Raw genomic sequence first — 269,347 nt, 5'->3', positions numbered from 1 at the left:
GCGTGCGGCTGGCAGCCCAGGCAGAGCAGCGTGGCTGGGAAGCCGGCGTCCCAGGGGAGCAGGCAGCACCCAGGAATGCTGTCCCTGAGGGAGGTGGGAAAGGCGGCCAGTGTAGGCTGTTGGGGGTGCATCTTGGGATGGCACGTGGGTGGCGGGGGCCTGTCTGGGTGGAGGCCTGGGGTGGGCTCAGGATGTGCCCCATGGGTGTGTTTCAGGCACTGGTGCCTCCACTCCTAGAGGCCTTGGGGTGAGAGAAAGGGGACCAGCTGGGAGGTCACCAGGTCACCTCCAGACCCCCACTGTTCTCCCCTGAGGTGGCCCAAATGAGGCCTGCCTCCCCCATGGCCTCCCCCACTCCCACCCCAGCACCGGAAACCAGAATGTCTGGTCTGGTCCCTCCCCCCCACGCCAGGCCCGGCTCCTGCACGGTTGCCATGGAAATGGGAAGCAGTGGAGGGTACTGCTGACTTTGGGGGAGTGGGGATGGGCTGGGGGGTTGGGGGAGGGAAGGCAAAAACGTGTGTGTGTGTGTGTGTGTGTGTGTGTGTGTGTGTGTGTTGGGGGGAGGAGAGTTCCAAGAGCTGCGGGCCAAGCATCCAGCCAGGGGCCACGGGCCCCTCCCCCACGCGAGGCCGGGTCGCCGCACCCCCCTCCTGCTCCAGGTCCCCCGCGGCGCCGCCCCACCTGGCCTCTACTGGAACCCCGGCCGCCTTCTGACACCCCCTCCTGGCCCCACCCCACGTCCCACCTTAGGACCTGGGGCCTGAAGCCACTCCCCCTCCGCTGACCCTGGCTGACCTCCAGCCTCAACTGGGCACTGCTGGGGTGACCAGCGGCAAGGAAGAAAAGCCGACCGGGGTCCCCAGCACGCGCGGCTGCCCCCCCCCCGCCCCCGGCCCAGCTCGGGCCCCTCCCCCTCAGGCCCCGAGGGAGGGAGCGGGCACACTCCGCCGGGGCGGCATGAATCAAACGCTCCACGGCTAAGAATAGCTGGCACGCAGCTGGTACTGAGACTGGCTGAGGAATCGGCGGGGGGGGGGTGGTAGAAAAGGGGAGAGAGGGGGTGCCCTGCGAGGCTGCGGGGGGACGGGGTCGACCGGCGTGGCCGCGAGCGGAGCCCCGGAGAATGAATGGAGGCGGAGAGAGGCGCGGGGAGGCGGGAGAGGGAGCTGGGGTTGGGGCCAAGAAGCTGGTGGGGCAGAGCCCCGGACCCGGGAGAGGGGGCGGGGGGCACCCGGGAGCGCGACTCGGGGGCGGGAGCCGAGGGGGCGCGGCGGCCGGTGCAGAAGGAAAAAGAGACAGGGTGGGGTGGGGGGAGCTTGGGAAAGGGTTGGGAGGGGATTGGAGGAGCCTGGAAGGAGAAGCAAGGGGTCGAAGGGGGCGGAGGCGGCCAAAGCCTAGACCCCCCCACAGGGCGGTGGGAACCTGGGTGACCTGGGGGAGGGACCGCGAGCAGAAGGGCTGCCAAAGGGGGCAAGGGGCTCCGGCGGGCCAGGGTGGGCGAGGTGGGGGAGTGGCCGGGTAGGGCCGGAAGGCGGGTTCGGGCCCGGGGTTCTGCTGGCGGGGGCTGGGGGGCGTCCCCCTCCCACCAAGACTGATCTGGGACGGGACACCGGGGACCGGGGCGTAACCCAATTTGGCGTTGCCCCGGGTGACGCTCCCCTCCTCAACCCGCCCCCCTCCCAACCTGGGCCCCGAGCCCGGCGCGCGGCCAAGGACATCCGGGGCGCCCCCGCCCCCTCCCGCAGCCCCGGCCCCGCGGATCCCCCGAACCCCCGGATTCCCGGGCCCCTTACCTGCCTGGCGGGGCTGCTGAGTCCCGGTCGGCGGCGCCCGCGGCCCCTCCCCCCTCCCCCCTCCCCCCACCCCCCCGGAGACGGGGGGGGACCCTCAGGCCATGCCCCACCGCCCCGGAGGGCGAGCGGGCCCGGGGAGGGGGCGGGCGGAGGCCGGGGGGAGGGCGGGGGTGCCGAGGACCTCACCCCCGCCGCGGGCCGGGCCTGGCCATCCGCAGAGGGCCCCCCTGCCGCCGCGGCCGCCGCGCCCCTCCTTGCCCGCCCCCGGCTCGGTCCGGCCGGCCCCGGGCGCCGCGTCTCCTTCTGCTCTTCCTCCGCCGCTTCCCCGGGCCGCCGCCGCCACCCGCTCCGCGCCTCCTCTGCCTCCCTTCTCGCGCTCTCGCTCTAGCTGTCTCTCCCTCACCCTGTCTCTCTCTCTCCCTCCTTCTCTCTCTCCCCTCCCTCCGCCCTCTCCCCTCCCTCCGCCCTCTCCCCTCCCTCCGGGAGCCGGCAGAGGAGACTTCGCCCCTCCCCGCGCCCCCAAACCTCGCCCATCCCCCCCCCCCCCCCCCAGCGCCGGCTCCGCCCCCTCCCCTCGCCCTCCCCCCAGCACTCCTCGCTGCCGCCGCCGGGTCCCCAAATCCTGACTCCACCCCTGCTTGCCCCCCTGTACCCGACGAAAGGGCCCTTCGCTCCAGGGGTGCCCAAACGCGGACCCCAGGAGGCCCCCCTCCCAGAGGCTCCCCACCCCCTCTGTACACAGCAGGGCACAGTACGTATCTGTTGCTGGACGCTGCACCCCCAGATTATTGGACTGTGTGATTATAGATTCCTGGCCCCTTAAAGGCGCCCCCCACACTTCCCCCATGACAGGGGCGCACGTGGACACACCTGACCCAGCATGCTTTCCCATGAGACACAGGCGTGTGGAGGTGCGAGCTGACACCCGCAGAGTGGCCACCATGCACACACCACCCCACATATACATGCTGTCTAGGGTATGCACACCCAGACACTATGGGCCTCGGTGCACCTTGCTTCAAACACACCCAGCCAGGACAGGTAGGTATCACAGCTGAGCGCCAGAACATGCCCACGTGTGTAAGCCCCGTTCTCCAGCACACAGACACACAGCTGTGGGGAGGTATGTGCACGTGCTCCTGATGTATTTGCTCCCTGGTCACTTGTCAGTACAACACACCCACTGAGGCAACAACACTATGTCCAGTCCCCTTTTGCGATAATTATTGTGACATTTATTTAGCGCTTCCTTGGTGCCAAGCTCTGCTCAAGGTTGGTTAACTCCTCCTCTCACACCCAACCCCGCTGGATTAGGAAATTTTTTCATCCTCGTTTAACAGTGGGGAGGGGAGGGTTACCAAGGCACAGAGAGGCTAAGTAACTTGCCCAAGGTCACACAGCCCCAAAGAGGTGGTGCCAAGGACCGGGGACAGGTAGGCTGGCCTCAGAGTCTTTGCTTACCTACTAATGTGTACAGCTGGGCACACCCACATTTGCATATCCTTGTTCATCGTGCACACTCAGACGCACCCAGCCATCTCCTCACGGCTTGCACAGACATGTGCAAGCACACACACACAAAGCTAGGTGTGTGCAGACAGCCCACTCATGCCTGTGTCTACAGAGACAGGACGGGTCCCAAAGGACAGCAGGTGAGCATCCGCATGGCTCAGGCTGCCTCCTTCCCAGCCCCACCACCGCCCCTCAGGGCCACCAGCCTGCACAGGGGAGTTCCAGCAGCCTCTGGGTGCACCACCAGCTGTGGGCTCTCTGGGGTACCCCAGTATGAGCTAGAGCAGGTGCCGCTGCCCCTCAGGGGTGCCCAGACCCGGGAGGCCTCGTGCTCAATGCATACCACTGGCCCAGGTGGTAAGCAGCTGGGCTCTGGGAGACAACAGCTGCCCACACTGGTGCCAGCTGCAAGAGAGGCCACCCAGCCCTCTACAGTTTACAAGCCTTTCAGGGCTGGGAATGATTTCGTAAGGCCTCCAGGCCCTGGCGAGGGGTCCCCAGGATCTGCCCAAGGTCATACTGCCCTCGAGTACCAGGCTTTCTTGGAAAACCGAAGGCACCTCCTGGGTTTCCGGCGACCGAGGGCAGATGCGCAGCTCCTGGTTGGAGCCAGAAGGAAACCTTGGCTAGCTGCCGCCATACTGGCGACCTCCAGCAGGCCCTCTCCCAGCCTCGGTTTCCTCCTCTGGAGAGTGGGCCTGCTGCACCCTGGCTGCCGTGCTCCATGAATGTTGGCTCAACCTGCCAGGGGAAGCTGTGTGTGACTCACGGGGACTGGCATGCAGCGAGCAAGGCCTCCTGCTCCCCTGGCCCCTGCCACCTCCCTCCAGCCTCCTTCGCCACTTCCACACACCCGCTACCCCAAGCCCCAGCGGCCACTACCCCGGGACCCCCTAAATCTTTGCCACAGGGATCTTGGGCTGTAACTTAGACACCAGGCTCCTCAAAGCTTCGAGACCCCTGACCAAGCTGCCGCCCTGCCAGGAGTATCCTGGACTTTTGTGCACCCCACAGATTGGCTAAACACCTACCAGGAGCTTGTCCTCCCACCCGGTGGTAGCTCTGGGGATATACCCCTGAACAAGAGTCCCTGTCTTCAATAGGAGATGGACAACAAATGAATAAACAGGATAACACCAAAAAAGATACAATGGGATGTTTTAATACAGTAACTCCTGGCGGGGGAAGCTGCTTTAGATAAACGTGTGTGTGTGTGTGTGTGTGTGTGTGTGTGTGTGTGTGTGTGTGTGTGTGTGTGTGTGTGTGTGTGTGTGTGTGTGTCTGTGTGTGGCGGAGCCTCCCTGGGCTGAGACCACCAAAAGGAGACAGAGGTGGGGAGAGGACCTGGGAGAGGACAAAGCTCCTTTTGCACAGGCTCCACAGTGCGGGTGAGCTTGGCCTTCGGGAAGAGACCCAGGGGCAAGAGGGACTGCAGCCCCAGGGGTGCAGGGAGTGGGGGTCGGGGGTGATGAGGTGGGGAGGTGTGAGGGGCTCTTCCTTTCCCGCTGGCAGGCAGAGGACAGTTTGGCTTCCCTCCTGCCTGTGATGGGAAGCTGGGGGAGCAGGGGAGTGGGGAGTGACGAGATGTGATTTACGGCCTGGAAGGATGGCTCTGGCTGCTGCAGCATGCAGCACCGATTGGAGGGGCTCGGGAGGAAGGAGGGGGAGAGCAGGGACAGGCAGCTGCGGCCCTCTGGGTGGAAGATGAGAGACCAGGCCCCTCCCTGAACCCTCAGAGCTGCCTGGAGTAGCCTTCCACGAGCCCACCTCCCCAGGCTGGCCCCCTCACCCCTGACTCCACCCCAGCCCCCTCACCCTTGGGGTGGCACTGTGTATGTCTGCACGTCTTGTGTGTCCTGTCAGCAGCTGCGGGGTCCCAGCATTGCCCCGCCCAGGGCCCGGCCTGCAGGAGGCTTCCAGTAAAGCGTGGAAGATGAGTCCCAGAACCCCACCTGCCAGGGCTGGGCACATGGCCACGTGCCTGCTCTTCACATGTGTCCCCACAGGCACCCCCCTTCCACGCACACACAGGCATCTCAGGGTGGGGGTAGGGGGTGTGGGGGCAGGAGTCGCCCTGGAGCCTGAGAATGGGGGGAGAGCCTCCTCCATCAGGCTGGGTGAGCAGCTGCGGCCACAGGATAAAAACCACCCTGAGGTCTCCTGCCTCCTCCTGCCTGGTCAGAGGAGGGAAAGGAAGCATCCTGCCATCAGCCTGTCCTGAGATGGGTCCTGGGCCCAGGCTGGGGCCTGCCACCCCCAGGATCCCTCAGAGAACAGGCTTCATCCTCTTCCTGACCATGGGAGCTTTGGGCCAGGCAGAAGGAAAGAGTAGGACGGACCAAACTCTGGAAAGTGGGCGGAGGAGGGAGTGTGGGGACACCCAAGGCGGGATCCAGCCTTTGGAACGCTGGAGGTTTCCGGCCACAGAGACAGGGCCTCGGGGGAGCCAAGAGAGGCGGGGAGAGACACAGAGGAAGAGAGCAGACCTACAGACAGGACCGGGGGAGAGGGATCCGAGGAGAAAAGCTGGGAGAGGCGGGGACCAGGGGGCCAGCAGCCTGCAGACAGGACGGGAGCACCCGCCTGACCCAGAGACACCCTCCACCCCCTACGCCCCAGAGACTTCCCAGCTTCCGCGGCCTGGGGTGCCACCAGCCGAGCCTGATGCGGGCAGCCTGGCTCCTTGGGGCCCTGGTGGTCCCCCAGCTCCTTGGCTTTGGCCAGGGGGCTCGGGAAGTCGAGAGGGAGTGGGACGGAGGCTGGGTAGGCGCCCAGGAGGAGGAGCGGGAGAGGGAGGCCTTGATGCTGAAGGTGAGCTGGGGAGGGTCCCCGCCCTTGGGGTGGGATGGGGGCCGGAAGGGGGGGATAGGGGGGGCGGGGAGAATGTGACCTTGGGATAACGGAGTTCCAGGGTGAGGAAGTGGGAAAGCAGGGGCTCAGAGGCTGGGTCGCCTGGTTCAGAAAAATGACTCTTGGGCTCCAAAGGGGGTGTTCAGAGTTGGAGAGGGGTGGAAGGGACAAGGGAGGGGGTGATGGCCCAATGGAGGCACGATGAGGCTGGCCATCCCTCCCCAGCACTTACAGGAGGCCATGGGGCTGCCCCTTGGGAGGGGGGACAAGAGTCCTGCTGACACCCCTGAAGAAAAGGGGGGCTGGGGGGCAGAGGAGGACGGTGAGGAAACAGAAGAGGAGGAGGAAGCCACGCCAACCCCCTCCCCCAGCCCCAGCCCCTCTCCCACCCCTGAGGACGCAATCTCTTATATCCGTGAGTATTCAGAAGCCCCGCCCTCCCCCAGGCCTCCGCGGCCACCTTCACCAAGATGACCCATCCGTCCTGCCTCGTGACCTTTCAGTTGTCCAGCGCCCATTCCCAACTCTCTCCGTCCCAGGAACCCCGGCCCCGGGCCCCGCCTCCCAAGAGCCCAGGCCACCAACCCCTACCTTCTGGGGTCCATGTTCCCCTAGCCCCGCCCTCTGGTATCCCATGTTTTCGGACACCCCCAGCCCCGGAAACTCGGGTCCTCCAGCCCCCTGCCCAGGCGCCCCTCCAGTGAGCGCCCTGTCCTTCCGCAGTGGGCCGCCTGGCCGGCCTGGACGCGGGCCTCCACCAGCTGCACGTCCGTCTGCACGTGCTGGACACCCGCGTGGCCGAGCTGACTCGGGGGCTGCGGCAGCTGCGGGAGGCGGCGGGCGACACCCGCGACGCGGTGCAAACCCTGCAGGAGGCGCAGGGCCGCACCGAGCGCGAGCGCGGCCGCTTGGAGGGTGAGTGCGCGCCCCGCCGTGCGGGAAGAGTGGGGCCCAGGAAGGGGCCCGGTGGCAGGAGGGGACCCTGAGAGGCCGGGGCGTGCGGACCCTTGGGGATTCGGAGGGTCGAGCAGCGGGCAGGGTGAATGCGGAAAGCGGGCGGGGCGCTGGAGGAGGCATTCCGCCCCTCCCCGCGGCTCGCACCAGGCTCCGGTCGCGCCACGCCCCCCACCGTCCCACCTCCCTGACTCCACCCCGGCGCCCCTCAGCCCCGCCCCCACGCCTCTAACCCCGCCCCGTCCCGCAGGCTGCCTGAAAGGGCTGCGCGTGGGCCACAAGTGTTTCCTGCTCTCGCGCGATTTCGAGGCGCAGGCGTCGGCGCAGGCGCGCTGCGTGGTGAGAGGCGGGAGCCTGGCCCAGCCCGCTGACCGGCAGCAGATGGAATCGCTCAGCCGCTACCTGCGCGCGGCGCTCGCGCCCTATAACTGGCCGGTGTGGCTGGGCGTGCACGACCGGCGCGCCGAGGGCCTCTACCTCTTCGAGAACGGCCAGCGCGTGTCCTTCTTCGCCTGGCACCGCTCGCCGCGCCCCGAGCCCGGGTCGGCGCCCAGCGCCGCGCCGCACCCGCTCAGCCCCGACCAACCCAACGGCGGCGCGCTGGAGAACTGCGTGGCGCAGGCCTCGGACGACGGCTCCTGGTGGGACCACGACTGCGAGCGGCGCCTCTACTACGTCTGCGAGTTCCCCTTCTAGCCGGGCCGGCCCAGCCCGCTCCCGGGGGTCGGGGGGTCCTGCGGGCCCGGGACCCCTTCCGTGCCAGTGTCTGCCCCTGACACCAGGCCCGCCCTGGCGCCAATAAAGCCTGGTGGATTCTGACATGAGCGGCAGGGACCAGGGGAGCGGGTCTTAACCTCGCGGGAAAGGCCAGACACTGGCCTTGGGGTGCCTTCCAGGTTCCTGCTCTCACGGGTATCATCTGAGTCCCAGAATCAAAGAACCATGGAGAACACGCGGGCACTCGCTGCAGACTTCCATTTCGCGGCCTTCGCGACCCAGGGCCTGGCAATCAATCATGCTGGGTCTGGGAAACACGGAGTAGCTAAAGGCTCTGACAAGTCCTGCAGGAAAGAGCCGCTTTACTATCGTTTAGCTTTTGTGTCTCAAACTTGTGTCACCAGTTGGTTAGCTCTTCATGTAACACGAGGCCCTGCTCAAAGGGGAGAGACGCCCCCACATCTGCCTCGAAGGGCCTCTGTTGAGACAGACTTACTTAAGGACCCACCATACCAGGAAGATCAGGCTACACTCCCTTCCAGGCCCCCCACCTCTACTTCCTGCCTGCGAGACTGGGAGCCAACCCCTTACTCCTCTGTCTTCCGCCCTTCCCCTCCCTCAGCCACGGCACCACCCTGCCTTAAGCGTTGCAAATGGATCCACCAGTGGACCCACCGTTTCCAGAAGGGAAGAACCCCATGTCCCCCCATCTTCCCGTCTTTCCGGAAGTCCTTTCTCAGGCCTGGGAGGTGAAGAATGGGGTGTGTTCATGTGTGGCTTCCAGTCAGGAAGGTTTTCAGTCAGAGAACTGAAGACCTTGGGTCCAAATTCTACCCACTCTGATGTTCAGTTTCTCAGAGTGGGTGAGGCCGGTTAGGTAGACATTGAGCTTCTGCCCTTGCCCAAAGGGCCTTCTGCCCTCAGAGCTGACATTCTGGAAAGTATGTGGACGGCGCAGGGCAGTGATGACCAGCCTGTGTTCTAGAGATGGAGGTCCTGCCTCTGCCGCTTAATTGCCGGGCAAACATACACAAGCTAGAAATAACCTTGCCATGCCTCACCCAGACTGTGCACAGATATTAACACATACCTTCTACAGCTGTGCTGGACAAAGAAGGGTCTTTGCAACACCCAGATCTGACCCTTACTCACCAGTGCAATCTCGTCTCCACTTCTGCTTGCTCTCTCCTGGCCCTGCCCTTGCACACACAAAGGTCCCAGTACTCCCCTCCCTTCTCTGCGGGGTGAACGCCTACTTCCAGCCCCAGCATTGTCTGGCACGTGGGAGCCCCTGGTGGGGACTCTGATGAGTTGAATCCTTTCTGCTCCCTGGGCTCCTTCAGGCTGGGTTGGGTGCCCCCTCTGGAGTTGACCCCATTGCTTTTAGGGTCCTGGGTTGCCGGATCACAGTCCCCATCACTCTTAAAGCCACTGACTGATCAGTGTCTGTCTTCCCGACGGGGCTTCATTCAAGGCTGATTCGTGACTCGGTGCTACATGTGGGAACCCCGCCCGCTCCTCCATGAAGCCCTTCGAGGTTTCTGCTGGCCGGAGTTTGCCAAACCTCTTTGCCTGGCTCCCCGTAGAGAGCCTGGGGTTTGAGAGGCCAGAGTTGAGAACCAGGGAAGGCCTCGGAAGATAGTTGGGATAGATGCGCCCAGGTGTCCTAGGGAAGTGGGGGAGGAAGGGCGCGAGGCTCGAGGCGGCTCGGCGGGAAGAGTGAGAAACACGTGACCGCCTGGCTCGGCCAGGACTACAAATCCCAAGAGGCTGCGCATCAGCCGCTCTATCGCTTTCCCAGAGTGTATTCCCCAGCAGCCTCCGGGCGTCTCTTGCTCGCTAGCAAGCCTCGGAGCCACGCCCTTAACGATGAGGTCAGCCCGGTAGTCTCCAATCAGAGCTCAGGTCCCACCTCCCCACCACGGGGCCTCGCCGCGAGGAACCTTGGGGAATGTAGTCCGGTCAAGGGATCAAACGCAGGAAAACTGCGGCCCGGTCCCTTGCTCTAACATTGCCTTACGCGGGAACCGGCGTTCAGATCTCTCCGAGAAGAGATTTTCTAAAAAGAGTGGATTCCCACGGATGGATCATAAGTTTTTTAAAAAATGACAAATTCAGAATAGAAAATATCAATGCAGAGGGAGTGTTAACATATTTCTCAAAATTTGTGTGTCTGGTGTAAAGTGCATCTCATTTTGCGTGCGGGAAGTCTGCCAAACACATGTCCAAAGCGACTTAATTTCTTTAAAAAGGAAAAAAAAAAGAAACTCTTCATTTGGAACTAATTTCCAACGTATAAGCTCAAAAATAAAAACAGTATAAACACATAATACCCTTTTACGCAGATATTTTGAGTTTACCCCATTGCTTTAGCTTTATCATTATCTGCGTCTATATACATATCTGTCAATCCCTCCATCCATCATCCATCCATCCATCCATTCACCATCCTAGCCCAGTCACTGAGGACAAACTGGTAGTCAAAGTCAGATTTATGGACCCACTGTAATTAGGGGTCATGCCCCAAAGGAACTGTGAGGTTCTCACCAAAGGAAAAAAAAAATCAGATGATAGGAGCTTGGGGAAGGGAAGGCTTTAGATGAAATTTAAGCCAAGCAATGTTTTGAAAGTTTCAGTGCAAAACAGAGCTGTGTCGACATGAGTCACCATCAGGTCTGGAAGTCAAAGCTGATCCAGTGTCCCGTTTCCTTGGAAATGATGAGCTGATCCCTGTGGAATCTATGTCCAGAAGCCCCTTATCTAAAGCTCTGCCTCAGGGCTTCACCAAGAGTAGGATGTTTCTTTCTCAAGAATCTACTTCCAATCAGCAAAGTTTCTAAAAGTCTGTGATTTCAGAGAACAAAGTTTTTCGGTGAGTGAGAAAGCAGGGGTGACTCACACGGCAGGGTGATACTTTACTTTAGGATACTTTACAGCTGCAGCGTGTCCCTAGGAGAAATGTTTCCGGTAAACTTTGCATCTAGCTCTATCTGTGCCTGTAGAAGGAGGGCAGGGCAGGATTTTACAGTCCTATCTAGCTTTGAGTTTCTCAGTGTATGAATCTATTTTTCTGAACCATTTAAGGGTTAGTTGCATCCTGACCCCTGGCCCTTAAATACTTCAGTGTGTATTTCCTGAGAAGAGAGATGGTCTCTTACATAACCACAGTAATCAACTACAGTAAATTTAACATTTACACAATGTTTTTTAATCTAATCTACTGATGGCTTTCAGGGTTTGTCGGTTGACCCAATGACATCCTTTGTAGCATTTTCCCCTTTCAGTGCAGGACCCATTCTGGTATCAGCTGCTGCATTTGGTTGTTATGTCCTCCCTTTAGTCTGGAACATTTCCATAATGATGCTGCTGACAGTTCAGAAGTACAACCCCTGTGTCCCCTACTTCTTCTTTTTAAACGGAAGATCCTCATTTTGAGTTTATCTGGTTATTTCCTCATGATGGTTATATTCATGATGGTCTCTGTTTAAACATAATAAGATGTTGTGCAGGTGTTGTGTTTCTTTCTCAAGTGTCACATCTAGAGGCAAAGTTTCTAAAAGTTTCAGGAACCCCTCATGGGTGGCTAGTTTTGGCCACCCAATCAGGATGATGTCCACTTTCTCCTCTGCTTTGCAGATAATAAGCAGCTTATGGGCAGGCACTATTAGACCATGTAAATGTCTGGCCCCACACCAAAATTACCACCTAGATTTAGCATCCATTGATCCATTGATCATTCTTGCCTAATTCAATGTTTACCACCTGGGTTACACATTTACCAGTCAACACTCAACATTCTACAGTTGACAGAAACTGCCCCTTCCCCCCATTTATTTATCTATTCCTTTTCAGGACAGATTCATGAACCTATTTTCCCCCCCATGTCTTATAATTCATTACCCATCTGCCGATTTTTCTTTTAAGCACTTCCTTACTTTCTGGCATAAGATGTTCCAGGCCCCTCTTGTACTCAGTCTGCCCCACCCTGGAATCAGCTATTTCTATCTCCTGGCTCATTTTAATGGAGGTGGGGTGGGGAGAATGGTATTAGAGACCAAGATGGAAGAGTGAAGTGCGCTTGTTGTCGTGAAGCTATCTTTGTTTCTTGGTCCCTTTCAGCAGAAGGAGCAACCAGGTCCTTTTCACAGATGGGAAGACTGAGGCTGTGAGAGGGTCTGTTCTCAGCCGAACACTCTGTGCTAAACCAGATGGCGCAAATGCTTATTGGTAGAAGGGATTCAAGGTGGGGAAGCCATCAGATCCTGCAGGCACCCACCTGGGCAGCAGGTCCAGCATCCTGTCCACCAAGTCCAGGACCCAAGGGCATCTGCTACAGCAAGAGAGGAGGAGACCAGGTTTGTGAAAGGTCTTCCTGAGGGACCCATGCACAGCTGTGTTTGGGGAAGGAGCAATGAGCGCAATTTAAAAATAAAATTAAGTGAAGGGTGGAATCTGGAGAGCCATACAGATAATTCAGTGGTGTGTGGCAAGGGTCAAACATTTAGGGATCATCTGGGACCACCTTCCATGGCCAAACCAAACCTCCCTGAACCACAGGCTGAAACTCATGGGACGCTCTGGCCACAGGGGCTCCCCTCCATGGCTGAGCAAGCTGCCTCCTACCCCAGGACGTTTGCACATGCTGGGGTGGGGGTGAGGCAACATCTGCTAATCCTTCAAGGGAGTGCTCCAAGGTCTCAGGGAACACCAAGGGGTCAGTTGCTTCTGTACCTCTACACTTTCCCCTAAGGATAACCAGTTATCTCAATAGCAATTGTTAAATAGGCTACTCTCTCCAAATGCTCTGAGGTCCCTTCTCTGTCAGCACTTAAGGTCTGTGGTCTTTTTTTTTTTGGCTTTCTACTCTGCTCGTGAATTCATTTGTCCAAGCCTGCACCAAGGCCACACTGTCTCAACCGCTGTAGCTCTAAAGAAAATGTCATGGACCGTATCATTCTGATTTTATATGAAGTCTTCCAGAGATTAGAAAAGTGAGCCACACTCCTTGACTCATTTTATCAGGTTATTGTGAGATTTATCCTGACAGTTGAGAACAGCATAAGAAAGGAAAGGAAAACGCAGTCCATTTCTCTCATGCATCTAAAAATCCTAAAGAAAACATTAACAAATCTGATCTCATCAATACGTAAAACATGGTTCTTATGAATTTGGGCTTCGATTAGAAATACAAGGTTGTTTAACATTAGAAATGTATTAATTCAGTCACCACAGTAGCAGATTGATGGAGGAAAGCTGAAAGATAATGTCCACTGGTAGGAAACAAGAATTTGATAAAGAATTTAGAAAGGAAAAAATAACCTTTTTTTAAAAAAGAATAAGCTACGTACCCAATTCAAACAGATGGAAAATGAATGATAAAACAAAATCAGAGAAACAAGAATGAAAGAAAAAATAAAAATCGTGGGACAGAATCAATGAAATTGATGGGGGATAAAAGAAGATGCACAAATGCAGAAGCTATTTTAGTTCTTGAAAAAGTTTTTTTCAAAAAGAAGATGAACAAATGTAGAGTTTTTGAAAAAGTGTTTTTGAAAAAGTTTGACTTTTCAAAAAGTCAGAACTGACATTTTGGCAAACCTGATGAAGAAAAAAGATAGGTTGCAAATAAAATGCAAAGTGTAAAAGGGTAAATAATTATAGCCAGGACGGAAGATACAAAAAGTACTGCAATAGTATTGTGACTTATTATGTGCTAACATTTTAAAAGCCTAGATGAAATGGTTAAATTACTAGAAATATATGAAATGCTAAAAATGACACAAAAAGGTAGAATTTGAATAAACCAAGAAAGTATTAATATTTGAAATTAGAATCAAAGACCTCCCCTCTCCCAATGATCTCTGAAGCACAGATTGTTTTCCAGGAAAGTGATAGCAAATATTCAAGGAATGCTTGATTCCTATCTCAACACTTTGTTCCGGAAAATAAAAACCAAGTAAAAGCTGCCTATTTCACTTCTGAAGCCTGGTGCAAATGTTGATTCCAAAACAGGTGAGGAATATATACAAGAGAATAAAATTATAGCTCCATTTCCCTTGTGAATATAGATGCAAAAATCCTAAATCCAACAGTAGCCTACTAAATTCAACATGTACCACAGTTCATCATGCTCAGATAGGATTTGTCCAAGTAATGCAAGGATGGCTCAACATTAAAAAAAATCTTTTCAGTGTAATTCACCATATCAGAAGACCAACGAAGAAAATGTAATGATCTCAATTGGCGTGGAAAAATAATTTAGTAGTAAGGTTTCTTTTTTCCCTTTATTTGTGATTAAAAACAAAACATTTAACAAACTAGAAAGAAAGGGAACTTTCTTAACTTGTTGAAGTTTCCAGCAAACACCATAGAAACTTCCCTTTAAGGTCAAGAACAAGACTAAAATGCCTTCATCCATAGTTCTGGCTTAACATATTACTGAATATGAGTCCTGACCAATGTTTTATTAAAAAAGAAAAAGAAATAAAAGGTGTAAAGACTTGAAGGGAATAGAGAAAGCTGTCATTATTTGAATATGATACTATTAGCTAACCAGTAAAACCAATAGAATCAACAAACTATTAGGACAAATAATAAATTTCAGCAAGGTCCCAGTTATAAGATTAACCCACAAAAATCAATTCCATTTCTCTTCACCAATAATAAACAAACCTAAAATGTAATTTCAAACTACCATTAGCAATCCCAACAAAAGCTATAAATTGTTTAGGAGTCAGCAAATAAGAGAATGTAAGGTTCTGTGGAGAAAACTTATACTCAAATAAAGGACCTAAAAAGTGATGTGAATAAAAGCAAAGACGTTCTGTGCTCTTAAGGTAATTAAATATTATACGGATGTCAATACTACATAAATAGTTTATAGATTTAATACACTGGTAAGCAAATTTCCACTTGGATTTTTAAAATTGAGATCTAATTCATATACCATACAATTTACCCATTAAATATGTACAATTCAGTCGTTTTTTGTATCATCACAGATATGTGCAACTAACACTACAGTTAATTTCAGAACATTTTCATTACCTCTAAAAGAAGCCCCATACCCCTCAGCCAGCACTCCGAACCCCACCCCCACCCCAATTTGTCCGAGTCTGAGCAGCAACTAATATATTTTCTCTCCGTACAGATTTGCCTATTCTAGACATTTTACCTGAATGGAGTCATACAATATATCATCCTTTGTGATGAGATCCTTTGACTTAGCATAATGTTGTCAGGGCTTTTTCACCTTGTAGAATATATCGAAATGTTTTTCCTTTTTGTGGACAAGTAATATTCCGTTGTACGACTGTATCACTATTTTTTAATCCATTTATGGGCTTATGGACATCTGGGCTGTCTCCATTCATTCTCCATCCAGCATTCCTCCAGCTTTTGGCTATTATGAGTAATGGGGCTGTCAACAAGTGTAAGTTTTTGTGTGGGCAAAAATGAAGGGCTCTGAAAAAAAAAAGGCGGGCCATCTTGGCTCAGTGACAGAGTTCTCACCTGCCATGCAGAGGTTGAATTCCCAGTGCCTGCCCATGCAGAGAAGAAAAAATAAATAAGTAAAAATGAAGGGCTCTGTGCAGTTCTAATGAAGATATTGACCTGGGATTTGGGTCAATATTGAGAAGCTGATGTTAGATGTACAAGAGCAAATGATCAGCATGTTCTATGAAGGATAAGGTAGAGGAACTTGACCCTTGAGACACAAGGACTTAGAAAATCATTTCTGATTTGAACTGCCAGAGGGTTGGACCTGAACTGCTTTTGCAAATTCACATCCAACTCCCATGTCTCTTGCACATGTCCCTATGCCCTGGTTCTGGCTGCACCTCTTTCATGGAATGCCTACTTGGACACCGTCACAATTATCATCCAAAAGCTTCAAGGATAGTGGGTAATCCTCTTCTTCAGCTAAGGCTACACTGACATGCCCCTAAGCAGAACCCAACTCACCATGATCAAGTGAATTGGCTTAAAGCCTGCCCAGGTTATCCCTGCCATGGATATTGGCCCCCACCTCATGCCATACACAAAACCAAATGCAGTGGGAGAATGCTCACCTACCATGTGGGAGACTGGGTTCGATTGCTGGACCATGCACTCCCCGCCCTCCCCAAAAAATCAATTGCAGATAGATTGCAGATCTACATGTGAAGGTCAAATAAAGAATGTTTTAGAACAAACCATAGTAAGGCGTCATCATGACCTTTGCTTAGGCAATGATTTTTTTCAACAGGATACAGAAAGCACTACACATAAAGGAAAATTAAATTTCCCATATTTAAGTTAATAAAGTTAAATTGACTGGATTTCGTTTAATAAAACTAAATGGACTGTATTGAGATTAAGAACTTTGGTTCGTTAAATGGCATCATTAGGAGTGAAAAGGCAAGCCGCCGAGAGGGAGAGAGTACAGAAGATACTGATGCCTGACAAAGAACTCGTATCCAAAGTGTGCAACTAACAACCACAAATCAACATTTAAAAAGTTGGAACAATCCAATAGAGAAATAGACTAAAACCTGAACAGGCTCTTCCTGAGACAGGATGTCCAAATGGTCAAAAACCATGAAAAAGCACCCAAATCCCAATTAAAGCTGTAATGTGACTCCATACACATCCAGAACGGCTAAAAGGAAAACCAAAACACACCAAGTTGTCAAGGGTGCAGAGCAATTGAAATGCTCTTACAGGGCTGCGGCCATGTAGGCTGGTAAAGTCATGTCAGAAAATGGTGTGTGGTTCTTGCTAAACTAAACATGTGAATGCTGATTATACTTAATGTAAGTGTCTGTATTTGAATGTTGGTAGCAGCATTCCTTCTAACACTCCCAAGTGGAAACTCCCCACATACAGAAGCGACAGCAGAATAGATAACTGGCAGTATTTGCACCCAGTGGAATACTATACAGCAATGACAACAGGTGATCTACAGCTACACTCAAGAATGAGCCTGAATCTCACCAAGCAAGGTCGAACAAAAGGAGACAGACACAAAGGAGTATATACCGTATGATCCCCTTTGTATAAAGTTCAACCAGAGGCAAAAGTAAGATGTGCCATTAGATGTCGGGGTGTTGGTTAACCCAGTTGGGGGAGCATTGGCTGGGCAGGTGGAAGATGGGGCCTTCCAACCATGAATTGTCTTCTGCTGATTTGGACACTTTTCTACATGTATGTTATACTGCATTCAAAGTTGCTTTGTCATTTTAATTTGACATGATTTCAGGGTTATAGGAAGCTTGTACGAGCAGTACAAAGAATTCCTGACTATTCTTCACCTAGATTCCCCAAATGCCAGCGCTTTATCACATTTGCTTTACCATACTCTCTTTCTTTTCCCAGAACGATTTGACAATAATATGCAGATTGACTCCCTTTTACCTCTAAATGCTTCAGAGGGCATTTCCTAAAAACAAGGACCTTCTTTTACACAATCACAATACAACGATTGACATCGGGACACAAATGCTGGTCCCATGCTATTAGAAATCTGCAGACCTGGGCAGGCCATGGTGGCTCAGCAGGCAAGAACGCTCACCTGCCATGTCAGAGGACCCAGGTTTGATTCCCGGTGCCTGCCCATGTTAACAAAAGAAAAAGAGATCTGTAGACCTTTTCTGAATGTGGCTCACAGTGTCCTTTATGGAGCCAGACCAGGATCCCAGGTTGCCCTGAGCTGTTACATCTTTTTTAGTCACCTTCGATCTGGACCAGTTCTTTAGTCTTTCTTTGTCTGTGATGACCTTGGCGTGTTTGGAGGGGACAGTCCTGTTTATTTTGCTGAATGTCCTTCTATTTGAGTTTCAATGTTCCTTCTTCGTGATTAGATCTAAACCATGTCCTTTGGCAGCAATCTGAAAGAAGTGATGTTGTAGGTTTTGTGCAGCAGATGTGTCTCATGACTGCTGACGGTGATTTTTCTAAAAAACAATTTTATTGAGATATATTCCCACTCCGTAAAACCGTCTGAAGTATGCAATCGGTGGGTCGCAGGGTCATCACATGGTTTTGCATTCATCACCAGGATCGATTTTAGAACATTTTCATTACTCCAGAAAAAGAAAGAAAAAGAAAGAAAAACCCAAAGCATCCCATATGCCCCTTATTTCCCACCTCCCTCTGATGGGCCCCTGGCATTGTTGTGGTACATTTGCTATGATAGATGAAAGGATATGAAGATATTACTGTTAACTGTAGTAGATGGCAGTTTTAAAAAAAATGTATTTATTAATTTAAAAATTAACAAACCAAATAAAACATCAACATATATAATCAGTAATTCATAATATCATCACTTAGTTGCATATTCATAATTTCTTAGAACATTTGCATTAATTCAGAGAAATAAAAATACAATAGAAAAAGAAATAAAACGAACACAAGAAAGAAAAAAAAAGATTATAGCTACCATACCCCTTACCCCTCACTTTCATTGATCACTAGCATTTCAAACTAAATTTATTTTAGCATTTGTTCCCCGTATTATTTATTTTTATTCCATATGTTCTACTCGTTTGTTGACAAGGTAGATAAAAGGAGCATCAGACACAAGGTTTTCACAATCACACAGTCACATTGTGACAGCTATATCATTATTCAATCATCCTCAAGAAACATGGCTACTGGAACACAGCACTACATTTTCAGGCAGTTCCCTCCAGCCTCCCCACTACATCTTGAACAACAAGGTGATATCTACTTAATGCATAAGAATAACCTCCAGGATAACCTCTCGACTCTGTTTGGAATATCTCAGCCATTGACACTTTGTCTCATTTCACTCTTCCCCCTTTTGGTCGAGAAGGTTTTCTCAATCCCTTGATGCTGAGTCTCAGCTCATTCCAGGATTTCTGTCCCACGTTGCCAGGAAGGTCCACACCCCTGGGAATCATGTCCCACGTAGACAGGCGGAGGGTGGTGAGATTGCTTGTTGTGTTGGCTGGAGCAACAAAAGAGGCTCTCTTGGGGGTGACTCTTAGGCCTAAATTTTAAGTAGACTTGACCTATTCTTTGTGGGGTTAAGTTTCATATGAACAAACCCCAAGACTGGGGGCTCAGCTAATAGCTTTGGTTGTCCACACTGCTTGTGAGAATATCAAGGATTCAACTTGGGGAAGTTGAATTTCTCCCCGTTCTCACCATTCCCGGAAGGGAACTTTGCAAATACTTTTCCACTCACTGATCGAATCACTCTGGGATTCATCGGGGCATCACTCTGGACAAACCAACAAAATCTCATGTCCTACCTGAGATTCCAAGTACTTATGGTGTTCAATCAATCTTAGTAGATGGCAGTTTTGATTTCCTAGTTAGGGTGGTGTCTGCCAGATGTTTCCAGTGTGCAGCTATTATTTTTCCTTGCAATTAATAATATTCTTGTGGGGAAATTCTTCAAGACTGTGCAAATATACTGTTTCTCATCAAACATTCGCCTACAAGATTTATCCTCCATTGATGATTCTTGCTTGAATCCGTCACGTCACGACAGATGCCAAACAATCATTTTCAAATTCCATCAAGCCATGTGCTTTTATTCATTAGCATTTCCCTCTAAGGAGGAGCTTTCTCTTTTCCCCCATTAATTTATTTATATCTGGATGGACTCATGGATTCTTATTTTACTCAATGGATTATAATCCCTTATTATTATTTATTTATTTTTATGTTCAAACTGTCCCAGATTTGGCCCGTGAGCTCCCTTCAAACTGGCTCCCACGTCCTTTTGCTGTATTCTGTCATGTTTTATCATTTCCATACTCTCTAACACAAAAAGTTGCTTCAGATTCAGTCTGTATCTTTTAGCCCCATCCCGAAATGGCCCCATCAGCCATTTCTCCAAAATGCCCCAGTTCCTTTGCATACAGAATGGTATTTAGAAACTAATTTCTGGGAGTTAGGTGAGTTAAACCCTCTCAGCAGACAAAATGAAGAAATAAATGCACAGACACACACATAACTTTCTATAAATTCTCTCTATGCACCTCTAATTTCATTCTGACATCTCTTACTTGTTTCCATATTTGTATTGTCCTTGCTTGACAATGAAGTACTTGGTGCCCAGTATACACCATGCATCTCCTTATCTACTCGTTCCCAGAACACCTTGAAAGTAATTTCAGAATTGCTAGCGCGTGCTACATTTGTTTGCATGTATTCTTATCTTTAATCGGGAGGATTACAGAATTAGGGTGCAGTCTCCAAGGCCACCTCATTCCTGTCCCCAACTGCAAGTTTAGGAGCTCCCAAGAGCACCCTCACATGTCAATAATTAGCTAGCAGGATGCACAGAATTTGCCCAACGCTGTTACACTCATGGTGACAATTCATTGCAGTAAAAAAACGCGGATTAAAATCAGCCAAAGGAAGAGGCGCGCTAGGCAGGGAGCAGGAGACATGGGCGTAGACTTCTGGCTGTCCTCTCCCAGGGAGTCGTGGAAGCCTCGAGCCTAGTTTTTCCAACCAAGGAAGCTCCCTGATGCACTAGCATCCAGGGTCCAATCCCATAGACGTGGCTGACCACCTGCAGGGCTGGCCTCAGGCTCCTGCCCCTCCAGAGGTCAAGCTGAGCCAGCACCACCCTGGCCCAGGGGGAACAGAGGCCCTCCCGCCCTGGTGAAGGGTCTGGGTCCTGGAGGTGGAGGGCAGAGGACAGACCTCTCTTGGGGCGAGGCTCAACGCTTTGCTGCACCAAAACGGTGTTCAAACGTGGCTTGGGTTAGTTGTCTTCTCCACCACCACCTGCCTTTATGAATTAGGAATTCTCTATGCAGAACAATGCAATGGAGCTTTGGGGGCTCTCTTGGCTTCCTAAAATACAATTAACAAAACAAAACAAAACGAGAGTGACTGCTGTGCTCCGTGTGGGGCTGAGACGCAGGGGGCCTCTGGGGATGCCTGCGAGCCTGGAAAGCCAGTGACCTCACATCTGCAAGAAATCAGGGAGGGGGTGTGGAGGTCCGCAGGGAGCAGAGAAGCAATGCAGGGGCTTCCAGCGCCGAGGCCAAAGCTCAGAGCGACCCTTTCGCCACCCGGAGCTCCACGGGTGGCTGGCTGCTCACCTACTCGCAATCTTCCCCTGCAGGGTGGCAGCGCCTTAATTCTGGCGTCCTGGGGCCCCACGTTGGACGGGGTGACATCGGCTGTGCAACCGTCTGATGTGTGCCTCTTGGACAGACCACCGTCCCGTGCAGCTGCTGGGGACGGGCTCATGCGTCACGGCCCTGAGTCAGGGTCCGCCCCCTGAGGCCCACCACGAAGGTTCTGGGGGACGGGCCTGGAGGGCAGACAGGCCATGGGTCACCGCTGTCCTCAGATGCGTGTCTCAGAGTCTCGGGCCGGCCACAGGCGACTTGTGCCACGCAGGTCGTCGTATTCCTGGGTCCTCCAGTGCCCGCATGGGCCCCACCCCGAGGGCCTAGCCTCCCAGTTCCTGCGTCTGACCGCTTAGAGTTTAAAACCAACAAATTGAATGAAACTAAAAACTTAATTATGCCCTCACACCAGCCACGCTGCAGGCACGGGTAGCACGTGTGGGCCGTGCTGGACCCACATGCCGAGACATCAGTCCATCGCCGCGGGAAGTTCTGTCGCAGGTGCTGAGTTTTAGACCCAGAACCAATGAAAAGAGAAGCCAGTGCAACAGCTCTAAGTGCTAGCGTTAAGTAAAATGAAATATTAGCTCTTTTCGTACGGGCCGGGAGATCCACAGACTCAGTGCCCTGGGAACTGGGGGAGGGAGGTGTTGCAGAGTGAACCATGCACCCTAAAAAGACCCATCAAGTCCTCGTCCTCCCCACCTTGGGAGTGAGCCCATTTGTAAATAGGACCTTTGAGATGTGACTAGTAAAGATGTGTCCAAACTACGGGAGGGTGGGGTCTTAACCCCACGTGGCGGAAGTCCCCATGTGCAAAAGCCGCCGGTTGCAGCCGGAGAAGCAGCGGCGGTGACCGCGCACAGACACGCCTGCGCTGGGACGGGAGGGACTCCCCGGAATGTAGGACTGGGGGATACCCTGGTTTTGGACTTCTGGCTTCCAAAACTGCATGTTTTAGTTTGCTAAGCTGCCGGAATGTAATATACCAGAAACGGAATGTAATACAACAGAAATATATAAACTGGTATATTATAGGGTTCTAAAGGGGAATTTAATAAGTTGCTAGTTTACAGTTGTAAGGCAGAGAAAATGTCCCAATTAAAGCAAGTCTATAGAAATGTCCAATCAAAGGCATCCAGGGAAAGATACCTTGGTTGAAGAAGGCCGATGAAGTTCAGGGTTTCTCTCTCAGCTGGAAAGGCACCTGGCGAACATGGCACTGTCTGCTAGCTTCCTCTCCAGGCTTCTTGTTTCAAGAATCTGGGGGTGGAGGTGGGATGGGGGAAGCCAACGGGGGAGTTTTCCTTCTTCATCTCCAAAGGTCTCTGGCGGTGTGGGCTGTGGCTCTGGTCATTCTCAAAAGGGACTTTCTCCAAAATGCTTCCTCTTTTAAAGGATTCCAGTAAAGTAACTAAGACCCACCTGGAACGGGTGGAGTCACACCTCCCTCTAATCAAAGGTTAATACCCACAACTGGGTGAGTCACATTTTCGTGGAAATAACCTAATGAAGTTCCCACCATACAGCACTGAATAGGGATTAAAAGAAATGGTTGCTCCCATGAGACTGACTAGAATTAAAACACGGCTCTTCTGGAATACATAAGTCCTTTCAAACCTGCGCACCGCGAGGCAACACGTCCCTGCTGGTGGAGGCCGACGGGGGGCTGGGTGGAGGCAGGACGGGGGGCGTGGATTGGAAGCCCTTTTGGGTGCAGCCTCAGGACCCTCACCGCCAGGCGAGGCCCCCCACAAGTCCTCGCGGGGGGAGGGGGGGAATGTTCGATGAGGGAGGAGAAAAAAGGGAGGCCCAGAGAGTTGAGAGCTCGCAAGACGGCGGGTCCCAGGGCTGAAACTTGCATTGCTTCTTTGTCCCGTGCTGCGTCCCCTCCCAGAGCCCTGGAGGGGTCAGAGCCAATCACGCAGCTGAGTAAATGAAGCAGAGCGAGATGACCCCTGGGCTCCTTTGGCGGAAGGAAAAGTACCAATGAGCAGAAATGAATGTGTATGTCTGGGCGTTTCAGAGTCGCCCTTGGGGCTGTGATGACACTTTGCCATCACCCCCTGGTTGGGGTGCAGCGTCAGGGAGGGGACCAAGGCCAGAGGGTTTCAGAGCCATCGAGTCTCGCACCATCCTGAGCTCGCTCACTCCTCCGGCAGCCCCCTGTAGTGGGAGGCTGAGGCCCTGGTACCAGCCCCCCACCTGTCACATAATTCAGGGCTTCTCTCCCACCCCAAAGGGAAACTCTGCACCCGTAAAGCGTTCACTCCCCATTCCCTAACCCCACCCTGGTTAACTTGCATTCTAGTTCCTGACTCTGTGAGTTTGCTTATTTTAATTAGTTCGCATCAGGGAGATTATACATTTGTCCTTTTGTGTCTGACTTGTTTCTCTCAGCATGATGTCTTCAAGGCTCATCTATGTCATTGCATGTATTGGAATGTCATTCCTTTTTAAGGCTGAGAAATATTCCGTCGTTTGTCTCGACCACATTTTGTGCGCCCCTTCATTCATCGGCGGACCCTTGGGCGCTTCTACCCCTTGGCAATTGTGAATAACGCCACTGTGGGCATGGGTGTGCAAGCTTCTTCAGGTATCTTCCAGCATCTGCGATACCAAGTCCTGTTTATCCGTTGGAGTTAAAATGACAAGCAATATAGACCCAGGTCCTTTTGTCCCCTGGAGGCTGGTGGCTCCTTCCAGGTTCTGATTGTCCTGGAGGTCTCAGCTTAAACCCAGTCCTCAGAGAAGCGCCCCCTGCCGATCCTGTGTAACTAGCTCTGCCCTTACTGCTCAACTCCCCACTCAGTTTATTTCATCTGTAACAGTATTACGGGTGCATTTCCCTGTCTGGTGCTGAACCCCTGGGTACAATGTAGAATGTAGAGTGGTTACTTCCTTGGCCACCCACCCCCACCCCCCACAACACAAGAGTGCCCCTAGATATGTGTTATATTGTCACAGTAGGATGTGCTGGATGGAGGGTCTAGGGGCGTGGAGCTCGGACTTTGTTCTCGGACCAGTGGGAGGTTGATTTTAGGCAGGGCGAGGCTGCCCCCTGCCATAGACTTAGGATCACTCTGGCTGCTATGGGGAGAAAGTGCCCAGAGTTCTCAAGGGGCTCAAATGCTCCCTCCTTGCCAGCTAGTGAGTTAGCCTGGGTGCTGCTGCAGACACAGGACTCCTGTCCCTTCCTAGCTGGGTGACCCTGGGAAACAGATCCAACACTCTGAGCTCCTTTTTCTCCTCGGCAGCGTGAAGATAATGATGAAACGACGATACCCACCTCATTACGTTGTCACGAGGATGGTCTTAGCTGGATGGAGCTGCTATGACAAACACCCCTCCTGCACTGGCTCAACCAGTAGCAACTTATTGGCCCATAACCAAGGTCTCCACCGGCCAAGCTCCCTCCCGGAGTTTATAGCATCCTGAGTCTCTCCTCCTTGGCTTTCTCTGGCTTCTGGTCTCTCCGGAGTGATTGCACCCGAGTTTCCTCTCTTTATAATGCTCCAGTCATACGGGCTAAGCCCTGCCCTGATGCAATTTGGTCACATCTTAGCCATCAAAAGGTCGTCTTTGCAAATGGCTTCCCACCCACAGGAGCCCGGATACAGATTTGAATCTGTCTTTTGCAGGGGACACAATCCGATTCCCCAAAAAGGATTAGATGAAAACTTTTGGCCGAATCCGTGGCAACTGGGCAGCACTTCCTTAAGGTTAGCTAGTAGGATCACTTGCCTGATTGAGAAAATATCCCCCAAATATAAACTCTTAAAAGTGGAGCTGGTAGTCAGATGCTGTCAGGGGATTTTTGCCACCACGACCTCGGGGAAGGCAGGTGCCGATGCCTCCCACCAGCTGGGGGTGAGAAAAGCCGTTTCCCCATCGCTTCCTCAGCACGGGGCGGTATCATTCGTTTTCATCTGTGCGGGGCGGCGGGACGAAAGTGATGGCTCGTTGTTGTTTTCACGACTTTCTCTCTGCTTATGAGAGGGGGTGAGAATCTGTGGCTGCTCGGAGGTCGCAGAGGGGAGCAGGTGATGAAGTCATCCTTAAATGAACAAATACCAGAAAAATATATAAAGGGTCTATCTGTAAAGAACAGGCCCCTACAGAGGGCCAGTGGGTGGGTCCCACCTGCTGCCGGCAAAGACATGAATGAATGAACGAAATGCCAAAATACAGAGATAAAAATCATCCAAGACAAGATACAAAACTGTTAGAAGTCATCGTCATTTATGGAGAGAAAAAGGGTGGTGGAATACTGTGTCAAACTTTAGGGACACCTAAATCAATAGGCCAGACCTTGCTCTTGATGTTTGCTCTCGTGAAGCTTTATGTAGGTAGCAGAGAAGCTTAGCCTACCTATAGGCATGCCTAGAGTTACTTCCGGAGGACCTCTTTTGTTGCTCAGTTGTGACCTCACTCTCTCTAAGCCCAACTGTGCAATGAAATCATTGCCCTCCCCTCTACGTGGGACATGACATCCAAGGGTGAAAGTCTCCCTGGTGGCGTGGGAGAGGACTCCCAGGGATGAAGTCAGACCCGGCACCATGGAATTAACAATGCCATACTGACCAAAAGGGTGAAAAAAAGTGTAACTAATAAAGTATCAGTGGCAGAGAGAGTTCAAATTGAGTCGAGAGGCTAACTCTGGAAGTTGCTCTTATGCAAGCTTCAGGTAGACCTTTCTACCTATCATAACCTGCCAACCCCCAACCAGGACCATTCCAGCCAATCTTAAAGAACACCTAGGGCAATATATAAGATTCCACAAGGGTTCCATGCACTTGAGTAACTTTCCAGAGACCTACAACCTCCTGGGTCCCTGGACCAGATAAGTCCTGAAACCTAGCCCAGCCTCTCCAGAACATCAGATAGTTCCCCATATTAGTGATAATCCCTTCCAACATGAAAAACTTAGAATGGCCATAGCCCAAATGCCCCTAAAGAAAGGGATGGAGAGATAAAAGGTGATGGTGGAGTTATACAGAGAAAATAGGGTTTAACAAATGAATATGAATGCTGAATCATTAAATTGATATCTCTTTTAGTCTCCAGTATCTTAGAGCAGCTAGGAGTAAAAACTTAAAATTGTGGAATTGTAACCCATGTCAAACTCTGAAATACGTTCTACAACTAATTGTGGTGCTGTGCTTTTAAATTTATTGCTTTTTTGTATATATGCTAGTTTTCACAAAAAAGAAAGAAAAAAAGTCAATTGTGGTGATAAAAAATATTTAAGCGTTCTAGTCTCCTGTATTCTGGGGCAGCTAGAAGGAAAAATCTGAAATAATGGTACGGTATCCCATGACAAACTCTGGGATCTGTCCTGTAACTACCTGTTGACGAGCGCTTTGAAAACTACTGCTTTTCGTTTCTTTGCTTTGTATATATGTTATTCTATACAATAAAAAAGTTAAGAAATTTAAAAAAAAGATGGTGGAGGACCTTTTGCTACCAATTTTTGTAATATTTGCATTCTCTCCCACCAAATTGTTTTCGTTCAAAATCAAGAAAGAAAATATTTCAGTTTAAATCAGACCAAAGCTATAGGAAAAGAAGTTCCTTTTCATCGCATTTATTATTTTAGTATTTCTATGTTTTAAAATATTTATATATAAAGGGGCACGAGGAAATTTGGGGGATGAAAGAATTGTTCATATCTTGGTAGCAGGTGTGGTTACAAGACTCCGTGCATTTGTCAAAACCCACAAAATTGCACACTTTAAAAATGGGTAAATTTTATTGAGTTCAAATCATACCTTAATTTTAAAAAATACCTGAACTCAATTTTGTTTCCTTTTTTCCCCCTCGTATTCAGGATACAGATTTGGCAATCTTAAAATTAAAATCTCTGTATATGGAAAACAACTCACACCAAAATTAAAAGTTGAGAGATAGACTTGAAAATAACCTGCGCCCCGTGACGGAACCCACGTCGTCACGTCCAGCAAGCAGACAAAGGGAAAGAGAAGCAGCTGGATTCCAGGAGGCAGGTGACTGCAGGACATGAAGACAATTCATCCAAGAGGCAGTCCAAGGACAGCCAACATTCCAGGAAGATGTCTGGTCACACAGGAAGTCAAAATCACTCCAACAAATGAACAACCGGGGAGACAATTTTTGACAAGAAGAAGCCGTGCTGGCTTGTGAGACCAGAGCTAGTTCTGTCCTGCACTGGGTAGGATTTTCACATACCAAAAAGACAAAGTCTTTTCTTCTTCTGAGGCCCCTTCTGAAAATGCAGGCCAAAGAAATAGTCCTAAACGCAGAAGAAAGCTCTGTGCCCAAAGCTGTTATTTGCAGTACTATTTATAATAACAATAACACTTGGGGGAATAAAAAACAACCTAAATTGCACCAAGAGGGAATTGGTTAAGAAGGCAACATTTGCTTCATGGGGCTCTATGGTTTTAAAAGGCTGAATATTATACAGCAGCAGAGGGAAATACAGGTTTCTGGAAGTTTCTTATACAGAGCCAGGCTACCAGCTTGACTATGCTATCTAAGATTTCACCGTTGTTAAGAAACCATCCCCCAATCCAGGGATAGCGTAGCCTGGTGAGAAAAACTGCCATCTTGCCAGCTGCCCCCAGGGTTCCCCTTAGAAAGGAACTGACTGTGTTTGGGAGAATACTTTGATTAAGGAGGACATGAAAAATGTACCACTTTTTACCAGTCCTTTGAGAGCTGGAATTGCCCACTTTGAGCTCCTCTGCAACCAGAGGCCTCTTCTGATGACTAACAATGACAGCTGTCGCTGGTAAGGCATAAGATCCTGCAAAGAGGGTGGAAGATACCGTGCAGAGAGGAGCTCCTGGGAACCGAGTTGAGGGTGGGGGGTGGGGGGAGCAAGCAGGGGGCGTGTGCTAAGTTTGAAACTGTTCTGTATCCCAGAAAAGCTGTGTTCTTCTTCTCCAATCACGTGGGGGCAGACCTGTTGTTCGGTGGGCCCTTTTGATTAGATTGTTTCCACGGAGATGTGTTCCCGCCCTATCTAGGGTGGGTCTTCATCCATTCATGAAGCCCTTGAAGAGAGCTCGCTCAGGGCTGAGAGGAACCAGACAGAAGATCCAGAGCAAGCAAGGACACACAGAAACAGCCACAGAGAGAGCCAAGAGAAAGAGGTGGAATCCAGAGTTTGTCCCAAAGAAGCTAAGTGAGGCCCTCCAGACGCTTAGAGAGGAAGCCACTGGAATCAGAAGCTGAAAGCTATGAACCAGGAGCAAGGGCCTCAGATGCCAGCCTCGTGCCTTCCCAGGTGACAAAGGAACCTGGACATCAGCTGCCTTTCCTCCGAGAAAGAAGGTATTCTCTTGTTGGGTGCTGTTCCGGTTCGAATCTTGTGTAAACCAGCAAAACCAAGTCCTTTAATCCTCTCTCAAAATTTCTGGGTGGGAGCTTTTTGATTATTCACAGAGATGTGACCCACCCAATTGGGGGTGGTAACTTGATTAGATGGTTTCCATGAAAATATGTCTCTACCCATTCAAGGTGGGGCTGCTCACTGGAGCCCTTTCAGAGGGAATCATTTTGGAAAAAGCCTTAGAGGACATGTAGCCAGAGACCTTTGGAGATGAAGATGGAAAACACCCCCCAGGAGGTTCATGAAGAAGCAAGAAGCCTGGAGAGGAAGCTAGCAGACATTGCCATGTTGGCCATGTGCCCTTCCAGCTGAGAGAGAAACCCTGAATATCATTGGCCTTCTTGAACCAAGGTATCTTTTCCTGGATGCCTTAGATTGGACATTTCTATAGCTTTGCTTTAATGTGGACATTTTCACAGCCTTAGAACATGTAAACTTGCAACTTTATAAATTCCCCCTTTTTACAAGTTGTTCTGTTTCTGGTTTATTGCATTCCAGCAGCTTGCAAACTAGAACAGGTCCCTTAATTTGGACATTTTCATGGTCTTAGAATTGTAGCTTAATGCACCCCTTTAGAAAAGCGAATCCATTTCTGACATACTGTATTCAGACAGTTTTAGCAAACAGAAAGGGGGAGGTTGGTGGTGAATGAACTGTGTTTGGCAGTGTCCTAGAAACATATAGTAGGCTAGCCTACATAACTGCAGAGCTGTCTTAAGAGCCCAGTACGAACGGTTTGGTTCTCATGTGAGATCTTTTAAGAAATGCTGCATCACCAACGCTGCATTGTGCTCTAGATCAGGGATCTGCAAACTCTGACCCAAATCTGGCCCACTGCCTGTTCCTGTGTGGCCTGTGAGCTAAACGTTTTTAAATGGTTGGGAAAAAAAAAAACATCGAAAGAAGAATTGTGTGTTATGACACATGAAAATGAGATGGCATTCAAAATTTGGTGTCCATAAATAAGGTTTTATTGGAACACAGCCTTGTCCATTAGTTTACCTCTTGCCTGCAGTTGCTTTCGTGCTACAACAATGGAGCTCAGTATTTCCAATTGAGACTGCACGGCTCACCTCAAAGACAAAAATATTTACTATCTGGTCCTTTGCAGAAAGAGTTTGGCAAGCCCTGAGTTAGATGGCACAGAGGATGGAATTGTATTAGAAAAATATGGACATCAATTGTTCTGAGTCAAAAAGGGACCTGGGGTGGGCCACGGTGGCTTAGCAGGCAGCATTCTCGCCTGCCATGCCGGAGACCTGGGTTCGATTCCCCCGTGCCTGCCCGTGCGAAATAAATTTATAAAAAAGAAACCTGTGAGAGTTGAAATCCTCCAAAAAAAAAAAAACTCTAACATTTATGACCCAGTTGGAAATGTAAACACTGGTAGATTTTTTTTTATGTGCATGACAAGGAATTATTGTTATTTTAAGGGCAATAAAAATATTATTACTATTTTTTAAGGAGTCGTGTCTTTCAGAGTTGTATACTGCAGTATTTACTGCTGAAATGATATGCTATCTGGAATTTGCTTCAAAATATTCTGGTGTGTGGTGGGGAAGGGATGGGAACATATAGATGAAATTTCCAAAACAAAGTTTTCCTAAGCAGAAAGAACTTCAACTGGGAAGAAATTTTAGAAAGACTTTAATGTATTTCACTTGCACTTTCCTTTCTGTTTATGCACAAAACTCATAGAACATATATGTTTTAATTTCCTGGCTGCCAGAAGCAGCATCCTGCAGTGTATTGGCTTCAACACGGGAAATTTATCAGATCACGGTTTGGAGGTTAGGAAAAGTCCAAGTGGAGGTGTCGGCAAGGGTGCTGCCTCTGCGTGGCAGGCTTTTCTCCCAGATATCCACCCTGCACAACCTCACCCCTCCTTTCTTGTGCACCAACTCTGTGTCCCTACTCCAACCATCTTATTTAAAATAGAACCAGCCCACCGGCCCACCTCGACACTGCCATCCCTCTGGCTTCCTGGATTATTATGTCTACGGTTTATCGTCTGTTCCCCATTAGAAAATATCTCTGCTTTGTTCATTCGTGCTATCCCAAGTACCCTAGCCAGCACCTGGCACATAATACGGCTTCTGTGCATGTTTGTTGATTGAATAATTGTTGAATCCATTTGACGGTATATTTTGACAAGTCGCACGAAGGTAAATTCAAATGTAAGAAACTCAAATTCACTACTGATTTGTGAATGCCAGTTGAAGTAATAATAAAACAGTACTTTCCATGTATCTGACTGTCAAAACTTTATAAAGAGGAATACCAGCTACTGTGGTGTATAGGTAAGAAACTGAAGCCACTCTAGGTATTCCAAGCACAGAGGGATTAAATGCAGAGAAACAGTCGCCGAGGTGTTGGAAGGGCAGGACTAGTAAAAAGAGGAAGGAGATGTATCCAGAGAACTGGGAGCCACTTTTGGGCCAGCGCCGCCACCCCCATTCTTTGCTGATGTTCCTGGAGCTACAGCAGCTTTCTCTGAGCGGGGTCATCAGTGCTGCTTCTGCTGGTAGGAAAAAAAAAATGGCATCTGCTTCCCTCTCTCACCCTTTGTAATGGTTTGGAGCTGTCTATACTCTGCAAAGTCTTGTTTTTCATTCAATCCATTCCTATGTGTGTGAATCCATTGCTCACCTTTTGGTGAGGGTACTTCAATCAAGGTGGGTTCCCCTCCACCAGGACGGGTCTTAGTCCTTTACAAGCGAATGAATTTCAGGCAGAGAGACAGAGAGCCTCCTGGGCAGCCAGAGGGTGGAAGTCACTGGAATCCGGAGGAGAAGGGACAGGTCCAGGGTCGCTGGCAGCCAGTCCTGGAAGGCGAGTCTCGGGGGGAGAAAGCGTCACCTCAACGATGCCTCGATTTGGACTTCTCCTAGCCTCAAAGACCTGATAGATCCCCATCATTTGGGCCAACCCATCACATGGTGTTCGTTTTAGCAGCCAGGAATGAAAACACCTCCTCGTCTCATACTCAAGCCTTCTAGCGTAAGAACGGCATTGGAACCCTGCTGGCAGGAGACTCTTAGATTCATGGCGTCTGTGTTTCCTGGGGGCTGCCGTAGCAAAGTGTCACAAACTGGGCGGCTTAAAACAACAAAGGTGCATTGGCTCACGGGTTCCCGAGGCTGGAAGTCGGGAGTCAAGGCAGGACGGGCGCCCCCTCCAAAACCTGTAGGGAGACCTTTCCCCGCCCTTCCCAGCCTCTGGCGTTCCCTGAGGGTCCTTGGCGAGCCTTGGTGTGTGCAGGCAGCTCTCCAGTCTCTGCCTCCGTCTCCACGTGTCCTTTTCCCCCGGGGCTCCTCCTCTTTTAAAGTCCCCAGTCTTAAGGGACGGTGTCCCTCCCCCCTTCTCCGCTAAGGCCTCATCTCAACTAAAGATGCCTGCAATGTTCTCTTTCCAAAGAAGATCACGTCGTGGGGTACTGGGGCTTTGGATGCCAGCGTATCTTTTGGGGAACACAGCTCAACCCATAACGTGTAGTTTTCAGGCTTCTAGCCCCAGATATAAAGGAAGCAAGTATACGGAAGGTCTCTAGCATATACGGGACCAGCTATTGCTGGAGAGGATGTGAGATAAAGGCTGCTCATCCATTGCTGGTGGAAATGTGAATATTCTACCCTTCTTGGAAAGCAATCTGGCAATGGTAATTATAAATACACATTCTGAGCCTGTAATACTAATCTGAGAGTCTCTCCCATAGAATTAAAAGCACCAGTGTATAAGAACATATTGTGTGAGGGTTTTTCCCAGAGTTATTTGTAGGGGGAAGCCAAAACCCAAACAAACTAATAACAACAAAAATAGCCCTAGAAATCAATGCCTGTGAAAGGAGTAACGACTGAGGAAATAATTCCAATGCATCGGCAACTTGGAATATTACGCAGTCATTGAAAACAATGGATTAAAACGATGGCAGTTGAGCTGGAGGAATTCCCATGTGGTACTGCTGAGGGCGAAAAGCAAGAAAATTACATATCATGACATCCCATTTTGGTTAAAAAAATGACAAAAAAAAAATAATTCCTATCTGAGAATGTAGACATGTATATGTATATGTGCATACATGCTCTGTTTTTATATATGTTGGCAAATGATTATAGGAACATGGGCAAAATTACACATGCCTACAAATGAGGCTCCTGACACGGGCTTCCAGGAGGGAAATGAGCAGATGGAGAAGAAGGGGAGTTGTGGACTAATTGGGAATGTTTGGTTGCAGATTACAAGCCCACACCCCAGAGAGTGGACTAACAAGTGAAAGGTTATACGGCGCATGTAATAAGAAATTCTGGGACTGGTCACCCCAGCCTGGTAAACAAGCAGCCCAACAGTATTTTGGGAGTGTTTGCTGGTTTCCTAACCAATATTTATTCTTCCTTTCTCCTTTCCCAGTAGTATTCGAATTTTATTCCAGGAGCAATGCTCCCGGTTTCCAAAACTTACCTCCCAGACTCCCCTGCAGCTAGTGCAGCCATGTGGCCCAGTTCTAGCCACGTGAGATTGAAGTGGAAATGTAGTGGGTAAACAGAGTCAGTCAGGATGTGCCTTATGCTCCTCGTTGTTGATGCTTATTACTATTATTAATGGCCTGGAACACAAGTGCAACGTCTGGAGGTTGTGCAGCCATCTTACCACCATGAGGAAGAAGGGTTAATGAGGAAAGATGTTAAGGTAACTTGCGCCATTGGCGACTTCCCAGGTATCTGCCCTCACCCTGGACTTTTTCATATTGACTCATTGAACTTGATTCATTGTTGCCATGAGAACTTGATTCATTGTTGACACGAGAAAAATAACAATCCACGTGGGTTGTGTGGTTGGGTTTCTGTGTGTAGCCATCCTAACAGATAGAGATGGCACCAAGAACTCAGGGTCATTCCTTCTTTCTGCTGCATCATGTGAGCCAATGGATTTTCATTCCTTATGGCCTCATGCTCCCAAGATGGCTGCTGCACCCACAAATCTCTTGACTATTTTCCAAGCAGAGAAAAAAGGGGGAGGGGTAAGAAGGAGGAAAATATGGTGCCTGTATTAGGAAAACAAGTGTTTCCCAGAAACTCTCAGCTTGCATCTGGTTGTCTGGCCCAGCATCAGATGGCCACTGCTGGCTACAAGCAAATTTGGGAAAACAGATATTTCTACATAGATATATTTCAGCTCAGAACAAAACTGGAGTTTTGGTCTTATGATCAAATGGGCTATGGGATAGTAGGAAGCAGTGTCTGCCATAAGAGATGAAGTGAATAAAAAGAAGATGGATAAATGGCTATATCCACTTAGTAAAAAACTCATGACATAGTTCTCATTTACTCTAGGGTTGGGGAAAACTTCACCTTTAATCTAAGAAACAGTCATTTGCTTATTTAGTTATCTGACAGACCCTTACAAAACACTGATTCTGTGTGAGCCATGATTCAAGTACTATATATGTATCAACTCATTCTATCCGTACAAGATCCCATAGGTAGGTCCGAGATTCCACGGTCAAAACTGCTCCCCTAATCTGAACATTTACATAAATAAGTCCATGTTTTGAACTGATCATCACTAATGCTCATCAACCCAAACACAATAAGACAAGAGCAATAATTATCTCCATTTTACAGATACAGAAACTGAGGCCCAGAGAGGTTAGGTAACTTGTCCAAGGTCACACAGCTCAAACGAGGTGGAGGCGGGGTTTGAACTCAGGCCAGTAGAAGGTGCTTAAGGGAGCTCAGTCCCTTCCTGAGCAGGAGCAGGGAGCTGGGACACAAGAAAGATGGATGAGGAGAATTGGAATGAGGCAGCTAAAGTATCTACCTGGAATCTCTCTCCTCTTTAGACCCCCCAGCTCCCCGCCCCCAGTGCCTATCGGGACCCACATCTGGTGATGCTTCACTGCCCTGATATCCATCTCTGGGGCCACCTCAACTCTTGCTCAAGACCCTTTCTCGGACCCTTATCAGCTCCCAAGCTCACTGGCCAGCTTCCTGCCCTGCCCGCCCGACCCTGAACTGGGCTCTAGGCAGGCAGCTGCCTGAGACGGACACAGAGACAGACAACCCTCCCTTGGCCTGACCCTTGCCTTTGGACACAAGACACGGTGACACGAGGCTGGGATTGGCTGGGAGGGGCTCAGGGAATTTGTGGGGGATGCTTGGGAAGGAGGAGAGTTGAAGAGAGGCTAGGGCTTGCAAAAAGAAGGTGGCAACAGAGGCTTTAAGTTCTGGGACTCCTTCTCTTGCAATGAACTTTCTCACGCCCCTGGGACATCAGTTCTACCCTGGGGAGTGATTTTATTTTAACTATTTTCATTACTTTTATATCCCCAGTTCCAAGGGGAGTGTCTGGCAAACGGGAGGGGTTTCAATGAATATTTTGAGACTAAATGAATGAATTTGTCTTTTGCGTGACAAGGGAGCGATTGCCCTACTCGGTCAGTTCTCCTTGTAATTCATCAATTACTCAGAGTCAGGCTCCAGGCTTCCCTTTTTAGAGCTCGGTGCTAGCAAGGAGGCGAATGCAAATCAAATACTCCAACAAACGTGAGCAAAATGGCTGGCTGTGAAAATCCCTTGGTGCAAAGGAAGTTTCTATAGGGACGGTTGAGGGGTCTGCTTTAGTCAGGGTGGGCAGAGAAGGCTTTCTTGAAGGCAGTGAAACCTGAACTGAGATCTCAAGGATGAGCTTTTAAAAAAATGGTTGAAAAATTGTGGACGTGCATTGGGGGCCAAGGGAGCAGCATGTGCAAAGACCCTGTGGTGGGAGGACACTGTGAATCTCAGTGACAGAGACAAGGGCAGAAAGTTAGGGATGCAGCGAGCGAGGGGGAGGGGGAGTGGGGTGCAAGAGGAGCCTGGAAAAGCGGGCAGGCAATGCAAGCCTTGCAGGCGGGGGTGGGGGTGGGGGACTTGCATTTATCCCCAGAGGACGAAAAGGTGGCTTTTGGAAGACGATTCTGGCTGCCGGGTGGTGAATGGCTTGTTAGGGCATGAGCATTGAAGCAAAGGGGCCGGGAGGCAGGGAGAAGTGGGCAGATGCAAGAGACGTTTTGGAGGCAAAACTGATGAATTGGAGTCAGGGGGTAGAAGGAGAGAGAAGGGTTCAAGGGTGCTATTGCCCCACTCTCAAATTGGCAATCCCAACTCAGAGAGGGAATGCCTCTTGACTAAGATCACGCAGCTGGCCAGTGAGTGTCAACGAGGTCTGCCTGATGCCTAAGTCATGCTCTTTCTCCAACACCAGAAGGCTGGTGACCACAGCCTTAGACGGCTGCACTCAGCATCTAACTTCTAACGGCCCCCACATGTCCATCGCCAGCTGGGAATTGTCCCCTGTAATCTTTCACATCCAACTGCCCACCCAGCATTTCCCCATGGAGGGGTCCAACTCTGAGCTCCCGATTCTTCCCTAAACCTGCTCCCCCAGCTGTCTTCCCCATCGCAGCTGATGGCACTCCCAACTTCCAGTGCTCAGCAGTCTGGGAGTCACCCCCAACTCTACTGTCTCACATTCAGCACATCCAGCCCATCGGCAAAATCGGTCAGCTTCACCTTCAAGACGTTCCCCAGAATCTGCTTCCCTCACTTCTTCTGCTGGGCTGAGCCACCATAATGGCTAACTTGGATTATTGCAGCAGAGCCTTCACTTGCCTTGTTCCCACCCCAGTCCCCCTCAGTCTAGTTTCAGTCCAGGAGCAGCCACAGAGATTGGTAAAACTTAAATTGGATCCTGTCTCTCCTCTGCTCAAAACTCTTCTGTGCTCCCACTTTATCCGGAGGAGAAACTGTGGGGGTCCTTGAGGCTCTGTATGAGCAGCCCCGTCCCCTCCCTGACCATTCTTCCCATCCCACTCCCCCATCACTTGCTCTTCTCCAGCCACACTGCCCTTCTTTTGCTCTTCCTTGCACATACTAAGCACGTTGCTACCTCAGGACCTTTGCACGAGCTGTTCCTGCTGCCTGCGCGGCTTCTTCCTCTAGATGGCCATAGGTCTCACTTTCTTGCCTCCTTCAAGACTTTACTCAGTTGTCACATTCTTAATGAGGACCCCCCACCCCACATTCCTACTTCCCCTTATCTTGATTTTTTAAAAAAATTATATTTCTGATGACCTTTATTTCTTCCTGTACATTTGAGCTGCCACCTGCGGTTATCTCCTTTCAGCCTAAAGAACTTCCTTTAGCATTTCTGGTGCTGCAGGCAGCAAATCTTCACAGTTGCCTTATCCGAAAATGTCCTTATTTTATCATCATTTCTGCAAATTCTTTTCTGCCCCATTCTCTTTTCCTCTCCTTCTAAAACCTCGATGTCTGGTAGAGTAGACTGATTGATATTGTTCCACAGTCATCTGAACATCTGTTCATTTTCTTTAATATTTTTTGCTCTGTTCTTCCTGAGATAATTTAATTAATTCTATTGATCTATCTTCAATTTCAGTGATTTCATTTCCAGTCTTCTGTGAAGTCCATCCAGTTACATTTTTACATAAATTCTATTTTTCAGTTCTAGAATTTCCATTTGATAGTTTCTCTTTGCTACTAGGATTCCTCATCTGTGCATTAATTAGGCATACCTTTTCCTTTAATCCTTGAACATATTCATATTAGGTACTTTAAAGTCTACATGTTGCCATATCCGTGTTATCTCAGAGTTGGTTTGCGTTTGACTATTTTTTCCTTGAGTATAGTTAACATTTTCCTGTTACATCACCTGTCTAGTGGTTTTTACGTGGATACTGGATAGCATGAATGATATACTGTAGAAACGCTGCATTGTGCAATATTCCTCTGAAGAGTGATTTTTGTTCTAACAGGCTGTTAAGTTGGCTGGACTCCAAACCCAAACTCTATCTTCCCTATGCTGGCAGCAGCTGAAAGCTCTGTTCGGTTCTTTCAAGTTCCAGGTGTTGCTTTTCCCCAGGCCTCCTGGGGTCTCCTTCGAACATGCATGAGTTAGTCAGCCAAGGATTTAAGTGGATGTGTTTTATGTAGAGATTTTTCGCGTGTTACTTTCTCTGTGGCTCTTTCCTTCCCAAGACTCGCCACCCCCACAATCTTTCTGGCTGATCTTCTAGCTCTTAACTCTGTCTTCCTCTCACACCCCAAGCGAATGCACCCACAGTTTTCGGCTGCTGGCGCCGAAGAAATTGCATTGTACCCTAATGCAAAACCAAACACACATCTGATCTTTTGCAATTCCTCTTTCACGGGCAGAGTCCCCTAAAGTTCCTGCCTGATTGCGATCACTCTCTAGTGTCCTCAGACAAAAAGGTTTTCTTTTAAATATTTTGTCCATATTTTATAATTATTATATGCGGGACGATTGGCTTGACCAAGCTACTTTGATATTGCCAAAAGTCAGGAGCCTCTACTTTACCTTTTATTTTTTGTTTCCCATACTTGAAATCTTTGTAATGTGTCTATTATATTGGTTATATGTCCTTTCTGACTCCAGCCACTAGGAGGTAAGTTCCAAGAGGGACTGTTTGTTACACGGCTTATTTCCAGCTGCACATAGCTGTTCTAGGAGAACAGTGTCATAAAAAGTCTATTGAATGGGGGAAGGAATGAATGAATGTGGTCTCAGAGGGGCCCTCAAAAGACCTCCTGTGGCACTGACATGTGGCATTCCCCTTCTAGAAGGATGAGCGTGGCCCCAGCTTCCGTGTGCCAGCCCGTGGAGACGGGCTGCCTCCGCTGGCTGACCGTGGCCATCCTGTGTGTGTCATTCGTCGTGGGCGTCCTGGGCAACGGGCTGGTCCTCTGGATGACGAGCTGTCGCATGTCCCGCACGGTCACCACCCTCTGGTTCTTCAACCTGGCCCTGGCCGACTTCGCCGTCTCCCTGTTCCTGCCCATCTCCATTCACACCGTGGCCACCGGAGAGTGGAAGCTCCCGCAGTGGGCGTGCAAGCTCTACCAGACCTTCCAGGCTCTCATCTTCTTCACCAGCATCTACCTCCTGGTCCTCATCTCCGTGGACCGCTGTGTCTCTGTCCTCTGGCCCATCTGGGCCCGGAACCACCGCACCGTGCAGCGGGCGAGCGGCCTGGCCGTGGCTGTGTGGCTCGTGGCTGCCGCCGTCTGCTCTCCCTACCTGAAGCTCCGGGCCACCAAGAGGCTGGACGGGTGCGTCTACTGCTACCTCGACTTCGACGTGGAGAACGCGGGCCAGGGGGACACCCAGGGGTGGAGGCGACACCTGGCGCTGACGGTCACTCACTTCCTTCTGGGCTTCCTGGCGCCCCTGGTGGTCATCGGCATCAGCGCCCACCTCATCCGGACCAGGCTGCGGCGGGAGGGCCGGGTGCACGCCACCCGGCCAAAGCGGCTGCTGGTGCTGCTGGTGAATGCCTTCTTTGTCTGCTGGGTCCCCTTCCACGTGGGACTCTGGGTCCAGCTGGGGCGTTACAAGGTGAGAAAGGAAGCGCTGGACCCCAAGATGCTGGTCTTCCTCTGGGCCGCCTCCTCCCTGGGCTGCCTCAACAGCTGCCTCAACCCCTTCCTCTACGTGTTCATTGGCAGAAATTTCCAAGAAAAGTTCTTCCAGTCTCTGCCGTCCGTGCTGGCCAGGGCGTTTGGGGAAGAGGGCTTTCTCAGTCCGCCTGTGCCCAAGGTCAAGGCCCCGGAGAAGGAGGGGAACCTTCAGGCGGAGGCCAGAGGTGCCCCTGCCTAGTTAGCCGTCCTTTCACTTGAGCTGGCTTTCAGGGCCCTGCCAAAGTCCTGTCTCCTCTTTCAGAGGCATGAGCAATCTCTCATCGAAATCTCTAGTTATTCCTCTGGATCGTTCTCCCTCCCTTTACAGTAAGACTCTGATCTTTGAAAGCTAGAGACAGAAAAAAAAAAAAAAAAGACTACATTTCCAGTATCCTTTGCAACCAGGTGTGCTCAGGTAACCGTCCCATAGGATGAGGGTAGAAGTGATGGATGTAACTTCCTTGAACTTCCCTTTAAATGGAAGGAGTCTGCCCTCAACGCCTCTATTTCCCCCCTTTCTATTGTCTAGAATGCAGATGCCACAGCTAGCTGCTGCTGCCTAACAAGCATCCTAAAACTTAGTGGCTTAAATCGTGAGTTTTGCTTTTCTATGGGTCAATAATTTGGCCTGGGCTCAGCCAAGCAACTCGTCTGGCATTGGTTGAACTTCCTCATCCACCTGTGGTCAGCTGAGGGTCAGTTAAGTGACTCAGCTTCAGAAGAGGGTCTGGCTTGCAGAGGGGATGACAGGTGTGCCCAAGCCATGTAGATGTCATCCTCTCACAGGCTGGCCTGGGCTTGTTCATGTGCTGGCTGGGGAGGGTTTCCAGGAGTGAGAGGGGAAGCATGCAAAGCCCTCAAGGCTTCGACTCAGAATGTCGTACACGATGGCTACCACTACATTCCATCAGGCACGCCAAGCCATGGGGCCAGCCTAGATTCTGGGGACGGGGAAACAGACTATACTTCTTGATGCGAAACTCTGCAACGCTGCATCACAGAGGAGATGGGAAAAGGAAGGAGTGGAGAACGGGGACCACTTTTGCAAAACTTTTGCAATCTGTCTCAGTGGTCATGGTAGAGAAGCAGGTGGAAAGCAGCTCCACGCCAGCCCTGGGCGGCTTGTACCCATCCTGGAAGAGAGAGATTCCCATTTCTAGCTCCCCGAAGCCACTGTTCCTTCAGGTCTCTTTTCCAGCTGCTGAGTCAAGTGCATGTACTTGAACTATGATACTACCGACAACTGCAACTTGTGTGAAGTGAGATAATAAATTTCCTTATTGTTTAAGCTGGTTGGAACCAGGTTTCCTGTTACTTGAAACCTGAAGTAGCTTCACAGTTGCGGCCAAAAAATGCCCCTTTCCAGGGACAGAAATCCTAGCGATCTCTGTCACAGGGAACAGTTTTCCTCGGTTCTAGGTGGAAGTAAAACAAATTCATCCAGAACAGCAGCCATTCACGCTCCTTCCTCATATAGCCTTGGCAACTGCCCCTCTCTGAGCCTCAGTTTCCCTGTGCTGTAAAATGGGACTGAATAATCCATATGTCACAGATAAGCAGAGGATTAAAGGATGCAATGACTGAGGGTGAGAGAGGCTCTTTAGAAAAATACATTGTGTGTGCGTGTGAGTGAACGCGTTTTGCCAACAGCATGGCTTGGAGAGGGTTGCCTATAAATACGTTTGAGTTCTACCACGTGGTGACCAAGCATTCCTTCGCCTCGCACGGATGTACTGAGCCCAAATGCATTTCACCAATCCCCTGCCGATGGACATTTAGCTTTGCCGCGAATCTGTCGCCATGATACCTTTGCAACTTTAAAAATTGCTAAATGTAGCACACATTCCCAGCAATCAAAATCAGAAATGGGAGAGTCATTGATTTCTCTAAGAGCAAATCCTCAAGCAACTCACCAGGTCCCAGGCTGGAGCCAGTGACCGTCCCAGGACCCCCCACCCCGACCCCCAAATCCCAAGCATGCCTCCATATCCCTGGAAGAGAGCCCCTACCCTAAATCTCCTTGTAAGCTTTTTTTGTTCCCTATTTTTTGCCCCCAAATTTCAATGTGAAAAACTTCAAACATACCGTGACAAGAATAACACAATATACCTTTCAACTAAATTTAGCAGGTGCTATTCACCCCTGCAGGGGTTCGTGCGCTGTCTTTCTCTCGACACACAGCGTGGCTTAACCAGCATGTCCAACAAAACAGTGGTGAGGTGAAGCCTGGAGCCGTAGCCCCAGGCCCTGCTGCCTTCCCTAGCAAGGCCCTGGGGTCCCACGTACAGCTGGAAAATTTTGAACCATTTGAAGGCAGTTGCTGACATCACGATATTGCACGTGTAAATTCTCTAGCCTGGCTCTCCTGCACGCAGGCGTGTCCTCTTGTACAACCAGCATATCAATTTCATCTTCAAGCACTTTAGCATAATAAACAGTCCATATTCAAACTTCTTAATTGTCCCAATAATGAACTTTGTAGGTTTTTTTTAAAAAAAATCAGGAGCCTGCAGGATTTTTTTTTCTCCCCACAAAGTGATGGTGTGTTAAATGGTAAACAACATAGATTAATTCCCCAAGGCGGATCTAATAGATGCCACATTCTGTGATGACACTGAAATAAAGTTAGAAATTAGAAACACAAGATAATTTTTTTAAAAAGCACTCAGTGGCCTTGGACATTACAAAATACCTCTGAGAAAACTCCTGAGTTAAAAGGAAAATGAAACCATAAATCCCAATTTATTTGAAAAGGAGAGCATAGCTTCAAAACTTGGGATGTGGGGTCAAAGCTGTCCTGGAAAGAAAAAGCTATAGTTTTTAAACCTATAACTAGAAAAGAAAAAATTCTGAAAGTACATGGGCTGAACAAATAATTTGGGGAAGCTTGAAAAAGAACAATAAAATAAATAAATGCACGCAGGTTGAAAGAAAGCATTGATAGAGATTAATGAGGAAATTAATAAAAAAAATAGAGGACAATGATTAGAAGCTGTTTTTTTGGGGTAAAAAACCCCACATAGTAAAATAGAGTTACTCTTTTCCATGCATCTCCTCCAGTGCTCTCTCTCTCTTCACACACGTCTAATTAATCAGCAAATTATTAACAAAATAAATAATATAATTTAATTAATAATTATCAGGCTATCCTTTACATCCGTATGTTTGACCTTCTGTGCGTACCCCGAGAAGGCAGCACGGTGTGTGGGCGGGCACTTAACAGCTGGGTGACACTTCGAGTTGCTTCAAGTCTCCGTGCCTCAGTTTCCCCCCTAGTACGCAGCCACAGGCTGCCGACGGTCACGCAGCGGCCATGGGTAAGGCGCTCAGGCCCACCGAAGAAGCGCTGTGCGTCTGCCACTATCCATCCTGTCATCTGTCAGAATAAATTCCTCCCACGGGCCCCGCGGTTAGGAGCCGGGGCCGCCGGGATCCCCTTCGCTTCCCCAACCCCGACCGCAGCCGCCCGCCCGGCTTCACCCACGCGACCGCAGTGTCAGGTTCTGTGATCTTTGCCTTCTCAGAGGGGAAAAGCGGGGTCGCGGCGAGGCCTTTAATTTGCATTGATTTTGTAATGAATGAGGTTAAGCATCCTCGCAGGGAGACTCTGTGGTTTTTGGAGCCGGCTGCACCTTCCCCTCCGGCTCGGGGCGAAGCCGGGCATGGGCAGGGGTGGGGGTGGGGGTGGGGGGGCTCAGCCAAGGCCCGGCCACGGGATTCGGCGCTTCCTCGGGCAGTTTCTGGGAGAGCCGCCCAGGGAGGACGGTGCAAGGCCCGGATTTCTGTTTTGCAAAATAAAGATTAAAATTCCTGTAAGAAAATCGCTCTAATAGCCCAAGAAGGCCATTCACTCCGCGCATCAGCTCATGCCAGCCTCAGGCACCGGCCTGCACTAGGCCTTCTCCAGATCTCCTGACACTCGTGAATGCGCGGCCTCCGGGGCTCGGCCTCCGGGTGGGGGGCGCGGGCGGCGGGACCGGAATGGCGCCCCTCGCGCAAAAGAGGCCATTGGGGGTCCAAGCAGGAGAAGGCGCTGACTCCAGTTCCATGCGAGGATCTGAGGAGCCAGGTCATGGTACCACCGAGCAATCAGACTGCATTTACCCAGGACCTTCCAGGGGGCAGGAGGTACCTTTCTAGGCCCTAGAGACAGAAAGGACAACAGAACAAAGATACACACATTCGAGAGGTTGACAATACAGTGGGGAGGGGCCAGCATCATGGGGGAGCAGCTGGCATCCCAGGGGAACAGCTGGCATCCCAGAGGAGCAGCTGGCATCCTAGGAGAGCGGCTAGCATCCCGGGGGAGCAGCTGACACCCAGGGGAGCAGCTGGCATCCCTGGGGAGCAGCTACATCCCGGAAGATATTTATTAGGCAGGAGGGGAGACAGTTAGCTCTCTTAACCGCTACCTCTGTTTCTCTCCGGCGAAGGCGACGAGCGAGGGAGGGGAAGCGGCGCCCCCAATCTGGCCCAGTTTGAGTTGCTCCCGGCCGTGGGAGACGGATTGTCATCAAATGTTGGAAAACAGCTGTCACGAGACACGTCACCCCCTGACACCTCCCAGCCCGCCGCTTCCCCGCCGTACAATCCTGCAGGCGCTTTTTCCCGAGCGAGCTCCACCCGGGCGCGGACGCTCCAGGCCGGAGACCGCAGCGCCAGGATTCGAACCCAGCAGCTGTCGGGTCCCGATCCGATTCTATGTGCCGTGGGTTTCCTTGTCCCCCTTCTCGTTCCCAAGGAATAAAATGCGAGGGGGGTGGGGTGGGAGAGCCTTACTCGCGAGTGACCTCCCCACCCGGGAGGGATGCCTCTCTGGTCTGGCGTGGGAGGGGTGCAGGATGTCAAGCTGATCTGCCCCTTGCCACGATCGCTTGCTGACCCTGGCAGGGTTACCGAGCCATGGTGGTCGCTCATTGGAAAGGAGGGGCTGCAGTGGGGGGGCCCTGAGCTTGGAGAGAGTGCAAGGCAAGTGGTACCATGGTGAGGGGCTGGGTCGGGGAGGGCCAGGGAGGAGAGGCCCAGAGTCCCCGCCCAAGGTCAGCCCTGAACTTGACCTCTCGGGTCCAACGCCAGGTAGAGGGGCTGGGACTTTGTTGGAGGGTGCTGGAGCCCCTGAGGGTTGTGAGCAGCGGAGACGGGGGGCCAGCTGTGGGTGTAGAGAGACCACTCTGGGGCAGTAGGGGTGGGGTGGACAGAGGTCAGACGGCGGCCAGCGAGGGTCCAGGGTGAGAGGACAAGGCCAGAGCTGGGGCTGGGCGGTGGAGACAGAGTGGGGGAGGGACAGAAGGGGGTGATGGAGGGGTGGAGAGGGGGAAGGCTGGCAGTGGGCTCTGATCCGGGGCCCTCTCTCCTCCTCCCCACCCCCAGACTCGTTCCAGCCCTGGGCCGTCCCTTCAGGCCCCTCTTCTAGCTACCTTGGATCCCCAACTCCTGCCCCTTTGTCATCCCAGAGCAAATCCAGCAACAGAGGGACCGTGTGGCCCAGGCATGTTTGTTCCCTTTCAAAAGGTGGATGGCCTTCCTGTGGCTCGTGTAATGAATCACTACAGACTTTAGTGGTTTAAAACAACGCGGGTGCCTTATCCTCCAGCTCTACAGCTCAGAAGTCGGAAATCGTCTTCACTGGGCATAAATCCAGGTGCCGGAGGGACTGCGTGCTTTCTGGAAGCTCTGCGGGAAAACCTGTTTCTTCTGGAGCAGCCTGCACTCCCTGGCTTGCGGCCCCCTCTTCCATCCTCAAAGCCAGTGGTGCAGCCTCCCCACCTCCCTCTCCTGCCGCCCTCTTCCACTAAAGGACCCTTGGGATTACTGCATCCACCGGATAATCCATCTCCCTCTCCTAAAGTCTTTTGAGGAGCCACTTTCACTCTGCCTGCAGCCTGCCTTCCCCTTTGGTATGGGAGGGAATGGAGTCACAGGCTCCCAGGGGTCGTAAGGGCATCTTTGTGGGGTGGGATGGGCGTTATTCTGCCTATTATGTTGGATATGGGTGTCCCGACTCACACTCATTCATTCATTCACTCATTCATTCACTCATGTGCAGATATGTCCCGAGGCCTCATGTGGGTGGATTGTTCAAGGATCATTTGGTTTTCATTTACTCAGCTCATGCGCACTTGTCTGGGCAGGATAACGTACAGGTTATGATGGCTGTGCTGGGTTGATCAACCTGGGTTTCCTATTTAGTTGTGCCACTTACTGGATGACCCAGTTACCTAACCGTGCTCTGTGCCTCAGTTTCCCCTTGATTAAATGAAGACAGCAATAGTATCTTCCTCATAGGGTTCTCAGAAGAACAAACTAAAATGGTGTATGAAGGTCTTTGCACAACGCCCCATACCCAGCAGACACTTACTTCCTGCCCATGGGGGCTGGTTTGAAAGGATGTGTGTCCCCTAGAAAAGCCATGTTTTAACCAAAATCCCATTTCATAAAGGCAGAATAATTCCTATTCAATACTGTATGTTTGAAACTGTAATCAGATCATCTCCTTGGAGATGTGGTTTAATCAAGAGTGGCTGTTAAGCTGGATTAGCTGGAGGTGTGTCTCCACCTATTTGAGTGGGTCTTGATTAGTTTCTGAAGTCCTATAAAAGAGGAAACATTTTGGAGAATGAAGAGATTCTGAGAGAGCAGAACAATGCAGCCATGAGAAGCAGAGTCCACCAGCCAGAGACCTTTGGAGATGAAGAAGGAAAATGCCTCCCGGGGAGCTACATGAAACAGGAAGCCAGGAGAAGCTAGCAGATGATGCCGTATTCGCCATGTGCCCTTCCTGATGAGAGAGAAGCCCTGACTGTGTTCGCCATGTGCCTTCTCACTTGAGAGAGAAACCCTGAACTTCATCGGCCTTCTTGAACCAAGGTATCTCTCCCTGGATGCCTTAGATTGGACATTTCTATAGCCTTGCTTTAATTTGGGCATTTTTCACTGTCTTAGAACTGTAAACTTGCAACTTATTAAACTTCCCTTTTTAAAAGCCATTCCATTTCTGGTATTTTGCATTCTGGCAGCTAGCAAACTAGAACACCCTGGTTCCCAGCCTGAAGGGGAAGGAGGGCAGAGGTGGGCGCCCTGGTTGCAGTGCTGGGAGACATGAGGGGTGATGGAGGGTAGCACAAGAGCAAACCAAGCTACCCAGCAGTCTGACGCCCAGCCGTCTGGAACAGGGCTGGAAGAAATTCCCCCAAAAGATTTTAACCTGTTCTTCTTCACTGGGGAGGGACAGGGATGAGCCCACAAAAAAATTTTCCTTTACTGTTGAGTTTGAACCCCTTTCCTTGCATATAAGGAAGGTGACATTTCACTCAGCCTGGTAGGGTGAGGGGTGGTCAGATAAGAATTTCTGGGGAAGGCAGCATTCAACTGGGCTTTGAAGGATGAGTAGGAGTTTGCTGGCTGAAGCTATGGAGTGAAACAAGGTACTCCAGGATGAGAAAACAGCAAAGGCAAAGACTGGACTTGTGCATGTGCATGTGAAACCGTGAGGCTTGTTCTCAGAACTGCAGGGTGAGGGGAAGGGAAGTGGCCAGCTACGGGGCTGGTGAGATGAGCAGGGCCACAGTAGGCCCTGTCCTACGATGATGGGGAAACTGAGACCCATGCTCACACCCTGCCTGATGGCCTCTGATTTCCAGCCAGACCCCAGCTCCTGCTTCCTTTTTCGTTCACTCTTGAGATGCCCACACATCCCCACCTCGGTCCTCAAGCTAAGGCCAGGCCACCAACTCTCACTCAGGTGTCCTGGAGAACACCTGCCCCCCACCTGCTGGTGAGATCAGGACATGAGGAAACAGAAGGGGTAAACTGAGGCCCATGGACAGAGCAGGATCGGGGGATGGATCCCCTGAGTTAACATCCTGGACTTTGGGGTCAGAAAGATGCAAGTTCAAAACGAGACTCAATCTCTGCCTTGCTATGAGATTTTGAGCGGTGAATTCCTGTCCCTGAGCCTCGGTTTCCCCCACCTGTCAATAGCAACCATCTCATGGAGCATGACACTGCTGTGCCAGGTGACTGGAGGCTGGGAGGCTGGGAGGTTGGGGAGGAGGCTGGATGAGGAGGATGAGGGCTGGGCAGGGGCGGGGGCTGTGGGGACATGGGGTAGGGGTGCTGTGAGAGAGCTGAGCCTGAAGATTGACAGGACGCAGGCTGGTGGGGGGTGGAACCCTCCTGGAGAGGAACTGGGGAGGTTAGACATGGGCTACCATGGAGGCCTGTGGCGCCTGCCAGTCCCTGGACGGCCCTTTGCAACTCTACAGCCAGGCAGCCCCGTGCCCCCCGGCCCCCTTGCTGCGTATCTCTTAGATGAGTCGGGCTGCGGCCTGGCAATCGGGGAGGGGGGCCCCCGTCTGCTTCTCTCCCAGGTGTCTGCCTGGCCGAAGCCACCTTCGCCCTCCTCCTGTCACTGATCCTGTACTGGACCAGCTCCTGCTGGCCCCTGGGAGGCACCAGCTACCACCTGGACCCCTCACCTTTCACCTGCCAGGCTGGTGGCTGCTGGGGACAGACCCCGAGAGGCGGGTACAGAGACCCAGAGAGAGGGGACGGAGACCCAGGGAGAGGGGGACGCAGACCCAGAGAGAGGGACAGGGACCCAGGGGGTGGGATAGAGACCCAGGGAGAGAGGAAAGCTGGAAGAAGAGATGCACAGAGAGAAAAGCAGGCCCTGATGCAGCCCCAGTTGCAGGGAGGGCCCAAGTGGGAGACGAGACAGAAAAAGACCTGGAGACAAAACCCTGGTGAGAGACAGAAACGGAGGCTCCAGCAAGAGATGGAAATAGAACCACATCCTCTAAAGAGAGGCGTGGAGAGAGACAGGCAGACAGACAGACAGGGACACAGAGACATGGAGGCTGGGACTGTGTGTGTGTGTGTGGGGGGGATGGCAGGCCTGGGGTGCAGGTGGTCTCAGGGGTAAGGAAGGGCCACAGGTCCGGGTGTGCCAGGGACACAGCGAGGGGCGTCCCAGGTGGCCCCACGTGCAGCCGGGATTGGGTCAGGAGCCCCCAGTCCCGCGGGCGCAGGTTGTCAGGGTGGAGGGGCCTCCTCGCGCCCTCCAGCCCCTGCCCTGGGGAAACGGGTAGCTCTGCAGACATTCCCAGACGGAAGGCTGATTTCTGTTCCGAGTTCTGAGCCTTCTGCGCTCCTGACCTCAGCCTCGGAGAGGCTCCGGGGAGGAGGTGCTCTCTGTGGTCTTGGGAAAACGTTTTAGTGCGAAGCTTCTCAACCCGGGACGCACATTAGCATCTCCAAGGGGAGCTTTTAAAGGGAATCGAAGCCCCGCTCTGGCCTGGGCTGGGCGCCCCAGGGATTCCCTCCCCGCCTGGAGCCCGGCCAGCTCCGCGCGCCTGTGGTTGGGGAGGCGCAGCCTTGACAGCTCCCGGGGGTGGGGGTGGGGGTGGGGGACGGGCAGGCCCGGGGCTAAGCGGGCGGAAGTGTGTGTGTGTGTGTGTGTGTGTGTGTGTGTGAAATGCCGCAGCTCCTAATCGGTCAACGCTGACCCCCTTCCGCCGCCCGCTGGGGGTCCAGCAGGAGTCAGACCTTGGCTGTGCACGCGTCCGGCCCCGCCTCCCCCCGCCCCCCCCAACCCTCCCAAGCTCCCAGCCACAGCCACGGCGGGGGGGAGGGGAGGGAGGAGGGAGGGCTGCTGGAAGGGTGGGGGGGGCAGGCAGGAGAAACCCAGTTTGCTCTGGAGAGGGTACCAGGAAGGCTTTCTGGAGGAGGTGACACAAAGGAGAGGTGGAAAGGGCACGCCTGGGCAGGGGGTGCAGCCTGAGCAGAGGCACTTTGTGTGTGTGTGTGTGTGTGTGTGTGTGTGAGTGTGTGGCTTTTGGACGATCTCTGACTTACATGTGGCTAAGGATACAGCATGGAGGGAGCATGGAAGCTCATTGAGATTTAAAAAAAAATTTTTTAAAAAGGACTGAGGACTCGTGTCACACAGAGCCTCCAATACCCGGTGGATGATGGAGGACGCAGAGAACAGGAACCCTCAGGCCTGCTGGGGGGAAGGTCAAATGGTGCAGCCGCTGGGGAATGGGTTCAGCCGGTCCTCAAGACGTGAAACAGAATTACCACATGGCCCAACAATCCCACTCCCAGGTACGGACCCCAAAGCACGGAAGCAGAGACCCGACCAGATTCTGGTAGACCAAGGCTGGCAGCGGCGTTATCCACAACCGCCCCCCCCACCCCGTGCCCACCCACAGGTGAACCCGTCAACACGTGGACACACACTCCGCCGGGCAGCATTTGGCCAGAAAAAGGAATGAAACTCTGATACATGGTACCGAGCGGCTGCGCCTTGGACACATGACGCTGTGCCAAATAAGTCAGACACAAAAGGCCATTTATGTGTACGATTCCACACACCTGAAATGTCTAGAATAAGCAGATTCCTAGAGACAGAAAGGAGGTTAGGGGTTACCAGGGGCTGGAGGAGGAGCCTAGGGGCTAGACGCTTAGTGGGGGCAGAGTTCCTGTTTGGGGTGATGGAAAAGTTTGGTTAATAGAAGGTGGTGAAGATGACACAACATTGTAAACTCATTGATACCACTGAATTGTACACTTAAAATGGTTAAAATGGTACAAATTATTTTGTGTATATATGTGTGTGTTATACACACACACCTAATTATGGTCAAAATGCAACACAGCAAACAAAAATTCCACCAGGCGGGGGGTCCGGGCCTCTCCTCGAGGGCACTGGGGAGCCACCGGTGAACTGTGAGCAGGAGAGAAGCCAGCCGGGTAATTTGGTCAGAGAAAGCCGTTCTCCCCGCCCCCGACCCCCCACCCCAATCCAGGTCTGGAGGGAAGAATTAGGGGGCCGAGGAGGAAGCCGGGGCGAGGGTCCAGGGAAAGACGAAGACCCAGGCAGGAAAGAGGAAGGAAGCCGCAAGGACGCCCCTGCAGCGCCCCCCACCCCCGCGCCCCCGAGGTAACGCCCTGTCCTGTGCGCAGCTTGTGTGCGGACCGCGTCGGCCCGGGAAAGTGGTCCAACACCGCCCCCGCGTGGCCGCTTCGAGTTCGGCTTTCTTCGAGTTCTGCAGCCACAGCCGAACTCCAAATCCGGACGCTTTTGAGAGTTTCAGGGGGCGCTCTTCCCCACGACGCGGAACCTCAGCTCTGCCTCTCCGGGGACCCCCGCGCGCCCTATGGGCACCCTACTCAAAAGCTGCCTTTCCACATCTTGGGTTGAAACGAAATTTTTTTTTGTCGTAGATGAGAAGGGTGGAGCTCAACAAAAGGCTGGGTGCCTCCCTGCCACCCGCCAGGTTCCCCCCACTGCTGGGGAGGGACGCCGAGGGTGGGGAGGGGGCCACAGGCCAGAGGCCAACAGGTGCCGGTCTGGGCACTTCTCCAGCAGGGGGACGGGCAGTGGGTGTCAAAAGGTGGGTAGATGTTTGCTCAATAGAGAAAGAAGGAAGGTGTTTGACATTATAGGGAAATGATGATGATGATGATGATGATGATGATTGCAAACCCTCTTGCAGCTTACAAAGACCATTTGTGTCCTTGCTGTGTTCTCTGGGGCCCACTGGGCAAGGATTTTCACTTTTGTTCCACCAAGAAGAAAACTAGGGTTCAGAGGGAAGTAATGATTGGGTGTTATGCCTTTGCACCCAAAGTTGGAGTGTCCTCGCCTCCCAGCTCCGATATCTGGGTCCTCGGCCTCAGGTCTGAAGGTCCCTCCCCCTCAGACCTGGGGTCGCCAAGCTCCTCCAACCTCAGACGTGGGTATCCAGGCCCCCAGCCCCTCCCCGCTCAGACCCGGGGGTCCAGGCCCCCAGCCTCTCCCTCTCAGACCAGGTCCTGGCCCTCGGGCAGGGGCTGTGCCGAGCGTGGGTCCTGCGGTTCCGTCACATTTATTTAGTCTCAGAGGTCAGGGTTGAGTCCAGGGCAGAGGCAGACCCTTGGGTCGGGATCCTACATCCTGTCACTGCTGAGCCTGAAGGAGAGAGACGGAGATTCAGGCCACACTGGAGAGAAGCGGAGGAGGCAGAGAGACCCCTCCCCTGCCCCGCCAGCCCCCCACTCGCCTTGTTGAAGAAGTAGATGGAGGCCAGGATGGTGAATACGGCCAGCGCCAAGGTGACATTCTGGGGGCAGGGGACAGAGGTCAGGACTCCTCCTCTCCCTGCCTGGCTGCCCTCCAGCCCCGCCCCCGCCGGACCCCTCCTCACCTCCTGAAAGTTCACGGCCATTGAGCCTGAGTCGTCCACTGTCCTGGCCTGTCTCTCTCTCCTGGGCCTCTGATCTGGGGGAGGGAGAAGCCGCGGAGCTGGAAGGGGGTTGTCGGGGCGACCAGAATGGTGGCCGTGGCGACGCGGGCCCTGTGTGACAGGCAGGGGTGGGGCGTTCTGGGAGGAGGGGTCTCTCGGCCAGGGGCTCGGGGCTGAGGGGCGCTTGGGCGCTGGCTGCCCGCCACAGTGTCTGGATTTGGGATGGGGACGGACAAGATGGAGAGTCCGGACCTCCAGCACCTCACTGCGTCGTGTTTCTCTCTAGGACACTGGGGAGCCATGGGCGGACTGTGAGCAGGGGAGGGGACGAGCAAGCAGAAGTGGGACTGCGACCTTGGGCGGGTGGCCCAGCGGCAGGGGTTCTACGAGGTGGTGGTGGCACTGGCTACCCCCGCGTCCGGCCTCAGTTCTGGGGGTGGGAGCAGCGGCTGGGAGGTTGGGACTTTTGGCAGCAGCAGTGGTGGCTTCCCCACCTCTGGGCCACAGGGACAGTGACATGCCCCTGCCCCTGGCTTTTACGCCCCCTGTTTGGGTAAGCACCTAACTCCCTTTTTGTCCACCTTTCCTTTCTTTAGGAGTGTTTGGGTTTGCTAAAGCTGCTGGAAGGCCACCTGAAATGGATTGGCTTTTACAATGGACTTACAATTTATACTTCTTAGGCCATGAAAATGTCCAACTCGGGGCATCCACAGGGTGACTCCTGGGCTGTGAGGTCAGGCCGCTGGCATCAGGGCCCCCTGTCACATGGGAAGGCGCACGGCCGCCATCTGCGGGTCCTTTGCTCCCAGGTCTCATTGCTTCCAGCTTGTGGTCTCAGTGGCTCCCTCTCTGCTTCCTGTGTGCCCCCTCTCAGCTTCTCCAGGGCTTCTGGGGTTTTCTCCTCTTATAAAGGACCCCCCCACCCTGGGGTCCTGATCAAAAGGGCCCCACCCATATGGGTCTGCACCCACAGGGATGGATGAAAAGCCCATGATCTTCTCTGGGGTACATGCAGCTTCCAACTACCCCAAGAAGTAACGTCCAGGGTAGGAGAAAAGCAAAGAGTAGAGATACAAGTGGAACGAAACCGCGGGGAGAGCAGCATCCAGAAAATTCTGAAAGGCAAGACATTCTCCAGGACAACTGGCAGGGTCTCTGCCATGAGTCTGCGCCATTAAAAATAATGATGGAGGGGAAAAAAACAAAGCAGGTGGACTTGCTGCATTTTAGAGCATCCCTGAGAGACACAGGAGCAGATTCGGTGGGTGGTCTCGGGCTGGGACTGGCTCTGGTTTGGATGAGCCGGCTGTGAAGGCGCTTGGGGAGGAGACGGGGGCGCTGCAGGAGAGAGGGGGGCTCAACAAGAAGCTGACGCGGAAAGGGGACTGAAGAATGCAGGTGAAGGTCCTGCACACCCGGTAGCATCTCAGTTTGGGAAAAGGTCCATGTATTTAGAAATATGCCTAGACTATCTGGAATGCTGTTCCATATCACAGCCACGGCGGGGGACAAAGGGTGTAGTTCAAGAAGGCCAGCTGGAGAGGGTTTGATGGGGGAGGGGGTGTGTGCAGAAGTGGGGGCTTAGCGAGAGCAGGTCTGGGGTGACAAGGGGCCAGGGAGGGAGCCGTGTCACCCAAGCCCTAAGAGAAAGGGGGCCGCCCGCTCCCTGGGAGCTGAGCCACCGGCAGAGGGGACCACAGGGTGCCCCCCTGAGCCCCCTGCTGCCCCCACTCTGGCTGACTCCATTGGGAATCCAGTGGGCAAGGGGGGGCAGGCGGAGCTGAAGGCAGGGGGCTAGGGGCAGTGGGCAGGGTGGACTGGGGGTGAGTCTGGGCTGACAGGGAAGAACCGGGACATTTTTGCAGACTCGACTGCAGGAGGCTGAAGGCTGAGCCCCCAAGACCAGCACAAGCTCAGCCCCAACCTGCGCGTAGGGTCCGTCCCGGGCCGAGGGGCCCTTGCACACTGATGAAGTCCAGGGTCCTGGGTGGCCAAGGGAGTTGGGGGGACACAGACTGGAGGCCACGTGGCGACCACAGCCGGATGCCAGCTTGAAAAGGCAAGAGACAGAAAAAAAAGAAAAAGCAGCTGGAAAAGGCACGGAACGCCTCTCCCCTGAGCCTCCAGAGAGGCTGGCCACAGTTGTCTCAGGGCCGGGTAAGAACATGGTTCTCTATTTTCGTAATTTTGTTGAAATGTATTTTTCCCAGCATCTGGTCCTTTCATGTACTGCTTTTACAATATGAAATGCATTTTTGATATGGTTTCTCAATGGGGACAACCAAATCAATAGGCTGAGCCCTAAATCTTGGGGCTCACCCTTATGAAACTTATTCCTGAAAAGGACAGGCTAAGCCTACTTAAAATTAGGTCTAAGAGTCACCCCCAGAGACCCTCTTTTGTTGCTCAGATGTGGCCTGTTTCTCTAAGCCGACTTGGTAGGTGAACTCACTGTCCTCCCTGCTACGTGGGACGTGACTCCCAGGGGTGTAAATCTCTCTGGCAACGTGGGACAGAAATCCTGGGATGAGCCGGGACACAGCATCAAGGGATTGAGAAAACCTTCTTGACCAAAAAGGGGAAGAGAGAAATAAAACAAAGTGTCAATGGCTGAGAGATTCCAGAGTCGAGAGGTTATCCTGGAGGTTATTCTTACGCATTAAGTAGATATCACCTTGTTATCCAAGATGTAATGGAGAGGCTGGAGGGAACTGCCTGAAAACATAGAGCTGTGTTCCAGTAGCCATGTTTCTTGAAGATGATTGTATAATGATATAGCTTTCACAGTGTGACTGTGTGATTGTGAAAACCTTGTGTCTGATGCTCCTTTTATCTACCTTATGGACAGATGAGTAAAAAATATTGATAAGAAATAAATAATAGGGGGAACCAAGATTAAAATAAATGGGGTAGATGGAAAAATGGGTGGTCAATGAGAGGGAGGGATAAGGGGTGTGGTATGCATGAGTTTTGGTTTTCATTTCTTCTTCTGGAGTGATGCAAATGTTCTGAGAAATGATCATGGTGAGGAATACACAACTATGTGATGATGCTGTGAACCATTGATTGTACACCATGTAGGGGGTGTTTGTACATTAAGAACATTTGTGGGCAGGCTGCCGTGGCTCAGCAGGCAGAGCTCTTGCCTGCCATACTGGAGGTCTGAAGTTCGATTCCTGGTGCCTCCTGCCCACATGCAAGTAAAAGAGAAAAAAAAAAATTAAAAAAAAAAAGAATGTTTGTGTGTTTGTATGTTAAATAAAAATTTTAAAAATGTATTTTTGAATCTTTCTCTGCTTGAGCGGAGATGTAGGAGCGAGCTGGGGCCGGGGAGGAGTGGGACGGACCACCCACCCCTGCCCCGCCCAGGCCTCGGCCTCCTGGACCCGGCGCAGAGGGGTGACAGGCGTGGCCACGCAGCGAGTCCGACAGCCATTGTGACTCGCCCGGGCCAGCGTCCATCCCTCTGTGACCTTCTCCCACGTCCACTGTGGAGACCACGGGCTGTGGCAGGACTGGCGGAGGGCAGCCTCCGAGACTGGGCACTGAGACCCCGCCGTGTCTCGGGTCACCCGCACTGGGGAAGCCACCATGCTGTGGGGACGCAGCCCCGTGGCCAGGCCCCCCCCCACCCCCCACCCCATGAAGGACCCCGAGCCAGCAGCACCCGGCGAAGCCGCTCCCAGCGCCCCGACCTGCAGAGGCTGTGGGCTTCATCAGTGTTCACAGTTTGCGGCCAGGGCGTTAGGGTGATCTGCTCGGCAGTACTTCACGCGGCTACTTAGTTCTCTTCCCCAGACCTTGTCCTAAAGGCCGAATGTATTTGAACTCATTGGTGCTCGTCCCTGTGTCGTGGGTGAGGAACCGAGGGCACAGAGAGGGGCAGGAACTTGCCCAAGATCACACAGCTTGCCCATGGAAGAGCCGGGATTTGGACTCAGCCTGTCTGACGCCAGGGTCTGGATGTCCCCACGCCCCCCACCAGGCCAGCTGGGGTGGCCCTGGAAGAGGGTGCATTATCTCAGGAGCCCAAGCGAGCCTTAAAGAGGCAGGAGAGGACAGAGAATCAGTCTGGAATGCGGGCTCTGAAGTGGGGGGTCCCTCTCCCTGCGTCCATCTCTGTATCTCCTAACACTGGCAAAGGCGCTGTGGGAGCTGGGTTGGGGGACACCCCGATGTGCTCTTACTGGCCTGCTGGAGCAGACTGTAAAGAACAGGGGGCCTGGGACACAGTGGGACTAGTATAGCGCTGCGGCTGCATGTACAGGGCTGGGCTGGGATTTGGGGGTCACCCAGCCAGATCTCTGTGGCCGCCGCTGCCCCAAGCTCTGGAGGAAGGAGCCCTGGTGTTGGTGGCTCTGGTGAACTGTCCCCTCCCCCCAATTCAGCCCCCACCCTCCACAGTCCAACCCTGACCTGGTTTCATCCCAACCTCCCATCTCTGAAGGTCACTGACTCCGCTACTCCTCCTGGGTCTCCAACCCTGTCCGTTCACCTCCCACCCCTGATTAACCCACACTGACCTCTGATCTTCAACTTCTCTAAGCCATATCTTGACCTCTGGCCTCCAACCTCCATCAACTTTGACTTTCTTTCCTAGACTTCACCTCTACCTTTTGCCCCATACTAACTGAAATCTAAAGCCCTGACCTCCGAACCACCTCTGATTCTTCCACACTGACTCTGCCCTCCAATCTCCAATTCTTAATCTTACTTTCTGGTCTCCACCTGTCTCTGACTCCCGCTGACCCCACCCAGACCCCCTCTGAACTTCAAACTGACCCATTCTAACTCTAATCTATACTTCTGTCTCTGAGCCCCAGTGACTCAATTTTCCCTCCTGACCTGTCACCCTAAACTGGACTGATCCAGTCTTATTACCCTTGCTAAGTCAATTTGCCCTCCTGACCTCCAACCAACCTTGGACCTCTCTTGCACCAATTCTGACCTTCCTTTCTCGTCTCCTCCTGTCTTCTGACAGGATCAGTCCTCCTGCCCTCTCCCAGGTGGATGGACTGAACTCTGACCCCTTGCCCTCTTTAACTCCCAGCCCCACAAATTTTGACCTTCCTTTCTGACCCTCCTGAACTTGTGGCCCTTTGATCTCTGATCCTCTAAAGCCAACGTGTCCACCTGTGATGGTTGGTTCTGGCGTCACCTTGGCCAAATGATCATGCCCAGCTGTCTCCCGCAAGGATATCCTGGGGCTGGCTGATTGAATCACCAATCAGTTGATCGCATCTGTGGGTGGTTACATAAGTGAGGCAGGGGCCCCCACCCCCACAATCAGATAATCCAGTCAGTTGAAGGCTTTTAAGGAAGAAAAGAGACTTTTTCACTGCTTTTTCCGCCAGGGAGCCTCTACTGGGGAGTTCGTCCAGATCTCACAGTCTCATGGCCTGCCCTGCAGATTTTGGACTCTTCCTTTCCCACGGCTATGAGAGACACTTATATAAATCCCATATTTCAGGCCTCTCCTGTTAGTTCTGGTTCTTTAGAGAATCCTAAACTCACCAAACTTATAACCCTTCAACCTGTTTTCATGACCTCACATCTACCCCAAACCCAAGTGTGGGTTGGCTGCCACTGCTGACCTTTGCCCCCTACAGTGCAGCCCCCCTCTCCCCCAGGGATATGTTCACAACAGACTTGGAGCAAACACTCTGGAGCCCCAGGTGGCCCCAAGGCATCTGGAGACTCGTCCCTGTAACGCAGTGTCCACTGCTGAGGACAAGGTGGGATGGAGGGACAGAGTTTCAGAGGGGCAGCTGTGGGACTGGCTGGGGCGGCTTCCGGAAGCCCTGACCTCCCCTGAGGCAAAGGAGTAAGTGGCCCAGTCCTGACTCCAGGGCTTGCTGCTTCCCCACCACAGCCCCTTGGGCTCCCCGCACGCCACAAGCTACTGTGGGGTCCACGGCCCAGGAGGGCTTGCATGGCGAGCAGGTCGGAATTGGAGGTGGCGGGCAGACTGCATTAAGAACTTCGTGGGGCCCTCACTGGTTGGGGAAGGTTCTGGACACATTGGTTTTGCCACTAACCCTTCTGAGCCTCAGTTTTCCCACCTACACAGCAAGGGTGGTGATACCAGTAGCAACCACTCCTGGGGATGCTGTGCAGATTACACAGGTTTGGTGTGCTCTTAGAACTGCACCTAGCACCCAGGCAGGGCCGGGGGGGGGGTGCCGTTTCATGTTGGAAACTGCTATACCCGGAAACTAAAACTCCAGCAGCTGAACGGGCCAGTCAGGCAACGAGGACCAATCTGTACTCCAAAGCCTTGAAAACATGAATTTTCAAATACGTCTGCCTCAAGGGGCTTGTACACCATACAAGTTCCGGAAATCTTTCACCTTTGCCCACCCCTGCCAGACCCAGCCCTTGATGGTTCAGATGGGTGGGTGGGTTCGGGAGTGTGAGGAGGTCACATTTGGATGCAAGGATGGCACCCCTGGCCATCCTGGCACCCCAGGCCTCTCCTGTTTCCCCAACATGCACAGGCCCTCCCCTCCCATCTGGGCCTCTCCCCATGTCCAGAAACCTTACTCAGAACCTGGCTTTGGATTCTGGAGCCCATATAGGCCCAATGGGAAGCAGGGAAAGCCCGGCAGTCAGCATTGTGGGGCCGAGAGTGAGGCGGACACCGTGTCCTCCTGGGTTCTGTGCTCTGCTCCCACACTCGGGGTTCCTGCTAGCTGCCGTCCCAGCCTTCTCCTGGATCCAGTCTTTCAGGGTGGTTGTCTGGCCGAGTCCTTGGGATGGGATGGGGGGTTGGATTTTGGGGAAGGGTAGATTCAAGTGGTCCCAATGGAACTTCAGCCCATTATCCCCAAACCCTCCTCTTAGTGTTGCTAGTCTAGTGAAGAGAGGTGGTGGTGTCGAGGAAGTGGTCTCCTCCGAAGGACAACGGAGCCATCCAGTCACGTCCTGCACACACATGGCCATCCTTATTACACAATCCCAGCCAAGAGTGTGCGAGTGGGAGGAACAGGGTTGGAGGGTTAGCAGTGAGGGCCCTGGAGACATCTGGAAGCCCAAGTCTACAGCAACAGGGTCTCAACCCCTGCCTGGCCCCCAGCCCACCTCCCCATAAGCCCACGCTGGAGCTTTAGGTTTCAGAGACACAGACTCTACTGCCCCTGAGGGTCCCCAAGCTGAGGCCCACCCCTCCTGAGCAGCTGCTGGAACGCCCAAGGCATTACCTGAGGGTCCCAGAACCAACTTCACCCGAGTCCACACCATGACAGCTCAGAGGACACATGCAGTTTAATGGGTGGCTGTGCCATCTGTCACGAGGCTGGAGCCCATGGTTCCAGCCAACAGTCTCACTCCAGGCCTCAGCCCAGGCCCCCCATGCAGGCAGAGAAGCCTGGCCTACCTGAAGGGACCTGCACACCTTTCCCCAGGGCAGCAAACGCAAAACTGCACTTTTACAAGGAAAGATGCTTAAAAAAAAGCTTGAGGAAATGACTCTTCTCTCTTCTGGGGCCTTGGCCACCACCAGGGCACAGCTAGCCCCACAGGATGCTTGAGGCTCATCCACCTTGTGCCTCTCCCAATACTGGGAGGGCAGGCAGACAGGCCCGCTCCCAACTCCCTGGGATCCTGTCCTGTCCCCCAAGAAGCCAGCAGGGCCTAGTTGGGGCAGCTCCTCCCCACAGGCGGGCGGCTGCTGTGCTGGGCACCCCGGATGTGCAGCTCCTGCAAGGTCTTGGGGGACTGCTTGTCCAGCCTCCCCCTGGGCACACCGTGGCTCAGCAACCAGCCCAGCAGGTCCCTGTGTGAGGGGTTGGGCCCCAGCAGGAGCTTGGCACAGGAGGGCTAGCCCTGGCACCAGAGCAGGCCCACCTCAGCGATGGCCTGGATCTTCACCACCACCTCCAGCACCGTCAGGTCCCTGACCAACAGGCTGACCAGCGACAGTTGCAGCTTGGCGGGGGTGGCCATGAGCAGGTGCTGCTGCAGGCCCTAGGAGAAGGGAACGTCCCTAGGCGTGGGCTCCGGCACGTGAGCAGCTTGTGATAGACCCAGCCAAGCAGGCCCAGCAGCCAGGCTGGCAGAGTCTGGGAGCCACCCCACAGGGCCCTGCTGTGTTAGTCAAAGACGGCATCATTAGTGAGGTCACCCAGAGCGCCAGCTCGCAGGAGCTGAGGGCCAGGGCAGGACCACCCTGGTATGCACGCAGGAACCAGGTGCTCGGAAGCTCATGGGAGACCTGCTGGAAATGCCGCGACATGACCAGCAGCTTGGTGTAGGAGTGGTTCCCCAGGGCCAGTGTGGTGGGCGCTGGCACTTGCTTGGCTACGGCCCACAAACACCATTGATAGAGTTCAGGATCACCTCCTTTGGCATCTCCCCAGGGACGGTGTCCCTCAGACCCCTGGATGTCAAAGGTCCCAGGGAGGCACTGTGTCATCACAGGGCCCCCCAGGGCAGCCTTACAGAGCCTGCCCAAGGCAGCTTCCTCCTAGAAGCTATCCCCCATGTCTACAGAGGATGCCACAGGATGTGGGGGTTGGGGGACTAAACCTCATTTCACGCCCGTCTGTGCACATGAATTGTGAGGGTGCAAAGACTAGCACCCTAAGTTCCAAAGTGGCAGAACTGGGACTCAAAACCCACTTCCTGCCCCCTCTTCTCATCCTGCAGAAGCCCCACAACTTGGGAGGTTGCAGACAGAAAACCTTCCCTCTCAAAAGAGAAGTAAGGGGGCAAACTGCAACCTCTGAGCTTCAGAACTCTTCAGCTGCGAACAGGAGAGCAGTGGCCCTGCGTCCACAAGGCCACTGGGGAGATGAAAGGAACCCAGGCCCCGAGCAGAGCCTAACTTCAAGTAAGTGCTAAGCAATCGTCTTCATCACATTAGGAACATCACCACGACTTAGAATTTTTATAATTTTCAATTTATTAAGTTGTTCATGGCAGTAGTCACAGAAGAGCGAGCTTCTCCTGCTCTTACCAAGACGGATGGCCTGGCTGTCCCACTCCTGGAGGTCCCACCTGTGGGCAGGAAGGGGTAAATCAATGGGTGCAGGGAAACCATTCACCTTGCCCTGTCACCCCAGAGCCAGGGCCCCTCAGGCCCCCGAGTGTCAAAGGTCCCGGGGGGCACTGCATCCTCAGGGGTCGTCGGAGCCCAGTGCTGGGCATCACGGAGGCCTTGGCACCCTTATTCTCCTGTTTGCTTAGGTCCTGGGGGACCCCTCTCACTCCCCAGCTCATTCCCAAGTGTTGTTTCTGGTGGGATCTGCAGCAAGTGACCATAGCTTCCCTCGCCCTCCCAGAAGGGGGACTGGATCCTCTGGTGGGCAGCAGGCAAGAAAAGCCCACCCCAGAGGAGCCAGCCTAGACTTCTCCCTCTGCTTGGCTCATGGCCTCGCCAGGAGCTCTGTGCCCTAATGAAAACACCCCAGATCTGTCCACCCCCACCTTAGGTCTGCTCTTCCTACCCAACTTTCCTGAAGCCTCCAGTTTGAACCCTGCAAGTCTCATTGGGGGAAGTGACCTCCCAGACCCCTTTCTGTGAAACGGGGTAAGGGATTCTGTCTGTCAGGATCCGTTCAAGGTTCAGCAGGCCTTCACCGTGGCAAGTGCTCATCAGGTGGGGCTCCTCTGGCAACTAGAAGCTCTCAAATCCAGGTTCTGTATAATTACACACTGAAAAGGTGGCCACTACCTGATTTAATACCCCAGCTGTACTGGCCACATGTCCAGCAGCGAATGGACCGGCCTGTGCAGAAGGGAACCTATGACAGCCACCGTGGAAAGTTCTACTGAATGGTACCAGCAGAATTGGGGGGTGTTACCCTACCTTTAGGTCTCCCCCAGCCTGCAGCCAACCTTCATCCCTCTGGTCCCCTCACCAGCCCCCCACATTCTTTCCCAGGAATTTCCTCCAAGTCAGCCCCACCTAGCAGCACCCTGCAGCACACACAATGCACAGCACACGAACAAGTCCCCAGGAAAGGTATCCAGGGCAAATCCCTCAGAGGCCAGCTACTTGCGTGAAAACACCCCCAAGCCCCAGAAAACCGCTTTTAGATCCATTTCATTGCAGCCACTGTCCACTGCCCCACCCCACCCCCACATCCAAAGGACAGATTAAAGATCCTCCTCGAACTGGAAATACTTTTCTGATTTGGCCCCAAGACATGTAAAACACCAGATAAAACTGTCTCATTTTAACAATGGCTGTTGTGTGAACTGAGGCTAGTGCTAATAATCTCAACAGCTTTTACTGTGATCACCGCCGCCCAGTTCAGTCCCCAGAGCACACGCTATGATATGACCAGGCTGGACAAGCCACTGTTTCTTTTCCCTGCCTGAATTTAACACTAGATTCAAGATTAGTCCCTGATACCCAAATAACGAGTGTCTTTTGGTTAATGAAAAGTCTCCTTCCACAACAAATGCATCCTCTATCTTACTGTTCAAACCTTTGCATGGCAGCAGCCTCATGCTCCACCCCAACTGCGCTGATGCCCTGCACCTGTTCCAGACAGAGGCTCCAAGAGCTTGGACGCCACCGAGAGCAGAGCCCACCCGACTGGGTTTCATAGCTGAAATGAAGACGGTCCGTGTGTGTAAACCTGAGTGTGACTGCTGGCTTGTACACTAGGTCCCTGACATACCGGATATGAACTCACCCTAACCTGGGAGGTGAGGGAGGCGAGCAAAGGTTTTCTTACCGAGGCAGGAGTGGCTGGGTGACCCCCTCAGCTTGACATCACACCTGTAACACAGGAAAGACTTGACGAAAAGCAAAGAAACAGCGCGGGCTCCAGGATGCTGTCAAAGCCTTCCCCAGAGCCAGGGCTCCTCAGACCCCCAGGTGTCAAAGATCCTGGGGTGCACTGTGTCCTCAGGTGGTTATCAGAGCCCAGTGCTGGACATCAGGGGAGCCCCCGCCCATCTGCAACCGGGTTCTCAAGGCCACTCATCTTGAGGGCCAGAGGCTGAGCCAACCAAGCCACGGGCTTGGGGAATAAAATCCTTCGAGAAGGGCCTAATGGCCTATGGGGACACCAGGATGCCCACAACCCCCTCAGCCCAAGGTCACAGGCTCAGAGCCTCCAAATCCACTTCACCAAGAGGATCCCACTGCCCCCAACAGTTCTGCACCTTTTCCACCCTGGCAATACTTGCTAGTTCAACAGGAAAGACTTCTCAGAATCTGAGACAATTCAGAAGACCCTGCTCAAGGGGGATAAAGAGGAACCTAGCCTAGGAAAGAAGCAACATCCCTTGACTGCAACCAGATTTGAGCAAACCGGCTGCGAAAACACACTTTGAGAATGATTTGTAAACTTATGAACACCAAGCAGATATCAAATAACAGCATTAAGGAAGTCTCACCAAGGGTGACAACAGAATCCTGATTCAGTAGAAAAAGGTCACTGTAAGAAGCATTAAGCATTAACTATTAACTATTTCAGGTGAAATACAAAATCTACTTTAAAAACACTAAGCACAAGTAAAGTAAACACAGCAAAACGTTATGATTGTTAAAGACACGTCTGCTCCATTTACTTTTGCCACCTTCTCTGCCATTATGAAGGTTTTAGTGAATAAGTAAAACAGAAACACGGGATCACCGGCGAATGGATGAAAAACTTCCCACTTGTGATACGCCATAGGGGGGATAAAGCCCACGTTTTCTAAGCTGTTGCCCAAAGGGGGAAACAGTCAAAAAGAAAGGGGTCCGGCTGGGCCTAGGTAGAGACCGGAAATAGGAAACCCGGTTCGAGACCCCAGAGGCAACCTTAACACAATCGTCTGATATTGTGAGATCCTGGCCTGGGGCTCCTCCAGGCTCACAAACCCTCTCCTGCTTCCTCCTAAGTGTCCTCAGAAACAAACCCAGGGATGCCCTTATAGACCCCAGTGTCCGCTTCCTCCGCCGCCACAACCCTAGGTCTTTTGTGGTCGGATGCTCCAAAGTGCCTGGGACGGAGAAAACAACAACAATTTCCTACGGAAAACACCAGTAACAAGCGAGGGGACGGGAATCCTAACAAAACCTCAAAGCCACGGCCCCCATCCCCACGCCCAGAAAATACAGGCAAGATGGCGGAGACCCGTGCGCTGCAGGATGGCGCACTAAGACGGCGGTGCAGACCCAGACAGGCCCGCCCCAGAGGCAAGGGCCCGCGTTGGGCCCCCCATCGGCCCGGGATGCACGCTATCCCACGATCCCAATCCCAGCCATACGGAGACAAGGGCGCCCCCTCTGCAGGCCCGGAGCCACGCAGATCCCACGGTCCCGCCTCGCAGAGAAAAAAGACGGAAAGCTGAAACACCGCTCACCCAGCCCTCTTGCGCGCCAAGGCGTGCGCAGCGCCGCGCGCCCAGCTTTATGGTGCGCGCCGCGCAGGGCCCGCCCTCCAGCGCCCGCCTAGGCTCCGCCCTGAGGCGTCCTGAACACGTGCCGGGGCAGGAACCCTGTGCAGGCGTTCGGGGAAGGGAATAACGCCTGTCCCCGCCAGAATCTTCCTGGAGAAGGCAGGAGGCGAAAACGTTGTCTCTTGAGCAGACGTTGTCTCTGGAGCAAAAGGATCAAGGAAATCTGGGGAACAGTCGTCTTGACATCAGGCAACTGGGAGGCCAGCCCCAATGGCGGGCTGTGGGGAGGTAGGACCCCGAGGGTGGGCGGGGCTACCAAAGGAAGCGACTGGAATTGCCCGCGCGGAAGTGACGTGCGCAGCGGCGGCGGAGGCCCGTCCGGCGCGGGAAGGCGCAACCCAAACTCAGGCCCGGCGGGACAGCGCGAAGGTTGACCGGGCCGTAGTGAGAAAGAACGTGGGTGGCGCAGAATTAGAGGCGGTGTCTGGGGGTGAGAGGTGGGGCCACAGCAAGGATGGAGGCTCTGAGTCTGAGGGAGGAGGAGCCGGGGGCCTGGATTCCTAGAGCTGAGGACGGACCTGGTTGGGAGTTCAGCTTGGGTTTAGATGTAGGAGTCTCTCAGCTGCCGTGCTTGTAAATAATGTTTTCAAAGGTAAAAAATGAAATTTCCATACCCCCAAACCATTCCCGAAGGTCTCCACTGGCAGTGATTTGGTGTGAACTTTTTCCTTTAGGACTATGCACACACATTCCCATTTTCACTCCAGTTTGTCCCTTAAGTAGCCTCTCCCAGTTAGGGGCTTCTTCGTTTCTTAAACATTCCTTAAACCACCTCTGTTTGCTGGTTCCCCTGGTCATTTGAGTTATTTTTTTCCTTCTAGTGAAGAAATTTCTTCCGTGAGCCTGAGATCTGACATAGGAGGGTGTTGTAATAAAAAGTTTAAAAACGAAAAATAAAGAATGAAAGAGACGTAAATTCTCCTCATGAGAAAATAGGGAGACATGTCCTTCACTGGCCTCCACTTCAGAGTGAAATCAGAATTCTCTGGGCACAATCTGCTCCTTCCCTCTTGGCCCCCTCGCTGCCTCTTGCTCTATCTGCAACTAACATACTGGTCTCCCTGGTGTTCCCCCAACTACCCAGGTATGTTTCTACCTCAGGATCTTTCTACTTGCTCCTCTTCGTGCAACTCATATCCACCACCTCTACCTGTGGCTTTCTCCCTCTTTCAGTTATGCCTCCTATCTAATGTCACTGTAGTAGAGGGGCCCACTGACCCCTAACAGTCAGCTCCCCGCCTCAGGCTTCTCCCCTTACCCTTCTTTTTCTTCATAGCACTTATCACCTGACATACTGTCTGTTTAAGGGCCTATTGTCTGCCTTCCATACTGAAATGTAACTGTTTTACTGGAAAAAGGCAGTGGTTTTCTGCTGGATGTGCTCAATGACCAATTCTTGACACCAGGGTGTACTAGTTCCCAGACTATACCAGAAACTGACCGGCTTTTAAAATGGGAATTTAGTAAGTTGCAAGTTTATAGTTCTAAGCTTATAAAAATGTCTAAACTAAGGCATCGGGGGAAAAATATCTTGATTCAAGGAAGGCCAATGAGTTTGGAACACCTGTGTCAGCTGGGAAGTCACGTGGCTGGCATCTGCTGGTCTCTTGCTCCTGGGCTCCGTTGCTTTCAGCCTCTGTTCCTGTGGGGGTTCCTCACTTTGCTTCTCCGGGGCTGGCTTTTATCTCTTGGCTTCCCTTGGCTTTCTCCAGGTTCTGTCTGGGTTAACATCTCATGGTGATTTCTGATGGGCTCCAAGCATCTTCAGACTGTCTCTGTTCTGTGAAGCAGCTGTTCTCTAAACATCTAAATTGACTCTGGGTTCCCCCAAAATGTTTTCTCTCTTGAACCACTCCAGTAAATTAACCAAGAACACCTGGAATGGGTAGAGTCACATCTCCATCTACTCAGAAAGTCACACCGTTAATGGGTGCGCCAAATACCCCTGCAGATGATCTAATCAAAAGCTTCCTCCCTACAGTATTGAATCAGGATTGAAAGAAACGGCTGCTCCCACAAGATTGAATCAGGATTAAAACATGGCTTTTCTGGGGTACATAATAGATTCAAATGGGTATACTGGGGTTTCAAAAAGAGAAAGAGTTTATTGCTAGGCACGAAGCAGGAGATCAGATAACCTGCTGGCCCAAAAATCTTTCTCCCCATGTTGCCAGATTTTGACTTACAGGTTCTCAGCTGTGTGGAGAGACAGACTTCATAGAGTAAGCAGGCAGAAAATATATGAGGTACACATGTGAGAGGACATGTGGGCACTTGCAAAGATAGAGGTGAGAAAGGAGAGAGAAATGTGGGTCCATTTGCTTTTTTTTCATGATAAAATCTTATTTTTATAATTTATTATTTCTGCAATTTTCCCTTTAGATTAAACATTACCTCATATATGTAGTTTTAAAAAAATTTATTAATAAAATCAATCAATGTACAATACAAACATTCTTAATGTATGAACATTCCGTACTTGGTGTGCAATCAATGACTCACAATATCATCACATAGCTTTATATTCATCACCATGATCATTTCACAGAACATTTACATCACTCCAGAAAAAGAAATAAAAACAAAAAGGAAAAAACTCATGCATACCATACCCCTTACCCCTCCCTCTCATTGACCACTAGTATTTCCCTCTACCCAATTTATTTTAACGTTTGTTCTCCCTATTATTTATTTACTTTTGATCCATATTTTTTATTCATCTGTCCATACAGTAGATAAAAGGAGTATCAAAACAAGGATTTCACAATCACACAGTCACTTGCGAAAGCTATATCATTATACATTCATCTTAAAGAAACACGGCCACTGGAACACAGCTCTACAGTTTCAGGCACATCCTCTAGCCTCTGTAATACACCTTAAACTGAAAAGGGGTATCTATATAATGTGTAAGAATAGCCTCCAGGATAACATCTCGACTCTATTTGAAACTCTCAGCCACTGACACTTTATTTTGCCTCATTTCTCTCTTCCCCTTTTCAGTCGAGAAGGTTTTCTCAATCCCTTGATGCTGAGTCCAGCTTGTTCTAGGATTTTTTTCCCACACTGCCAGGGAGGTTTCCACCACTGGGAGTCATGTCCCACGTAGAGAGGGGGGAGGGCAGTGAGTTTGCTTGCCATGTTGACTGAGAGATAGGCTACATCTGAGCAACAAAAGGGGTTCTCTGGGGGTGACTCTTAGGCCTGATTTTAAGTAGGCTTAGCCTATACTTTGCAGGGATATGTTTCTTATGAACAAACCACAAGACTGATGGTTCAACCTATTGATTTTGTTGTCCTCACTGCTTGCCAGAATATCAGGCCTTCCCCATACGGGAAAGTTGAATTTTCCTTCTTTTTCACCATACCCCTAAGGGGACTTTGCAAATACTTTTTTATTCACTGTTCGAATCATTCTGGGATTTATCTGGGCATCACTCTGGACAAACTTACAAAATCTCATGCCCTACTCAAGGTTCCATGTACTTATGGTGTTCAATTAAAATGTGTATATAAGTTATATTAGGAGATGCACTATTCAAAATATAAATTTTGTACCAAATAAACATTTTTTGCTTGATCTCACACATAAGTTAAAGTTTTAAAATATGAATTACCATCTATTTTTAACACCCTGCAATACTGACATTCTTTGTTCTTCCTCATACAAAAATGTTTTTTAATTTGTACATTTAGTCACTATCCTTGTATACTCTAGGCATTCCTAGATATACCGTCTCAGTTTTTCTCATCTATCTTTCCTTCTGATTTCATTTGTGCCCCCAGCCCTCCTCCCTCTATCATTGTCACATTCAGTGTACTAATATTATTGTATTACAGCCAGGTAGTATTATACTATCCAATTTTTACAACCAGTCCTGCTGCACAATCTGTATTCCTTCAGTTCCAACTACCCAAAATCTACCTTATTTCTATCTCCTGATGGTCTTTATTCTTAACTGAAATTCTCCAAGTTCATCCATTAATGTTAGTTCATATCAGTGAGACCATATGGTATTTGCCTTTTGTTTCTGGCTAATCTCACTCAGCATGATGTCCTCAAGGTCCATCCATGTTACATGCTTCATCACTTTATTCTTTCTTACAGCTGCATAATATTCCATTGTATGTATATACCACAGCTTGTTTAGCCACTCCTCTGTTGCTCGACATTTGGGTTGTTTCCATCTCTTGGCAATTGTAAATAATGCTGCTATAAACATTGGTGTACAAATGTCCATTTGTGTCCTTGTCCTCATGTCTTCTGAGTAGATACAAAGCAATTGTATTACCAGATCATATGGCAATTTTATACTTAGCTTCCTGAGGAACCACCACACTGCCTTCCACACAGTTGTCCATTTGACATTCCCACCACAATAGATAAGTGTGCCTCTTTCTCCACATCCTCTCCAGCACTTCCCGTTTTCTGTTTTATTGATAATGGCCATTCATTCTGGTGGGTGTGAGATTGTATCTCGTTGTGGTTTTGATTTGCACTTCCCTAATAGCCAGTGAAGTCGAGCATCTTTTCATGTCTCTTTTGGCGATTTGTATCTCCTCTTCTGAGAAGTGTCTGCTCATGTCTTTTGCCCATTTTGTAATTGGGTTGTCTATCTTTTGGTTGCTGAGTTGAACAATCTCTTTACATATTCTGGATACTAGACCCTTATCTGATATATCATTTCCAAATATTGTCTCCCATTGTGTAGGCTGTCTTTTTACTTTCTTGACATAGTTCTTTGATGTACAAAAGTGTTTAATTTTGAGGAGTTCCCATTTATCTGTTTCTTTCTTAGTGCTCATGCTTTAGGTGTAAGATCTAGGAAACCGCCTCCTATTATAAGATTTAGAAGGTATTTCCTTACATTTTCTTCTAAAAGTTTTATCACCTTAGATCTAATGTTTAGGTCTCTGATCCATTTTGAATTAATTTTTGTATAGGGTGTGAGATATGGATCCTCTTTCATTCTTTTGCATGTGGATATCCAGTTCTCTAGGCAGCATTTATTGAAGAGACTGTTTTGTCCCAGTTGAGTTGGCTTGACTGCCTTATCAAAGATCAATTGTCCATAGATGAGAGGGTCTATATCTGAACACTCTGTTCAATTCCATTGGTCAGTATATCTATCTTTATGCCAGTACCATGCTGTTTTGACCACTGTAGCTTCATAATATGCCTTAAAGTCAGGTAGTGTGAGATCTCCATCTTCATTTTTCTTTTTCAGGATATTTTTAGCTATTTAGGGCAACCTGGCCTTCCAGATAAATTTGGTTATTGTTTTTTCCATTTCTGAAAAGTAAGTTTTGGGGATTTTAATTGGTATTGCATTGAATCTGTAAATCAATTTAGGTAAAACTGACATCTTAACTATATTTAGTCTTCCAATCCATGAACATGGTATACCCTTCCATTTATTTAGGTTTTCTATGATTTCTTTTAGCAATTTCTTATAGTTTTCTTTGTATAGGTCTTTTGTATCCTAAATTTATTCCTAAATATTTTATTCTTTTGGTTGTGATTGTAAATGGAATTTTCTCCTTGATTTCCCCCTCAGATTGTTCATTACTAGTATATAGAAACACTATAGATTTTTGAGTGTTGATTTTGTAATTTGCCACTTTGCTGTACTTGTTTATAAGCTCTAGTATTTTTGCTGTGGATTTTTCAGGATTTTTGACGTATAGTATTGTATCATCTGCAAACAGTGAGAGTTTTACTTCTTCCTTTCCAATTTTGATGCCTTGTATTTCTTTTTCTTGTCTACAAGAAAAAGTTCTGGCTACAACTTCCAACACAATGTTGAATAGCAATGGTGATAGTGGACATCCTTGTCTTGTTCCTGATCCTAGGGAGAAAGTTTCCAGTTTTTCCCCATTGAGGGTGATGTTAGCTGTGGGTTTTTCATATATACCCTTTATCATGTTGAGGAAATTCCCTTCTTTTCCTATCCTTTGAAGTGTTTTCGACAGGAAAGGATGTTGAATTTTGTCAAATACCTTTTCTTCATCAGTTGAGATGATCATGTGGTTTTTCTGCTTTGATTTGTTTGTATGGTGTATTACATTAATTGATTTTCTTATGTTGAACCATTCTTGCATACCTGGGATGAATCCTAGTTGGTCATGGTTTATAATTTTTTTAATGTGCTGCTGGATTCGATTTGCAAGAATTTTGTTGAGGATTTTGCGTCTATATTCATTAGAGAGATTGGTCTGTACTTTTCTTATTATTATAAGTCCACTGGCTGGTGGACTCTCTGCTTCTCGTGACTACATTGTTCTGCTCTCTCAGAATCTCCCACATTCTCCAAGAATGGTTCTTGCTTGTTCTAGTTTGCTAGCTGCTGGAATGCAATGTACCAGAAACAGAACAGCTTTTAAGAGGAAACCACTTGTATCAGAAGCTTGATGCAACGGAACCAAGAACAACGACCAACAGATGCCAGCCATGTGATTTACCAGCTGACAGAGGTGTTCTGAATGGCATCAGCCTTTCTTGAGTGAAGATGACCTCTTGTCGGTGCCTTGATTTGACATAACTGTAGACTTGTAACGTACTAAGTTCTCTTTATAAAAGCTGTTCCATTTTTGGTATATTGCATTCTGGCAGCTTTAGCAAATACAGGCTCCTTCATGTTTTTTTTCTCTCTCCCCTCTCTCTCTGTTCTAGCTTGCCTCAAGTTCTCCCTCAAAGAGTTCTCACCCCTTAATCTTAAGGTTTACCAAGGGATGAGGGTCTGCTTCTGTAGCTGCTTCTGGCATGTCAGGGGTGTAAACCTTGTCTAATGGGGCATAGAACTTTCTGGTTATCTCATTTAAATTGGAAGGGGAGTTTGGAACAGTTGAAAATCCTCATATTAGCGTTAATTTGGTGTGAAAGGCTTCTAGTCTGGAAGAAATAAACTTTCTGAGAAGCTTAACAATGCAAGGGCCACTTAATAGCAAGGAGAGGATAGAAGTGAGAGGCCTAGGAGATTCACTAACCAAGTGTAACTGGGAAAGAGGGAAAGGAACGACTGTTGTTTGGGTCTAAGAGTGAATTTTAGCTGGGCAGCTTGTTCTTGCTTGTTCTAATTTGCTAGCTGCTGGAATGCAATATACCAGAAACAGAACAGCTTTTAAAAAGGGGAGTTTAATAAGTTGCAAGTTAGCAGTGTTTAGGCCATAGAAATGTCCCAATTAAAGCACGTCAAAAGAATTGTCCAATCTAAGGCATCCAGGGAAAGATACCTTGGTTCAAGAAGGCCGATGAAGTTCAGAATTTCTCTCTCAAGTGGAAAGGCATATGGCGAACATGGCATCTCTCGGTTAGAAGGGCATATGGCGAACACGGCATCATCTGCTAGCTTTCTCTCCTGGCTTCCTGTTTCATGAAGCTCCCTGGGAGGCATTTTTCTTCTTTATCTTCAAAGGTCACTGGCTGGTGGACTCTCTGCTACTCGTGACTACGTCATTCTGCTCTCTCAGAATCTCCCACATTCTCCAAAATGCTTCCTCTTTTATAGGATTCCAGTAGACTAATCAAGACCCACCCGAATGGATGGAGACACATCTCTACCTTATCCAGTTTAACAACCACTCTTGATTGAGTCACGTCTCCAGGGAGGTGATTTAACTACAGTTTCAAACATACAATACTGAATAGGGATTAGAAGAAACAGCTACCTTTACAAAATGGAATTAGGATTAAAACATGGCTTTTCTAGAGTACATACATCCTTTCAAACTCGCACATTGCTTAACTGGGGAATAAGGGGTGCATGTGCTAAGTAAAAGGGTGCAGGAATGAGGCTTAGAAGGGGCTCAATTGATTGGGCTGTGGCTTTGGCTGCTGTGTCAGCCCAGTTATTCCATTAAGAGATGTATTATTTTTTAAATAGCCAGTGCAATGAACTATTGCTCTTTTTGCTGTTAGTAAGAGTGCAGCATTTAAGAGATTGAGTATTTTTGGGCAGTGTGTAATTGGGCTTTGCATTTTGTGAAAAGGCTTACTCTTTCCTCACTGCTATATGAACATGCAGGACTCATGGTCCTGGTGAAGAGATGTGGCCTTTTTCCTTTTCTTAGTATTAGAACTCAGGTGAGGACAATTAGTTTGCTTTTTGAGTTGAAGTCCCTTGGGGGGGGGGGGTCCTTTGGTTTCACTCTAGTTTGACTACTCCATACTTTGCTTTCTTTGTTTTTCAGTTAATGAGGCTACTTTTAGAAATTAAAATATTCGACAAACTACAACAGAGGCTTTGTTCTGTTTTACTTTTACGTATTTACTAGGGTTATGTTAATTAACAGGTAGAACATAATTTGTATACTTGCCTTGTTTCTCTTTTTAAGTCCTTGTTGAAGATACTCTGATTTGTAGCTGACCACATGTACTTTTAGAAAAGTTATAGAGTAAATAGTATAACTGACAAGTAAATTTGATTGTTCCATGAACTTTTAACATTATACAGATTAGTAGTAGGATAGAACATTGTCAAGTTTTTAGGAATTTAAATAATTTCTAAATATATGAGTAATATTTTACCCATGCAGATTTAGTTAACAGAATGATAGAAAACCTCTTTTAATTATTGTAATACTTTTTAAACATCTTTTTTATGAAACAAGGTTATCAAATTTGACTTGACAATTCATTTTTATAAGTTCTGGCTAATATTCTTGAAGAGGCTGGCCTCTCTGGGTTTCAGGAGTTTTCTGGTCCAGGAACCATTGGGAGGTTGTAGGTCTCTAGAAAGTAATCTGAGTGCATGAACCTTTTGTGGAGTCTCAGATAGAGCCCTAGGTGTTCTTTTTTTTTTTCCCCGCACACTTTATTTTTTGGCATTTGTTAAATAAAATATTGTAAAGCCTGTGTTTGTACTGTAAGTTACATAAACCAATTTAAAATTAAGGTGAACAAGGACAAAATCTACAGATACAGATATCAGTATTTTTTGAATTCTAAATATTAGACAGTAGCTTAAATACCATTAGTTTAGCTATTGAAACTATATACATTCTCAAAAATATCAAGTAGAAAGTTATTAGAAACATCACCTTTACTGTAGTAGTGACCTATGTTACTGAACATTTTCAAGTTTTTGGTTTCAAGAAAATATAAAGATACAAATGTTTTTACAATTAAAATGAAAATCTTATCTCTTATGATATAACATTTAAAATCAATTTTATCTAATATTACCATAGCTACTTGTGCTTTTCTTTTAGTTACCACTTACATAGAACATCTGTTTCTATCCTTTCATTTTTAGTCTGTATCTGTTCTAGTTTGCTAGCTGCCAGAATGCAATATCCCAGAAACAGAATAACTTTTAAAAAGGGAACTTTAGCTTCTGGGTCAAGACGGTGGCTTAACAACATGCGCATTTTAGTTCGTCCTCCAGAACAACTACTAAATAACCAGAACAGTACAGAACAGCTCCCGGAGCCACGATAGTGACCAGACACACGGCGTACCCCAGTCTGGACCAGCTGGACTGGCTACACGCACCCCCCAGAACCGTGAGTTCCCAAAGCTGCGGCGGCCAGTGCCCCTCCCCCACAGGCCGCTTCCCAGAGGGGAAAGGAAAGGAAGGACTTTACCAGCAGCAGGGACTGGGCACAATCAAATGCCAATTGTGGAACTAATTAACAAATTCTGACTACTAAAAATAGGCCCCCGGCTTAAGGTGAACCTGATCAAAGTGGAGGTTGCTCATTTTTGCCCCGGTGCCAAGGGGGCAGGACTGACAGTAAAAGGGGAAAAAAAAAAAAAAGAAGGAAACAGAGGTTTGTGGCTGTGTATCTACAAAGGCTTGACTGCCTCTGGATACAGTGGCAGGACTTTTCAGGCTGCAACTGCCCCAGGCATAGGCAGAAGTGAGCTCTTTTGGGGGCTTATCTGGAGCTTGTGCCTTCCCCAGGGGAGGGGTGAAGCCCCATCTAGGTGGAATCCCTCCATCAAGGAATTCAGACACCAGGGCTTGGTAATTTGAAGCCATTAAAACCAGCCTACAACCTCTCCTCTGTCTCCACCACGCCCCCAGCAGGGAGAGTCTGCCAAAGTTAAAGGTACTGCATCATCTTATGCTGGTGGGACCTGCAGTCAGACAAGCGCCACATACTGGGTAGGATAAGAAAAACAGAGTCCAGAGACTTCACAGGAAAGTCTTTCAACCTGCTGGGTCTCACCCTCTGAGAAAACTGACGCAGGTGACTCTTTCCTCCTGATAGGAGGCCAGTTTGGTCTGGGAAAATCTGGCTGGGGTTTATAATATCTAAGTAGACCCTCCTAAGTGTGTGTGTGGGAAAGGCACCACACAAGCAGGGCAAGAAACAAGAAAACAAGAACTGAAAAATTCTCCTCTGTTAAACAAAACTTAAGCTAAAGTCCAGATAAAGCTGAACGGAATGTCAAAGAACAGATAGACAACAAATTCATCCAGCAAGAAAACCCTAGATAAAAGAAGTGAAAGCAATCTCCAGAATAAACTAATTAAGGTAATTGAATGCCTAGATGCCAGCAAAAAATAACAAATCACACTAGGAAAATTAAAGATATGGCCCAGTCAAAGGAACAAACCAACAATTCAAATGACATACAGGAGCTGAAACAATTCCGAATGTGTGAACAGACATGGAAAACCTCATCAAAAACCAAATCAATTGATTTGGTGGAGGATATAAAGAAGGCAAGGAAAGAACAAAAAGAAGAAACTGAAAGTCTGAAAAAACAAATCACAGAACTTATGGGAATGAAAGACACAGTAGAAGAGAGGAAAAAACAATGGAAACCTACAATGGTAGATTTCGAGAGACAGAACATAGGATTTCTGAACTGGTGGATGGAACATCTGAAATCAGACAAGAAACAGAAACTATAGGGAAAAAAATGGAAAAATATGAGCAGGGACTCAGGGAATTGAAAGACAATATGAAGTGCATGAATATATGTGTTGTGGGTGTCCCAGAAGGAGAAGAGAAGGGAAAAGGAGGAGAAAAACTAATGGAGGAAATTATCACTGAAAATTTCCCAACTCTTATGAAAGACTTAAAATTACAGATCCAAGAAGTGCAGCATACCCCAAAGGGAATAGATCCAAATAGACATACTCCAAGACATTTAATAATCAGAATTTCAGAGGTCAAACAGGAAGAGAGGATCTTGAAAGCAGCAAGAGAAAAGCAATCCATCACATACAAGGGAAGCCCAATAAGACTATGCGCAGATCTCTTAGCAGAAACCATGGAGGCGAGAAGACAGTGGGATAATATATTTAAATTATTAAAAGAGAAAAACTGCCAACCCAAAATTCTATATCCAGCAAAATTGTCCTTCAAAAATGAGGGAGAAATTAAAACATTTTCAGACAAAAAATCACTGAGAGAATTTGTGACCAAGAGACCAGCTCTGCAAGAAATACTAAAGGGAACGCTAGAGACAGATACGAAGACAGAAGAGAGAGATGTGGAGAAGAGTGTAGAAAGGAAGACTATGAGTAAAGGTAAAAAGAAGGAAAATTAGATATGACATATAAAATCCAGAAGGCAAAATAGTAGAAGAAAGTACTACCCATGCAGTAATAACACTGAATATTAATGGATTAAACTCTCCAATCAAAAGACATAGTCTGGCAGAATGGATTAAAAAACAGGACCCATCTATATGCTGTCTCTACTCAAAGGACATGAGGCCAAGGACACAAATGGACATTTACACACCAATGTTTATAGCAGCATTATTAACAATTACCAAGAGATGGAAACAGCCAAAATGTCCATCAACAGACAGTTGCTAAACAAACTGTGACATTTATATAAGATGGAATATTATGCAGCTGTAAGACAGAATACAGTTATGAAGTATGTAACAACATGAATGGACTTTAAGGACATTAAGCTGAGTGTGATTAGCCAGAAACAAAAGGACAAATACTGTATGGTCTCACTGATATGAACTGACATTAGTGAATAAACTTAGAATATTTCCTTGGTAACAGAGACCATCAGGAGATAGAAATAGGGTAAGATATTGGGTAATTGGAGCTGAAGGGATACAGATTGTGCAACAGGACTGAATATAAAAACTCAGAAATGGACAGCACAATATTACCTAACTGTAATTATGTTAAAACACTGAATGAAGCTGCATATGAGAATGATAGAGGGAGGAGGGCTGGGGCATAAATGAAATCACAAAGAAAGATAGACTATGATAAAGATTGAGATGGTGTAATCTAGGAATGCCTAGAGTGTTTAATGATAGTGACTAAATGTACAAATTTAAGAAATGTTTTTGCATGAGGAAGAAGAAAAGAATGTCATTACTGCAGTGTGCTGAAAATAGATGGTACTTAATATTTTAAAATTTCAACTAATGTGTGAGACTAAAGCAAAAAATGTTTATTTGGTACAAATCTATACTTTGACTAGTGCATCTCCTAATATAACTTATGTCTATAGTTGCTTGAACACCTTAAGTACATGGAACTTTGTATAGGAAATGAGATTTTGTTGGTTTGTCCAGGTGATGCCCTGATGAATTCCAGAGTGATTTGATCAGTGAGTGGAAAAGTATTTGCAAAGTCCCCTTTGGGGAATGGTGAGAATGGGGGAAAACTCAACTTCCCCAAGTTGAATTCTTGATATTCTCACAAGCAATGGGGACAGCCAAAACTATAGGCTGAGCCCCCAGTCTTGGGGTTTGTTCATATGAAACTTAACCCCACAAAGAATAGATCAAGTCTACTTAAAATTTAGGCCTAGAGTCACCCTCAAGAGAGCCTCTTTTGTTGCCCAGATGTGGCCTCTCTCTTCAGCCAACACAACAAGCAATCTCACCACCCTCCCCCTGTCTACGTGGGACATGACTCCCAGGGGTGTGGACCTTCCTGGCAACGTGGGACGGAAATCCTGGAATGAGCTGAGACTCAGCATCAAGGGATTGAGAAAACTTTCTCGACCAAAACGGGGAAGAGTGAAATGAGACAAAGTGTCAATGGCTGAGAGATTCCAAACAGAGTTGAGAGGTTATCCTGGGGGTTATTCTTATGCATTAAGTAGATATCACCTTGTTTCCAAGATGTAATGGAGAGGCTGGAGGGAACTGCCTGAAAATGTAGAGCTGTGTTCCAGTAGCCATGTTTCTTGATGATGATTGTATAATGATATAGCTGTCACAATGTGACTGTGTGATTGTAAAAACCTTGTGTCTGATGCTCCTTTTATCTACCTTGTCAACAGATGAGAGGAATATATGAAATAAAAATAAATAATAAGGGGAACAAATGTTAAAATAGATTTAGTTTGAAATGCTAGTGATCAATGAAAGGGATCAGTAAGGGGTATTGCCTGTAACATTTTTGTTTTTCTGTTTGTTATATTTTTCTGTTGTCTTTTTATTTCTTTTTCTGAATTGATGCTAATGTTCTGGGAAATGATCATGATGATGAATATGCAACTATGTGATGATATTGTGAATTGCTGAGTGTATGTGTTGGGAATGTTTATTTCTTGTAATTTTTTTAAATTAATAAAATTAAAAAAAAATTTAAAAAAGGGAACTTTAATAAATTGCTAGTTTAAGGACAAGAAAATGTCTCAATTAAAGCAAGTCTATAAAAGTGTCCAAATTATGGCACCAACAAGAGGTTACCTTCACTCAGGAAAGGCGAATGAAGTTCAGGGTTTTTTCTCCACTGGAAAGGCATGTGGCGAACATGGTGACTTCTGCTAGCTTCCTCTCCAGACTCCTTGCTTCATGAAGCTCCCCCAGGGGTGTTCTCCTTCTTCATCTCCAGACTTGGGCTGGTGGTCTCTGCAGTTCTGTGTCTCTGCTGCTCTCGTCATTCCCAAGCTTTCTCCAAAATGCTTCTTCTTTTGAAAGATTCCAGTAAAGTAATCAGGACGCACCTGGAATGCGTGGAGTCACATATCCCTCTATTCAAAAGTTAATACCTACAATGGGTCAGTCACATCTCCGTGGAGATAACCTAATCAAGTTTCCAACCTATAGCACTGAATAGGGATTAGAAGAAATGGTTGCCCCCACCAAGGATTGATTAGGGTTAAAACATAACCTAGGGTACATAAATCCTTTCAAAGCAGCGCAGCATCCTTGGGTCTATGATAGCCTCTTGTGAGCAGCATATAGATAGATCATGTTATTTAATCCATTCTGTTAATCTGTGTCTTTTAATTAGTGAGTTTAGTCCTTTAACATTCAAAAGTAATTTGAATGAATTACGTAAAGTAATTCTTGGGTCTAGCATCTTATATCTATAAATACAGATATCAGAGTTTCTTAAATTCTAAATATTGAACACTAACTTAAATACTGTATTGGTTTCCTAAAGCTGTCAGAATGCAATATAACAGAAATGGAACAGCTTTTATGTTTGTATGTTTGTTTGTCAAGATTTACAATGAAACAGCTTTTAAAACGGGTATTTATTAAGTTCCAAGTTTGCGGTTCCATGGCTGTAAAAATGTCTAAACTAAGGCATCCAGAAAAAGATACCTTGGCTCAAGAAATGCTGATGGGTCCAGGACAACTCTGTCATCCATGGCGATGTCTGTTAGCTTTTTCTCCAGGCTTCTCATTTCAAAAGGCTTCCCTGAGGTCATTTTCTTTCTTCATCTCCAAAGGTCTCTGGCTGCAGGGGCTCTGTTGCTCTTTCCAAAATGGTTCTCTCTTAAAGGACTCCAATAAGTGACCCAGCTGGAATGGGTGGAGACATCTCCATGGAAACCACCTAATCAGCAGGTCCCAGACACAATTGGGTGAGTCACATCTCCATGAAAACAACTTAATCAAAAAGATCCCACCAAACAAATTGACCAGGATTAAAGAACATGGCTTTTCAGGGGTACATAGCAGTTGCAAACTGGTACAAATGCCATTTGATTAGCTTTCAAAACTGAACATTCTCAAAATATCAAGTAAAAAGTTATCACAAGTATCAACTTTGCTATAGTAATGGCGCATGTTACTGAATATTTTCAAACTTTGGATTTCAGGAAAATATAAACATACAAATGTTTTTACAATTAATATATGAAAATCTTAACTACCAAAAATACATATCTTGGTTAGCTTATCCATAAGCATATTAAATAAAATATAATTATAAAGCCTGTGTTTATACAGTAAATTTCATAAACCAATTTAAAAATTAAGGCATACCAGTAAAAAATCTAGAGGAATAGCTATCAGAGTTTCTGGGAGTCTAGATATTAAACCCTAACTTAAATACCATTTATTAGCTATCAAGACTGCATATATTATCAATCCCGATGGTGTTCTTTAGGGTTAACAGGGATGGTTTTGGTTGGGATTTGGCAAACTGTGTCTTATTAGTTAGGGTTCTCTAGAGAAATAGAACCAACAGGAGATACCTGTAAATATGAGATTTATAAAAGTGACTCGCCCAGCTGTGGGTATGCAAGAGTCCAAAATCTGCAGGGCAGGCCGCAAGCTGGCAGCCTTGATGAAGGTCCCCAGGAACTCCCTAGGAGAGGCCGGCTGGCTGAAGTGGAGAGAGAGAGAGTGTCTCTTCTGAATTGTCCTTAAAAGCCTTCAGGGGATTATCTTAAGATTCACTTATTGCAGAAAATATTCCCTTAGCCCACTGCAGATGTAATCAGCCATGGGTACAACCAACATGCTCGTGATTTACGTCCACAAAATGTCCTCACAGAAATGATAGGCCAGTGCTTGCTTGACCAGACAAATGGGCACCATCGCCTAGTCAAGCTGACAAATGAACCAACGTCACACTGAGGAAATGAACAATGTCTAGCTGAAGCTTGCATAAGAGAAGCCTTCAGAATAGCCTCTCAACTCTATTTGAACTCTTTTAGCCACTGATACCTTATTTTGATAATTTCTTTTCCCCCTTTTGGTCAGGAATGTGTTGTTGATCCCATGGTGCCAGGCTCATCCCTGGGAGTCATGTCCCATGTAGGGGGGAGGGTAATGATTTTCCTTGCAGATTTGGGCTTAGAAAGAGAGTCCACATCTGGGCAACAAAAGAGGTTTTCTGGAAGTAACTCTGAGGCATAACCATAGATAGGCTTGGCTTCTCCACTATAGAAATAAGCTTCATAAGAGCAAGGCAGGGTGGGAATCTTATCTTTAAGTTTCTGCCATTTAAAAGCAGATAAGTATGGAGAGTTAGGGTGAAGAGGAATACAAAAGAATGTGTTTTTTAAGATTTAGGACTGAAAAGTTGAAGGCAGCCAGGGGCTATTTGGTGAGCTCACCCTGGGATGCCTTCATCCTATAAGGATGGGTTTATTTGCTTAATGATTTCCTTTAGGATGCTTAGAAGCCTTGATTTAGTGGAGCTTTTAGTGGCAAACAAGGGCTAAACATTAGCCAGGTTTACTAGTCTTGCGGTGCCCCTAAGAAGTGAAGATTTTTTCCTAGAAGTGGGTGGGGCATTCGGGGACCATGAGAAATTGATGGGACTGGATGCCCTTGAGTCTACAAAGGAGAGAGGTAGTAAAGATTTTAGTTTTGGCTTTACTGTCAATTCCCATAACTAGGCAAGTCTGGGTGGAGGTAGGCCCAGAAAAGCAGTTTAGGTCAGAATGGCTCCAGTGTTGATTAAGAAATTAATAATTTTACCTGTCACATTGAGTGCCACCCTGGGCTCCTCTAAGTTGGTCAGATGTGAAGTCATCAGAACCATACCTGGCCTTGGGCACCCTAAGTTGTCTTCACTTGCCATGAGCAGGGCTCAGGAGCCTGTCCTCCCCTGCCTTTGGGAGACAGTGCAGTCCCTGAGCCTGAAGCCCATGTTGGTGGCACTGGGCCAGGCCCTTGTGAGTCCCAAGGTCGAGGGATGTCCTTGTCTCGAGGTTTCTGGCACTTTTTTTTTTCGCCGGTGGCCCTCTGACTCACAGTTGAAGCAAGGCCCTTGAGGCTGGAGCCGTGATTTTGATGACCTTGAGGGGACAGGGTGCTGTTAACAGCACCTGCAACGAGCGGAGCCTGATCTCTGTTGTTTTTGCTTACCTGTCTTTACCTTCTCCTCCTCCTCAGCCTTGTTTCGATTGTTGAAATTAGAAAAGGCAGTTTTTAATAAGCCATTAGTGGCAGTTTTTGCAGCTTTCTCCAAATGTTGTTTTTGCTTACCTGTCTTTACCTTCTCCTCCCCCTCAGCCTTGTTTCGATTGTTGAAATTAGAAAAGGCAGTTTTTAATAAGCCATTAGTGGCAGTTTTTGCAGCTTTCTCCAAATGTTAGGGGCAGAGTGGCTGATGTAATGAGTGCCCAGCAAAACTGGACTTGCCTGGAAATCTGGGTTTATATTAGTATACCTTTTTGGGGCTTCCACTAACTTCCTTTGGAACAGAGCCAGGTTTTCTTTTTTTCCTGAGTGATTTCCCTTAGTTTATTACAATTAACTGGCTTGGTGGTACATTTTCTTATGCCTTTTAATAAACAGGTATTTTTCTATTAATGGAAATTGAGAAATAGGCATAATACAAGCTATACGTCCTTCTCAGGTCCTTGACTTAGAGAGCTATTAATATCTGGGCATAGGAAATTTTCGACTACTTTCCCTGTCTTTTGTATACTGGATGACGGTACTGTAATTGGGAGTCCCACTGGAGGGTTATGCTTCCCTAACTTTTAGTTAATAGAAGAGAAGCTGTATATTTGGTTGCAATGTGTTTTAATAGAGACTAAATGAAGATTTGGGGAGGGGCTATTTTAAAAGAAGATTCTTTAAAATATTTGCTTCTTTCCATGAAGAAGTTAGGAAGAAGTTCTTTGACAGTTCTCCTGGGCATAACAATTTTCAAGAACCCTTTATGGGTTTGTCCTGATATAAAACCATAAAAGCTTCATGTAAGGAATTTCTTGCCACTTTCTTTCCTTTTTTTTTAATGTGGGCAGGCACTGGAAAGCAAACCCAGGTCTTTGGCATGGCAGACGAGAACTCTGCCACTGAGCCACCATTGCCCGCCCTCTCTCCCTCTTTTAAAAGAGATGTAATTATAAGATAAGGTTATAGCTGATCATCCTATTTGTGAGCTAACCTTGGCTGTCTTCCAGGTGACATTGCAGTATTGTAGTAGAAAATAAGCTGTTTCCTTTTTAGCTCTGTGGTGGGAAGATCATTCCAATTTTGTAGTCAGCTAGAGTACAGGGAGCACTACCCATTTTTAAGGAAAAGAGAAAAAGGCAGATTTCCATACTGGTGCCCAGTGTCCTGGGTCACCGGCCTGGTCTTCCAAACGCTGATCCCTTAGACCTATAGGATCAGACTCCCTGTCCCCAGGTGTCCCTGGGATCCTTGAAAACTGGTGCCATCTTGAAGCTGCTGAGCTGACCCACTTGTCTTCCTGGGTGTCTGTGCTCTTAACTTACTGCCTAGATTACTGCTTAAGAGAAGAGAAAGGATTTGCTATAAACAAAGACATTTTAGGAAGGGGATTTCCCAGGCGCCAGCCCCAGTGTTGTTGTGATTGAGCTGGAGGGAAAGAACATGTAGCAAGGAAATTTGGCTCCTTTTAAGAACCTATAGTATGATTTTCATTCAATTAGAAGGCAATTTAGGTATGGTCATATTGTAGGACAGGGCCAGGAGTGAGGCTTTTTCCATTCGTTACAGTGCAGATCTTTTTCAAGAAAATGAATGCACACCGAAGAGCCTATTCTCCCCAGCTAATGGTTTCTTCCTGCACTGGGCAACACCTCTAAGAGGGCTAATAGCAGAACATGCTGGGACTCGAGATGTAGTAGCAGACAAAGAGATGGAAGGAGCCAGAGAGAAAAAAAGTGAAGAGTTGTTCACCAGAGTGACAACACAAATGAGCAGAGAGCAATTTTGAGATGAATGGAGGGCTTCCTGGTTCCGCTCTCTCAGGCTTAACTTACTCCAATCAGGATAGCTGAGGCTTTCGCTTAGCCTGCAAACCTCATTTTTGGCTTTCAGGGGAAGAAACTCCCTTTGGAAAGTCCCCGGTTTCCTTAGGCCTAAACCAGAGGTGGCTCCCCAGAATGTTCAAGACAACACCTTGTTTGGTTCAAGAATCCTTAGCCCAGAATTATGTGTTACAAAAGATGGGATGTCTCAGAAGGCATTGAAAGGCATACAGAGGAGAATGGAGATGCTCTGGAGGTATGGAAAGAACCTCATCAGGGAAGAGGTTCAGCAGGAAGAAGGGTTTGGATCCCCAGAGGGGAGAAAAGAGAGAGTGGGGGATATCTCAGAGAGCTGAGGAGGGAAGGAGAGAGAGAGAGATAGGGGGGCTCGATCTGGCTTCTTTTGGACTCCTGCTGGATGTGGGGAGAAGCCCCCAGTCAGACCCCAAGGGTCGTAGGGATCACTGTCGCCCTGAGCCTCCTCGGACCTACACGGTGTAGAGCTCGGCTCCTACCGCCTCAAAGGAAGGAGTTAGAAGCTCAGAGTGAACTGAGTTTATGTCCTGGGGGAATCAGAGTCCCTAGATTCCTAGAAACAGAGGTCAAGCGAGTGGCGAAACCTCAGAATGCTGAGGAGAGAGAGAGGAACAGGGAGAGAGCCAAGTGAGAAGAAAAAAGTGAAAGCACACGGTCAAGCTTCCCAGTCAATAGCCATGACTTACCAGTCCACGCGGTCAGGGAGAAGTGTCTCTTGGCTGGCTTGCCAAAATATGTTGCCGGATTTTGGCTTCCAAGTTTTTGGCTATGCCACGAGAAAGAATTCAAGGGCTTAGCACAGCATAGAGTAAGCAGGTAGAAAATTTGTTAGGTACACATGTGAGAGAACATGCAGGCACTCTTGCAAAGACAGAGGTGAGAAAGGCGAGAGGCCCCGGCATTGTGGAGCAGTTTGCTTTTATAGATCAATTTTACTAACTTCTCCTCCCCTTTCCTATTCAGGGCTTTTCTCTTCTCCAAGGTGGTGCCTGGCGGCAGACAGAGCACTGGGGTGGGTTGGTCGGCTCCACCCTTCGCCATAGGTGACTCGCTCAGGTGGGGTCATTTGGCTCCAGGTGGGTTGGCTGTGCCGGGTGTTTCCCGTAAATGGATAGCCACCTGGCAGGGTGTCTGTGGGGACGTGGGCCCTTTTGACCTTGATTAACCGTCCTTGCCCAAGGGCTTCTCTCCCCTCTAAGGTTCCTGTTCTAGCCTGCCTTCATCCGAACTGCAATAATTCTGACAGTTTTATAGTATTAAAAGATGGGCAGGTTTTAGGATAATGAGCATAATGGTTCCATATGATGTAATTAGAGGTGATTTAATTATTGAGTGTGCACAGATTGATTATATGCTTAGTCACAGAGCATATGTAAGAAAATGGTGACTTTAATATGACGATGGGTATGATTTTTAGTATTATAATGAGGTATTGGTCATTTATAGGTTAAAGTCTAAGCTACTGCACATGTCAGGCAGGCCCATTTTAGTTGGATCCAGTTTTGGTTGTCAAGATAACTTTGGAATTGGGGTGGGTTAGCTCTGCACTGATCCAAGGCCCTTCATTAATAAACATTAGAGGCTGATTTTAGTGATCATAAAACTCCAAAGTAAAACAGCAACAACAAAAAATGGATAAAATGGGTAAAAGTGAGGGTCAGTTATAAAGGTTTTACAATCACAAGGGCACAGATAAAAGCTATGCAGTCATTGTCAGAGATCAAGGTGGTTGGGTTATAGTTCAGAGATTTCAGGTATTTCCCTCTGTCTACTCCAATATAACCAGAAAGCAAAAAGAAATATCTAAATAATGATTAGCAACTATAATCATCCCTTAAATCATAACTTCTCAGTTACAATTCCACAAGACAAAGATTTATGTCTAATTTCATCACTAGTAGAGATCCAGTGTCTGGCACATAGCTGCAGCTCAATCTGGTAAATGAATAAATTCGGGAGCCTTTTGTGGGAAATAAGAGAAAGGGCCATTGTGATAACATATAAAGAGCACATTCTCGGGGCCAGGCATTGTGTTAAACTCAATTACCATCACTGTCCCCATTTTACAGATGAGGAAACTGAGACCCAGATGGACTGAATGCCTTGCCACAGGCCACAGACCTAGGAAGTGGCAGAGCATAGTCAAAACCTGGCAGCTTAGCCACTGTGTGAGGGGAGGGGGAGATAGTTGGGAACCCTAGGTCAAGGCCCTGCAGGGGACCCAGGCAATGACATAACTACTTGGATTTCACTCCTGTCCTATTCAGCCACAAACCACCTGCAAAATCTGCTACACACAGCAGCTTTGTGTTAGGGGGACTTTGGGGAAAATAAAGTGGGGGTGGTAGTAGGAGCCCCTGGTAAGGGCGGGAGATGAGGTATGAGGGTGGGGGGGGGTATTATTTGAATTACAGAAGAAAGGATGAACCTCAGAGGGTTGGGGGAGAATCAGCTATTCAACCAACACTGATTGCATACTGTCTGTATGCCAGGGGCCAATGGCCCAGCCTCTTTGCTAGTCTCTGCGCCTTGAGTCCCTTTTCCTCAAATCCCTTCTTTTATCTATCCCTCTACTCCAAGGCCCAAGGGAAGTCCCCTGGGTGGGGGTGGGTGGGGGTGATGGCAAGTCCACAGAAAGCTTCCCTGGTACCGAGTTAAAAGAATATGCTGGTTGTGGAATTATAACCCATACCAAACCCTGAAATCTTTTCCACAACTAATTGTTGTGCTGTGCTTTGAAATTTATTGCTTTTTTGTATATATGTTATTTTTCACAAAAAAGAAAAAAAGTTGATTGTGATAAGACGATATTTATTCCTTCCAGCCTTCTCTATTTTGGAACAGCTGGAAGGAAAAATCTAAGATGATGGTATAGTAGCCTATGACAAACTCTGATATTTGTCCAGTAAACTACTTGTTGAAGAGTGTTTTAGAAACTATTGCTTTTTTCTTTCTTTATTTGTATCTATGTTGTATTATACAATAAAAAAAGAGAATATGCTGGACAAGTACAGATTATTTAAAAATATTATTAATCTGGGCTGGGTAGTCAGAGGTGACTGAGAAAGGACGAGAATCTTGGCAGGGAGGGGGCTTGAGAGAAGCCCTGGAAGCAGGCTAGGAGTGGGATCATTCTTATGTCCTAAGTCCAGATGGCCTGGAGTGCCAGGATGGACCAGAAATTTGTGTAGTTCAGATAGGAAGATAGACCTGGGGGAGCGAGAACAGAGGGGGAGAGACAAAGTTCACCAGCCCCAACCAAGTCCTGACCCAAACCCAGTCACATCCTTTACTATCTGTTCAGCCCCATCACCAAATCCATCCCTAAACCCAAACCCAGCACTTTTCCCTACACTTCCCTAACCTATCTTCAAACCCAAGTCTAAACCATTCCCTATACTGGACCCCAAACCCAACTCCAAACCCATCCACATGCTGTCTCAAGTCCCACGCCCCATCCTCAACATCCTCTCCTCCCTAACCCATTCCACCACCTCAGTCCCATCTCCCTACCTAACCCTGCCTGTACTCCCACCCCCTTCCCAACTTCATCCCATCCCATCTGCCTCTGCATCCATGAATCTTACCCCATTCCCATCTTGCATTTCCAACCCCCATCCCAACCCCAGACCAGTAATCAGGAAGAGGAATATGCCAGTCCACGCCAGGTAGAAGCTGCACCCAAGCCTGTAGGTCATGCCTTCCTGTAGGTACTCCTGAGCCTGCAGCAGGTAGAACAGGACACCCAAAATCATACTGGTCACTGTGGGGGCACAGAACAGGTGTCAGGAGGCTGAGAACCAGATGTGGGAGGACCCCTGCTGATGGTCATGTGGCTGCCTAGCTCTTGCTCATTCTTCCCCCATTTTCTGTAACTACCTCCAGACCTTTTACCCCTGCTCCCAGGCAGGAAAGTGGGCTCCTGACAATGTGATGGTAGAAGGCAATGGGAGTGTGAGTCCTGGTCTTTGAACAAATGTGGTGATGTCCAAAGCCACAGGCTTTGGGGACCAATTTAGGTGCTCATTCTACCTCTGCTTCTTACCTTGGTGTAGCCCTTCCATCTCGCTGAGATTTAGTTCCTCGTCTATAAAGTAGGCATAACCATAGGACCACTTTCCTTGGGTTGTCATGAGATTGGCATAATTCCTGGTACACAGTGAGGCCTCAAGAGATGAGACTGACTGTCACATTACTGGGTCTTTAACTTGGGTCTTCTGAAGCAGTGGATACGGAACTCGGTCACTCTGGACATGTTAACTTTAGTTTGAAGTGTATCAAATTAAAGGAAAAGGCTTTTGTTTTCTAGATAGTGGAGTTCAGGATAGTGAGGTTTAGGTAATGGGATTTTCTTTTGTTATTGGAAAATGGTATAGGAGATATTTTTTGTTTAATAGAAAGGAGGAGTGAGCAAAAATGATTTCTTACAGAAAAATGTCCTATTTTTGATATCATATAACCGAGCTGTTTTCTACCTTTTGTCCTTATATTTAAAACAATTAGGAAGAGCTGTTCAAGAAACTGGATAAGTACCAGTTACTAACAAGCAAACAGGAGGTTGAGTGTTCTCCGTTCGGCCTTACTATCTATCACTTTTAGAACTATTCTCCGTATGCAATGGAAAGTCATGGCCAGTCACCACAAGGAAACACAATATCCCTCATTTCTAATTAAAATGTTCCTTTTAAAAGCTGAGATTTTAAAATGTAAATAGAAAATGGAACCATTCTAATCAAAATATAAATTCTGACTTATGTGTGTGGGGTAGGAGGATTATCATGGTAAGGACTTGTGCAAAATTAAATAACTACCATCAAGTACCGACATTTTCTAATTCTATCCTTACTACATCTCTATACGGTAGGACATTTTAACTGTATCCTACAGATGAGAAAAGTGCAGCTCTGCAAGAAAGTAACTTGAACAAAGTCACAGAGCAGGTTGGGGGTGGGGTGGGGGTGGGGGTGGGATAGCCTTGTGGATAGGGTTGGAACTGGTGTTGGTGTTGGGTACTGGGTAGAGATGGAAGTTTGTTGGGTGATAAGATGGGGGTTGAGGTTGAGGCTGGTGTTGGGATGGAGATAGGGTTATGGCTGGGAAGGAGATGGGTTGCATTGGGGATGGGGTTGGATGGGGATAGATTAGAGATTGGGGAGAGTATGGAGTTGGGGATGGGTTGGGGTGAGTTTTAGGTAATGGGATAGGATTGTGGTCAGGGATGTGATTAGGAATTGAGAAGAAAATGGGGTTGGAGATGGACTGGGATTGAAGTTGAGGTTCACAGCTGATAGGGTTGGGTTGAATTTGAAACTAGTGTTGAGAATAGTTAGGCATGGGGTTTAGTTGGGGGCTGAGCTTTGTGAAGGCATTGGGGATGGTAATGGGGATGCTTTGGAGATTGAAAAGAAGATAGAATTGGAATGAGGTTGCAATAGGGATGGATAGCAGGAAAGGGATATGGAAGAGTTTGAGATTCATTGGTGATGGAGATGGGAGTTGAAGTTGAGGCTATTGTTGGGGCTTGGGATGAGGTCAATTTGGGGTTAAGATTTTTTATTGGGATGGAGTATAGATTAGGATGGAGATAGGGTGAGGATTAGGGATGAGGTAAGGATGGGGAGGTGTTGGGTATCATCTTGGGCTTCAGGCAAGGTTTTCCTTGCTCTGGTTCTAAGGGAAGGATCCCAGTGCCATGCCTGTCAGGGTGCTGGCGACGAAGAAGAAGAAGTCCGTCATGGGTGAGTTGGAGCTGTTAAAGAAGATGGTGTTTATGAAGGCAATGCAAAGGCAGAGACTGGTGAGGCTGGAGATGAGGAAAAAGGTGCAGGAAAAGTCCAGCAGGTCTGGGGAAGGAAGAAAATCAGTATCATCAAGATTGGCCCTCAGGCACTGAGCATGGGGGAAAAGTCATAGGTGAGGCTGGGAATGTTCTCAGACCCCTCTCTTGAAAAATATCCACCCCCCACTCTAAGAAATTTGAAACTGGGGCTCAAGAGAAGGATTATTAAGCCAGCTACTCATTTCTGAGTCAGTGAGTACAAGCTTTTGGACAGTGAGAAGAGGGATGAGCTTTGAGGAACCAGTGAGGACGGGTTCCCTGGGGTGAAAAACCCCAAGTGTAGGGTGTCAGGTCTTAGGATTAGGGAAGACTGAAGGATAGGACTCATGTAGCTGAGGACTCCAGGGCAGTGAGAACAGTCTTGGGGCGGTGAGGACCATTCTGGCTCTGAAGGACAGTTGGATACCTGGGGCAGGAAGGACCATTCCAGGACAAGGAGGAGCCATTCTCCACGAGGAGAAGAGATCACTGGGTCCCAGGGGTGTTGAGGGTGGGGCAAGCCTTACAAGCATTCTGGTCATACTCATGCAGGCAGGAGATGTCAGGGCATGGCACGAAGAACATAGTAGTGATGGGGATGGTCTGGGGGCCAGCAGGGTCCCCCACGGGCCTCAGTGGCACCTCGAAGTGGATCCAGGGCTGGCCCAGAATCATGACACCGATGATTGCCAGGCCAGCCAGGCTCAGCACCAGGCCCAGCAGGCGGCTGATCTTCTTGGCCTCGAGCAGCAGCCGGCAGCCCACGGGCAGCAGAGAATAGCTGTGGCTGCCATAACTGTGAGACCTGCAGCAGACCGCCCACCACCAGCGTCAGCTTCTAGCCCAGCTGCCCAGCCTGGCCACCCCATGTCCAGCCGCCAGGCCCTGTCACACCCTGTCTAGCCTTCAGCCCCTAATCTGTCTCTCCCTTCACCCTCCAGAACTCTGCATCCCTCAAGTCTTGCCTCTAGCACTTGCTCTCCTAGGTCCAGCTTCCAGGCTTCCTTGCCCTCCAAATTCAGTTCTAGGCTCTAGCACCTCCAAATACAGTCTCCAGCCTGAAGCGTAGTTCCAGCCACTATACTGTACCCTGCCAGGATTAGCCTCTAGGTTCAGCTTCCAAGCCCTGTCACCTGTAAGCCCACCCTCCAGGCTCTGTTGCACTAGGCCATGCTTTCAGTCCCTGACTCTTTGGCTGTTCCCTTCCCCCAGAAGCCCAGAACATGACCTGTGGCCTGGACCCTGCCTCTTACCAGGTAGAACTGGTCCCAATGGAACTGCCTGATTTGGGGTTCTGGATATTGTCATCTGGTTTAATACCGATGTGATGGGAGTTGTGCCCAGAGTCTTTTAAACTCTCCTGGGAGCTCCAGATAATTGAATCCACACCTTTGACATTGGTCTTGAGGTTGTCCATAATTGATGGGGAGACGGCGACATTGTCCTGAGTACTTAAGTGGGCACTCTGGGTTGTGGGTGGGAAACTCTGGATATTGGTGACGCTACTATGGAAACCTAATGGCAAAGTTTTGATATAGCCTAGGGGGCTATGAGTAATTGATGGAGGATTTTGAATATTGATGTGGTAAGTTTGGAAAGGAAATAATGCATCTTGGATACTGACCTGGCGGCTGTGGGTGACCAGTGGAGATTCTTGGATACTGACCCGGTGACTGCGGGCAATTGGCAAAGGCTCTTGGATACTGACCCGGTGACTGCGGGCAATTGGCAGAGGCTCTTGGATACTGACCCGGCGACTACGGGTAATTGGTGGACGGTCTTGGGTGCTGGTATGGGGTTCACTGAGAGCTGATAGAAGCAAATGTGGCTGGGTGTCCTGGTGGTCAGATTGGGGCCCCTGGGACATGAGGAGTGGCAGGGCAGGGCCAGTCCCCAGATACGCTCAATAGCCTGCCAACCGCCTCAGCCACTCCTGCCCGGTTCCTCCATGGTCACCTGAAAGCTGGTTTGTCTCTTTGTGGGGTTCAGGCTCTGTCTCTTGGGGTTTGGATCTCTCCGTCCCTTCTATGTTTCTTGCTCTCTCTTGTCTGCAGGCAGGTCTCAGGGATTCAGTCTGACCTGAAGCTGGGGGCAGGGGGAAGTTCCATGACAGTTGGAGGGGTTCCAGGAGGTTGGGACGCTGGCCATGGACTCCAACTCTCCAGCCCCACGTGAGTGACTTGGGCGCTGGGTTCGGGCCAGGGAGGACTTAGTGTGGGATCTGGGCAGGGTCAGGATTGTATCAAGGCTGGGTCATAGAGGGGTATTGGCAGGACCAGAGTGGGGTTAGAGGGTCAGGGAGGGGTCAGGATGGAGACAGAGCAGAGTCAGAGAGAGAGAGCAGAGCTGGTCAGGTCTAAGCGAATTTTAACAATTTCTGGAAGCCCTGGAATCTGAACTTCTACTTCCCTCCTCTCACCCACCTCTGTACCCCACCCCCTCCCAGGGCCTTCTCAATTAATTTCATCCTTTTATTCCATTCTCAGGTTCCATGTCTCTCCTTTTTCTCTTTCTTTCTTCCTTGTCTCTGTCTCCTTTCAACTTTTTCCTGAGACTTCAGGGACCCAGAGAAGATCTCAGCCTGCTTCTTGCCTTCCAAAGCTTCCAATCTGGAATTGGGGAGGGGAGGCAGACCCAGCCATTGCTCGCCAAAGTCTCAGGAGAGCTCAGCAGGGCCCAGGAACCCAAGGAGTATGTGCGACTCTCCTGTGGGTCGGCAGTGGCAGCTTTTCAAATACTATTCCCCATGCATTCTTTTTTTTTTTAAATAAAGATTTTAAAAATTTATTTATTTTTTATTTATGATATATAACCACATACAAACACAAACATTATCATATGATCATTCTATTCTTAGTATATAATCAATAACTCACCCTATCATCACATAGTTGTATAATCATCATGATCATTTCTTAGAACATTTGCATCCATTCAGACAAAGCAATAAAAAGAAAACAGAAAACAATTCATACATACCATATCCCTTACCCCTTCCCTTCACCGATCACCAGCATTTCAATCTACTAAATTTATTTTAACATTTGTTCCCCATATTATTTATTTATTTCTAATCCTTATGTTTTACTTGTCCATCGATAAGGTAGACAAAAGGAGCATCAGACACAAGGCTTTCACAACCACACAGTCACAACGTGACAGCCATATCATCATACAATTATCTTCAAGAAACATGGCTATTGGAACACAGCTCTATAGTTTCAGGCACTTCCCTCTAGCCACTCTAATACACCATAAGCTAAGAAGGGTGTATTAATGCGTAAAAATAGCCTCCAGTATAATCTCTCGACTCTGTTTGGAATCTCTCAGCCATTGACACTTTATTTTGTCTCATTTCGCTCTTCCCCCTTTTGGTTGAGAAGATTTTCTCAATCCCTTGATGCTGAGTCCCAGCTCATTCTAGGATTTCTGTCCCACGTTGACAGGAAGGTCCACACTCCTGAGAGTCATGTCTCAGGTAGAGAGGGGGAGGGCAATGAGTTTGCTTGCTGTGTTGGCCAATAGAGAAAGGCCACATCTGAGCAACAGAAGAGGTTCTCTTGGGGGTAACTCTTAGGCCTAATTTTAAGTAGTCTTTGTGGAATTAAGTTTCATATGAACAGACCTCAAGATTGGAGACTCGGCCTATTGCTTTGGCTGTCCCCACTGCTTGTGAGAACATCAAGACTTCTCCATTTGGGGAAGTTGAATTTTCCCCCTTTCTCACCATTCCCTGAAGGGGACTTTGCAAATACTTTTTATTCACTGTTCAAATCATTCTGGGATTTATTTGGACATCACTCTGGACAAACCTACAAAATCTCATGTCCTACCCAAGGTTCCATGTACTTATGGGGTTCGATTAAGCTGTTCACATAAGTTATATTAGGAAATGCACTAGTCAAAATATAAGTTTTGTACCAAATAAACATTTTTGCTTTAGTCTCACACATACATTAAAGTTTTGAAATATTAATTACCATCTATTTTCAACACCCTGCATTATTGACATTCCTTTGTTTTTCCTCACGCAGAAACATTTTTAAATTTGCACATTTAGTCACTATCATTATATACTCTAGGCATTCCTAAATTATGCCATCTCAGACTTTATTGTCTATCTTTCCTTCTGATTTCATTTGTGCCCCCAGGCCTCCTCCGTCTATCATTCTCACATTCAGCTTCATTCAGTGTACTGACATAATTGTATTACAGTTAGGTAGTATCGTGCTATCCATTTTTGAGTTTTTACAATCAATCCTGTTGCACAATCTGTATCCCTTTAGCTCCAATAACCCAATATCTTACCCTATTTCTGTCTTCTAATCATCTCTGTTACCAACTGAAATTCTCCAAGTTCATTCGCTAATGTCAGTTCTATCAGTGAGACCATACAGTATTTGTCCTTTTGTTTCTGGCTAATCTCACTCAGCATGATGTCCTTAAGGTCCATCCATGTTGTTACATGCTTCATTACTTTATTCTGTCTTACAGCTGCATAATATCCCATCGTATGTATATACCACAGCTTGCTTAGCCACTTGTCTGTTGACGAACATTTTGGCTGTTTCCATCTCTTGGCAATTGCAAATAATGCTGCTATAAACATTGGTGTGCAAATGTTCATTTGTGTTCTTGCCCTCATGTCCTCTGAGTAGATACCTAGCCATAGTATTGCTGGATCATACAGCAATTCTATACTTAGCTTCCTGAGGAACTGCCACACTGCCTTCCACAGAGGTTGTACCATTTGACATTCCCACCAACAGTGGATAAATGTTCCTCTTTCTCCACATCCTCTCCAGCACTTGTCATTTTCTCTTTTATCGATAATGGCCATTCTGGTGGGTGTGAGATGATATCTCATTGTGGTTTTGATTTGCGAGGGAAGTTGAGCATCTTTTCATGTGCCTTTGTATTTCCTCTTCTGAGAAGTGTCTGTTCATGTCTTTTGCCCATTTTGTAATTGGGTTGTCTGTCTTTTTGTCGTTGAGCTGAACAATCTCTTTACATATTCTGGATACTAGACCTTTATCTGATATATCATTTCCAAATATTGTCTCCCATTGTGTAGGCTGTCTTTTACTTTTTTGACGAAGATCTTTGATGCAGAAAAATGTTTAATTTTGAGGCGTTCCCATTTATTTATTTATTTCTTCAATGCTTGTGCTTTGGGTGTAAGATCTAGGAAACTGCCTCCTATTAAAAGATTTAGAAGACATTTCCCTGCATTTTCTTTTAAAAGTTTTATGGTCTTAGATCTAACGTGTATGTCTGTGATCCATTTTGAGTTAATTTTTGTATAGGGTGTGAGATGTGGATCCTCTTTCATTCTTTTGCATGTGGATATCCAGTTCTCTAGGCAGCATTTATTGAAGAGACTGTTCTTTCCCAGGTAAGTTGGCTTGACTGCCTTATCAAAGATCAATTGTTCATAGATGAGAGGGTCTATATCTGAACACTCTGTTCAATTCCATTGGTCAGTATATCTATCTTTATGCCAGTACCATGCTGTTTTGGCCACTGTAGCTTCATAATACACCTTAAAGTCTGGTAGTGTGAGGCCTCCAACTTCATTTTTCTTTCTCAGGATATTTTCAGCTATTCGGGGCACCCTGCCACTCCAGATAAATTTGGTTATTGGTTTTTATATCTCTGAAAAGTAAGTTTTGGGGATTTTAATTGGTATTGCATTGAATCTGTAAATCAATTTAGGTAGAATTGACATCTTAACTATATTTAGTCTTCCAATCCGCAAACACGGTGTGCCGTCCCATTTATTTAGGTTTTCTGCGATTTCTTTTAACAGTTTCTTCAATTTTTCTTTTTATAGGTCTTTTGTATCTTTAGTTAAATTTATTCCTAAATATTTTATTCTTTTTGTTGTGATTGTAAATGGAATTTTTTCTTGATTTCCCCCTCAGATTGTTCATTACTAGTGTATAGAAACACTACAGATTTTTGAGTGTTGATCTTTTTACCTGCCACTTTCCTGTATTCATTTATTAGCTCTAGTAGTTTTGCTGTGGATTTTTCAGGGTTTTTGACATATAGTATCATATCATCTGCAAACAGTGAGAGTTTTACTTCTTCCTTTCCAATTTTGATGCCTTGTATTTCTTTTTCTTGTCTACAAGAAAAAGCTCTGGCTACAACTTCCAACACAATGTTGAAGAACAGTGGTGATAATGGGCATCCTTGTCTTGTTTCTGATCTTAGGGGGAAAGTTTCCAGTTTTTCCCCATTGAGGATGATGTTAGCTGTAGGTTTTTCGTATATTCCCTTTATTATGTTGAGGAAGCTCTCTTCTATTCCTATCCTTTGAATTGTTTTCAACAAGAAAGGTTGTTGAATTTTGTCAAATGCCTTTTCTGCATCAATCAAGATGAACATGTGGTTTTTCTGCTTTGATTTGTTGATATGGTGTACTACATTAATTCATTTTCTTATGTTGAACCATCCTTGCATACCTGGGATGAATCCTACTTGGTCATGGTGTATACTTTTTTTTATGTGCTGCTGGATTTGATTTGCTAGAATTTTGTTGAGGATTTTTGCATCTATATTCATTAGAGAGATTGGTCTGTAGTTTTCTTTTCTTGTAGTATCTTTGTCTGGCTTTGGTATGAGGGTGATGTTGGCTTTGTAGAATGAGTTAGGTAGCTTTCCCTCCTCTTCAAATTTTTGGAGAGTTTGAGCAGGATTGGTACTAATTCTTTCTTGAATGTTTGGTAGAATTCACATGTGAAACCATCTGGTCCTGGACTTTTCTTTTGAGGGAGCTCCTTAATGACTGATTCAATTTCTTTACTTGTGATTGGTTTGTTGAGGTCGTCTGTTTCTTCTCAAGTCAATGTTTGTTGCTAATGCCTTTCTAGGAAGTTGTCATTTTGTCTACATTGTCTAGTTTATTAGCATAAAGTTGCTCAGTGTATCCTCTCATTACTTCCTTTATTTCTGTGGGGTCAGTGGTTATGTCTCCTCTTCCATTTCTGATTTTATTTGCATTCCTCTCTCTTCTTCTTTTTGTCAACCTCATTAAGGGTCCATCAGTCTTATTGATTTTCTCATAGAACCAACTTTTGGTTTTGTTGATTTTCTCGATTGTTTTCATGTTCTCAATTTCATTTATTTCTGCTCTACTTTTTATTATTTCTTTCCTTTTGTTTGCTTTGGGGTTAATTTGCTGTTCTTTCTCTAGTTCTTCCAAGTGGACAGTTAATTCCTCGATTTTTGCTCTTCTTTTTTTTTTTTTTAATCAAAAAATAAGAAAAGAAATTAACACAACATTTAGAAATCATTCCATTCTTCACATGCACTCAGTAATTCTTAGCATCATCACATAGATGTATGATCATCATTTCTTAGTACATTTGCATCGATTTAGGAAAAGAACTAGCAAAACAGCAGAAAAAGATATAGAATGTTAATATAGAGAAGAGAATTAAAATAATAATACTAATAAAAATATATATATATAAAAAGGAAAAAGAAAAAACAAAAACAAAAGATACAAACAAACAAACAAACAAAAAACCATATTTCAGGTGCAGCTTCATTCAGTGTTCCAACATAGTTACATTACACTTAGGTATTATTGTGCTGTCCATTTTTGAGTTTTTGTATCTAGTCCTGTTGCACAGTCTGTATCCCTTCAGCTCCAATTACCCATTATCTTACCCTGTTTCTAACTCCTGCTGGTCTCTGTTACCAATGATATATTCCAAGTTGATTCTCGAATGTCGGTTCACATCAGTGGGACCATACAGTATTTGTCCTTTAGTTTTTGGCTAGACTCACTCAGCATAATGTTCTCTAGGTCCATCCATGTTATTGCATGCTTCATAAGTTTAGTCTGTCTTAAAGCTGCATAATATTCCATCGTATGTATATACCACAGTTTGTTTAGCCACTCATCTGTTGATGGACATTTTGGCTGTTTCCATGTCTTTGCAATTGTAAATAATGCTGCTATAAACACTGGTGTGCAAATGTCCATCTGTGTCTTTGCCCTTAAGTCCTTTGAGTAGATACCTAGCAGTGGTATTGCTGGGTCGTAATCCATTCTGCCAGTCTGTGTCTTTTGATTGGGGAATTCAGTCCATTAACTTTTAGTGTTATTACTGTTTGGATAATATTTTCCTCTACCATTTTGGCTTTTGTATTATATATATCATATCTGATTTTCCTTCTTTCTACACTTTACTCCATACCTCTCTCTTCTGTCTTTTCGTATCTGACTCTAGTGCTCCCTTTAGTATTTCTTGCAGAGCTGGTCTCTTGGTCACAAATTCTCTCAGTGACTTTTTGTCTATAAATGTTTTAATTTCTCCTTCATTTTTGAAGGACAATTTTGCTGGATATAGAAGTCTTGGTTGGCAGTTTTTCTCTTTTAGTAATTTAAATATATCATCCCACTGTCTTCTAGCTTCCATGGTTTCTGCTGAGAAATCTACACATAGTCTTATTGGGTTTCCCTTGTATGTGACAGATTGTTTTTCTCTTGCTGATTTCAAGATCCTCTCTTTTTCTTTGACCTCTGACATTCTAACTAGTAAGTGTCTTGGAGAACGCCTATTTGGGTCTATTCTCTTTGGGGTGCGCTGCACTTCTTGGATCTGTAAATTTAGGTCTTTCATAAGAGTTGGGAAATTTTCAGTGATAATTTCTTCCATTAGTTTTTCTCCTCCTTTTCCCTTCTCTTCTCCTTCTGGGACACCCACAACACGTATATTTGTGCGCTTCATATTGTCATTCAGTTCCCTGATCCCCTGCTCAAGTTTTTCCATTCTTTTCCCTATAGTTTCTGTTTCTTTTTGGAATTCAGATGTTCCATCCTCCAGTTCACTAATTGGAGCTTCTGTCTCTTTAAATCTACCATTGTAGGTATCCATTGTTTTTTCCATCTTTTCTTCTTTGTCCTTCACTCCCATAAGTTCTGTGATTTGTTTTTTCAGATTTTCCATTTCTTCTTTTTGTTCAGCCCATGTCTTCTTCATGTCCTCCCTCAATTTATTGATTTGGTTTTTGAAGAGGTTTTCCATTTCTGTTCGTATGTTCAGCATTAGTTGTCTCAGCTCCTGTATCTCATTTGAACTATTGGTTTGTTCCTTTGACTGGGCCATATCTTCAATTTTCCAAGCGTGATCCGTTATTTTCTGCTGGTGTCTGGGCATTTGATCAGATTTCCCTGGGTGTGGGACCCGGCTGGTTGAAAGGTTTTTCTGTGAAATCTCTGGGTTCTGTTTTTCTTTTCCTGCCCAGTAGGTGGCGCTCGTGGCGCTCGTCTGTCTGCGGGTCCCACCAGTAAAAGATGCTGTGGCTCCTTTAACTTGCCAATCCGAATCTCGCAGTCCGCCCGGGAAACCGCACGTGGAGGGGTGGTCGCCGGCCACCGCGGCTTGGGGGAGTGCCGGTCCAAATTGCCCAGCTGGCCCGAGACGCCAAGCATGGCGGGAGGGCCCGCTATCCAATGTTCCCAGTCAGACCGGGAAGCCACGTGTGTGGAAGGGACCCCAGTCGCCAGTCGCCCCGGCCCGGGAAAGCGCGCGCCCCTCGGGTATCTCACCGCAGCAGATTCTCCCTGCCCGTTCAGCCGTTCCAGAATGGGGTACGCTGTCTTTTTGGTCTCTGTCGTGGCTCTGGGAGCTGTTTTGTATTGTTTCTGTTTCTTTAGTTGCTGTTCTGGAGGAGGAACTAAGACCCGCGCGTCTTAATAAGCCGCCATCTTCTCCGGAAGTCCCTTGCTCTTCTTTTTTGATAGAGGCATTTAGGGCAATAAATTTCCCTCTTAGCACTGCCTTTGTTGCATCCTGTATGTTTTGATATGTTGTGTTTTCATTTTCATTTGCCTCGAGATATTTGCTGATTTCTCTTGTAATTTGTTCCTTAACCCACTGGTTGTTTAAGAGTGTGTTGAGCCTCCATATATTTGCAAATTTTCTGGCACTCTGCCTATTTTGATGTCCAGTTTCATTCCTTTATGATCTGAGAAAGTGTTTTATATGATTTCAATCTTTTTAAATTTATTGAGACTTGCTTTGTGACCCAGCATATGGTCTATCCTTGAGAATGATCAATGAGCACTTGAGAAAATTGTGTATCCTGCTGTGTAGGGTGTAATGTTCTATACGTGTCTGTTAAGTCTAGCTCATTTATTGTATTATTCAAGTTCTCTGTTTCTTTATTGATCCTCTGTCTAGATGGTCTGTCCATTGATGAGAGTGGGGAATTGAAGTCTCTAACTATTATGGTAGATGTGTCTATTTCTCTTTTCAGCGTTTTCAGTGTTTGCCACATGTATTTTGGAGCATTCTGGTTTGGTGCATAAATATTTATGATCGTTATGTCTTCATACTGAATTGTTCCTTTTAGTAATACATAGTATCCTTCTTTGTCTCTTTTAACTGTCTTACATTTGAAGTCTAATTTGTTGGATATTAGTATAGCTACTCCTGCTTTTTTCTGATTGTTATTTGCATGAAATATCTTTTCCAAACCTTTCACTTTCTTTCTTTTTTTTTTTTCACATGGGCAGGCACCGGGAATCGAACCTGGGTCCTCTGGCATGGCAGGCGAGCATTCTTGCCTGCTGAGCCACCACGGCCTACCCCCAACCTTTCACTTTCAACCTGTGTTTATCATTGGGTCTAAGATGTGTTTCCTGTAGACAGCATATAGATGGGTCCTGTTTTAAAATCCATTCTGCCAGTCTATGTCTTTTGATTGGGGAGTTTAATCTATTAACATTTAGTGTTATTACATACGGGTAGTACTTTCTTCTACCATTTTGCCTTTTGGATTTTATATGTCATATCTAGTTTTCCTTCTTTTTACCTTTACTCATTGTCTTCCTTTCTACACTCTTCTCCACTCCTCTCTCTTCTGTCTTTTCGTATTTGTCTCTAGTGCTCCCTTTAGTATTTCTTGCAGAGCTGGTCTCTTACACAAATTCTCTCAGTGATTTTTTGTCTGAAAATGTTTTAATTTCTCTCTCATTTTTGAAGAACAATTTTGCAGGATATAGAATTCTTGGTTGGCAGTTTTTCTCTTTTAGTAATTTAAATATATCATCCCACTGTCTTCTCACCTCCATGGTTTCTGCTGAGAAATCTACTCATAGTCTTATTGGGCTTCCCTTGTATGTGATGGATTGCTTTTCTCTTGCTGCTTTCAAGATTCTCTCTTTCTCTTTGACCTCTGGCATTCTGATTAGTAAGTGTCTTGGAGTACGTCTATTTGGATCTATTCTCTTTGGGGTACGCTGCACTTCTTGAATCTGTAATTTTAAGTCTTTCATAAGAGTTGGAAAATGTTCAGTGATAATTTCCTCCATTAGTTTTTCTCCTCCTTTTCCCTTCTGTTCTCCTTCTATGACACTCACGACACGTATATTCATGTGCTTCATGTTTGTCATTCAATTCCCCCAGTCCCTGCTCATATTTTTCTATTCTTTTCCCTATATTTTCTTTAGCTTGTTGGATTTCAGATATCCCATCCTCCAGTTCACTATCCTGTCTTCTGCCTCTTGAAATCTGACATTGTAGGTTTCCATTGTTTTTTTTTCATCTCTTCTACTGTGCCCTTCATTCCCACAAGTTCTGTGATTTGTTTTTTCAGACTTTCAATTTTTTCTTTTTGTTCATTCCTTGCCTTCTTTATATCCTCCCTCAATTCATTGATTTGATTTTTGATGAGGTTTTCCATGTCTGTTCGAACATTCTGAATTAATTGTTTCAGCTCCTGTATGTGATTTGAATTGCTGGTTTGTTCCTTTGACTGGGCCATTTCTTCAATTTTCCTAGTATGATTTGTTATTTTTTGCTGGTGTCTAGGCATTTAACTACCTTAATTAGTTTATTCTGGAGATTGTTTTCACTTTTTTTCCCCCCTAGGATTTTCTTGCTAGATGACTTTGTTGTCTATCTGTTCTTTGACATTCAGTTCAGCTTATTCTAGTCCTCTCACTTAGGTCTTGTTTAATAGATCAGAATTTTTCAGTTCTTGTTTTTTTGTTTCTTGCCCTGCCTGTATGGTACCTTTTCCCCACCCCTTGGGAGGGTGTACTTAGGTAGTATACACCCCAGTCAGATTTTCGCAGACCAAACTGGTCTCCTTTCAGGAGGAAAGAGTCACCTGTGTCAGTTTTCTCTGAGGGTGAGACTGAGCAGATTAAAAGGCTTTCCTATGAAGTCTCTGGACTTTGCATTTTTCCTATCCTGCCCAGTATATGGCGCTTTTCTGCCTACAAATCCCACCAGCATAAGGTGATGTGGTACCTTTAACTTCAACAGACTCTCCCTGCTGGGGTGTGGTGGAGACAGAGGAGAGGTTGTAGGCTGGCTTTAATTGCTTCACTTTTCCAGACCCTGGGGTCTGAATTCTTTGAGGGAGGGATTCCACCTGAGCTGGGCCACACTGCTCTCCTGCGGAAGTAACGTGCTCCAGACATGCTCTCAAACAAGCTCAATTCTGCCTATGCCTGGGGCAGTGGAGCCCAAGAAGCCCTGTAGCTGTATCCAAACAGTAAACAAGCTGTAGAAACACAGCCACAAAAGAGAAAAAGAAAAATCCTTTTCAGAGCCGGACCCCATTCCTTGGGTTTGCCCGTCAAGAGCTGAAGTTGGTACGTTGCTCTGTGTATCTCCAGGTCCTGTGTGCCCCCTCCTTTCCTGCAGGGCCCAGACCTTTTCAAATTTAAAAAACCCCTGTTATTTTTCTTTTTTCTTTTTCTGTCAGCCCTACCCACTCTGCATCAGGGCAAAACTCAGCAAACTCCACTTTTACTCGAGGTTCAGCTGAGCTAGGGGCCTATTTTTAGTAGTCAGAATTTGTTAATTCCAAAATTGAAGCTTAGTTGAGCTCAGCCCCTGCTGCTGGTAAAATCCCTCTCCTTTCCCCTCTGGGAAGCCACCTGTGGGGGAGGGGTGCCAGCAGCCACGGCTTGGGGCCTCATGGTTCTGGGGGGGCTCGCAGCCGGTTCACCTGGTCCAGACTGGGGTATACTGTGTGTTCGGTCACTGACGTGGCCCCAGCAGTTGTTCTGTACTGTTTCTGGTTATCTACTAGCTGCTCTGGAGGATGAACTAAATCCCACATCTCGCTAAGCCACCATCTTGCCACAACCTCCCCATGTATAATTTCCCTGTTCGTGACAAGCTTAGGAACCGCCCCCCGCAACAAACCTCTATTTCTGTTTAATTACATGGATATCCACATAATTATATTTTAACTTCCCAATAGCATTGCATTTCATAGAAGCCAAGAAGCTATCATTAGTGGATGTTATAATGTTAAAAAATGGCCAAAAGGTGATTTTAAAATACCATCGATTGTATGATGCATCCGATTTCAGAGGTGCTAAAATGCAGGGGAAAAAACTGCATGTTAGGATCAAAGAAATGTGGAATTCTACTGTGGATTGGTTGAGGTGTTTCCTGGAACAGGGTTTCAAATTAAAAACAAGAGTGGTTTAAATTATAAAAAAAATATTTCACCCACAAGTGAGCTCTGATACCAGGGCCTGGGCTCCTTCTATTATTTTGCACCACCATCCGTTGTCTGCATAGCTCTCTTCTCTGATCACATTTCCCCCAACAAAGGGAAAGGGGAAAGCGGGAAGAGAAGTAAGCTTCTTCCCTTTTAGAGCCTAACCATTTGTGTTCATATCCCATTGGCCAAAATGTAGTCACATGGCCACATCAAGCACAAGGGAAGCTGGGAAATGTAGTCTTTATTCTAGGGATGGCTTTGCCCAGTTCAAAGGTTGAGGTTCTGTTCTATTGGGGAAGGGGGTGGGGTGGCTAGCAGACTTTGCCACCCACTGCTTGGCTGTTGCATGTTTCAACCAATCTGCTCTTGTTGGGTATTTAGGTTATCCCAGTATCATATTAGTTACCATATTTCGTCTCAATATTTATTGGTGCATTGCCTGTCTTCCCCAGCTAGAGCAGAGGCTCTAACTGCCTGGTGCCCAATTCCGTTTCTAGCACTCAGCACAGGGTTTGGTATGTAGTAACTGCTTAATAAATATTTGTGGAATGAATAATTTAATTCTTTTTTTCATTTGCTACGGTTAAAATTATTGCAGTGACCATTTTTTGTTTGTTTGTTTGTAGTTCCTTTCTTACTATTCTCATTGGGTAATTTATTACAAATTCTAAGCCAAATGGTATGCACTTCTTAAAAGGCCATTCTGTTTGTCATTGTCAGTAACTCCAACACACACAGTTAATTCTATTACATGATTTACTTGTATACAAGAGAATAAAAAAATGAATTGATTTCATCCACAAAGGCAAAAATAGGATTTGTCTAAGAGGAAGAGGAGAGAGGACGAAGGAAAAATGGCAGATATATATAAGAACAATAAATTTCATTTTCCTCTCCTTCGGTACACTGCCAGTGAGCCATCAGCTAGCAAAAGACCCAGTTTGCACTGACAATTTCAGTTGTGTATGGATTTCCCAGAGGATCTTTAGGTGTCTAGTTGTGATATAGAGATAAGAGGCTGTCTCTCTATTATATCATTTACCCTGTACTTCAGTTTCCCATCTGAAAATAGGAATAATAAAACAGCATTCTTTGGCCCTCCAATTCAGTTGTGCCAGGCCTGCACTGTATTTTTTTCCCCTGTCAGTTTCTCTCCACGAAACTGCCCTCTCAAAAAGTTACATTAATTTTACAACCTCCAGGAGTTCCTGGGTTGCAACACCCTCCTCAAAGTGGTCATGTTCAGTTACTTTAATTGTGCCATTTTAATAGATGTCAGTGGTCATTTTTAAATATTTATTTGTATTGCTTTGATAAGTGATGAGGATGAATGTCTTTTCATATGATATTGGAAATTGATATTTCTACCTTTATGAGCAGCCTATTCTTCTTCTTTCCCCATTTATCTTTTTCTTATTGAATTGTAGGTACTCTTTGTATATTAAGGATATGAAAAGCATTATTGCATAGTGGTTAAGAGTCTGGGCCCTGTATTGTGAGGCTAAACTACCTAGGTTAGAATCATGGCTCTGGTGCTTACCAGCTATGTGTGAACTTAAGCAACTCATCTGACTGCTCTGTGTCTCTGTTTCCCCCTCTGTAAATGGAGATAATAATTCTTCACAGGGCTGTTATGAAGATGGAATGGGTTAATAATGTGTTAACAGAATTAGAACCCATTTTAACAAAAATCCTGTTGATTTTTTCCACTTCACAGATGCTGGTTTAAATTCTAAAATTTCTTTTCTCTATCGCCTAAGATATTTCCCGAGTTCCAGACTTGAATACTCAGCTTCCTCTGAAATCCACAATGAATGGACCACAGAGGAAGAGAAAGGAATCATTATTACTGAACACCGTTAATTCTTCCACCCATTGATTTCGGCATGCGTTCACTCATTACTCCTTTTATTTAACAAATAGCCAGGGCTCTCTACCAGGAGATGGGGTTGCAGTAGGAAATACCTTTTCCTACCCTCATGGAGGTCTGTTGGGGTAGAATGGGTGTGTGTGTGTGGAATTAGTCAAGTAATTAATCACAAATCCAGTCAGGGAGAAGAACATTGTGCTACAGGAATATTTAATGGGCTACCTGACTAAGAATTTGGGGTGGAGTAGGGTTCAGGGAAGGAAATGTGGAAGAACTGACACTGGAGTTGAAACCTAAAGGTGATTAGTTCGTCTGGGCAAAGATGGGGGAGTTGAAATCTAAAGGTGATTAGTTCGTCTGGGCAAAGAGTCCCAGGCAAAGGGAACAGGCTGAGCTGAATGAAGGCCCCAAGGTGGGAAAGCTCTTGGTAGGGGAGGGGCCTTGTGAAGCCTAGAATGGCTGGAGATAAGTGAGCAGTGGGGGCAGCGTTGGGATGAGATTGGGAAGGTTGGCAGGATTATGGGCAGTTGGCAAATGTTGGCTGAACACGTGAATGACTTTGCACCGTTCGTGTTCATGCTTTTCACCCTTCAAGAATGTGCCTTGTCACCAATGTCATGGTTGTCTGTGTCCTGATTGAATTTGGGTTGGGATTTGAGACATGGATGCAGATGAGGGAATGGGGTTGAGAATGGAAAGGGAGCTAAGTTTTGGGGAATAGCAACTGGGGAAGGGTTATGATGAGCTTGTGAATATTGGATGAGTTTGGCATTAGTATTAAGATGGGAATGAGGATGTGTTTGGAATTAGAGGGATGGGATTGTGTTTGGAGGATATTGTGGATGGGATGGCGGTTCTGGAGATGGAGGCAAGGTTGGGGATGGGATAAGAATAGAGATGGGAATGAGATTGTGGTTAGAGTTTGGGTGAGGATCGGGGAGATGGTTGAGGTAGACGGGGATAAATGGGGTAAAGACAAGCTTTGGGTTGGGATGGGAATGGAGACCAGGCTGTAATGGGGAGGTGGGCAGATCTAGGTCCCCAAAACTCTCTTCTTTCCCAGCAGAGCTGGTCTCGTCCTGGGAGGAGGATCGCAAGTTCATCCTGAGGGGTTGGGCTCTGGCCTTCAGCACCGCCTCGGCCCTGATGATGCTCAGTGTTGTGGATGGGCGCATGGCCTACGTGAGGGGCTCCTACACCGGTTACCTGGGCTTCTGGACTGACTGCAGGAGGAACCAGTGTGCCAACCTGGGCCAAGTCACTGGTCAGTAGGAGCCTGGATGGGCCGTGGGGCTCTCCCAAGGGGTCACTGGAGAGCGTTGAGAGTGATCTAGAGGAAGATTTCTTGGTGTGTTCTTTGGAGGCGTATTTAGAATCCTCTGGAGATTCTCTGCAGGTGTGGGGAGGGAGCCTCCTGGAATTAAAACTAGTTATTGAGGGAAATGGGGGTAGGACTGTGCACAGAAAGGGGAGCATTATACGTTACCCAAACCGATCTGCCTAGCGATTAGATTACTGAAGGCACCGCCATTTTCTCTCTCTTACAGTTTTTTTTTTTAAGGTGACAAGAGGCTTTCACCTCTTTTAGAAAAAATTTTGCCCCCTTCTAGATCTCTGCATCTTGAAGGCCCTTGTGCATTGCAGTAAGAGGCAGCCCAGAATCTGGAGCCAGACCACATGGGTTTGAACCCTCCTGGCTCAGCCACTTGACATCTGGATGATGTTGGCATATTGCTTTACCTTCCAGTGCCTCAACTTCCTCATCTCTAAAATGGCTATAATAGTAGTATTGATGGGTTGTTGGAAGAGGAAGTGAATTAAAACATGGAAAGGAAGTAGAACAGTGCCTGGCCCATTTTAAGCACTATTCTATTATTATAAGGAATTTTTTTCAACCAATTTACCTACCTTCATTTCAGATCTCAAATAAGTGTTAATGAAACTTCCAGAATACTGTATGGACATTGATATTATTAATTACTTAGAATCTCTCTTTCTCTTATGACTCCTAAACTCCAACTGGCTTAAGTAAGAAGAACATGTAGTTTATAGCTTCAAGTTATGGAGAAGTCCAGATCCACAGATCTATCCAGATTTGGGTACTGCTGGGTCTTAAGATGCTCAAAGGACCCTGTTGGGGATCTGTCTATTGCCATCTCGAGGTGCAGGTTTCTTCATCTTGGGCTCACAGGCATGTTGTGCCCATGAAGTGGCATGGGGGCCGTGAGCGGCTCCTGTATTACATGGTACCAGTGGACAACCACAGGGATGAGAGTAGACGGTCCTATTAGTGGACAGCCACGGAAGGGGTGCTTTCTGTGGCTGACAAGAAAACTTCTCAGGATTAGCTCTGATGGGATCTGATTTAATACCCTTGTGCCTTGTCTGCCAAGGCTACTGTGACAGATGACCCACGATGGGTTGGCTTAAACCAAAGGAACTTATTGGCTCACGGATTGGGGGTTAGAAGTCCAAAATCAAGATACTGGCAAAGCTGGCTTTCTCCCAGACTGTAGCATTCCGTCAATCCTCCATCACATGACAACTTTCCTTTCATCTGTTCCTCTGGTTTCTGGTTTCTGATGAATTCTGCCTTCCCTGCCTGCATCCAAATTTCCTCTGTTTGTAAAGACTCCAGTCATATGGATTAAGACATTTGGCCACATATAAATAGGATCATCTAGGATTCCATCCGCAGAGTCCATTTGCCATCTTCAAAGGTCCTATTTACAAATGGTTTCACACCCACAGGACAATGGGGTCAGGATTTGAATGTGGCTTTTGTGGGTGACATGATTCAACCCCAGCACATCTGAGATTTCATGCTCTTCACTGAACCAGTTGATGTAGCCAGGAGGATATCCTGCATGATTGGCTGGGTTGGAGCACATATTTTCTCAAGAATTCATGGAGGAGTAATTTCTGCCAGAAGCACATGGGCAAAATATGGGAGACTTCCTTTGAACAAAATCAAATTGGTCTTGTCAGAGGAATGGAAACAGATGCTGGCTGGGAAACAAACTATATTATAATATTTTATTTGAGCATCATTTCATTAGCATAGAATCCCAGGAATGGAACAGCATTGCTTCAAAAGGGATGATGAAACTACAGCTTTGATACACAACCACTGTACAAGTCAGGATTCTCAGAAGAAGCAACAGAAGAAACCAACTCAAGCTGGTTTAAGCAGAAAGTAAATCTACAAAGGATGATTGGGGAGTTTGTAGAATCCCTGTAGGGACAGAGCACTGGGTTGAAAGCTGAGAGACCAGGAGCTATCCAAGGGCTTCCTGGAGAGCTGACTGGCTGGTACATACTCTGCAGCTTGCCCTGCGGAACCTCTCTCTTGGCAGCCCACCAGAACAGATTCCATTCCTACATATGGCTGCTGATTTCCAGCCTAGCATGGCCATGTCCCATTGACGGAGCCTAGTCATGTGCTCAGTTTCTAGCTGTAAGAGAAGCTGGAAAAGCAGCGGCTTGAGTTCTTTATTGGGAGGTGCCTTGGTTTGCCTGGCTGCTATAACAAATACCACACAATGGGTTGGCTTAAACAATAGGCATCTGTTCTAGTTGGCTAACTGCCAGAATGCAATATACCAGAAACGGACTGGCTTTTAAAAGGGGGAATTTAATGAGTTGCTAGTTTACAGTTCTAAGGCCAAGAGAATATTCCAATTAAAACAAGTCTATAGAAATTCCCAATTTAAGGCATCCCGATACCTTGGTTCAAGAAGGCCAACGACGTTCAATGTTTTTCTCTCAGCTGGAAAGGCACATGGTGCACATGGCGGTGTCTGCTTGCTTTCATGTGGCTCTACCAAAAAGGGACTCTCTCCAAAATGTTTCCTCTTTTAAAGGATTCCAGCTAGGAACTCCACCTTCAGTGGGTGACACACCTCCATGGAAATCATTTAATCAAAAGTTACCACCCACAACTGGGTGGGTCACATCTTCATGGAAACAATCAAAATGCTCCCACCCAGCAATATTGAATGAGGATCAAAGGGCATGGCTTTTCTGGAGTCCACCACAGATTCAGACCAGCACAGCATCTATTAGTTAGCTCATGATTTCAGAGGTTAGATGTCCAAAATCAAGGCATTTGCAAGGCAGTGCTTTTGTCCTAAAGTCTGTAGCATTCTGTAGTTTGTTTGCATCTCTGTGTCCTGTCCTGTGGTGAAGTCCTTGATCAAGGTCCTTGATCCACTCCTATGTCTTTTTCTGACTCTGGACTTTTCTTTATGAGGCTTCCAGTCATATGGATTAAGGTCCCACCTTGATTCAAAGACCAAAATAAGAACTTAGAGGATACCATCCATGAATGGTCCATACTTTAATTGATAGTGTATCCTCAAAGGGCCTGATTTATAAGTTCCCACCCACAGGAATGACAGCCATGTCTTTGCAAGCAGGAACTCGGACAGACATTGCACACTGATACCCACAGTGGCATTATGAATGGTAGCCAAAAGGTGGAAGCAACCCAAGTGTCCATCACCAGAGGAATGAATAAACAAAATGTGGTCTGTCTACACAACAGAATATTCAGCCATAAAAAGGAATGAAGTTCTGATACATGTGACCACATGGATGAACCCTGAAGACATTATGATGTGTGAAATAAGCCTGGAGGCTAGGCACGAAAGGACAAATATTGTATGCTCTCACTGATATGAAATAATTAGCATAAGAAAATTCATAGAATACAGTTATCAGGGGCCAGGTTATAGGTACAGAATTTCTGTTTGGGGTGATGGAAAAGTTTTAGTAATGGATGGTGGAGATGGTAACACAATGTTGCGAATGTAATTAACACCTGTAATGTAATTGAATGTGGTTAAAAGGGGAAATTTTAGGTTTTATATATATTAGAATAAAAATTTACAAAAACTCATAGGACTGTACAAAAGAAACAGTGAACCCTAATGTAAACCATGGACTATAGTTAATACTACAATTATAATAATATTCTTTCATCAGTTGTAACAAAGGTACCACACATATGTCAGGTGTTATAATAGGGAAAATCTGTGTGTGTGTGTATTTGGAACTCTATTTTCTGCATAATTTTTTCTAAACCTATAACTTCTCTAATAAAAATTATATATATATTAAAAATTTAATATATATATTATATATATATTTATTTATTTATATAAAGAACATGTCTCTTCAGATTAGAGGTTGAAGGGGAGGAGAGAAGGGAGAGGTTTTCTTTTAAAAATGAAAATATTAAAAAAATTAAAAAGAGCATGTCTCGTTGGAGTATATAATTCAGTTTACCACAGGAGATGTGGATGGATCAGCTGGGAAATTTCTCAAACAGAGAACTGGTGTTCAAAGGTGCTGGGAAGATGAAAAAGAATGGTGAACGTTTGTTACATTCCTCATTTGTTCTAAAACTTTTAACTTTGTGTGGTTTAAAATTTGTATTTATTTTGAAATGTAAATTGCATTTATTTTATTTGAATCATGTAGTGGGCTGAAGTGATGTCCCCCCAAACTTGTATATACCTGGGATCTCAGAATGTGACTTAATTTGGAAATAGGACCTTTGCAGATGTAATTAGTTAGGATGAGGCCATACTGGCATGTCTATTGACAGCTATCCTTATAATAAGAAGAGAAAACAGACGCCCTGGGAGAAGGCCATGAGATGACAGGAGCAGAGGCTGGAGGGCTGCAGGGCTGCAGCAGCAAACCAAGGAAGCCAAGGACGGCTGGCACACAGCAGAAGTGAGGAGAGGCCCGGAGGTCCTCCCCTAGAGCCTCCAGAGAGCCCTCGGCCCGCCCGCACCCTGCTTTCAGACATCTAGCCTCCAGAACTGGGAGGAAGAAATTTCTTTTGTGCGAAGCCACCAAGTTTGTGGTGCTTTGTTATGGCATCCCTAGGAAACAAATACAAATAGGTAATACATGCACATGGTTCTACATTTTCAAAAATACAAAAGTCATCATCTCATTTGCATTCTTCACCCCACCCACTTCCCCTCCCTGGGAGCAACCAATGCTACTAAGTCACCGTAAAGTTCCCATTATTCTTCTAGGCATATTCTCTACATTTATATGAGAATGGCTATACACATACACATATGTACGTCTGTGTATATGTGTATATATATATGTAAACACACTTGGTTGTGTTATAGTTCTCTTTTAAAAGATAAAGTACTGTTTATTGAACACTAAGACTTTACAAAGTTCTATGGTTGGCATAAAGAAATGACATATGTAGATTATGAAGGGTTTTATTTTTTTTAAGGTGCCAAAATTTAGAATTTTTATATTGTCAAATTCTTCCCCCTTTGCCTCCATAGCTCTATGGATTGTTTCTCCGCTTTGGAAATTATTCTCCCTTCAAATTTGTGATGAATGTCCAATTCTATTTTCTTTTAGTTATTTTTAGGGTTTGACTGTATGAGTTTTTTCTTTAATCCCATTGGTGGTAAATTTTGGTGTGTGGTATGGAGGTGGCATTGGGTCTCCTCTTTGCTGACCTAAGGAAGGGACCTAGAATCAGGAATCTTTGGTCCCAAGTGACAGGGACTCTAACTTGAACTAGTTGAGTGTAAAAAGGAATTTATGGGCTCATCTAAGTGAAAAGGGGGCACACAGGACTGTTTTCAGGTCTGGCTGGATTCAAGGGATCAAGTGATAATAGCATCAGTCATTACTGTGTCTTTCTGACTACTTGAGTTGGCTTCATTCTCCAGACGCCATGTAGTGGCAAGTCATTCCACACATTTCAGCAGGAAATGAATATAGGGAATTGGTTTCATGGGCAACAGGAGAGCTGAGGCAAACCAGGAATTAGCAGGCAAAGAGAGCTGCTATTCCCCTAGGCCAGAGGGATGAGGGGAGGAGGTGATAGCTTCAGAGGCCAGAAGTTGTGGCCATCTGGAAGGCATGGAGGGCTCCATGGTGGGAGTTGTTGAAGTGGCTAGAATGCCCTGGCTTCTCCCCTCCTCACAGCTGCAGTCTTCTGCCAGTGTCTCCCATTAGCCAAACATACTGGTAAGTCAGTGAGCAGAGGAGGCAGGGAAGCGTAGTCTTTGAAATACAGCAAGGGAAGGCTGGGCAGTGGAGCTGTGAGCAAACAATAACTTGAGCCTCAAGTCAGAAGGAAAAAGGAGCCAAAATTAGTCCTGCAAGAGTCCTATGCAGCTTGGGTCACACAGGCACCCTGAACCAATTATGGTCAGAAAATGCAATGCATTGATTGGTTTATGACTGTGGCAGAGAGTGGGGGCAGGCAGGAGGTGAAATGCACGGTGGGGAGGTAAACTGCAAACATCCACTCCTGACCAAACCAAGCAAGGGACTTGAGTGCATCTCAACTCTCTGTCTCCCCTATTGTCTGCTTTTTCCTTTTAGTCTCCCTCTGTCAGGCTGCCTGGCCCCCTTGAGCGGGGTCCAAGGTTCAGGCAGCTCCAATCGTACAAACCTCTTGATTAGAGGCGGGAAATCTTCCCTGGCAGCTCCAGTTAGAAAATATCCCAGGGCAGAGCTTCAGTTTGTGCCCATCTTTGGGCCAGCTTCAGTGGACAGGGACATGGGGACCCGGTGATGGGACTGGCTTCAATGTCCTGTCCTCCCAAAGAGATGGCCGTTGTGCTGGGCAGACCAAATTCTCTGTTCCAGGTTTCAGTTCCCAGCTCAGTCCCTTCTCCCTGCCTGTTTTTTTTTGTTTGTTTTTTTTTAAATTCTCCTGGGAACAGGAAGACCCGAGGGAACTGGTGTTTCCCAGGGCCCAGAGTGCACTACAGCCATTCTGTATATGGCTGACCTTTCCTGGAAGGTTTCCCCTTTCAGGTGCTTGCAAAGTGTTGCTGGCCAGAAGCAAAGCAGATGGGGTCTTTGCTCATTTGGCTAAAAGGGTCTTGCGCTGTTGAAAAGTAGGCAAAGAAGGAAAAGGTATAAAAGGCGGAGATGCACTTTTGAGAAGGGGCTGAAACACTCCTGTCCTGTTGGAAACGTAAATTGATAACTTTAAAATGTATCGATTTTAAACCAGGTGTATGGCTTGGGAGTTCAGCTTTTGGGCATATTGGTTGTAAATGATTTGATTTGGGAGTTCTGCATGTATTTGTGCTCTGTGGGGGATGTCTGTGGGGAGCTTGTGCTGAGTGGGGATGACACTGAGATTTGAGCAGAAATGGGGCAGCTTTGGAAATGACGAGGGTGACAGGGTTCTAAAGTGAGGGCATTAACGTGAATTGCTATGGGACATCTTTTGGGAATATGAGTAGGGTGACTTGGGGGCACTTGTGGGGGTTACTCTGGAAATGATTGAAAGGGTTCTGTAGGGTGTCCTTGGGGCAAGTTTGAGGGTGTAAGTGGGGAGAACTTGAGTTGACTTTTGTGGTGTCTTGAGGTGACTTTGTGAAACTGGAGTTATTTGGGGGTTTCTGGGAGAGATGGGAGTGGGAGTGATGCCTGTGGGCAGACTCTGGGGATAACTGCTGGCCCTCTCACCAGGGTGCGGGGGTGACTTTGGGGTGTTTACTGGGAGGTGCAGTTGTGGGGTGCTCTGTCAGGGGAGTTATGGGGGCACCTGGGCATTTGTGCTTGCCGCGGGGCCCTCTCAGCCTTGTCTCCCCCTCAGTTCTCCTCCACCTGGGCACAGGCTTCATGATCCTGGCCCTGGGCCTGAGCCTCCTTCTCCTCCCCACCATGGCCTTCTCCTTCAACCCCACCTTCCGCCGTCTCACCAAAGTCGACCTGGTCTTCAGTTTCCTCTGCATCAGCGTCGGTAAGTGGGGCTCATGGAAGGCACCCTCCCCAATGGCGTGGGGTGTCCCCCAGGGCCTGGCGTCACCAGGTCTCTGTCTTTGCCCGGCTCTTCTGCTCCAGTCTTGGTGCGTTCCTCAGCTCCGCCTTTTCCAGCTTTCTCCTGCTCAGGCAGGGTGTGTGCTGGAGGGGGGCTGTGTGGAGGTTGTTCCGGGGAGGAGGAGTGCGTGGGACAGGGTGTGTGTGTGTGGGAGAGGGGGTGTGTGTGGGAGGAGGGCGTGCGCGGGAGGGGTGTGTGTGTGGGGGAGAGGGGGTGTGTGTGGGAGGAGGGCGTGCGCGGGAGGGGTGTGTGTCCCTGTCCAGCCTCGTGTCCATCTCTGGCCCCACCCCAGTGCAGGGCTCCTGATTCTCCTCAGCCTGACGCTCTTCATAGTCAACTGCGAGACGCTGCACCCGAGGCCACGGGTATCCTACCTGGTGACTTTCTACTTGTGCTGGGGCGCCAGCGCCATGATGCTGTGGGCCGGTGAGGGCGAGGCCTTGGACGGAGGGGGCGGTGCCCGAGGGCCAGGAGGCGGGGCTTGGGCCGGTGAGGGCAGGGCCCGGGTTACCGAGAGGCGGGGCCTTGGCTGATGGGGGCGGGCCAGCCGCGGGGGCGGGGCCCAGGCCGGGCTCCGAGGCGCACCCGCCACCCTGACCCCTGCTGCAGGCGTCCTGTCCTTCTTAAACCACATGGGCATGTGGAGCTCAGGGGTGCAGTACACAGAGCGGCGGCTGAGCTACCGCCGGTGGGCCTTGCAGCAGGACGCCCGGAAATGCTCGTTTAAACCGAAGAACTCAAACGCGACCCCTTTGCCTATCTAGAGCCATCCCAATTCATTCATCCTCCAGGACAACCCCTAAGCCTCTCCTACTTTATCCAGAAGCCTCTTAACTCTGACCCGAACCTGCGACCAGGTGCCGGCCCCGCCCCTCCCCGACGGGGACCTGCAGGTACCCCTGAGGCCCCGCCCCCGCGCAAGGCCCCGCCCCTCGGCGCGCGGCGCCCCAGCCCGCTTGTGGACTCGCCTCTCGCTGGGGTCGCTCCCCGCACCGGAGCACACTCCTGCGCCCGTCCGCCTCGCACGGCCAGAGGTCCGTGTGGCCCCGGCCCCCGCCTAGCGTCGCCCTCGGGGCCGCCGCTCGCAGATCACATCCCTGAAGCCCGACCCGGTCCTTCCAGACCCTGGTCGCCGGGATGTCCAGGGCTGTCCCAAGGCACAGCTGACGCCGCCCAGCACTTGCTACCCCCGCCCCCTTGGTGGCTTGCTCCGAGCCCCCTCCGCCGCGTTCCTGGCTTCCCCGCCACAATAAAACCTGGGCACCACGATCTTCTTGGAGTCCGACGCTCAGTGGCCCCCTCTCCCCCAGGGCAGGGTCGGGCCCGGCGTGTACGAACCGGTCTCGCGTCCCCGCTCTGCCCTTTGGGGTCTGAGGCTTTCCCCGTCTGCCTTCACCTGTGCCTGCCCCTTCCTGTCCCTCCCTGCCCTGCCTCGACGCCCAGGACTCGAGGTGGGGAGGGCAGGGGACGCTCTTGCTTCAGCCAGGCGGGGGCCGAGATTCTGGGTGCCCGCGTCCGGACAGACGGGAAGACGCCGGGACTCGATGCGCACTGAGTTTTACTGCGGGTGGGGGCGGGGCGCTCAGGGGTTGGCCTCCATGGTGTCCTTGATCCAGGCCAGGTGCGGCGTCAGCTTGGTGCAGACCGCCGGCGTTCGGGGCCTGCCGCACGGGATGTGGCCCCACGACGTGATGCCCTGCAGCATGCCATCGCAGATCAGCGGGCCCCCGGAGTCACCCTAGGAGCGCGAGGGGCGGGGGAAGAGTGGGAAAGGTCAGCCCGGCCCCGCGCTCTGCCTGCCGAGCCCTGGCGCTCAGGCCTGGGCTTGCAGGTCACAGTGGGGAGAGACGGGGCTCGCCCCTGATATCATCCCTGGGGAGCAGGGGAGGCCGAGGCTTGCTTGGCTGCGGATGCCAGCCCCAACCCCGGGGGTTGGCACTCGGCCCGCAGCGCGGGGAGGGGCGGGGGCTCACCACGCAGGTGTCCTTGCCGCCCTCCATGTGCCCCGCACACAGCATGAACTCCGTCACCTTCTGGGGGTGGGCTCTGGCGCACTCCTCGTTGGGCAGGAGTTCCATGTCCACACACTGCAGGTCATCCGGGAAAGAGACTGCCGCCCAGAGAGAAAAGGGGTGGTGGTGGGACCCCACGTGGCTCCGCGACCCCTCCCCAGGGGGGCTCCCGGCACCCAGCTGCCGCCTCCCTCACGCCCGGGGGGTCTGGCGGGCCGTGCCCGGCGTACAGTCATAAGGTTGGGTGCTGCCCCAGCCCGAGGCCAGGCAGGTGCTCCCCAGCTCCGGCTCCCGGGTGGGCAGGTCCAGGACCTTCACGGTGTCCGTGATCTTGGCAGGCTCCTGCAGGCGGAGCAGCATGAGGTCGTGGCTGTAGTCCTCTCCTGGGCGCTCGGGGTCGTCCTCTCCTGGGAGGTGGCTGTGGTTCTTCAGGAGACTCATGTTGAAGAGGGGGTGAGGGAAGCTCTCGCTAACGCGGATGAACTGGGCCGCATCTTCGTCCTCATACAGGTTGTGTCTGCCCAGCCAGAGCTGGTAGTAGCTGGGAGAGGGGGCGGTGGGTGAGAGAGTTGGAAAGAAGACAGGCCCGGGAGGTGGGGCGGATGAGCAGTAAAGAGAGAGGCATCAAAACACGGAAGGGGAAAGGCAGTCATGGAGAAACCGAGACAGTGAGTGAAGAAACAGGGGTGCAGGAAGGGAGAATGTCAAAGTCAGAAGAGTGGAGTGGAAAAAAAAACATAAAAAGAGGGAACGAGAAAGGCAGAGAGGGACAACAGTGACAGGTGAAGGGTATTAAGGGTCAGTGGGGAAACGAGAAAAGGTGGACAGTAAGAGACGAGAGGGAGTGAAAGACAGACCAGGAGGAGGAATGAAATGGACAGAAGGAAAAAGGGCCGCGGAAATGACATAAAGGGTGTGAGAAATGGAGCAGAAGGGATGTTGGTGAAAAAGCCAGTGAGAGAAGGGAGGGAGGAAGAGGAGTTGGGAGTGGGGGCAGGGGGAGGGGGAGGGGCCTGAGACCAGGCTCAGCTGCAGCTGGGACAGTTGTACTTGTTCCCAGCAGACAGGGGCCTGGCCTGCAGTCCAAGGTCGGCGTTCCCCCCTCCCTCCCCTCTCTCATTCCCTCTTCTCCTTCCTCTGTCCCACACCTTCCCCCACCCAACTCCAGCTCAAATCAGCCCGTCCTAGTGTCTCCTGAGAGTGGATTGACTGTTTTGGAGGCTGGAACTGAGGAAAGGAGAATGGGAGAACCTTCCCTTTCCCCTCTAAATAACATGTAGGGGGTTATTCCCTCCATTTTCTTTGGAAATGGCCCTTAAGCCCATCCTGGGTGGTGTGTTCAGTAGTGATGGACAGCAGGGGCGAGGCAGAGACCCAGAGAGAGATGGAGCAGAGCCCAGGCAGAGAGATGGAGGGTGAGACCTACATGACAGAGACCCAGAGGTGGACAGAAACAGGGAGACAGACATGGAGATGGAGAAGTGAGAGGCAGAGGACACCAAAACATGCTTCCGTGGAGAGAAATGCACAAACAGCCAGTTACTGAGAGACACAGGGAACAAGGCAGACAGTAACGCTGAGAGAAACCCCGAGAAGGGCCTTGGGCAGCCTTGGAGTGGGCTCCTCTGGGGTCACCCAGCCCCAGTTCTGCCTCCCTCCCTGAGGCCTGGACCTGTCTGTACCCCCTCCCCCACTCCCCTCAGTCCCTCGGGCCCCCACTGTGCTTATCCATCGATTAGGTTCTGTGGGAGCACAGACACCCCCCCCCCAAACCTCTGCCCTACTCACTCATTTATGCAGTGGGCAGCCGTAAGCACCCACTGGGGGTGCACCAGGACGCCCCCACACTGGAATTTGCTGTAGTGGTACACAGCCACCTGCCAGGGCTGGGAATGCTTCTCACACTCCCAGCCCCCCACAATCCGGGTCTGGATGGCGGGCACGGCGCCTGCAGAGAGCACACTGGCTCAGGGGGCGCTGGGTTGGCAGGAGAGGGAGCTGTGCTGTGGGTTTGGAGGAGTTGGGGGTCAAGACTCGGGGTCCAGGTAGATGGGTGAAGGGTGTGAAAAGGGCATGGAATTCTGGAGCTATCCCTGGGATTGTAGGGTTGGTGGATGGCTCTGGAAGGGGAGACTTAATGCTCTGAGAGCAAAGCAGTCCCTGGGGATCAAGGGAGGAGACCCCAAGACAGCGTTTAGGGCAGGCATCAGGTCTGGAGGTTTGGACTCTTAGGGGGGTGATTTGGGATCTTGAATTGGCAGTGGAGGCTATGAGAAAACAAAATTTCCAGAAACCAGGAGAAGGCCCCTAAGGGAGTAGTTCAGGGGCTGGGAGAGGAAGGATTTGGGGAGTTTCAGGGGTTCCTAGACTGAGGAAATGATTAAGGCCTACAGTGGGCTTTCGGGATTTTGAAAAGGATTCAGATTTAAGGAAATCAGATTTTGGGCTGGGAAGTTTGGGGGCGACTTTGTGGATCCCTGGGTTGGGACTGGAAGAGGTCAGCTGAGTTGGGAGAGTTAGGAAAATTTGGGGAGAGGGATCCTGTGATGATTTGGGTCCCCGTGATTCTGGACTGGCATCTAAGAGGTTGTGGGGGGCTTCAAGAGGCAGGGCTGGGGTGGGGCTCAGGAGGGAGGGGGAACTGAGTGTCGTTCTGAGATAGTCTGCAGGACAGTGTCTGTTTCTGTATGGGGCAGGAGTCACAGTCCAAGGGTACTGGAGAGATTTGGGGTTCTTTGGGGTGATAGGACAGGAATGGAGAAAGGTCTGACCTGGGGGCCAAGCAGCTGTGGGGCAGGACTGGAGGACCCATTAGATGGGGGCTTCTGAATCCCATATTGAGATACTTGGTGCAGCAGGACAGCTGGGAAGGTTTTGGGAAAAACCAGGGTTGTGACAAAGGGGGTTTGGGTGGGAGAAGGGCTGGCACTTAGGGAGAGATGGAAATTCTCCGAGGAGAGGGGATTGTGGTTGGGAGATTCTGGATGTTTATGTTGGGTGAGAAGGCTGGAGCAGCTGGGTGAGGGAGTGGGGGCAGAGAGAGGCAGAGATGGGCATGTTCTACCACTCAGAAAGGTTGCTGTGGGCCAAGAGTTGGCTGGGAAAGAGCAGAAAGTTCTGGGGATTCCTGGGAGGGAGCATGGAGAGGCTGGGGGAGAGAGGAAAGAGCTGGGTGCCCTGTCTGGTGTGCCCTGTGAGCAGGAGGGGTGCAGGGTGGGGTGCTGGGTGCGAGGGAAAGGACTCATGACCGGTGAAAGAGACGTGAGAGTTGGGGCCCACTCCCCCACCCCGCGTCCTCCCCCCTCTGTCTCACCAGTCCCCCCCAGGGTCATGGAGAGGCACAGAGCCAGGAGCCACATGGTGACAGATGTGTCCAGGAGCAGGCAGGCAGTGAGCTAGGAGCTGGCCAAGGAGAGCTTTAAAAGCCTTCATCCCAGGCTCCCGCCCCGCCCGGCTGGCAACCAACTGTTGACCAAGGCCCCGCCCATCCAGCTGGGGGCTGGACAACCCCCTCCCACCCCCAGAGCTGTGGAAGGGGAGGGAGGGCCTGCACCCGCTGTCCTGCAGGCCCTGGGTCACCCTGGATGCGTTCCCAGAGGCTGAGGCCAGCAAGAGGAGGGCCCGTGGCTGCTGAGTCTTACTACTGGGGACAGAGCAAGTGAAGAGATGCAGGGAACAGGAACAATGGGGTGGGAAAATAACTGACCACCCATTAAAGCCTCTTGTGCCTAAACCCCCAAACCAGTGTACCCTCAAATACCACTAGTGGAGTTCAGACTTCCTGCTCCCCGCCCCATTCTGAGCCAAGCTGCCAGTAACCCAACTTCCCGTGTCCCCTGAAATACAAGCTGTGGCTTTCACAACTCCCTGATTCTTGCCATCACAAACTCAGAATCTAGTTCCCCAAATCTATTGTTTTTCTCATAAAAGATCTCCAAGTACCCAGTGACTGACAATTCCTAGTGTCCCACATCCAGGAATATAAAACCCCAGGGATGTCTCAGAGTAAACTCCCTAGCATTTCAAAACCCAATCCCCACCCCAGCCCGATACCGAGGTCTCAATGTTCCCCTCACCCTCAGTCTCCAGAGCTGAGTTCTCCCAGTGCTGTCCTCCAAGGTCCCGGGAGTCCTGGGTTCCTTGCCCTCCTCTGTTAAGAATATTCTCAGTGCAAAATCTAAAGCTCACCCTCATCCCCTAATAAAACATTTAGGGCTCAGGAGCCAGGTTCATGCACCTCAAGGTTTGATGCCCTTGAAAACCACGTTTTGCCGTCTCTGAAAGGGATGAGGCCTGCAGCCTCCGCTTGGCGTCTAATACATCTCTTGGCTGGTTAGTAAACTCAGAGTAACTCACGCATGTCAGAAGCCTGAGAAAATCTTTCCCGTTTACTGGCTGAAGAAAGGAGAGGATTAAGCCACTTTGTGTAGCTATCAGGAAGCCCAGAACTAAGTCTCGAAGAAAAAGAAGTAATCCTCAATCATCTAGCATGTGCTGAGTCCTTCACTAGGGTCCAGAGACAGAGTCCCTCTCCAGGGCCAGACCCAGTCCTCATCAATTCGAATGGATAACCTCATCTCATCCTCTCAAAGTAAGCAGTATTATGATCCCTGTTTTACAGATAAGGAAACTGATGCTGAGTGAGTTTGAGTCTTTTGCTCAAGGTCATACAACTGGTCATACATATTAGATGAACGGAGTTGAGTTTCAAGCTATGTCTCCTCACACAGGGTCCGGGGCGGTGGGTGACAAGCAGCAGTTTTGGGTGGCTCTGGGTGCCCTAGAGAGTTCTTCCTGCCTGGACTCTGGCTCCCATTTCCCTCCATCCCCAGAAGAAAGTCACAGAAACTTGGATCAGTGTTCTCTGTTATCTTGGCATTAAACAGGTGACCTTGAGCACAGGCTCTGGCCTTGGCTGGGACAGCCTTGACTAACATCTGGGCATTGGACAGGGTCTTGAGAGATGGCCCAGTTCTGTCCCAGGTCAGGATAGGGTTGCCGGCCAGCTGAGAGGGCTTCTGCTCAGTTTGGGACATGGGCAGAGGGCCAAGACGGTCAGTTCCTTTTCATGGTTTCTCTGATCCATTCCATGTAGTGGCAGACTTTGGTGTAGACACCAGGCTTGGTGGTAGTGTCACAAGGGACATCACCCCAGGACACAATGCCCTGCAGGATGCCCCCACAAACCAGGGGTCCCCCGGAGTCACCCTGTGGGGAAAAGGTAATCTCAGCTTCAGTGTTGAACTCCTGGATCCATAACCCCCATCCCAATCCCCACTGACAGTCTTAACTAAAACCCAACCCAATTCAAGCCAACCTCATATAAACTCAATCCAGCTCAACTCAGTCCACCCAATTTAACACAAACCATTCCAATCTAATCCCACACAAACCAAAGCAGTGCCTCGATATCATTCACCCAGCCCAACTGCAACCCAAACCTGGGCAACCCCAACCCAGCTGAACTCAGCTCAATCAAACTCATCCAACACCCACATCTTTCCTATTAAAAATCAAACCACACCCACACCCATCCTCATAGCCAACACAACCCCGTCATAAGCTCCAGGCCCTCTGCCACCAAACCAACCCCATGCCCCATTCAATTTCCACTTATTTCCCATCCAGAAGCAAGGCACACTCATTCCTACTTGCCATCCTGCCCACGCCATCTCAATCCAACCTCCAGATATACCACCCCCAACCCAACCCAGCCCAACTCCAGCCTCACCCCCTTCTAAGTGCTTTTCCTACTACATCCCCAGATGTATCCCCATCTCTAACCCCAACTCCAGCCTCGCTCCCCCAACTACTTTCCCTCCTCCATTACCAAACCTATCTTCAGCATCTTCTCTGGACCAAAGCCACTGCAACCCCACCCCACTCCTAAACCTGTCTCCATCCCGTCCTTCCCCCATGCGATGGTCCCTCGGCTCTGACCTCACAGGAGTCCGTGCCTCCGCCCTCCACGCCGGCACACACCATGGTGTCCGTCAGGCGTCCTGGGTACTCCTTGTTACAAGCGGCTGTTGAGATGATGCTGATGTTGGCACAATGCAGCGTGTCCGGGAGACTCACTGGGGAGGACAGTGGGATTAGAGCCCATCAGGGGTTCTGCCCCAGCCCCCTCCACCCGTGAGCCCGGGATTCTGGGGTTCCTGAGAGCGGACATCTGGCCCCTCGCACGCACCTTGTGGTTCGGGGCGCCCTGTGGTCCCGGGCCTGTTGTCAGACACCAGGCCCCACCCAGACACCAGGCAGGCCTCGCCCGGGTAGGGGCAGCGTGTGGGGAGCCGCACGGGTCTGACTTGGCGGGAGAGGCGCGCGGGCCGGGCCAGCCGCAGCAGCATGACATCGTGGAGGTGGCTGCGCGCCTCATACCCAGGGTGCGGGATGATGCGTGAAATCGCCAGGAACTGCTCGGGGCCGTCGTGCTTGTGCAGGTTGTGCTCGCCCAGGCGTGCCCGCATGAAACTGTGCGGGCGGGTGAGGAATGGACACAGAGATCAAAGTGTGGGCAATCCGGGGTCCTCCGACCCTTGGGAGCCTGGAGTTTCCATTTCCCTCTCTGAAGACCCTGGAGCCCATGGTCCCAGCCCCTGCCCCGCCGGGACTGAAGAGGGCCAAGCCACGCAGATACCTGGAACCCAGTCCCCAGGCCTCAGCCCTTCCGTCCTCAGAATCCAGAATTCCCAGACCCTTAGTCTCTTCTCAACATTTCGAGATGGAGCCCTGCCAGGCTCCTCCTTCCTCTCTCAGGGGCCTGAGAGTTTGGGCTCCATACCTGTGGGGACTGGGCTGCCAGCATCTTCCTCTTTCAGAACCCAGGAGCCCTGGCCCCGCTCACCTCAAACCCAGCTGTCCGGACTCCAGCCTCTGCATGCCCTGCCCGCCCCCTGTGCCCGGAGTTCTGAATCCCGCCCTAGTCTGCTCAGGGCCCCGAGCCTCCATGCTTACCGGGTTTGACAGTGGGCAGCAGACAGCACCCAGTAGGAAGAGATGAGGGAAGCGCCGCAGTTAAAGCGTCCGCGTTCGAAGAGGGCCACTTGCCATGGCTGGGAGTGGGGGGCACACTCCTCACCCCCCAGAACTTTGTCACTGTCCTGGGCCACTGAGAGAGGGGGCAGAGAATCCCTGAGGACAGGAGCCTTTTCCTCACCCCTATCCCTGCACCGCACCCAGTCTCCTGTAGTCTTCACCTCCACCTGCCCCTCTCAGGAGCCTCTGGTTGTTTTAAGCCCCATCCCCTCTGCAGCTTTTACAACAACTGCCTGTTTTCTCCTGACTCTTTTCCCCTCTCCCCACCCCATTAACTGTAGAACCGAAGGAGAGATAAGAGGGGAGGGCTGGAGAACAAGAAGTTCCCTGTGATCGGGGGTGGACACGGGGACGGTAGATACAGGTTGAGGCCATTCAAGGTCACTGAGCTGTCACAGTGCACCGACGGGGCTACTCAATATCTGTGACACAGACTTGGCACCAGAGTCTGGACGTCTCAGCCAAGTTCAAGGACACGGATGTAGCTGCCACAAGGGCATGGACATACAAATCCACACACCCGGGCTTCCAAATGCAGGTGGAGATATGGACAGCGCACTCTGAGTTCAGATTCCCACACGTCCATTGGGTTGTGGCTTCAACAATTGCACAGATGTCCGTACGGGGCATGCAAATGGGCAGTGAGGACAGGGCTGCACACACACAGCACAGACCCGAATTTGCTGTCTCCAGGGCGAGGCTCGGTTTCCAGGGTCACAGACACACTCGCGGGCCCAGGGACCTGGACCTACTTGGTGAGCACATATGGGAGGGACTCTGGGCCGTGCGCCAGCCACCAAAGGCTTGTCACCGACACGGGTCACGATACAGTGGTTGGATCCAAAGTCAGCCCGCTTGGCTTCAGACAGACTCTGAGATTTTGAGCAAATTCTCTGACCTCTGTGCCCCTGGTTGTGAAATGGGAGGTGTTGTAAGGATTGTAGGGGAAAATACACACGTGTGTGTCAATCATCATGTGTAGATATATATACACACATCTATATCTCTCTGTCCATCTGTCCATCCATCCATCCATCCATCATCTATCTACCAGGCATGGCACATAGGAACTACATGATAAATATTAGTTGATGGTGGTTACTATTAACCAGGGACACCCAGATTTATTTACGGGCCTGGAAGTGGGGACAGTCAGGTTGCTGACATCAAGTGAGTCAGGCGTGTGCACGGACCTAGAGGAAGACAGTCAAGTTGTGCCTCAGCTCCAGGGCCACTCCAGTGACTCAAAGCTGCAGACACGCACGGAGGACAGACATGCGGCTGCGGGCCCACTCGGTCAGACCTCAAGGCCACGCCTGGGTCAGCCCCAGGTCAGGTGGGGGCCAAGGTCAAGTCAAGCCCCCACAGGCACACACCTGCAGCGTGGCCAAGGACACAGACCAAGATGTTTCTGTGTCACAGACTGGGTAAGGTGGCTGTGGTGTCCCCACAAAATCACAGCCAGGCACCCACAGACACCCACATGGGGTGTCCACCAAAGTCGGAAACTGGGCTCAGGGCTCCGGTGAGGCTGGGGAGGGCCGATGTGCCGGACGCGGGTTTACCAGAGGAAGGGTGAGGTTGTCCCGTGGGGAAGGGCAGAGGGTGCGGGCGGAACAGCTGGTCACCGAGGCTGCACCCGGCCAGTCCCAGCCGGAGGTGGGTGGAGGCCCCAGCAGGGTGCAGCGGGCAGGCAGGGGGCAGGAAGGAGAGAGGGCACAGGAAGGAGAGAGGGCCCAGGGGGACGCTGGCAGTGTGGGGGAGGCAGTGTGGGGGAGGGACCCCCAGGGCATCTACCCTGCCCCCTCCAGAGTAGGAGCATCAGGTTACAATGAGTTTCTCTGTGGGTGGTGGTTGACACTGATTGCTGGATCTGTCAGTCACCCAGGGTGACCTTGGCCCAGAGGGCACCCCTATCTGAGCCGCCTCCAATGCCCACTCCCTAGATACGCTGTGGGATTAGACCGGTAAGTGTCAGCATCACACCTGGTTCAAAGGCCCGGCAAGGCTGTGGGCCCCTACTGCATCTAATCCTCCCAACAACCCCGGGAGGGAGGGACTCTCGTTCTCTTTGTTTTACAGCTGAGGGGCCCTAGTCACAGAGACGTCAAGTAGAGCCAGGATTCGAATTCACAGTCTGGCCTCTTGAGCTCTGAGCACACTAGATGCTTGTTATGTGCTTTACCTACATCAGGCCATTGAAACCTCATGAGAAGCCTCTCTTGGAGATTAGAAATGTTTTAGAGAGAAGGCTCCTGAGGACCAGAGAGGTGAAGGAACTTCCCCAAGGTCACACAGCATAGAAGGAACTGACCCAGGACATGACCTCAGGTCTGTGTGTCTAGGTCCCTTGTTCATTGTCTGGGGCGGCTCTTGAGGTTGGGGGTGACTCAGGGACATAGGTGGGTGGCTGAGATGGGGGTTGGGATCAAGGAGGGCGTCAGGTGGCCCCTGGGTGAGGAAGGGGCTGGGAAGGGGGGTAGGGCCCACCTCACCTGTGGCCGCCAGCAGGCTGGAGAAGGTGAGCAGAAGCCACATGGCAGAGGAGGGGCCAGGGCTGAGCTGAAGTCTGGGGAGGGAGAGAGTGGGTGGGAGTGAGGGTCCCTGCCAGGAGCCCTCCAGACCCAAACTCATCTCACCTGCTGCTTAGGAAACTGTCGCCACCCCCCGCCCCTCCCCTCACCCCCAACCTGCTCTTCCCCCAGGGCCCAGGGACAGAACCCCCACATGCAGCCTGTCAGACCCTGGTTTATCCCACCTGCCCCCTGCACCAATCTTTGTCCCTGAGGTCCTGGCTCAGGCCACCTGTTCTCTCTGGACCTTTGCCCAGCCTTTTCCTGGCCTCCAATCTGTCCCCTCCTGGCTGCCCCCTGCCCCCGTCCCCTACAGGGGCTTTCTACCTGCAGGGCTGCCCCTGCCCTCTCACAGCCGCTCACCCCCAAGGCTACCAGACCCTTAGCCTTGCTCTGGAGGACAGGACTGAGGCTCCCTTCCCAGCCTCCCGGCGGGGGCTCTCACTGCCCTGTCCTCGAACACGGCCAGTGCCTCCTTTTCCCATTCCCCTGCTTTGGCTCAGGCTGCTCCACCTACCACTTGGCCACTCCCTCCAAGGCCCCTTCCTCCGGGAGGCTTTTCTGACCTTCCCTGACACCTGCCTGTTGGGCATTGCTTCCGTGGGGTCTGCCTGGGTCACCAGTCCGGGAGCCCCACGAGAGGGTCCAGGAAGCTTCATGGAGGGAACGAAAGTCCTTCTTCCCCATCCATCCTCTGAATTTGTAACTGTTCTTTCAGGTGTGACCCCTGCCTCTCCCAAGAGGCCAGCCCTCCCTCCCCAGGCCAGGTCCTCGTGGCATCCCCGGCACTGCCCAGCTGGGGGCCGGGCACCCAGGCAGCCTTGGGGAGGTTGTGCTGAGCTGATTGGAACCGGTGATAACTCCTGGCCTTGTTCTCGGCTTTGGTACAAACACTGTTGGGGACGATCTCCTGGTTCACGCCGTTCTCCCCTCCCCTCCCACTGCGGCTCCTTCTCGTGACTCTTTAAGACTTTCCTGGTTCAGGTTCAACATGAGACCTCACCAAAGGACACATGAACCTACCTGGCTGCCCTTGACACCCAACTCCCCCAGGGCAGCCCCATGGACCCATCCCCAGGCCAGGCGGGGGCCTGTGTACTGCACCCCTCCCTAGTCCAGGATGAGCTGATGTCTTCCCCAGACCAGGGAAGGGGGCCCCCTCCACTCAGCCTAAGGGCCTACCACCCCATGGCCTCCTCTCCCTCCCAACCCACCCTCAAAGATCTCACCCCCTCCAGATCCTCCAGCAGCATCTGAGGCAGCTTGGATGCCAGAAGAAGGGGAGTGGGTACCCTAGTGCCTGAATTTATAAGCTCCCAGCCCCGCCTGGCTCTGAGGGGTGAAGTGGGGTGGAGCAGGGGTGGCCAAGAGGTTTACAGGCAGGGACGCCTTGGTGGTTGGTGGGGCGGGGGTACCAGGTCTAATGAGCATTTATGAGGCTGAAGCTTTTGTCTGAGTCTACAAGGAGGAATTACCCGCCAGGGGCAGTTCCTCACAGGGGAGGAGACAGGAAGGCAAGAGAAGAGAATTGGAGGACATCAAAATACAGCACCTGGAGACCGGAGATTGGATTTGGGGTCTGGAGTGTGGGAATTAGATTCTAGAGTCAAGCTTCATGTGCCTGCAGCAGGAGCTTGGATCTTGGATTTTGGGGTTCTGGATCTTGGGTTCCAGACTCAGAGTTGTCAAGAATTCGGCACTCATGACCTGAAGGCTGGCGTGTGAATTGTGAAGTCTGCATTCTGGGCTCTTGAATCTGCATCCTGGAATCTAGACTTTGAGTGATCGTTTTAGGCCTTGGATCTTGGATTTCTGTATTCTGGGCCTTTGAATCTAGATTCCAAGACTCTAGGAGTCTTGAATCTTGGTACTTGGGGCTTGAGGTCTGAAACCTGCACGCATATTGTGTGGCATGTGGGGCCTGGAGTGTGAATAGTAGATTCTGGATTTTGAGTTTTGAGGTCTAGATTCTTGGGCCTGCCTTCCATGGATTCTTGATCTAGAGTATGAATTTAGAGACTGGAAGCCTGAACTCTTTACCTGATCCTTCAGTCTTGAACCAGGATACTGTATTCCAGAGGCTGGAGAGCATCACTTAGATGACCCAAGGCTTTGGGAATCTATGTCTTGGAACCACAGGGTCCTGACCAATTGTCTAGAGTCCATCTTGGCTTGGTGAAGGAATGAGGAGTCCCAGAGAATGGGAGGGACTGACCTCAGGTCACCTGGGGAAGGACAGGGACTGTTAGAAGCGTGGTTCCTCCCTGTGTCTGGAAAGCTGTCATCACCTTTATGGGCAGGGGCTGTGAGATAGGGGACATCAGTGGCCAGTGCGTAGGAGTCTCTGGTCCTCAGTTTCCCTGCAGACAATATGAGAGAGCAGTAACATCTGAGCCTCCAGATGTCCTTCACGCATTCCAGAACCACAGTTATCCCAGAACCTCCACATCTCTGTCATTCTAGAACTATAGGGCCTCCACTTTTTCTAGAATATTAGACCTCCAGATTTTGGAATTTCAGGTGCTGTGACATTCTGGAAGTGGAGTCCTCAGACACTATAGAACCCAAGATTTTCAAATGGTCAAGAGCCACAGATCTTCAGAACTTCTAGAACAGTGGATCTTCTGACATTCTGGAACTTCAAACACTATGAACTCAGACCTTCAGACATTCTGGATGCCCAGGTAGGTAGATCTTCTAGAACTCCTTTGCCCTTCTGAGTCAAATTCTTGCTCAATGTCTCTGCACCTCACCCGGACCACAGCTTTGGTGGACCAGCCCCTGTTTATGGGTTCTTGACCACAGGCCACTCCCCTGGCTAGGTGCTCTCCTCTCATCACCTCATCTATCTTCCCGACAACAGGGAGGGTGATTATCATTGCTCCCTCCTTCATACTGGGGACACTGAAGACCAGAGAGGGAGCGCCACAGGCCTAGGAGGAGGGAATCTCAGCTCTGGGTATTGGAACGCTGACAGACCCATCTGCTCCCACCCGCTGAAGCTACCTCCCCCTGGTGGGAGAGGGAAGGAGTCTCATGGAGGTGGTGAGCTGAGGGAGGTGACCCCTGGAGTGAGGCTTCTGTGGGACCAACACCCCAAGTGCTTCCCATCAAGATCCCACGCGCTCTTCCCCCCCACCTCGTGGGCAGGCTCTGTCAGCGTCCCCATGACACAGATGGGGTCGCCGAGGGTTCTCACACCACCCGTAGCCAGGTTCACCCCAGAGTCAGAGTGCGTGCTCGCCCAGAGGACGCCTGCCCATGGCTCCCCCCGCCCCACCACGCGTTGACCTCAGAGAGCCCCCTCCAGCGCCCTGGCCCGGGTCAGGCCTGCATCATCCCTGCCTCCTGGATCCACCCTCGTCCCAGACGTCGCTCACACCCACCGCTGCCCAGTGGAGACCCGCCTTCTGCCCCCTCCTCCTGGAACCCTTCTCCAGCAACGGGCCACCCAAAACTAGCCTTTCCCCTCATCCGCACCCTTCTCCTGGACACGGCCCTGGATGTCCCCTGGCCCAGCTGATTTCTCTCTTCTCCCAAATCTTCTCCTTCTCCCAGCCCCACCGCTGACTGCATCATGGGACCAGACTCCCGGCGCCACCCCTGTCCCCTAACCCTCCAGCCCATGAATCCCAGCCGGTCTCGCTCGCCCCTGCGCCTCCATCCTGCCCTCCGTCCTGCATCCCTGGGGCTCTGGTCCTGGGCCTGGCCTCCAGCCCTCCTGCCTTCACTCTCGCCCCAGCCTCCACCAGGGCCTCCTGCCCCCCATTTTGGGTGGCAACGATCCACTCCCTTAGTCCTGACCAAGACCTCACCAAGGTTCATTTCGGGAACCCTCCCCGCTTCAGGGTGCTGGCTCTGGAGACAGACAGCCTGGGCTCAGAGCACTTGCCAGCTGAGAGACCTGGGTAAGTGTCTTTCCTTCTCTGTGCCTCAGTTTCCCTTCATGAAGATGGGATAAGAAGACTCCCTCGAAGGGTGGTTGCCAGGAGTATCGCGCTAGTGTATAAGGATCTAAGAGCAGGGCCCCCACAGAGTAAAGGCTGACTATTAATTTCACCCCCAGACTGTGGGGGGAAGGGGAGGGAGCCCACTGTTCAAAGTCACACAGGCCACAGCGTTTGGGAGGAGGGCAAAAGAACGGTCCTGAGAGGCATCACCTGGCTGCTCTTTAGGGGCTCACCCTTGAAGGGGTCTTGGGTTGGGGCGGGGGAGGGGGGTCCAAGGACGGTGACCACTTGGATTGAACAAGATCACACACCTGGAGCCAGTATGCAGACCATAAAACTAGCCTGAGGCTGGAAAGACGGGTTAGCACAGCACATGATTTGGGTGCACATGGCACTGTGAGTCCTGGCGCAGGTCCCTTGGCCCCTCTGGGACCAGAAGAATGAAACCTGTGCCTCTGGGTCTCTCAGGTGCATCTTCCACCTTTTTCTGAATCCCTGAAACCCCTTTACCAAGGCCAGTGTTTTACATATGGGGAAACTGAGGCCCACGGAGAGGAAATGGATTACGGGAGGACCCAGGGTGAGAATGTGAGGTTGAGCAGGGAGGATGCCACACACAGAGCCTGGGTTTTCCTTGAGACTTGATTTCTTGGGCTGAGTAGGGGGAGCAACGGGGAAGGAGGCTGAGAAACCTTCTCCGCCTGTCCTGGGAGGGTCCTGCCACCAGGTGGCGGCAATGTGGGCCTGAGGGATGAGGGAGTTGGACCATCAAACTCTAGGTCTGAGGGAGGAGGGGCTGGGACCCAGCGGCCTGTGCCCTGAGGCAGGAAGACCTTGTTGGGGCTTCTCCAGCTCCCGGGTCAGGCACTGCCGCTGGTCGAGCTGCAGGGCTCCTCTTCCCCCATTGGAGAACCAATGCTGGGACTTCCCCAGGGGACTTCTCGAAGGTCATGGAATCTTTCAGGGCCCCCCTGCATCCCATAGAGCTGCCGGAGTTGCTCTGAGAGACAGAGGGTCAGAGTGACAAACAGAGGAAAAAGACCAGGCAGGGCAGCCCTTTCCCTCAGAAACCACTTCTCCAGCTTGACTTTCCCATCTCACCATGTTCTCATTTCCCACATCAGTCTTCACAGCTATGCTTTCTCAGTTTCTTTACCCTGGCTCCACAGCTAAGAACAGGGAGATTCTGAGAAGAAAAGTCATTTGCTCTAGGTCAGCTGCTGTCCCAGATGCTGAGCTGGGGTTTGGAGCCAGGTTCTTTGAATCTTTGCACGTGGAGTTTTGGCACCATTGTTTCCTCCTCTGTCCTTCTCTTGGCCACACCTTGTCCAGGCTCAGGCCATTCCTTTCAACCCGAGTCTCCAATAGTGGTCTGCCCCAGTCCCCTAAACCAGGAGCAGAGCCATTGGGTCCATGGAGGGAGGACAAGACAGAGAGAGACACCGGCAAGGAGGGGTGGCGCAGGGAACCCATGGGCTACTGGAGAGATGAAGATGGCACCAGGGAGTCTTGTCATAAGACTGTGTGGACACTGGGACTGTCGTGCGATGGGGAGCCTGGGAGAAGGAGCAGGGTTGGGGAAAGAGGGAAATCAGCTAAGCCACAGAGAGTGAGAGGGGCCAGGGGACTCTGGGGAAGATGCTGTACAGCAAGTGGTTGTAGGAAGCTGTAGCTGAAAGTTAGATGAAGGATACAGTGGTTAGTTGGTGTTTGAACCAAGGGAGTCCATGAGAGAAAGACTGGGTCTGGAGAGAAGCATCCATAGGCCTGAGCAAATCCAATCAACACCAAAGGAGGAGGCTGCCCCAGCCAACCCATCAGATCACGAGCCACAAAAAGATTACCGTTTTAAGCTGCTAAGTTTTGGGGTGTTTTGTTACATAGAAATAAATAGCTGAAAACTTCATAGCTAAGAGTTTCCATAATCTCCCGCATTAACCAGTAACAGTAATTTGTTTTAATTGGAGACATAAGAGAACTTGAAAAGCTCTTAGTTTGTTACTGATTTTCAAATTTAGGGCATTTTGGTGAAAGAACACAGTTTATGCAATGTTGGTTCTTGGAAATTTATTGAGGCTTTCTCTGTAGACTAGTATGATTTGTTTTTGTAAAAATAACTGCTTTTATTTTGAGCCCATGTTATTAGGTGCCCATATCTTCATTATTATTATATATTCTTCTTCCAGGAAGAGTTCTGGGTCCTTGAGATACAATAGCGAATAATATGTAATGTCATTCTTTAACCTTTAGGTTGTTTTTTCATCTTTAAATCTTTGTTTTTTTATTGACTGATTATAATAGATAACCCAGATTCTTTCTATTTCATATTTGCCTGGTGTCTTTTTTCCTTTTAATTGTCTTTCATTTATTTTACTTTTGGACTTTAGATGCACAGACTTGGATAAATCTAATCCCTGTTACGTGACCCACTCTCATCATTTCTCAATGACGATTAGCATTTATTTATTTATTTTTTAGATTTTTTTAGTGTAAAAATTTTGCAGAATAACAATCATGCAGAAAATTAGGTACAAATCAGAAGTGCAAATCCGTAAGATTTCACAAAGAAAACACACTTGTTTAACCAGCACGCAGGAAAAAACAGAGTATTACAAGAACTCTGGAAGTCCCCTCATGCCTCACCTTCAGTAACTCCCCCAAATATAACCATCATTCTGACTTCTAATGCTATAATTCATTTTGCCTTTTTTTGAAATTTGTATAAATGTTATCATAGAGTACATGCTCATTTATGTCTGGTGGTTTCCTTTAAACATTATGTTTGTGAGACTCACACGACTTGTTGCATGTAGTTGAATGCTTCATTCCCATTGTTGTGTAGTCAGTACTTCATTGTCTGTATGTACCATTATTTTATTTTTTTTTTCTTCTAGATTTTACACTTTAATTGGGAGGAAGTTTGGAAGCTGGAGCTGAAGATAGATAAAAAATAAGTAAATCCGTAAACAAATAAAACAGTGAGACTTTAGATTGTGACAACACTTCCTAAGGTAGTGACATAGTACATATATATATATATTTATTGAGATATCTTTAGCACCATACAGCCCATCCAAAGTCCACAATCAATGGCTCACAACATCATCACACAGTTGTATATTCATCACTAGGATCATTTCAAGAACATTTGCATCACTCCAGAAAAAAAAAAAAGAGAAACCCCATATATCCCATACCCCTTACCCCTCTAGTTCATTGACCGCTAGTATTGCACACTACCCTTTTTTTTTTGGCATGAGCAGGCACCGGGATTCGAACTCAGGTCTCCAGCCTGACAGGCGAGAATTCTGCCTGCTGAGCCTCTGTGGCCTGCCCTCTGCCCAATTTTTATTTACTCCAATTACCCGTCCCCATTATTTATTTATTTATTGTCCTTATTTATTTATTTATTTTTACTCCTCTGTCCATACTCTGGATAAAGGGAGTGTCAGCCACAAGGTTTCCACAATCCCATGTTCACACTGTAAAAGCCATCTATACAATCATCTTCAAGAATCAAGGCTACTGGAATACAGTGCAACAGTTTCAGATATTTCCTTCCAGCTAATCTAATACACTAAAAACTAAAAAGATATCTATATAATGCATAAGAAGAGCCTCCAGAATATCCTCTTTATTTTTTTTTAAATCACTCAGCCACTGAAACTTTAGTTTGTCTCATTTCTCTCTTCCCCCTTTGGTCAAGAAGGCTTTCTCAGTCCCATAATGCCAGGTCCATGCTTATCCAGGGGAGTCCGGTCCCATGTTGCCAGGGAGAGTTACACCCCTGGGAGTCATGTCCCATGTACCGGGGAGGGCAGTGAGTTCCCCTGCCATGTTGGCTTAGAGAGAGAGGCCACATCTGAGCAACAAAAGAGATTCTCCAGGGGGTGACTCTTCTTCGCTTCTTTGCAGGAATACATTTCATAGGGGCGAGCCTCAAGATTGAAAGCTTGGCCTATTAAATTGGTTGTCCCCACTGCTTGTGAGAGTAGCAGGTCTTCCCCAACTGGGAAAGTTTAATATTCCTCCTTTCTCCCTAGTCCCTCGAGGGGACTTTGCAAATACTTTTTTTATTCACTGCCCAAATTACTCTGGGATGTATAGGGGCATCACACTGGAGTAACATCTTGAAGAGCTTCTGTTGGAATACAAGCGTCCCCACCCACGAGAATGCCAATCAAGACGAGAATGGCCCAACTGGGATCCACACTCCATCCCTCCGATGTGAACTGAAGGGTGTGGGGGAGGCACGTGCTCAGCTGTAACCCGCACTGCCCAGCAGTGACCCCATCCATCTAGATCCCGTGAGGACACCGAGGCCCGGGGGAAAGGGCTGATGGGGGGGGGGGGGAGCAGGCAGGAGGCAGCCCACACGCTTCCCCACAGACTTGATTTTCGAGGCTGAGTCGGAGGAAGGAGCGGGGCGGAGAGCTGAGAACCGCCTTCTCGGTCACTGCCGCCCTGCACTGCAGCAGCCGCCGAGGGGTGCTGCGCTGCGTGCTCTCGTTGGGAGAAGAGGTTTCCGGGGCTCAGAGGGCAGGGCGTGGGCCGGCCAGGAGGCGGTACAGGGGTGAGCTTCCTGGGTCCTGGGGCTTGCGGTGCACCCGCCCGCGTGCTCTTTGCGTCTGGTCAGTGAAACGGCAGATTTTGCACAGAAGGACCCCTTGTGGGGCTCCCCACAGGCGATCTTTACCAAGGCCACGAGGTCCTGCGGGGCCCTCTGCAGACCATGGGTTCCTGGGGTCCCCCTGGAAGAGAGAAAGACCGAAAGTGAGACACAGCGCGAAATACCCGCAGAGAGAAACACGCAGGAACACGGGGGAAAGCGCCACAGGGGAAGGGAACTAGAGTGAAAGAGGGGCAGGTCTTTCCCCCAAACACCGGCTGCACCCCACTCCTCCCCCGACTTCCTACCCCCACCCCCAGGCCTCAGGAGTCCCATTTGCTTATTCTGGGACGCCCCCACAGCAGGGCAATCTGCTGGCTCCACCTCTTCACTGTCTTGATACATCTGAGGGTGTCCGCCCTTCCCTTGTGCCCTGCTTCCTTGGGGTCTGGTTTCTGCCTCTCTGTGTGTCCCAAAGTCTCCAGTGTCTGAATTTTTTCCTCCCTCCATCTCCCTTTCTCAAGCTGGACACTCCCTAGACCCACCCACTGAATTGGGGCCACGCCCCAGCCCACCCCTAGCCGAGGCCACGCCCCATCAAGACCCACTCACGGAGTCAGAACCACGCCCCACGGAAGTCCACCCCGCTGGGCGGAGGCCACGCCCCCAACGAGCAGAAGCCACGCCCCCTCCCTGCAAAACCGAGACCCCTCTCTGCAGGGCTCGCACCCACGGGTAGCAGTGAGCAGTCATGGGCATCCACTGCGGGCGCTCTTGTTAGCCGGCTGCCTGGCGGGCATTTTCAGATGGGAGCATTGTTAGGTTTGGCCAGAGCTCCTGGAGGCCAGAGTGTGCCCCCGGGCTCAGGGGCTAGACGAACAGGAATGGGCTCTGGGTGGAGGAATCTGCTTTTGTGTCCCTGGGTAGGGGTTTCGGGGGTCGGGGCTCAGGCTGAGCCCCTCATGGGGACCTGCTCTCCGCACCTCTGCCCCCTCCGCCCCGTCCTCCGCTCACGGAACCTCACACCCCTTTCTCCTCCAGCCCTTCCCGGAGCTGCTGGGCATTCTCCACAGGTGTGGGTGTACTGGGCGACCCACACCTTGCGGAGGCCGGCAAAGGGACAGTCCGGGTCCGCGCTCAGCTTTGCCACGGGTCAGTGGGACTTTCAGATGTGGCAACAGAGCCAGGCGCAGGCGCAGAGGCCCACACGGGTGATCAGGCATGGGATCACACAGGCCCGGGCCACACACACAACCACACACTCCAGTCTTGCACACTCACATGCACACACACTCAGAGGATGTGACACAGAGAACGAGGGACCCTGGAGCCAGGCAGGGGGCATCCAGCTGTGGTCTTCATGGGGGCAACCGGTGAGGATGGGGATTCCAGCAACCTTGGGGACCCCCTTCCCCTGGCCTCCAGGATGTCAGGGGTTCAGGGAGTTCCCACCTGAGATCCGAGTTCCTAGGACAAGCTGCTCAGTGGCTGAGAGGAGGAGAGAGAGACAGAGAGAGGGAACCAGGAGGAGGGAAAGATGAACTGATGGTGTCATTAAGTAAGGGGGGGAAAGATGGCGATGCCATACGGCAGGCCGGTGGGGAGTGGGGGGGGGGGCACAGGGGTAACTCACCTGGCCACCTCTGGACTGCATGTGGCCTGGGCTGGGCCTCTGCCAGCTCCATTCTCTGGGGGTCTCGCAGGGAGTTATGCCTCACTCACTACCTCAAGGCAGGAGACACATCTCAGAGTCAAGTCCTGTAGACTCTCAGCCAGATGTGCTCAGGCTCGGGTCAGGGTGCCCGGGGCAGGGCTCAGGGCGGGGATGAGGGAAAAAACCCTGCACAGACCCCCTGCAGCACCCACCCCCCCAGCCTTTTCTGTCTCCCTGGATATGTCTCTGAGTTTCTCTTCTATCTCCTTCTCTCTTGAATCTCTTGGTCTTGTTATGGACGTTTAATTAAAAACAAAATCTCTTGCCAACCTAAGGGAGCCACTCCACAAAAGAGAAGGAAACCCATTTTATTATTGAAGGAGCGTTAAAGCAGGATGCAATATGTATCACAGGCAATCTGCTAGAGAGATCACAAAATCTCAGAGGGGTGGCTTACCTTTTCATATAGCCAGGCAGGTACAACCCATCACACACCTGTTCTCAAGACGAGTGAGAACTAGTCCTCAAGGAGAAAGACCTGACAGCACCATCTCACACATAGTTCGTCCTAAGTTTGCCTGGTCATTGGGGTGGCCGCCTGTGTTTGCTAATTGTGTTTATCCAACGGAAAAATAAATTTCTTTCCTTTCTATGTTAGGAGGTATGGTTGTAACTTACCTTATGCTCCTACCCTCTCATCCAGGTAGGTTCTATCTTTGATAATTTCAAGGAGACAGTTCCTAGGTCCTTAAGAAAAACAATTCCTGGGCTGTAAAAAATGGCAAGAAGCTTTTCAGCCTTTAAACAGATTCACATACATCTCAAAGGGACAGAGAATGAATTTACAATCTCATGTTTTCTAAAGAAAATCCAAGAAAAGGGAGGGGGTGTCTCTTCCTTTCTTTTCTGTGCACCAGACAAAATTGTTTTGTCCTTTTTTTGATTTGTATTTATCCTTACAACCCCCTGAGTTGCTCTCTCTAACTTCAATTCCCTTCTCTCTTCTGCTTCTTGTCTTCGGTTCTGTGTCTCATGATTGCAGGGACTCTCTTTCCCTCTCTCTCCGCTCATTCATTCTGTTTGTTTGTTTCTACTCCTTTGTTTTTTGGACCACAAATGCAGCTGCTTCCTTGTCTTAGTTTTCTAGGCCTGCTATGAGAAATACCACACAATGGTTTGACTTAAACAACAGAAATTTATTGTCTCACGTTGAAATTCTGTTAGTTCTCAGACCTGGGAGGCTGCAGAAGGGAAAGTTCAGGGAAGCATTAACTGCGGGGCAGCTTCGAAGGTCAAGGAGAGAAGGACAAAGTTGAGAATTCATGGTGGGTGAGGCAGAGAACCGAAGTCTAGAAACAAGGGCTGGGTTCTGGAAACTGATTTCTGGAGTCAGAAATTTAGGAGCAAGAATCTTGGGTCTAGAATTTGGATTCTGGATTCGGGAGCATCAATTTTAGAGTCAGGATCTAGGCTTAGAGTTTGGAATGTGAGATCTGCATTCTGGGATCTGTTTTTGGAGTGTGAAGTCTGGACTCTGGAATCAGAAGACAGAGCTGGAGGAATGGTCTAGGTTCTCTGGAGGCTGGGGTCTGTGTCCTTGTCCTGGAGCCCAGAGCTTGGGGGCTGGAAACTATTCTAGAGTGGTAGTTCTCAAAGTATGGTTTGTGGAACACTGGAGGGGTTCCTCAGATACTTTCTGAGGGTCTACAAGGTCCAAATTAGTATCATAATAATATTAAGATATTATTTACCATTTTGCTTTCAGTGTCTCATGAATGCACAGTAGAATTTTCCAGAGCTTGCATGATGTGAGATATCACAACAGTTTAAATGCAGAAGCACATATGAAAATCTGTTCTTCTCTTAAGCCAGACATTTAAAGAGACTTGCAAAAATGTAAACACTGTCATTCTTCTCACTAGATTTTTTTATCTTTGAAAAAATAGAAAAATAGTTTCTTTTCATTAAAATATGTTATGTTGCATATGTTTATTACTGCTATTTCTAAATGAATTAACAAATAAATATACTAAATATTTCTTATTTTAATTTCAAATATGATAAACATTGATAGTTGTAACCCACATAAAATCTCTTTGGGGTCTTCAATAATTTTTTTTTTTTTTGGAGTGGAAAGAGGGCTTTATTGTGAAAATACTGAGCTGGCAGAAGTCTGAAAAAGCAACAGAATGCTTAACTCAACTATTTACCACAGATAGGGGTTCCGGTTTCCCCGGTATATCTCTTTGCCCTCCCTTTGTCTCAGGTCTATTTACCTTCCACAACAGTCATTTCCTGCCTCTGGCTATGGCCCTGCTGCCAGCCACAGAATAGACACACTTCTGCAGGGTGTGGTGCTAGGAATTCCTAATCCCTCAGCGCTCTGGGGACCCGACTGCTCCGTGGAGCTTCAGCTGGGACTGCAGGTGGGTCCTCGCGTGTCGCCTCGGGTAGGAGCCCTGCTCTTCTCGGAGATGGCCCTGGTAGAGCCGGTGGAGATGGGACAGCTCTTCCCAATGGCTGTTTCCAGCTCTAGCGTGAGTTCCAAGGGTCAAGGCCCCTGAAGTCAAGGTCCCAAGTTCAACCCAGGAACCGGGTGCCTGAGGAGACCACGACTCTTGGCTGTCTGGATGGTCTGGGGTCAAGTTCTTGTGCCGCCCCATACAGACCCCCGTGCATGGAGCATGGAAGATGATACCTGCGTAGGCACACACACACTGTGCCAAGAGCTTCTCGTTCCGAAAGTTGACATGCAACTTGTGACCCCAGCAGATAGGGCATCTTCCGAGTCCATAGTGGGGAAACATCACCTTTGTGATCGTGCAGTAGTCAGCCCAGATGGGGCAAGGACCACAGCAAGTTTGTACTCTTCTGAGTCCAGATATTTCCAGGGTTCATCCTGATAAGGGGAAATAGGAGTCGGGGGCAAAGGATCTTTGTCAGAGGTGACTTCGGTGCAGAGTACCTGGAGTGGAACCTCATCTCCAAAGCCACCTCTGAAGGAGCAGAAGGCTGGGAAGCTGCCTCAGCAGTGTGTTCAGTGAGGAGGTTGACATGCTGACATACCCTAAATGCAGGAAAGGTGAGAAAAGGGTCCTGAGACACAAGTGCTTGAGAACCTTTGTTCTAGAGGTTTGCTTGAAGTCTAGATTGCAGACCTGGAGATTGGATCGTCAAGTCTAGAACCTGGATTCTGGGGCTTGGCTTCTACAGTACGGGGCTGGGTTCTGGAACACATAAGACACGCCAGGTCTGTGGTTTGGGGCTCCATGTCATGCTGAGTTTTAAAGTCTGGTCTGGGGGGATCTGGAATCTGTAGTGTAGGGCCTGAGTTATCTCTAACTGAGTCTCTTCTGTCGGGGTCCTGCCTTCTAGAGTTGGGTGTCTGTAATCAAAGGCTGATGTCTGCACTCTGAAGGCAGAATCCAGGAGCCTAGAGTCTTGGATAGAGGTCTGGAATTCTGAGGACCTGGAGGCTGGAGGCTGGATTGTGAGGATTGGTGTCTGGTTCTGCATTTTGGAATCCATGTCCTGAATTCAGAAATTTGGCTAGCTCATATTTGTTAATGTTTTTCTTCATCTACATATAAATTGAAATTGGCCTCTAGTTTTCTTATATTGCCATTACACAGCATCAAGCCTTCAAAAGTAAGTTGGGCATCTTGCCTTTGTTCCTTCATTCTTAAAGAACTTGTGTAAGATAAGTGTTTTAGTTTGCAAGTTGCTGGAATGCAATATACCAGAACTGGACAGCTCTTTTTTTTTTTGGCATGGGCAGGCTCCAGGAATTGAACTGGGGTCTCCGGCATGGCAGGTGAGATTCTGCCACTGAGCCACGTTTGCACTGCCCTGAAATGGCTTTTAAAAAGGGGAATTTAATAAGTTACAAGATTGCAGTTCTAAGGAAGTGAAAGTGTCTAAATTAAGGCACCAGCAAGTGGTTACCTTCACTCAAGCATGTTCGATGGGTCAGGAACAGCTGTCAGCTGGGAGGTCACGTGGCTGGCATCTGCTGGTCCCTTGCTCCTGGGCTCCGTTGCCTTCAGCCTCTGTTCCTGTGGGGGCTCCTCACTTTGCTTGTCCAGAGCTGGATTTCATCTTTTGGCTTCCCTTGGCTCTCTCCAGGCTCTGGCTTGCTTCACATCTCATGGTGACATCTACTGGACTCCAAGCATCTCCAAATATCATTGTCTCTGTTCTCCAAGTGTTGACATCTGTGGCTTCTATGGTTTCTGACTCTCTCCAAAATGCTTCCTCTGTTAAAGGATTCCAGTAAACTAAACAAGACCCACCTGGGAAAGGTGGATTCGCATCTCCACCTAATCAAAGGTCACACCCACAATGGGGTGTGCCACATCTCCATGGAAATAATCTAATAAAAAATTTCCAACCTACAGTATTGAACCAGGATTAAAAGAAACGCTTGCTTTTATCTAAGGTATAGACAGAAAAGTAAAAAAAAAATATGGATAAGAAATAAATAAATAATGGGGGATAAAAGGGGTAAAATAAATTGGGTAGATGGAAATACTAGTAGTCAATGAGAGGGAGGGGTAAGGGTTTGGTATGCATGAGTTTTTTCTTTTTATTTCTGTTTCTGGAGTGATGCAAATGTTCAAAAAAATGATCATGGTAATGAATGTACAACTATGTGATGCTATTGTGAGCCACTGATTGCACACCATGTATGGAATATATGTGTGTTAAGAATGTTTGTATGTTGTTTTATCAATAAAAATATTTTTAAAAAGAGAGAGAGAGGAAAGAAACGGTTGCTCCCACAAGGCTGGATCAGGATTAAAGCCTGGCTTTTCCAGGGTACATAATACTTTCAAACTAGCACAATAAGAATGATCTGTTCCTTGAAAGTTTGATAATAGTGATGGAGGTTTTTCTGATTATTATTTAAATATCTTTAATCGTTATTATCCATTCAAATTAGAGTCTCCTATGGTATATATGGCATTCTACATTTCTCCAGAAATTTAGTCATTTTATGCTTTTCCAATTTATCAGATATATTTGTTTAATTATTCTTTTATGATTAAGAAGAATTGTTTTATATTTCTATTAATTTACCCTCATATATTCTGCATTTTTTATTAGTCTTTCATGAGTTTTGTCTCCATTATTATCCCTTAGGAGGAGTAATGTTTGATTTAGGAAATCGCCAATTGCTTCTTTTGCGGTTGCTGTTATTCTCTGTAGGGGTACTTTCCCACCCCCCGTTTTTTCCCATTCTTGGTATATAATCAATAACTCATAGTATCGTCACATAGTTGTATATTCATCACCATGATCATTTCTGAGAACACTTGCATCAATTCGGAAAAAGAAATAAAAAGAAATAAACCCCTCATATATACCGTACCCTTACCCCTCCCTCTCATTGATGGCTAGTATTTCCATCTACCCAATATATTTTAGCCTTTGTTTCCCCTATTTTTTTCTATATCCCTTACCCCTCCCTTTCATTGATCACCAGCATTTCAATCTACTAAATTTATTTTAACATTTGTTCCTCCTATTATTTATTTATTTTTAATCCAGATGTTTTACTCGTCTGTGACAAGGTAGATAAAAGGAGCATCAGACACAAGGTTTTCACAGTCACGCAGTCACACTGCGAAAGCAGTATCGTTATACAATCATCTTCAAGAAACATGGCTACTGGAACACAGCTCTACATTTTCAGGCAGTTCCCTCCAGCCTCTCCATTATACCTCAGCTAAAAAGGTGCTATCTAGATAATGCGTAAGAATAACATCCAAGATAACTTCTCAACTCTGCTTGAAATCTCTCAGCCTTTAACACTTTATTTTGTCTCATTTCTCTCTTCCCCCTTTTGGTGGAGAAGGTTTTCTCAATCTCTTGATGCTGAGTCTCAGCTCATTCTAGGGTTTCTGTCCCACGTTGCCAGGAAGGTCCACACCCCTGGGAGTCATGTCCCACGTAGAAAGGGGGAGCGCAGTGAGTTTGCTTGTCGTGTTGTCCTGCCCCCTTTTTGACTACTTACCAACTGTGGTAGTTAGATTCAGGTGTCAACTTGGCCAGGTGAAGGCACCTAGTTCTGTTGCTGTGGACATGAGCCAATGGTACGTGAACCTCATCTGTTGCTGATTACATCTGCAGTCGGCTAGGAGGCATGCCTGCTGCAATGAATGATGGTTGATTTAATCAGCTGGTGTTTAAAATGAGAGAGCGCAACGTAGCACAGCCCAAGCAGCTCAGCATACCTCATCTCAGCCCTCGCAGCTCAGCCCAGGCCTTTGGAGAGGCAGAAAGGAGTCACCCTGGGGAAAGTTGTTGGAACCCAGGGGCCTGGAGAGAAGGCCAGCAGAGACCATCCTGTGTCTTCCCACGTAAGAAAGAACCTCAGTTGAAAGTTAGCTTCCTTTCCTCTGAAGAACTAATGAAATAAATTCCCTCTTATTAAAAGCCAATCTGTCTCTGGTGTGTTGCATTCTGGCAGCTAGCAAATTAGAACACTACCCTATTAGTTCTTTGGGTTTACTCTGTTGCTTTCTCTTGGGTTTCTTGAAAACACTCAGCTTGTTTATTTCTTCTAAGTGGTACTTGCTCTGTTTCGCATATATTTTTATACATGGCACTTTTATTGTCATTGAGTTCTAAGAATTAAAATTTTTCTCTCGTGATTTATGCTTTAACTGAGAAGTTAATAGTATGTTTAAACAGTTTCAGAATTTAAGATTTTAGAAAGCTATTATTTTTGGAATTGATGTTTAATTTCAGTTTATTTTGGTGACCCAATATTTTCTGTTGTCATTAATCCAACCAACATATTTATCGAGTGTCTACTACATGCCACATACTGTTATTTATACTTGGGATATATCAATGAACGATATATAGTGTCTCATTTTGGTCCATAATATCCTTTTCTCTTAAGTTATACTTATCTGATATTAAAATTCCTAACCCACTTTACATTTGTTTCACATTTCTTTGTTATCTCTTCTCTCCATCCCGTTCTCCTTTTTTTCAATTTTTTTTAAATTGTGAACTATAACATATATACAAAAAAGCAGTAAATTTCCAGGTACATTTTCACAAGTAGTTGTAGAACAGATTTCAGAGTTCAATATGGGTTACAATCCACAATTTTAGGTTTTTATTTCTAGCTGCTCTAAAGTACTGGAAAAGTACTAAAAGAAATATCAGTATAATGATTCAGCAATCATCCTCATTTGTTAAACCCTACCTTCTCTGTATAACTCCACCATCAACTTTGATCTTTCTCCCACTCTTTAGAGGTGTTTGGGCTATGCCCATTCTAACTTTTTCATGTTGGAAGGGGCTGTAGATAATATGGGAAAGGGGGATGGAACTAGTTGATGTTCTGGAAGGACTGGCCCCTCTGCATTTCAGAACTTACTTGTTCACGGACACATCTGGAGGTTGTAGGTTTTGGAGAGTTACCCTAGTGCATGGAAACTTTGTAGAATCTTATACAATGCCCTGAATGTTCTTTAGGATTGGCAGGAATGGTTTTGGTTGGGGTTTGGCAAGTTGTGGTAGGTAGCAATGGCTAACTGAAGCTTGTGTAAGAGTGACCTCCAGAGTAGCTTCCTGACTCCATCTGAACCCTCTCAGCCACCGAAACCTTATCTGCACACTTCTTTCCCCCCTTGTCATCAGGATGGCACTGTTGAGCCCATGATTCCAAGAGCCAGGCCCATCTCCCTCACCACCAGGGAGACTTTCACCCCTGGATGTCATGTCCCACCTAGCAGGGAGAGTAATGGTTTCATTTGCAGAGTTGGCCTAAGAGAAAGGCCACATGCAAGCAACAAAAGAGGTACACTGGAGGTGAGTCTTAGGCATACCCACAGATAGGCTAAGCTTCTCTGCCACACACACAAGCTTTGCAAGAATTAGCCTCAAGATCAAGGGCTTGGCCCATTGATTTGGGTGTCCCTAATGTTTGGCACAGTATCTGGGGTTTCCCTGGTGGTAAAGTTTAATAGTTCCATAATTTTTCTTCCATCCCTCAAGGGACTTTGCCAATACTTTTCGATTATCTGCTTAATATATTCTGGGATTTTTTTTTTTAATTGGGATAAAGTGTATTGGGTTGGGTAAGTCAGAGGTCTTGATTCATGATAGGTCATAATTGCTCGTGCGTGGCTCACTTCATTCATTCTTTCATTTATAACACTCGAATATGTACCTATGAAACCACTACCAAAACAAAAGGTAACTCATCTAATTATATGGTCAAACCTTTCCCATCCCATTCTCCTGCTCCACCTCTCTGGAGGTAGCAATTATACCGATTCCCTTGTTTTATCACTCATGTGTACGTTTGTGTGTGTACGAGTGTATACATTCTTAAAATGTCTTTTTTTTGTTGTTTTGTTAAAAGAGTTTTGGGCAGTGCAACGGTGGCTCAGTGGCAGATTTCTCGTCTGCCATGCCAGAGACCCAGGTTCAATTCCTGGTGCCTTCCCATGTTAAAAAATAAAAAGAGGGCCACGGTGGCTCAGCAGGTAAGAGTGCTTGCCTGCCATGCCCGAGGACCCAGGTTCGATTCCCGGTGCCTACCCATGTTTAAAAAAAAAAAGAAAAAAAAAAGAGTTTTGTGCTGTATGGTTGGGACTTACTTTTCACTTGATAATTTTCTGTTAATAGTGCATATCATTTGTATTTTACAGTAAAGAACCATTTGTTACACAAGATGCAAAAAATATTCAATGTAAAAGTCTTCAATGAAACATTTGACCATATTAAGAACATTCTTCATTAAAAGACGCCTTCAAATAAGTGAAAAGACAAAAGAGCACACTGGAGACGCACAACTGGGCGTCCTAAGGTATAAAGAACTCCTACAATCAGTGAAAAGAGCACAAATAATCCAATAGAAAAAGAGCAAGCAGCACCAATAGGAACTTCACACAAGTTCAGGAGACATGACCATCATAATCAGAGACCTGCAAATCGAGACTGTAATAAGATATAATTTCATGTCCATTTAATGGGAAAGAACTTTAAAAGTCTGATGATCCCAGGAAGCGGATGTGATTCACAGATTACGTGCACTCCAGCATGGGGGCATAAGTCGGTGCAACCATTTTGAAAAGCAGTTTGACAGCATCTCGTAAGGCAGAAAGGTCCAGCTATCCATGCCTACACTTATCCCTAGAGAAACTCACCCGCGTGCTGAAGAGTTACTCTCCAGAACATACATCGGCAGCTCCCTTCACAGTAACTAATACCCAAAAACCACCCAAATCCTCATCTTCAGGAGAGTGGATGTATGAATCCAGGATGAATCAGCAACAGAACTTCCTACAGCAGACAAACAAGGTAAATGTAAAATGATACTCGAGTGTGGGTGAATCTTTGTGATAGAATATTAAGTGAGAATGGAGTCCCAAAGTTTTACCTTCAGCATGACACCTTTTTTTTTTTACTTGAAATTTTTTTTGAATATTTATTCTGGGTTAGGCATTAGAGATAAGAAAGATATCCTGTTTTCATGGAGCTTACAATCTAGGACAGGATTTAAGAATGATAGAAAAAAGGTACTATATTTATCCTTTCCTTTGCTCCCTCTTATTTTTCGCAAGTTGATTCTCTGATTGATACCACTTCTAGTGAGAAATGTCAGCTTCATCTTTACTGTGAAGCATCAGCTACATTCATGCACCAGAGGAAAAAGCAGTTATATCAATTGAATATCCAAGACTCACATCACCCAAAGGAGTACGGGGAAGGAAGACTGAGATCTAAGCTGGACTCCTGAAATTTCATTTCTCTGGTACCAAATGACTAGCTTCTATCTAGGAATCACATGAAGGAACTTTATCTCTTTATAGTCTTTACAGCTTTTAACTGAGAAATGTCTAACTCCAGGCCCGCTTGATTTTTAGGGGTGTCTGCAGTAGATGGTGTGGAGGTTCACATGGTGCCATTTCTGGCCTGGCCCCACAGGCTGCCAAAGACCTACGCTTTCCCCCTCAGTGGATTTCATCTTCAACCCGCCCGCCAACATGGGGAGAGAGTATGGGGCACTGTTTTTGTTTTTTTTTTTGCAATGGGCAGGCTCTGCGAATCAAATCTCTGGCATGGCAGGTGAGAATTCTGCCACTGAGCCACTATTGCACCGCCCGTGATGCACTTTTAATAAAGTTGAAACCAGTTCAATGAAACTATGCTTTGTAGAGAGAGACGTAAAGATGCTAAAAGAATCAGAAAAAAGGCAAAGGGATTCCAAGGGCAGAATTCCGATGTCATTCCTTGGTGGGGGTAGAAGGGCACTGGGTGCTAGTAGGTCAATGGGTTTGCATGTGGGTTACATTGTGACTGTGGGATTGTGAAAACCGTGTGTCTGATGCTCCTTATATCCGGGGTATGGGCAGATGAGTAAAAAATATGGATACATAAATAAATAATAGGGGAGACAAAGGGTAAAATAAATTGGGTAGATGGAAATACTAGTGGTCAATGAGAGGGAGGGGTAGGGGGTATAGTATGTATGAGTTTTTTCTTTTTATTCTTCTGGAGTGATGCAAATGTTCTAAAAAATGATCATGGTGATGAATATACAGCTATGTGATGATATCGTGAGCCATCGTGAGGTTGTGCAGCATGTATAGAATGCATGTATGTGAAGATGTCTCCATAAAAAGGAAAAAGAAAAAAGAGAAAAAAATTTAAAAAGAAAAAAATCCATCAAATTAAAAAAAAACTTAAAGAGAAAAAAGAAGAAACTCCCATGGGGTGGGGGGAAATGTGAGTTATTGCCAAGATTGTTAGGTTTTGCTTTGGTGGTAAGTTAGCAAGTGCTTATCAAGTTATAATAAAAAAGCAAGTCAGCAGCCAGGGGTGGGCGCAGCAGTGACGGACCACGCCAGGAAGTAAGGACTGATATGGGTTTAATCCTAGGAATCTGCACTCCAAGAAAGGACAATAAGAAAGTGACAAAGTCATGAAGTCAGCACAGAGGCAGAGCCTTAGAGAGTCAGGCATAGCAGGGGAGAGTGTGGCCGAGAAATCAGCATTTAAGGGATGATTTTGATTGCTGAATTGTTATATAGATATTCCTTTTTGCTTTCTGGTATATTGGAGGGGACAGAGGGAAATTCCTGAAATCTCTAAATTGCACTCCAGCTGCCCTGATCTCTGATAACGATTGTATAGCCCTTATCTCCTGCTCTTGTGATTGTAAAAACCCTGTGGCTAACCTTTATTTGTACCCATTTATCCAGTTGTTTAACTTTGAAGTCTTGTAATCACTAATGAGTATTAATGAAGGGTCCTGGGTCAGCCCCGAACTAACCCACCCCAAGCCCGAAATTATCCTGATGACCGAGACTGGATTTAACCAAAGTGGGCTCGTCTGACAGGCGTAGAAGCTTAGACTTAAACCTACAAGTCACCTGACCTCATTCTGCCATTTTCTTACACACGTCCTGTGACTCGGCATGTACTCCATCTGCGCACGCTCAGAGCACCTCTAATTACATCAGCCGGGGCCACTGCACTCATTATCCTAAACCTGCCCATCCTTTTCTCTAATAAAACTATCCGAATTACTTGCAGTTCGGGGAGACAGATTTTGGGCCGCTAGGCCATCTGCTCTCCTAGTACATGCCTAGGGTTCTAGTTTGCTAGCTGCCGGAATGCAACATACCAGAAACGGAATGGCTTTTAAACAGGGGAATTTAATGAGTTGCTAGTTTTACAGTTCTAAGGCTGAGAAAATGTCCCAATTAAAGCAAGTCTATAGAAATGTCCTATCTAAGGCATCCAGGGAAAGATACCTTGGTTCAAGAAGGCCGATGAATTTCAGGGTTTCTCTCTCAAGTGAGAAGGCACATGGCGAACACAGTCAGGGTTCCTCTCTCATCTGGAAGGGCACCTGGCGAACACAGCATCATCTGCTAGCTTCTCTCCTGGCTTCCTGTTTCATGAAGCTCCCCAGGAGGTGTTTTCCTTCCTCATCTCCAAAGATCACAGGCTTGTGGGCTCTCTGCTTCTCGTGGTTATGTCGTTCTTCTCTGCTCTCTCTGAATCTCTCATTCTCCAAAATATTTCCTCCTTTATAGGACTTCAAAAACGAATCAAGACCCACCCAAATGGGTGGAGACACGTCTCTACCTAATCCAGTTTAACAACCACTCTTGATCAAATCACATCTCCAGGGAGATGATCTAATTACAGTTTCAAATATACAGTACTGAATAGGGATTAGAAGAAACAGCTGCCTTTACAAAATGGGATTAGGATTAAAACATGGCTTTTCTAGGGGACATACATCATTTCAAAGCAACACACCTAGTAATAAACTCTTTCTGTCTTTGAAACCCTGTGACTCAGGCGTTGATGATTGAGTGTGCCGGGCAAAAGAATCCACGGCCTTTGTCAGTAACAGGGGAAGGTTACCAGAGGCATGGGGCACCGATTAGTGGGGAGTGGTCTCCTCCAAGCCCGAGCCCGGGGGCAGGACAGCTCGGGCTGGGGGTGCCTAAAGCCCCACCAGGGTCCTGGAGGTGATGGCAGGTAGGAGCTTAGCCCAGCGCAGGCCCCAGGGGCCCAGAGAAGCCGGGGTGAGCGGCCACAGTGGCCCCCACCCTGCAGTCACCGGACAGGTCCATGCACCCACCCCTCCCACCTCCACCTCTGCCTGAGTCCCCGCCTGGCACCTGGGCTCCTCTATCTGTGTGTGTGTGTGTGTGTGTGTGTGTGTGTGTGTGTGTGTGTGTGTGTGTGTGTGTGTGTGTGTGTGTGTGTGTGTGTGTGTGTGTGTGTGTGTGTGTGTGTGTGTGTGTGTGTGTGTGTGTCTGCCCCTCCATCACTCTGTTGCCCTCCCACTGGCTGCCACTGAGTACCCCTTGTGAGAACCAAGAGAAGCTGGCAGGGGAAGGGAAGATGTGGGTGGACAGAAAGTGGTTTGGGCTCCTTGTAGTGGGTGCAGCTGTTTGGGGAGAAGGAGTGGAGAAGGATTCCAGACACAGGTCTGTCCATGGGGCTGTGACCTGTCCTGCTGGTCCCAGAAACACTGTGGTTTTGATTTGAATTTTCCTAATGATTAATGATAGTGAACATTTTTTTCATGTGCTTGTTGGCAGTTTTGTAAATCTTCTTTGGAGAAATACCTATTCAGGTCCTTTGCCCATTATCTAATTTGGTACTTATCTTTCTGTTGTTGAATTGTAAGTGTTCTTTACATATTATGGATACTAGAAACTTAGCAGGTACTTGATTGGCAACTATTTTCTCCCATTCTGTAGGTTTTCTTTTTTTTTTTTTCCCAAGCCAAGCCGTATCCAGCTTTATAAAAGATATGTCTCATAAACAATCATGGTATTTCCGGCAGGACACAGGCAGACAATCATTAACAGTCTTCCACAACTTTCAAACTACTTTCTTCAATGGGCTACCAAAATCAGAAAGCCACTAGAAAACCCACTGAGGTCTTCATCTGATCTCTGGACAGGGAAACTTCAGAGTGAGGGCTGACATTTCACATTCAGCATGTTGTTTGACATCTTTGCACGAGCCAACCCTGACTTCCAGGAAATGAAGTGAAAATGGCCGAGTTATCAGTTTGAAGATCTGTAAGCTAGACAAGGAAGCGCTGCTTTTTTTGCAGGACGCCATCCCATCTCACGGGAAGCCCAGATTGTCTGACATTCTTGGAATTTTTTGGGTCAGGCCCCAGCAGATTCCAGGGAGTCAGTCTATGCTGAAGGCTGAGAATAAGAAGATAATAAGGGCGTAAAACGAATTTCAGTTTTTCCATACCACACATTTGTGCCAAGGGGGCTAAAGTGTATCGGATTCCAATATCCTGGGAGTAAAGATGAAGTCTCTCAGAAGTAGAGGGGAAAGGTGTTTCTCCTGGATTAACCCAGCTTTGGAGACATTCTATTAGTGATATTTGCCCCTTCCCCCCCCAAAAAAACCACAATGAAGTGTTCTGCTTGCTAACGACATAGCTTGAAAAAAAAGTAAAACAAAACTCTGCGTTTTTATAAAATTGATAAAAGAAAATAACATTTCAAACTGCACAGACACCAGAAGTACAGTTATAAAAAATGCACACACTTCATTTGGCACCTCCAGCACCTTTGGCTTTCTGTGTCTGTACTCTTTTGACATCTCCAGTTTCTGCAGTTAATCCCATCCTCACCAGCATCAGCTTTCCCCCTTTCCCCCTTGGGTACCTCCTCTCCCTTCCTTGCAGGGGCTTTTTTAGACTTGGGCTCTGACTTTGGAGGGGCACGTTTAGCACATAACCTTGCAGCTCTTCTCTACGACTGTCTTTCACCTTAGCTTCTTCTCCCTCAGCATCCCCTTCAGCCTTTTTCTTGGGCCTGGTGGTGCCGGAGGTGCAGATGCCAGCTTTGGTCGGTCCGGGGTTCGTTCTCGCCTCTTCACACTGCTCCTTTTTCACTTTCTTGATCACAAACGTTCTTAATTTTGAAGTCTAATTAATCTACTTTTTTTCGTTTATTGCTCACGCTTTTGTTGTCTTATCTAAGAATCCACTGTCAAATCCAGGAGGGACAGGGCTGTGGAGGGACGAACCAGGCCCCCAACCCCTCCCCGCTCAGACCCGGGGGTCCAGGCCCCCAGCCCCTTCCCCTCGGCCCCAGCAATGGGGCTCCCGGGCCCAGGTGTCCTCCTTTCCGGGGCTGGCAGGCCGCAGTGGGAGTGGACGCGGTGCTCCCAACTCGGGCCGCGGGTGGCAGCCCCAGGGCCCTCGCGGCGCCCCCGTCTGTTGGTGGCTCGTCCGGGCGGAGCAGCAGGAGGTTGTGGCTAAGGTGCGTGATGTGGCTGAATAATGGGACTGGAGGGACTTGGTGAAGAGCGGGTGCGGGAGGGCGTTGCTGACGCGTCCAGCAGCCGTGTTTCCGCGCTGATGCCTGCAGGTCGCGTCCGCGCAGCAAGATCTAACTGCGGGGGCTGGTGGCGGAGGGAGGGCGCGTGGGAGGGGCGGGGAGAAGGTGCGGCAGGGCTGGGGGCGGGGCCAGGGCTCTTGGGGGCGAGGGTAGGACTCTTGGGGGGCGGGGCAAAGGTCCCTTTTCAGCGGAAGGGTTTCAGGTCTAAGTCGCAGACTCATCCCCCGAACCCTTACTCCATCTCTGTCCCTCTCTCTCTCCCACACTCACATACACAGAGACAGGGACAGAGAGACACACAGAGGCCTAGAGACAGCAATTGAGTCAGAGAGACACGCACCAAGAGACAGCCTGAGAGAGATCATTTGAGAGATGGAGTTGGAAAGAGACAGTCGGGGAGTGAGAGACACAAGGAGATGGAGATTCAGAGAGGCAGGAGAGAGAAAGCGACAGCGACACCAAGGAAGAGCGGACACCCAAGGAGGTGGGAGCAGGCGTGGAGCAGTCGGGTGGAAAGCCCAGTCGGACAGCCCAGGGCCCGCGTGGGGGCTTGCTCGCTTACCCCCCTGTGAGCTCCTGCGAGCTGTGCCAGGCTGAGCTCCTGGCCGCCACCTCCACGGGACCCCTGGGGCCTTATAAGCACCCCCAGCCTGGGCTGGCTGCTCCCGGCACATTCCAGGTCAGGTGCTGAGAGCTTTCAGCCTACCTCTCTCAGGCTGCCCTGGGTCCAGGCTGTGCGCGGGGGGTCCCCGGGGGGCTGGAGCACAACCCCAGAGGAGATCCCTGTCTGCACCCTCGGACCACACTTCCCACACCCCATTTCTCTTTCTCTCAAGGTTTCATCTCTGTTTTTCTCTCCTGTGATCTCTCATTTTATCTCTCCGGTATTCTTTCTCTCTAATTGTTCTGTCATTTCTCTTTCTATCTTTCTAATACTTTCTCTCTTGTTCACTGTCTTTCCCTCTTCCTCTCACCCTTCCCTCTCCCTCTCTCCCACCTTCTCTCCTCTAACTATGCTTCCCAAGGAAATTTCCTTGGCTTCAAATCCAGATCACATCAAATATTAGCTTTGGAACATTGGGCAAGTGGCTGCAGCCCTTTGAGCCTCCACTTGCCCCCTGTAAGATGGGGGGTGGTGCACAGCAAGCCCTAGGCATGCAGTAGGTGCCCACACCATGGAAGGGAGCCCAAGGCTTTGCTCAGTCCAGAGCAACAGGTCTCTGCCGTCTGCTGAGCTCTGCTGTGGGCTCTGCAGTCGCACCAGTGAGTGAAGTCCCTGTACTCAGGGGGCTTTTCATCCAATAAGCGGACAACCAAATGGACAAGGACTCATCTGGTGGCCACTTGTGTGACAGAGCAGATCATGCAGCATTTTAAAAGCCAGGGTTAAGAATTTGGATTTCTTTCTTTTTTTTTTTTTTGTTAGAGAAGATGTCGGTTTAGAGACAAATCTTGCACTAAATACAGCATTCCCATATACCACCTTATTATTAACACCTTGCACAGGTGTGGAACATCTGTTATGACTGATGAAAACACGTTTTTATCATTGTACTATTAACTATAGTACATGATTTAACCGAGGGTCCACTGCTTGTGTTTTGCAGTTCCATGTTTGTTGGGTTTTAAATTTTATTCCAATAACATATATAAATTTCATTTTACGTGCAATGGATTTTGAGCATAAGGGTAGTGGGAGTGACATGCTCTTACTAACTTCGAAAAAATATTCTGCATGGAGAGCGATGGTGGGGATTGAGGTGGAGACAGGGAGACCAATGTGGAGGCAGCTGCAAATGCCCCAGGAGCTGTTGGTCATCCAGGGGAGAGAAATGAGCGGACACAGGGTTCCTTTGGAGATAGGCTGATGGATGGGACGTGGGGGGTGGGGGGTGAAAGGAGCCAGGGTGGTGCCAAGGCCTTTGCCAGGGCAACCGCGCTGTTGCTCGCACCGGTTGCGCAGACAGGGACTAAGGAGTTCCTGGATGAAGGCTGAGCTGCAGGTGCCAATCAGGCCTCCTAGTGGAGCAAATGTGGTTGGATGATGAGTCCAGAGGTGCAAGGAGAGGTTGGGGCTGATGAGAAACACTGGGAAGTCTCTGGAGAGAGGGTGGTTACATCCAGGGACCGGGTGAGCACGCCAGCAGACAGCAGAGGAGGGCAATGGGGACTGTGTGGACAGATGATAACAACGATGTGTGAGTGTCTCTGCCTCTGTCTGACCACAGTGTCTCTCTCCCTCTCTGGCTCTTTCTGTATGTCCTTGGCTACCCCTGTTACAGTATCAATAGCTCTATGCCTGAATCCCTCTCCTTCCCTATCTCTGTGCATCTTTTTTTAAATTTCTGCTTCCTTCCTATCTGTTTTTTCCTCTCTCCTTTGTTTTTCTATGTCAAGTGATCCCTGTTTGTCACTGTGATTTCTCTGTCTCTCGCTCTTTCTCAGTGTCTGTTAGTCTTGAGCTGCATCTCTGTCTGTCTGTCTGTACTGGTCTCCTCATGGCACACAGACCCCTACCCTGCCCTGCTCCTGGGATGAGCAGCTCTGACCATGGGAAAGGGGTGTGGTGTGCAGGGTGGTTTGGGAGGGGGGTGGTGGGTGAGTAGGGAAGAGGTCAGGGCAGCTGGAAGCGGGGGAGAAGGGATGTGGTGGGCAGGGGGCATCCCTCTCTCCCTGTCTATGGCTTCTGCTTGTGTCTTGTCCTGAGGTTGGGCAGAGGCGAACGAGAGGTATTTGGGGACAGGTCGAGAGTGGAGGTGCTGGGGGCAGTCATGCTATGGGGATGTGTTCAATCTAGCATATTGAGAAAGTCTGGGGAGTGATCCTAGGAATGAGAATCCAGGCTGGGGTGGGCGATGGAGAGAGGCAGAGATAACAAGGGACCAAGATGAGCAGGGACTGAGAAGCAAAGCCACAGAAGGAGACACACAGAGAGATGGAGACAGAGACACAGACACAGGGGCACAGAGGTATAGACAGAGAGAGTGAGAGAGACAGGGACCAAAGGGAAAATTAAGAAAAGAAGTCAAAGCAGCAGCTTTGCAAAACATCTGCAGACTCAGAACACCGAGACCCGTGGGTGATGATGGAATGTTAACTTTAGAACACTAAAGTTAGCCAAAGTTGAGAAGCATCCACTCGACTGTCATTCCAGTAAAGACAGAGCAAAAACATGCTCTTTGTCCCATAATCATTACACCAATAAAGAAGGAATAGGCACTCCCTCTGTCTGCACATACTGTTAAAGAATAAACACAAACAAAAAGCTAATTCTGTGCGCTCCCTGCTGTACTGAGAAATAAATACAGTGCTGAGCCAGCGTTCAGGGCTCTTGTCCTTTGAGACATGAGTCTCCTGCTCTCATCTTAAAACTCTTCTGTGTGAGTGTCTTTACTTTTCAGATTCATGGTGCCTTCCTCCACCCCTTGTGCCGAGCTGGTCTCAGCAAGGGACAAAGAGAGACAATGACATCGAGACATAGAGGGTGGAAGAGAGACAGAGAGGACAGCGAGGCAGGCATAGACAGAAACAGAGACAAAATGCAAGACCAGAAGAGATTATTAACAGAAGCCACTGAAGAGAAACAGACCAAAGCAAGTTTTAATTTCCCTCAAACTTGAGGCAACACTGACTCCAGGCTTTCTCTCTCAGTAAGTGTCATCTCATTTACTCAGGAGCCAGATCCAAAACGCTGGGGTCGCCTTCGATTCTTCTCTTGCTTGTCCCAACCCATCAGCAAGTCCTTTTGACCTCTCAAACATAATTCAGACCCAGTCGGGTCTCCGCATTTGGACCTCCACAGCCCCTAGTCCAGTCCCCTTATGGCCTCCTTCCTTCCTCTAAGCCACCCTGTGGTCTGTTCCATGAGCCTCAAATACTCTTCCCCTCACTCTCTCCCTTGCCCACTCCCACTCTTCATTTTTTCTCAGCTCAAATGCTACTTCTTCAGGGATGTTTCCCAGACCTTCCCCCCACCTAATTCAAGCTCCTGTTCTTTGAATTTCTTCTCCTAGCATCCTACATGCTTCTTCAGAGCCCCTGATACAATTTATAACTGTGCTTCTGTTTGTTTCTCTCACTAGCCTAGTAGCTCCTTGGGGACAGGCGGTGATTCTTCTGCTCATGGCTGGAGACTCTGGGCCTCTGGTGGAAGAGGCCCTCAGTAGATATGGGCTGAATGGATGGATAAAGAGAGAGAGACAGAGACCGACAAAGAGAAGAGAAAGAGCAGTAGATGAAGACAAATGGAGAGAAGAACAAACAATAACAACAGTGACCATTGCCTGACAGCTCATTTAGTATTTTGAATTAATTATAATGACATTGAGAGCTGACTATGTGCCTGGCCCTATTTTAAGTGCTGTGGACATAATAACTCATTTAATTCTACTGTAATCCAATGCATTAGAGGCTCCTATTAACTTTACAGAAAGGTTAGGTTATTTACCTAAGATTGCAGAATGAGGCTGGAAGGGACAGAGACGGACACCCAGAGATGGACAGAAATAAGGCAGGCGAGAGGCGGAAACATGGTGGTGGTGATGGTGGCGTGGCTGGCTGAAAAGATAGGAAGACACCAAAAAAAGAGTCACACCTCTCAAGAACCAGGCATAAGAATAATTTTAAATATAATAAAATAGCTAACACATATATCACCTATTCTTTTCTCGGGGCCATTTTAAACTGTTTTATACCCATTAACTCACTTCAATTCTCACGATAACTCCATGAGGTTCCCATTATTTTATGACAGAGGAAACGGAGGCACAGAGAGGTCAGGGAAATTACCCAAGGCCACACAGCAAAGCAGCCCCCACACTCCACCTGAGCTGTAGGCCCTCACCGGCACCGCAGTGAGATGCAGAGAAGACACAGAGCATTTGGAGGAGGGGGATGGAACGAGGCCACAGGTGGGACACTCCCAGCCCCGGGGTCTCCACTCTATTTTTTTGTTTGTTTGTTTGTTTTTCTTTTTGTAAAGCAGGTAGGGCCTGTATTTGGTAGAGAAGGACACTGAAGCACAAGGTAGCTAAGTGGTTTTCCCAGAGGGCCCGCGGCAGTGATGGAGGTGCGATTGAGACGCAGGGCTTATCATTCCTAAACCTGGAATCTTTCTATTTTCGTTTGTTTGTATTTTCATTACAAATCAATAGGTGACCCCCGCCTTCCCCAGCCGCTGAGGCCCGTGAACTTGGCGCCCCCTGCCGGCCGCACGCGGGGTGGCGGCTGAGCCTAGGACGAGGGAGGGCGGGGCTTGGAAATGCCTTTTGAGTTGTTGGTCAGACTTATTTCTGCAACAGCTGTCCATATACGTGGGAGACTGGTGGGACTTGATTTGCTTATTCATTTATTTTTATTTTTAATTGTTTTGACTTTGCATTTGGAAAAAAATTCAAGATCATGAAAACGTTATACAGTATTACAAGGGATTTTCCTTTGCACGTCACCTGGCTTCTGGGAAAGCCAGTCTTCCTGCGTGACAGGACAGCAACTCCCTCTGCCCTTCCGCAGCCCCGCGGGGACCACGGGAAAGGAGCGTCATGAATGTCCTGGCCCTGTGGGGTGGAGGTCGCGGGCTTAGGCGTGTCACCCGCCCTCGGCTGTCGCCGGGCCGCCTGGAGAGCTCCAACCCACCCCTGGGCCGGGGCTGACCACACTTTGAACCAATAATGCCTATTTTACTCAGTAACATAAAGCTATGTTGGGGCTGATGAGGGAAGTGCAGGGAGGGAAGGGTTTCCTTCCTGAGCATCTTAGCTTTCCAGGCTGCTATGACAAATACCGCCTGATGAGTTGGCTTAAACAAGGGGAACTCGTTGTCTCATGGTTTCTGTCTCTCTGTCTACTCTTCTGGTTTCCACTGCCTTCTAGCTTTTGGCTCCTGCTTGTGCCTTTCTCCTACTGTGTCCCAATGTATTCCACTTGCGAAGGCCCCAGTAATTCGAATTAAGGCCCACCCTGCTTCACTTGGCCTCATTTTAACTAAACCTTTTCAGCACGCCCTATTTGCATTGTGTTCACACTCACAGGGACTTGGATTAAGAATGTGTTTGTTGGGGGACATAACTCCATCTATCAGTGTTCATATAGGTGATGGGGGGTGCAGTAGGGGACCCCCCCACACACACAAAGACTATTGTGGGCATCTCCCCTCCCTGCTCCTCTCCCAAGATAGAGGTCAGTACAGAGGGGGGTGATCCTGGGGTCCTCCCCAGAAAAGGAAAGGATGGTGAGAGGGACTTTGGAGGGGTCTCTATTTCTCTATTGGGCAGTTGAAGCTTGCTCCAGGAGGATGTGACAGTGAACCCCGGGAAGCAGATGGAACGCGAGATGGGCGGATGGCTGGGCACCGTGGAGGGGCCTCCAAGAGGGTGTCTCTGAGCTCCTGCAACCACATCACTGGAGACACAGGTGAGACCCCCTTGCAAGCAGCAAAGGGGCAGAAGTTGAGATGGCAGCCTCAGTGGACCAAGGACGTGGAAAATCCACCATTATTTATTTATTTGTTTGTACCACCAACCAAACTAAGGAGTTTGCCCTCATTCCACACAGTGGACCCCCAAAATGACTGAGACATTTCCTGCATGGAGCAGATTCAGAGGCAGTCAGTTCTGCACTGTGCAATAACCCAGTTTGGCAGCCCACATCCATATGCGGCTTTCAAGCCCTGGAAATGTGGCCATGGTGATGGCAGAACAGGACTTTCAAGTTTACCTAATTTTAATTAATCTAAATTTAAGTACTGATACTTGGTGTAGCTACTGGAAAGCTTCAAAATATGATTGGAACAACTTGGACACAGGAATCTCCTTTCTCAACTAAATTTTATACAATCTAAAGACAAGTGAAGTATTTCTGATGGAAGTTTAGCCTCTGAATGGAGATGTTAAGTGTAAAACGGACGCTGGCCTGTGAAGCCTTTGAATGAAAAAAAAAACTATAATGAACTCTCTTATTAATAAGTTTATATTGATCATATGTTGAAATGATAATATCTTGGATATATTGGGCTAAACAAAATGCGCCACTAAAATTCATGTCACCTGTTTCTTTTTCCTTTTCTAAGGTAAAATCTAAAAATTTTAAATCGTGTACATGGCTCATGTTATCTTGTGATTGGACATGCTGATTGTGGAGAAAAAGGAATCAATGATTAACAAAAGAAAAAGCCTTCAGTGAGGCTTGGCTTCTGGAAACTGCCAAAAGCACTCTGTGAGCTGGTTATAGCAGGGGGTCAGTGAGTTTTGTTTTGTTTGCTGCTTGTCTTGGGCTGCAGGAGCTCTTAAAGGAGCTGTAGGACAGTCGGTCCTTGCCTGGGTTCATCCTGACATTCAGCTGGAGGAGGATCCTTTCTACATTTAAACCTGAGCCCAGAGATTTCTCAGCACCGCCGCCCCCCACCCCGTGAGCTGTCCCGTCTTCCCTCTGCCCTCGTCTCCACCTCCTTGCTCCCCCCACACCGACCTCCTTACTGCTCCTTAAATAGGCGAAGTGTACCCCTGCCTCAGGGCCTTTGCACGTGCTGTTTTCTCTACTCAGAATGCTCTTTGCCCAGATAGCCACCTGGACCTTCAGGCTTCTTCTCCAGCGTCCCCTCCTGAGAGTAGCCTTCTTGGACCCCAGCCCCACCCCGTCCCCCACTCCTGTGTAGAGTGGCTCTATTTCCCTAACTCTTTTGTTTATAACAAGCATGTTAATCTGTATTACTTCCTCCTTGCTGCTGTAACAAATCACCACACATTTATTTTTCCTGGTTCTGGAGGTCAAAAATCCCAAATCACTAGTCTAACAGGGCTAACATCAGCAGAGCAGATTCCTTCCGGAGGCTCTGGGAAAGCACCTGCCTCCTTGCTTTTTCTGGGTTCTAGAGGCTGACTATACTCCGTGGTTCGTGGCTCCTTCCCCCTCCTCTAAGGCTAGCACGCACAGGCCTCTGACTTCGGCTTCTGTCCTCCTGCCACCATCTCCTGCTCTGACCCTCCTGCTTCCCTCCGCAAAGATGCACCCCGATAACCTGGGGTACTTCCCCGTATCTGTGCCTCAGTTTCCTATCTGTGAAACAGGGGTAACAGGGCTTGTCTTCTGGAATATCGGAAGGTTTAAAATGTTGAAACGTTTAAGCAGTTAGAACTAGGCCTGGCACAGGGGGACGCTTCCTAAGTGTGTGCTTTCATTGTGGTTATTGATATTATCTTGCAAATATCTCAAAGAATGTTTCACGAAAACTGAGGCTGCGTGTAGCTCAAAACAGATAAAAGCAAATTCAGCAACCCCTAGGAGAATTCTTATCATCTTCACCTTGCACCACCAACTCAGGGAGTCGGGAAATTCAGGGCAGAAGATTAAATTCAGAGCTGTTTTTTGACGTCATTGCCTTACTTTAAGGAACCCAGCTGCTAAACTGCTGATCAAAAGTGGGCTCCCTGAACTAGAACAAATGCACGACACTTTTACGAGGAGGAATAATAAAGGGGTATATGGGAAAGATAGTTCCCAATGCAAACTATGGACTTTAGATACCAGTAATGTCTTAATAATTTTCTTTCATCAACGAACGCACCGCATAAATACTAGGGGCCAATAATGGGGGGGGGGGGGAGTAAGGGGTATGGAAGGGTTTGGGTTTTCTTTCCTTTTTATTTCGTTTCTGGGGTAATGAAAATGTTCTAAAATTGATCATGGTGATGGATGCACGGCTGTGTGATAATCCTGTGAACCATCGATTGTGCAGTTTAAATGGTTTGTATGGCATGTGGCTCTATCTTAATAAAATTACATTAAAGAAACAAAAAGTGGGTTCCCTTCTTAAAGGGGGAAAACTGTAGTTTATATCTTCTCTGAAAGGGGAGGGAAGGAGCTTACCTGCTCTGGTCTCCTATAAAGGAATACGCTGTTTCCTGCTGCCTCTGGTTGTGGAGTACAGCTCACGGTCATGTCGCTGGACCTTGGCCGAGGCTGCCCACAAACAGCTCTCGAGTCAAACCCGGAAGCGCTCGGTCTTGACCTTGAGTCTTTCGGGAACTGAATGGAAGGGGGCAGGGTGTGGCCTCCGGAGTCGGTCCCGGGTGCAGGGGGACCCGGGACGAGGGGCTGCGGGTCTCGGCCTTGCCCCTCCCCGCCTCCCTCAACTCATCACCTGGGCTCGGGGCAGGTTTCGGTGGGATCCGGCACAGAACGTGTTCCACATGCAGCCAGAGCCCAGCCAACGCTATCTTCATGATATTGTTTTGCTTGTGTTATCGTACTTGATTTTGTGCTCTCCTGCAATCCCCAGCCTGTCTTTAGAAAGAAAAGATAAATTTGGAAGTGTGGATTTCTCATTATAAAAGAAAATCTCTTTTTTTTTTCCCTCAGGAAAATCCTTACTGGCTGAATTTGTTCATTGGAGGCATAGGTTGAAAAAAAAATCCTTTTTTTTTTCTTTCTTTTTGCTTCTGTTTATTCAAGAAAGGAGTGCTAACAGCCATCGATAATTATCTGCTGAGTACTGTTTTAAGGACTTTATGCAGATTAATTTATTTATACTCCCATCAACACTAGGAAGTTACTGCTGCAGTTATGTTCCCAGGATACATAAGGGGAAACTGAGGCATGGGGCGACTAAAGTCATTGTCCAAAGTCACACAGCAGGAAACAGCCAGGCTCAAATCCGGGAGTCTGGCATGAGAGCCTGTATGTGCGTGTGTGTGTGCATGTGTGTATGATATGCTTTCGATTTAATTTTTCAAATAGGTAATACTTCAGCTTCTTTTTTCCAGAGAAACAGTAAGGACAATATAGATAGACAGACAGATAGACAGATAGACAGGCTTTATGGGAATTGGCTCACACGGGAATTGGCAAATTCCAACTCCCCAGGGCAGGCTGCCAGCTGGAAACTCTGAAGAAGGTGAAGTTAATTCCCCCCAGGAGAAGTTGGCTGCCTAAAGTGCAGGCAGAAATTCTCCTTTCTGACATGTGACATCCTTAGTTCTGGAATTAAAACTTCAAGTGATTGGATGCAGAGACTTCCCTCCTCGCTAAGGGCGATCTCCTTTGTTGATTGTAGATAAAATCAGCAGTAGATGAAATTAACCGACGATAGATGCAAAATAAAATCTGCAGAATACCCTCGTAGTAACAATCAACAATCAGGCCAGTGCTTGCTTGACCAAACTACATAACCTGGCCAAGCTGACAGATGAAATTAACCATTACAACACAGTACAGAAATAAAATATGTTAAAAAAAGATACAGAGTGATAAGCCTCTATCTCATCCTTGTCTCCCATCTGTCCTGTGCTCACCTCTTTCCCAAATAACAAGAATTAGATTAAGATTCTTGGGTTGTCGTCCAGGATTTCAACACATACAAACATGGAAACACAAAGATGTATTCATATTTTTCTCTTGCCGTCAGCCACCAGGCTGGGCTCCTCTCACGTCATAGAAAGGCGGCTCCCAGTAGTTGGAACCTTTGGTTAATCCTTTTTCCAGTTATAACCATTGAAGACTTGTAAGGCCTGGTTAGTTTCAAGGTTTGTGAAACATTGTTTAGATAATTGCATAAGTTATAAAACAATGAGTGGTGTGAAAATTAGAGATGATTCATAATTATATCCGTAGCTATAAAGCTTCCCGCTGGGGTGTCTTTCAGCCTGGGAAAACTCATTGGGAGGGATTTTCTGTTTTTCTTGAAGGGAACTTGTGGCTTATTTTGTGATCATTGGAGCTGGCCAGATAGTCTGTGTTGAAATAGAGCAACTAAGATAGAATCAAGCATGCATGTACAGAGATCTAAGACAGTGAAAACTAATGCTTGGTGAACACTCCCGATGTGCTGGACGCTTTTTAAAAAATAATTTTGAAATCTGGAAGTGGTTTCAGACTTGCAAGAAGCTGAAAATATAGTACTGAAAATTCCAGTGTGCTCTCACCCAGCCTCCCCACACTCACAACATCTTATGTAACAGTGATACGTGGTCAAAACGAAGAGATGGTTCTTTGTTCCAGTGATATAAACTCGGGTGGACCGTATTCAGATTTCCCCAGTTTTCTGAGGTGTTGTTCTATGAAATTTTATCAAATGTGAAGATTCAGGTAACCATCATCCAAATCAGGTACAAAACCATTCCGTCCCCCAAAGAAATTCCCTCATGTTACCCCTTAAACACCTAAACCCTGCCAACAACTGGTGTGTCTCCACCAGTGGAGAATATTCCATAATGCTGTACCCTGGAGAATATTCCATAAATGGAATCATTCAGCATGTAACACTTTGAGGCTTTTTGGCATTTTTCACTCAGCAAAATGCCCACGAAATCCATCCAAATTGTTGCATAAATCAATTGTTCCTTTTGAGCGCTGCAGACACTTTAAAAAATGCTTTGTGTATATAAACTGGCTTATCATTCACAAAAGCCTGAGGTTGCATGATAAAAGTTTCACTCACTAAGTTTATTTTTCATAAACTTAAAACCTCCAGACATCTCCTACACCAGGTAAGCCCTGAAACCAAGAGGCACCAGTTTCCAAAAAAATCAAGCAGCTGCATCCTCCCACCCCATAATGTTGACACCTCTTTCTAACATGAAGAAGTTAGAAGGGTTATTGCCCAAATATCCCGAAAGAGTGGGAGAGGGATCAAATGAGAGGGAGGAGTTGTAACAGAGAAGATAGGATCTAACAAACGAGTATGCCTGCTGAATCATTATTTTGATACTTCTTTTTAATCCCCAGTAGAGCAGCTGGAAGGAAATATCTGACATTGTGCAGCTGTAACCCATACCATATGTTGAAGTTTGTTTTTATCCGCTTGTCAAAATGTACATCAAAATCGATCAAGTTTCTGCATATATATATCTCACAATAAAATATGTTTTTTTTTTTTTAAGCCTGAGGTTGTAGGTTCTGTTAATATTCCCATTTACAGATGGGAAAATTGAAAATAGAGAAGGGAAGTAACTTGGAAAACGGCATGCAGCAGGTAAATGGTAGAGTTGGATTTGAATTCCAGGAAGCCTGGCTCCACAGTCATCGTGCTTAAGTGCACAGCTCGCTGCCTCTAATAGAAAAAAGAAGGAGGAGGGGAAGACCGCAATCAGCATTATTTTAACTTGGTAGTTTTTCCCCTTTTATGTGCCCGAAAGACCCCCTGATGCTTGAGTCAGTTACAAGGTTATGAAATATCGTTTCGTTAATTGCACAAGTTATAAAACAATGACTAAGCATGAAAACTAGTTATGACTCTTGTTATCAGTGGAGGTAAATGATACAGCCCTGAAGTCTCCCTGGCTTCTTTCTTAAGGTGCATTGTTTTAAAAAAACAATTAAAAAAAACCTCAGCCCAAGATCCTAACTGTGAAGACAAATCATTTTATTCTTTGTTGTCTACTGACTTGGAGGGGAGTTTTGGTGAAGTGATTCCCCATGTTTTTTCTTAAGACTCAAGTCCAAATACAAAACTCTCTTGAAAATTATGTTCCATTATCCTTGCAACAATGCATGAGATTGTGTTAGCATTCTTTCCATTGTGTAGGCATCTAATACCTGTTAAAGCTAGGATTGGAACCTGGCACTTCAGTTTTGAAGGCTGTGTGCTGCGCTAGCCTGACTCTTTCCAGCACACACACGAAAATGTCAATATTGTTTTTCTCTGGATGGTGAGGTTTTAGGATATATATGTTCTCTTCCTCCATTATACCTCGGTACTCCTCATTGTAACCAAATAGTTGATAAGAGACTGTTCTTTACAGAGGAGTTCTAGATCATAAGTGCAGAAGAGTGCTAGAATTATTAAGTCACCGTTTTCAACCCTGAATGGGATAATGGATCCAAGCAATGATTATCATTGCCTGCTGAGATCAGTTGGGGGAAAGCAGATGGGAAACTTTAAAATAGGTGGGTCAGACTGACAACACCAAAATGCTAACATCACAGAGACAGGCAGCTAGAGAATATGTTTTTCAATTTTGTGCACCAGCTTTGATATATTTTTACCCCAACTTGAGCCTGTACTGGACACCACCTCTCTATCTGACTACCAGGGGATGGGGGGGACATGTTAAGGGAACCCAAAAGATTGCAAGATGTGGGGAGTTCCACAGGGTGAAGACAAATTTTCTTCGACAAATAAATAAATGGAGTGAATGAAAAAGACAGAGGAAAAAGCCTTATAGATCTAGTGCTGTCCAACAGAAATATGTAACAAACTTAAAAATTTTAGATTCTCTAGTAGCCATGTTTTAAAAAAATAAAAATAAACAGCTGAAATTAATTTCAATAGCATATTTTATTTGACCCAACACAGAGAGCTTTTATCATTTCATACACAACCAACGCAAAGTATTTGTGAGATCATTTATATTTTCCTCATTCTAAAGTCTTTGAAACCCAGCGTGTATTTTACATTTATGGCATATCCCAGTTTGAAATAGGCACATTTCCAGCCCTCAGTAGTCACAGGTGGCAAAGGGTCCCCTACTGGACACTGCAGCTGTAGAATAAACAGCAGGTAAGAAACATATTGACCAAAGGCAGCATATGTCTCTTCTTTGGATCCTGATTCAAATAATGTAAAAAATATATATATATAAGAATGTAACAAAATTATAGGGTAATTAGAGGAATGTGACCACCAAGTGCATATTTGTGATATTAAGGAATTACTGTTTAATTTTGGTATGATAATGGTATTGTGGTTATGGTTTTTAAGAATGCTTATCTTTTAGGGATATGTAGTCGAGGGTAATATTTTCTGAAGGAATAAAATATGGCTGAGATTTGCTTCAAAATAATGTGTGTGGGAGAACACACATCTGAAAGACGGCGTCCTGCTGGTTTCCTTTATCCTCTCCTGAGTTGGCTCCATGACTCTTTCCAGAGGTCTCCTCTGGGTCCCCATACAGGACTTAGCCCCCTCTGGCTCTCCTTGAGTATCAGTTGAGGATGGCATGTCCCCTGGCCCCAAATGCTACCTCCTGTCCCAGCCCTTTGTCTGGGCCCCCGAGTGATGCCTCTGTTTCCCTTCCTTCCCGACATGGCTTGCACTCGGGCTCCCAGGCTCCAGCCCCCTCTCACAATTCCCCTAACGACCTCGCCCTCCCCACCCTGTCGGGACTCTACCCTCCCCACCGCTTTGGGACTCTACACGCCCAGCCACTGGGGACTCTGCCTTCCCCAACCCATTGGGATTCTAAGGACTTCGCCAAAAGGAGCCGAAGAAAGTAGGACATAGATCTAAGGGCCTAGGAAGGGACTCAGGGTTAGGTTAAAGATGTAGAAGTGCTAGAGACAACCGGAAGGGACATGACATGAGGAGGCAGAGGGAGGAGGAGATGGGTGGGAGACTATAGGCTTTGGAGCCAGACAGGAGTCTACCCCAGGGTTTCCCTCTAACTAGATGGGGCTGGGGGGTGGGGTGGGGGGAGTCCACGTGAGCTCCAGGTACTCTTCCCTCTGTTTCTGTCCACGCTGGAAAATTTCCATGATGGCATGTTTTGGTCCCTAAGGAAAGGATTTAACTTCCTCCACCTCAGTTTTCTCATCTGTAGAATGGGCACAAGGACCATCCTGCTTCTTAAGGTGTGTGGATTGAATCAAATGAATTGACTTTGGTGTCACATCCAGAACAGTCCCAGACAGAGGGAAAATGCTTAATAACTATGTGCAGTTACTCCTTCTGGGTCGCTTTGTAAGTAGTGACAACAACAGGAGAAATAATAATAGCCAACACTTGGAGCGTCTGGCACGCGCTGGGGATTGTTTTAGGTGCCTTACGTGCATTTTCCTGTGTCCCACCGGGAGTGAGGAATAACTGTTATTACTATTATTGAGGCAGATGGAAGCACTTCCTGAGGTGGGGGTGGAAAGCAGGGGGTCAGTGGGAGGGGGGCCAAGGAGCAAGGTCCCAAAATGCCAGCCCCTGGATCCCCCACTGCTGTGATTCAGGCGCCTTCAGCGAGTTTTTGTTTGGAAACTTTTAGCCTGGGGGTTGTGGGGATGCCAAGAGGGTGCGTGTGTGCTGGGGAGGGCAGCGGGGGCTGCGCGTGTGTGCTGGGGAGGGCAGCGGAGGCTGCGCGTGTGTGCTGGGACAGGGGGGTCTGCGCGTGTGTGCTGGGGAGGGCAGCAGGGGCTGCGCGTGTGTGCTGGGGAGGGCAGCGGAGGCCTGCGCGTGTGTGCTGGGGAGGGCAGCAGGGGCTGCGCGTGTGTGCTGGGGAGGGCAGCGGAGGCCTGCGCATGTGTGCTGGGGAGGGCAGCGGGGGCTGCGCGTGTGTGCTGGGGCAGGGGTCTGCGCGTGTGTGCTGGGGAGGGCAGCGGGGTCTGCGTGTGTGCTGGGGAGGGCAGCGGGACAGTGAGGGGTCTGGGACTGGTGGGCGAGTTCAGCTCTGACAATGGTGCTAACACACTCACAAACACGCAGAGACACACACACTCAACACACATTCTCATGACACTCGGAGACACAGATATACACTCACATTCTCACACGCATCCATGCACAATCTCACGAGCCTAAAGGTACTTACAGACACATAAAATCACACACCCACAGTCACATACTCACAGACACGCTCATTTACACTCGTGTGCCCACACTTTCATACACACACATTCTCTCACAGGGCACTCTGACACTCAGTCTCACAGTCATGCACACTCAGAAACACAGTGTTCGCTAACACACTCACGCTCAGGCACACACGGTCACTCGCACACTCATACACCCATACATACTCACTCTCTCACACTCAGAAACACATGCAGACACACAGCTTTCAGGACCAAGATCAAATTGTATCTACCTCTCCCTTCGGAATTATTTTCCAGGGTCTCTGTGGTCAAATCTGGGCTGAATGTTCCATTTCCTTTGTTTTTTTTCCCTGTTAATGTTGTTTTTCTTTTAATTAGAGAAGTTGTAGGTTTATAGAAAAATTACACATAAAATACAGTATTCCCATTTACCTCCCTATTATTAACACCTTGCATTGGTGTGGTACATTTGTTACGCTTCATGAAAAACATTTCAATGATTGTGCTATTAACTGTAGTCCACGGTTTACACAGGGACCACTGTTTGCGTGTTATACTTCCTTTTGGCCCCGAGGAAAGAGACAACTGTAATCTCCAAATACTTTAATTCAGCCCTAGTTGAAGTGAAAGAAAAACTTAAGCCACATGTTACAATTGGACATAATGAGGACATTTGGGAGGTAAAGGCTGACGAAAATGCTTCTGAGAATAAGGTAGCAGTTAAAACATATTTATCAATCGGTTGTAAAGGTTCAAAGCAAACAACGGCCTCAGCACAACAATAATTTAGCCAGTTTCTCATTAAAGTGATCATACTCGATATCTTGTCACAAAATTAATTCCTGCATAGTTTGTTTTTTATTTTTATTGTTTGCCTGGAGCTCCCTGGTGATGTGGGTTTATTATTATCATCCATGAAATGTAAACTATGAACGAAGATGCTGATTATGCAAAACTTGCTGATGTGTTTGGAAAACCAGTCATCAAAGTGATTGTTTCAGAATAGTTTATGCTTTCTGAAAGTTATATGTGATGGTTTCACTTGCAAGCATGTCAAGAAATGCTCAAGACCATAAATTATTAGAGAACTTTGAGTTACATGTGGCAGGGTGTTCCTTTACACTGAGCTTGCCACAGAAAGCTGGTGATTGCTAAGTGGTAGCAGCGATGTGAGAAACAGGAAGCCTCAGGTTTTGCTGGTGGAAGGTGGAGGGTGCAGGCATTCTGGAGGGTACGAGGTCCTATTTGTTCTCATACCCAGAACCAGCACGAATACACAGCTCACCAGGGTCTGGAAGCCAGGAGCTGCCTAGCTGGGTGCTTCAGGCTCCAGATCCCTTCCCGGGTTACAGTCGAGATGTGGGGCAGGCTCCAGGGGGCTGGAGGAGCCACTGTCCAGGAGCTCCTGCCCTGGCTGTGGCCGCTCTCCCTGTGGACCCCACCCTTTGGCTGCTTGAGTGTCCTCCAAACATGGCAGCCGGCTTCCCGCAGAGCAAGTGACAGAGAGGGAGGGAGGGGGAAAGAGAGGAGGGAGCAGCAGCGCCCCCTTCCTGCATGTCTTAAGAACACACAGGTCCACTTCCGCCATGATCTACTCGTTAGAAGATAATTGCTCCATGCAACCCACCCTCGCAGGGTGGGCAATCAGTGTCGAAGAATTTGTGGGTCTGTTTTCAAGCCACCCCCGGTGCTGAAGGGAAGATGTATAAAGCGGTTTTTCACGACGCTGTCTGTGGAGATGGAGGCAGCCCGAGCGGGCGTCTCTGAGTAGCGGATGGTGAGATGTGTTGGGACAACTGTGCAGGTCTTGGCTGCGGTTAGAAACGACGGGTGGGTGCAGATGGCATTGTGGACGAATCCTGAAACACTGTTCGGAATGAAAGCAATTAAGGAACAATTGGGGACATATGACCTGCTATCATCAACGTGCATCAGAAACACACGTGTACAAAACAAAAACACACATTTTGTTAGAAACACATGTTCACACAAAGATGCAAATTAAACACAGGAGTGCGGTTGCCTGTGCGTGGGCTTATACGAAGAGAAGTGAAGGATGCCTTGAGCCCGGAATTCAGTGATCAAAATAAAAAAATATTTCAATGCAATATTTAAGAGACTCAAAAGTAACATAAAAATCAAAGAACAAAATATTAAATTTTAAAATGAAGTCGAACTCCAACAGAACTCAGATTAGGGTGATGTGAGCAAAGAGAATCCTGGAAGGTCAAGTTTCCGTATGGATTATTTTACATTACTTTTGATTTTTTTAAAATATTGCATTAAAATATGATTTGTCTTATTCATTGAGTGTTTTTGTTTTGGCATCCTCCCTTAAATTTTGCACCTGAAGCAAATGCCTCATTCACCTTGTTGTAGTTAGCTCCAGCCCAGGGGAGGAAAGAAATAGAAATAGGGGACGGGGCAAAACCTGATTGAAAAAAAATAAGTATATGATAAAACTAGAGAGAGGACTTGATGATAATGTGCCAGAAACTGTGATTCCTGATGACCTCACCCTGTTTCACTTTTGGTCCAAATGAAAGTAAAAAATACGCTATGTTTGATACAAAATATTGAATTTGCTCTAAAACCTGATTAATGAAACCATAATGAGTGTCTAGCAACAAAGGAGATTATCGCCCCCAGAGAGGTCTCTCCTGGCCAGCTGACCGAAAAATAGACCCCTCCCAGGCACTCTCCCTCTTCTTACCCTGCTTTTTTGTTCTTCATAACATTTGATACTCTATTGATATATTAAATACTTGTATGTGTTTATTGCCAATCTCTCCCACTAGGAAAAATGCTACATGGACACAGGGACTTCTGACTTGTTCAATGCTGGGATCTGAGAACCCAGACCAGGGCCTGGCACATAGTATGTGTTCAGTAAGTATCTGCTGAGTGAATGAATGTCCAGGGAAAAGAGGATAGCAGCTTAGGCTGAGGTGGTGACAGTAAAGAAGGGAAGGGGCTCAGCCACTGCAACCCAAGCAGACACATCTGATTTTTTTTCCCAACAATTTTATTAAGAGCATTGTCAAGCACAAGAAAAGTTACAAGAATTTTAAAGTGAATATCCATACACCCACTCCCTAGATACTACCATTACGTTTTACCATACCTGCTTTACCATACATCAGACTATATCCATTTATCCATGTCTCTTTTTTTATGCATTTTAGAGAAATCTGAAGACATCGTAGAACTTCACTTGAAACCCTTCAACCTAAATGTCATTTACTCTTTTTAAAGGTATGATTCACATTCAGTTAAATGCCTTTCAATGAGTTTTGACAGATGCATACACTGTGTCACCGAAACCTCTCTTAAGATATATGACATATGCCACCGCCCCAGAAAACTCGCTCACGCCAGTCTCCAGTCAGTCCCCAACGGTAATGCACAAGACACGCCACCGTCCTGATACCTTTCCACCTTTGACTGGTTTTGCTTGTTCCGGAATGTCGTGCAAATGGAAACCTAAGTTACGGGCTTTTTGTGTAAAGTTTATTTCATTTCGAGATTCACGCGTGTTCTTTCACGTAAGCAGCAATTTTTTCCCCTTTAATTGCTGAGATGTATTCCACTGTTTGAATATGCCAGTTTGTTTATCATCCTCCTGCTGACAGACACCTGGGTTGCTTCGAGTTTGGGGCTATTTTAAATAAAGCTGCTATGAACATTCCGTACAAAAATCTGTGCAGATGTTCACTTCCATTTCTCTTGGGGAAACACCTAGGAGTGGGGTTGGGGGCCGAAAACAGGGGGGCTGTCCATTTAGTTTTGTAAGGAATTGCCAGACCTTTCCCCAAAGTGGTTTACCATTTTACCATCCCATGAGCAGTGCATGAGAGTTCTGGCTGCACGTTTTGGAGTTAAACATTTTTTTAAATTTCTAATCACTCTGGTGGGTGTGAGGTGGCGTCTTGTGATGATTTCATTTTGCCCTTTCCACCTGATGAACGATACCGAGCATCTCTTCATAGGCTCTTTGGCCATCTGGACTTCTAGCGTAGGGTAGATCTGGGTTAAATCTCTTCATGTGGAGGAGATGAGTCCTCGGAGCTTCCAGCGTCCTTGTCGAACTTACAGACAGATAGACGCCTTCCCCTGAATCCAGTTAACCCATCACTTCATTGTCTCCAAGTCCCGTCTCAGACACGGTGGCGCGTCTTGAAGTTGGCCAGAATATCTTTCAGCACCAACTCGGGGGCAAGCGCTGTGCCTGAGGTCGAATCGTCGTCTTGCCGTTGCAGGGGAGGAGTCTGACCCATCTAAGACCCAGGGAAGTCAAGCCACCCGCCCAAAGTGAGACTGGGGGGAGCTGGCACCAGGGCTGGGCACCCCGAGCCCGGGCCACGCCCACGGCTTCCCCAGGTCAGTTCCTCAACCGGCCTCAAGGTGGCGCTGCAGAGTGAATGGTGGAGTCTAACAACTGGGTTTAAAATGACTCCTGCCTGAGTGCTTAGCGGTGCATTCTCGTGTTTTAACACGTACACGAATCCCGCGGGGATCTTGTTAAAAGGCAGCTTCTGATTGAGTTGATCTGGAGCAGGGCTGACAATATCCATTTCCAACAAGCTCCCTGGTTTGAGTAGAAAGGGCTTCAGAAGCACCAACGAAACTCTTGACCCAGGAATGCCTGAATGCTAGCTTCCTCTCCCTGGCACGGAATCTCTCTCAGTCCCATCTATCTATCATATCTATATTTATTTATCCACCTATCGATTATCTATCTATGCTTCCGCCTACCTGTATCTATCTATCCATCCATCATCCGTATCTAGCGATACATCCATTCTTATCTGCCCATCATATCTATCTCTGACCTCCTCTCCATCTGCCTAAGTCTCCTTTCAGTTCTTTTTTCTATGGTTCTGTGTTTTGGTCGTTCTCTCTTTAAAGCTCTCCAACACTAGCTCACTCTGAGCTCTCTGGCCTTGAAATCTCTTCTAGCTTCCCTGCCCCACCCCTCCTCCAGCCCTGCTCGCCACCATCCCACTTCTCCCGGCTTTGCTCCATGTTTGCTTTTGTTGGCTCAAGCACTGTGGTTATTGGCTGGGCTTGGGACTCCTACTTCCTTGATCCAAATCCCAGCTCTGCCACTTGTCAGTTCCAGAAATTGAACCAAATTCACCCAAGCTCCCTGCTCTTTGGCCTCTTGACTTTTCAAGGACCCCCTCCCTGAGGTTTCTGGCAGGACTGGGAGAGATATGCCATGCAGCGAACGCAGCGAGGTGCCTGGCACTCAATAAATAATAGCCGTGGTCAGCATTCTATTATTATTATTAATGAATAGTAGCCCACAGCCAACCTCTCCATAGCCACCAAGTAGATGCTTATCTGGTATGTGGAATGCATATGGGGAGGCCTCTCCCATCAATAAAATTGGGGCTACTCCCTGACCTTGGTTTCCAGCCAGGACCAACCACCCAAGAGCCAAGGCACGTGGCAGAGACTCATCAGCTTTCCAAGCCACACCTTCTGACTCTTTCCTCCCTCTGAGGCAACCACTTGGAGAGCCTGGCTTCATCCTGTCCATTTCGAGGGGCTCCAGAATTGGGCTCGAGATGAGTCCGCACTGCACAGTCGAGAATGGGTCAGATTAAGTGTCTGATTTAACACGGCAAGCATGTAAAATTTCATCAGAATGAGTTGGCCACAGAGGGCAGGAAACACGGAACACACAACTGCTTTCCTTACCCCATGGGGGTTGAGGTGGGGGTGGGAGGGCGGCTCAATCTCATGATGCCGTGCATGCAGTGTATGCTTTTGACAATTTGACAGGTTTGTTTTTTACTCTATTTAGACTTAGGTGTCAAGGTTAGGTATCACATGCGTCACTGTCAGCACCAGTTGGCACAGATCCCTCTTTTATTTACCACTCCTTTTTCCTTCCTCCTTCCTTCTTCCTTCCTTCCTTCCTTCCTCCCACTCTTCCTCAGTCTTACAAAGTGTGTAATGTGGTTCTCCTGTGCCTGGATTTTCATGCAATTGGCATTGGATCATGTGTCCCATTCTCCTTTCCAAGCAGCAGCGTGGTTTTAGACCCATCCACATTTCTGAATGGCTCACGCAGTCCGCCCTGTCACATCCGACTGCTGCGAGGTGGCATCCACCTCACCTGCCAGTCTCTCCCTGGTGATGGGCACGCGACAGCACCTGGCGCCTGGCACATCCTTGTACGTGTCCCCTTGTGGGTGGGTGTGAATTGCTTTGCGGTGCATAGCCAGGAGAGAAGCTGCTGAGTAATAGGGTGTGCGTATTCTTAATTTGATGAAATGATGCCAGATCCGTGTTTAGACTTGGAGGCACCTCACTCATCCCAGAAGTGGAGAATTCTACTACCCTCAATGCTGATACTCGACACTATTCCCCCTACCGGTGTGGTCCTCCCTGCTAATTGGTATAAAGTGATATCTTGTCATTGTTTTATTTTGCATTTTTCTGATGACTACTGAATTTGAACATCTCTTCATAAGCATTTGGAGTTCTGCTCCTGCAAATCGCCTGTTTGTGTCATTTGCTCATTTTCCCGTAAGAGTGTCCCATCGTTTTCTTGTTCAGTCACAGGTGCTCTTTACATATTGTAGATATTAATTCCTTGTCGGTTTTGGATGTTACAGTAACTTCTCCCATTCTGACAAATGCTTTATTAACTCCCTAGTTTACCCGTTTTAAAATAGAAATTCATAATTTTGATATAGTCAAGCTAATAATGTATTGTCTTATGATTTATGCTTTTGAAGTCTTAAGAAGTCATGTTCCTTGACTTTCTCCTATTAACTTTATCTTCACACATTGGTCTTTAATGCATCTACTTTTGTGTGTGGTTTAGATGGTAATCCAGGTTTATTTTTCTCCGCACAGTGAGCTAGTTTTCTTTATGCCAGTTACCAAACATATCACTTTTCTACATTAGTATGGGTTGCTCCTTTTTCATATACTGACTCCCCACATAGTAACTGATACCATATTAATTTCCCAGGGGTTTCTTTCTGAGCTCTCCTTTCTGTCTCATTGGTTCACATGTCAGTTCTTGCACTAACAGAACACTTAAAAAAAAAAAACCACAGCAATTTAGTTTTGTAGTATGTCTTCATATCTGGCAGGGCAAGAAACGTATTTCTTGCAGCCTCACAGCCCTCTCCTGCTCTCTGCTCCCACCACCATGCTGGAAACAGCCACACAGACCTCAGTCTCCTCCTGCAGTCAGCCGTGCTGGAAATGACGCATCTTTATCCAAGAAGGGAAAGTCCATCCTGCCCAAGGAATGTCTTAGCTCAGCTTTCTGTACCCAAAAATTTAATTTCCTGCATCCCACTCTATGTCAGTTAGCAGGTAAAACAGCAACTGCTCCACCCCAGAGCTCCAGAATGTATTCTCCCAGTGCCAAATCCACCTGTTTTAATTCCGTACCTGCAGCAGGTGCTTAAGGAATTCACCCTTGTTGTCCCATCTTTATCCTGTTGCTTTTACCCTCACCGTGCAGCGTGCAGCGTGCAGCGGGCTGGTCTACCCAGGTGAGAAGAGGGGGAGGGTTGAAACATAACTCTCTCCCCCTTATCATTCACTGGCCAAACAGGAACTTCCCAGGAAAACTGATAGGTGTCAGCTCCCGTGTTGTCACTTGGAACTTACGGCCGCCCGGCTGTTGGGTGACTATCTTTATCCAGGTGACTTGCCACCCGAAGCCATGGTTGGGCTCAGGAAATAGGTGACGACCTGGCGAGAGCAGATACAGCGCGGGCGGCCGAGAGGGGGCACCTCACCGCGTGTCTGTGTGGGGTGACTGTGTATCTCTGTGGCACCCGGCTTGCCAAGCCAGACAAGGCTACGAAACATCAGCTCCTGCCTCTGAGTCCACACACCGCCCACCGTGAGCCTGGCCTGGACCTGGGATGCTCCCCGCAATGCCAGCTGAGGAGCGCGCACCCATCTCCTAACGTCTTCAGCGCAGCCTTAGCAGCTGTTACAACAGCACCTTACCTCAAACAGTTGCGGAGAAAACTAGAGACCACCCAAAGGCCCATTCACAGCAAAATAGATAAATTAATCGCAGTGCCTCTACCCCATGGCGCCCAGTGTAGTAATGACAATGAAACATCTGCAACTCTAGACAACAGTGTGGATAAACTCCATGAACCTAGAGCCAGAGAAGCCAGATGCAAAATAATAAACTGTTTAATTTTATTCATATAAATAGGTTTTATCTGTACTTGTACATTTATAATCATGTAACTTTTATTTATAATTGTATATTATATAATTTATTTTACTTATATATTTATTTATATTAAGTTACAAAATTAACATAAAAAATCAGATTCCCTAGATTATTTACAAGTTATTTGCATTAAGTTCGTAAACAGGCAAAACTCATTTATGGTGGCAGAAGTGGTCGCTACGCTTGGTGGGTAGTGACTGCAGAGGGGATCCCAGGGGCTCTCCTGGGGGGCTGCCATGCTCTGCTCCTTGAATAGGGGGCTGGTTAACAGGGTGTGTCCTGTTTGTGAAAATTCTTCAGGCTGCACACTTATGTGTGCAATACCGAGGTAATTGGAACAGGTGCCTGCGTCAGATACTACTGGCTGTTTACTCAACATCCATCCTTCTCTCCTTTGATGAGAGAATCCTCAGCTTATTCAAAGAGCTGGCTTTCCTCCCAAAGATTCAGGTTTCAGAGGGAAGAATCTGGTCCCCGCCTTGGAAAGGGAAGCTGATTGGTCCAAATCAGCCATGCGGATCCCATCCTCCCAGCCTGTGATTGGTTTAGGCAAAGGCATGTGACTCAATTCTGGCCGATAAAAATGAAGGAAATCCTGCTGGGATGATTTCTGCATGAGTTCCCTTCCTTTTCAAAGAGACATGGAGAGGGGTCCTCTTGCTTCCTCTGGATGCTTTTGTTGTTGTTGTAACCTGGTGTGATCCTGGAACCGCAGCAGACATTGCCCGTGAGGATGATGGACAGACATGAGGGAGAATCAGAGAAGCAGTGAGAAATGGAGATGGATCCTTATGCATTGTGCCTGGATCTGCTTTTTTTCTAGACTTCTTGGAGTGCCAGATTAAAACTTTTCTTAGTGCCTAAGACAGTGTGAGTTTTCTCTCACTGGTTTCCAAAAGCAGCTTAGCTATCACAGTATCATTTTGAAAGCGTGCTCAAGGTTACCCCTTAGCTAGGATTCTGCTCCTACATTTTAAATCAAATTAATTTTCTTTACTATTCTGACCTTGACTCGCCTGTCACTCGGAATGATGCCACTACTCTCTGCCCCTGTTTTTGCAATACCCACCTACCTAGGGCAGTTGTCACCATCAAGGGATGGTGTATTGACCAGGTCAGTATCCCAAAGCCCCACACCCCAACCTTTGTGGAATGTGCCCCCATATTGTTGTGGAAACTTATAAATGGCTGGGCACAGGATGAGATGGGGATGTGATGGTGAACATTATATCGATATTGTTTGCTTCCCTCACACCTGGACTGTCTATCCAACAACCATTTCTCACCCTCTCTTCCGTGTTGGCTGAGACCAAAACCCATGCTAGACTGAAAATGCTCATTTTCCCGGCTTCCCTGGTAGCTCGAGCGTGGACATGGTGCCCTCACCAGTGAGTGGCCATTGTGATCCAAAGAGAAGTCTGTGCTGGGGGGCGATAGATTCTGGGAACGACTTTCTTTCCAAATGAAAAGAACTCTGCCAGGAGAAACTTTCCTTCCTCCCTTTTGTCATGGTTGTGTGAGAATGTGATGCCCGGAGCTGCAGCAGCTGTTTTACAACCACATGGCTACAAGTCTGAAGGAGAAAGCCAAGGGGTTTCTTCCCCATACTAGCATGTAAATTCCAGAAAGGCACTATCCTAAGTGCCTAGAACAATGCCTGATTTATCCTAAGTGCTCAACAAATCGTCGCTGAATGAATGAGTGAATGAATGAATGCAGAGGATAGCACAGAAAAGTCTGGAAAGAATCTGGCATTGTTTATGCATCGCACCAACCATGTTACTGCCTTCTCTTTGGGCTTGTTGGGGATTGGGTCATGTCACCCACAAAAGGCACATTCTGGTCCCACCCCGGTCCTATGGGTATGAACCTATTTATAGGTAAGACTTCTGAAGATGATATTAGTGAGGTGTGCCTAAACTGAATGAGGGTGACTTTAATCCAGGATGGCTGAGGCCCTTATAAGCAAATGAAATATGGGGCTCATCCAGAAGATGGAACCTGTAAGAGAAAGGAGAAGATGCCACCATATGAAGGAAAAACCAAGGAACTCCAAAGATTGTTGGCCAGTCAGAAGATACCAGTCACAGCTCTCTCTCCAGCCAACACAACAAGCAAACTCACCACCCTCCCCGTCTACGTGAGACATGACTACCAGGGGTGTGGACCTTCCTGGCAACGTGGGACAGAAATCATAGAATGAGCTGAGACCCAGCATCAAGGGATTGAGAAAACCTTCTCGACCAAAAGGGGGAAGAGTGAAATGAGACAAAGTGTCAATGGCTGAGAGATTCCAAACAGAGTTGAGAGGTTATCCTGGAGGTTATTCTTATGCATTAAGTAGATATCACCTTGTTATCCAAGATGTAATGGAGAGGCTGGAGGGAACTGCCTGAAAATGTAGAGCTGTGTTCCAGTAGCCATGTTTCTTGATGATGACTGTATAATGATATAGCTTTCACAATGTGACTGTGTGATTGTGAAAACCTGGTGTCTGATGCTCCTTTTATCTACCTTGTCAACAGATGAATAGAACATATGGAATAAAAATAAATAATAGGGGGAATAAGTGTTAAAATAAATTTAGTTTGAAATGCTAGTGATCAATGGAAGGGAGGGGTAAGGGGTATGGTACGTATAATTTTTTTTCTGTTTTTGTTTTATTTCTTTTTCTGTTGTCTTTTTATTTCTTTTTCTGAATTGATGCAAATGTTCTAAAAAATGATCATGATGATGAATATGCAACTATGTGATGATATTGTGAATTACTGATTATGTGTGTAGAATGGAATGATCATATGTTAAGAATGTTTGTGTTTCTTTCTTATCATATTTTTTTCTAAAATTTAAAAATTAAAAAATTAAAAAGAAGAAGATACCAGCCACAGGAGTAAGCAAGCCTTCTAGCCTCTTAAACTGTAAGCCAATAAATTCCTGTTGTTAAGCCAAACCACTGTATGGTTTTTGGTTTAGCAGCTGAGAAACGGAAACATTACGTGAAATAATAAATTCTTTTATTTGTTAAGCCACTTTTGGTTGGGTGCTTTGTTCCTGATATAATTCTCTAATGTTATTCCTTTTCTAGAGTGCCCCATTTCCAGTGTAGTCCTAATGTGACTTTCTAGGTGTACCTTGGTGTTCACCCCCAGAATCTCAGGGTTGAGTTGGCACGTGGAGATTATTATGTCCCAATTCTCCCATTTTTTTGGATGGAGAAACTGAGGTCCGAAGAGAGTGAAAGCCTTTCTAGAGGTCACTCAGAAGGTGCTGAAGAAAAAAACCCGTGTCTGCTGGTGTGTCCACTTCACTGCCTCCCATGACAAACCTTCTCAGGAGCATTTCTCTGCCGCTGCTGCTGGTGAGGGGCTGTTTGGAAGGATCCACGTCGTGCAATGATGCCGAACCCCTTTGGCCACAACCAGTGAGACACGGAGTCTGAAGTTATCCAGTTAGATTTCTATTTGGGGGGACTGTGAACTAAGCAAAGCCCCATACAGCTGACGGGACGAGGCCACAGAGTATGCCTCTGGAGCAAATGGGAAGGGAGAAACCCTGGGCAAAATCATCAAGGGTGGAGGGCAAGCTTTCCCACATGCAGCTGCTTCTGTCTTGGTATTTTCGCTTCAATTCATGGGACTCTTCATAACCTGCCTCCCTTTTCTGTTCTTGCCAATAAGCAGCTCCGTTTTGTTTGCCACGAGCAGTCAGAACGAAGTTCTTAGCATGGAAGCCAGATCCTATCTGGCCATTAAAACCCTCCAATGACCTCTCCTCCTCTTAGGTAAAAGAAACAAACGTGCTCCCCCTCCATTCTCCTTCCCCTCCAGGTACGTTGGTCTCTCGGTTCCTGAAAAATGTCCAGACTTACCTCAGCCCCCTCATGTGTCATTCTCCATACCTGGAACGCAGGCTGCTGCGAGCTGTGTGGCTAGTGACTTTTCATCTTGTGGGTCTCAGCCCAAATGCCAGCTCCTCAAAGAGGCCCCCTGCATTAGTTTCCTATTACTGCTGTAACAAATGACATATTTATTCTCTAACAGCCCTGGAAGTTGGAAGTCCAAAGTGGGTCTCACCGGACTAAACTCCAGCTGTGAGCAGGACTGCACTCCTGGCAGCTCTGGAGCTGCATCTGTGTCCTGGCCTTTTCCAGCTCTTAGTGGCCGCCTGCATCCCTTAGCTCACGGCCCCTTCTTCCACCTCCAAGGCCAGTGGCTCAGCATCTTCCAGCGGCTCTTTCACTCTCACCCTCCTGCGACTCACTTATAAGGACCTGTATGATGGCAGTGGGTCCGCCCAGATAATCTGGGATGACCTCTCCATCCTAAGCAAGATCTTTAACTTGGTCACGTCTGCCATGTCAGGTGACATGGTCACTGGGCCCAGGGGTGAGCACCTGGGCATCTGGGGAGGATATTACTCTGCCACCCACCCCCTCTGAGACCAATATAAATAGAACTCCTGCCTCAATGGTCCTCTTTTTCCTTATGTTCTAATCTGGTTTATGCACATCACTTACATGGCTATTACAGAATTTCTTCATTTATCTCCCTGTTGTCTGTCCCCCTCCTGGAAGATGAGGATACGCCGCAGGACATTTTGTCTGTTTTACCCATCGCTGTATCCCCAGCACCTGGGACAGCTCCTGGGACAAACTAGCCCCCAGATCAATATTTGGTTGAGGAAATGAATAGGACTCGGTCCGAAATAACCTGACGTCACCAATGCAACAACCCAGAGGGGAGAAGGGACTTGTTCATGAATACCCGGCAAGGCAGTTCAGCGCCTGTGACAAGGAGGAGACACACCCAGGGCCCACTTCTCCCTGACGCTTTATTTCTCGGACCCAATGAGGGTCACAGCTGCAGGGAAGGCAGGGAGTCTCGTGGGGCCCGGGGAGGGGAACGTTGCTGGGGAGGCTGAGATGCAGCCCCCGCCCTGGTTATTCTGGGATCTCTTGCCCAGGACCCAGCTGGAGAGACAGGGTCCATCCATTGTCGTGGAAGGGGGTCCCTGCTCCCAGGAGACATGGAGGGCCAAAGGGCCTACCATCCTCAGGAAGGAAGCGGGGTCTGGAAGAAGGATGGGGTCTTCACCGCGCTGGGGGCTGGCTGGGGGAGCGTCAGAACACTGCCCCCCCGGGGACTCATCAGTTGGACCTGATGGTGTCCTGGATCCATCTGGTAAACTGGCAGAGGTTGGTGTAGACGCCGGGTTTGTTGGGCTGTCCGCACGGAATATCTCCCCAGGACACAAGGCCCTGGAGGCGCCCGTTGCAGACCACGGGGCCCCCGGAGTCGCCCTGCAGGGGACAGTCAGACCAGAAAGAGGCCGAGATGGGGCGAGGCGGAGGCGGGGGGGCACGAGGGTGCCAGAGAGACCCAGAGATGGAGACGGACCAGGAGGCGAGAGACAGAGAAACGAGGGAAAAAGTACAGCGATGAAGAAGCCCAGACAAAGAGTTGGAGACATGGGTGGGGAAAAAAGAAGGAGTGGAGACAAAGAGGGACAGGGTTATTGCCACTGCACCCCAGGTCCTCCCGCTTGTCCCTCACTGCCCAGTGGCCACCCTTTGTTCCCGGCTTCTCTCTCCAAACAGTGTCATCTCCTGGGATCTACGGCCCTCCCCTCGGCACCCCCTTTTCTCTGTCTGGGCTCCCTGGCTCTGTCTTCCTCACTGTGGGACCCTCTGCCTGCCTGTCTGTCTGTCTCTCCCCTCCCCACTGCGACCCTTGAATGCTTCTTCCTCCTAGTGGACCTTCCCTTCTTTCCTTGTCCTCACCCTTCCCCGAATCCAATCCATCCTGTACTTAAGCTTTGGAGAAGCTTCAGTTCCCGCCCCCTGGCTGGGTGGGGTCCCTCAACCTCAGCACTGCCGACATTTTGGGATGGAAGAGTCTTAGCTGTGAGGGAGGGGCCGTGCCGTGTGTCCTAGGATGCTGAGTGGCATGCCCAGCCTCTACATACCAGATGCCAGAAGCCTCCCCCGCCCCGAGGGGAGACCACAAATATCTCCAGATGTTGGAAAATATCCCCCTGGGGGTGGGGGTGGGGGAATGCAGAATTACCCCTAGATCCTTGGGCTAATTTGAGTTACCTGCCCTTAATTCCCCTAGCTCTGTGATTACCTTTCCATAGCAATATCAGCCCCCTTCACTACCCTTTTTTATTTCTGTTATACAAAATATGACTAACCCCACCTTAGTAGACACAGCCTCAAGGCAGAAGAGGACAGCTTATCTGGACATCTAAATCTCAACTTTTCTATTGTTTAATTTTTCTAATTACTTTTTTGATTAATATTCCTCCTTCTTTTTTTTCCCTCTTTTTGATCCTTCTTTAAAAAAAGTTTATTTATTTATTTTAATTGACAAGTCAGAACAACATACAGGCATTCCATACATGGTGTACAATCAATGACTCACAATATCATCATATCTACCATTTTTCTTTTGAGAGGACATTCGTTACCAGCTATGGGCCTCCAGTACCTTGTCTGTAAAACGGGCTAATAATAATGTTAAATGAGCTGCTAAGTTGATTAATGTAAGCTGCTTTAAAAAGTGTCTGGCAATTAGTCAGCTGCTACTATCACTATATTATCAGAATTATTATTATTATTATTATTTCTTGCTAATAGCTAATAATAATAATTATTATTATTTTTTGCTAATACCACACCCAGACCATACGTTGGTATGAAAAAGCAACTTAAGGTCTGCAAAAACAGGTATTGACCTTGGCTACGGAAAGGATAAATGGTTTCAAATTCAGTTTCTTCTTCTGATAAAAATCCCTCTACCCTCCCACCCTTTGACCTCATGCCCAGCTGTGTGTGTTAAAGTGTCAAGTGGGGATAGAGATGAAATTGGGAGACCTGGGAAGTTGCTGCAATAATTAGGTCCTTAAATATTTGGGGGAGAGTGGGAGAAAGATCAAAGGTGATGGTGGAGTTATACAGAGAAGGTAGGGTTTGACAAATGAGTATGAGTGCTGAATCATTATAGTGATATTTCTTTCAGCCTCCAGTACCTTGGAGCCCTAAAATTATGGAATTGTAACCCATACCAAACTCTGAAATCTGTTCTACAACTAATTGTTGCAATGTGCTTTGGAATTTATTGGTTTTATGTATGTATGTTGTTTAAAGAGAAGGAGGAGTATAACGGAGATGATAGCATTTAATGAATGAGTATGAGTGCTGCATCATTATAGTGACATCTCTGGTGCTCTCCAGTGTCTGGGAGCAGCTAGAATTAAAAACGAAAACTCGTGGAACCGTAACCCGAACTTTAAAAACCAAACTTTAAAATCTGCTCTATAACTACTTGTTAAAATGCACTTGGAAATTTATTGCTTTTTGGTATATATGTTATATTTCACAATAAAAAAAATCTTTGGGGGAACTTTTCGTAGCGGTCAGCATGGGATTCTAGTGCTGCTGCCCAAATCACTGAAGCCAGGTCCACTCCACCAGCTCGTTTATCCACCTCCCTGCAAAACCCAACGGGAGTTTTCCCGCCCCTGTAACAGTTTAATTTCTGTCTTCCTCAACAGACATTGCTTCCATGAGAAGAGAAGCTTTAGGTTACTATGTTTTATTTCCTGCACAGCCCATACCACTCTGAAATTACCCTATCTATGCAGTTTCTTGACCATAGCTATTCATTCAATGTGCATATATATTTACCTTTTTGCTCCACCAGCCCTGACAACTTTGCAACTAATCCTCCATATTAAATATTCTCTTTTTAAAATGGCTAGCATGGTTTGTTTTCCTTCCTCACGATGTTTTATCGGCATTTGTTGGAAAATTGTCCTGTCATGCTGCTTTGGTTGGGACAAAACACTTATCTGCCATCTGCCTGAAATTTGCCAAAATAGACAAATCTATCTGTTATGGGCAGGATGTCCCCTTAGATGTGGTGTGTTTATACAGAGCACAGCCTGCACAATTATACAGAATGCCTCTATCTCTCCTTCGAGTCCTTTGCCATCTAATACATTAGCCATCAGCCACGTGTGCTGGAAACACTGCTGATCCGAATTAAGACATGCCGCCGGTATAAAATACACACCGGCTTTCAAAGACATCGTATGAAACAAAGAATGCAAAATATCTCATTCATATTTGTTTCAAATTAACAACATTTTGAAGCGATGGTATTCGGATATCTTGGATTAAATAAAATGTATCACTGAAATTAACTCTACGTATTTCCTTTTGCTTTTTTAATGTGGCTGCTAGAAAAAAAAGTAAATGACACCTGTGGCTGACGTTCTATTTCTATCAGAGAGAGCTGCTCTGGGATACGAGAATAAAGGGTACCGGGGTCCGAACTGCTTTACCCCTCCCTGAGCCTCACGCGGTTCCGGGTCACATCGCTGGCACCCGGTCTGTATCTGCTAACTGAATAGGGACGTCTGGAAGCCTCACCTGGCAGGAATCTTTCCCCTCTTCGTCCCCTGCACAGAACATGGTGCGATCGATCTGGCCTGGGTAGGCTTGCCTGCATCTCTGGTCGCTTAGCACAGTGATGTTCAAGCACTGCAGGACACTGGGGAAGTTTGCTGTCAAAGACACACGTGCAGAACGTGTGAGGTGCCATGTGAGAGGTGGAGGAAGGCCAGGCAGTGCCGGGAGAGGGAGGAGGCCGGGAGAAGGAGGAGGCCGGCCTGGCATGGGGCTGGGCTGCTCACTCTGGGGGCTGGAGGTCGTTCCCCAGCCGGACACGGTGCACGTGGTCCCCGCGGCTGGACACCGGGAGGCGACCCTAATGGGCCTGACATCCTGGGTCTCCCGGATCCTTCTGTCCAGCTTGATGAGCATGAGGTCGTTGGAGTGGTGGGGACGGGAGTAGCCGGGGTGGGGGATGGCCCTGACTCCCCTGAAGAGCTGCTGTCCAGATTCATAGACGGGCGACCGGGAATGGTGGCCGAGGCGAATTCTGAAAATTCTGTGGAGGAAGCGCTACCACCCTGACCCCTGTACCCACAGCCCGTGCCAGCTCCAACCCCAACTATCCCCACCCCAACCAGAACCCCAAACCCATCCCTATCTCACTCCCAACTCTGACCCTGAATCATCGACATATGTATTCCTAACCCCAAATCCGAGCATCCTCAGCCCCATCCATCGCTCTAACCCCGAAACCGTTCTCAACCCCACATCTGTTCTCAGCCCAGCTCCCTCTTTCTCCTCACTCCCTTCCAACGCCCACCCACTCCGTGCTGAGAGCCAAGCCTAATCCCGTTTCCAAACCTCTAGATCTGCTTTCCCCACCCCCATCCACCCCACCCCCAAACCCAACTCTAACTCCAGTCTCAATCTCCCACCCCCCAAATCAATACATCTATTGATGTAGGGTTCCTCACGCTAACCCTGCCTCCTTCTTCACCCCCGCTTCCACCGCCGATTCCAGAGACAACCCTGACCCCATCTCCGTCCCAAACCCAGCCCATGCCTAACTCTAACACCCATCCCCCACCATGCACCCCAACACCCCCTCCCCAACGCCGTTCTTACCTCCCTTTCCAACTGCACGTCCTGCTCCCTCGGCTCCGGCCCCCCGCCCCTCCCCCCACCGCGCTCCCCGCCCGGCCCGGGCCTGGGGCCGCACTCACTCCTTCCAGCAGTGCGCGGCGGTGAGCAGCCACTGCGGCGCCACCAGCACCGCCCCGCAGTACAGGAGGTTGGGTCGCAGCAGCAGCGCCGCCTGCCACGGCTGGGAGCGCCTCTCGCAGTCCGACCCGTTTATGATGCGGCTGCTGCTGCCGTCGTCCTGCCGGCCGTCATCCCGGGCCGCCGTGCCGAGGTCCTGGCTGCTCTCCGAGGGCCGGGGGGTAGAGGGGCTGCCGCAGGCAGCATCTTGGCGGGCGAGAGCAGGCTCTGCGGGCAAGGGGCGGGGGGCGGGGCTTGGACCGGGGGAGGGGCTTGGGGCGGGGGGCGGGGCTAGGGCTGAGGGGCTTAGGGGACCTGGGCTTAAGGGGCTTCGGGTCTTGACACTGACGCTGGACTTCTGGGAAGGGCGAGAGGCCAGTGGGTGGCAGCGGGAGGTGTAAAAGTGGGTTCAGGATCCCTGGGCACCCTGAGGGCCGAAGGTCCCCAGAGCTGGGCTAGGGGGCGGAGCCTGGGGTACGCCTGAGCCCCCCGCTGTAGGAGTGGGTCCTGGAGTCAGCAAATGGGGGCGACAGTCAGGCCTGGAAGGAGCAGGCCCTGAGGTGGCCGCAGCAGGGCCTGACTGGAGGCCATGCGCGGACAGGCCAAGGCCTGGCGGGGGATTGAGGAGAAGGCGCCAAGCGGGTGAGGGCTGGGGGCGCCGGGCTGGGTTTTCGGATTCTCGGATTCAGTCGGGCCTCCTGGACCCTCCTGGGGTCACCCTCCTCCCCCACACGGGCCCGTCCCCCGCCCCCCCATCACGGCCAACCCCGCGTCCACCCATTGGTGCATCTGCTTGTTTACGAACCAGAGAAGCAAAGTCCTGGCGCTGCCCCCGTGCACGCACGCTCAGAGAAACGCACACCCGCGGCCGCCGGCGCGCCAGGGTTAGAGGCCCACGGTCTCCACGCCGACGGCCACACGCACAGCTCCTTCCCGCGGTCACGCGGGGACAGAGGACGCAGGTGGCCTTACGGAGTCCTACCCACCCACCGTGTCTCTGTGCCACGCCCATGGCCGCGCGTGAGGGCGTGCAGCCGCGGCCACCTACTCGTCTGCGCACGAGCACGTTGACGGCCGCACAATGACAAGATTTACAATCAGGGGACGTTTGCACGCCCAGACCCAGCAGGCCGTGGTTGCAAGGGGCCTCGAGACCCACACTCGCGCACACCCATCTCAGGGCCGCAGCCGTTCTGCACGCGCGCGCGCGAGCCCTCGAGGCCGGACTGGAGCGCCCCGGCACGAAACTGTCCAGTCACACGCGCAGCAGTGAGCCCACGGCAGCCCCGCAAGCACACAGCACACGCCATCACCCAGACCGAGAGCCTCAAGCCGCCACACAATCACCAGACACAATCGCGCAGCCGCGCGCTTCCGTGGTGCCGGCTGAGCACTTTTGTTAAACTCGGTCCCATGGTGAAGGGTGGGGAAGCCTGGAGGCCTGCGACCACAGACAAAGCCGAACAGCCGTGTGCCGAGCCACACACGCAGTAGTCCCCGTGGGGCCACGTGCGATCGCGGGGACCCACACCCAATTTTAAATGCACCGACACCCAACCACACGAGCCCCACAGACTTGATGTGGGAAAAGTCACGTACACACGCAATGATACGGCCGTGCACGGTCACAAACACGGCCACATCCAGTCCTGCACACGCACAAGCACACGCACTGTCCACGTGACAGGAGCCCCCGAGCCTCCGCGGGCGCCGGGACTCTCGCCGGCATACCCAGTTCCAGACAGCGCCGGGTGCAGTCACGCGCGGAGCCCCGACCCGGCAAGCAGGGAAGCCGCCACACCCACCACTAATCGCTCCAGCCCAGTGTCAGCCGCCGGCTCTCGCCCGCCCAGTCCTCGAGCCCCGATCGGTGGCCCAGAGGCGTCCCCACCCACTCCGCACCCCCGGGGGGCAGGCGCGCGGGGCCTCAAGGAGCGCACCCACCCAGGCGCGCGCACGCGGGGGATCTGCTTACCTGGGACTGCGAGCATGAGGGCTGCGATCAGGGCGCAGGGCATCCAGAGGCGTCCCGCTGTTGCCATGGTGACTGCACCTGGGGCGGGGCGGGGGAGCGGGGGGGTCCCAGGTGATTCCAGGAGCCCTTAGGCAACCCGCCGCTTTCCTGCCCGGTTTCCGCGAGACAGAAAGGAACTGGGAGCCATGGTCCCACCACCCGCGCAGAGCTGAGACCCAGGAACGACAACTTTCTGGAGGAAAGGAGAGAAAGTGGGAGGGAGGGAGGTGAGGGGGGAGAGAGAGAGAGAGAGAGAGAGAGACAGAGAGAGGGACAGGTGGAGCTCTCCCCCCACCCCCGGGCCTCGCTCACACAGGGTGCCCGGCATTGGGCGCCAGCTCGCAGCTCAGCCTGCGGTCTTGGGTCTCGGAGCAGCGCCGGGCCGCGCCGCTTCCTGCTGGGCTCCCGGGCACTGGCCCGGGTTATAACCACCCATTATGCCCGGGGCGCATTCCCGGGTGGTGAGGCGCCCTGCCCGGCCTCAGCAACACCTCCTCCTGCCTCCCCTTACCTCCGCCCCCAGAGCACCCCCCACCCAGTTCGGAATGCCATCCCGCTTCTTTCCCTGGCCGGGAGGATGGAGAGGGGTCTCCAGAGGTCAGGCCCTCCGCCCGCCTTTTTCCCAGCCCGCGACTCTCGTCCCCCTTGGTTGGGTTTTTCCTTTGTTCTCCTCTGTACTTCACACGCATTCTACCTCTCCCTGCCCCTCCTTTTTCCTCTTTCCATCTTTTCCAAACCCTTCTTCCCTTCCATCTCCCTGTGGATTTTTTCTCCCTCTGAATCTTTCTAAGTCTCTTTCAGTATCTGGCACTCACTAAAGATCTTTCCGGGGGGGAGGGGAGTCTCTTTCTCTCCCCGCCCCCACTCCCCCCCTCCCTTAGGAGTCTTGTTTTTTCCTCTTTGTCTTGAAGCATCTCTGCCTCCTCGTTTCTCTCCCGTTCTGTTTCTGGTGTTTGTCTCTATCTTGTGATTCTCTTTTTAATGGTTCTGAAATGTTTTATTTGTCAAACATACCTTAGAATTTTCAAGTCTTATTCACCCTTACTTCCCTTTTGCTTTTATTTTTTAACAACTTTGTTGAGCTACAACTATCTGTGCCTACCTAAGGAGCACAATTCGATGGGTTTGGCGTGTGTATGCATGTGTATATACAATATAGCCATCAAGCCATGATCAGAATCAAGGTAATGAACCTTCATTACTCCCCAAAGCTTTCCTGGGGCTTTTGTGCAGGTCTCTGATTCTGCTATAATTTCTCTTTCATTTCTGTCTCTCTTAATGTTAGGTTTCTTTTCTCTGTGGTTCTGAGCCTTCTTAGTATCTGTCTGTCTCTCTGCGCATTTCTGCTTCTGTGACTGTGTCATTCTATTTTTTTTTTTTCTTTCTCCTTTCCTCTCCCTCCCTCTCTCTCTTTTTGCATCACTGGGTCACAGTATCTGTGTCTCTGAGTCCTTCTCTCTCTTTATCTTTCCTGCTCTGCATTTTGGGCAAAACCGACTCAGCAACTCAGGCTACTTTGCAGGGGGACCCCCTCAGACCCCCATCCTGCCCCTCGCCCTGAAGCCAGGTCACAGGGTGGAAAGGGGCAGGGATCCAGTCTGGGAACCTGTAGATGCCTCTGCCAGGCTGACAGCCAAGCGTGGGTGAGCACTGGGCAGGGCCGCCTGTCAGTGGGGAAAGAGGCTGGGAAGGGGGGCGGGTGCTCCTGAGCCTTTCGGAAATGGGGCATTGGGTGGGGAGACCACAAGCTGGCTTCTCCCTCCTGGGACCTGGGCCATCTGGGGCTGTCTTTCACAGGTCTCTTTGCCACTCTGGATCTTCTTCCTCTCTCTCTGTCCCCAGCTTCATCTCCCTGCTTCTTTAATGTTTCTGCATGTCCCTGTCCCATTTGGATGTAAGCACCAAGCATTTGTTCAACACACATTTGTGGGGCTCCTGCTATGCGCCAGGCTGAGGTCTAACTAGGAAGAAATCTGACAAATGCCCAGATGCCTAAAGATGCTGCCCCTCCCCCCTCCCCAACCCCCACCTCCACTCCGCCAAATTTACATTCCTTGAGGCAAGGACCAGACTGGCTCACCTCTATAAACCAGTACCCGTTAAACAAGTGGCTTTTGAGCCCTTGAGGCTGGTATCTGCACACAAGAAAACGAAAAAACTATTCCAAGGTTTGCTTGGATTACGGAAATTAAAATTTCATGCATTGAAGTGATAAATCCAGCAACCTACTTTTTCCCTAGTCTTTTACGTTCAGTGTGCAAACCTTTTTACTCTAGGTGTGTCATAACAGTTGCTTTCATGGGGTCCTTAAAATGATGTTTGTTCCCAATTACAAACTAGGCTAATCAAATGCTTTCAAACATTTTAAACTACATATCTAAAACCAAAAAATTCAATGTCTTCAGGAGGGTCTTTCATTTTTAGGCAAATATTCCAGTATTGAAGTAAGTTTATAAATCCAAATATATTTATGCATCTAAATATATGTAAGCTTATACATCTAAATATACTACACTTATAGTCATAACTTTTATATTATACTTATAGCTATCAATGTTGTCTTCTTTCAAAGATTCCAATACTGGATATAAACTTGATATGATTCCAACTTAAAACTCAAATCAACTATACATTGAAAGCTGCAGTCACAAGGCTGTCCCTACAATAGGTGATTCTCTTAAACATACAAAACCTTAAATATCAAATGTGCAGCATTTCTGTGCCAAAAGCTTGTTGATATTAATGTTGGATCTTTGAACATTTCTATGATCAATTCTAAAACATGTCCAAATTGAAAGAAGACTTCAGTATTGTAGAGAGGCTGGAACTCAAAACTCTGGCAGCAGCTCACCTGCTTTCAAATTCTTATTCAGCCACCTACCTGCTGCGTGACTTTGGGCAAACTTAACCCTCTCTGTGCCTCAGTTTTTCCCTCAGGTTTGTGGGGAAGATTAAATGAGTCAATATGTGTAAATCACTTAGAGCAGTGTCTGGCTATTATTATTATCCATTAAGGAAGACAATTCCTTCTCAATTAATTGAAATTCATTTTTTGTCTAGACATTAATTGGATTCCTGCTGGTGACTCTAATTTCCTGGCCCTATTTCTTCTTTTTTTTTTTTTAATATTTTTATTGACACATCTTTGCACACATGCATTCCATACATGGTGTGCAATCCATGGCGCACAATCTCATCACAAAGTTGTGTATTCTTCACCATGATCAGTTTTTACATCATTTGCATCACTCCAGAAAAGGAAATAAAAAGAAAAACTCATACTTCCCATATTCCCTATTCTTCCCTCTCATTGACCACTAGTATTTCCATCTACCCCAAATATTTTACCTCTCATACCCACTATTATTTATTTATTATCCATATATTTTTTACTCATCTGTCCATACCCTGGATAAAAGGAGCATCAGACACAGGTTTTTGCAATCACACAGTCATGTTGCCAAAGTTACATCTTCATACAATTATCTTCAAGATCAAGGCTACTGGAACACAGCTCTACAGTTGCAGGTACTTTCCTCCAGCCACTCCAACGCATCATACACCAAAAAGGGATAACTATACAATGCGTAAGAATAACCTCCAGGATAACCTCTTGACTCTGTTTGAAATCTTTCAGCCACTGAAACTTTATTTTGTCTCATTTTTCTCTTCCCCCTTTTGGTCAAGAAGGCTTTCTCAATTCCTTGATGCCAGGTCCCTGCTCATCCTGGGATTTCTGTCCCACAGGGAGATTTACAACCCTGGGAGTCATGTCCTGCATAGGGGGGAGGGCAGTGAATTGACTTAGAGAGAGAGGCCATATCTGAGCCACAAAAGAGGTCCTCTGGACGTGACTCTTAGGCCTGATTTTAAGCTTGGCCTATTCTTTGTAAGAATAAGTTTCACAAGGGCAAACCCCAAGATCAAGGGTTTGGCCCATTGATTTGGTTGTGTCCACTGCTTGCGAGAATATCAGAAATTCTCCAAATCAGGAAGTTGAATCTTTTCTTCTTTCTCCCCAGTCCTCCAAGGGGATTTTGCAAATACTTCTTTATTCACTGACCAAATTACTTTGGGAATATATCTGGGCTTCACACTAACCTGGACAAACCAACACAATCTCATGCCCTATTCAAGATTCCATGTACTTATGCTGTTCATGTAAACTGACCATGCAAGTTAAATTAGGTAATACACTAACCGAAATATAAATTTTGCACCAAATAAACATCTCTCCCTTTAGTATCACTCAAAAGTTGAAGTTTTAAAATATGGATGATATCATCATTTCCCCTGTATTTCTGCTCTACCTTAATTCTATCCAGGTCAGCTTCCTTCATATCTCTAAATTGAAGTCTGATCCCTTTTTCAACTTTTTAACGTTCCTACATGGAGTACTGCTGAATTTCATATCTTCAGAGCTCTCAGGTGTCTGTGTCTCAGATGTCACATAAATACCCAAAGTTTCTGGGAAAGACCACGCTATATACAAACAGCTCAGCACCTAGAAATAACAGTCACAACTTCTGAACATATGTGACAGCTGTGAAAATTTACAATCTAGGACCCCTACAATAAGCCCTAACCTGATAACCCGTGATCTCTACTTCATTTCACCGAGTTTTTATATCACAGTTAGTCATATGACAGAGGCATGATAATATTTGTCTTTTTGTTCCTGACATTTCATTCCATAAACAGCTGTTAAGGTTCATGCACTTAGCTGCATGCCTCACAACTTCATTTCTTCTTGCAGCCACTCGGTAATCCGTTGTGCTGGTTTGAAAGGAAGTATGCCCCCTAAGAAAAGCCATGTTTTAATATAAATTCCATTTCATAAAGGTAGAGTAATCTTTATTCAATACTCTATGTTTGAAACTGTAATAAGATCATCTCCCTGGATGATGTGATTTAGTCAAGAATGGTTGTTAAACTGGATTAGGGGACGACATGTCTCCACCCATTTGGGTGGGTCTTGATTGGTTTATTGGAGTCCTATAACAGAGGAAATATTTTGGAGAATGAGAGATTCAGAGAGAGCAGAGAATGCTGCAGCACCACGAAGCAGAGAGTCCACCAGCCAGCGACCTTTGGAGATGAAGAAGGAAAACGCCTCCCGGGGAGCTTCATGAAACCAGAAGCCAGGAGAGAAGCTAGCAGATGATGCCGTATTCGCCAGGTGCCCTTCCAGCCAAGAGAGAAATGGTGACTGTGTTCGCCATGTGCCTTCTCACTTGAGAGAGAGACCCTGAACTTCATAGGCCTTCTTGAACCAAGTTATCTTTCCCTGGATGCCTTTGATTGGTCATTTCTATAGACTTGTTTTAATTGGACATTTTCTCGGCCTTAGAACTGTAAACCAGCAACTCATTAAATTCCCCCTTTTAAAGGCCATTCTGTTTCTGGTATATTGCATTCTGGCAGCTAGCAAACTAGAACATCTGTCTTGTGTAAACACCATGGTTCCCCCTTCCTTTCCTCAGTCGTTGTACCCTTAGGCCACCTCCATCCATCGTGGATCGTGAATGCTGCCGCCATAAGCACCAGTGTACAAATGTCCCTTCCTGTCCCCACACTCAGTTCCTCAAGGTATATACCTAGCAATGGGGTTTCAGGACCAAATGGCAACCCCAGCCGTAGCCTCCTGTGGACACACCACCCTGCCCCCCGAGGGGCTGCACCTTTCATTTCCCTACCGACAGTGAATAGGTACATCCCTTTCTCTGCATTTTCTCTAACACTTGTTTCTCTCTGTTCATTTTTAAACAGTTTTATTCACACATCATACACCCCAACCTAAGTATACAGACATGGCTTCGCCACCATAACGTACATAAAGACATTTCTTTTTCTTCCGCAAAGAATCCATACCTCTTCCCCATGACCCTCGCCTGCTGACATTTAGTTTTGGCGTCCTGCCTTTGTTACATTCAGTGGAAGCATTTTACACGGTTACTGTTGACTCTCGACCCTAGTTTGCATTGATTGCACTTCCCCCCCCCCCCCCCCCCCCCCCGTCTACCATCCGTTCTCAACACCTTGCAGTGTTGACATTCATTTGTTCTCCCTCTTGCAACAAGGTGTTTTCATTTGTTCATTTAATCACCATCACCGTCCACTCTAGGCATTCCTAATTATACCACCTCAGTCTTTGTCCTCTATCTTTCCTTCTGGTTTCAGACATGCCCCCAGCCCCTCCCCCTCAATAATACCCACATTCAGCTTCATTCAGTGTTCTTACATTACTGGACTACAGTCAGGTAGTATTGTACTATCCATTTCTGAAGTTTTACAATCAGTCCTGTTGCACAATCTGTATTCCTTCAGCACCAATTGCCCAATCTCTACCCTCTTTCTGTCTCCTGATGACCTCTGTTCTTAACTCCAACTCTCAAAGTTCACTCATTAACGTCAGTTCATATTAGTGAGAGCCTACAGTATTTGTCCTTTTGCTTCTAGCTAATTTCACTCAGCATAATGTTCTCAAGGTTCATCCACATTGGTACAAACTTCATGACTTTATTCTGTCTTACAGCTATGTACTATTTCATCATGTATAGACATCACAGCTTGTTTAGCCACGCATCCATTGTTATACATTTGGGCTGTTGCAATTTCTTGGGAATCATAAATAATGCTTCTATAAACATTAGTATGCAAATGTCCGTTTGTGTCCTTGCCCTCATGTTCTCTGAGTAGATACTTAGCAGAGGTATTGCCGGGTCATATGGCAATTCTATACTTAGCTTCCTGAGGAACCGCCAAACTGCCTTCCAGAGTAGTTGTACCATTTGACATTCCCACCAACAGTGGATAAGTGTGCCTCTTTCTCTACATCTTCTTCAGCCCTTGCCATTTTCTGTTTTTTTAAAATAATTCCTGGCCTTATTTTTTGTCCTAACTTCTAGAGGGAGCTGGTGTGGAGGGAGCTGATCAAGGAGGAACCCAGGTCACTCAGTATTTCTATCTACTCACAAAAAGCAACCACTCTTTCTCATGGTACTGCCTTGTAAAAGTTCACATTTCCTTGGTTCTTAAGACGTGTGGATGTGCTTTCTCTCCCATGCTAAAGGCCTTTGACACTGCTCTTTTCATGTACTCCCTCTCTCTTTGGAACTCATAACACCGACGTTGTAAAGGGACACGTGATTGGCTGCACGGGTGGTTCCTTGGTAGAATGCCAGCCTTCCATGCGGGAGACCCGGGTTGGATCCCCAGACCGTACACCTAAGAAAGGGCACGTGATGGACTTTGACTTCAGATCTCTCCTATGGATAGCACCCCGTGTTTAATAATAACTTCCAACGTCCTTCTGCTCTATGCTGGTGAAAGGAAGCTTGCAATAAATATATGTTAAACAAATGGATGGTGTCTCTGATACTCTCCCTGTCCTTAATTATTCCTCTGGTCCTAACAGCTGCCCCTGTGTCATCCCTCTTTCCCCCTTTGTGGGGAGCTGCCGTCCACCCCACCTGCCTCTTTGGGAGGGCTCCTGGCTTAGATGCTATTCAGTCTTCCTCAGAGGCTGTGCGTTAGGTGCTGTAAGAACACGTGGCCTCTCTGGGATGGGGACAGGCCTGGGGTTTGGGGGCAGAGGTCGGTGCATTGGTTTGGGGTGTTGTACACATGGTGGGGGGGGTGGGGGGGAGCCCCAGAAAGTACGCGGAGGTGTAGGTTCTTGCCAGGCACTACTCATCAGCTCCCCTAATTTCTACAGGACCTCCAGTCTCTCCCCCACCCTGCCCATCTTCCCTGCCTTCAAATGGACCCCCGTGAGATCTTTCAGATGCCCAGGTCTCACCCTGCTGTTCCACTTCCCGTGCTTTCATGGAGCAGTCTCCCTATGCCCTCAGGGTCAAGGACAAGTTGTCTGCCTGGCACTCGAGGCCCGGCATCATCTTCCACTGACCTACATTTCCAGCTGTGTCACCCACTCCTCCCACCTCCCACCCCCGTCCCCGCCATCCTAAATGACTTGCATGTCTGGGGCACCTCAGGTGTTCTCAGCCCTCCAGGTTTTCCTCCATATTGCTTCCTCCATGTCCACGCCATTGGTCCAAACTTCTACCCCTGGTTGAATCCATCCCCAGCTTCTCTTTCCCAGAACCTCCCGGCCCTGACTCCAGCTCAGCCTTCACCTTCTCCCCCTGAACCATCTCCTCAGCCCCTCCCTGGCTGCCCAGCCTGCACTCGCTCCCCTCTGCCCCTTCGCCAGCATAGCCCCAGAGCTGACCCTGTGGTTCCCTTGTCCCAAACCCTCCCATGGCTCCCCATGGCCCTCAGGAGAAAATCCCAGCCTCTCGGCACAGCATTCAGGGTCCTTTTGGAGCCTGGTTCTTGCCATCCTCTCTCACTTTATCTGCCCTTATCTTGTCCGCACATGGTAGCCCCCCAACCTTCTCACCTCCTTGATTTTGTTGCTAAATTGGAGTTTAGGGGAGAGAGACATCCCCAATGGCTAGCACGAGGTGGAGAAATCGGAGGAGAGGACAATTCAACTGGGCATAAAAGGAGATACAAACATCTCAGGGTTTCAGAGGGGCAGATGGGGGGAAAAGCAAAAGGCACCACCAATGATGAAATCCATTCTCTATTAGGCACTCGTGTTTTGTACTTTTGAAACCTTGAACCCTTCCAGCAACCGTGACCATCTCACGAGGAAAGTACTATATTAGCCATATTTTACAGCTGGGGAAATCTACGCAGGGAAGGAAGGCACTTCTCCAGGGTACACAGCTAGTAAGTGGCAGAGCTGGGATCCTTAAGCATCAAGGATCAGACTGGCGCAGGCAGGGAGGGATGGTGAAGAATTGGTCAGAGTTAATTCTGGAGCCAGCCAGTGGGTGGTAGGGCAAGGGTTAGGGGTCACTTGGAGGACCAGTTGGCCTGGATGGTTTTTTGGATCCAGTTGACATATCTGCAGACATTGGTGTAGACCCCTGGCTTCTCCTTTGATCCACAAGGGACGTTACCCCATGATACAAGACCCCGGAGACGGCCTCCGCACACCAGGGGGCCCCCGGAATCACCCTGTGGGAAAAAGGAAGAGTCACATACAGAAATCCAGAGACAGAGAAAGACACCAAGAGAGACAGAGAAAAAAACTCAGGGCCAGACGGACAGGCAGGCAGTAAGACACACACTGAGTCGTATACAAATGAAGATGGAGAGAAGGTGAAGGAGATAAAAGCATGTAGAGAAACAGATGGGAACACCAAGGTCCAAAGAGGACGAGAGGAAGAACGAGAACAGATCAGAGTCAAGGTTAAGAGTGGAATGTGGAGAATTTCTGATATTCTCACAAGCAGTGGGGACAACCAAATCAATAGGCGGAGCTCCTGATCTTAGGGTTCGCCCCTATGAAACTTATTTCTGCAAAGGAGAGCATAACCTTCTTAAAATTAGGTCTAAAAGTCACCCCCAGAGAACTTCTCTTGTTGCTCACATATGGCCTCTCTCTCTAAACCAACTCAGCATATGCACTCTCTGCCCATCCCCCCTGCATGGGACATGACTCCCAAGGGTGTAATTCTCCCTGGCAATGTGGGACAGAACTCCCAGATGAGCCGGGACCCAGCATCAAGGGATTGAGAAAACCTTCCTGACCAAAAGGAGGAAGAGAGAAATGAGACAAAATAAAGTTTCAGTGGCTGAGAGATTTCAGACAAAGTCCAGAGGTTATCCCGGAGGTTATTCTTATGTGTTATACAGATATTTCCTTTTTAGTTTATGGTGTACTGGAGTGGCTGGAGGGAAGTACCTGAAACTGTAGAGCTGTGTTCCAGTAGCCTTGATTCTTGGACACGACTGTATGAAGCTACAGCTTTTACAGTGTGACTGTGTGATTGTAAGAACCATGTCTGATGCTCTTTTTATCTAAGATATGGACAGGTGAGTAACAAAATATGGATAATAAATAAATAGATATTGGGGTGATAAAGGGTAAAATCCATTGGGTAGATGGAAATACTAGTAGTCAATGAGAGGGAGGGCAAGGAGTAAGGGATGTATGAGTTTTTTTGTTTTTTCTTTTTATTTCTTTTTTGGGAGTGTTGCAAATGTTCTAAAAAATGATCATAGTGATGAATACACAACTATGTGATGATGTTGTGAGCCATTGACTGTGCTCCATGTATGTAATGTATGTGTGTGAAGATGTGTCAATAAAAAAATATGTGTATATATATATATATAAAGAATGGAGTGTGACCACAAGGAAAGATAGAAGATAAAAACTGGGACTGTATAACTTCATGAACGTAGAGCGGATGATGAGAGTGGTTAATTGTAAAATAAAAGTTTTTACATGAACTAGAACAAATGTATGTCATTATTTCAAGGTGTTAATGGGTAGTATATGGGAAAAACACAATTAATGCAAACTAAGGTCTATAGTTACCAGTAATATTGCAACATTCTTTCATTAATTGTAACAAAAGCATGTCACCAAAGCTTAATGTCAATACTTGGGGCATATAAAGGAGGGTATGGGATTTTTTTGTTTGCCTTTCTTTTCAGAAGAAATGGGAATGTTCTCGTATAGATTGTGGTGGTGAATGCATAACTATGGAATTAGACCGGGAGCCACTGATTGTACACTTAGGGTGGAGTGTATGGTGTGGGAATAAAGCTGTTTAAAAGAAAAAAAAAGTGTTACTTTGCAAACATAAGTTCCACAAAGTTTGGGGGAAAAGAAAAAAGAGTGGCGTGTGAGAGGTGTGCAGAGAGGCTGAAGTGCCGAACCCAAGAGAGAGGTAAGGACGCAGAAGGAGCAGGAAAAAGAGGAGGAGACCTTGATAGAGAAAGAGGGGAAGAGGAGAAGAAGAGGAGCAAGGAAGTAGGAGGGGAGGGGGAAAGAAGGAAGAAGAGAAAGAGACCAAAAACATATCTAATAATACTGGCAAAACAGCCAGCGGCACTGAAACAGAGGCAGGAAAACCCAGGAGAAGGCGCATTACAATAAAACACAGGGGAAGAGAGGAGGGAAAAACAGGGAAAGACCCAGACAGAGAATGGTTGCATTTTCTCTGGGCGCACCTCTACATGTCTTGTCTTGAAGACCGTCTCAGCAAAGATGTCTGTCTGCCTGTCCTTTCTCTGTCTCTCACTTGCTCTCTCTTTGCATCCCTTTCTCTGTATCTCTGTGTCGTTTTCCTCTTGGCTGACCCCTGCATGCCTTTCAATGCACTGGACTCAGTTTCAGCATAAAGAGGGGAGATCCGATGGTTGATTATGTGGAAATCCCAAGTTAAAGATGTTTGGAGTGGGACGGTGCCCCCTTCACTCTCCAGCTAGGGTCCCGCTCCTCCAGAGCTGAGCTATCTCCAAGTGGGACGTTGTAGGGTCTGTCTGAGGAAAATCTGGCTTCTCACATGTGCATCTCCATCTTATTCTCTCAGTTTCTCTGCTGGCTGTGCCCCGACCTGTCCTAGCCGGGTCTCAGGGTGTCTGATGGAGTCTCTCTCCCTTTTCCTGCCTTCAGTTGTCTCCTTGTGTTTCAGTCAAACCCACTTCGGTCTGTGGGTCTCTCCCCACTCCTGATGCTGGCTGCATTTCATGTCTCTCCCCTTGGTTTTCTACCTGGCAGGTCCTGGTTGCCTCACCTGGCAAGAATCCTTCCCATGCCTTTCATCCCCAGCGCACACCATGTTTTCGGTGATCTGACCGGGATAGGCCTGCTCACACTCTTCCTGGGGCACCAGGTTGACGTATGCACACTGGATGGTGTTGGGGAAATCACCTGCAGAGAGATGGACCAGACTCACACTATACTCCCTCCTTCTGGAATTTCCTCCACTCCCTCCTGGTTTCTCCACAAGTCCCCCCAAATGATCCTCCATGCCCTATAAACCCTCCTCCCATATTGGTCCTTATTTACCATTGGTTTCTCGCATTCTATTTGCTTCTCATTCTTAAAACCCGTCGCCATCGTCCCTCCTTCCTGATTGGCCATGACTTCCTTCATTCTTACTCCGATTGGCAGTCTTCCTCATTAACCCTGCCTCCTCTAAAAATCCTCGTGTCTTATTGGTTCTTCTTGGTCCTACCTCGGACTCTTCTTCCATTGGCCCACCCTCCTGTGGCCTATCACCCACTGGACCACTCCCCTTGACCCATCACCCATTAGCTTGCTCTGCCATCGTCTTCCTCTACTGACCATTTGCTGTCTTGCCCCAGCCCAGGATGTGGCAGCTGGTATGGTTCGCCGAGCAGTCCCTCTCCAAGGTCAGGGGTTGGATGCGTCCAGACAAAGTGACTGGAGTTTTCAGGCGTAACAGCATGATATCCTGGTCATGGGTGGAGGCATCGTAGCCTGGGTGGATCACGGTCCGGACCACAGAGCTCTGCTGCTGGGAACTCTCCCTTTGCTGAAGGTTGTGCTTCCCCAGGAAAACCTGAAGATTCCTGGAAAGGAGGGGAGCTAAGTCTCACCTGGGGCCCTTGGGCTGTAGCTGAGGCTGCAGAGGAGCTGGAGGGGGTGTGTGGTATAGCATGAGGCATCTAGCCTGCTCCCCCCACAGTCTTCACCAGCTCAAATGGCAATTCCATCCTTCTAGTGTCTCAGGGAAAAACCTAGGATCTATTCTTAACTATTTATTTCATGCTCCCACATCCAGCTTTCCAGAAATCCTTTTGGCTCTCTCTTCAAAGCATATCCAGAATCTGACCACCTCTCACCTCCTCCACTGCTACCATCTTGGTCTGAGCCATCAGCTGGACTTTAACCTCATCTGCTCATGGGAATCCTTGCTTCTGACTTTGCCCCTACAGTGTATCCTCCATACAGCAGCCTGAGATATTTAAAAAATGTGAGTCAGTTTTGTCCCTTCTCTGCTCGGAACTCTCCCATGACTCCTGTCTTGCTCACTATAAATGCCAAAGATCAGCCCCCATTCCATTCAAGATGGCGGAAGGAAGCGCATCAGGTCCCCTCAAGAAGCTTTGAAGAACCAGCAAGAAACTAGCAGAAATGTCTTTCTCAAAGCTCCAGAAAATAGTTAAAGGCTGCAGAAACAGGATGAACACCAAATCAAAGAAAGGCCACTTAAAAGTGGTAGGATCTCATGGCACCTTGGCTGACCCCTCCCCAACATTCACTAGCTTGGCATGCATCCTACATTCTCAGCACAGATTCCTTGTCTGGGTCTGCAAGGAGCAGAGTAACCCTTGTGCACTTAAGGGGAGCATGCCCATCTGGCCCAATCTGTCTGGTGGTGGACTGAGGGACTCGCTATCCCCAGAACTTGCCCTGAGCACAGAAGGTGGCTCTCAGAGCTCTGTGGGAAAGCAGTCAAGTGGTTGCCTGGGGCAAGGAGTTGCTGGTTGTAGGACATGCAGTGCAGTGCCTGGGACTGTGAGGAAACCATTTCCTAGGGAAGAGGCAACATTTGGAACTGGGTAAATGGGGGAATTCCTGGAGCCACATGCATATACCCAAGACAAAATGCATGTGGAGAAAGGACCAGGGAGGCCCCTACACTTTGGTCTTGAGCTGTTCCCTAAACTCATTGTATGGATGGGTATAAGCTGAGGGAACAGATATCTTCAGAATCTAAATTCCAACAATAACCCATTAAAATATAAAAATTTACAAGATTCAGTAAAAGAAAACAAAACATGCAAAGAAACAGAAAGCAATTATGCAGGCAAAGGAGAAGATGGAAGCTTCACTATCAGAGAGGAGGATCAGAGCTGGGACATTCTAGACAAAGACTTTTAAAAAATGGTCCTAAATACATCCAAAGAGCTGAAGGAAGACATGGGCAGAGAAACGAAGGAAATGAGGAAATGATAGAGGAACACAAAGAGCATCAATAGAAGGATGTAAATTATGAAAAGGATACAAACAGAACTGAAAGCCACAATAACAGAAATAAAAAATTCCCTAGAGAGGTTCAACAGCAGATTGGAGCTGGCAGAAGAAAGAGTCTTGAAGATAAGACTACTGAAATCATCTGGCTCAAGGAGGAGAAGGAGGAAAAAATAAAGAAAAGTGAATAAGCCCTGAGGAAGCTGTGGGACACCATCAAGTGTAAACATATTGTGGGATTCCCAGAGGGAGAATAAAGAGAGAAAAGGGCAGAGAGAATATTCCAAGAAATAATGGCTGACCATTTCCCAAATTTAACAAAAGACATGAATATGCATGTACAAGATGCTCAATGAACTCCAAACAGGATAAACCCAAATAGATTCTCGCTGCGTCAAGTTATAATCAAGCTGTGAAAGGCCAAAGTTAAAGAGAGACTTCTGAAAGCCACAAAAGAAAAGCAAGAAAAGCAACATGTCAGGGAGCCTCCAAAAGATTAAATGCTGATTTCTCATTGGAAACCATGGAAGCAAGGAAGCGATGGGATGTCATATTTTAAGCACTGACAGCAAAAAAATTACCAACCAAGACCTCTATATCCAGCAAAACTGTCTTTCAAAAATGAGGGAGGAATTAAAACATTTCCAGATAAACAAAAGCCTAGGAAGCTCATCACCACTAGACTAGCTGTATAAGGGAAGCTAAAAGGAGTTCTGTAGACTGAAAGGAAAGGGCGCGGGGCAATTGACTGAGGCTACATGGAGAAATAAAGTCTCTGGTAAGGATGATTACATGGGTAACGCTGCTACTGTATTTTTGGTTTTTCATGCCACTTTTTACTTCCTACAGGGTCTAAAAGGCAAATGCACAAATGTAATGATAAATCAATGGTTTTGGATTCATAATGAACAAATATGTAATCTGGAACAAGAATACATAAAGGGGAGTCAGAGGGGCATAGAAACATAGTTTGTGCTTGGCACTGAAGTTGAGTTGGTATCAAATTAAATGAAATTTTTACAGAATTAGGATGTTAAATTTAAGCCCCATCACAACCATAAAAAATATCAGAAAACATGCAAACTGATAGAGACAAAAAGTAAAGGACGAAGAGTTAGTGCAAAATGAGTATAGGGCTTCTGTGTGCGGTGTAGGGAAAGTTCTAGTAATGGATGGTGGTGAGGGCTCTGCCACTCTGTGAATGTGATTAATCCCTCTGGGTGGTACACGTGTGAGGGGCTGAGATGGAAGATTTATGCTGCATATATATTTCCATAATTAAATAACAAAGAAAGAAAAAGAGAATGACAATTACATGTAATTAAAGCAACACTTCATACGGGATGGGATCTAAGAATGGTAAGGGAAAGTCTCAAAAGGACACTATTGGGATACAAGAAAAACTGTAATATAGACTATAAGCCTTAGGCTAATGCTACAGTTCTTGAATCTGGTAGCTGCACTTAAGGTAATGCATAAATGCATATCCTGCTTGTAGGAAATGATGTGTGCAACTGCTCTCAAATGTTCAGAAAACAGATATAGATAGAGACAGAAAGGATGAAACAGCGAAGATAGCAAATGATTGATAAAAATGGATGGGGTTTGCAGGGGCTGGGGTATGTTGGAGTTCTCCATACAGGGTTTGTATTATTGTTGCAGTGTCCTGTAAGTTTCAGGACCCTGAAATTATTTCAAAATGCAAAGCTAAAAAAAAAAAAATGCCAAAGCTCTCCCCTTAGTTCATAAGGCTCCATCCAACCTGCCCTCATCACCTCTCAGACCTCATCTCCTTCCCTCTCCCCTTCTCTCCTTCTGCCCCAGCCAGTGGAACACAACAACCATCCCCCTACCCCAGGGCCTTTGTACTGGAGGCTCCCTCTGCCAGCACCTTCCTTTCTCACAAATCCATCAGGCTCACTCCCTTGCACCCTTCAAATGCCACCTTCTCGGTGAGACCTTCCCTTGCTACACAACTGAAATGCCAACACCACCTGAACACACAATTCCAGTCTCCTTTGTCTGCTTTCTTTTCCCCTAGAGAGCCTATTATCACCATCTGAGTTGATACATTTATTGTTAAATATTTATTTGTTTGTTTGTTTTTGTCTCTTCTCCTTCCCTACCAGCAGTGTCCACCAGAATTTTCCTCGATGATGGGAATGTTCCACATCTGTGCTGACTTGAAACATGATTTGTGCCTTTTTAATGCTTTTACATTTTAATTCATTTAAATATAGTTAGCAACACGTGGCTACTGCATTAAATGGCACGGCTTGGCGATGTCAAGATGGAGATTTTTGTTTGCAGATACAGAATCTCCAGTGCCTAGAATGGCACTGGCACATGATAAGCACTTGATAAATATTTTTGAAATGAATCAGAGTCACTCCCTTGCTCAGAACTCTCCCATGGCTCCCCAGTGCCCTCAGGATAAAGGAGTACCTCAGCCTGGCATTGGTGCCCCTGGGTGACCCGGCCCCACCTACACTCCTCCCTTCTCATATCCCACCACTCCAAATCCTCCAGTGAACTGGTGACTTTCCTTTTCAGAACATCTCACATATTCTCAGGGTCTGATCACAACCTTTCCCCGTTCGGGGTGTAGGGACTCACGGTTTTTTGCAGTGGGCTGCGGTGAGGACCCACTGTGGGTGAATGAGGACGCCCCCGCAGAGCAAGTGGCCGGAAGTATAGAGAGCGGCCTGGTAGGGGTGAGAAGTCTTGGAGCAAGGTCCCCCTTGCACCACCTTATTCTTCTCCTCTGCCCAGGCTGAAAGAGAGAAGGTCCGAGTCAGGGAGGACACACGGAGACTCCAGGAATATCTCTAGGATGGACCCCAGTTCAGCTCAGTCACCAAGATTATTTCTATCCTCTCCCGAAGCAGATCCCTGTCCCCATCTCCAAACCCACCCCAGCCCCCTTGCCCTCCTATATCCCCTTGCCTGATTCCAGTCTCTTCCCCACCAACAGCCCCACCCATCCCCGACCCCCTCTCATCCCTATCTTCCCACCTGCAATGATGAGAACCAGGGTCAGAGTCAGCTCCCTGATGGCCATTCCTGTATGGGGAAGCCGAGAGCCCCATTAGCCACAGCCTTGGGCTCCACTCAACACGCCATCCTCCCCTTCCTCCTTGTCTGGGGTCTGCTATGCTGCCCTGGCCCTGGCCTTGTGTCCTTCTCGGCTAGGAAGGCTCCTGGCTTCTTGTTTCCCCCACCCATGCCTTCCCTCTGTGGGCGCAGGAGGCAGGCACCGGACAGCCCGGGACGCCACCCGTGGCCCCGGCGGCTCACCGCATGGTTTTGATGAGCTCTTCTCTCTTCCCTGGGCGTTGGTTTGCCCCCCACCCCCGAGTAATAGGAGAGGCTGTCCTAGGGGCCCCCAACCTTCCCCCTCCCCAGTGGATCTTTCTCTGCACCTCAGCCCTGAGCTCACCTTAGCACTCTCCCCACACTGTAAGCTGGGAGGTGTGGCAGGAGCCAAGATGATCTTACCTGCAGGGCCGATTGCTCAGAGGCTCAGGGGTCCTTGCGTGGGGGGAAGGGGCAGCAGGAAGCCAGAGAGGGTCAGAACTGCGGGGGGCTCCAGGGAGAAGGGGCCTCAGCATGCAGGCTGCACAAGCTGCAGGTCCCGGGGCTGTGAAGCACTGCTGGACAGACACCTGGACACACACCTGGGCTCCGTGGCAGCAGCTGGTCCTGTCCCCACACGCTCCTGACACTTCCTTTTAACCCTTGCCTCTACTGGTCCCCGAGGATGGGGTGGAGCCCCGCCCTTTCCTCCTCACCCAGGTCTCCCACACACATTCTTGCTTCCCTCAGTTCTGCTGATGGTGACCCCCAACCTGGGTCGGCGGGAAGGGAGCCTGGCTCCGGAGTGCACGGGGGCGGACCCCCGGGTCTGAGGGGGGAGGGGCTGGGGTCAGGAATCCTGGGTCTGAAGCAGAGGACAATGAAGCCTTGTTTCCCTGAGTCCCTAGACTCAGACCCTTGCTGTGGAGAGGGTGTGAGGACCCAAATGCCAGCATTCCAGGCAAGCAAATCCCGTCCCCCTGCCTCAGGGATCCTAGCACCTCTGAGCTACAGGGTCCTGTGGGACTCACACCTGGGCTCAGCGGGGTTGAGCTGACTCACTTACCTGCCCGCAAGTTCCGCTGTAGGTGCTGACAACCTCTGTGTCCCCAAGAGAGAGGAGAGCTGAGAAAGCGTGTGTCACCAGGCGGCAGGTCCCCGCCCCTGCCCCGGGCACCGTGGGGAACGGGGCCCCTGGAACAATCGGGCTTTGTCTGCCCTGGCATGCCCCCATGCACCAGCAGCTCCGTTTCTCAACCTCTCTCCGGGCGGCGGCTGCATCAATTGCTTCCCTTTGTCCCCATCAGCTTGTCCTCTTGTCACTGCCGTCTGACTGTCCCTCTGGCTTTGCCTGGGATGGCTGGGACGCTGGGCCCCACTGGCCTTTGTCCTCCGAGTCTGCCCACCCCTGGGTTCGGTCTTTCCATCTCTCTCCCTGGCCATAGGTGGGGCATCTCCATGCCTGTCTCTCTCTCTTTCCCTGTGCTTGTGTTTTCCTGTTTGCCTCAGCCTTTGCATTTGTGTGCGTTTCCATCTCTCTGCCTCTCTCTCCCTCCTTTTCTCTGTGTCTCTGTCTCTGCCCATCTCTCTGTCTCTTTTCTTGGTTTTCTAAGTCTCTGTTGACACTCTCTGGGTCCCTCCTGCCTTATCTTCCCCTCTAGATTTCCAGGAGACATACCCACGTGTGCACATTTGACTGCGGCAGTGTGAGGGCTGGTGTGAGCAGCAGTGGGGACACGAGTGAGGATAGGAGAGGTCTTAGACCACGGGTGATAAAGGGAGGTGTGGAAATAAGCAGGAATTCAAGAAAACTTGAGAGCAATGTGGGAATATGATGAGGAAGGGCAAGGGGTGCTGGGCAGAAGCCATGGAAGGGTCCAGGAGCATTTGGGGAAGCGCCTTTGAACTTGGGCCTTGAAGGCAGAGCCAGGTGTTGACCAGGAAGAGCTGGCAGGGAACCACCCGCGTGTGTAGGAGACAGCGGGCAGGGCTGGTGCAGGCCAGGGCCAGGGCCAGGGGAGGCAATGAAGAAGGGGTGACAATTGCACAAGGTGGGGCGCAGAGTATGAGAAGGGAGCTGAGGGCTCCTGGGGAGGTCGCCGGGGCTAAGAGTAATGTCCTCCTGGACCCAACACTGTGGGAAACTTTTTTTTTTTTTGCATTAAATCTAATTGTCACACCTTTTTTTTTTTAATTCCTGGAATGAAGACCCATTGGCACAAAATACATCTTCGGGGACTGCTTCCTCCCTCCCGCCCCATGACTTCACCAGAACCCTCACATTCATGGATCCCTGGACTTATCATTTTTGAAACGTGGTCTTCCCCTTAGGACCCCAAGATCCTCCAGACACCAAGCCAGATCCCTGACAGCTCGGCCCTTTGCAGGGACCCCTTCTTTCTGTCCCCCTGCCCCTGGCTGCAGCTCAGGTTAGTTTCTCCTCATGTGGACTGTCACCCCAGGCTCTTCCTTTCCTCTGGGTCCCTTGCTTGACCCCAGAGGGGTCTTCCTGCATCCAGAGCTGACCCTACCCCTCTCTTGTTTGCAGCACTGCCTTCGGGACAGAGTGCCAGCACCCCCCCCCCCCCCCACCCCCCAGCCTGCTGTCAGATAGTCCTGGCCAGTAGAAATGCAATGCAAAGCCACACATTTTCTCATAGCCACAATTAAAAAAGAAAAAAAAAAAGAAATGGGTAGAGTGGTATATGGGGGGAAACGTTCCCATTGTAAACTGTGGACTAGAGTTAACAGCAATCTCTTAATTTTCTTTCATCATCAGTGAAAAATGTACCACACCAATACTAAGGGTCAATAATGGAGAGATAAAGGATATGGGATGTTTAGGGTTTTATTTTTAATTTTATTTTTTGAGTAATGAAAATGTTGTAAAATTGATTAAGGTGGTGAATGCACAATTACGTGACGACGTTGGAAGCCACTGATTGTATACTTTGGATGGGTTGAATGGTGCTTGAGTATATCTCAATAACATTGCATTAAAGACAAAAGGAAATGGGAGGAATTTATTTTAGTATTTGATTTAAGCCAATGTATCCAAAAAATTATCATTTCAACATGAAAACAAAATTAGAAAGTTGTCAAAGAGAGCATTTGCTTTTGCATTTTTTGCATTCTTAGTCTTTGAAGTCGGGTGTGTTTTTCGCACGCGTGAGCAGCTCCTGGGTCACACAGCACAGCTCTGTCCATTGCTGTCTTTAGGCTCCGGCCAACAAGTTTACTTGAAGCCTCTCAGATCAGCCCTAGCACACTGTCCTCTGGGATTCCAGTCACTATACCCTCTTCTCAGAATGTTCTTCTCGCCTTCTTTTGCAACAACTTGTCCTTCAAGTCTTGGCTTGGCCATCGCCTCTTTCAGGATGCCCGCCCTGAGCACCAGCCGAGCCTCCACCCTGAAGCTGGCTTAGACTCCCGGGGCAGGTGCTCCACTCCAGGCTCCCTGACCACCTGGCTCTACATCCATCCCCTCACTGGACCGTGAGCCTTTGGAGGGCAGGCATCACGGCTGACTCACCCCTGTGTATCCCAAACACCACACACTACCTGGCCTACAGAGGTCTTTAGGAAATGTTGACCAAATGACTAAATGGCTTAATTACACCCACTCCCATTTTACAGATAAGAAAACCAAGGCTCAGAGAAGGGGAAGTCAATTGCTTCACCTCAAACATCCAGGAAATGGTGGCACTTGAATGGGAATTCAACTTCCAACATGGTAGTGGGTGTGGTCCCTCTCTCGGCAGCCACCTTCCTTCCTGGGTCCACCTTACCACAAGACGAGGAAGGGTGGATTCGGAAGGAACTGTTGGGATATGGGTGGGGTAGCGGGAAGTTTTAGACCATGAGAGTGGAGTAAGTTCTAAAAGAATGAACTCACCAATTCCAGTCTTTTCTTGATGACATCATGATCTTGCTGTTTCCGCATGTCACCCCTGCTTATTTTCTGGATGTTTTCCCCCAGATTGACTTCCTCTGCAAAGGTCTTTAATAATATATATATTAAAAGAAAGCCTTAGAGGTTGTAGGTAGGAAAACGCCCCTGAAGTCATAGACAATATTAATGCAAACAAAAATACCCTTTCTGTTGAGGGCATATTCTGTGTCAGATAAGGCCCTAAGAACTCTCTTTACATTAACTTTTCTAATCTCCATAAGAACCCTATGAAGTAAGTGCTATTTTTTTTTCCATTTTAAGAAGGGAAGAGGAAGTAATTTGCTCACAGACAAAAAGCTTATAGGTATGATGCCCTGATATATCTCAGAGTAATTTGGGCAGTGAATAAAGATATAGTTGCAAAGTCCCCTTGGGGGACTGGGGAGAGAGGAGGAAATATTCAACTTCCCCATTTGGAGAATTTCTGATATTCTCACAAGCAGTGGAGACAATCAAATTAATAGGCCTACCTTGGTCTTGCAGTTTGCCCCTATGAAACTTATCCCTGCAAAGGATAGGCTAAGCCTACTTAATATTAGGCTTTAGAGTCACCCCAGAGAACCTCTATTGTTGTTCAGATGTGGCCTGTCTCTCTAAGCCAGCGCAGCCAATGAACTCACTGCCCTCCCCCCTATGTGGAATGTGACTTCCAGGGGTGCAAATCTCTTTGGCAATGTGGGGTAGAAATCCTGGGATGAGCTGGTACCTGGCATCAAGGGATTGAGAAAACCTTCTTGACCAAAAGAGGGAAGAGTGAAATGAGACAGAATAAAGTTTCAGTGGCTGAGAGATTTCAAACAGAGTCCAGAGCTTATCCTGGAGGTTGTTCTTAAGCATTATGTAGAAATCCCTTTTTAGTTTATGGTGTATTGGAGTGGCTAGAGGGAAGTACCTGAAACTGTAGAGCTGTATTCCATTAGCCTTGATTCTTGAAAATGATTGTATAATGATAAAGCTTTTAAAATATGACTGTGTGATTGTGAAAGCCTTGTGTCTGACGCTCCTTTTTTTTAGGGTCTGGACAGATGTGTAAAAAAACATGGGGTAGAAAGGTTAAAATAAATTGGGTAGATGGAAATACTAGTGGTCAATGAGAGGTAGGGGTAAGGGGTATGGGATGTATGAGATTTTTCTATTTATTTCTTTTTCTGGAGTGATGCAAATGTTCTAAAAAATGATTGTGGTGATGAAGACACAACTATGTGATGATATTTTGAGCCATTGATTGTACACCATGTATGGAATGTTTGTTAAAATTTGTCTATATCATATTTTTTTTTAAAAAAGCTTATAGGCGCCGGAACTGGATTTGAACCCAAGAAGCTGACTTCCAGAGTTTGTGCCTTTAACTGCTATGCCAAATTGTCTGCCCAAAGGAAAATGAAAGGCTATTTTTTTTAATGTCCATGTGAACACCACCTCAAGTGGTGCACCTCTGGACCTCTGATTAGGGGGAGTTGAGGGGCAGGGCCAGGGGCCTTGAGGTTGGGTTTGTGCAACTGCAATGTTTTGTTACTTTAAAAAAATGTAGGTTGAGTATTTATTTGTGGGTGGCTTGCTGGAGAGAAAGGAAGTTGAAGGGTTCCCTGGAAGCGGGTGACCCCAAACTCGACATTCCTTAAACTTGCACTGGTCCAGAGGCAGAGGGGGCTGGGGGCCAGGATCCTGGGTCTGAGGGAGGGGGTGCTGGGCCTGGACTGCTGGGTGGGAGGGAGGAGGGGACTTAGCTTCCTTCTGTGCAGAGAGCAGTGGCTGGCTAATTTTCCCAATATGGCAAGGTGTGGGGGGGGTGTCAGGAGATAGGTAGAGGGTGATGAGATGAGCAGAGAGATCTGGAAGATGTTGGTAGGGAGGTGATTCTGGAGAGAAACAGGAAAGACAGGTAGGAGGGCTGAGGTCTGAAGCAGCTGCTGAGGTGTGACTGCCCAGGAGCCTCTGATGGCGGGAGTGCAGCCAAACTCTGAGTCACAGGGCATCCTCCCTCCCCCTCCCTTCCAGAGGACCCTTACCTGCCCTGGATGTGGGAGCCCTGCCTCCCTAGGCCCTACTTTTTTTTTGGCTCCCAGCAGGGCTGGACTCACTTCTTGCAGAGCCTTGGGGTACTCAGCAATTCCATCCACCCACTGCCCTCAGCCCTCCCTGAAAACCTCCTCCCTCCCTCCCAATGTGGCACCTGCAAAGCTCAGAAACACTTTCACATGTCACTCCACCCTGAGAAGAGGCATCTGGGTCTCTCCTTCCTTCGGTCTGTCCATCCCTCCCTCCCTCCTCTCTTTTCTCTCCCACTGGGTCTCCCTCCCATTTCTCAGGTGAGAAAAACTGAGACCTGGGAGGAAATGGAGAGAAACCTGCCACCGAACTGGCAGCTCAAGGCTCAAAATCAGATGCATTTTTCTTTCCATTCTTCCCTTTTAAGGGCTTCCCTCTCCCCAGTCACAGATTTCACGTTTCCCACCTTTATTTCCCAGGTTATAAACATGCACAACCACAGAAACGGAAACGGAAGGAAAGAGGTTCCCACAGCTACCATCATACGCAGTTTGGTGTATGTCCCTTCAAATTTTATTCTCTTACATGGATAGGAACTTGTGCACATATTTTTATATCTTTCTTTTTTCAATTAACATGATATGGCATACATATTTTTTTGCATAGCACCAACAATTCCGCATAAATGTCATTTTAATGGCTTCATAATATCCAGTCAAACTGGCCTAACCATTTACCTAAACAATCCACTAATCTGAAACAATTTGAGTATTTCCACTTTTTTTTTTGCCAAGTAATGTTAATGGTGAATTCAAGTCTTGCTCCCCTTTTTGAATATTTTTAGTAGTATCTTCCTGGAACTATTAGGTCAAAGAGACAAATAGTCTGGGTTTGCACTTTCAAGCTCTTCCTTCCAGAAGATTGTATGAATTTACAGTGCCAATGTTTGAGAATGATGGTCTTATTACATCTTCACCAGCACTGAGTTTTTTGTGTGTTTCTTTCTTTCTTTTGGTTTTACCTCCTTGATAATTTGAGTGGTTTCAAAACCTGACATATTACTGAGGCTTCAGATCCATTTTGGAAGAATGGTTAAGTCAAGCCTGATGACATAGGCCATCGACGTCCTTATTTCTGTGGCTTTCCTGTTCATTGCATGTGGTCATTTAACACCGGTGGCGGATTAGCGGTGCCTTTTCATGGTGCTTTTTATCCAATCCACGTACTTGCAGACTTGGGTGTAGACCCCTGGTTCGTTGAGCTGGCCGCACGGGAAAGTCCCCCAGGACACCAGGCCTTGCAGTGTGCCCCTGCACATCAGCGGACCCCCTGAGTCACCCTGGAGTGGAGGGAGAAGGAGAGCATGATTTTGGCTTCAGAGTAACCCCCTTAAAGGTTTTGTGGGGGCGAGGGGATGGGAATATTTTGCGTTAAGGTCTTAACACACCGTGGACTTCCACCCTGGCCAATGAGAAGAGACTCATTGTCTCTGGAAACCAATGGGAGGGCAGGAGATTTGTGCTACCATGGAGATGACAGCGCGTTCTTTGACGGCATCATTTTGAGTCCTGGCCAATGGGATGGATCACAGGGCAGGAGGCACGACCTCCAGGGTCTTAGCATAATTCACTTCTCAGTAGGAAGAACTCCATTCCAAGCCAGTGGGAGAAAGAGCGTGACTTCTAGAATATAGATTTGTGTCCCTTGGGCATGAAGAGGGGGCAGTATGGCGGTCAGCCAGGGACAGGAAGGGCTACCTAATTTGCCGGGGCTCGGTTTAAATTGAAAATGTGGGGCCCCCGGTGCAAAAATTACCAAGAATTTCAAGATGGCGACGGCAGAGTGTTAAATCAAGTGCGGCCCTTCCTGAGCCCGAGCCCCTCACTTCTGCACAGCTCACACATCCCCGAGCGCCAAGAGGGGAAATTGTCCGTTTGCTAGGATGCACAACCTTCTCCCCCCACCTCCCAACACATATCCTCCCACGTCCCTGGAAAGCTGAGAGTGCAAATAAGAGAAGAGAGATTGGGGTATGGAAAGAGAAACACAGAGAGGCAAAGGGTCAACAAGAAAGGAAAGCGAGAAGCAGAAAGAAGGAGGGGGAGAAAAAACGGAAAGGAGTGGAGTGTAGAAGAGCAGAAATGGAGGGGGGGGGTGTTGTGGGAGGAGGCAGAGACAAAGGCAGGTGGAGTTATGGAATGAAAAAGAGACTGACAGAGACAGAAAAGTGGAGAGAGGGAGAGAGGTGGGGAGACCACAACAGAGGGCAGAGAGGACAAGAAAGAAATAACATCAGGACTAAAGAGAAATGTGGGACGAAGATGCTCAGAAACGATGAGGGAAACAATGGTTGAGGAAGGGGGAAACAGAGTGGGGGGGGGGGGAGAGACAGTTCCTTTCCTAGGACCAACGGCAGGACAACAGGAGGACAACAGTAGCGTCCGTCACAAAATTTAAGGGGTTGCCAAAACTCTTAGCGATCATGATTTTTTTTTTAAGTTAATGCAATAATAAAAAATAATAATGAATGCAAAAAAAAAAAAAGAAAAGAAAACCATAATGAACAAAATCTTCAAATTTTAAGTAAAGGATGGAGGAGTACAGTGTCGTGTTGAGCTTATACTGGCACCAAAGCCAAAGAAAAAATCAGCAAAATTGATAGGCTCTTTATTTAAAATTTTGATATTTTTGTTCATCATGGGTTTTGTGCATTTATGTTCATTATTTGCTTTTAGAAATATTGCATTAGAGCATGATTTGTTCTGCCATCTGAGTATCCAGGCGCTCCCTTAAATTTTGCACCTGAGACAGTGCCTCACTCTCCTCACCCTAATCTCAGCTCATTGTCTCCCATTCTGTTCTCCACCCCCCAGGGCCACAGCAGACTCCACTCCCGATTTAGACAGAGAAGGAGGAGGAGAGCCGAGGCCGCGGGGTCCGGGGGTGGCCGTATGGCAAGGGGAGGCTCAGCACCAGGATGAGGTCCCAAGGGCCTGAGCCGAGAGGGGCAGACAGGGGCCAGGGCTGGGGGTGGGGCGTCTCACGTTGCAGGCGTTGGTGCTGGAGTTGGGGATGCCGGCACACAGCATGGACTCGCCCAGAAGGTCCTTGTAAACCTTTTTGCAGTCGCTGTGGGAGATGAGCTGGACGTCCGTGCACATGAGCTGCGAGGGGAAGGTCACTGCGGGGCGGCGAGGATGGAACGGTCAGGGGCGGGCTCCACGGGAGGGGGACAGCCCAAAGGAGACGAGTCGGGGCTCGACCACGGGGCCAGGGGGAGGCGCCTGGAATACGGGCCGTGGGGCCTGGGCCTGAGGCTCCTTACCAGTGGGGCTGGTGGTGGTGCCCCAGCCCGAGACGGTGCACGTGGTCCCAGGGGGCGCGCAGCTGGACGGCAGGGTGACCTTCTTCACGCTGGCTGACAGCTTGGCCTTGGACTCCAGCTTGACGAGCATGAGGTCGTTGACGTGGGTCTGCGTGGAGTAACCCGGGTGGCGAAATGACTGTCTGGCCCTGATCCGCTGCGTATTCTTGCTGTTCAGTTGGTCGCCACCCAAATGCACCGTGTACTCGCTGGGGACGGGACAGCCAGGGGGACACAGTGCTGAGAGGGGCAGAGGCCCAGAGAGAGGGGCACGGAGACCCAGAGGGGGGGGGTACAGAGACCCACGGAGGGGGGAACAGAGACGCAGCCCTCCCCCTCCCTCCCGACCCCGGCAGCCCTGCAGCCCCCGCACCCACGTACCCCATCTTGCAGTGGGCGGCCGTCAGCACCCACCACTGGTCGAGCAGCACGCCGCCGCAGTGGAGCTGATTGCCCCTGAGCAGGGCCACCTGCCAGGGGTGTGAGCCTTTGATACATGGCTCGCCTCCAATAATCTTATCCTCACTTTTGTCTCTCTGGGCTGGACAGAGACGTGGAGAAAATCGTGGGTGACACACTCAGGGGAAGGCCGAGGCAGCCGCCGAGGGGTCCCGGGGGACAGAGATGGAGAGGGGGCGGACAGACACACAGGGAAAGGCAGAGGCAGAAACGCAGCCTGGGGGAGCAGAAAGAGGAAGCCCAACCGACCCTGGAAAAGAGGCTCCCAGAACCCGAGGGGCGGAGGAGGCGGGCAGAGAAAGTGCCGGGTGGCCCTGGACAGGGCGCACGCTCACAGGTGCGGGAGCGGCGTCCCGCCTGCGACCTCGACGGCGGGCAGGGAGCCAGAGCAGAGCCCGAAGCGAGCAGAGACGACACGTCGGAGAGAAGTTAGGCTGCCGGGGGCGGGAGTGCGGGGACAGGGCGCTCAGCCTGGTCTTCCCCGGGAGGGCGCTTTTGGAGGGGGGCGCATTCTGTCTCCCGTGGAGAGAAGGACCCCGGAGGCGGTGAGCGAGGAGACTGGGGGTAAGGGTGGGGGTGCAGGGGCAGGGGTAGGGCCTCCACATCCCACCGCCGTCACCTTGTCCGGCTGAGCCCAGGACAAAGGCCAGCAGTAGCAGCAGCAGGGGCGAGAGCAGGGAGCCTGGCATGGTGGCCTCTTTGAGCCTCTCGGGGGCTGTCAGGACGGAGGGAGGGTCTCTTCCGCTGGGCCTGGGAAGGGTAAAGAGTAAGCACCAAGAGGGAGCCGTCCAGGCCATCGCTCCCCCCGGCTCCCTCGCCCCCCACCCAGGACGAGGCTCCTCTCTCACCTCGGGAGGGCCTGGTCCGGGCTCAGACGCCGTCGGGAGCCAAGCGGGTCCCGCCCTCCGCAGCGCGCGGCCCTTTATACCCTCTCTGCCCCCGCGCCCGCCCCCAGCGCCCTGGGGCGCAGGCGGAGCCAGCTCCACGACACCCCCTTCCTGCCTTTGGGGTTATCTCGAACCCCTGAGGCGGTGAAGGCAATTGGCCCGGTTTGACTGTCTTATCGCCCTCCTCCCGAGACTCCGCGGGTGGGACCCCCCCCCCGAGTCCGCCCCCGCACGTCGCCCCCGCACATCGCGGTCCCACTGTCCAGTCTCTCGTGGCTGGCTGCGGGGGGAGGGGCCAGGTGCACGGCCTGGAGGGGCGGAAGCAGGATGCCAGGGGAGGCAGGACTCGGGGACTGGGCCATAGCCTCGGTCCTTCCCTGGAGCCCTTTTCCCGTCCTCATCCTCTTTCTTTGCGCGCCCGAGCGCCCACTCTAATTCCGACCAGCCTGTAGGAACTTGTTCCGGCGGGATTCCAGTCGCGCCTTTGAGCCTCAGCAGGAGTTACAGCCCTAATAGGGAGAGATCCATTAAAAAGAGAAAGCCTTCCCTAACTCCACCCCACTAAATGCTTCCTCTTATTTATGTGTTTTCATATTCATTTTTAACCATATTATGCGCAGGTTCCTCTATATTACCTATTTACAGCAAAAATATTTGCAATAAATATTATTTACCACAGCTGTTTTTCTACTTTTAAAATATCTCAGTGTATTAAATAATTTCTCCTTCTTTTGTAATGTTGTATGTATATGCCATAATCAAGTTGTATCTTAATTTATGGAATCTGTTTCAAATCGAAGTACATTTGGATAGCTTTAATTATAGCAATGCTGGGGTGGTTCTTTGTTCATTCCTCTTTGCTCATTTTATTCATTCAAAAAGTATCCACTGAGCATCTAACACTATTCTGCTGCAGAGGACACAGCAGTGAACTAAACAGACAACAATTTCTGCCTTTATAGAGGCCCTCATGCTTGCGGTGGGAGACAGTCAATGCAAAAAACAAAGATATAAAATACACGGTTTGTTACATGGTGGTACCTGCTATGAGAAAAATAAAGTGGGGAAAGGGATAGGGAGTTCTTGGCTCCCTCCACCCTCCTGGGGTTATGTTTGCAAAGATGATCTGGAAGAAATCCATGAGAAGGTGACATTGGAGCAAAATATTGACACAGATGATGGAGCAAATCATGGGGTTACCTAGAGGTAGTGAGTCCTAGGCAGAGGGAGCAAGCAAGTACCTTAGGGAAGAAGTATCCCTAATGCACCCTAGTGTAGAGGCTGTTGTGATGAGCTGAGTGAGCTGGGGGACAAGTGATGAGGTCAGAGATATAACAGGACTTGGGTGACACTGAACCTTGAAGGCTAAGGTTAGACTTTGGCTTTTACTTTGAGCAAGTTGTGAACCATTGATTATTTATTTATTTATTTATTTTTGCATGGGCAGGCACCAGGAATCGAACCTGGGTCTCTGGCATGGCAGGTAAGAACTCTGCCTGCTGAGCCACCGTGGCCTGCCGTGTTGATTATTTCTTGAACTCAAATTCATAAAAATGGAATTGACCCCAATTTCTAAATCAGACCCCAAAGTGTGATTCACTCCTCAACCCTGAGCTCAAACCGATCTCAATTTTGACTTCTAACCCAACTGTAACTTTAGCCCATAACTTGACCCATAGTGGATGTTTTTGTTATCTACTCAAGACATTCACCCCTTCTGCCTTTCCATCAGAAGATTGACTATGAGCTTTTGTTTCTAAATTTAGGATGGTGTGCTTTCTGGATGCAAATATTGGTACTGTGGGACCCCTCTATGGACCATAAAGAGAGATGGCTGACTGGATATAGTGGTGCACAAAACAGCTCTTGCTGTTGTCCAAATGAGAGCTGATGGTGACATGGATAAGGGCAACTGGGAAATGGGGATGGTGATAAGTGGATGGGTTCAAGATCCACTTAGGGGAGCATCAACAGGTCTTGGTGACATATTGAGTGGAGGATGTGGTGAGGGAGAAGGAGATGCTGAGGCTTCACAGACTCTTGCTGGATGATGTGCCATTCATTGAACATGTGTGGTCAGGTGTGGTCAAATTCTTCTGAGAGGATGAGAAAGGCCCAAGATCTTGACTTCAAGCATAATTCTATGTCCAAACCTACCTTGGCACAGCCTACAGCACTAATGTTGGCGCAAGTCCTAGTCTTCACCCCAAACCTCAATTTGTACCCAATCTGAACCTCAAATTTTGCTTCAACCTTGAACAATTCCAATTTATACCTCACTAAGAACCTAAATGTTGACACAATCCCTGACTCCAAATATCAACTCAGGCTAATACCTTTGATCTTCTCCAACCTTATCCTGACTCTTGACACTTAACCTGAGCCCTTAACCGTTAAGCCAAATTCAACTTTGACTCAAACACTGAGTGTCATCATAGTCTGAGCCCCAAACCTACCCCATGCACAATGGAGGCTTTAACCTTGACCTTACTCTGAACCCCATCCCAGTGGTATTCCAGGAAGTCCCACTGACATCTTCTCCATGAACACTCAACCCCAACTCACATCTGACACTAATCCTAGTACACTGGCTCCAGTCCTATCACTATTCTCTTCCCCAACCCAGTTTCTGTCTCTATTGTCATTTCTGTGTCCAACACCTTCCCACATTCCGTCTTCATTTCTGCAACTCCATGCCCAACTTTGACTCTTCATTTAATGCAAACTCTGAAAGTCTGCCAAGTCACATCATACTAACATTGCCCCATTCCTTAATTAAATTCAAGCCAAGTCCTCAAACTTTCTGATAGATAAACTCTCATTAAATCCAGAAACAGTTTCTGGAATGTGGGCTCCTGATCTTGCCAATTCTGCAATTTTCTTGGCTTGGGCTCCCAGGTCAAGCAGAGGCAGAGCTCAGGCCACTTGACCACAGTTCTTCTCTTACAGATCCATGACCCAGAAATCTGTCTGTTTCCCGTCTGTCTTCCCAAAGGAGGAACTTTAGCAGGACTTCTGGCTTGTTTAGTACGCTACCCTAATCTCTGTCTCTGTAGCCCCTCCTCAGCCCCGTGCTTCCTCAGCGTTGTGTTAGTAAAAGGAGAGGAATTCTACTACTCTGGAACTCTTGTTTTTCACTCCTAAACTACAGGAACTTCTTTGCAATATTTTGCATACCCACATATTGTAAATCAAATGATTACTTGTTTGATCTGTTTTGTTGCTAAATGCTGATCTTTAGGAGGGTAGGGAATGTATCTGGTTTTCATTATTGTTCTTTTTTTTTTTTTTAGCTCCCAGCCCAGAACAAGATACACAGGAGGTATTTAAATAAATTCTAGTTTGCCAACCATTGGCATCCAGAGATGCACTAATTTTAGACCCAGTCTTGCCTTGATCTCTAGCCATTCACACATGAGGTATAATAGAAGGCGCGCGGCCTCACAAATCAGATCAACTTAATTTTAAATCCTAGTTCCCCACCCTGGGACTTTAGGTAAGTGATTTTATCTTTCTGATCCTCACTTTGCCTCTCTCTAAAAAAAAAAAACACTTCTTGAGACAAATATAAGGATTAAATAAAATAACAAATTGAAAACTGATGGATATATAGAAGACACTCAATTACTATTAACTTCCATACTCCATTACCCAAGGAATGAAAGAACTTCCGTTTCCAACTCTGTGTCAGGTGCTCTGTGGACCTCATCTCTAATGTTCATATCAGATGGAAGTTGTCATCCCATTTTATAGATGAGAAAACAGAAGCTTAAAAGAGTCCAAAGTCGTATAGCTAAGGAGCAGTAAGGTCAGAATTCAAATGCTAGCGATTCAAAAGCCTGTGACGTCAAAAAAAAAAGCCTGTGATACCACCACTGCATTGGCCCATACTCTGAGAAAAAAATTTCCATGTGACACCCTCCCATGCCTCTGGAGTTTCTTCTGGCCTAATCTAGACCATAACTACCCCGAGCCTATTAATTAATCATGCCCCTGTGTTGGTGAGAGCCCTCCATGCCCTTTGTGCTTGGTTCGAACAGCTCTTCCTATGTTCCTTCCAGAGACCCAACCTCATGGCTTCCTTGCTGTCAGAACTTCCTTGCCCTCAGACCTTCCTTGCCCTCAGACCTACGTCCTGAACTTTTGCCCAATGAGTCATCTCCCAGGTTATGATCACACCTGATAAACAGCATCTGCCTCTGCCTTGCCAGCTGGGCCCTCCCTATGGAACGCAGGACGCTGTGACCTTGGCGTCTCCTGATTCAGCCCCTGGCTTCTGAAGGCCCATTGTTTCTAACTTGCCAGATTCCATTCTCCCTTCTTTTAAGAACAGCACCCCAATTCTTCTGGGGCGCTGCCCCTTCATTTCATATAGTTCTGGTGAAGCTGTCAATCATAGTTCTTCATCCTATACACATTGAGATGGGCGTATGACCCAGGCCAAACGGATAAGACCACTGCTTTCTCCCTAGCAACAGTGATTTTTTATTAAAAAGATTTTTTAAGCATAAAAACATACAAACACGAACACTCTTACCATAGGATCATTCCATTCTTGGTATATAATCAATAACTCACAATTATCATCACATAGTTGTATATTCATCACCATGATCATGTCTTAGGACATTCCTAGCAACAGTGATTGATCTTGCCAATTCAATCCGGACCAATCAAAGTTCTTCCTTAGGATTAATATCAAACTTCTAGGAGAAAGGTCTTTCTTTCTATTGGATTTGCTTAGCAGGGTCTATGAGTATTCCCTCCATAAGAAGAGATCTGCCTACATAAGGCTAGAATGAGACCTGCAGAAGAAAAGAGATAAGCAGAAATGAGAAACGGCTCACATGTGTGGGAGACAGAAACAGTGATGAGAGAGGCAGGTAGAGTGATAGAGGGAGGAGTGTCACGTGCAGAGAGACAGAGCATTGCCTTGTTTAGGTCACCACCTCACCTCAGGCCTTGAGCGTCTTGTTCCCGTGACTCTTCCTTTCACCTTGTGAGTCAGCCGTGTGGCCTTCCTGGCCACCTGATCCAACAAAGTCCCTCTTTTGAATGAGTCAGTTTGATTTGGGGAATCAAACTGACTAAGGCAGAAATAAGCCCTCTGACCAAATGCATTCCCCCAGCCTCTCTCCATACCTGTTGTCCTCACCTCCCACCAGATTCCACAGCTTATGACTTGCCAGTTGAATTCAGACAAGTCCCTTCCCCTCCAAGCTTCAGACACTCCTCCTACGTCCCCTTAATATGTTTCAAAACTCAGATCTTTTGCGGTTTGTATTCAATTGGGAAATTTCAAATTTCACCTGGATATTGGTCGATAGTAAGGGTTTTTATTATTATTATTAATTCAGTAAAGTGTGATAATGTTAGGGTAGTTGTGTTTAAATGAGTCTATCGTTTTGAGTAGGGGTCAACAAACTTTTTCTATAAAGAGTCGGATTGTTAATATTTTATAGGTTTTGTAGGTCAAGAGGAAAAATCAAGGATATTATGTTGGTACTTACATAACAAGGGGAAAAACCACATTTCCATACATTTTTAACTGACAAGATTCAAAATACAGTAATAATAATTTAATGAAAATTTTTGTAAAACAGGTCTACTAGTGAGAAAAATCCCTTTCTTCTAGGGGGATAATATCTTGCTAATAATTTCTTGCTAAATTAGGTTCAATTTTAGTGTTTGCTATCACGTAATGGATTGCCCACATTCTTCTGCAAAAACTACTTTTAGCTGGTGAGAGTTGTCCCATCAGCTGTAGTTTTTCAACCCATATTAAAGACACATAATGGAATATGTAAAAATGAAATGATATGATGACATATATTTGCTTCAAAATAATCAGGATTTGGGGAATGAGGGGTGGTGGTGGGGTAACAGATGAAAGAAGAATTGGTTTGCGTTTGTGTGGTGATATATAAAGATTCATTACACCATTCACTCTACTTTTTTGTATATTTGAAATTTTCCACCATTAAAAATTATAAATAATTCTTTGGGTTGAGATGTCTCTTGAGGGACATCACTGGCACCAGGGGTTTAGTACCAGAAGGGAAAGATTTCCTTGGGATTTCTGAAAATGAGAGGGGCTGTCATGGTGGATCAGGGCAGATGACATCTGTGAAGCTTCCTTCACACTCAAGCCTCTTCTGGGAAGTTGCCCTGCCCACAGCCCTGGGCAGCCATATTTTACATCACATGGTTCCAAATAGGCCTTGATTGGACAGGAGTGGTCACCTCACCAGAATATAGTCAAACCCTTGGCCATTCAGTGACCTACGATTTGACTGGAGGAGAAGAGATGAGCTAGATGGATCAAATTCTCTTTCTTGGGAACTTAATCTAAGAAATACCAGGAGACTGAAGTTGTTGGCAATGAGAGAAGTCGGAAGGTAGTGAAAAGGGGAAAGAAATTGTAGCAGCCCTTGAGGGAACAGACACTATGAAAATGAAGAAATTTGAAATAAAGGACTTACAGAGTTAAATAAATGGGTTAAGGGTTGGTAACAATAAATGAATGAGACAGCAATGAAGAGAGAGGACATATACACACAGCCATCTCTCTAAAGGGGCTTTGATTCTTATTCCTATTCATTTAGGGAATAACTTCCTTCCATCACACATGTATTTCTCCAAGACAATTTGTGTTAAGCCTCCTTTCTGGTAAAAACCCCACAAAATGTCACTTTTAGGGTAGCTACCTTCAGTTTGGACACCAGCCATGACAAAATGCCAATTCCCTTCCACCATAACAGATATCAGACAGCTGTTCACTGTGAGAAACATTTCTGTTTATTTTGAGAAGAAGAACCTGCCCCTCAGACTTTTGGGGGCTTTAATTGTTCTATTTCATGCACTGGGTAGTGGCTTCATGTATACTAATGAATATTTAAGCTGTACCTGTATTTCCTGCACACTTCTGTGTGTGTGTGTGTGTGTGTGTGTGTGTGTGTGTGTATGTGTGCATAACAGTTAATAAAAGAAACTGGGGTGGGGGGAGGTTGAAACACCACTATGAGTCCTTCCCCCCACAGCTTTAAAAACTTTAGCTGCCCAGAGAAATTTAAAATAATATTCCTTTTGAATCTTTCCCAGACCAGTGCATTGTGTTAGGTCAGAGTCATTAAGGAATGGTGCAGGACAGCAAGTCAAAGCTTAACAGATTTATTGAAGGTAGAGAGCAGGGAGAAAGCAGGTAAGAGCCAGCAAAACTTGCCAGCGAAAGGAGAGAAAATGGCTCCAGCTCCTTGTTCTGGGATCTGCATTTTAAAAGGAATGTTATGTTGGGAGGGGAGGGTGCCCACTAGGTGGTGTTCTATCTCTTGGTTGGATGGGAGCTTGTTGGTTTATGGTCTGCTTGTTTGCTGGAGCTCTGAGGCACAGCTCTCCTTGATGTGCAGGGCATGTACTCACAAGAGTTAACAAGCAGGCCTTCTGGTGGGTGCTGTGCCAGCCTGTCTGGGGCTCTCAACATCCTTCAATCAAAAACCTTGTGATCGTTTATCTTGCTGCCACATCTAGTTCTGCAAAAGAAGCTGAAGGGCCCTTGGATCCTAAGTCTCTTTTACCTATAAAGTTCTCTTCCTGAGACCTGATGCGTTGGATATTTGGAAATCCCAATAAGTCTCTCTTTTGAAGTAAACCTCCCACTCCCCCAAGTCCTTCCAGGAGCAAGGGGTCACTTTAAGTGATGATCAGATTAGCCACAGGGGTCCTTTTCTCTCCAGACTTCCCACTACGCCTCCTAGCGGGGTGAGGCTCCCCATCCACACGGCCCCACAGCTAAAGCAGACACAGGCAAGGAGCCAGGCTGGGTGTTCAGTTTATTAGGGGGAGGGGGCAGGGCTCCTCTTGGGATCAGCCCCTTTTGCCCATGGTCTTCTTGATCCAGACCAGGTAGCGGCAGATGTTGGTATAGACGCCAGGTCTCTGCGGCCGCCCACAGGGGTCGGAGCCCCAGGACGTGATGCCCTGGAGAACGCCATCACACACCAGTGGGCCCCCGGAATCGCCCTGGAACAGGACAGCGAGAGAGGTGTTTCCTCTGGGAGGCCCACAGGTGGGTTTCCCGTGGTAACCAGCCCCGGGAACCACGGCTTGATGGCTCCCCTCTAGCCAATGGCGATAAGATATTGTCTCCTAGGACCAATCATGAGAGAGAGGGGCGGGGCCTGCCTGGCGGGGCTGTCGATAGGCTGCCTGAGGAGACTCCAGCGAATGGGAGAAGAGAATGCAGACCCAAGAGTCCAGCCCAGAGAGAAGAGAGTAGGGAGGACGAGAGGGTGCAGAGCTGATGGCTCCGGGCGTTCTGGCCAATACGGAAGAGAACACTGAATCCAGGGATGAAATATGGGAACAAGGAGCAGTGCTTGTGAAGGCGTGTGCACACAGAGCAGGTCCCCAAGGAGCAATGACAAGAGCTCTTGTTGGAAGGGACCTGGCTTTTCATGGAGGGGCAGCACAAGGAACTGGTTCAGGTCTTGGCCAGTGAGGAAGAAAGCATTGTCTTCAGCCACCATTCATGAGCGAAGGGGGCGGGCCTTCCGTGAAGAGGACAAAGCCCAAGGGAGCCTTGAGGTCAATGGATGGTGAAGCATTGCAGCCAATCTGCCATTCTCAGGCCAGTTGGGAACGGAGTATTAAGGGACCAATCATAGGAGAAGGAGGCGGCGCTCAAGCGTGTGGTCCCAAGGAAAAGTGGTTGACCAGCTGGCCAGACTACCTCCAGCCCCAGACTCTCTGCTTCAACCACACTTCTTCGCATGCCCGTTAACGCCCCCATGCTCCCCATCCTGCAGCCAGGGGTTCCCAGGAAAATGACTGAGACAGTTCAGCACTGCTGTTTCCTGTGCAGCGTGACCTTCAGCGAGAGTTTGGCCTTCTCTGAGTCTGGTTGCAGCTCAGCGTAGAGCCCACCTCTCTGAGCACTCTCCACCCCGCCCCCCCGCGGTGCCCCACCCTGCCAAGCCTCACTCCTCCCATGGGGTGAAGCATGAGGGGATCATAACTTATCCACCTGGCACGTGTCAGCTCCGCTGCTTTCTCCAGCACAGACCATGCCATCTGTCACCTTCCCGGGGTAGGCAGCCTCACACTGCTTCTGGGGAAAGATTTTTACTTGTGCACAGTTGAGAGCTTCAGGGAAATTCTCTGAAGAAGAAAGAAGTTGTTAAGTTTCCAGAGAGAGAGAGAGAGAGAGAGCAACCCTTTTCCTCTGGATCTGACCTCCCTCCCATCCACAGCTGGGTGAGTTTTCTGATACATTTCCCAAAGAACTTCTCTTCTCTATACTAAATAAAGGCCTGTCCCCTGCTCTTCCCCTTTCTCCCTCTAGAGAGGGCCTTTTTGCTTCTTTCCCTGAGCTGTTTTCAAATCAAGGGACAGGTGGCTGTGACTCCACCCTCTCACTTTCTCCCTCCAGTCTTTCTCTTTCTCTCCATTCACGGACCACCAGGTCTTTGATCTCAGCTAAATCTTATTTCTTCCAAATGTCACCCCTTCTAAGAAGCCTTCCCTGATCACTTATTAAAACACCACTGCTCTTTCTTGCTCCACAAACTTCACCATAGCTCTTTCCTCTACCTGATACTTTGTCTGTTTATGTATTGTCTATATCCTAACATGCATCTCCATAAGGACATGCAACAGACTGGTCAGGTTTGTTGGGGGCTGTATCCCCTGTGCCTAGATCAGCACCTGGGGAATATTATGCGCTCAATAAATAAGTGCTGAATAAATGATTGAAAGTGGAATTGATCTTTCTCATCAATCTCCTTTGGGGAACCGACTTGAAGGGAAGATAATCTTTATCTGGTATGTATGTGCCAGGAGCTATATGATCACAGTCTCATTTAATCCTCACATCAGTTCTTTGAAGGAGGGAGGCATTTTTAATTTTTTCATTCATTCATTCATTCATCCTTTCAGTGGATATTTATTGATCACATCTGTGTCCCAGGCACTACCGTGAACACTAGGGACATCACAATGAAACAAATAGATGTAACCTGAGCTCTCCTGAGCACAGAATCTATTGGATAGTTGTTTCCATTTTGTAGACATAGAAAACAAGGCTGTTAGATGGTAAGGGACTTGCCCAGAGTAAGGGGGCAAAGTGGCGGTTTGAGCCAAATTGCCTAGTTCATGAGCAGGTAAGTTCCTAGAGCATCACATCACCTCCTTGGAAGTCGGAGTCAGACAGGCAGGGCCCTGAATCCCGACTGTGCTGCTTCCTGGTGAGTCACAGCACGACCCAGCTGAGCCCCAGTCTCTCCACTTGTGAGGGAGGCGAGGGGCAGGTGGGAGTCTGATGTCCCAAAGGGAGGCCTTCATTGGAGACTGTGACTTCAGGGTCTAGTGTGATGAGAGAACTGGGGACCTAGATTCCTGAGTCCAGAGGAAGACAGGGCTTGGGCCTGGGAAAGGAGGGAGGTGGGGGCTGGGACTCCTGCGTTCAAGAGGTGGGAGGTACTCTGGAGTCTGTTTCCTGGATCCCTTAGGGAATCCTTATATCCTAAGCTGTCAAGAGGATTACATAAAGTATTGAACAACAAGGGGTTCTCCACCATGAAGGAGAGTTGTACTCATTTATTCATGCATTCATTTTTCTGAGCGCTGACCAATGATCCGTTAGTTTGCTCTCTTTCCCCCTACCACTCCTGTTAATCTTCTGGGTTTCAAGGCTTCCAGCCTGGGCCACCCATGTATCTCATCAACACAATCACTTTCCCTTCTTTGCCTCCTCCTGGAGCCAAGCCTTGACAATGTCTTGGGGTCCCCCGGCCCACTGGCTTGTCTTCTCCCTCCTGTATTGGCCAAGCCCAGTACCTCGGGGGCTGGTGACAGTGCCCCAGCCTGAGATGGTGCACTGCTGGCCCGTCTGGGCGCAGCGATCCGTCAGGTTGATGGGCTTCACTTTGGACCCCAGGGAGGCCTGACGACGTAGCCGAATGAGCATGAGATCGTGGCGGTGGTCCTGGCTACTGCTGTTGTAGCAGGGATGAGGGATGGACTGAGCCACTGCCATTTCTTGCTCTGGCCCGTCCTTATTCTGCAGGTTGTGCTCTCCCAGGCGAACAGTGTACTTCCTGCAATGGTGGGGGTAGATTAGGACCCAGGCAGGAGTCTCAGATCCTAGCTCTCTCCCTCACCAGCCTCCTCTTCCTTGATGTAGACTCAAAGCCTCAGGCATTCCCCCTTCCAACCCAGGAAGTCTCCTCCCTCAGACTGGGGTCTCCAGGCCCGCAGCCCCTCCTCCCTCAGACCCGGAGATCCAGGCCCCCGACCCCTCCCACCTCAGACTCAGGGGTCCCAGCCCCCAGTCCCTCCTCCCTCAGACCTGGGGGTGCAGGCTCTAGTGCCCACTTTCCCGAGGCTTCTGCCCACCTCGGCCCAGCATCCACTCACAGTTTTCTACAGTGGGCAGCTGTGACGACCCAGTTGGCACCTAGGAGGACGCCCCCACAGAGCAGGCGGTTACCCTGGAACAAGCCCGCCTGCCACGGCTGTGAGTGGGGCTCGCACTCCTCACCCTGCAGCACCTTGGGCTCCTGTGCTCTCAAGGGTCCTGCAGCAGGAGGGAGAGGGTTGGGTCGCCACCCTATGGGGCAGTACCAGGGCCAGGACAACCACTGTGGGTTCAAATGGACACACGGGAAGTTCTCCGCATGCTTCCCCATGCTCCTTCGTGCGTCCACACACCCTCATGTGTGTGGCCTCAGGCATCCACACGCTACCACATGGAAACATGTTCTCTCAGTTAAGTCTGTGAGTCATCATGCAAGGAGCCACACACCTAGAAATATTTCCACATGCTCCCACATGTGTCCACATGCCCTCACATGTACACACATGCCCCCATATGTATTCATATGCTCCCACATGTGTCACATGCATACCCCCACGGGCCTGCACATTCTCCCAGGTATGTCCGCATCCCTCCACATATATCCACATGTCCCGCACGTAACATGTTCCCACGTTTCATATGCCCCCACACAGCCCACACATCCCTATATATCCACATGTTCCCATGTGTATCACATGCCTCTGCATGCTCCTACATGCATCCACATGCCCCCCACATGTCCACATGCCATCACCCACATAGCCACATGCTCTCACACAGGTCCACGTGTTCCCACACACGTCCATCTGCCCCCCCACATCCACATGCTCCCACATGCACCCACATTTTCCCACCTGTCCACATCCTCCCTCATGTATCAGCTGCTCCCACATATATGCACACGCTCCTGCACAGTTCCACACGCATCCTCAGGCTCCCCTCTATTTTTATGTGTCTCACGCCTCTCAGCCATCAGCCCACCATGGCTGTTTTTTTCCAGCATAGACTGACACCCTCCCACCTACTCCCACGTGTTCCCAGCTCCACCCATCGTCAGGCGAGCTCACAGAGGCTCCTGCATGCAGTCGCATGCTTCCACCCTGCACAGGCCACCCCATGCACCACAGAACCACCACAGGCCTTCACATGCCTTCCGTCCCCATCCCCTCCGAAGCCCTCCTTCCGCCCTCTCACCTGTCCAGCCTTCCAGCAGCAAAAGCAGGAACAGCCAGGTCAAGGCTGCTGGTGGTGGGAGGTATGCCATGGTGGTGTCTGGGAGAGGGAGAGGGAGAAGGGCAAGCAGAAGGACAGGGTGGGGCTAGAAGATGAGAAAGGAGGAGCCTGAAGTCCCAGAAAGTGAAATTGGTTTTGGGGAAGGAGCAGAGAGCATCCCAGTTTCTCTCCTGAGTCCTGCAGGAAGAAGAGATGGGACCAACACCCTAGGGTCTGAGTGAGGTGCGGCTGAGGGACTGGATCCCCAGCTGCAAGGGAGGAGGGAGCTGTGGCCCCGAACTCCTGAGTCATGGAGGAGGAGGGAGTTGGGGGCCCGGAGTCCTGGGTCCAAGGCCGAAGGAAGCCAGGGCTGGGGGCTTTGGTCTGGGGGGTGCTGAAGCCTGTATCTGAATACCTCTGCACCTCACCTTACAGAATCCAGGGAGGTCACCTACTGGTTCGGACCCAGTGGACGAGGCCCCAGCATTTCAATTCTGTTGCCCTGGTGCACGGTTCTGGAGTCTTTTAACTGGAAATCCCCGCCTCCTGCCCCGCCTCCCCCTGCACCTGAGCAAGAGGCGCGTCGGAACCCGAAGCCCGGGTCTAACCAGGAAGGCCTGTGGGTCTGTACACGGAGTCCGGAGGGAGCAGGGCTGGAGCCTTGGACCCTTGAGGCTTGGGAGAGAAAGGGCTCAATGCTGGAACCCCAGGGTCTGAGGGAGAAGGGACTGGGGGCTGAATTCTGACGTCCTTTTCGGAGGGGTCTGGGTTCTGGACTCTTGTGGGAGGAGGGGGCTGCTGCCCCTAACACGGAACGGAAAAATTCGGTCCTGACAGCCGAGGGCGGTTCGGGCCCCGCCCGCCGGCCCTGAGAGGTCCGGGATCTGGGAAGGCAGGTTTGGGAGGCGCCGTGACCTGGTTTTCCCTGGCCCCTGGAGCGGCGGGACCAGCCCCAGCGGAGCCCGGAGCCTTGCTGCAATGGGCTGGTGGAGGCGGACTTGAGGGGGGACTCGCTGGGGGCTCACGGGGCCCGGCGTCGCGGCCGCATCTGCCCTCCACTGCCCACAGCGGCCGCTCCCACGTCGCACCACGCGGACACAGGGAAGTCGCGGCTCCGCGCGTTTATTGTAAAACCAGCCATTGGCTCTGAAGGCACCGAGACCCTCCCCCGGCTTCCCCGAGTCGGCCCCGACCGGGATTCAAACCCAGGACGCGGCCACCAGGGGGCGCCGTCCAACACCAGCCCGTTCCCGGTGGGCGGAGCCATCGCGCCCCTGACATTAAGGGGGCGGGCTCTCTGAGCGAGGAGGCGGAGCCACAAGGGGTGGAGTCCAGACGAGATGTCCGGAAGGGCAGAGTTCCAAGGGGCGGAGCTATTTCCTAGGCGTCATTTATTGGGGCGGAGCCATAGGCAGCGCTGTTTCCTGGTGGGGCTGGTCCTCGGTGACGTCACAGAGACGGGGCCACTAAGGACGCAGGTTTCTTCCCGCGCTGGCTCAGGGGGCGTGGCTACGCCGAAGTTGCCGGTGGGCAGGGGCGGAACCCGAGGAAGAGGAGGAGGCTGGTGGACAGCCCAGTTTCCCGGAGGCGGGGGCGAAGACCCATGTTCTCGGCCTCCCGGCGCCCACCATCCTCTCTTGATCGTCCAAGGCACGGGGGCTCAGTTTTTCTCTATGGTCTTTCTGATCCAGTCCACATAGTGGCATACGCTGGTGTAGACGGCAGGACGCCTGGGTCTGGAACAAGGCTCGGCACCCCCAGACACCACGCCCGCCAGGGTTCCATTGCAAACCAGGGGGCCCCCAGAGTCACCCTGTGAGCAGGGAAGCAGGGGAGAAACTGTTAGATGGGTCAGTTCATGACCACCGCCTGGGCCTCTTCCTCCCTCCCATCAAGACCCCCAGTTTTCTCCTCCCCCAATAAGTCCCTCCTTTCTTGGACCCAGAAGTTGAGTTCTCCAATCCCCACCCCTCCCCAGGATCCAGCCTTCTATACTCCTAGTGTCCTCTTCCCCGAGGACTCAGGAGTCGGGGCCCTGGCGCCATCCCCTCCCAGGGCCGGGTGTCCCGGCCCTCCCCCCTCCTACCTGGCAGGAACCGCGGCCCCCCTCCCACAGGCCCGCACAGAGCATGCTGTCTGAGATGTGGCCTGGGTATGCGTGGTGGCAGAGTTTGGGATGCAGGATGCTGATGTTGGCACACTGCAGCGTTTCTGGGTACTGCACTGTTGGGGAGAAGGTTCACAGAGAGCCATCAGCTAACTCATCACACACAGACACCCCTTCTCTTGGACCTTCCCTGCAGCCCTCCCCAAAGAGCGAAGATCCATGGGGGTCACAGCATAAGACCCTCAGAGATAGAGATAAGAGACAGGGATGAGAAACAGACATGAAGCACAAAGGAGAAATAAAAAATGCCGAGAATTGAAAGACAAAAACACGAATGTACACAACTCGCAGGGAGGAAAATAGAGACCATGGAGAGAGAGGGAGAGAGACGCCGCAAAGGAAAAGAGATTTTTAGAGGAGACAACAAAGGAAACAGACAGCAGTGGGCCCAGACACAGCAAGGGAGAAGAAGGCAGCGAGATAGGCGAGGAGATGTAGTGAGATTGTCACTGATAGACAGAGACAGAGAAATACAGAGATGTTAAATACAGAGGTGGATGCAGTTTATCAGTAGACAGGTACCGATATACATATGCATGTATCTGTGTATGTAATACGTGGTATGTACTCAGATGCTTCCAAGACACTGGTGGGTGATAGGAACGAGGAGGGGACTGTGCAGAGAAGCAGCTGCCAGGGGGGTACATGTCACATCTGAAGAAGGTGGCTTCTACCAACACTTTCCAATGGTTGCTCATTGTGGGAACGTGGGCCAAGCATTGCCAGTTCTTTGCCTTTTTTCAAACAAATCTAGAAATCTGGCCTTTCTGTAACATCAACGAAGTTTTAGATGTTGGCAGCAGTAAATTCAGACTTTTTTTCCCCCCAAGACACCCTGAAAACCAATTCTGATCTGGGGAGGCTGAATTTGGCTAATGGGCTGTCAATTTGCGACTCTGAGATGCATGTGCCTTATTTCAATTCTAAATGCATATATATTTTTTTCCCATTGAAATATATCAGAATGTGTGTTCCAAGAAATGATGTCATGCAGTGGCCATTGGGGCTGTTTTTGGTGGTGATTGTTTTTAGTGGCTCATAAAATAATGATTCATCTTTGTAATTTATAGCATGTTAGGTTTGGTTGGATAGATGTACAGACAAGCAGATCAGATAGATAAAGGTAGATGGATAAATAGATATAGATAGAGAGAAGAGAGCGAGGAAGAGACAGAGAGCAATGAAGCATGTGTCAGGGGAGTATGCCATAGGCAAGGCCATACCCTCGGGGCTGGAGATGGCCCCCCAGCCCGAGATGAGGCACTGGGCCCCTGGGGAGACACAGGTCTCGCTGAGGTTGAGGGGCTGCACAGCGTGGCTCAGGCGGGCCCGCCAGGGCAGACGGATCAGCATGATGTCATCGTTGTGGTCGTGGGCACTGAGGTCCTGGTTGAACCCCGGATGGGGGAAGAAGTCTGTGACCCGGAACAGCTGCTCTGGACCCTCCCAGTGCCAGAGGTGATGCTCCCCGAGGCGCACCCACAGATACCTGCCGGGATAGGCCCTGAAGGGTCAAGCTGGAGGAAAGTGGGTATATTCTCAACCCCAGTCCTCCTTTTTGGTACACCAGAGCCATACACCCTCTCCGGGCCCCCATCTTCTATTTGTGACCCAGGGTGCTGTGTGGTTTCAGGCAAAGCGCACACCCTCTCTGTTTTCCTGTCTGTCAGGGTGCTTTGGGTTCTCTACAAGTCACACACCCTTTCTGGGCTCCCATTGCCGATTTGTGACGCAAGATGCCGTGTACTTATAAAGTACCTTTCGTCTCTGAGTTTCTACTCTCAGCTCTGTCTTTTTGTCTCCATCCTCCAAATCTCACACGCCTCCTAGTCCCGTTCTGAATGAGCCACCTTCTTCTCTGCCCCATCCCAGAACCCTGGTGGTGACCTGGGTCCCCTGGAGCCATGTGGGCATACAAGCACCACACCTCTCACACAACAGCAGCCCCACTCTGTGTCCCCACAGGCGCGATGGCTTCTGAAGGGTGTGGCTTGCCTATGTTTGTATGTGTACGTATGGAGGGGTGGGGTGGGAGATGGAAAATCCCCAAATCGGGGGTCATCTTGTGCCAGCCTGTGACCTTGCACTTCCGCTCCCCAAATCCATCACCCCTCAATTATTTCTTCTTGCAGTCTAATCTCAAGATTTCTCATTGCAGTCCCTACCTGCTCTGGACTGGCTCCAGGCTCTGGAGAGCTAAAGACACTTTGGGGGTCTACCCATCCACCCTCCAGCTTCTGACATTGGGGATCCAGATAAGGGCTGAGAATTCAGGGTCTGGGGAGTGTGGGATGTCATTTCTATCTCTGTCCCTCTCTGTCACCGTCCCCGTCTTGTTCTCTGTTTGGGAAGCCAGCAGCAGGAGCACCACCTCAGCTTGGGTCCCCGCCTCTGGATCTCCTCTACCTCCCTATCTCTCTTTCTTTTCTGCCGTATCTTTGGGTCGGAGCCCAAATATTGTTCTCCTAGACTGATGTACAGAGCTAAGCTCATTAAGGCCCCATATTGGAGCAGTGCATGATGGGAGATTCCCACAGAGCATCCTGTCTCAGCACCCACGCTTCACTCCTGGAGGGAAAAATACTGGGACAGTATGGATGGCCAATTTTCAGAGATGATGCAGAGAGGGTTCCTCCCTTACGTAGATTCTAGGATACTAAGAGTTCAGAATCCTCAGGATCTAAAATTCTAGAATTCTAAGTGTCTGACCTCTAAGGGTCAAGATGTTCTGGATTTTTGTAGATTGCAAACAACTTAGAATTTTAAAATCTGAATTAAATCTACGTCTCTAATATTCTGGGAAAATGATACTCTCAGATTTCACCAATGCTGAATTCTATGTCTATGGCTTTAAGAAACTTGAGAGTCTTGGATTCAAAGCATTTAGAACTCAAGAATTCTTTGAATTAAAGTTTTCAGAATTTTAGGAATGTAGGCTACTAGTATTCTGTGATGTCAAGTCCATCAGATTCTAGATGTTTATAAATGTGAACTAAGCTTCACAGATTCTAAGCTTTCAGAATTATCTTGGTTCCAGATTCTAGAATTCCGTGAATCACAGTATTCTAGAATACTGTGAGTCAACGTTTGTAGGATTGTGAGTTTTTATATTCAATGAGCTTAGAATATTCTGAATCTAAGATTCTAGGTCTGCACTGTCCAATACAGCTATTAAGCATTTGAAAATGTTGCTGGTTCAAAGTGAGATGCGCCCTAAGCATAAAATGCATGCTGGATTTCAAAGGTTGAATACAAGAAAAGTAAAATACCTCATTCATAATTATTTAAAAATCGATTACATGTTGAAACCATAACATTTCAGATATACCAGGTTAAATCTACTATTAAAATTACTTTTACAAGTTATAATGGGGCATAGCCCAAATACCCCTAATAACGGAGTGGGAGAGTGGGAGAAAGAGCAAAGGTGAGGGTGGAGTTATACAGAGAAGGGCGGGTTTAACAAATGAGTGCCCAATCGTTCTACTGATATTTCTTTTAGCCTCCAGTACCTTAGAGCACCTAGAAACAAAAACCTAAAATTGTGGAATTGTATCCCATGCCAAACTCTGAAATCTGTTCTACAACTATTCTTGCGATATAGTTTGAAATCTATTGCTTATATGTATATATGCTGTTTGAAGAGCAGGAGGGGTATAACAGAGAGACAGGATTTAACAAATGAGTGTGACTGCTGAATACTGATCTCTCTGTTACTCTCCAGTGTCTTGGAGCAGCTAGAAGAAAAAACGAAAGATCGGGAAATGTAACCCATACCAAACTTTAAAATCTGTTCTATAACTACTTGTTATAGAAGTAGTTATATTCTTATATTACATAGAATTCTTATATTGTTATATTCTTATATTATATATTCTGTATTATATAGAAGTAGTTATATACTCGAGCGAACCGGACTCTAAGAGCCTAAGTTTCCAATCTTAGATGCTATTTTTAGGACCCTAGAATTGAAAGATTTGGGGCACCTGCCATGCGTAATTCCTAGAGTCTGCGCGCTGGGCGCTACCAGCCCCCAGGTCGGTTTCTCCTCCTCGACGGGTCCTTGCCCCTTTCGGGCTCGCGCCCCTCTCCCGCACGCGCCCCTCCCCGCACGCGCCCCTCTCTCGCTGGCGCTCCTCTCCGGCACGAGCCCTCTCCCGCACGCGCCCCTCTCCCGCACGCATCCCTCTCCCGCACGCGCCCCTCTCTCGCCCGCGCCCCTCTCCCGCACGAGCCATCTCCCGCACGCGCCCCTCTCCCTCCCGCTCCCCTCTCTCGCCCGCGCCCGTCTCCCGCTTGCGCCCTCGCTGCCCCGCTCGGCGGCCGGGTCACTCACGGCTTGCGGCAGTGGGCAGCTGTGAGTAGCCAGCGGTCACTGATGAGGGACGCCCCGCAGAAGAGATGCGTGAGGAAGAAGAGGCCGGCTTGCCAGGGCTGCGAGTTGGGGCTGCATTCCTTGCCCCCGATGGCGCGGGTGTCGGCCCAGCCGTGCCCTGGCGTGGGGTGGGGGAGCGGTGTTGGTGAGGGCAGTGAGGTTGGCGAAGAGCGCGCTGGGGCGGGGAGGGGGGAAGGAGGGAAGGATCCTGAGACACCCAGAGGGCAGGGGACTGCAGCCTGGAGGGCAGAGGGTCACAGAGGGGCAGCCGGGATGGAGGGCGCTGGCAGGGGCCTCACCTGCCAGAAGAAGCGCGAGCAGAGAGCAGAGCAACTCCAGCCTCATGGCCTCGGGCTGCCGGGGGCTCCAGCTGGCGCTAGGTGCTCGGTGCTTCTTTATGGTAAGCCATGACATGGCCTTCCTCCTCCCTGGGGATGCCTCTGTGATTAATCAAGCTTGGGAAATGTCCCTGGGGGAGGGGAAATCCTGGGGCCTGGGGAGTGGAAGCAGCGGAGGGACCCCCCGTGGGGATGAGCGGGCGACCTGGCCAGCCAGGGCTTGGCTCGATAGGGGAGGACGCTGGAGTGTGCAGAGGCTGTAGGCTCCTGGGCAGAGACCCCGGAGGGGCTTGCCCCATTCCCCATGACCTCAGGACTCAGGATCCTGACCAGGATATTTAATGGCCTGGAGAAGGAGCGGGGAAATCCCTAAGGCAGGGTTCTAGGGAAGAAGCAAGTTTATCTTGATTGAAGCAGCGGTGAGCTGGAACCAAGACAGGGGAAGACAAGGGATGGGATGGGGGCCAGAAAGCAGGGGAAAGGGGGGACAAAGAGCAGGGGCTCAGAGGGAAAAATGACAGACACAATGGGGGATGAGTGGTGACAGAGAGGAAAGGAAGAGAGAGAGAGAGAGAGAGAGAGAGAGAGAGAGAGAGAGAGAGAGAGCTAAAGATACAAATGGACCCAGGGACAAAGAGAGAGAAAGGCAGAGACCTTTTTGTGTACAAGTCTACACACGGCCACGCCCCACAGAGCCCGCCCTGTCCTGGGGACTTGGCCCCTTCCCATAAGGACAGAAGCCTCGCCTAGAAGACTGAAGACTGTTCCCAAATGGATTAACCCACTCCTGCCATGAAGGTGAAAGGAGAACCCCTTCCCCACAGCCCCGCCATCCCAAGGACCTAGGTGCCCAGCCTGCCTAGATCTGAATACTCTTCCTTTCTTTTGGTGCTCCCAGATCTTTGTCAAATCCTGACTTTTACTTTTTTAATGTTATTTTTCACCCTAGTTACCCACCATTGTCTTTCTCATCACCCCATCTTTCCTTCCTGCTGGGTGGGCAGTTCCTGGAGAGCTAGATCTAGGTTTGACTCATCTCTCTGTCCCCAGAACGTTCAGGGCTGGGCTCATTGGAGGCATCAGGAGATGTTGATTGAATGAATGAACGTCTTTCTCCATATCCTTCTTTTCCTGTTAAGCTCGTACTCATCCTTCAAGACCCAACCAAAATTTTCCCTCCTCCAGGATGCCGTCTCTGATTTCTCCAGGTAAAGCCAATCTTCTCCTCCCCTGGACACTCACAGTCCTTTATACTTTTCTTAGCCACGGCCCTGACTATCAAGCTGGAACTGGGCGCACCTTGAAGGTTCTCTCACTATGGTATAGTGATTTGGAGTGTGGATTTTGGAATTTGGCCATCTGACTCCAAATCTCAACATTGGCAATTATATGACTTTGGGTAAGTCACTGGACCTCTTTCAGTTGCTCCACCGGTTAAGTGGCAATAATAACTGGGATTTCTATGGGGTTAAGTGAATAGACACATATTAAACACTCAGAACAGTGCCTGGCATATAGGCAACACTCAATAAATGAAGGGGGAGAAATGAAGTAGAGTATCGAAGTAATTCACCCAAAGTCATACAGTAAATGATAAAAATGTGTTTCTTTCTCTACCCAGTGAACTCCTACTTATCCTTTAAAACCCCATGCATATGTCCTCTCCTCTGAGAAGCCTTCCCTGACTCCTTCAGGCAGAGTCCTTGCTCCCTCCCTGATGCACCCTGCACCTCCTTCTGTCACAGCACTGATCAGTTTGTGTTATTCATTAATTCATCAATGTGTTGAGAGGCTTCTATTTGCCAGAAACTCTACCATGTGTTTCGAAAACTGCAGTGAATAAGCCAAAGCACTCATGGACTGGAGGATGGGGGTGGGGGAGGGGACAAAGGTCATCATCAAGTAAATAAATAAGTGAGACAATCTCAAGTATAACAAGAGCTGCAAAAAAAAAAAAAAAGAGCAGTGGAAGTGGTGACAGGGAAGATCTCTTTAGCCAGGGTAATCTGGGAAGGCTTTCTAGAGGAGGTGACCTTTAAGAGGAGACCTGAATGACAAGAATGTAAAGCTTCCTGCTCTCCTTGACCTGAGTTGCAGCTCTTTGAGGGAAGGGCCTGATCTGATTCATCTCCAGGGCCTGGCATGGAACAGGGCTCAATAAACATTGGTGGAGTGACTAAACAAATGGGTGAATTGCCTTTAAGAATAAATTGCATTTTTGATTCCCACCTACTTCCTCTCTGATCTTTGAATGACAAACTCAGCTGATATGCCTGATTGATGTTTCCTGTGTGTGCAACTGGTAGGGAAAGAGTCAATGGAAGGGAGTTGATAAATAATTGTGAATCTATCACCTCTTGAATACTAGAATCTGTGTTCAGACCTTGTCTACCAGTTTTTTGTAGGGTTGGGAAGCCTTGTTGAGATCATCAATATCTCCGCAGAATCTGCCACTGGGTCTGGCATATGACAAATGCCTGATAAATTGGTGTTTGAAAGAAGAAACAAAAGCAACTGAAACTTTGCGGAGGATTTTTGTTGCACTTATGTTCAGCTTGTTTTCCTTGCTCCAAAATCCATGCTGAGCTGAGACCTTCAAACATCTACTAGCTTTGGATGGATTCTCTGTAGAGACTCTCAGCATAGAAATATTTACCTGGGGACAATTTCAGGGAGGGGAAAATAATCCACTCTCCACTTCCCACAAGTTTTCAGGACAAAACCTCAAAATCCCATTTAAAACAAATAAATAGTCCTCCCTTCCATAAATTTCAGAGGGTTTCTGCACTTGACACTTGGCGTGAGGAGAGTTCTCCAGCCTTCACCTTCTCACTCAGCTCTGTGACCTTGAAGGCTGGGATGGATGCAGGGTGAGGTCCCTGAGTTCCAATAACCCCATAAAGGTGGAGAAGATACCAGGTGACTCAAAGCCAGCCCAGTTCTTGCTGAGAAAAGAGGACCTGGTGTTGGGTATTCCCAGAATTGGGAAATGATAGGAAGGAAGAAGGAAGTAGTTGAGAATTGCTTCCTGAGAACTTGGAAGGAGAGTGGGACTGTGATTTTCCCATCAGCCCTGGAGATTGGGTGGTTGAGAATGGGGTTCCCTTGCCCACTTCTACCTAGGACACGGAGTCACACATACTCTCCCCAGGACCTGTTCAGGTCATGTAAATACGTAACATTTATTCAGAGCTCATCACCCACTGCGCTAAATTCTTGACATAATAATTACCATAATGATTTACATGCACATTCTGTCATAGGATCTCAACATGTCTATGTTAAGTACTTCATTGTCCTCATTTTCCCCGGTAAGGAAACCAAGGATCAGAGACAGCTCTCGTCTTGCCCAATATCACACAGCAGGGAGTGGTAAAGGAAGCCAGGTCAGGCGACTCCACGTAACCATGATGATTTTGGAACTTGTCTTAGAGATCGGGTGACTTGCTTCTTCACGTCTATTGAATAAAACTTAGTCAGCACTTCCTACACTTCTTTGTCACTGTGGGCAAGTGAACTGGAATGGGCACGGGTCATGAGGGGAGAGGAGAGATGTGAGTAGGTCTGGATGGGTGGCGGGGGAGGAAGGCAGTCCATTCAACTGGGGAGGTAGTACGGGGACCTGAGAAAGAGGCCAGATGGTGGAGAGCACGATGCTGGCATCCCTCAGTTGGAGCGCATGGTTTTCTTTATCCATTGGATGTATCTGCAGATCTGGGTGTAGACAGCTGGATGCTGGACAGAGCCGCAGGGGTAGGCACCCCATGAATGGATACCCTGCAGGGTCTCATCACAGATCAGGGGGCCACCTGAGTCACTCTGGGGGCGGGAGGAAGGAAAGATCAATGAATATGCCCATGTGACAGCTGCCACTTTGGGGACTGAGGTTAGTGGTGGGAAAGGGTACAGGTGGGGGCACGGTTGGAGTTGAATTGATAAAGATGAGGTTGGAATTCGGTATGAGGTTAGAAGTGGGACTTGGGGAGTGGATTTAAACTTAGGGTTATGGGGATTGGTTTGGGGGTTGAGAATGGAAATGTAGTGGCGTTGGGATGGTAGCTCTTATTGTAGAGAAGGGGATGGAGATGGGTCTGGAGATAAGGATGGATTTGGGGAAGGGGCTAGGATAGGAGGTAGGGTTGGGTTTGAGGATGGAATTGTGTACAGGGCTGGAAATAAACAAATGGAACCCAAGGAGGTAGGGCTGGCTTTGGTGCTGGAGTAGGGGATGGGATAGCACTGGGCTGGGGATGAGATTGGGACTGGGGTTGGTTCTGGGGCTGGGAACGGGGTGGGGGACCCATCTTCTGTTTTCCCAGAACTTTCCTATCCTCCCTCCCATGAACCAGACACCCTCCCTGCCCAGCCACCACCTGGCAAGGGTCCTGGCCCTGGTCCAGTCCAGCACACATCATATTTTTGGTGATCACACCGGGGTAGAAGACTTCACACTCGTTAGGAGTCAGGATAGTAACCTGAGAGCAGCTCAGACCCTTGTTGTACTTCACTGGTGGGAGAGGAAGTCAGGTCATCCCTAGGGCCAGCCCCCACCCTCCAGGACCAAGAGTCCATAAAACTAGATTCTTTTTATCCAAGGACTCTGGAGTCCAGGCCCCAGCCCCTTCCCCCTCAGACCTGGGGGTTCAGGCCCCCAGCCTCTCCCTCCTCAGACCTGGGGGTCCAGGCCTCCAGCCCCTCCCCCTTCAGACCTGGGGGGTCCAGGCCTCCAGCCCCTCCCCCTTCAGACCTGGGGGGTCCAGGCCCCCAGCCCCTCCTGCCTGGGGCCCCTCTTCCCTGAGACGCAGGCACAGGGCTGGCTCCTACCTCTTCGGGCTGCCGTGGTGGCCCAGCCAGCAATCTGGCACTGGTCTCTGGGCTTGGCACAGCTGTAGGGCAGCTGCACGGTCTGCACCCGGGGCCCGGGCACGGCGGGCCTCCCCAGCTTCAGCAGCATGAGGTCATGCTCGTCGGTGCGTCTCGGCAGGAGCGGGCCTGAGCCCAGCCTGTACCTGGGGTGCGGCACAGCGCGGATGGCCCGGCGGAGCTGCTCACCCTGGAGGAGCAGCAGGTGGTCATCCCCGATCCGAGCCCACAGTGGCCTGGGGGAGGGAAGAGTCCCATGGAGCCAACCTGGGTGGGGACCCTGGGGAGGAGGGTCTGGGCTGTGGGCAGACTTCTGGGTGGAAAGGAGGAGCGAGATGAGGGACAAGGGGGCTGGGGTCGGGACCCCCAGGTGAACTGGCTCTCTCTCTAATATCATCCAGTCCTTCCTCCATCAGTGTCCCCAGGCATGAGTGGATATTTCTGAACTCCTAAGGAGAACTTGCCTTCTTCTCTCTGTTGCTTACAACTCCCTACACCTCTACGGGACCCAGGGAGCATCCCTTGGACAGGGTGATGGATGGCCCCAGAGACGCTGAGAAGGATCACACCCACCCCTGGTGGCTGCCAGGACCCCACCCATCCCCTCCTGCAGGAAGCCCTCCCTGGGTAACCCCACATCTTGCTAGGAGACCTCCACACCCTCAGGTGGCCCAGCCCTTCCTCCCGGCTCCTCCTGGCCTGCCTTCACAGCCCCCTCCCAGGCGTTCGCGGGGGGCCCCCTACTTCTTGGTCCAGCAGTGCGCGGCTGTGAGCACCCAATTCTCGCCCACCAGGACGCCGGCGCAGTGGAAGGAGAGACCGCTGAAGAGGGAGACCTGCCAGGGCTGTGAGCCGCGCGGGCACGGGGCGCCGGAGGCCGCGGTGTCCCTGCCTGTGTCGTTTCTGGGGAGCAGCACTGCTTCCGCGGCTGGAGAAGGAAGGCGGGGGTGGGTGGGGGTCGGAGCGGGTAGGGCAGGGCGAGGGCCGGGTTTGGGGTCGAGGCAGGGGCAGGGGCTTTGGGGAGCGCGGCCTGAATGGGACCGTGCGTAAGGTGGGGGTGGAATTGGGGGGTGCGGCCAGACCGCGGGAAGGCGGAGGCATTGGGGTTCACGCAAATCCTCAGTGGGCGAACAGTGCAAAAGCTGTAGGGGGTGGGGGCTAAGGCCGAGCATGGTCGGGAGGGGACACTGTGGGGGTGGGGACAGAAGGCGGCCAGCTGCAAAGAGCGTTAAAGCTCCTGGCGGAGCGCAAGGGGCGGGGGCGGGGACGGAGTAGGGCGGGGGCGCCCCGGGCCGGAGCTAGACGAGGGGGCTCGGCCGACTTTGGGGGCGGCACCTGCTGTGAGTCGCTGGGTGGGCGCTGGGGTCCCGAGCGAGGGTTGTTGGTGATCTCCCCATCTCCCTCCCTCCACGGCCCCCCCGCCCCCCACCCCCAGCCTCACCCCAGAGTCCGGCCATCAACAGCGATAGCAGCAGCAGCAGCTTCTCCGGGACCCCCGCGCCAGAGGCGGCGGGGAGGAGGCGGTGCGGGGGTCGCATGTTCAGGCCTGGGCGGCGGAGGAGGGTGGCCTAAGAGAGGTGCCACTCACAGTGCCGCACACCCCGCCCAGTCCGGACTTCCCCAGCCCAGGGGCCCTGTCTAACCAGCGGCCCGGGTCCCGCAGGGGCAGTTGGACGGGCGGTTAGGGCCGGCACAGCCTCATGGGCGCAGTTGCCCTAAAGATGCCGCTGGTGGCATGACCCGGCCCTCCCTGAGCCCGAGGGGGGCGCTCTCCCGGCCCCTGCTCGCCTGGCCGCCCTGCCGCCGCGCGCTGGAGTGCAGCCTCCCGCGCAGGTGGGGTGGGGTGGGAGGCTCCAGGCGGCTGGGGGGCTCTTCCTGAGCCTCACCGCTCGGGGCACTTCCCTGCGCCCCGCAGATGGTGAAACCTAGGCTCCAAAGGGGCTTCTGCCCGTGCCCAGAGGGTCCCCACCCATCCTTTAGCGATTCACCCCAATTGGGGTGACGCCCATCCCACCTCACCTGGAATTCGCCCCTGGGAAGGAGGGAAGAGACCCCGAAAGCACCTTTGCCCAGCCTTGTGGACCGCTGGATCCTCTGCCCAGAGACCCCTGGCCAGGCCTTCCCTTTTAACCTCTAGGAGCCCGGAAGAGCCCCGCCCACCCCCCAGGGATTTTCCCCCTCCTTTTCCTTCTCCCTAATTATACCAGGGTGGGGCTGGCACCCAGCCTGGGTCCAGATTCCTACTCTGGGAGGGGCCCAGGAATACAGGCTTCTCCTAGTGTCCAAAACACCCTGCTTGGAGCTGGATTCCATGGGGACTCCCCCAGATCCCTGTTTCAAGAAGTTTTCCCAGGTGGGGGAGAGAGTAGCAGGTCCCCAGGGGATCTGGGGGTGGTGGGGCTGGAGCTGGAGACAGGTGATGGAGAGAGAGGAAAGATAAACAGGGAGCTGCATGCCTGAAATGACAAGGTAAGAAAAGTCAGAAGGCTGAGGTGTAGATGGGGAGGCAGAGAGATGAAAACAGTTCGAAGGAAAGAGGAGAGTCAGAGATTGGCTCCTGGGATAGGGATGCAGGATGGAAGGAGATTGCGGCAGACAAAAGAGAGAGGGGCGCGGTGGCAGGGTAGGGGAGGGTGGAGAGAGATGGCAAGTCTAAGACACACACAGAAGCAGGAAAAGAGAAAATCAGAGACAGAGAGGGAGAGGAGAGGCAGCAATCCTGACCCTGCCTTGAAGGGATGTTTTCTGCAGCCTGAGCCCACCCCCACAGCTGCACCACGCCATGCCCTCCCTGCCATGTGCAGTCTCCAGGTGACACGCAGGCCCATGAATCACAGGAGGCCGTGGCTGGAAGGGGTGTCCACGGAGTATCCACGCCTTCATTTCAGGTGAGCAATGAGAGGCCCAGAGAGGGCAGCAGCTCACAGGAAATCACATAGTAAGTCAACTTAACATCTGGGGAGGACTTGTGCCAGCGACCTTCCCTGCAAAGCGAGCAGAACCTCAGAAAAGATCCCGAGCGCTGGTCTATTGGCGGGTCACCTTCCCCAAGGAGAGTATCTCCAGAGGTTGTGCAGCTCAGGGCTGTCCAATAAAACTTTCTGCAAGAAGCATGGAAGTGTTTGATGTGTTTATCAGATCGCCTAGCCACCTGCGGTGGTGAAATGTGGCGAGTGCGACAGAAGAATTACATTTCTGATTTATTTCATTTTAATCTAAACGTGGCTTGAATCTTCATTTAATTTTCCGGATTGGCCAGGACAGGTCTAAATTAGCTGAACTAACTATCCATTATGGAGGATAATTTAAAAACGGTAGCTCCCTTACATTAGGTGTCAGTATGAGCAGGCCCTGTGTATCATACTTTTACATTATGTTAAACCCTCCTGCTTTCATGGAGAAGGAAATGACCCTTAGTCGAGGGCATAGCACCTTAATCAAGAGCCCCCCTCAGCTTCAGATCCTTGCACTTCTTATTGCCACTGTGATCATGAATAAGTGACTTTGTCGCTCTGGGCCTCAGTTTCCTTATCTGTGCAATGGGTATAACCCTATCACGGGCCTCGTTTAAAAGCCCTCAGACCAGGGTCTGGCACGGAGTCAGCACTCATTAAATTCATTCCTTCGGGAAATTTTATTGAGGACTTGATGTGGGCCAGGGATTATCTTAGGGTCCAGATAAACCAATCAGTTATCATTTCCAGAGTCACATGTTAGTAAGAGCCAAGGTTTGAACCCAGGTCTTGCCGGTTCCAAACCCCAAGTCTGTTGTTGAGCAATAGCATCTCCTGCAGTCAAGGAGGCCCAAAGAAAGTACCTTAAGCATCCTGATTATGATTTATTTTTTATCAGAATGAACAGAAACCAAGTCACCCACAGGATTGAGCCGTTGGGGGGTGGCGACGGGCCCTGCTAATTGTTCTTCATGGTCTCCTGAATCCAGTCCACGTACTTGCAGACTTTCGTATAGACACCGGGTTTTCTGGTGACCGCACAGGGGTCCTGGCCCCAGGAGATGATGCCTTGCAGAGTTCCGTTACAGACCAGAGGGCCCCCTGAGTCACCCTGGGGGTGTAGAGAGAGAGGACAGGTCAGAGGAGACAGCAGGCCAGGGAGGAGGGGAAGGGCTTGGGCTTGGGATTAGGGAGGAGATACGGATGGCGCTGGGGGTGGGATGGAGATCGAAGATGGGGCTGGTGTTGGGGTTAGTGATGGAATTGGGCATGAGGTTGGGGTCAGGGTCAGAGGTGGGCAGGACGGCGGGGTGACGGCTGACAGTGGATTTGGGAGTGATTGGGCTTGGAAATGGGGTTAGGCATGGGTCTGGAGCCATGGATGGGGACATAGCTTATGTTGAGTTTGGAGAAGACATCTGGGGGTTGGGGATGGATGTGGGGCTGCAGGGAGAGGCAGGTTGGGCTTGGGGATGGATGGTGGATGCAGGTAAGACTTAGTTGTGGTAGGAGGCGGTGATGGGGATGTGGCCGGAGACCCAGGCTCCTGCCCTCTGACCTGGCAGGAGTCCTTGCCTGCTTCCTGGACGCTGGCACACACCATCGTTTCGGTGATGTTTCCAGGGTAGGCTTTCTCACACTTCCGGTGGCTGATGATGGTGATGATGGCACAGCGCAAGGCGTGGGGCAGATGCACTGTGGGAACAGCACGAGGCGCTGTGGGAAGTGCCACCCACACCCACTGCAGCAGTGGCTCTGAACCCAGTTTCCGGGGATAGTCCCTTTCCTTCTCACTTGCAACCAGTTAATCTCTCTGTTTACAACAATAACACTGATAATGCCATTGAGCAAATTCTTTATGCAAGCTGCTCTGTAGACATTATCTGTAATCCAGCCCTGGGAGGTGGGTGTGATTACCCTCACGCTACGGAGAAGAAAACTGAGGTTCACAAAGGTGCAGCTGGGATGGCGCGTCACGTCTGGAGACCTGCCCTAGCCCCGGCTTCCCCACTCTTCCTTTTGACTTATCCCACCAACCACACCCCAAGGGAGCCTCCTCATCTTTGAGCTTTCCTCTGCGCCCTCCCACAGTCCCGTCCTCCCTCCCGTCCTCCCCGCCCCAGGAGCCCCTACGCTGGGGGCTGGTCGTGGTGCCCCAGCCGGAAATGAGGCAGCGGGTGCCGGCGGTGACACAGTGGGACGACAGGGTGAGGGGCCGCACGGCCCGGGTGATGATGGCCGGCGTCTCCATCTTCACCAGCATGATGTCGTTGCGGTGGTCTTTATTGGGGAGGCTGTTGTTGAACCCTGGGTGGGGGAAGGACTCGGTGGCTGTCTGGGTCTGCTCACACCCATCCTGCCGCTGGAGGTTGTGCTCCCCGAGATGCACGATGTAGCTGCTGAGGTGCGAGAGGGGACAGTCAGGCTCGCAAAGGGGGGGACAGGAGGTAGAGGGGGTGAGGGAACGCACGAGTGACGCCTGCAAGCAGGGGGAAACTGAGCGCCACTTCCAACCTCATACCCATCTCCCGCCAAGCCCCCACCAAGGCCCAACCCCATCCTAGTTCCCCATCCCATCTCACTCCGTCCTCAATCCCAAGTCCACCCCCATCTCCAATCCCAAACCCACCCCCATCTCAATCCCAACTCAGTAACCCCCACCCCCACCCCGTCTTCAAACCTAACTCCATCCTAGTCAACAAGGCTGCCGCAAGCCCACCCCTCCTCACCCCCCACCCCCACCCCTTCTCCCTGAGCGCCAGCCCTTGCCCCTCCCCCTCGCCTCCCGGCCCCGCCCAGCCCCCGCACCCACGGCTTGCGGCAGTGGGCTGCCGTGAGGAGCCATCTGGGGGCGATGAGGGTGGCCCCGCAGAGCAGCCGCGTCTTCTGGAACAGCGCCACCTGCCACGGCTGGGAGTGAGGGGTGCACTCGTACCCCTTGATGATCCTGGTCTCTCCCCGTACGTGGCCTGGAGGGGTGGGGCAACAGAGGGGCTCAGGCAGGAGAGGAGGTGGGCAGGGCTGGTTCCCGGGAACAGGGGTGCAGAGGAGAGCACAACGGGGTGGCCCCGGCCGGGACGCATGGTCCCCACGGTCTAAAACTCTGGACGTGATGCGGTACTGGCCAGTCCCGAGTGCCCCCTGACCATGCCAGCTGCCATGGCCCTTCCTCCGGGACCCTCCTCCGCCTCTCCCGGCTCTAGCACTTAAAAGCACCAGTCCCAGTTCCCTGGGGCCAGCGAGCCTGCCGGGTTCGGATGCTCTATGGGCAATGCCGGAATTGGGGTGTCAGGCCTGCCAGTGGCCAGGCCTGCGGGACTGGGGCACCCCGCAGCATGGAGCAGAGGCCTCGGCCCTTCCCCAGCCCCCGTACCTGTCACCAGAGCCAGCATGATTAATGGCAGAGTCGTCATGGAGAGGAGAGGCAGGCCCCACGTCCTCCTGGGGACACGGAGAGACACAGGGCCTCGTCACTTCACAGGGAGAGTGACGCTGGCCCCTGCCCCCTACCCCTCTCGCCCTGCCCATCTCCCCCGCTTCTCTCCACCTGGCCCATTCCCTCAGGGAGAAACAGCAGGGTTTGGGGCGCCCCCTGGTTCTCCCAGCACCCCATCCTCCAGACCCCTAAAATAGACCTTTGGTATTGGGGCGGCCCTGGAGGGGGCTAGAAGCTGCCCGCCTGCCGAGGGAGAGCTGGAGGTTTCTGGGAGAGGCTGCGTCTGGGGCTAACGATGGGCTGGCCTGGTTAAGTGAGCCGGGTGCCGTGCCGGGTGCCGGCCCCGTGCATTTGGGAACACGTCTGCCTACTGGTCCACCTGGGACGCACTGGGGGCCCAGCGGCCCAGCTCGGGAAGACAAGGGGACCGGGCCCCATTCACGGCGGGGGGTGGAACTCAAGCTGGGTCCTGACCCTCCCAGGGACAGTGGCACGGCTGGGTGGAGCCACCGGGGGGAGGGCCCGTGGCCTCAGCTGCCCTGGCCAGAGGGAGTGGGGGTGGAGGGCTGAGCTCATCCCCAGGAGCTGGGGTCAGAGATCATTGAGATTGGGGGTCACGGGTGCAGAGACCCCATCGCCACCCCCACCCCCACCCCCAGACCCAGCCGAGGACAGAGCAGAAGGAGGAACGGGTGAGGAGGCAGAGGCCTGGCAGAGCCCCAGAGGGAGGCTGTCCCTTCCCTCCTGACTCACGGGTTCTGGGGCAGGGGCTCTGGGGACCTGGCGGCGGTGGCAGCGGGGGCAGGCTGGGTTGGAGCGCCAGGCATGGAGCGGGCGGGCCTGGGGTGGCCTTGGGCAGGTGAGCCCAGCGTGACTGGCCCTCCCAGCCCTGCCTTATCGCCCTGGAGGCGGGGTGTGCGGTAGGGGGGCCTCTGCCGCCTCTCCTGGCCCCTCGGCTCTCTGCTTCTCTTGGGATCCGCCCACCTGTCTGCCTGTGCCCTTGGCTTCCCTTCCCTGCCTTTCAGAACCTTCACGAACCTTCTCAGAACCGACGCTCTTTACCTCTGTCGCTCTCTGCCTCTCTCTAATTCTGTCTCCGTGGACGTCTGTCATTCTCCTCCGTCTGAGTCTCTTTCTGTGTGCCTGAACCTTCCTGTCTGTCTCTTTTGCTCTCTGCATCCCTTTCTCTAGTCCTTTGCAGCCCCCTTGCTCTGTTTCTTCACGTCTTTCTACCCTCCCCTCCCACACCGTCTCTCTGTTCCCTCGTCTCTGTGCTTCTCCCCCTCCCCACATCTGTCTCGAGTCTCTGTCTCTTGTCCACCTCCTGCCCCTCCCTCCCTGCAACTGGTGCCCAGATGCCCCCCTCCTCTGGGTCCCTCCCCTTCCCCATTCCAAAGAGGGGGAAACCCGGGGTGTCACAGAGGTGGGGCGGCTGCCAGGAGAAGAGGCAGGACAAAGGCTGGGGAGGCAGGTCGGGGCCTGTGCATGTCATCGCTGGGCTCAGGAAAGGGAACATAATCCTCTGCAGGTGTCCCAAACCCCAGGGCCTGAAATCCTTCCCTTCGCTCCCCTCCCCGAACCTCCCCTGGGCTCTGGGTTTGAATCCAGCTCTTGCACTTACTCGCTGTGTGACCTCAACCAGGTGACTTCCCGTCTCTGAGCCAAATGAGTTTCCTCAACTGCAAACCTTGAGTGCGCGCTGACCCCCACTTCTCCCAGCGGGTTTGCTATCAGACCTCCTCCCTCTGGCTTCCTCTTCTCTCTTTCTCCCACCAAATGGTGAGCTGGGCACCGTAGACTTAGCTTCTGATCACAGCTGGCACCAGCTCCAAATCCCAGCTCTGCCTCTTTCTATCACTGTGACGTGGGGCGAGGGACTCCACCCCTGGGAGGCTCAGTTACTTCATCGGAGGGCGGGAAATGGGTTTGACAGCGCTGCTTCCTGGGGTGGGGATGAGGAGTCCCGAAAGCTGGGTCGGAAAAGCTGCACACACCGGGAGCTCAGCAAATGCTCCTGTGGTTGCTACAACCATCTTTCCTGCTGCCCCAGCTCTAACTCTGCTTTGAAGGAGTTCAGGAGGAGCTGTTCCCTTTCCACTCCCCCCCTCATCCCCCTCCCCCTCCACGGGCCCTTGGTCTTGGGGAGTGTTTTAAGCACTTCCGCACTGGGGCCTCTTGCTTTCCAAGGCAGTGCCCTACCTTCTGTCATCGCAGACGTATTAAAGCAAACCTGCATCCTGTATTAAATATAATGCATGTTCAAATACAGAAGAGTCAAATAGGAATTGGCTCATTGAAAGAATGTTATGTTTTATAGACGTTTAATGAAATGGCCATGAATTTCGATTGTGCAGTTTTTGTTTTGCATTTTGGAAGCAAACATTTTTTCCCTGTTTCCATTTCAGATCCTTCGTGGACCCTTGGAAAAGTTACAGATTCTGGGCACTGTTCCTAGTGTGCCAGATGGAGAAAAAAATGACCCTTATTTCCATTATTGTAGGCAACTTTTTCTACTCCATTCCTGGGTGATCCTGAGAGAAAACCTTCAGCCTCTCTCATCTTTATTTCTGTACTTGTAGGTAGGAGAATCAGTGGGTTGTCCTTCCAGTTTCCACCAGCATGGAGGCCTCAGAGAGACAGTCATAGCCCCTCCTCCAGTTATATCTCATTTATTCCAGATATGCCCCTCCACCCCCTGCATCAATGGGTCATAGAAGGGCTAGCTGGAGTTGGAGTTCCAGGAGGAAGGGCCTGAGACCAAAACGAGAGGGAGCTAGGGGTGATGATGGAGGACATGTTGGTGCTCAGAGGGTCAGAGTGGCCCCCAAGCTGAGGGCTGGAGGTGGAAGGCGCAGGTCAGTTGTTCCTCATGGTCATCCGGATCCAGTCCACATATTTGCAAATCTTGGTGTAGACTCCAGGGATGCCTCCTTGCCCACAAGGCCCCACAGACCCCCAGGACACCAGGCCCTGAAGGGCGCCCCCACACACCAGGGGGCCCCCAGAATCACCCTGGAGGGGGGGAGGAGAAGGAGCACTGCCTGAATCAGAGCGAACGCCCTGCTCCCGGTTTCCTCCCCCTGACCCGCACCCATGCCCCACCCTTGAGGACAGGGGCTCGCAGCCTGAGAATTGGGGAAAAGAGCACGGCCAGGTCCTGGAGAAGAGTGGCAGGAGTCCTGACCAATGGAGGGGGACCCATGGTTTCTAGAGGCCAATCCCAGGGAAGGAGGGCGGGACTCCGTAAAAGGCTGAGGACCTCCTAAGGCCCAGGCCCTGGGGCGTGGCCAGGGGCGTGGCCAATGGGCTGATGGGCAGCCTCCTCCAGGGAGCGTCCCTGAGGGTGAGAGCCCTGGGTCAGAGGGCCGGAGGGTCCGCCCTGGAATCTCTCACCCTCACCTGGCCCTACACCCACTGGAATTGGCACAGGGGGCCCGTGGGTTCTCCTTCATTGATCAGGACACCCGCTGGCAGCCTGGGCTTCAAATCGAGCTCTTGGCGGCCCTCTCTTCTGTCTCTTTCAACCTCTCTCTCTGTGCACCCCCCGCGCTTCTATCTCTGCCCCCTCCCTCCTTCCGCGCTCTCTGTCCGTCCCACCCATCCTCCATTCCCTGGCTCTTCTTTCTGATTCCATCTCCGTCCCCACTCCACCCTCACCCCTGACTCATCCTCCCCACCTCTGCCCCCACGGCCCTGCGGTCCTCACCTGGCAGGCATCCTGCCCCGCGATGCCTCCAGCACACAGCATGTTAGCGGTGATTCTCCCGGGGAACGCGGCGTGGCAGTCCGCGTCTGAGATGATGGGGAGGTTGAGGCACTGGAGCCGGTCTGGAAACTGGCCTGCTGGTGAAGGCGGGTGCTTCAGGCCCCTCAGAGTTCCCCCACTTTGGGACCACATCCTTCCTCTCGAGCACAGGTGCCAGAAGCCCCCTCCTGACCTCCCACCCCACACTATTACCCCCACCCCTCCATGGTGACTCAAGCCCATGAACCTTAAACCTCTCAATTTCAGAGGTGTGACCATTGCCTGATGACCCTGAGCCCAGCTCTTTGGCCCTAGTTCTTTGACTGTTGACCCAAGTGCCATAACTCAAGACCGTCCTTGTCCAAGCCCAGACACTATGACCTTTGACCTTCAATCTTACCACCCTCTGCTGACCCAACATGGCCTCATGTCCTTTTTTTTTTTTTACATGGGCAGGCACCGGGAATCAAACCCGGGTCCTCGGGCATGGCAGGCAAGCATTCTTACCTGCTGAGCCACCGTGGCCCGCCCCCTCATGTCCTTTTGCTGTCACTTTGCCTTGTCCTTAACCTCTAACCTCAACTACATCCTCTAAAACTTTCCTTCTTTGTTTCCAACTTCATGGTGATCACTGATCATTGCTTGTCTTATGCAGACTCCATGAGCCCTGACCTCTGACCCCGCACCCCGCACCCCATGACTCCCAACCCCGGACATGTGATTCCCTGATCAAATCCCAGTTTCCATCCTCGGGCCATCTGCATGGCGTGAGCTGAATTCTACAATGACCTCTGACTGCAGAAGCCACGGCCCTTCCTTCCCTGACCTCCCCAGCTCCTATTTCGCTCTGACCTCCAGCCACATCCCTCAGCCCCCGACTTCTGACTCCGTGCCCAACCCCGTCCTCTCTTGCACTTCCTGGCCCCCTGCTGTTTACGCACTGACCCTTTGCCCGTCGTCCCTCTGAGGTGCCAGCACTCCTGACCTCTCACCCTACCGATGACCCGGGCCCCGGGCTCTCTTACTCCACGTGCCGTTGGTGGTGCCCCAGCCCGAGATGAGGCACTCGGTGCCGGGAGCCACGCAGGTCCTGGGCAGGGGCAGGGGCCGGACGCTGCGGGTGAAGAGGACGGGTGCGCCGAGCCGCAGCAGCCGCAGGTCGTGGTCGTGGTTCCGCAGGGCTCTCCGGTAGCCGGGGTGGGTCACCGAGAAGCGGCTGTGCCGGATTTGCTCGGTCCAGTCCAGCTGGCTGAGGCTGTGCTCCCCCAGACGCACCCAGTACCTGCTGGGGGGGGGGCGGGGGCGGCTCAGAGCGCAGCAGGTGGGCAGCCCCCCGGGTCCCCGGGCACCCTTGGTGCTGGCCACACCCCCAGAGCCCACCTCTCGCCATCCGCCTGCTCCCGTTCTCTAGGTCTCTCTCTTGCAATCTCTCGGTCCCTGGCTCCGTCACCAACTGTCCTTTCCTTTTCTGCGTTCACCCCCTTTCTTCTCCTCCCCAACCCCCGCCCCCACTGGATCTGGACCTCCTGGCCCTACACCTGGGTCTCTTCCTGGTTCTGCAACCGTGAGACCTGGGGTGCTGCCTGGCCCCGGGGAGGTGCTGGGTGCGGGAACCGGTGGATGCGAACGGGCTCCCTTTGTCCTGCTCGTGGCTGTCCCCATCCAGGAGTCTCCCTGGCTCTGCGCCTGAGCACCCCATCTGTGAGAAATCCCGGGCATCGCCGGGAAAGCGCCACCACCTCCCTTTTACCAGATGGAACTACTGAGGCCCGGGGAGGTCCCACCCCGTCTCTGAGGTTGCACAGAAGGTTTGGGTCAGATGTGGGTGCCAGGCCTGGGCCAGGGGCCATCGGGGACTGGTCACGGATGCCGTGGCGGGGGAGAAGTTGCGCATGTGGGGATGGCGAGGGGCGGCTGGGCTGGCTTCAAGACTCTCCCCTCACCTCCACCCACCCTCACCCCACCTCAGGCCACGGCTGAGGAAGTTCTATTAGTTGTCTAACCTTACTCTCTCCTGTTGCAGGGCCAGCTCCTTATCCCAGGGCACCACCCTCCCCCAAGACCCTCCCCCCAATCCCCCTCCCCATGTGACCTTCCTTTCCCCCACACCAGGGAGGGACCTGCGCCCAGGCTTACCTGCCACTGCAGTGAGCAGCTGTGAGGACCCACCTGCGGTCGATGAGAACACCCCCACAGCGCAGGCTGGTGCCCTCGAACAGCCCCACCTGCCATGGCTGTGAGTTAGGGAGACACTCCGTGCCATTGTAGATCTTCTCTGTGGCTGCCTGGCTGAGTCCTGTGGCCAGAGACATGAAGACTGTAGATCAGAGAGGGGAAGAGAGAGACAGAGATGGAGAGATGCAGAGACAGAGGCCCGGCAAGAGAAAGACACACCCAGAGAGGCAGGCTCAGGGATACCCGGAGACCCGGGCATGCAGAGAAAGAGACCCAGCAAAGGAAGAGAGACATGGAAAGGAAGAGAAAGAAACAGAGGGACCTGCTTGAAGACAGGCAGAAATGGGCTCAGGGACAGACGTTCAGAGGGAAAGGACACAGAGACAGAAAGTGATGGCTCAAAAGACACAGGGAGGCAGGTACCTTGTTCCGAGGGCTGGACGTGAGTGGAGGCGCGGAGCGAGCCAGGCTGGGGGTCAGAGCTGAGACGGGCAGGTGTCCCCAGCCCCACCCTGCCCTCTCCCCACCCCAGGAACTCACCGATAAGACACAGGAGCAGAAAGATGCTGGAGCCCATTGTGGACCACCCCTGAGGTCTGGGAGAAAAGGTGGGGCTTCAGAGAAAGCCCCTTCCCCTCCGCGAGAAAGGAAGGGGGACAGGGTTCCCGGAGTCATCCTGGGCTCCTTCCTCCTGCACCCCCCTCTCCCCCTGACCCGACCACCTCTGCCCACCCTCTCCCTGCCGTGTGTCATTCCCTGGTCTGGCCCCTTGTCACCTGACCTCTTTGTCCGTGGAACTCCTTGTGCGTCTGTCCTCCTGCCAACTTGTGTGCTATCTCTCCATGCACCTGCTTTCCTGCCCTCTCACCTGCCGGCCCCCTTATCTGCCAACTCCGTCAGGATTTGCCTGGCTCCTGCCTCCTCAGCTACTTGTCATACTGCTGCACCTGCCCCCTTCCCTCTGTCTGTCTGTCTGCTCCAGGATGGACCGATGACAAAGCTTTTAACTCTCTTTGTCCCAGCCCATCCAATTTCCGGGTCGAGGGAAGGGGACAAGGAAGACAAGGGAGGGGCGTCTTCTAATCCCGCACAAGCTCTTTTCAGGTAATGACACTTAATTGGGCTTGATGCCTAAATGGCGGGGGGGTGGGGGGGTGGGGGGTGCAGGAGGAAGGAGCCCAGGATGACTCCGGGAACCCTGTCCCCCTTCCTTTCTTGCTCCCCTCCTCACCCAACAAGTCGGCAGTCTGGGACTGATGACTCAAATCTCAGGTCACGCTGGAGCCAAGCTCTAATCCTACCTCCAGTGAGAAAGACCCAGGGAAGGCGGGGAGCACGGCCCCCTGGGACTTGCCCCGGGGAGTTCTCGGAGGGGTGGGAAGTCAGGGAAGCAGCTGAAGCAAGAGGCGCTGTGGCTGCCAGGACTGGAGAGGGCGAGCTAGGGAACAGAAGGGGAATGGGGCCAAGAGACCTCAAAAAAAGAAAAAGTCATCCAAGAGAGACAGGAGGAAGTTTGCAAACTGAGTCCTGGGAAGTCTGAGGCTTGCTGAGGTTTTGGGAGGCATGATCAAGGCCTGGTCACCTTGGAGGGCCCCTCCCTGCCTTTGAAGAAGCATAGGGCTTCTTTTATGGATGGAACCATGTAAGGTTTCTCTCTGCAGAGGAAAATTCTGATGCATGCTACAACGTGGGCGCACCTTGAAAGCACGATGCTGAGTTCAGGAAGCCAGTCTCAAAATGCCACATATGGTATGACTCCACTTACATGGAATGTCCAGAATAGGCGAATCCATAGAGATCGGAGGCAGATCAGTGGTTTCTGGGGTTGCGTGTGTGTGTGTGTGTGTGTGTGAGAATGGAGAGTGACTGCTTAGTGACCTTCTTATGACCCACAGAGGCTGGTTTGCTTGGAGGAAAACCAACCCCTTCGTTTTGCAGTTGGAGAGAGGCCCAAGAGGACAAGGCCTGGCTGGCTCCTGTGCCTGAAGAGGTCCTGGAGCTCTGGGCACCCCTGCCACCTCCCCCAGGCAGCCCTCCAGAACTCCCTGGCCCACCTATCCCAGGTCTTTACACTTGGGACACTGAGGTATCCTCAGAAACTCATTCCCCAGAGAGCCCTCAGCCTTCCTGACACATGGGAGGGGACCCAGGGCATGGAGGCCCTTGGAGAAGTGGAAACCAAGGCACAGCAAGATGAAGTGGTTTGCCCAAAGCCACAGAGCTGGAGAGTGGCAGAACCAGCGTTTGAATGCAGGCAGGCTGGCTCCAGAGTCAGAGACACGAATGAAAAGGTGAGAGACTGAATGAAATAGTGATGCCTAAGTACTTATTAACTGATTAATTAGCACCTAAATGCTTGTTAATATGTAGTAAGTGCGAGTGAATAGGTCAACATGGGAATGCCCCTGCAGGTCTCAAAGGAAGAGGATGGTTGGGGCTCCCCTCTCATGGGGGCGGCATCCAGCCCGGCTCTCCTCCCGCAGAGCCCAGCACGCGTCCCTCGGGGTCCCTGAGCTAGGTGACAAAACACCATCACAATTGTCCCCATCAGCATATTCCTTTCTAAAGAAAGAATTTTCAGGGCTGGCTTAGATGACAGAAGTCTTTTTTCTTAGATGTGAAGAAATATCAGCTGCAACTTTTGGTTGTTCTTCATCCTCTTGCTTTTACATTTCTTTCTTCTCCCTCCCCAGCCCTCCTTCTATCTCTCTCTTCCCTCTCCCTCCCTTCCCCCTCTCTCCTCTCTTTCTCTCCTCCCTCCCTGTCTCCTCTCCCAACCCCCGCCCCCCATCTCCCTTTCTAGCTCTCTATCCCCTCTATCCCCTCTCTCTCCGTGTCCTGTCTCTCCACTGTCCTTTTCAGCAAAAATCCTGCCTGGAGCTCTGCCCACCACATCCCCTCCTTTCTCTCTCCAACCCACGGGCTTTGGTTTCCATCACCTGCACCCCATGGCCAGGCCCTGTGTGGGTTTCTGTAAACTTCCATGTTGCCCAACCTCCCACTGGTTGGCTGACACTCCGGTCCTGGAACACGTTTCTCTCCAGGCACCGTGCTGCTGCTCGGGTTGGCCTGCTATTTGCCAGGCCCTGCTTCCCAGCCTTTCTCCGGAATGGGCCCTTTTGCCGCCACCAACACCTTGAAAACAAGGGTGTTCCCAGGGCCTGCCCTGAGCCTTGGCTGCCTCACTCCCCAAGTTCTCCTCGCTGACTCCCCTACGCCTCGCCCCCCTCACCTGGCCTCGCTTGCAGGAAGCTCAGCCGTCTCTGTCTCCAGCTCCCTGCACGTCTCTCTTCCAAACTTCAGGGCTGTGCACCCCACAGCCTCCTGAGGACCCAAAATGAACCCCCCCTTTCCCACAGTTTCCAGCTTTCTGGTGCTGTGAGGTGTCATTCATTCTTGCTGGGTTTAAGAGCATGGAATCTTGAACAGGGCGTGAGACTTTGTTGGTTTGTCCAGGTGAGTGTGATGCCTGGATATATCCCAGAGTAATTTGGGCAGTGAATAAAGAAGTATTTGCAAGGTCCCTGCGCTGGTTTGAAATATGTATGGACCCTAGAAAAGCCATGTTTTAATCCTAATCCCGTTTTGTAAAGGCAGCCGTTTCTTCTAATCCCTATTCAGTACGGTATCTTTGAAACTGTAATCAGATCATCTCCCCGGAGACGTCATTTAATCAAGAGTGGTTGTTAAACTGGATTAGGTAGAGGCATGTCCCCATTCATTTGGATGGGCCTTGATAAGTTTCTGAAGTCCTATAAAAGAGGACTTTTGGAGAATGAGAGATTCGGAGAGAGCAGAGAAGAACGACATAGCCACGAGAAGCAGAGAGTCCACGAGCCAGCGACCTTTGGAGATGAAGAAGGAAAATGCCTCCCAGGGAGCTTCATGAAACAGGAAGCCAGGAGAAGAAGCTAGCAGATGACACCATGTTCGCCATGTGCCTTTCCAGCTGAGAGAGAAACCCTGAACTTCATTGGCCTTCTTGAACCAAGGTATCTTTCCCTGGATGCCTTTGATTGGACATTTTTATAGACTTGTTTTAACTGGGACATTTTCTCGGCCTTAGAATTGTAAACTAGCAACTTATTAAATTCCCCTTTTTAAAAGCCATTCTGTTTCTGGTATATTGCATTCTGGCAGCTAGCAAACTAGAACAGTCCCCTTGGGGCGCTGGAGAGAAAGGAAGAAATATTCATCTTCCCGATTTGGAGAATTTCTCATATTCTCACAAGCAGTGGAGACAACCAAATCAACAGGCTGAGCCCTCGATTGTAGGGTTTACCTCTACGAAACGTATTCCTGCAAAGGAAAAGCTAAACCTACTTAAAATTAGGCCTAAGAGTCACCCCCAAAGAACCTCTCTTGTTGCTCAGACGTGGCCTCTTTCTCTAAGCCAATTTGGCAGGTGAACTCACTGCCCTCCCCTCTACACCGGACATGACTTGCAGGGGTGTAAAGCTCCCTGGCAACGTGGGTCAGAACTCCCGGGATGAACTGGGACCCAGCATTATGGGACTGAAAAAGCCTTCTTGACCAAAAAGGGGGAAGAGAGAAATGAGACAAAGTTAAGTTTCAGTGGCTGAGAGATTTCAGACAGAGTTGAGCGGTTACTCTTATGCATTATATAGATATCCCTGTTTAGGTTATGGTGTATTGGAGTGACTAGAGGGAGGTACTTGAAACTGTTGAGCTGTGTTCCAGTAGCCTTGATTCTTGAAGCTTATTGTATAAAGATACAACTTTTACAATGTGACTGTGTGATTGTGAAAACCTGGTGTCTTTTACTCCTTTTATCCAGGGTATGGACAGATGAGTAAACAATATGGATAAAAATTAAATAAATAATAGGGGGGACAAAGGGTATAATGTATTGGGTAGATGAAAATACTAGTGGCCAATGAGAGGGAGAGGTAAGGGGTGAGGGATGTATGAGTTTTTACTTTTCATTTCTTTTTCTGGAGTGATGAAAATGTTCTAAAAATCGATCACGGTGATGAATACACAACTATGTGATGATAGTGTGAGCCATTGGTTGTACACTATGTACGGAATGTTTGTGTGTTAAGGTTTATCAATAATATATATATATATATATATAAAGGATACGGCCACAGTGGGGCTTTCAATGGAGAAGCAGCAGGGGATAATCACTCATACCCTAAATTATGGTGGTCTTCAGTGCTTGGAAGCCCCTTCCAAAGACTTGGCTTAACTTAATAGGTTGCTCGTTGCATCAGAGCGTCCAACCCCCAGGAATATTTGAGGATAATGAACCCTAAGACTCTGGGGACCTGGGCAGGACAGCGGTTGTTATGATGAGGTCAGACTGTGCCTGTCTGTCCTTTCATGGCCCCCCACGATTGTCTACATTTCATGAGAGCCCCAGGGGTAATTCTAATTTGAGCCTCAGTGTTGCTGAAGGCTGGCTTGACGAATATGGACCAACAGTACAGGCCAGCAGATGTCAGGGTTCGATAAGAACCTGTGTCGCAGACCTGCAGCTGCCAAGCAGGGCCCTTCCATCTTTTCGGTGTTGAGATTCTTTGCATAACTTTTCAGACTCTCCAGTTAGATCAGACTGTGGTCCTCGGATTCCATGCTATGGTTTCTTGCTCCATAACCAGGTGTGTGTGTGTGTGTGTGTATTTAGCAGGCAGGTGGCCAGTGGATGCATTTGGGGGTATGTGAGGTCCTTTCCACTCCTGCTGATATCGATAGGTTTCTTCCTCAGAAACCCTCAAATCAGTGCCATCATGGTTGGGAGTCTCTACAGCAGCAATGGCTTTATTGGCCTGTGGGTTTAATGAACCCCTCGGCTGTGCCCCCCGGGTGGCCTGGTTTTCCCCGTAGCCCCAAGGATCGGGTTCTTTGTCGTAATGGGGATATAGGTGGTGGCGGCAGCAGCGAAGGCTCTTTGTAGGGCCCCAGTGCTTTGGGGGCGCATGACCTCGGCAGGCCACACTGCTAATATCCTCTGTCCAGGTGAGCAACTCCCGAGGGTGTGTATCCCACGGGGCGAGTGCCTTCCCTGAGCCACGTGCCACGCTCGCCAGCCCTATCTGTGCATTGGAGACGTGCCCGGGCCAAGATACCCCAATCCTGGGCTCCTACCTATCATCAAAACTTTCACCTTAGGTCAGTTAAACCCATAACAGAGTTTGGAAGGGCTTGGTGAAACGAAGCCCCACAGCCACGGGGGGCTCCCTGAGCTTCTCTGCCATGCCAGCCCACCAAGGCCAGAGAAGAATGGCTCTGGCATCTGGCTCCTGGGGCCAGTTGTTGTGGTCTCCACCTGGAGCAGCTGGGTGGACGCCTTGTTACATCATGTGTCTTAATATCGGAACCAGGTTTTGGATGGGGAGTCGGTCCTGTTCTTGGGGATGATGACAGCATCTTCGTCAAGCTCCAGTTCAAATGTCCCCTCCTCCAAAACGCTTGATCTGGATTTTCAGCCTCTTCAACCCTCCTGCAACCTGTTTGCTTCTCTCATCCCAACCCTTAGCCTTTCTCATGGAAACCTTGCCTTATGTACCTGTCGCCTTTACCAGACTGGAAAGTCCAACCCAGTCCCATGGGGCAGTGGCTGAGCTTGACTCAGACCCTCCAGGCTAGAGGGCTGATGTCCATGGGTGGTACGGGATGGGGGAAGTGCACGGGATGTGTCTCCATCAGCCTGGATGGGCTCAAATCATAGACCCAATGTCCCTTAGTCAAGGTCTACATTTCCATAGAACAGGGAGGTTGGCCTTTCTCCAACCCAGGCCTTGTGGGAATGAAATGCTCCAAGAATGCATTGTCATCTGATAGACAAGATCCTTCTTGACCCCCGACTCCTTTTCTTTCTCTTTCCCCATCTCCTCTATCTTCCTCCTTTACCAGCTCTCCAAATTCCTTTCCTGAACAGGCTTCCATTGTTAATTAAAGTTCCCCTGGGTGAAAACAGGACAGGTAGCTGTGTAATCCCTGGAGAGGGAGGAGAATGGGCTGTGGTCTCACCAGCTGAGTGGCTTTCCTGAATTAAGGTGTTGTTGGTTGTCAGAATCTCCAGCTCAGGTATGTCATTATTTTGTGTTCCAAGGATTTGGGCAGCTGCCTTCCGCTCTCACAGAATGCTGGCTGTCACTGACGGCATCTTACTCTGCAGCTGAGATCTTGGGGTTGTGGCAGCATAGCAACTACATAAAAAATAGTAGCAGTAATGATAATGACAGCTGCCACTTATCACGCACTGTTTGTGCCAGGTGTTGTCCTAAGAGTTTTCCACGTATTAACTCAGTTAATCCTCCCAACAGTCCTCTGAAGAAGGTGCTGTATATTTATTTTTTTGTTTTCAAAAGCTTATTAATATACTTAGATGTTTCTTGACCTTCAGGTGGAGAGAGCTGAATTACTTGGTGGCACGTTATCATTAGTGATCCGTACAAAGTCCCTCTCTTGTTTCCCTCATTTATTTCCTTTTATCCCCATTCCCATCTGCTACTGTCTTTACTGTTGTATATCTTTTGTGCTATTTGCTTTCTTATAGTGTATCTTCTACTATTATCTTTATTACTATGTATCCTTCATTATTATCTTTTATTATTGTGTATCTTCTGCTACTGCCTGCCTTATTGTTTATCTTTTTTATTGAGATGAATTCACATATGATAAAACTAAAATGCACAATTCAGTGGCATTTAATACATTCACAGTGTTGAATCTCTTTTTATTCATTATGTTCTTGCAGATTGTGTATTGTTTTGTGTGCATGTATGTTTAATTTATGTCAGTGGCATTATGGTACATAGCTTGAACTTTTAGTACTTTTTTTTTCCCCACTGAGAACTTCGTTGTTATTTTTATTTTAAGTAAGGTATTATTTACATACAATGGAATTCACCAAGCACAGAACAGCCCCTCCCTCCCCCTTAAGTTGCCTTGTGCTTCTTTGGCCAACAATGTCTTCCCCACTTAGCCCAGGCAACCCACATCTGCCAATATAGTTTTGCCTTCTTTAGAATTTCATGTAAATGTTTGGCTTCTTTCATTAATATATGCTTTTCAGATTCATCCGTGTGGTTGCATGTCATCTGTCAGTACTTCATTCCTTTTTTGTTAACATTCCCTAGTACGGATATACCACAGCTTGTTTGGCCATTCACTGGTTACTTCCAGTTCTGGCTGTTACAAATAATGCTGCTGTGGGGTGAAAGCCTCCCGGCAATGTGGGATCGACAATGCCATCCTGACCAAAAGAGGGAAAAGTAGTGGAACAAACAAGGTATCAGTGGCTGAGGGAGTTCAAATAGAGTTGAGAGGCTACTCTGGAGGTCACTCTTATACAAGCTTCAGGTAGACCTTGCTACCTATCATAGCTTGCCAACCCCTAACCAGGACCATTCCAGTGAATCCTAAAGAACACCTAGGGCAATATATAAAATTCTACAAAGGTTCCATGCACAAGGGTAACAGAAATTTACAATCTCCAGATGGGTCCCTGGACCAGGTAAGTCCTGAAATGCAGAGGGGTCAGCCCTTCCAGAACAATAACTAGTTCCATCTCCTTATCCCATATTATTGACAGCCCCTTCCAACATGAAAAAGTTAGAATGGGCATAGCCCGAATACCCCTAAAGAGTGGGAGAAAGATCAAAGGTGATGATGGAGTTATACAGAGAAGGTCGGGTTTAACAAACGAGTATGAGTGCTGGATCAGTGTATTGATATTTCTTTTAGTCTCCAGTATCTTAGAGCAGCTAGAAGTAAAAACCTAAAATGGTGGAATTGTAACCCATACCAAACTCTGAAATCTGTTCTACAACTAATTGTGGTGCTGTGCTTTGAAATGTATTTTTTGTATATATGTTATTTTTCATAAAAAAAAGAGAGAGAGAGAGAGAGAGAAAATGAAATGAGCTAAGATAGTACAGACCTGCATTGTGAAATAAAGAATTTTGTTTGTCCACGGGGGGAAGAAATAATAATGCTGCTGTGAACGTTCATGTACAAGTCTCTGTGTGGACATATGTTTTCATTCCTCTTGGGTGGATGAGACATGGAAATAGAATAGTTGGGTTGTATGATACGTGTATGTTTAACTTTATGAGAAATTGCCAAACTGCTTTCCAAAGTGGTTGTACCATTTTGCATTTCCACCAGCAGCGTATAAGAGCTCTGGTTGCCCCACATCTTTGTCAACACTTAGTATTGTCAGACTTTTAAACTTTCACCGTGGTTGTGCTATGCCTTTCGATTCCAGCCATGTTGCTCTGTGTACATCTAGGCTGTTGCTTTCAACTGTTGCGTCGTCTTCCTTGGGGGAAGGGTATATCCCCCACATCCCCCCATCTTCGTCCCGCTAATGGGCACCCAGGGAGTAGATAAACACCAAGGGTGGAACGGTGGGGTGCTGTGGCGGGCTTATACCTAAATTGACCAAGTAGTGCTAAATCGCTTTCCAAAATGACTGCGCGGAGCTACCCTCACACCACCTGTTCCTGAATCCCTTTTGTCTCTGACAATACTCAGGGCTATTTGACTCTCAAGGTTGTTTTATCAGTCTGGTTTTATTGCATTTATATTTGCTTTTCTTAGATAACTAATGAGCCTGAGCATCTTTTTGTATGAGTTTTGGGTTTCCTTCTCTGCAAATCTCCCACCTGTCTCCTTTGTTCATTTTCCTCATGCATTTGCAGGATTTCCTTGCATATTCTAAATTGCAATCCTGGGTCAGTAGAACAGACTGCAAATATCTTTTCCCAGTCTACTGACTTTTGTCCATGGTATCTTTTGTTGAACAAAGATCCTTCACTTGGATAAAATCACATTAAATTATTTTCGTGTTATGATGAGTCCTTTCGATAATTTCAGAAGCCTTTCCTTATCCATAGGTCATGAAAAACTTCTCCACTGTTGTCTTCTAATAACTTTCTAGTTTGACCCTTTGCTTTTAGGTCATCGATCAATGGGATCTTACCCTCTGCTTTTGGTGTTAAGCAGATAGTTCCTTTCAGCACTTGAGTGATACTGAGGCAACACTGAAGCACAGAAGAGTTGAATATTTCTGAAGTCACACAGTTAATAAGCAGCCGAGCTGAGAGTCTGGGGTGAGAGTCTTTTTTTTTGTTTGTTTGTTTTTGCATAGGCAGGCATTGGGAATCGAACCCGGGTCTACGGCGTGGCAGATGAGAACTCGGCCACTGAGCCAGAGAGTGTGTTTTTATCAGCTACACCAGGCTGCTTCCCCCTGGATGGGAACCCTTGATTAAGTGTTGCCTACCAATCTCCTTCTCACTCCTGCGGTAGGTCCTGTATTACCAGCTGGGGTAACTGAGGTCCATCTTTTGGAGATTAGACTTCCAGAGGCCACCATCTGTGCTTTGAACCACCACCCTATGGCCTCCCTCTGGGGGAACCATGGAGGGACGATGGAGTCATGGTGACACTTTCCTTACCTTCACCCTCACAAACATCTCTGGGCTCTTTGATGTTGCTGCAGAATCACGCAGTCCATACTTGTCCCACCATCTCTGCCCTCCTGCTGCCAGCCCTCGCCTTTGCCCACCTGGGCTCTGCAGTTGGCTTTGCACTGGGCTCCCTGCTCCCCTCCTCTTCTTTACCCCTCCACCCCACCCCAGCGGCCCAAGTGATGATATGAAATCAAACGTGGTCCTTCCTTCTCCTGATAACCACACCTCGGTAGCTCCCCATTGCACTGGAATAAAGACCAAACCCCTCAACCTAAAAATGATCATGCATGCCTGGCCCCAGCTGACCCCTCCAATCTCGTTCCTTGATCTGACCTTACTGTCTAGTCACACTGGTCTTCCCTCTGGAATAGGCTAAATACAGGGGTTTTGCCTCAGCGCGCCCTCTTTCAGGGATAATTCCCCTATTCATTGCAGAACTAGCTCACTCTCCTCCTTTAATCTTCGGGCAAATGCCATCTTCTCCGAAAAGTCTTTCCTGGCCACCCTAACTGAAAACAGCTTCCTCCTGCCCCAATTCTCTAACATAAAACCCTGTTTATATCCTTCATAGAAATGATCATAAGCTACGGTTGTTTGGTTCATTTATGTTCTGCAATTTCCCCGAAGACAGAGTTTATGGCCACTTGGCTGTCTAATTAGCAGTTCAAAAACACACACTCCTCCTCTGCAAACCTGTTCTTTCCAAAGCCCTCCCCATGTTAATAAATGTCAGCTCCATCCTTCTGGCTGCTCAGACCACAGTGTTGGAGTCACCTCGACTCTTGGCTTTTGCTCTGCGGTGTCTGCAGTGACTGTCCCGCAATCCTTTCAAGCAAGGTCCAGAATTTGATCTCTTTGCCATCTCATTGGTCCAGGCAGCAGCTCCTGCCTGGGGCATTGCAGGTGAATCTCGCTAGGGCTCGCAGTTTCCAGCCTCGTCTGCCTCAGTCTGTTGCCCACCAGGCAGCCTCAGGGACACTGTTAGAACCCAAGTTAGCTCATGACCCTTTCCTGCTCACAGCCCACTGATGACCCCAGGGCGCTCGCTGGCCTCACTCCTGCCCTCTCCTTGCTCACTCTGCTCCAGCCACACTAAGCATTCAGCTTCTCTGATCTTCAGGCATAGCAGGCTCCTACCTCAGGGCCTTTGCACCTGCTGTCTCTACTTGGGATGCTGTCTCCCAGATATGCCCGTGGTATCCTTTAGGTGTTTTATCTTCCCTGACCATCCCATATAAAATAGTGCCTCACCCCCAACACGTCCTAGACTCATCCTCGCTCCACGATCTGCCATGTACATATCAATGTCTGCCAGTCTAATTCATCATTCATCTTTTAAAAATGATGTGTCTCCCCACAAAGACAAGCTCCACAAGGGCAGAGGTTTTGTTGTTTAATTCACTATCTACCACCAGTATCTATAACAGTGCCTGGTTTGTGATAGGAACGGATATTTGTGGAATAAATAAATAAAATTGTACTTCCAACACCCAGGAGAGTGCCTGCGCATGGTCAGCACTTAATAATTGTCTTCTGGAGAAAAATAAATGAAGGCAATGCTTTCAAACACTCTGAAAATATAAGGGGTTGTTATTAGCATTCTGAAGTTATGTTTTATAGGAAATTAAACAAAAAATAATAATGGTAAGCACTTGACATTTGACTTTATAACGATGCCCCGAGGAAAAGTTGTGAGCCCCAAGCTACAGATGAGAAAACAGAGAGGACATGAGTTTTATGGCTTGTTCAAGGTCACAGACCTGGCATGTGCAAAGCAGGGACTCTGGTTGCGAAGCACTTACCCACAACATTTTGGGGACATGGGCAAAGATACAGCGGCCAGGGACATGGAACAAGGATGTTTGTGGAGGAGATCCAAGGACTGAAAAGTTGGGGGACCAAAGGGTCTAGCCGTGGTGTTCCTTTGGGAGACTGACCACCAATTTAGAGTACACGGCGATGGGGATTATTCACTTGTGGAGAAGGGGTTCAGAGACAGGGTGTTGGCTGAAGTGGGGATGGGACATTTGGGAGCCCCAGAATGGTGTAAAGATGAGCCATTATGAGGATCCAGTGACGGCTGTGATGAATCATTCAGCGTATGCAGAATGTTGTGGCTGTAGAAGATTCTGGGCACAAGAGAACATTTTCAGGATGAAATGTTATGGGGATCTAGAAACATCTTGAGTACAGAACATAGAGGGAACTAGACTATTGGCAGTGAATAAATATTTGTAAGGGAATGGGATGTTGTCAAAGAAAGTCCATTCCTGGGACATGGAACTTGTTGAGATGGGCTGGTGTCTCACAATATGGACTGAACACTTAGCACATCGTGTTGGTCTGCGTCAGGCATGGAAAAATATTGGGGAGCCCTGAAACACTATCTGGGTTGGGACATTCAGGGAACTGGGAGGTGTCAGAGATACAGTGTTTGGGAGACCACCAGGTTGGTGTGACCGAATGGTTTTGAAAACATTGAATGTCAGCAGAGACTGAACATTTTGAAAACGTTAGCTACAATGGGAAACTTTGGGAGAGGTAGAGAAGGGCTGGGCAGAGCGAGTAAGGAGGGCGTGGTGGGAGGAGCAAAGTGGCTCAATTAAACCCCGCTTTTATGAGGGGCCCTTTGTCCATTTCTGCTTCTAGGTTTTGTGTCTTCGGATGGTTTCCTGGATCCATGGTACATATTGGGAGACTCGGGTGTAGACGCCAGGTCGGTTGGGCTGTCCGCATGGGAAGTCTCCCCAGGAGATGATGCCGTAGAGCGTTCTGTTACAGATCAGGGGACCTCCAGAGTCACCCTGAGTGGGGAGAGAGAGAAACATGAGGTCCTTGCTAGGGATAAACAAAGGCAAGGACAGGGAGGGGTAGAGTGAGTGAAAGATAGAGAGACGCACACAGAGGCAGAGATAGAGACAGAGCTGGAGGAACACAGAGAGAGGTGAGAGAGAGCAACAGATGGAGGGGTAAAAATCTGGGAAGACAAATGCAAAGGGACAGAAAAAAAAGGGGGGGGGGCTAGAAATAGGGACAGAGACACAGAGCGAGACAGAGATTTGTCTGTCTCTCCCGGATTTTCTGTTCCTTGTCTCACGAGAATGGTGACAGCTTATCTCATTTCCCTGACACCAAATCCCACCTTGGCCCCACCTACCGACGGACCATGCCCCTGCTTTAGGCTCCATTGTGCCATCTTACTATTGAGTTAACCCATCCACATCTGGGTGGGGTTTAGAACACACTGTTTCTACTCCTCCTTCTTGGCCAAGGCAGACATCACTGATTAATCATCATACTCTTTCCCACTGAAACAAAGCTCAATCTCAGAAGCTTCCTTTATTCAACATCAGTTGCTTCTACCCATGTATTATTACCCATGCACCCTTAGTTTGGTAACAGCTCCCTGGTTTTTCCTTTGTAGAACTACCCCTGGCCCATTCTCGATCCATGTGGATTGACCCAGTTAGTCATGTGACTCATATTTGATCCTTCAGAGTGATGGTTCAGGGACGGACATATGACTCAAGTGAGCTTAGTGAGAATCAGGCTCAAGATGTTTGTGTAATCTATTGGAAAAGAGATGTTCCCTCTTTCCAGTAGGGTTCCCTAAAGGATAGAATGCAGCCACCTGCTGCTGGGGCCATCTTGCTCTTGCACGGACAGAGTCTGATTGGGAATGACGACAAAACAGAAGAGAGAAGAGCTGATAGTTAGAGAGAGACAGAGTCCTGAAAATATTATTTGAGCAAGTGGGTCCATCTGTGCCTGACATCACATACCCCTGAACTTTTCAGCTACACATGCCAGTAATTTTCCTTTCTGCTTAAACCAGTTTAAGTTGAGTTTCTGTAATGTGCAACCAAAAGAAGCCCAACCTTTATGCATCTCAACACAGGGCAGCCCCTCTTAGTCAAAGCTGGTGCTTAAGATGAATATTTGCCACCCATGGATACCCTCTTTTTTGTCTTGATCCCCATATGCAAGACGGACTCTCATCTCAGAGATGGCTCACGGAAAGCTGAAAGCAGATTCTTTTCACCAGCATCTGCCCCACCTCTCTTCTGGCTTTCCATCCTGGTCTGTGGCAATCCACCAACACCTTGGCCTCACCTCACAGGAGTCTTTGCCACCTTCTTTAGTGCCGGCACACAGCATGTTGGGAGTGATCTTTCCTGGGTAGACTTGACGACATTCCTCATCTGAACGGAGTTGGATGTTGGCACATTGTAGGGTTTTGGGGTATCTCACTAGAAGGAAGAGAGAGGACAATCTAAAGACGTCTGACCTGGACAGGTAGGGAGTTAGGGTAAAACAGGAAATTTGGATGGGCAGAGTTGGTAGAAAACAGATGCGAAGAGAAAAATGGAGGAAAGGATGGACCGAATGGTTGGGGAAAGTGATGGAAATTTGGAAAGAAATGGGGGAGTGGTGGATAGAATAATGGGGAGGAGGGATGAGGGAGGGATGGGACAGGTAGCTGGGAGGGAGGTGATATCAATGGAGAGACAGGTGAGAAGAGGAATGTGGTGAGAAAAGGAGAAAGGAAGTAGGAGAGAGGGAGTTGGGAAGAAATAAGAAGACAGAGATAACAAGAGACGGAGAGTAAAGCTATTACCAGGAAAGCACTACGAGGAGAGACGGAGAGTGCTGGGAAGAGAGAAGGGGTCATGCTGGGGAGAAAGATGGAAATGAGGCTGGGAGAAGGGTTGCGATGGACAGGGCGTGTGTGGATGTAAATGGCCCCCCCTCCACCTTTCCTCCTGTCTCTGCCCACTCCCCCAGCCAGGTCTGAAAGACCTCCTATTACCCCGCGTGGGAGCGTACCCTGGGGGCTGGTGGTGGTGCCCCAGCCAGACACTAAACAGCAGGTGCCGGGGGGGAGGCCGTCATTGTGAGACAGGGGCAGGGTGTGGACGCGGCTGGTGAGCTTGGCCGGCGACTGCAACTCCAGCAGCATGATATCGTGGTCGTGGTTCAGGTGGGTGGAGCTGCTCTGGTACTTAGGGTGGGGGATAGAGCGGGCTACCTCTCTTACTTGCTCGCCGTTCTCCACGTGCCCCAGGGTATGCTTGCCCAGGTGAACTTTGTACCCACTGTGGGTGTAGGAAGGGGTTGGTGAGGGGAGGGGAAGCATCTATTTCCATCCCCACCCGAGCCCCAGTCTCCTTCCCATGCCCAGACCCCATCCCCGTCTCAACTTCCCCATCCCCAGACACCAAACAGGGCTCTTCTGTACTTCTAACTTCAACCCCATCCTCACATCCAACTCTGTCCCCATCTACCACCCCCCAGTCCCACTCTCAACCCTGCCCCATTCTCCCCTGGTCCCCACATACCTCTTCAGACAATGTGCTGCAGTGATGACCCATCTGGGGTGGACCAGGACTCCTCCACAGAGCAGGCGCCCTTGGACTAGTAGAGCTACCTGCCAGGGCTGAGAGTGGGGCAGACAGGTGTATCCACCTGGGAGAAATCCATTGGTCCCATTGGTGCCATTCAGAATCTTGGGATACTCCTGGGAGATGCCTGGTGGAGAGGAGAAGTTGTTACAGAATTAAGTCCAGCAGGAGGAGGAAGCCTGGAGCTGTGGTTCTTGGACTTGAGGAATCTGGGGGGAAAGGACTGATGCTTCACTTATTTGGCCTTTGGGAGTTGGTATTTTCCATTCAGTGAAGATGAGTCAGGACAAAGAGGCAATGCCCTTTTCTGTAAAAATGCCGGATCCTTCAGTGAGGGTTTAGAGAAGAGTTTGGGGAATGAGGATACTTCTAATAGAAACTGAAAAGGCTAAATGTCTCCCCACCTGCATTTCACCTATCATTCCACCATGAGAAGGGATTTCGGGAGGCAGACGTGAGACTGGACTACATATCTACCTAGGCAATATCCACCCATCCATTCATCCAACCATCATCCAAGCATCCATGCGTCCATGCATCCAACTTTTCCTGGGACATCTATAGCTTTAAATACCATCCATAGTCTAACCACTCCTAAATTCACATCTCTACCTCTGAGTTCTTCCTCTAGGTTCCAAACTCAAATATTGTCAACTTGAATATCTCACATGCATCTTAGACTTTATATCACCAACTTGATTTTCTCAACCAAAGCTGTTCCTTTCACATCTCAGTGCTCAAACTAGGAGTCATCCTTGCTTCCTTTTTTATGTCATCACTCACAGCTCACAAGTCCTGTTGGTTTTACCTCTTATTTATCTGCCATCTCTCAAGTTCCCCTGCCACCACGCTGGTCCAAGCCCCTATCTTCTCTAGGCTGAATGACTACAATAGCCTCCCCAATTCTGCCATTTTAGCATCCCTTCAATTCACTCTTCTCGAAACAGCCAGAGGAACCTTTGAACAAGGAAAGCTGGGCCATGTCATGCCTGGGTTTAACATATCTGCACTGACTTTCCTTAAAACAAAATCCAAAAACCTTTCCAAGGTTTGCAGGGTTGAGCATCATTTGACCCCTGCCAACTTCTCCAACCTCATCCCCTACTTCTGTCCCCCTCATTCACTCTGCTGCAGTCTCGGGGACCAGCTATACCAACACACCAAGCCTTAGAGCCTTTGTACTCAATGTCTCCTCTTCCTGACAATTCTTTCTCTAGAACAGTGCTTTTCAATATGGTAGCCACTACTCATTGTGGCAATTTAAACTAAAATTAATAAAAATGAATAAAGTTAAAAATTCACCTATTCAGTTGTATCAGCCTCATTTCAAGTGCTCGATAGTCCAGTGGCTACCATATTGGACATCGTGCAGATAATGGACATTTTCTTCATTGCAGAATATTCAACTGGATAATGCCCAGAATCTAGAAGTGATATATCTGTGCCCTTTGGGACTCTGAGAGCTCAGCTCAGGTGTTCCATCCTCCTAGATGCCTTCCTTTGCCACCTGGTCTACTGTTGCCCCTCCCAACCCCAGTTATCCCCTATTAAATACCCCTGCTTCATTTTCTTCCAAGCAATGATGGCTATTCATTTCTCTTTTTACTTGCATTTACATTTGTTTGTTTGTTTTTAATCTCCCCATCTTAACTGCTTTATTCAGGACCCAGTGCAGTGTGTGGCACACAGTAGTTACTCAATAAATGAACCTTGCGTGTGCCTGGCATTGGAGGTAGAGAAGAAGCAAAGAGAGCCCAGCCCGGGCTGTGCCACTTCCCCGTCGTCGTATCGTTGCCAGCGTCAGTTTTCTCAGCTGTAAGGCTGGAGCAGAAATAGTTGGTCTTGCATTGGCTTCAATAAGATCCAGCACTGGCGCGTGTGGACACAAAAAGCGGGTGGGAGCCTATGGACTGGGAGGCACTAGGAAGGGGTCTCAGTTTAGAGGGGAAGGGGCTGGGGTCAGCGAGGTGGAAAGGCTGACGTAAATCGGGAAACCGGGTCACTCAGGGACAAGCAGGAAGCTCTCAGGGCTGTCCCGGAGGAACCCGGCCCCGCGTGGGCGGGGGGCGGAGCTCGCGGCTCCCACGCCCCTCCTCCTCGGATCCTCCCACCATTGTCCAGGGTGGTCACACCGCCTCCGCCCCCGCGCATTCTTACCGCCTGACAAGGCCACGGTCAGGGTGGCGATCGCAGCAGCGAGGGACCACATGGCGGCTCTGGGGTGGGGGGCAGGGCGGGGCCTGAGGGGTGGAAGGGGGGAAGTAAAGGGCTGCCCGGAGCCCCCATTGCGGAAATTCCTCTGCCTGCGTTTCCCAGCCCTGAATCTCTGCTCCCCTGTCCTCGACTCTGAGAACCTGACCGTGGAATACCCCCTCCCTAGTTCCGTCCTCGTCCGCCCATGGGGGTCGAGCCGAGGAGCAGAAAGAGTAGCCAGCATCCTCCTGGGGCTTGGCTTGCAGCCCCTTATTCCGAGCGCCCTCTAGAGAGCTGGTCCCCGGCGCGCTCCTCCACACACACACCCCCCCCGCACCCCCTTCCCCCCCTCCGGTGCCAGTTGAGAGTTTGTTGCCTTCTCCGCCCCTTTTCTCACCTCTCTGGGTCTCTGTCACGACACTGCTGCAACCTGAGTTTCTTGTCTCTCTGCAACCTTCATCCCTCTCCATCTCTGCATGTTTCTGTCTCTGAGCCTCTAGCTTTCCTCTCCAGCTCCCTGACTCAGCTGTTGTCTCCTTTTTCCCTCCCTCCAGCGCTTCCTGCCCCCCTCCCCAGGCCGACCCTACCAGAGTGAGGGGCCCCGATGAAGAGCGTCTCCTGCCAGCTGCCTCGAACTTCAGCCCGGATCCATGGCTTTTAACCCCTGAACTCCCTCCCCCAGCGCCCTCAGCATTTCCCTGTCCCTGGCCTCCCCCTCTCCACCCCTCTGGCTCAGCAGGCTGTCGCAGGGCAACCCCCCAGCCAGGGTTTGGTCCTGCACCCAGGGAGGAGCTTCCAGGACAAGCTGGGACCCAGATCTGGCCCCACCCAAGTCACAATTGAACTCATTATGAACTTTCCAGGCAGCAGGACCCACCAACAGAGAAGAAAGCCCATTGTCTTCCCCAAACCCACCTCAACCCCTCATGCCCACTCCTGACTTCAACCCATTTTCCATTCCTAACTCCAGTCCTACTTCTAACTCCCTCTTTAACCCCATGCGTATTTTCCATAGACCTCAGCTCCCAGGTGCTGCTTTCCACCCTACCCCATCCCTCTACCTGACCTTTAACCTACCCTTTACCTCAACCCAATCCCACAGCCAACCCCAAGCTTCTCTTTCAGCATCAAACTCGACACATTCACATTTCAATTCCCAGCCTCATCTCTAGTCCTTCTTCTCTTCTGAAAGGCACAGGAATCCTCAAATATATCTCCACATCATAGATTATTCTCCCCCCCCCACCCTATGCCTGCCCGACCATCAGACCCAAGAAGGGAATCTTTGAGGATGGAAAAGCCAAATGCTCCTGTCTTTGGAGGGGAGTGGGGTTTGGGTCTGCGAACGCAGCATTTTGGATAAATATGCTTGCAGGAGCAGGGCCAGTGGGGTGAGGGAGTCCACGGGGACGTAGGTGGAGAGGGACAGGTGGGCACCAGCAAGCACTGGGGTTGGAATTGGGAAAAGAGGAAGGAGGAAGGGGTGGTGTTTTAGGAATGAGTAGGTGTCTTTTGGCACTGTGGCTGGGTGGGGCTGTGAGTTAATCCCAGGGGGGTGGAGGGGGCAGGATTAGGGATTAGGGAGGACAGAGGTGGGGTCAGGATTTGGAAGAAAGTCAGGGATGGGGCCAGAAGAAGAGAGAACCGTGGTGGCAGGATGAGGATAAAGGACAGAGGCGAATGGAGTGAAGGTTCACGTAAAGATTGGTGTGGTCCATAAGCGAGAGTTAAGGATTGGATGTAGGCATCAAATCTAGTGTTAAAGAGTAATTTATTTTTAAAAAGTGGCCTAATCTGACTCTCATATTTATATAAAATGGACATAAACCCAAAGATGTTATTTTAACTCATTAATAATTGACAGAGCCAGTAAAATGTTACAACTGGATTCACAGATAATTGAAAGAACTACATGTGTTTAAGCAATATGGAATGCCAAAATGCATAAACAAATAGTTGCAAAACTGGCTTATTCTACTTGCAGAGAGGGGAATTAATTACACTTCCATCTCACAGACTTCATTTGCACGATTATGGACAAGGATTATTTACATTGCTATCAACTATAATTTACAGAGTTGTAAAATAGCACAAAGGCAATGAAAGATGCAGTGGCACCACATCAGACATCCCACCTCGTCTTCACCGAAAACACCTTCTAACCTTTTGGGTCCATTTCAAAGTCTTTCACAATTTTTCTCTATACTAAGAAAGATATGATTTAATACGGGATTGATGTAGAGTTCCTAGTGAGGTGTAAGAGGGTGTGATGGCAACACTGGGAATGTAAGTGAGTTTTGGTAGGAGAATGGAAAGGAATGAGGATGAGGGTGGGGTTGGAGGCAGTACTGGAGTTGGTGCTTGAGACAGGGTTGCCTTATAGCTGGAGTTCTGTTGGGTTGGGGCTGGAGATGGGGCCAGATTGAGGTTTAGATGGTTGAGTTGTGGTTGTGGGTTGACGTTGATGATGAAGATTAGCGTGAGGTTGACTGTCTGTATTGGAGTAGGGTTTGGTGGTGGTAGGATGGGTCATGGCATGAGCATCTCTCACGGTAAGGGAAGGGCTAATGTCCCTCCCCATCTGAGTTTCTTCCACCTCACAGGGCTTGGTCCAGAGTGGGTACTGAGTTCATTCTTTTTGAGTGGAGTTGGGTTCCGGTGAGGTGACGGGAGGGAAGGTGCTGGGTTAATTGAGATGACAGGTTT

General features: G+C 49.3%; 15 protein-coding genes, 2 long non-coding RNA genes, 2 other non-coding genes and 1 pseudogene across 50 annotated transcripts; 3 read left to right on the top strand and 17 right to left on the bottom strand.

The window, feature by feature from the left end:
• The first annotated feature begins 5,752 nt into the window (after window positions 1-5,752).
• On the top strand, window positions 5,753-7,931 carry CLEC11A (C-type lectin domain containing 11A). The gene is made up of 4 exons (XM_077131082.1): window positions 5,753-6,119; window positions 6,384-6,573; window positions 6,882-7,073; window positions 7,363-7,931. Exons 1-4 carry the CDS (start codon window positions 5,973-5,975, stop codon window positions 7,806-7,808), a joined length of 975 nt encoding a protein of 324 aa, XP_076987197.1. The 5' UTR covers window positions 5,753-5,972; the 3' UTR covers window positions 7,809-7,931.
• A 30,021-nt stretch (window positions 7,932-37,952) lies between these two features.
• GPR32 (G protein-coupled receptor 32) lies at window positions 37,953-38,984 on the top strand. The gene has a single exon (XM_077130451.1). It carries the CDS (start codon window positions 37,953-37,955, stop codon window positions 38,982-38,984), a length of 1,032 nt encoding a protein of 343 aa, XP_076986566.1.
• An 11,658-nt stretch (window positions 38,985-50,642) lies between these two features.
• Window positions 50,643-51,105, bottom strand: LOC143658793 (uncharacterized). Its single transcript, XR_013163314.1, has 3 exons — window positions 50,977-51,105; window positions 50,833-50,892; window positions 50,643-50,741 (listed from the first exon to the last, which is right to left on the bottom strand). It is a non-coding gene; the product is annotated as an uncharacterized LOC143658793 (long non-coding RNA).
• Window positions 51,106-59,893: 8,788 nt separating this feature from the next.
• On the bottom strand, window positions 59,894-63,377 carry LOC143658794 (uncharacterized). 2 transcript variants are annotated; one of them, XR_013163315.1, is made up of 3 exons: window positions 63,319-63,377; window positions 61,701-61,744; window positions 59,894-60,012 (listed from the first exon to the last, which is right to left on the bottom strand). It is a non-coding gene; the product is annotated as an uncharacterized LOC143658794 (long non-coding RNA). The 2 variants fall into 2 exon arrangements; XR_013163316.1 differs by having other exon boundaries at window positions 63,223-63,330.
• LOC143660473 (small nucleolar RNA SNORD88) lies at window positions 60,083-60,173 on the bottom strand. The gene has a single exon (XR_013164071.1). It is a non-coding gene; the product is annotated as a small nucleolar RNA SNORD88 (small nucleolar RNA).
• Window positions 61,825-61,916, bottom strand: LOC143660472 (small nucleolar RNA SNORD88). The gene has a single exon (XR_013164070.1). It is a non-coding gene; the product is annotated as a small nucleolar RNA SNORD88 (small nucleolar RNA).
• Window positions 63,378-85,250: 21,873 nt separating the features above from the next.
• Window positions 85,251-90,352, bottom strand: LOC143658747 (uncharacterized). Of its 6 annotated transcripts, none has more exons than XM_077130993.1 (5): window positions 89,383-90,352; window positions 88,657-88,934; window positions 88,008-88,154; window positions 85,899-86,033; window positions 85,251-85,521 (listed from the first exon to the last, which is right to left on the bottom strand). In XM_077130993.1, the coding sequence occupies exons 1-5, from the start codon at window positions 89,994-89,996 to the stop codon at window positions 85,454-85,456; spliced, it is 1,242 nt and encodes a 413-aa protein (XP_076987108.1). In that variant the 5' UTR covers window positions 89,997-90,352; the 3' UTR covers window positions 85,251-85,453. The 6 variants fall into 6 exon arrangements, with proteins under 6 accessions (XP_076987108.1, XP_076987107.1, XP_076987106.1 ...); XM_077130992.1 differs by having other exon boundaries at window positions 85,993-86,074; window positions 89,383-90,350; XM_077130991.1 differs by having other exon boundaries at window positions 85,943-86,033; window positions 89,383-90,350.
• LOC143658779 (uncharacterized) lies at window positions 89,930-167,431 on the top strand. Of its 9 annotated transcripts, XR_013163300.1 has the most exons (9): window positions 89,933-90,095; window positions 90,184-90,300; window positions 104,557-104,754; window positions 112,102-112,248; window positions 112,624-112,752; window positions 126,470-126,633; window positions 142,838-143,489; window positions 152,434-152,682; window positions 153,115-153,719. XR_013163300.1 is itself a non-coding variant. In XM_077131064.1 (6 exons), the coding sequence occupies exons 2-6, from the start codon at window positions 90,276-90,278 to the stop codon at window positions 113,088-113,090; spliced, it is 654 nt and encodes a 217-aa protein (XP_076987179.1). In that variant the 5' UTR covers window positions 89,930-90,095; window positions 90,184-90,275; the 3' UTR covers window positions 113,091-113,199. The 9 variants fall into 9 exon arrangements, 1 of the variants encoding a protein (XP_076987179.1); XR_013163302.1 differs by lacking the exons at window positions 152,434-152,682; window positions 153,115-153,719 and adding an exon at window positions 167,341-167,431; XR_013163303.1 differs by lacking the exon at window positions 142,838-143,489 and having other exon boundaries at window positions 153,115-153,711.
• On the bottom strand, window positions 113,868-117,784 carry KLK1 (kallikrein 1). The gene is made up of 5 exons (XM_077131039.1): window positions 117,652-117,784; window positions 116,127-116,286; window positions 114,569-114,879; window positions 114,300-114,436; window positions 113,868-114,064 (listed from the first exon to the last, which is right to left on the bottom strand). Exons 1-5 carry the CDS (start codon window positions 117,695-117,697, stop codon window positions 113,909-113,911), a joined length of 810 nt encoding a protein of 269 aa, XP_076987154.1. The 5' UTR covers window positions 117,698-117,784; the 3' UTR covers window positions 113,868-113,908.
• KLK15 (kallikrein related peptidase 15) lies at window positions 117,943-121,962 on the bottom strand. Its single transcript, XM_077133353.1, has 5 exons — window positions 121,936-121,962; window positions 121,296-121,549; window positions 120,529-120,812; window positions 120,279-120,415; window positions 117,943-119,546 (listed from the first exon to the last, which is right to left on the bottom strand). The coding sequence occupies exons 1-5, from the start codon at window positions 121,960-121,962 to the stop codon at window positions 119,394-119,396; spliced, it is 855 nt and encodes a 284-aa protein (XP_076989468.1). The 3' UTR covers window positions 117,943-119,393.
• On the bottom strand, window positions 136,440-137,218 carry LOC143658773 (small ribosomal subunit protein mS40 pseudogene; annotated as a pseudogene).
• Window positions 167,432-177,584: 10,153 nt separating the features above from the next.
• On the bottom strand, window positions 177,585-184,851 carry LOC143658791 (kallikrein-5-like). The gene is made up of 6 exons (XM_077131083.1): window positions 184,757-184,851; window positions 184,406-184,483; window positions 182,394-182,658; window positions 181,470-181,726; window positions 181,207-181,340; window positions 177,585-178,071 (listed from the first exon to the last, which is right to left on the bottom strand). Exons 1-6 carry the CDS (start codon window positions 184,770-184,772, stop codon window positions 177,919-177,921), a joined length of 903 nt encoding a protein of 300 aa, XP_076987198.1. The 5' UTR covers window positions 184,773-184,851; the 3' UTR covers window positions 177,585-177,918.
• A 7,877-nt stretch (window positions 184,852-192,728) lies between these two features.
• On the bottom strand, window positions 192,729-202,489 carry LOC143658774 (kallikrein-6-like). 5 transcript variants are annotated; one of them, XM_077131050.1, is made up of 7 exons: window positions 202,396-202,489; window positions 201,753-201,840; window positions 201,270-201,317; window positions 200,871-201,027; window positions 196,602-196,849; window positions 196,048-196,184; window positions 192,729-193,474 (listed from the first exon to the last, which is right to left on the bottom strand). In XM_077131050.1, the coding sequence occupies exons 3-7, from the start codon at window positions 201,313-201,315 to the stop codon at window positions 193,310-193,312; spliced, it is 753 nt and encodes a 250-aa protein (XP_076987165.1). In that variant the 5' UTR covers window positions 201,316-201,317; window positions 201,753-201,840; window positions 202,396-202,489; the 3' UTR covers window positions 192,729-193,309. The 5 variants fall into 5 exon arrangements, with proteins under 5 accessions (XP_076987165.1, XP_076987163.1, XP_076987167.1 ...); XM_077131048.1 differs by having other exon boundaries at window positions 201,753-201,879; window positions 202,396-202,483; XM_077131052.1 differs by having other exon boundaries at window positions 201,753-201,830; window positions 202,396-202,466.
• A 5,265-nt stretch (window positions 202,490-207,754) lies between these two features.
• Window positions 207,755-212,062, bottom strand: LOC143658770 (kallikrein-7-like). Its single transcript, XM_077131046.1, has 6 exons — window positions 211,942-212,062; window positions 211,713-211,843; window positions 211,016-211,175; window positions 210,596-210,843; window positions 210,315-210,451; window positions 207,755-208,609 (listed from the first exon to the last, which is right to left on the bottom strand). The coding sequence occupies exons 2-6, from the start codon at window positions 211,780-211,782 to the stop codon at window positions 208,454-208,456; spliced, it is 771 nt and encodes a 256-aa protein (XP_076987161.1). The 5' UTR covers window positions 211,783-211,843; window positions 211,942-212,062; the 3' UTR covers window positions 207,755-208,453.
• A 7,187-nt stretch (window positions 212,063-219,249) lies between these two features.
• On the bottom strand, window positions 219,250-225,069 carry LOC143658764 (kallikrein-8-like). Of its 5 annotated transcripts, none has more exons than XM_077131037.1 (6): window positions 224,974-225,069; window positions 224,528-224,605; window positions 223,393-223,432; window positions 222,814-223,073; window positions 221,003-221,136; window positions 219,250-219,999 (listed from the first exon to the last, which is right to left on the bottom strand). In XM_077131037.1, exons 2-6 carry the CDS (start codon window positions 224,595-224,597, stop codon window positions 219,844-219,846), a joined length of 660 nt encoding a protein of 219 aa, XP_076987152.1. In that variant the 5' UTR covers window positions 224,598-224,605; window positions 224,974-225,069; the 3' UTR covers window positions 219,250-219,843. The 5 variants fall into 5 exon arrangements, with proteins under 5 accessions (XP_076987152.1, XP_076987149.1, XP_076987148.1 ...); XM_077131034.1 differs by having other exon boundaries at window positions 219,251-219,999; window positions 223,393-223,585; window positions 224,528-224,651; window positions 224,974-225,048; XM_077131033.1 differs by having other exon boundaries at window positions 219,252-219,999; window positions 223,393-223,585.
• Window positions 225,070-225,666: 597 nt separating this feature from the next.
• On the bottom strand, window positions 225,667-231,994 carry KLK9 (kallikrein related peptidase 9). The gene is made up of 5 exons (XM_077131026.1): window positions 231,387-231,994; window positions 231,049-231,205; window positions 227,936-228,201; window positions 226,632-226,768; window positions 225,667-226,358 (listed from the first exon to the last, which is right to left on the bottom strand). The coding sequence occupies exons 1-5, from the start codon at window positions 231,499-231,501 to the stop codon at window positions 226,206-226,208; spliced, it is 828 nt and encodes a 275-aa protein (XP_076987141.1). The 5' UTR covers window positions 231,502-231,994; the 3' UTR covers window positions 225,667-226,205.
• Window positions 231,995-234,582: 2,588 nt separating this feature from the next.
• Window positions 234,583-238,406, bottom strand: KLK10 (kallikrein related peptidase 10). Of its 2 annotated transcripts, none has more exons than XM_077131018.1 (6): window positions 238,308-238,406; window positions 237,730-237,834; window positions 237,033-237,216; window positions 236,250-236,524; window positions 235,799-235,932; window positions 234,583-235,244 (listed from the first exon to the last, which is right to left on the bottom strand). In XM_077131018.1, the coding sequence occupies exons 2-6, from the start codon at window positions 237,824-237,826 to the stop codon at window positions 235,092-235,094; spliced, it is 843 nt and encodes a 280-aa protein (XP_076987133.1). In that variant the 5' UTR covers window positions 237,827-237,834; window positions 238,308-238,406; the 3' UTR covers window positions 234,583-235,091. The 2 variants fall into 2 exon arrangements, with proteins under 2 accessions (XP_076987133.1, XP_076987134.1); XM_077131019.1 differs by having other exon boundaries at window positions 237,730-237,856; window positions 238,308-238,376.
• Window positions 238,407-239,916: 1,510 nt separating this feature from the next.
• LOC143658775 (kallikrein-11-like) lies at window positions 239,917-244,552 on the bottom strand. 3 transcript variants are annotated; one of them, XM_077131054.1, is made up of 6 exons: window positions 244,300-244,552; window positions 242,616-242,683; window positions 242,055-242,211; window positions 241,376-241,641; window positions 240,801-240,937; window positions 239,917-240,353 (listed from the first exon to the last, which is right to left on the bottom strand). In XM_077131054.1, the coding sequence occupies exons 2-6, from the start codon at window positions 242,653-242,655 to the stop codon at window positions 240,201-240,203; spliced, it is 753 nt and encodes a 250-aa protein (XP_076987169.1). In that variant the 5' UTR covers window positions 242,656-242,683; window positions 244,300-244,552; the 3' UTR covers window positions 239,917-240,200. The 3 variants fall into 3 exon arrangements, with proteins under 3 accessions (XP_076987169.1, XP_076987170.1, XP_076987171.1); XM_077131055.1 differs by lacking the exon at window positions 244,300-244,552 and adding an exon at window positions 243,717-243,806; XM_077131056.1 differs by lacking the exon at window positions 244,300-244,552 and adding an exon at window positions 243,741-243,806.
• Window positions 244,553-244,982: 430 nt separating this feature from the next.
• On the bottom strand, window positions 244,983-249,619 carry KLK12 (kallikrein related peptidase 12). Of its 5 annotated transcripts, none has more exons than XM_077131058.1 (6): window positions 249,380-249,619; window positions 249,139-249,194; window positions 248,560-248,719; window positions 247,449-247,708; window positions 246,385-246,521; window positions 244,983-245,690 (listed from the first exon to the last, which is right to left on the bottom strand). In XM_077131058.1, exons 2-6 carry the CDS (start codon window positions 249,173-249,175, stop codon window positions 245,535-245,537), a joined length of 750 nt encoding a protein of 249 aa, XP_076987173.1. In that variant the 5' UTR covers window positions 249,176-249,194; window positions 249,380-249,619; the 3' UTR covers window positions 244,983-245,534. The 5 variants fall into 5 exon arrangements, with proteins under 5 accessions (XP_076987173.1, XP_076987175.1, XP_076987172.1 ...); XM_077131060.1 differs by having other exon boundaries at window positions 247,449-247,705; window positions 249,375-249,616; XM_077131057.1 differs by having other exon boundaries at window positions 249,375-249,611.
• A 10,807-nt stretch (window positions 249,620-260,426) lies between these two features.
• Window positions 260,427-267,436, bottom strand: KLK13 (kallikrein related peptidase 13). 3 transcript variants are annotated; one of them, XM_077131025.1, is made up of 6 exons: window positions 267,039-267,435; window positions 266,606-266,688; window positions 264,386-264,575; window positions 263,874-264,142; window positions 263,160-263,296; window positions 260,427-261,850 (listed from the first exon to the last, which is right to left on the bottom strand). In XM_077131025.1, the coding sequence occupies exons 2-6, from the start codon at window positions 266,655-266,657 to the stop codon at window positions 261,692-261,694; spliced, it is 807 nt and encodes a 268-aa protein (XP_076987140.1). In that variant the 5' UTR covers window positions 266,658-266,688; window positions 267,039-267,435; the 3' UTR covers window positions 260,427-261,691. The 3 variants fall into 3 exon arrangements, with proteins under 3 accessions (XP_076987140.1, XP_076987138.1, XP_076987137.1); XM_077131023.1 differs by having other exon boundaries at window positions 267,229-267,434; XM_077131022.1 differs by lacking the exon at window positions 266,606-266,688 and having other exon boundaries at window positions 267,039-267,436.
• Between the last annotated feature and the right edge of the window lie 1,911 nt (window positions 267,437-269,347).

This window comes from Tamandua tetradactyla, chromosome 16 (assembly GCF_023851605.1).
Source record: "Tamandua tetradactyla isolate mTamTet1 chromosome 16, mTamTet1.pri, whole genome shotgun sequence".
Taxonomy (NCBI): Eukaryota; Metazoa; Chordata; class Mammalia; order Pilosa; family Myrmecophagidae; genus Tamandua; species Tamandua tetradactyla.
This window is presented reverse-complemented; position numbering and strand designations above follow the sequence as displayed.

What these genes read in the sequence shown, in the direction of transcription:
- LOC143658747 (XM_077130991.1), bottom strand. Translation starts at nt 89,996, where the DNA reads ATGTCCCAGGGGCCCCAATCTGACCACCAGGACACCCAGCCACATTTG. An exon ending in ATTGGGACCAGTTCTACCTG is followed by an intron (nt 88,935 to 89,382) that starts GTAAGAGGCAGG and finishes GGTCTGCTGCAG; the next exon opens with GTCTCACAGTTATGGCAGCC. An exon ending in CGTCGCCAGCACCCTGACAG is followed by an intron (nt 86,034 to 88,007) that starts GCATGGCACTGG and finishes TACCTGCTGCAG; the next exon opens with GCTCAGGAGTACCTACAGGA.
- KLK9 (XM_077131026.1), bottom strand. Translation starts at nt 231,501, where the DNA reads ATGTCATGGCTTACCATAAAGAAGCACCGAGCACCTAGCGCCAGCTGG. An exon ending in GCTCGCGCTTCTTCTGGCAG is followed by an intron (nt 231,206 to 231,386) that starts GTGAGGCCCCTG and finishes ACCCCACGCCAG; the next exon opens with GGCACGGCTGGGCCGACACC. An exon ending in GCTGCCCACTGCCGCAAGCC is followed by an intron (nt 228,202 to 231,048) that starts GTGAGTGACCCG and finishes CTATCCCGGCAG; the next exon opens with GTATCTGTGGGTGCGCCTCG.
- CLEC11A (XM_077131082.1), top strand. Translation starts at nt 5,973, where the DNA reads ATGCGGGCAGCCTGGCTCCTTGGGGCCCTGGTGGTCCCCCAGCTCCTT. An exon ending in GGGAGGCCTTGATGCTGAAG is followed by an intron (nt 6,120 to 6,383) that starts GTGAGCTGGGGA and finishes ATCCCTCCCCAG; the next exon opens with CACTTACAGGAGGCCATGGG. An exon ending in CGAGCGCGGCCGCTTGGAGG is followed by an intron (nt 7,074 to 7,362) that starts GTGAGTGCGCGC and finishes CCCGTCCCGCAG; the next exon opens with GCTGCCTGAAAGGGCTGCGC.
- KLK1 (XM_077131039.1), bottom strand. Translation starts at nt 117,697, where the DNA reads ATGTGGCTCCTGGCTCTGTGCCTCTCCATGACCCTGGGGGGGACTG. An exon ending in CATGACCCTGGGGGGGACTG is followed by an intron (nt 116,287 to 117,651) that starts GTGAGACAGAGG and finishes TGCTCTCTGCAG; the next exon opens with GCGCCGTGCCCGCCATCCAG. An exon ending in GCTGCCCACTGCATAAATGA is followed by an intron (nt 114,880 to 116,126) that starts GTGAGTAGGGCA and finishes CCCCTCTCCCAG; the next exon opens with CTACTACCAGCTCTGGCTGG.
- KLK13 (XM_077131022.1), bottom strand. Translation starts at nt 267,111, where the DNA reads ATGGAGAGGGATGAAGGTTGCAGAGAGACAAGAAACTCAGGTTGCAGC. An exon ending in CGTGACAGAGACCCAGAGAG is followed by an intron (nt 264,576 to 267,038) that starts GTGAGAAAAGGG and finishes CCTCTCCACCAG; the next exon opens with GCATCTCCCAGGAGTATCCC. An exon ending in GCAGCACATTGTCTGAAGAG is followed by an intron (nt 264,143 to 264,385) that starts GTATGTGGGGAC and finishes CTACACCCACAG; the next exon opens with TGGGTACAAAGTTCACCTGG.
- LOC143658770 (XM_077131046.1), bottom strand. Translation starts at nt 211,782, where the DNA reads ATGCCAGGCTCCCTGCTCTCGCCCCTGCTGCTGCTACTGCTGGCCTTT. An exon ending in CCTGGGCTCAGCCGGACAAG is followed by an intron (nt 211,176 to 211,712) that starts GTGACGGCGGTG and finishes GTCTCTGTCCAG; the next exon opens with CCCAGAGAGACAAAAGTGAG. An exon ending in CCAGCACCAACGCCTGCAAC is followed by an intron (nt 208,610 to 210,314) that starts GTGAGACGCCCC and finishes CCTCCACTCCAG; the next exon opens with GGTGACTCAGGGGGTCCGCT.
- KLK10 (XM_077131018.1), bottom strand. Translation starts at nt 237,826, where the DNA reads ATGCGACCCCCGCACCGCCTCCTCCCCGCCGCCTCTGGCGCGGGGGTC. An exon ending in GTTGATGGCCGGACTCTGGG is followed by an intron (nt 237,217 to 237,729) that starts GTGAGGCTGGGG and finishes TTCCTTCTCCAG; the next exon opens with CCGCGGAAGCAGTGCTGCTC. An exon ending in AGGGCCAGGACCCTTGCCAG is followed by an intron (nt 235,245 to 235,798) that starts GTGGTGGCTGGG and finishes TCCCGCCCCCAG; the next exon opens with AGTGACTCAGGTGGCCCCCT.
- LOC143658791 (XM_077131083.1), bottom strand. An exon ending in GCCGCGCACTGCTGGAAGGA is followed by an intron (nt 181,727 to 182,393) that starts GTGAGTGCGGCC and finishes CTTCCTCCACAG; the next exon opens with AATTTTCAGAATTCGCCTCG. An exon ending in AACGACCTCCAGCCCCCAGA is followed by an intron (nt 181,341 to 181,469) that starts GTGAGCAGCCCA and finishes TGTCTTTGACAG; the next exon opens with CAAACTTCCCCAGTGTCCTG.
- LOC143658774 (XM_077131050.1), bottom strand. Translation starts at nt 201,315, where the DNA reads ATGGCCATCAGGGAGCTGACTCTGACCCTGGTTCTCATCATTGCAG. An exon ending in CCTGGTTCTCATCATTGCAG is followed by an intron (nt 201,028 to 201,269) that starts GTGGGAAGATAG and finishes TCTCTCTTTCAG; the next exon opens with CCTGGGCAGAGGAGAAGAAT. An exon ending in ATGGGAAGGATTCTTGCCAG is followed by an intron (nt 193,475 to 196,047) that starts GTGAGGCAACCA and finishes TTTTTCCCACAG; the next exon opens with GGTGATTCCGGGGGCCCCCT.
- KLK15 (XM_077133353.1), bottom strand. Translation starts at nt 121,962, where the DNA reads ATGGACGTGTGGGAATCTGAACTCAGA. An exon ending in TGTGGGAATCTGAACTCAGA is followed by an intron (nt 121,550 to 121,935) that starts GTGCGCTGTCCA and finishes GGCTCCTGAGAG; the next exon opens with GGGCAGGTGGAGGTGAAGAC. An exon ending in GAGGCACGGACTCCTGTGAG is followed by an intron (nt 119,547 to 120,278) that starts GTCAGAGCCGAG and finishes TTTTCCCCACAG; the next exon opens with GGTGACTCCGGGGGACCCCT.
- LOC143658775 (XM_077131054.1), bottom strand. Translation starts at nt 242,655, where the DNA reads ATGACGACTCTGCCATTAATCATGCTGGCTCTGGTGACAG. An exon ending in GCAGCCCACTGCCGCAAGCC is followed by an intron (nt 241,642 to 242,054) that starts GTGGGTGCGGGG and finishes CTCGCACCTCAG; the next exon opens with CAGCTACATCGTGCATCTCG. An exon ending in CACCACGACCAGCCCCCAGC is followed by an intron (nt 240,938 to 241,375) that starts GTAGGGGCTCCT and finishes CTGTTCCCACAG; the next exon opens with TGCATCTGCCCCACGCCTTG.
- LOC143658779 (XM_077131064.1), top strand. Translation starts at nt 90,276, where the DNA reads ATGGACTCCAACTCTCCAGCCCCAC. An exon ending in CTCCAACTCTCCAGCCCCAC is followed by an intron (nt 90,301 to 104,556) that starts GTGAGTGACTTG and finishes CTTTCCCAGCAG; the next exon opens with AGCTGGTCTCGTCCTGGGAG. An exon ending in CGCCATGATGCTGTGGGCCG is followed by an intron (nt 112,753 to 112,935) that starts GTGAGGGCGAGG and finishes CCCCTGCTGCAG; the next exon opens with GCGTCCTGTCCTTCTTAAAC.
- GPR32 (XM_077130451.1), top strand. Translation starts at nt 37,953, where the DNA reads ATGAGCGTGGCCCCAGCTTCCGTGTGCCAGCCCGTGGAGACGGGCTGC.
- LOC143658764 (XM_077131033.1), bottom strand. Translation starts at nt 224,597, where the DNA reads ATGGCATACCTCCCACCACCAGCAGCCTTGACCTGGCTGTTCCTGCTT. An exon ending in GCTGCTGGAAGGCTGGACAG is followed by an intron (nt 223,586 to 224,527) that starts GTGAGAGGGCGG and finishes ACTGCCCCATAG; the next exon opens with GGTGGCGACCCAACCCTCTC. An exon ending in GCGGAGCTGACACGTGCCAG is followed by an intron (nt 220,000 to 221,002) that starts GTGGATAAGTTA and finishes GTCCTGTTCCAG; the next exon opens with GGCGATTCCGGGGGCCCACT.
- KLK12 (XM_077131058.1), bottom strand. Translation starts at nt 249,175, where the DNA reads ATGGGCTCCAGCATCTTTCTGCTCCTGTGTCTTATCG. An exon ending in TCTGCTCCTGTGTCTTATCG is followed by an intron (nt 248,720 to 249,138) that starts GTGAGTTCCTGG and finishes CTCTGGCCACAG; the next exon opens with GACTCAGCCAGGCAGCCACA. An exon ending in CACCACCAACGGCACGTGGA is followed by an intron (nt 246,522 to 247,448) that starts GTAAGAGAGCCC and finishes CGCCTTCACCAG; the next exon opens with CAGGCCAGTTTCCAGACCGG.